The sequence below is a fragment of the Sciurus carolinensis genome, chromosome 5 (genome assembly GCF_902686445.1).
Source record: "Sciurus carolinensis chromosome 5, mSciCar1.2, whole genome shotgun sequence".
Classification (NCBI taxonomy): domain Eukaryota; kingdom Metazoa; phylum Chordata; class Mammalia; order Rodentia; family Sciuridae; genus Sciurus; species Sciurus carolinensis.
The window spans coordinates 11,378,491-11,636,744 of NC_062217.1; the positions used below are offsets into that span (position 1 = coordinate 11,378,491).

The 258,254-nt window shown below is 43.5% G+C and overlaps 1 protein-coding gene and 1 pseudogene across 1 annotated transcript; both read right to left on the bottom strand.

The window, feature by feature from the left end:
- Positions 1–2,924: 2,924 nt before the first annotated feature.
- On the bottom strand, positions 2,925–234,513 carry Clybl (citramalyl-CoA lyase). The gene is made up of 10 exons (XM_047553911.1): positions 234,420–234,513; positions 101,110–101,296; positions 33,225–33,413; position 31,475; positions 29,255–29,355; positions 27,367–27,460; positions 25,885–26,052; positions 21,057–21,181; positions 4,032–4,151; positions 2,925–3,051 (listed from the first exon to the last, which is right to left on the bottom strand). Exons 1-9 carry the CDS (start codon positions 234,479–234,481, stop codon positions 4,056–4,058), a joined length of 1,023 nt encoding a protein of 340 aa, XP_047409867.1. The 5' UTR covers positions 234,482–234,513; the 3' UTR covers positions 2,925–3,051; positions 4,032–4,055.
- On the bottom strand, positions 201,745–202,321 carry LOC124985297 (hepatoma-derived growth factor-related protein 3-like; annotated as a pseudogene).
- Positions 234,514–258,254: the final 23,741 nt, after the last annotated feature.

Below are 258,254 nucleotides of genomic sequence, written 5' to 3' on the forward strand. Positions count from 1 at the left end.
GATTGACTTTCTATTTTGGTCGCTCTCTTAGTTGCCCCCGCCCCTACCCCAGGTTAAAACAGAGCGCGGAAGGAAAGACTAAAACTGAAGCTTTAACATTTAAATGTTGGGGTCAGGTAATTACTTTTCCTCTGAAGGGCAATGCGAAGACCTGGTGGGGGGCGGGGGCTCTGCACTGGGAGGTTCGTGTCCCCAAGCCTGAGGCTCAAGCTCTGCCGTTACAGACCCATCTGGGGACTCTCACTGGCATCAACATGCGCAAAGTCCTGGTGGAAATTTGTAATGGGCTTTGTACCAACAACTGTTTTCCTACTACTAGAGAAAAGAATAGAAATAAAAAAATAAAAACGGAGGATTCCTGTTGCAGGGCAAACTGAAATCCTAAAACAGAGTGTCCTTCAAATGAAAAAGCCTGTATTCTTTCTTCTCTTTATAAGGCATCATTAGAAAATTCAGTGTCTTCAAGGAAGAAAAGCCAGTTTCTCAAACTTCCACAAAACTATTGGGTGGAAAGGTGTTAACAATGACACACTTCTATATTAGAGGGAAAACAACCACATGGTTTGTTCTAATTATCCAGCAAAATATGCCAGGCTACCAGTGACTTTCAGATTCGAATTGGAGGCAGTGAAATCTTCATTCTGCAGGACACAGCTTCCCGGAGGAGAGGCGGCCAGGTCTTCAGCTGCAGCAGTTCAAAACTTGGACAACGGAAGGCACCCAGGTCCCCAGAACTTCATAACCTGTGCTCACAGAAGTGCCTCACACTGACCGGAGTCCCCTGATCACTTCAGTAAAACACGACTCTATCGATAAAATCCTCTATACATTAAAATGAGGTTGTCACAGATTGTCATTAAGACCTCACTAAAACAATGAAGACATTATTGGGCACCCCCCCTCCGGCAAGGTATTAGGGGAATAAAGCAATCTACACCACACGGGTCCTATTGAGATTAATGAAAAAATTATGCAAAAAAAATCTCAATTTCCTTTTCCCGTGACGGGCTTTGCATACACGCAGTCAGTCCTGCCTGGCACCTGATGATTTATTAAACTAATCTGCAGCGATCACCACTGATGTTCTCGACTCAATCTTGTCCTGGCTCATTTTCTAAGTAATTGTTTCTCATTAGTTCTGATAATGTTTTAATAGTGTTACCCATAATTCAGCCCCCAAGAATTAATAACAGGGGGGTAATATGGTGGAGCGGTGATGAGCTACACAAAATATAAACAGGTATGGTTTTTAATTAATCTGATTAGCTGCAAGGTCCTCTTCCTGTGCTCAGTTCCCGGCTCAGAGGCTGGGCAGACCTCATTCCCCACCTCAGGAGTCCCCGAGAGCGGGCATCGGCTGCCCAGCCCTCAGCTGCCTCCCCTTCCCAGGGGCCCCTTTGCTCATCCCTGGCATCAGAGAGATGTCGGGGAGGGAGAGTGAAATGCCTTCTGTATCTCCTTGTGCTTCCGTCTCTTGGTCAGGGAGAAGGCATGAAGGGGCTTGGGTAGTGACTGAACTCTCTTCTGAGCCCCTCCTCAGAGGGTGCTGAGTGTGGAACCTGGGTCCAGATATTTGGCTCTGGCCAGTCCCAGTATTGTGATCCCACGGTAACTGGGACCACGAGGTTATGAGTGAGACCAAGCTGGGAAACTTAAACACAAAGGTGCTTTTGTTTGAACAAATTAAAACTTAGGACAAGGGCGTGCTGAGCAGTCCACCATGGTGTGGACCTACCAGTCCATGGGCCTGCTGCTATGGGGCAGGAGGCCCAGCCCGGCCCTGCTCTCAGCCTCAAGCCAAGATCAGGCCACAGGCTGCTGTTCCTGAGTTCCCCGCGCCTTCTGCCAGGCAGGTGGGACTCCCTCAGAGGAGGCCATGGCTTCACACACGACCTGACTTGAGGAGGCCCACCTGTGTGGACGTGGAGGCTGCCTGCATGACAGGGTGGAGGCCAGAATTTGTGCCCATGTGTCCAGTGTCCCCTCACACTCAAGAGCTTACCTGGACCAGTGCTTCTTCTGACACCTGTGTGTGTGTATGTGTGTGTGTGTGTGTGTGTGTGTTGAGCGGGGAGAGAGGGAGGAAGGGAGGGAGGGAGACTGACCTCTGAGCAGTTCTCCCACCGGTGTTCTGGGCAGACATTGTGTGTGGACACCCATGGGTCTGTCTTCCCTGTGGCAAGGTAGTCCATGATTCCCGGCTGCAGCTGCTGGGCCTGGGGTGCTCCGGGGAACCTTTGCCCTTCGCCCATTGCTGCCGTCCTGATGTGCAGCTCAGCAGGAATCGGGTCACCTCTGAAGGTGGCCACATGCCATCTTCCTCCTTACTGCCCACTCACGGAGGACGGGTGATGGGCCTTAAGCTGCATGGGGGAGGGGAGATACACTGCCCACGGCAGAGCAGGTGGGCCCCAGGTCAGTGTCCCATCTCAGCTCAAGAGCTGGCTCCTAGGGTCCCCTGTTTGGGGTACTGATGTCTCAAGAATGTTTCCCCAGAGCTATCTCGCCTGGGTTTGGAATAGGGTTCTCCCCGTCCTGCCCTGTGCTGGGCGGCGGGGTCCCATGGCAGTGGCCAGGTTTCCCACTTGGCTTCGCAGTGATGGCGCCTCTGCTTGTAAGGAAACTTCACCTCCACTCACCTCCTGGGCTTCCTGTAGGAATGGGAAGAGGCGGGGAAAAGCAGGCCCGTGGTTGGGGCACACGCTAGGGACCACGGAGAGAATAAGCCACAAGGGCATGGGAGGAGGTGAAAAATGAAACTGAAAAACAACTGTTTTCTATTTACAAATTTAAATAAACAGAACAGCCTTCCCCGCGGTGTTTGTCTAAGAGCGCAGCATTGCTGCTGTGTAGGTCATGAAAAGGTTGGTGTAGAGTTTAAAACTTCCCATTCTGTTAATTTCTTAAAGAACAGTCGTCCAGAGTCTCGACACAAAAGCTCATGATTTAATGAGGAACAGAAACAAAATCTCTGATTGTTGGTGTTTCAAACTTCATTGGCGTCCTCTGGCACGCACAAGTTGATCCTCCGCAGCTTCAATACCCTTTAGCCTTCAATATAAGAGTACGTGCTGAATAGGGAACAATGGCTGGTTGTTATGTTTATTTACCCTTACTACAAGCTGGGTTAACCTCTTCAAAACAGCTTTACTAAGCCCGTTAACCACACCACCCATATGACCTGCAGCAGCATCTCTAATGTGATGCAAATCTCGCAGGGGGCCATAGGCACCAGCCCCGTGGCTTTGTGTCTTCCGAGAGGCTACAAGTTTATGGCTGAGGGAGTCCTGTCCCGGCCATACATTTACAGAGGGGAAATGGCCTCAATGGCGAACAGTTAAACTGGAGAATAAAGGGGAAAATGGATGGTCTTGTGTTTCTGCACATTTATTTTTTAATTGCCGGCAACTGTTGACCCAAAGCATTCAACACCCAGGATGCGAGCCTTCGTATTCACCAGCTAGCCGGTCCAGGGTATGGAGGTTGCCTTGGGGGATGGAGGTTACAGCAGTTTTGAAAGTATTTTTAGAAGGTATCTTACAAGCCAAAATAACATTTAATAACGTTTTATCAGATTGCCAGTAAAATAGACAGGAACTCTTAATTTCGTTCTTATTTTTTAAAAGCCTGATCTTTACTAAAATCATCTGTGATGCCGCTGTACAAATGAATAACATGGGAAATATTTCCTAAATGACAAGGGCGTAGGGCATATGTGTATTTGGGAAAGATCTGTTTCATGAAAGACCTAATTTCCTCTCACTGCCCATCCTTCCCTGTGATTTTATCTCCCTATGAAATCATAAACCCATATTTGTAATACATTAATAAACAACAATACAATCATAAATTTGGACCCCAAAGGAAGAAAGTCCATTTTTAGAGGCATAGCTAGCTAGTAAGACAACAACGAAAAAATCGTGATTAATGTGAACTGTAAATGAAGTAAGGTCCCAACCTGGCATGCTTCACGAGGTGCCCTGAGTACTACGGTGTGTCTTTAAGAAACCCACTGTATATGTTCAGCCCACCTGATGAGAGCTGCATTGAACAGATCATTTTTCCTTGATGGATGTGGCAAGCGTAACAATGTTCTGGGCCTGCTTCAGTAATGGCATGTCGATCATACTCCCTTGGAAAGTAAAGGCTCCCTGGAAAACAGAGAATACAAACTTCCTAAAAGAATGCTCGGAAATTATAGGCTTCCTTTCTGCGCACACTTGTACGAGAACATTTTAGATTCCACCTGAATTACACTGACTTTCCTGCCCAACTTTTGAGAAAGCCAAAGTAAATTGCAGGGGAAAGATTTCTTTTTTCCTTCTGAAGAGGAGGAAAAAAAACCTGCAGCATTTTAATGGAGAGGAAAAACACACCAAACACAAAGCATGGGAAACCGCTCATTTAACTCTTGAAATCAAGCAGGAAACAACTGTGGAAGGAAAATTTAAATACTTCCTTATATTGTTTTTGAAACATTGCATAGGACTTTAAAAGCTCTATTGATTAGTGTTTATGTTCTATTGATTACTGTTTTTAAAAAATGGTACGACTGAGGGGTGTGACTATATGGTGATGAGAAAATGCAAGGTAGGAATGTCCTGGGCACCAAGAGATGAGTCTGCTGGGACACACCTGCAGAAGAGTAGGATGACAGAGACATGAGTCTGTGACAAAGAGATCACAGGGCTGCTGGATGTTGGGACTGGGGGCATCTCTGAGATTCCGTGGTACATCCTCATTTTGCAGGTTTTATATTGTTTAAGCCCTCTACAAATCCTACCTCAGTGTTTCATGAAACCTAGGCCCTGTTCTGGGTTGGGACACCGAGGCCCGCAGTCATCAAGGGATCTTCCAAGGTTATGTGATTAGGAAAGTCAGAGCTGTGCATAGTGCCTGGGTCTCAGAGTTCCAAACCCTCTCAAAAAAAAAAAAAAAAAAAAAAAAGAAAAAAAGAAAAAAAGAAAAATGAAACGGACGGAGGTCTTGCACCCAGAACCCAGAGAGAAGGTCTGGCGTTCACATTCTGTTTAGCACTGCTTCCTGCGCCACAGTGGCGGCCCTTCATCTGAGCTCCGCCTCCTACCCCACGCAAGGATGCCGGTGTGAGTGGAGCAGGCGATCTTTGGAGCCTGGACATGAACTGCAGCACTCCCAATCCTTGCTGTGGACGGTCCCTCTGGAGATAGTGCAGCCCACTTCTGGGTTTTGCAAGTACAAGTGCCACCTCTCCATAGCCAATGCTGTCCTTAGGGCTCTGGCATGGTGTGCTGGGGTCCCACCATGTGGCTGTGAGGTGGTCACTCAGGGCTCCACATACATAGGATGGAGGTAAAAACCAAAGAAATGGGCAGGGAATCCTTGGCAGTGATTTCAGAACTTATCACTCAACCCAGAGATTTAAAAACCTACTCGCGTTAGAATTTCTGCCAGTGGTGGCTAACCTTCTCATCCTTAGAATAATGAGCCAGAGTCCTCTGAACACCGGTGTGGCCTAAAATCCTGGAAGTCACTTTGCAACCCTCTGGCTTTTACTATTTATACCCCCAGGTTGGCCGCTGCGTCATTCCATTCGGCCTAGAGCTAATTTGGGTCATCTCTCGGACCATGATGAATTTATGCATTTGGTCTGAGGAGTTCTGTGGGTTACATTCCATGGAAACCAGGGCGTGGGTGACATGCTGTTTTACAAGGCAATCCTCTACTTTTCTTATTGGAGTAAATGAGGGAGACCAAAGGCCCCTTCGTTATCCGCCCACCAAGTAGATTATGGCCCTATAAAGCGGCACATCTTTCCTGCTAAGGCTTAAATAATAGGCTGGAGAGACAAAATTAGCATAGATGCACATGAAATCCAAAACGATGCGCAGAGAATCAAAACGACGCCTTTGGGTTTACGCCACATTGCCTGAGACTGCTTTGCGTTCCACATGCACGTCAAAGATGGAAAATACTTCCTGTAGCTTTTCTAGACAGGGAGATCATTTCTTTCTTCTGTGGCGGCAGATTTTGCTTGATTTCCTTTACTAAAAGATGGAAAACAAAATTAAGCATTTTTCTTCTATGTTGCCTTCATCTTTGCAAATTGGGAAATTTAATGTTGAGAATTAGACCACCTAGTACGAATAGACTTGTGCCTTCACATGTCAACCTATCATCTGTTTTTTTTAAATATATGGATCTACATGGTAAATGTAAATGGTCTTTTGGCCAGAGTTTGGGAAAAATGCAGTTTTTCAAAAAGCTACTTGGATTTTTCAGAGAGGGGTTGAAATATTCCTTAATGAAGAATTTAGAGAAGTTTCAGTTTCACAACGTGTTAAAATGCAGATTCCGGGGCCCACTCCCATCCACGCCTGAGAACCTGTATTTCCGCTGGCCTGGCCTTGATGTGCAGGAAGTGGGTCCACCTCAGCCTGCTGGGTGCCTTTCTCTCATGTGGCATCTTGGAGATTCTCCAAGGATGATGGAGTGGCCTCCATGTCAGGCCTGGGTGAGCTGCCTGGCGGTAAGGTAGGAAGACTCCGCGCCTGCCCTCAAGGGGTGTGCGGGAGCCCACAGGAGAGCCACAGAACGCAAGGAAAACGGGAGGAAAAGCCCGCGCGGTGAGCGGGGGCGGGGCTTGCTTGGCCCCTCCTCCAGCAGCACCATCGCGGCCAGGAGGGGCGCTGCTGCAGAAGTGAGGGTGTGCGCACAGCGCTGGACCACACGGTCCCCCGGGGGTGGCTGTGGAGCTCTGTCCACTGGGATCCCAGCTGCGGATCTCCACATCTTTTGCATTTCTAGTATTTAGTACTTTTTTTTTTTTTAACTCTATAGTACTAAGAGTCATTTGCTAAAAGTCACAAACGGATCTAATTCTTTTTTAATTCTGTGGCTGTAGGGATAGAAGCCAGGGCCTTATGCTTTCTGGGCACCCCTGCCTCGATGGATCTAATCTCCACTCACTTCGTTTTCAGACACCTTCTTTGGGCATTTGGGGTGCTCTCTCTGGCACATTCCAAGGATGATGTTGCTGTGACTCCCCAGAGGGGGATCTCTGTGCGTTCATAACACTCGAGCATGGCTGCTAGATGCTCTCCTCCCCGGGACACCCTTTTCTTAGGTGGTGTCAGTCCTTTGTGCAATGAATTCTGTTCCTCGTGACAGTTCCCAGTGAATTCCTAACACCCCCAGTGGCTTTGTTCATCACCAGATCTCCCTTTGGGATCCTGGTTGTGTAGTCACTAGCTGAAGTCTCCCAGCCAGGCCTGACCTGCTGGGACATGGCCCTTCTTTGCCAGCAGCCGGTGGCTACTCAATCCTCCTCAAGGAGGCAGAGGAGAGCGGTCCTTAGGGATGCTCACAGCATCCTCTCACTCTTCCTTCTTTCCTGTGTCTCAACCTGTCACACCTGTGGAGTCCTTGGACAAGCCCTCATGTGGCCTTGGTGCCACCACTATTGGACTGTGATTTTGGGGGTGCACTGGGGATCAAACCCAGGAGTGCTCTATCACTGAGCTATATCCTCAGTCACTTATTTTTATTTTGAGACAGGGTCTCATTAAATTGCTGAGGCTGGTCTTGAACTTGTGAGCCTCCTGCGTCACTGGGATTACAGGTGTGTGCCACCACACTGCGCATGATTTTCATTTTAAGGACGGGTTTGGTTGCCCGGCTCCCAAAGCTCAGTGGGAAGGCTGCTGACTCCTGGACTGGCTGACAGAGGCCTCATGGGTAGAGAGCTGAGATGTTTCCTGGTGGGGTGTGTGTGTGTGTGTTGCACTTCCCATGGGAACCGGGTTGTTAGCTTTCTAAAGCAGATCAGATGGGATCATCCATTTGCTTAAGCCCTGTCTCAGCTCCTTTTGGATTTCTGGAATCATGAGCAATCTTGTTAGCAAGGAACCTCAGTCCAGGCCAGGTCGTGCCCCTTTCTCCGCCTTGGATCCTGCAGGTCTTTTAGTGCCCTGCCCTGCCCTGCCCCCACCCGCACATCTCTCGGTGAGCTGTGCTCTGCTCTGAAGGCCCTTCCCTGTGCCTGGCAGACTCCTTCTTCTTCAAGACATCAGCGGATGCCGCCTCTGGGAAGATGCTCAGCTCCCTGATAGAGGCCGCCCCTCCTTCCTTTCCTCTCAGTCTCTGGTGCACACCCCCTTCTGTAATTACTCACTCTTCTTGCTGTCTGTCACTCTGCTGGAGACCCTCAGGGACCAGGCCAGACACGGACAGCACCCAGGACATGCCAGGTGCATGGGAGACGCCCCATAAAGCCGAACGGACAAAGATGAACGAAGCGAGGGAAGAGGAAGCCAGGGGAGCCACTTGAACTTGATGGAACACGGAGGCTCAGGTTCCATGGGTGGTGATTTGGGTCATTTTCCTAGCTTTGGACCTCAGGAAGGGACTGTGGTTGTCTGATCAAAGCTGTGCTGCAGGGGGCTGGGGAGATAGCTCAGTCGGTAGAGTGCTTGCTTTGTAAGCACAAGGCCCTGGGTTCGATCCCCAGCACCCCCCCCCAAAAAAAAAAAAAGCTGTGCTGCAGGAGGACTGCAGGTCCCCACAGCACCTGACACATGCAGTGGGGTTCTAGCCCAGTTGACCCCGGGGACCTGGGGCTCTGCCACCCACCTGGTCAAGTCCTGCAGGACCCAGGACCCAATCTGTGATCTGCAGCCCATGTGCCACCCCCACATATTTGCAGCCTGGCATGGCTGAGCGTGCAGCTGCTATGGCAGGAAACCGGGCAGCTGGGTCCTGCCCTCATGGGGCCTCCAGCCCAACAGGGGAAAGACAGTGAGCGAACATTTCTAAAAATGACTGTGCACTTATGAATGCTCCAAAAGGAAGGCACGGAGGAGCCAGAGCATTTGTGGGGGGCCCTAACCTGCAAATGGCACTTCCTCTAGGAAGCCATGTTTAAGCTGAGATGCCAAGGGGGAGCAGCAGCTGCCCAGGAGGAAAGGGGCAGAGAAGGAAGGAAAAGATTGGGGCATGTGATGGCTACAGGTGGAGCTTGGCTCCTTTGTGGGGCCCACAGGGGAGTGAAAGGAGAGTGACCGAGAAGATGGAATCACCTCTGGTCCCCATGAGCCATTTAATTCCTTTCTTATTACTCTCTCCTTTATCTACTAGTGTCTTTCTGTGCCCTTGATCTCTCCTGGGTCTAGTGACATTCACTGGTCAGTTGGTTACCACTCCCTGAACCTCCGATAGGACACAGTGACTGACCTCAAAAACTGTAATGTTGGGTTGGGGTCAGACTTAGCAGTTTCAGTGAGAGAGGAGTATATCACGGCCGTGGTGCTTAAGGGCTAAGGAGCCACAGAGAGAAGGAGCCACCCAAATGGGGGCAGTTTGGCCAGGGAAGGGCTTTGAGGAAGAGGTACTTGAACCTCCAAGGTTAAGAAGGCCAGGGATGGGCTGGGGTGCAGCTCAGGAAGAGAGCACCTCCTTAGCACAGTGAGGCGCTGGGTTCAGTCCCTGGCACTGCAAAAAAGAGAAAAAGTCAGGGGCACCCAGTGAAGGTCTAGAGAGGGGCCTGGAATCCTGGAGCTGCGCAGAGAGAAGCAGTGTGGGGGTGGCCTTCTCTCTTCTTCAGGAGCCTGTGTCTCTGGTCACTAATGACTCCCTGGACAAGATAAATGAAGAAAGCACAGGAGGAGATGCTGGGTTTGTCTGTGGCTCTAGGGCCTGAGGAAAGGGAACCGAATGCAGCCTACATTTAAAGGATATGGAAGAGACAACACTGCACAATTTTGGTTCTGCTACTCATTGAGGTTTGATCCTTTATGACCAAGCAACAGACTCGGTCTCTTGGATGCAGCTGCACCAGAACACAGAGGAATGTGCCGGGGACCCAAGGCTGGCACTTTCCTGGACCTGAGGGGAGGACGTGGAGGGACTTTTTCTTTCCTTTATTCTGGACATTTTCCCTCTGTCCACAGGTGAGCTGGGAACGCTAAGAGCAGTCCTGGTCACCCAGCCCTGCTGCCAAGTAGGACTGTCATGGATGGGTTGCCTGGCTTGGCCCTGCCTGACCAGCACCTGCTTTCTGGGCAACAGAGGAGACAGGCAGGTGGGGAAAAGATGGAGTTCTCCCTTGAGGAGGAAATGTGGAGATCCCCTTAGCATCTGGAGCCTATCCTGAGGGCAACGACAGCCCTCAGGAACGCCTGTGACATTAGTTTCCAGTAAAAACTGGGAGGGTAACGTTCTTAGGAAGACCCATTACTAAAAAAAGAAAAAAAGAAGCCCCCCCCCCCCGCCCCCACCAGTAGATGGAACCAGGGCCTCTCACATGCTCAGTGCTCCACCACTGAGCTGCACCCCCAGCCCCAAGAGGTTTCACCTGATAGACTTCACACAACACGAAATATTTTCAAAGACACTTTCTCCCTTGTGGTAGGGAAGCCATGATTATTTCAGTTTTACAGATACCAAAACTTGGGACCAGTATCAGTTAACCTTTTTAAGGAACTGACTAGAAGAAGCTAATGCTGTTACCCCAGATCTCAGTATATGCCCAAGGTATGGCTGAAAATGGTAGTACCTCAGAAAAAACATTAAATTACAGAAAAAATCTAAATATTAAAAGATTTAACATATATCTATTTTATGTACTATATATTTTCATTTTTATTTGATGCAATTTGTAAAAAAAAAATAACTAGCATACCTATACTGTTATTTAAGAGCTATTACTAGGATGATGCTGAAAAAAATATATTTATATATATATATATATATATATATATATATATATATATAAAAGTAATGGGCAGGAAAGAAAATGAGAAAATACAATTTTAACAATAGAATTAAGGGAAAACTGAAATATAACAGATTTCACTTATACTTTCCAGTTAAAAACCTCTTACTGTAATTATTATGATATCAGAAATACCAAAATTCGGCAATACAATATGTGGGTGATATTTGAAGTCTTGAAAAGAACTTAAACCGTTTGCTAAAAGTATTAAAAGAGGGGGCGTTTAACCCTTGTATTTGCTTCCAAATAGCAGTAACCCTTTGTTTTACGGGTACACGTCTTTAAAACTGTCATCAAAATAGTAAGAAAATATTATGAAAGACTTGGGAAACAGAAAACATGTTTTTCCTTTTTTTAACACTTCAAATTGCAGTGATAATTTGATAGATATTTTAATAATATTTCGAATTAAAATTCAGCAGCCATTTACTCCTATTGCCAGATAATTTACAGATGCTAATGTATCTCTACGTGAAATTTCTAAAAGTTCAGCTGAAGTCATTCAGCATGGACGACAATTCAAATTGTGCTAATCTGTCTTTAGCACTATCGCTGGAATTCAGACAGACGGCATCCCCCGGCCTTTGATGGGGAGGCCCTTGAAATGACTGTAAGAATGTAACAGGTGGAATATCTGAAGGGGGCTGGCTTTGCACCTGCAGGGGCACTGGTTGGAAGGGTCTGGCAGGAACACTATCCTGAGTGCCCCGAGAAGGCCCTTCAGCCCTGCCACAGAGCCAGGGCTCAGAGAGGGTGTGGGGAGTGGGGATCCTGCACCCTGGGCAGCAGGACTTATTTTCCAAATTAAAGCCTGGAGAAGGCCCTCTGGACCCCCTCCCACCCCATTCTTTCCCCAGACTCTCCCCTGTAGCTCTCTGGCTTTCAAAACCCAGAGCACAGCCATTAATGGGAACAGAGCAGAGGCCTTCCTATGGCCCTACGCAACTCTGCCTGCCAGGTCAGCGCGGGCCCGACGAGACACTAGGGACTTCTACCCCATCCAGCCCCGCTGTGACTTTCTGCTAAACTAAAACAGGACCCTCTCCAAGGTGTGCCGCTGGAATGAAATGTTCAGAAAGATACACGGGGAGGAAGGGTCTTGCTTTACTGGTTCTTTCTTTGAGGTCACTTGATACAGAAGGTTAGGAATGTGGGCTTTGGACTCAGCCACACCTGAACTTGAATCAGTAGCGTCTAGTCTGCTGTGTGCCCCACAGCAAGTGAATTACCTCGCCAGCCTCAGTTTCTTCATCTGTGAAATAGGGATGATGATACTTCCTTGTCAGGTTGTTGTGAGGATTAAAGACAATAATGCGTGTGATGGCTCGTCACCGAACAGGCTCTCAGCAAATGGGACCTGTAAATGGGACACCAGCACCACTGCTGCCACCACAGCTGGGGCAGGTCACCGTGACTGCTGCCACAACCATTCCCAGTACTCAGACCCCCACTCTGATTACTATCACCACTACCCGGACCACTGTCGCTCCTGGCTCGCTACCGTCACGGTCAGCCGGGGGCCATTCCCTCCATCTGTCTGAGACCAGTCAGGGAGAAGCAGGATGTACGAATTATAACAGGGTTTTATGATTTCCGAGCAGCTTCAGAGCTTGGAGAGCTGAGGACCCAGTGTTGCTGGAAACCGGAGGAAGAGCTGAGGCGCTTCCTGCAGCTCCTGGATCCTCTCAGCAGTTACAGTCACGTCCTGGAGACCGAGGCTCAGGCTCGGGAGTGCTATGTCTTTCTTAGAGCATCAGCCACAAAAAAGCAGACTGAAAAGAACTGAGAAACTCAGATGGTCGACAAGAGAAGTCACTCATCAGATGTCCACCATCGGACACCAGGAGCCGGTGTGCGCTCGAGAAGGCCCTAAAACAGCACAGGGCTCCTCAGCAGAGGACAGTTAGGAAAAGGAAGAGACGTCACAAAGAGGACTGGCCAGACATGCTTGTTTAGAAAAGGAGGAAATTCCACAGAATGTGGAAGTGGGGTGGATGTGAGATGTTCGCCGCCCAGACATTTTGCTCTTTAAAAAGGAAGCATGAGATTATTTACTCTAGTCCTGGATAGAAACTAGAAAAATTCATGTGTTGTATTGGGTAAGATTAATTTAGAACTTACCAAGAGTTTTAGGAAGTCAGAGGAGAAAGAAGTAGAAGGTCTGGAAAATGGATTTGCTAGGGACAAGACAGGACAGGTGCGGCAACTGAATGGGAGGAGAGCTGAGCTGAATGTCTGGGTCAGTTGCCTTAATATGTGACCAGCACCAATCATCAATAGATGGAGGGTCTCAGTGGACCAGAGCCATCCTTAGTTTACAAACTAATAGAGGACACTAAGGGTACCTTCTGTTTTAAAAACTCACAGCCTTTGAAATATAATTAAGAAGATTGACCTTAAAAAGTATTCAGGCAGAACGATCAGACAGGAATAGATGTCTTTATATTAAATGCCTTTTGATAAGGACAGCTGAAAAAACCAAGCCAAGTGTGCCACATGTAAAGCGAAAACAACTAGATTTATAAGAGTCTTGGAATCTAAACAGCTTCCAAATATGCCAGTACATTAGACTTTGTGCTAAATTTTCTCAGGGCTTTTTCCAATGGTTTCACTGAAGTATGATTTGCATATCATAAAATTCACCCCTTGTAAAGTATATAATTCATTGTTCTTTTTTTGTTTGTTTGTTTTAGTAATTACAGAGTTCTGCAACTACTACCTCCATCTCAGATTCTGTGTGTGCATGCAATGCTGGGGACTAGACCCAGGGTCTCGTGCATGCCAGGCAAGCTCTCCACCACTGAGTTACATCGCCAGCCGTCAGATTTCTTTTTGAAACTAGGAATCTTGTTTAATGCTTTTCTTTTTTTCAGTGGTAGTAAGGTAAATGTGCAATAGGCCAAATATTCAAATTTTAAAATTTAATTCAAAATATTTATGTCAAATTTAAGTTGCTGTTTCCTATGAGAAAGACAATGAATGCCGTTCTACCGCAGTGTGCAGCAAAGACCAATAATGCTAACCTTCTAGGCTTTTTCTTTCTTTGGAAAGTCAATATAAGTAAGTGAACATGAGCCAAAAGATACTTTAAAAGATTTACTAAAATACTGATGCATTTTTAAAAGTACAACAGATGAACAATAACTGATGAAGTAATTGATGAAAAATATTCTTCTATTTCTCTAGGAGGCAGCAAAAGGACAGTATCATATATACTGTTTAAAATGCCTGCAAAGATTCTTTTTTTTTTTTTTTTTTTTTTTAGCATCCAGGAGTCTGGGAAGCAGTGAGCTCACTAGTATTTATTAAGCATGTTTGTGTACTTCTGCCTCAGATGCTGCAGGAAGGTCTTTGATAAAGTAGAAGTCCACTTGCTAGGCTAGTGTGAGGAATTGCCTCACTCTTTTTCCATTGAGGGCCACTAACTTCAAGTGAAAGGAGATAGAAAATTCTAGAAATGCTTAATTTATATTTTTAATCAAATAAAATTCTATGTACCTGTTTTTAATATGAAAATAATGACAAAATTCTTTAATAATTATAACAAAAATTTAGATGAATGCTCTAAGTTTCTATTATATAATCAGTTAAAGAGAAGGCAAGAGATGGTGGTGGGTGTGGAGATGGTGTGGTGAGAAAGAAAGGGTTCTAAAGAAAAAGAAGAAACAGAGTTCGGGGAAAGAGAATAGGGGAGGAAGAGGGAAGACGTACTCAGAAACAGGGCTACAAGCTGGCACGGTGGTGCCCGTCTGTAATCCCAGGGACCTGGGAGGCTAAGGCAGAAGGATGGCAAGTTCAAGGCCAGCCTCAGCAACTTAGGGAGGCCCTAAGCAACTGTCTGGATTTAAAAAATAAAAAGGGCTGGGGATGTGGCTCAGTCGTAGAGTCCCCCTGGGTTCCATCCCCAGTACCATGCAAAAAACCCAAACCAAAAAACCAACCAACCAGCCAACCAAACAGAAAACCAAATCTCCAGGACAGCCTAAAAGGGAGGAGCACGGTTAAGAGGAAAAGAGAGCGAGATGGGGAGGAGTGAGACCATCCTCTCCTGCACGTGCCCCACAGACACTGAAAGCCAGGTGTTTGTGCGGCTGCAGGTAGGACTCTGGGTGCGTGTCCCCCAGCGAGATGAAGCTGAGCTCTGGGTGGCAAGCGGCCTCATGGGCCCGAGGTTTTCCAGTCTTACTCTGGCCCTGCTTCTGGAGGTCGAACCAACGGCCATGAATAGCACGGAACGGGGTGACCGGGAACAGGGCCTGGGCCGGCTGGGCCCACACCGCAGAGGGAGCGCCGCGGCCGGCACTGGGTACTCTGCGCCTTCGCCCCGCATCAGCTGCTCCTGCGCCAACACGCACAGAAGCCGAGCTGCCCACGCGCGCCCGCTGTGATGGGATACTTTTAAGCCTCAGTCTAGTTTGAGTCGTTAGCACAGGTATTCACTGTGACCAACTGAAGCCACATTATGCTGATTATGTTCATATCCTTATTTACAAATTGAATCATTGAATTCTCACCCTGAATTCTTATCACAGTTTTGTCACCCAGTCATGAGTGATGCTGGGCAACTTCTGAACCCTTATTGTGTTCCAGTCATAAATTGAAGGGCCCTGGCTAGGGGATTTCTGAGATTTTATACAGCTAAAAGAATGAATGACTTTGTTTGTTTGTTTGTTTTGGTATCAGGATGGTTCCCAGGGGTGCTTCACCACTAAGCCACATCCCTAACCCTTTTTGTTGTCTATGAAGGTAGGGTCTCACTGAGTTGCTTAGGGTCTCACTAACTTGGAGAGGCTGGCTTTGAATCTGTGATCCTCCTGCCTCAGCCTCTCAAGCTGCTAGGATTACCGGCATGCACCACCCCGCCTGGCTAGAATGACATTTTTTTAAAAAATCCAAATTGAGGGGTAAAATTCCTAAAAAAGGTAAACAGAAAAAATATCTTGATTAAAATAGCCTAAAGAATGTGTTATGAATTAAGGGTGAAACAAACAATTTTAAAAGTTATCAGATTCAACCTGCATAAAAAAATCTCTTCTCCTCTAACACAAAGCCTGCCATTTGCCACTAAAACCAGTGTGAGGTAGGCTGTGATAGGCACCAGAACTCCACTGCCTCACTTGAAATGTTTAAACATTTCCGAGTTGTGTGAATGGAACCAATCATAAAGTCATCGCTGGCAGACTCGGCCTTTCTAAGATCTGGACTTTTCAAAGTCAAAATTATGGCATATCGTTCTGAAAACATTAAATGAACTTGGACATAAAAGGAAACAAGCAATTACTAAGAATCACAAAAGTAGATTTCTGTCCCTTCATCTTTCATTTTCACCAGAAATCACTCGGTTCTGATTTGAGTGTCCCTGCTCACAAATAAAGGGGGACAGGCTGTGGGTGGTGGGGGCAGTGGGCACGGGAGGGCACATGGCCGTCTATTAGTGGAATCGGCCCTTTCAGTTGACAAAGACAACAACCAAATCTTTAGATGGTTTATTTGATCTGAGTGAAAGAGTGGCGGTGGGAATTCTGGCACTTGAATAAGCGGAAACAATATTTTTGGCTAGAGAGACTTCTCCTGAGTTCTCTCAGGGAGCTTGGAGAAGGCCATCTGGACCGAGCAGTATTTCTTTTGTAAAGCTTCGCGTTTGGAAACATAAATGAAAGGTGTGCGAGCTGTAATCGAATACCTATGAAAAGAATTGGCTTTCCATACAGGGAGGGGGGATTTATTACTGTTTGTAATTTTCTAGATGAAAAAGCTTACATGAGAAAAAGACTCTTCTGTTTTCTTTCTTTATTAAGAGATGAGTTCCTAATTTATATCCCAGCATAGGATGAGCTTATCAATGTTAACTCACTCATTTGCACTCTGTTCTCTCATGACTGAAGTTAGAATGCTTCAGTTATGTGATATTTACAGTCGTTACATCAGGTAGTGACCTTGTTTTTGACCTTTGTAATTGTTCATTGAACCTAGATTTTTAAAGATGAACACTCCCCCTTCTCTGGTCTTTAGAGGGTTTGTGAAACTATAATGAATGAAAGATGTTGAACGTTAAGCAAAAGCCTTCCAAACCCAAATAAAGCACTTACAGCAACGACAGGAATAAAACGCAGCTTGAAAAACTGAAAATAAAGCAAAGCCACGTTTGTAGCCAGATATAGTCCAAGAATGAAGAGTCTAGCAAAGTAACCTTTAAAAATCTCCCTCCCTCTCTCTCTCTCTCCATATATATATATATATATATATATATACACATATATATATATATATGCATATATGCACACACTTTTTTTTGGCTATTCATTCACATTTTTCTCTTAGAGTCTCCATTTTGGAAAGAAATGGTGAATTCTTATATTAGGATTTCTTGTAACTGGTGATCATTTTTCAAAAGCAACTGATGGTTTCCTTTATCATTTTTGCCTAATAAGTGAGGAATAAGGAAAGAAAAAAAATCTTTATAAGTAAAAAAAAAGAAAGTATTAAACATACTCTAATTTATAGAATTGTCTTAATAATTATGTATTTTTCTATAGAAATTCTAGTTTCTATTAATATCAATATTAACTAATGATTTGTCTGAGCAGTTTTCGTTTTCATTATCCAATTTTCATACTATATAAAATTCTTAGTCGATAAAGAGGAACTGCTAAAATTATGTTTAGTAAGTCAATACTAAATTCAGTTCTGAGGGAGAATTTTCAAATATTATTATTTTTTAAAAATATTTTTTAGATGTTTATTTTATTTATTTATTTATATGTGGTGCTGAGAATTGAACCCAGTGCCTCGAACATGCTGGGCAAGTGCTCTACCACTGAGCCACAATCCTAGACCCTTCAAATATTATTGAAATCACCATTATTATAAAAAATAACACAAAAACTGAAATTGACTTTTTAAGAAAATCCTTTATAAATTTAAAGCAAATAACCTAGATGATTTATCCTGGCTAAATTATTTTACCAAACAGTTTGAAACTAAAATAATTATGACATGTAGATTTTATCTCAAAATACATTTTTTTCTGGAAAGAGAAGAATTAGTTTGATTAATATTATGGAGGAATAGCTTACAACTGATGTCAGTTAAATTAAAAATCTTAATTTGTGGGAATTAAAATGGGAGCTAGACTATGTAGAATATTCAAACTTATTTTGAACAATTTTATTAAGAGAAGATAACCCGGAGTCCTTAGCATCAGGTTGTAACCCCCTTTCTTACTCATGGGGAGCTGTGCCAAGCAAGACTCTTTAACCCCAAAATATCTGTGAGTTTCCTGAAACAACACAGCTCCAAGTATTAGCACCTGACAGACAGTACTAGATTAAATGATCTGATTATTAATTTTCAAATGTAAAGGGTTTCTCAAATTGCACTGAACTTCTAATTAAGATAAAATAAAATTCTATGATAAAGACTTATTTGCTTACCACCTAAGTATTCCTGTGAATTTTGTCATTTAGAAAGCACAGGGGAAAAAATAGGACTTTTATTTTTGATAAATAATAACGATAATGATTATTATCCTTACTACAGAAAATGCCAAGTGACCCAGCATTAGCTGCGAGCTTCAGCTATGCCTTGGGTATTTAGGCAGAAAAATAATTTAAGATGGGAGCAGGAAGAAATGGGCTAAAGTGAAAATATATATTTTTGCCATTTGGGTCACTTCTACTTAGAAACATTACTTGAATGATATTTTCATGAGAAGGGAAAAGGTCTCCTAGGAATTTATGAGTATCTCTCTGGGACGCAAGCCATCAGTTTCCCATCTTTGAGCGTCATCTGTGCTTTGGACAAAGTATCTGAGGGTTCATGTTGCAATCAGTGACTCACATTTGAAATAAACAGATTGGATGTGTGTTGGAGGCGATACTCTCTACATTTGAGCAACCTATTTATATGAAATCTTTGCAAACAGAACCCACACTATTTAAACCCCAAGAACCTCTCAAGACCCAGAGTCACCTACCTGCAGTCCCAATTTTTTGGACCAGCCAGTTTACAGGCAAAGTGGAAGAAACATGCTAACTGGATAAAATAGCCATGTGTCCCCACTGGAAGCCCCATTACACCAATCATTGAAACCTTGCTGGACAAAGCACCAGGAGAATTTGCTGTGGGAAACAAGCCTCCGAGAATGGGGCAGGGAAGAAATGACCTAATGGTTACTCCGTCCTCTGATCCAATTTCTATGGTACTGTGTTAAGAAAAGCCGTTCTGGCACACTGTTGTGAAAGTCCTTGCCCCAAGAGGCATTTCCTATTTAAAAAAGAAAACAGCTGAGAACTTATATTTACATCGCCATCCTCAAAAGGCACGGACAACTCTGGGACAATTTCCCCTGGGAACATTTTCAATTTGCAATGGGAAAGAATGATTTTCTTCATTCAAGAACTTTAATGCCAAGACAGGAATGGTTCTGATTTGACCTTTGTTTGCTGGCCAGTGAAATTTAGGGTGGCCTCTCGCACACCCCGGTTGCTTACAAGTCCAAGTGGCCACCTTCAGTGTTATCCAGTATGAAACCTAGTTTGGGTGGTTCATGGAGGTGATGTTAGCACACACTGCCCCTCTGCTCTGACTGCCTCGATGGAGTGCACGCTGCCTCAGTTTACCAGTTCAGTAGGAGGTGTTTATCACTGCAGACCATCAGCTGGCATAAGGTCCGGAGCAGAGGGAGAGTAGTGTGTGTGTGTAGGCAGGTATGTGAGAGAGGAAATGGATGGGGTTGTTTATGTATATGAATGAAAGAGTCAGAGGCTCTTCTCTCTAGGTAAATATCTATGTTTATTTGTGAAGGATCTTGCTTTTGGGCTAAGATACAGAAATGGACATATAATACAATATCAACTTTTAAAATATTTTTCTATGAAATGCATTGTTTTTTCGATGGTTACTGATGATGTGAAACGATAGGATGCTATTTATCATGAAATTGATGTATGTCCAAATTGAATGTATCCAATGCAACATATTCTGCCTTCTGCCTTTAGATTTCTCTTCTTTTTTCTTTTTTTATTTTCGTGGTGCTGAGGGATGCACCCAGGGCCTCACACATGCTAGGCAAGCACTGTATCACTAAGGTACATCCTTAGCCCTGTCTTTGAATATTAAGTTATTAAGTGTGAGTCTGTGCAAAGATGAACGTGTGTGTGTGTGTGTGTGTGTGTGTAAGTGTTAGCACGCGTGCATGGTCAAGGTCGAAGGCAGATGTCCGCTGGGAATGACCCATTTAATATTGTTACCCATTTTTGCAAGTCCTGGGATTTTCAGGTGTTCTTGTTACCAGTGAAAGTGCAAAGGAGACTTCTCACATGTATGTCACAGGTTCCACACTGAAAGCCTATCTTTTCTTCTTTATTTATTTTGCAAGAGCAAATGTTTAACACTTAGAACTTTAATAATTTTTTACTGTTCTTTCTTTCCTAAGTAATTTTTCACTGAAGGCACTAAAACTTTACTCCTTATGGAAGTCAGAAGGATGAGTTTAGAGATTACCTCTAGGATAGGTTTATAAATGCAACTTATTCTCCTATCCTCTTAAAAAGAGGCAAACGGTATTACTGCAAATAACCTTTAAGATAATTAACTGACAATGCTGCAACTAGCATAAAATCTTCCTTCAGGCGACACCTAATTTAAGTGTTACTGGCACAAAGTGGAGACAGATTGTGCATCACCATTGCAATATTTACATAGCAGAAACCCACAGAGCAGGAAACGCGAGACTCAATGATGCACTAAATTAGGAACAACCGTACTCCAGTGTTAATTTGCTTTCTATTCTATCCAAATCTCAGGTCCAGAAATTGGTACAAACACATATACAACCTCCCACTCTTAAATGACTAAACCGGGGGAGATTTTTGTACTTTTTTCCCCCCCCAAATTAAAATAACTTGAAATTTATTTCTTTTCTCCACAAGAACCATTTGGTCAAACTGTGTTTATTTCATTACAACTTGCTCTCGCTTTGATCTAAAATTATTTTCATATGAATGCTGCATTGAAAAAAACTAAACAGATTTCTATTTTCTCTAAGGCTGTCAATATATTTTATGAAAAGAATACAAGGAGAGACCTGAGAGCTAGTTGGTGAGGTATTTGGGGACGGGGAAGGGCAAATCTACCTTTAGCAATCTTCTCACTGATGAGTCCTGTCTCTGGCCCAGCCTGCGCCACCACCCCCAGTACAATGTGTCTTCTTAAAATCATTCAAACAGTATTTTTTTTTTTTTTTAATTCTTCCCCACAGTATTTTCAACACCAGTTTCACTCAAGGCATTAAGAAAACATTTACCTTTCCTAATTGCTGATGTGCTTTAAAGGCAGCGATCAGTTCTTCAGCCCACTGGATTTTTCCTGGGGACGGGGTAAACTGCTCCTGGACCACCGCAATTTGGTTAGGGTGGATCACCTGCTTGCCTACAAGGAGATGAACAACACCAGAAGCGGCTCAACAGACGCACGTTCACATAGAATGTGTCCTCCCCAGAGGCTCCTGAATGCTTCATAGACTGGATGCTAAATAACTAATTTAGAACTTTTCTGAAGGGAAAAAAGAAAAAGAAAACAAAACCTGCAATCAGGCAGGCTTTTTCAGAATCCCACGTAGGAACAAACACAACAATGGAAGTAATTGTGATTCGGATCCTATAGAAATGCCACCTCCCTGCAGATAATCTCTCATTTTTAGTTAGTTACAGGTGGACTGAGGCAGCTCGTGAGTAACTTCTTTGCCTGGGACTTTAAAAGATAACATCTCCAAATTAAAGTGATAATTTTGAATTAAAGTAGAATTAAATTACATGGAAATTCTCTCAAATTTTAGAAGTTATCTTTTGCTTATTTTGTAGGATCATGCCACTTCCATGATTTCTTGTAGAAGTGGTATGTGGGTTTTCATAAAGCTTACAGAGCGGAGATTACAACTATATTAATATCTAATACTGTCTTACATTGACATGTTTAATTTTCTTTCTTTAGTATGAACATGTGTCATTTCTAACCCCTAGTAGAAAATTGGATTTCAATGAAAATAGTGTATCCAGTACAGTAAAATAGGAGGCAGCTTTGAACACTGCAGACTCTAGACTATTCTATTTAAATCTTTTAGATAAAGAAAAATTGCAGAAAATATCTCTATCCAAAAATATATCCAGATTTTTCCCTTTCTGCTTATGGAATGAAGATTGAGTACTTTCCTCTTAAGGCACCTTTCATATCCCAGAAGAAATCCTACCTCTGTAGAAATGCCTTCAAAAATACTTAGGACTCTTTTTGAAGTTTAAGGATTCTAAATAAAAACATCATACAAACATGAGAGTCAAAGGATTCTGTGAAATCGTGTTGTCATTAAAAAAACAGTTTAACAATCAGGGAAGTGTGAAGTCTAATCAGATCATTAATAAAATGCAATCTAATGTTATAATAATGATGAGATTATATTTTATTACATGGTAAAGTTATAGACATAATTTGCCTCTTTAAAAATGAATGTACATTTAATGGCCATTTACTCTGCTAAATCTATTTGTTGGCATAGTAATTTGCTTTGCTTTTGAAATAGTTGTTTTAATATTTTGGTAGTACAAATTATATCCTGGGTATTTTATAAAATGCCGATTCCTATTACTGTCATCATTTGTCGAACAGAAAAAGGAACAATGTAAAAAAAAAATTTTTTTTAGTGTTTCATGAAAAGAGATTTAAGTAGATAGATAAAACAATATCTTTTCTTTATCATGGCATAATTAAAACAGCTTCACTTTGCTATCTCATTCTTATAAAAACATGTAAATAAAGATGCTTTAAATTATTTGAAGAATAATTTCTGAAAATAACATGAATGACAAATGAGAGATCTTTTCAATAGTCGGTGTTGAAATTATATTTAAGTAATCTAATTCCTGTTACAATATTATTAATAAAGGATATCAGTTCTGGTAGTCATTTCCTACTAATTGTTAGCCCTGAATTTCATAATTTATGTACATAATTCACATTGATGTGTAAAAAAACAGACTTCACAGGAACTTCTGAGTTAGGTGCTATGATTTGTGAAGCAAGCATAAATTACTTAAAATATTGTGAAATCGCTGATGGCACTTAAGTACCTGTATTTGGGTAATGAGGATAATTTTAAGAAGTGTGTGAGATTTTAGAAATCCATGTACAGTCACACGAGAGGTTCTCCGTCACACTGTGTATATTCCAACAACTGTCTAACAGGCTTTAATGTGAGAACGAGGCAAATATTTTCTCCAGAAGAGTTGTTATTGGCAAGTTACTGAGAGGGTACAAAATTGGATGACATTAAAATTTATGACCATGAAATCCTTTTTACAGTACCACTTGATATATCTAGCTTTAAATCAATACCTGTCAAGTCTTTTAGGTAACTGTATGATGGTGTCATTTTTGTCTTCTACAAAAGACTATAAAAAAAAAAGAGGAAAACCTATAGTGCTTCCTATTTATAATCTTTCTTCCCAGCATGTAGTACTGGAGTAACTACAGTGACCAAGTCAGTTGGTAAAGCTTTATTCCTAGATTTTTGTTTGGGTGTCTTTTTATTCAAAAAATCCTAAAGTTAGCTGCCATTTATACAGTCAATGTATTGATTGATTTTAAATCTATCGACATGGATCGGGACTCCCACAAAATGACCACCACAGAAAAGAAATTACAGGCCACTATTTAGCATATGACTAACTTTTTAAAAAAAACGATTTCATTAACGTGTATGTTTTGGGTGCGTGTGCCTGTGGAGTATTTCACATGTACATGTATGTAGTTCTTGCTGCCCAGACTCTGTCTTCCTTCTCTGTGTTACAGATAACAACATTTCCACTGGACTTTTAACCTTTCTTCCACCTGCTTCTGATAGGCCTTTCAGAGTTGGGAACCGTCCTTCCTCTTCCCCACTCCCTGCCTTTCCTCTCTTCTTGCACAAGGATCAAGGTATGGCAATTAAATGCCAAACGATTAGTGCAAACAGATCATGAGTAGTCTAAAATACTCAGTAGAAGCATTTATTTTTTAAAAGATACTTCAAATAATCTCATGCCTTTAATGACCTTTTATTAGTATGTAGAAATATAATTGGGACAACAAAGACCTCTCTCTGAAAATTGCAAAATGGCCATGGCGTGTGGCCCCCCGTTTGCTGCCTCAGCCGCTGGACTCGGCAGTGGGCACTGTGCCCTCGGTTCCTCCCCGTTCTCCCGCCTCCGTTTCTCCCTTGCCCTGTGATTTACTCCTCCCCGTGGTGGAGAAACAACGGTGCCAGGTTCATAAGTTCCTCGTGCTGAGTTGGGCACCGTCTAGAAATTTAAACCTGATTTGAAGTGGCCTGTCTTCTGCGACTGAATTGGGGACCAATTTAATTTCGTCCAGCATCCTGGAGGACCTCTGAGGCTGCCTTAGAAGCTCGGGGGCAGATGTGAGCCCAGAGGAGGCTGAGGAAAGCTGGGATGCAGGGAGGCTGCGCACAGAGACCAGGGCTCGCTCTCACTGAAGTCGTTCCCATTTCAGGGCACATCTGGCTGCCTGGCAGCCGACGCCACGCATCTACGGCCAACAACATCGGGCCTATTAGATAGATTGCAGGGAGCTTTCCTCCTGCTTCTTTATTTGGGCTCCATCCTAACCAGTCGTTGGAAAGAGGCAGCAGCAAGCACAGCCCCATGGATGTGGAGAGGAACTCTTTCTCAAGCACTAGGAAATGTAGGGAGGATTTGCTGAATATTAGTTCAGATAACTGAAAATCAGTTCTCTATAAGGGATCATATGATTTAATTAAAAAACTGGGATTCATATTTATTTTAGTTCTTTATGGTAAAAACAAAAAGGTCAGAGCTTATTTAATTTCTAACATAACTATACTATTACTTTGTAAGTCTTTCAGTTTTATTTCAGGTTAAGTCATCATCCATGATGATATCTTTTACATTTGAGGGCACTTTAGGAGACACTAACTAGATAGGATTCTAAAATTCTTGTCACTTTTCCTTATCATTTGGGTATGTTTCTAGTATTAATATTTTTAGAACTTTCACTATGAGAACAAATAAAAATAAAAGAACGTATGGTATTTCCCCCCTGGTTGCCCCCGTGTGTGTGTGTGTGTGTGTGTGTGTGTGTGTGTGTCCACTGCACATGTGTTTATGCATAGGATTCTACCGTGATTTTTAAAAAATAGATTTTTATTGCAAAAACACAATTTTGTGCTGCTCTCCAAGTTCATGGGCATTTTAGTGATTGGGCACACCAACTGTCAGATGCCCAACTACCCCCCAAAGTGGCCTGTAAGGAACCCTCTGATCCAAGTGCCAGCTGTCACCCACAGGTGTCACCAAGTGCACAGACACTTATTGGGATGTCAGAGGGAAAGAAGGGGCTTGAAATGGCAGAAGAGCAAAACACAAAGTAAAAATCAAATCACAGAAAATGTCAGGCATCATGGCACATGCCTGTAATCCCAGCAACTTGGGAGGCTGAGACAGGAGGATTGCAAGTTTGAGGCTAGCCTTAGCAACTGAGTGAGGCCCTAAGTAACTGAGCAATACCCTGTCTCAAAATGAAAAATAAAAAGGACTGAGATGTAGCTCAGTGGTTAAGCATCTCTGGGTCCAATCCCCAGTACCAAAAACAAAATGAAACAAAAAACAGAAACAAAACAAAACAAAAAAACCCACAGAGAATATTGCCAGTTTTTTTCAGAATTAAATCAATATTTTGACCATTTTAGGAAAAATTTCTTCTACCCATCAACTCCAATTCTTACAGCAATTTACTCAAAAACACTCCTGTAACAGCCTCATCCCTTCTGTTAGAGCAACCAAACTGTAGTAAAATACTTAAAGAGGTCAGGAAAGAAAATGGTAACAAATAAAAGAGGAAAGAAAAATGAATGGTTGGATTTTTGATTTGCAGAGCCAAAGGAAAGCATGACAATTTGTTTGTCCGGGGGTTGTCAGTGCATGGCTTTTCCATGCTTCAAACAGTGGACTAAGTATGTGAGATATACAATGACACCAGAGAAACATAATTTATGGGTAAATTCCTATTTTTCTGGAATGCTCGCTAATCTAGACTGATTTCTAAGATACCATCAGGAATCCTACCGGTGAAGCCCATGGCAGCAGCTTCTCTCGACTGTCTGAGAAGCCCATCTGCGTCCCGAAAATCAATGTACACCAGGTCTATGGCTTGTAGGCCAAAGGCCTTGGCTACGACGACAATCTTTTGTCGGGCGTAGAGAATGTCCTGGGTTTCTTTACTACTTGTTGCACCTGAAAGCAGGAAGAGGACAGAAAAAGGAGGCTATAACTCTGGAAACCAAACTCAGACATCTAGTATAAAAACTCAAGTTTGTAAAGACATGTCTCCTGGGAACTGCTTCCCAGCAAAATAGTTATTCAAACATAAACCCAGAGATCCAGGGGAGGCAGCCTGCAGCCTCCATTGCCTCTGTGTCACTAGCAAGGCGGCCTTCAACACAATCACTTTGACAAGCACCAGGACAAGCCCCTCCCCCCTCCAGGAGGTGGAATGGGGCCCCAGTGACTCCTGATAGAGTTTCTCCTTCTGGTCGTGGCTCAGAAAGTGTCAGTCCAAAGAAAACACCATGAAAAGTGGCCAGGAGGCCGTGCAGGGAGCACAGACTGGACTGCGCTGGGGTTGTCCCAGCCGGGCAGGGGCTGCGATGCCCAGGCCCAACTGAGAGGCTGAGCCAAATACTTCAGCTGCACGGTCTGGATGGGGCACTCGGGAAGGCAAGGGCGTGTACCTGGGGACAGGCAAAAAGTGTCACTAAGCCTTCTGTAGTCCACTGACCTGTGGGCCACATAGGAGGCTCCTGGAAATACTTGTATTAAAATAAATTCCTGTTTTCGCCTGGAAGGACGGTGGGAGTCACTGTTTATACTTGGACCACAACACTCGCTGCTCAGGGAAAGTATCTCCTGGCCACTGGGATACGGTTCCCAAAGCACCCTCTGTGGCCTTGGCCCTCACAGTCTCCGGTTACTCTCACACCGGCCAGAAGCACCATGCTCCCTCCGGGAGAGGGAAAATCAGTGAAAACCAGTCATCTCAGTAGACGGTTAATGAAAAGGGCTCTGAAATGCACTGGAAGATAACTAAGGCGCTATGTTAAATAATATTTACATACTACATTTACTGTAGAAAACAGTTCACTAAGATCAACGTGGAAGTGTCTTAAATTTGTTTTGGAAACTTTGGCAGCCCTCAGACTCGTGCGAAGAAGACCAAATATTTGAGCAGTCCGGAGGTTGTAAACATATTAGAGTAAAGTAGATGCCCTATGTTCTGGAAAGAGCCTGGGGCTCAACAGGCTTTTTACTAGTTATTTTAATAAAGGAGCAGAAGTAGTAATGTATTGTTCTGAAGCAGGACAGCTATGAGGAACTCTAAATTATCAGGAAGTGGTGTCCATCCATTGTCATGAAAAGCCATTGTCATGGCTGGTAAATATACATTGTTATGTAAATGTTCATTCTTGAAGGGCAAAGAAAAAATTATGTGTACACACAGTCTCTCTCACACACGCACCACACAGAGGAAGAGAGAAAGGTTTTTGCCACCTATGCTGGCTCGAAAATCTTCTCCTCCAAAAACAACTGCGTCTAGAGAAAGACCCACTTGAGGCCCGATCCTGAGTGTTTCTTCACACACTGCCTGGAAAAGAGCAGAACAGAACCAGTTCTCACAGACGCCCAGGCAGGAGCCCAGGAGCCAGAGCACCTCAGACTGACCCAGCTCCTAACCCAGTCTTTCTGAAAGCAGCCCAGGCCACCCTTCCCAAAGGCATTTAATGTTGCCCAAGATAAGTATCCTGCTTATCACTGCTTTGCTTAGTGGATGATATTCATATACTATTGCTATATACTAATCTAGTAAGGTAGTTCAAATTTTAAGTTGTCTAATTTCTAGAGAAACTTTGAGTTAGCTCATTTTGATTTTACTGCTAAGTTACTTATATTTTACCCAAATTTGTTTTTGCTTTAAGAGACTCTTAAATAATAAACACAAAGCCACAGGGAAAAAGGAAGGCATTTTAAAATCAAACTAATTGGATTATTTGCATTAGGATCCAGTAAATGGTCTCAGGATTAAAGACACACAATACAAAACCTACAACTTCAGAGGGGACAACAAAGTGCAACAAGTCAGCCACGATGTGTTAGTAAAGCAGCGCTGACATTTCTAAATGAAAGTCAAGATTAATAATGTTTGTCGTGGACATAACTGTGAATCCCGAAAGGTGCAGATGTAACCTGCCAATATATATCTGGGGGTGGCAAAGAAATGAGGACCCAGTGGGGCCACTGTTGATTAATTTCAGGTGTTGCAAGGGCTCCTAAGTACATTATGGAATAAAATGGCAAAACAGTGCTTAAAATTAAATCACTGTATGAATCTGGTTGCATCTGAGGGACGTGCTTTTGATTATATTTCGAGGCTTCCGGGGCAGCTGGAGGAATTTGTGGTTATTTGTGTAAAAGAGCTGATCAGGAGACAGGGCTTGAAACAGCCCCCAAACATTTGCACTGGGCCCCTCCTGCATAGTCCCACAGGTCTCAAGTGAGCATTTGCTCACACATTCTCTCCAGTCCAGGTCAAATACCTTTTTCTTTTGTTTTTGGTGATTTCTTTCTCCTGCTCTCTCAGGGGGAAGGAAAAAACGGTGGGCTAGAAACTCTGAGCAGGGGGCGTAGGGGGTGCTAGATTGCTGCTTGCAGGTCAGGTGGAATGAGAGGCACATTTTGGAAAACAATATAAATGCCCGCTGATACAGAAGGAGAAACAGGCTGGCCCTGAATGTGGTCAGGCAGGTAGTTTAAAGCAGCCACTCCAGGCTGAAACCCCGGGCTCAGCTCGTCTCCCTGACTGGATATTAGAAAATATTTTATGTTCAGTGTGGCAAATTGAGATAACCGGCTACAAACTACTTGTGTACATGAACTTATAAACAATAGTCTGATCTGCTACACAGTCTGGATAAAGCTGCTACAAAGAGGCCAGAAAACTTCCCCACGGAAAGGCAGGTCATTGATAGGAAAAGAACAAAGTTAATTCATAAGGGTGACAAAATAAATTTTCCATTTATTTTATACATTTATTTAAAATAAATTTCCACTTATTTTATACATTTAATCTATAACTATTTACAATTCAAGGCATATTATACAGTGATTTTTTTAAGTTAAAATTATCACTAGGAATATGTGAATATTTCATTGAGATATTTAGCAGTGGGAAGCTTTTCCTTTCTACTTAAGCAATTTCTTTGTTTTTTTTAAGATGCTGAAAATCTGGTTTTTGAACTATTACAGAAAATAAATGGTGTTCAAGGTTTACCATGCTTATAATTCTTCCAAAATTTTTTAGTAGATGTTAGAATTGAAAACAAAAGTTCTTTCGGTGACAAATAAGACACTAACTTATGTAACCACGTTATGAGTTTCTTACCTTAAAATTGAGCAAACCCATTGCAGTTTCCACAAAGGGGATTAAATTCATTGGTTGTTCAAGTTTTCGGCCTTTTAAGTGGAGTGAAAATTTGTCTGAAACTAAAATCAAAAGTGTCATAGGTGATTAATGGTAAAAAACTAAACTAAAATAAAAATAAAAGTAACAATCACTGAGATGTAGACAGAAACAGCACTTCAGTCTTTGACCTGACAGAGTAGTAATACCCCAGTCTCCTCATTCACACAAAAGAATGTTTTTTTTTAAAAAAAGGAAAGACCAAAGAAAAAAGGTAACAAAGTTCCCACCAAACTAAATAGCAAAACCCGAGCGTCACCTCCCCCCAAAGGAGCAACTTGAGGCCTAGGAGTTAGAGATCCGGGTTTAACTGCTTCCCTTGAAAACATATTTACTGGAGACCCCTCGCCCTCTGCATTAAATGCAAATGGTGGGCCCTTAAAACAATGCCCTGGCTCTACCTGCCTCTGTTTTTGTTTCCTGCCCCGCACTGACATCGGTGTGGGTGCTCCGCGGCCGCCTTCTACTTGGGTCCCTACCATTCATTACAGCACCATTACCCTTTGTTCCGAAGGGTTGTCTTCATAATTTTTTAGCTTACCTAGGAAGACCTTAAAAAGGAAGTTTAATTCTTTGAAGACCAAAGCTCGCCAATTTTTTCCATGAGACCAGTTCACAGCCAGCTCTGCGCTGCCAGTGGGTAGCCCAAATTCCAAAATCTATCATCTGGAAACATACAAAGCTCTCGCCCGGGTCCCCCACCCCCCTTTCAAAAGGGGGAAAAAACCCACAATCTAAATTGTAAATCTATTATGTCGATCTAGATCTAATAAGATGTGGGAAGATAAAAAAGAAACACAGGTATGATAAAGATATTTTTGTAAATAAAGATGAAAACATATATATCCATTTTAAATTTAAGGAATATTCAGCCATTAATGGATATCAAAGGAAAAGGGAATTTTAATCATCTCTCCATTCAGTCTCAGTTGGGTAAATCATATCTAAGAGATTTGCATAAATATAAACCATCAAAGACTTTTCATCTTCAAAGGGGGTTTCAAGACCCTATAAGCTTTGTACTGTAATCATCACAGGTCACCACCCTGCAGGAATAAGGCTGCTATGGCAACATAAAAAAACTAATGCTTAAGGCTTAGCATAATATTCTGACTAATAGAAAGGAAACTCATTTTAAAAGCTGGCAGCCTATTTACCAGAAGCAGGATTAGAGGTGTTATTTCCCCTTTTAGCTGCCCCCTCCTCGCCTGTGCACACCCCCCCCCTAAAAAAAATCTAATCACTGGGATCTTTAAAAAGCTTTTGAGCAATTTGCAGTAACTTTACAATTAGGCTAAAATAAATCACAGCTTTCAGTAATGAAGAATGATTCCCAGTTGCTCCCTGCCCACCCTTCCTCAGACAGCATCAGCATCACCTCCTTAGGAACTTTCCAGGGAAGGAATGACCAAAACAGCCGGGACCAGAAGGCTGTACGCTCTGCGAAGGGACAAAATGCACGGCACTCGGTGCAAAGGAAAATACAACGTGATTTATGTCACAATTAAGCTAGAAAATGGGTAGTGAAACGTTAGCAGTTTGGATGTTCAGTATGTAGCAGGAGGTTTTCTTTTCTCCTTCCAAAAAGAAAACTTGCACTACTCTTTGCCCAGTTCTTTGTGATAACCATTAGAACGACAAAAACCTTAACATTTACAACTAGGGAAACCCTTTACAAGATCTTCCCTGTTCTTAGTGAGCCAAATCTGCAATGCTTTTGTTTTTAAGCCAATAGGGGCATTTAAAAATTAAATATGCTAGCCCCGCCTCCCCCCTCCCCCTCCCCCTCCTTCTTAAAAAATTGCATTAAGTACTAACACAAAAGGTAACTAGTGGAGAAGTTTCAATTAATTTTTTCAAAAGGAGACGATTAAATGTTTCCGGCCTGGTAAAGTGTTCATTTCAGTGAGGTGGAGGGGACCGGGAAGGGGGGTAGGAAAAGAAGGGGGAAAAATTACAAAGAGATTGGGGAGGAGATGAAGTAGCAGGGCTCAGCAATTCTTTCAATTCCAGTGCACACCCAATAGTGTGTTGGAAGAATGCACACTGTTCGGGATTTGTGGGAGAATTGTCCCACGACAAAAGAGGCAGAGTTACGCTTGTTATAGTCCAATAAGCCGTGCCAGTCAAACAAGAACCCACACTAGCGACAAAAGGCGAGCAAGAGATTCTCACACAAAAGAAAACAAGTAAGCCCATCTTTCCGTTGTGCATCAGGCTCTGGGCTTTACGCTTCGCATAAATACAAACGGAGAGGAAAAAATAAACAGCCCCAAAGACTTCTGTTAACTACAAGTTCTATTTAAATTGCTGCATGTACCTCACATCCCAGGATCTGAATCAGCAAAGAGAGGCCACAGCTAGAAGCTGAGGTGGATCCCCACTCTTAAAATAAAGGTAAGGCTGCTGATACAGAGGCATTAGGGGTGCAACCAAAGGCCAAGAGTGACTTCAGAGTCCATTTCCATCAATGCAAGTCATATCTGAATGGGGTCGGAGCCCTCAGGATACCAGCACGCCAGAACCAGTATCTCCCAGCTTCTGAGGGTACCCTTGGAGAGAACTCCAGTTCAGGAAGCAAATACGGGTCTTCAAGGAGAATCCAACCCAGAACCATCCAACTGAAATATGACAGAAACTACAAGCACAATTTTAAACTTTCGAGTTGGCATGGTCAAAGAGTAAAATGAAACAGGTGAAGTTGGTTTTCATATCTTATATTGTACCCACTAGAGTCCAATGTTAATTCAATGTGCAATCACTATAAAAATTATTGAGCTCTTTTACATTCTTTTTCCCCCTTGGGGGAGTACAGATCTTCAAAATTAAGTGTGTATTTTATACTTACAGTGCATCTCAATTTGCACTGGCCACATTTCAAGCGCTCAATAGCCACACGTGGCAGGTGGCCCCTGCACTGGACCGTACAGACCCAATATATTCAGATTATTAAAACGGTGAGCGTTTCATCGAGTATCACAGCTCCTCAAAGGATCGCTGTGGTTGCATCCGTAACCTTCGAGACGATACTAGATGTGGCTTTGAACCCCCTCAGCTCACTTGCCCACTAAACAAATATCCAGCACATCTCATAGGCTCTACCCAAGTGGCACAGTGGAATGGTATTTTATTCAGCAGAGACCAGCACAATACTAGCAATCCCAGAAAAAAATCTAGCCCCACCCCCATCTCACAATTAAAACAATCATAGTATAATTGGGCCCATCCTGAAGTTTTCTTAAGTAATTTGACATGCCAACCACTTTACATTTCAGGTTTTTATTGGCTGAAAACTCTGTCATGAAACACAAACACACCTGTCAGCAATTTAAAAGGGACGCACTGGAGAACTGTGCAGGAAATAATATCTGTGCTAATTAAAACCACTGGTTAAAAGCTTCCTGTTTATTCCTCTAGTTGCCCTAAGGAGTGACCTTTTCCTCCCCTACTTGGGGTCCATTTTTTCATAGGCAGCTGCTGTCCTCTCGAGGCCGGTGATGATTTCAAACACATCTTGGCAAGAGCCATTTACGTCATGGCTCTTCTAGGTGGAGGCCTAGGCTCGGGGCCTGTGGGGTGGAAGCTAGAATGGTGCTCTGGCCAGCTGGCGTCCAGGGGTAGCTCTGTGAGGGCTGGCAGGAAGGCGGTTCTGTCCAAACCACAAATCCCATTAGGAAACACAAGCATTGTTTCTAGAGAACAGTTGTTCCAAAGAACTCTCTGGACAAAGCCAGGTTCTAAGGTGAAGGAGATGGTTGCTTGCGTTTCCTCCTTGTTCTCAGTTCCCTTCCTCTCTGATTTGTGTAGCAGCCTCAAAACCAGTGGCACCCCTTCTCTTCACTGTCCCTCCTCAGCTGGTCCCAAGTTTTAAGTTAACGCACTGGCTACTCACCCACTGGATTTCCTCGGGACTTTCCACCTTTGGTAGCATCAGGCTGGAAGGAAGGACCCGGGATTGCAGGAGGGTCTTGAGGTCTTCCTCAGCCAGACCGCTAGACACCGAGTTGATTCTCACGCACTTTTCAGTTGGGCCCAGATCAAAGTCTTCAAGAGTTTCTACTATTCTCAGTCGAGCTTCATTCTGTGTTAACAAAAAATACGCCTTCTTAGTTTAATCAGCAAGGGGAACCCAATTGAGTGCTGTATGAAACTGCTACTTGGGTTCAGAGTGTGAGCACCATTCTCAGATCTACACTTGCCTACCCACCAAAGAGATATTTGAAAGAAGTCATCCGATGTGCCAGCTGAGGCACCGGTAGGCTGTTCATGGTAACTATAACACATCTGGTTCGTGCCGTCACGCATACTAGTCTATTCTAAATACCAGTTTCACCTTGCTCATTGGTACTGCTTTCTAATTGGAAAGGTCAACTAACTAATAAGCAGTTAGTCATTGATTGGGCATTAACTAGGTCTAAGCATTGTTCTAAGTCCTTTATTTGCATTTTCTCACTTAGTAAATACAAGAAATCTGGATAATGGCAGTCCCATTTGTCAGCCTATTCACATTAGGGAAAAAATGATTTATTTTTCTTTATCCCCACGCATTGTGCTTTTTTACTTCTCTTATTTTATTTTTCCCAACTGAGTTACATCTTGACATTCAATTAAGAAGGTGCTCACAGGAATATGACACTCCACACTACAAGAAATGCTTACACTTATTTAGGTGGAAGCAAAAACATCACCAAGAAATTCTTTCATGAAGTACTCAACAAAAACAGGGTTTTTTGTTGTTGTTGGTTTTTTTTTGTTTTGTTTTGTTTTCTCCTTTGATTTGACAATCTTGGCTCCACAGTTAAGAAAAGCTGAAAGGGTGAAATTCTGCTTCAGTATTTGAATTATCCCAAGAAAAACTGTATGAGACCAAATATGTTATTTATTGGCTTTGGGTTGGTGGTGATGAGGGTGGGGGTAGAGAGAGAAGGGCGTGGGGTTGGTGTCAACAGAAAGAAAACACTTGGGGTCATTACTTCCTGCCGATTTCAGTTTTCAAAAACAAATTCCTCCAACTTGCCAACAGCCCTCAACAAATTCTCATTGTCAGAATGAACACTTACCCAAAGTAGTTTCACTTGGGAAGGGTTTTTATGATACTAATAAAACTTGAAAGTTTCTCACTGCTGATGAATATGGTTTAGGAAAAAAAAAGTCTTAACAGTATACATCCATTTGAATAGCAGTACTTATCTAGGAAAATAGCAAAACGAGACAAGAAAGAATTATGGAAGCCAATGTGGAGTCTAAGTCCAATCAATGAGACAAGCTGCGACAGCAGATTTAAACCAGACGGATGTGGGTCTACAACCCAGTGGAAGAAAGGAAGGCTCCAAATGTGGTCTGAGTTACACAGTGCAAGGAAACGGTAGCTTAGTGTTGTCAGGTCAGATGTGAGCAGGGCAGAGGACCCGTGGAGGACAATTATGTGAAGTCCTGATTTACAGAGCTTCAACTACCAAGAATTAGGCCAAGTTTGGACAAAAAGCAAGAGAGCTCATATTAGCTAAAGTTAGAGACAAGGCAGTCAACAATGGTTCAGTTCCAAATCAAAGGGCCTTTGGCTATTCCACGACTGTAGAACTTCAGCTCCGCCCTGCACTAGATATGGAAACACTGAAGACGAAGTGCAAGAGTTAGCTCGATATCATGTTTGAAGGTCATCTAGAGCTGCGGGAGAAATGCTTCCTCCTCTTTGGCAATGAATGCTTCTAGATCCATAGTCTCAGAGAACCCAGAACACGGACAGTTCAGGCTGGATTGCTCCAGTCTGCAAACGTTTTCCAACTCCTAGATTCTCCTTCAGTAGCAAGTCAGCCTCCTTGCAAAGGATCTACTGGGACAGTGAACGGAAAACTGAAGGGAACTCACTAGATTGTTTAGGCTGAAATGTATTTTAAAACTCGGATTATTTGGTCATCATCTCCACCCTCTACTCTGCACATGTACTCAACTTTGCAGGATCCCTGGCGACATCAACTTCCTGAATTGTTAATGTTGGTGTCAAACAGAACCCGACCTCACAGAGCTGTTTGGTTGTTTCATTTGGATTTGAAGGGGACTGTTTGTTCAAAGCTCATGTTCTAAACCTGTTTGTGATTTTTATCTAAAGTCAGATTGCCATGGTTTCAGCACATTCTGGTTTACTTAGTAAAATTCAGCCTCTGTGAAATTGGCTCCAAACGAAGTACCTAATTCCAACTTTAGGCATAATCTGATTAGTACTTTTCATGTTATAATAATGAGCAGCGAATACTCAGCATTTTATTGGTCCTTTTTTTTTTTTTTTTTTTTTTTTGGCTCAGAATTAAAACCAAGCTCTTTCCACTTCATCACGCTGTACCTTTCCAAAAAGAGATGATGGCTTTTGAGGTATATTGCCATACAACACCCTTATTAACAGGCTGTTGCTTGTTGCAATTTACATAAACTAAGTATGCATCCCTCTGGTAAGTAGCCCAAAATACCAACAACTTCACTGATTTACACCAACCAACAGGCATGTTGATTTTTTTTTCTTTTTGGTATTTTAATGGTGAAATATGTTACTGTGCTAGCAAACACACCCATGCCATCTGTTGGGCCGAAAGGAAGGCAGTTTCTAAGAACAATCAAATTTGATGCCGGGTGCTCAGTTAGAGGGAGTCACAGTCCATCCAGTTGTGATGGATGGAAGAAAGGCAGAAAGAAATTCTGCCTTCCTGCCCTTTCCCTCTCCCTCTAAACACACACCTTGCTTCTTGCTAGTCTCTTTCCTCCATCACACGTTCCTTCTCTTTCCTCCTGCCCTGCCCACCCCTCCATCTATGCAGGTGGATGAGTGCCCTCAGGGTGACCCAGTGGATTTGGGGGTCGGAAGTGCTTCCTGGGGACAGAAGAAAAAGGGAATGAAGATAAAGAGGCCACTTGAGAAGGAACTTTCGAGGGGAACTTACATCCTGGAAGCAACTCAGGTTGTATACAATGAGGCTTAAAAGGCCTTGCATTCTAAATGTCACACTGGGACGCCCTGGTGGAGTGTTCCCTCCTGTGGAATGAACTGTGTCTCTAAGATCAGACAAGCTGGAAGAGACCAAATAAGGGAACTAAGGCCTTTACCAATGGTTACATCAGATCTTCGAAGGGACTAATCGCCATGGTGTGTTCTGAAGCATGTTTGATCCCACACTTGCAGAAGTTGCAGAGAAAGCTGGTTCAGATCCGATTCTCTGCAGGCCCCGGTTCTAAAAAGTGGTGTTCCCAAAGTTCCCGCAGTCAATCGATATTCCGTGCCATGGGCTGCTCAGTGCAGTGGACCAGGGGCTAATAAACTTGTCCTTATCCATAAGCCATCGTATTATGTGACTGTGTCTGGGCCAGGAACCAAGGCGTGCTATGATTTCAGACTGGATTCTTATCACCTGGGGAGGAGACACGCTCCGGTGACGTCAGAAAGCAGATAAATCAACCATCACCAAGATCTACAGACTCTGAAATTAAAGGAGAAAATATGCGTGCAGTTGGTTCCATTGGCACCCATTAAAGCTAATAACTAATCATCCTCGCAACTTTCCAGCTCAGAATGACCAAATCTGCAAAGAAAACAACATCCGTCCACTTTTACACTCCAGTGGAAGAGGTGGTCCCTCGCGGCAGGGCGGCACAGTCTCGCCATCTGGAGAATAAATCGAGTGTGAAGTACAGTATAGTTTGGGACCAAGCTCCGTGGCGGCAGCTCAGCAGTCAGTTCATTAGTTCCAAACTTCCAGGGATTAGAGCGGCATCAATTCTACTGTCGGATAGGATGAGACAGATAGGATACGAGATTCAAGGAGGATCGAGGCACCCTAGGAGCCCCTTGGGCTTATTTATAAAACTACAAAGTATAAACACACCCAAATAAGTGCCTTAAATAATAGCATTATCACAGTTTCATAACATCTGAATTAACACCTTTTCCTTCAACTTCCACCCTCCTCCCCAAACCTTGAATGTTAATGTACAGCCATTTCCAGAGGAAATCACAAAGACAACCCTGCATGCAACAGGAGCAACCAGAAAGCTGTGGGCTGGAGATTTGGTAATTAAGAAATAGGAAGGATTTCCAGTCCAGGAAGATGCACAGCCACTGTAATAATAATATAACACTCCCGCGCGCGCACACACACACACACACACGATCATTATTTTCATTCAGCAAAAGGCAAATTGTCATGTTATGTATTCTGAAACACTAGCAAATTCTGTCATTTCAGGATCTGCCCATCTTATCTCATTTCCATTTGTAAAATGGTGTCACTGGCATGGAAAGACTCCAATTTTAGGCAGAAGGTCCTGATATCAGCATCTTTCTGAAAATTTTCTTGAAAATGTCAAGGTCAAGTTTGTTTTAAAACAAAAAAACAGGGTGAATTATTCCATTTAGGGATCTCCTTTTTTATATGATTTCTTTGTATACATTTATATTAAAAACAGAAGTGACTGTGACCTAAAACAGGTCATCACTAGTAAGTTATATTGGGTTTTTCTTAAAACATATCAAAATTAATGATAGTAATGATCACAGGGACTGTGGTGGTGGCTGCATTGGAATAGAAGGGAAATGAATTCCCACTGGTTCCTGCAGCCTGGTGGGGTGTTTCCTTACGCGAGGTGGTGGTAGTGTCGGCTCTGTCCCACTATTCTTTCTACATGAGAAAGAAATCTTGGTTTGCCTGTTTCCCAAAAAAGAAATCTACAATATTGAAGATACCATGTGTTAAGTGGTTTAAAATGTCATGCATTGATTCCCACAAGCTAGGACATGTCAGACACTGTTTACTCTGAAAACGTGGATTTTTGTAGAGCAAAGTTTTTGATGTGTTAATCATGAAAAATACATTAAAACACAGGTTTATAATAAAAATACAAACTTGGTTTTCATTTGAAGGACTGAGCAGGCTCAGGATTCGTCTGGATGGAAAGCTGATAGTAAGTAATGGGAACTTTTGGCTTTCAGAGATGTAATTAAAAAGAGAAAGCCCTACACAACACAACTCAATATCTATGGAAAATAGTATATTTTTATGGCCTCTGAGTGGTTAAAAATATTTTTACAAGACATTAGAACAATGGCTTTCACCTCAGTTACACAAACCTTCACATTTGTCAAAAAATCATAGAAGACAGACTTTAAATTTGTGCATTTCACAGTATATAAATTTAACTTCAAAAGCACAGAGAGAACTAAGAAAAAATCCCAGCCTCTACTCAATGACACACACAAAGTAGTTAAGCTGCTGTCTGCAGCTGACTTTGAAATAAATTAAAAAAGATGATTGAGGATAGACAGGACAGACAGAGGAACAGACACAGAAAAAGCAGGCCAATAAGACAATGAGAGAATATGGCACAGGATTCACTGGATGATCTTTCAGCTTTCCTGATGCTGAAATTTCTGTAATAAAATTTGAGAAAAGTGTCAAAGATACCTCTAAAATATTGATTTTTTTTCAGAGTTAATTAATGATAAATGGGTTTTTTTTACACTATTGTCCTTATATTTGTATTTATTCAAATATTTCCACAACAAAAAGTTAGATTAATTAACAACGTAAAATTGATTTTGCTTGTTATTTGTGGAAAAAAAAAAATGGAGGGCAAGATTATTTTCAGTTCTGGGGTTTTTTTGTTTTTGTTTTTGTTTTTTGTTTCTTTGCTAACAGTTTTAATGAGCTAAAATTCACATGAAATGTAAGTCACCCATTTAGAGGACGTCCCAGTGTACTTTCTGTCTCTGTAGATTTGGAATTCACAAAGGGAACCACCGTCCTCCGTGACTGGCGCTTTCACTTGGGCTACTGTTTCAAGGTCCGCCCAGGCTGTGGCATGTACCACTGCTTCCATTTTACTGACAAACAATGTTCCACCATGTGGACAGAGCACATTTTCCTCCCTCACCATCAGTCAGTTAACGGACACTGCATTGTTTTCACTTTGTGGCTATTAGAAGAAATGCTGCTGTTCTCCTCCAAGTTTTTGACTGAATGTATGTCGCCATTTCTCTTGAGTTTGTATCTGAGAGAAAGTATGATTCCCAGATTATGGTAACTCCAGGTTTAGCCCTAGGGGAACTGTCAGCTCTCCCCAAAGTGGCTGTACACTATGTCCCCACCAGTAGCTCTAAGCTTCCCGTTGCTCCATGTCCTCAGCCACACCTGATGGCACCTGTGATTTCGAAGCTAGCCAGCCCAGAGGGTGTGAAGGGGTCTCTCATGGTTTGGATTTGCATTTCCCTGTTGCCCTGATAGCACTGAAAACCTTTTCCTGTGCTTACTGGCCACTTTAATTCTTTGGGGGAAATCTCTATCAATTCTCTGCCTAGGTTAAAATCTTGTGGTAAAATATATAACATCAAACCTTCCACTTTAAACATAACTTTATTCAGTGCTGTGGCTCAAACCCAGGTCCTTACACGTACTAGACAAGTGCTGTACCACTAAGTCACAACTCCTATTTTAACAATTTTATTTTTATTATTTATTAAGTCATTTACTTATTTATCAGCACTGAGGATTGAACTCAGGGGTACTTTACCACTGAACCATATCCCCAGCCCTTTTATTTTGAGACAGGCTCTCACTAAATTTCTGAGGGTCCTGTGAAGTTGCTGAGATTACAGGTTTGGCCCACTGAGCCCAATTTATAATAATGTTGTACCATGTATCCCAATTTCATTTTTTTTCATGGCTCAGTAATAGTCCATTGTGTGTTCATAGCATGTTTTGTTCCAGTCAACTGTTCATGTATACTTGGATTGTTTCCACATTTTAGTTATTAAGAATAATGCTGCTATGAACATTGGCATACAAGTTTTTCTGAGTTTCTCTTTTCAGTTCTTTTGGGTATATACCTAGGAATAGGTTTTGGTTTATGCTGGGCCATACAGTAATTTTATGTTTAGCTTTTTCTTTTTTTAAATATATTTTTAGTTGTCAATGGACCTTTATTTTATTTTTATGTGGTGCTGAGGATCGAACCCAGTGCCTCACATGTGCTAGGCAAGTGCTCTACCACTGAGTCACAACCCCAGCCCTTATGTTGAGCTTTTGAGGAATGGCCAAACTGTTTTCCACAGAGTCTGCACCATTTTACATTTCCACCAGCATTGCACCAGGGTTCAGATTTTTCCACATTCTCACCAATACTCATCATTTTCTGTTTGTTTGTTTGTGGGTTTATTCTTTGTTAATAAAGCAGTCCTAGTGGGTGTGATGTGGTACTTCCTTGTGGTTTTGATTTGTACTTCTCTAAATCACTAATAATGCTGAATGACTTTTTCTTTTTGGTACTAGAGCCACTCAGTCATGTCTCCAGCCCTTTTTAATGTTGAGACAGGGTCTCACTGAGTTGCTTAGGACCTTGCTTAGTTGCTGAGGCTGGTTTTGAACTCATGATCCTTCTGCCTCAGCCTTCCGAGGGGCTGGGATTACAGGCCTGTGCCACCGTGCCCAGTCCAAATGACTTTGCGTGTGCTAACTGGCATCTGCATGTCTTCTTTGGAGAAATGTCTGTCGAGGTCTTTGGCCTGCTGTTGAAGAGTTGTCGTCTTTTGGTTGCAGTGTTGTAAGAGTGCTTTGTATATTTTGGACATTGGGTCCTTATTAGACAAATGATTTGCAAATATTTTCTCCCATTCCGCAGTTGCCTTTTCACTTGCTTGATGGCGTCCTCAGTAAAAATGCTATGATTTTGCTGAAGTGCAATTGATCAATTCTTTGTTATTGCTGCTTGTGCATTTGCTATCATGTTGAGACCATTTCGCAGAGATGTACGCCTTCTTCTTCCTCTAGGAGTTTCAAAGTTTCATACCTCTAACGTGTATGTCTGGGATTTGAGTATATATTTTTACATATGACGTGGGGTAGGAGTACCATGATATTTTTGTTTTGTTTTTGGTCTTTACTTTTCAACAATGAAAATTCCCTGGAAGGAGAAAGCTCAGGTGGAAAGAGGGGGCTTAACTGCCAGCTTCGCTCAGCTTTGCCCTGGCCCCTGACAGCACCCACCATGTGCCCCTTCTCTTGCCCTTTCCCAGCCTCCTCCTGGAGGATTTTCCATCAATTGTGCACCAGGCCTTGGGATCTCTGAGACCCTAGGCTGACATCTTCATGGGCCTCTGAGGTGCCCCAAACCCAAACCCGAACCCAGAGGGCAATGTGGAGCTGGTGGGGAGATTCACGGCCTATGCTTTCTTGTCAGTGCATGACTCAGTCGTGTGGCTCTGAGGTATACTTTGCACACACCTTTTTACAAGGACAAAATATTTACTTATAGAAGGCCTCACTGCCTTTCTCAAGATTAATACCAACACCAAGCTCGGATTGGTCTGCAGCTTGGCGTCTGCAAGCTTGTGGCTCTGCCCACTTGTGTAATTTTCTTTCTCCCACTCATTGTTCTCAGGTGTCCCTCAGCAGGGCAGTGTTATAATTTCTGGTTCCTAGTGGGGTGGCAGAGGCACAGGGAGCCAGGACAATATGCTCCCAGCAGGACAATATGAGTAGAGGAATGGGGTGCATTGCCCTCTCTCGAGGGGCCCCTGGTCACTTCTTTGTGATGGGAAGGATCCAGAGGAAAACTGAAAACACAATCACTCTTCCAGTAGTTCTACGCACTTAAGGTCAGACATCCAGACACTTGAAAATGTTTAGGCAACCAAAAGGGCCTGTCTTTTTCTTTAAGAATGTTTGTGATTCTGAAGAGAAAACTTCCTGGGTACTATGTCCAGATTCTGCCTGATGATCCTGGTGTGGTACATTTAAACTTTTTATCCAGGAGGAGAAGGATCACTCAAGTGCTATCCACCGTGCCAGGTGCTGGGACAGGTGACAGGTCTGGAGGCATCAGGAGATACATATATAAATCACTCTAGGAATTCATCATCCAGCTGTGGTTGGCAGTGAAAGGCCCAGAGAATGAGAAGTGAAATAACAGCCGAGTCAGCAGAACAGACCCTACAGCCTGGGACTGAGAGGTGGGGACAGCAATGCCAGCTGGGATGGGGCTGGCCTCTGAATACTAAGACTTCCATAGGTGTAGAGGGGGACAGCTCCCAGTAGGAACTAAAAATGGGCAAGGGCCTAGGCGGGAACAGCGAGGGAACAGAAAGGCACACTGACAGAACATGAGGGCAGAGGAAGCATCCTTGCTTCAGCCAGGGGATGGTCAGAAAGGCAAAGGAGAGTCTGGGACTGAGGCTGCCTTCCACTGGCAGGAAGGGGCGATGGTGGTGGTAGGATGTGAATTTGCAGTTCAGCTGAAAGGTACCTCTTGAGAAGCCGCCCGGTGCCCTGGCTGCAGCTGGGAAGGGTCCATCCTCCAGCCATTGGAGAAGTCCCTGCTCAATCCCACCTGCCCAAGAGCTACTGATTTTGTTTCTGGAATGGGTGCTCCTATGTGAGTTTGGGTTTGGGATTCACAGTCCAGTGCACTGTCACAGAGACCAAATCAACATAGCAGGGGGAGCACTCTGTCACCTCCCCTGCAGGTATCTTCTAATTGGTCTCCCTCCACCCTGCCCTCAAGGACCAGGATGGAGAAGGTGGCTCCTCTCCCCTACTGGTACAAAGCACAGCCCGAGCAAAGCTGCCCTCTCCCCTTGCTGCATTTGTGTCTCAGGCTTCTCTGGGTTAGAGGAGGTAATTAACTGTTTTGGTTTAAACGCCCTCCTGCTGGGTCCCAGTCTGCGTGGGAGAATCAAAGTAAACAAGCAAAAGGAGAGAGAGTCGGCAAAGGACTTTGCACCTACCTTTGTCATTATGGGCCATTTGCTGCAGGTGCCATGGATCACCCACGCAGGGCAGGGTCCAGCGCCTTTCGTTCTTTTTAGGGGTAAATCAAGAGTGATCGGATCGTAATTTAATGAGGCAGTCTTTCCACGGTTCCACACATGCATCAGATAACAGACATGTCACCTGTCCCCAGCTTGAGCGATTTCCGAGTGATGTTTGCAACAGGTTTTGGCTAACGACTTCCTCTAGTTTTCAAGTCAACTTGAGATTCGTTGCTGGAAACTAATCCAAATTGTTCCCTTCATGTAAATATCCACAACTTCTTTTTAAAAAATGCAAAAGTTTTCTTCATTTCTTTGGAGGAAAGCATCCATTTCCCTGCCCATCACCAAGTTCTGGAGACAAGGTAGTCCACTCCTCTGCCAGGCTGGCTGAGATGGGTTATAAACCAGCACCATGTTGCCAGTGAAGGCCCCTGTCTATGTGCCAGCTGCTTCAACAAGGCTTGTCTAAGGTGCTGACAAAGAATCTTGTCTCTTTAAGGAGGAACTTATAAAAATTCACAGATGGAAGCGTCCAAGTCTTGCAATGACACCAGCCAAACTAACTTGAACTTCAGCAGGCTGCAGGAGCAAGTCCTTGACTTCTCGTCTTCCCGATGAGGCTGGATGACCAACATCCCCAGACAGGATTCTTTAGATTCACTGGTGCATTAATTAGTCTTTCTGGAAGCCAGGAATGAAGAAGTCAGGTAATGCAATAAACTCTGTGGTGGCAGAAATTGAACACAAAATATTTCTTGCGGGGACATAAAACTGAACCACAGTTTTCAAAAGCTGCTTTTAAGGTAGACAAGGCTTCAAAACTAAGAAAGAATCAAATAAATAAATAAACAGAAACTCTCCATGCAAAGTATTACCAGTTAGGTTCATCTTTGTATATTTTGATTGCTGTGGTTCAAAAATACTTGCATTTTGTAGTAGCTGATCATTTATTTTTATTTATTTATTTGTTGTTGCTTGTCTTGCTTCCTAATTATTTCCCAAAGAAAATTGTAACTAAAAAGGCTTTGTTTCTTTTAGTTCGCAAATTTATAGTTGTTCTGAAGGGTAGTACTTTTCCATCCTGTTCTTTTACTTTCTTCAAAAAAATCAACAAGGAGCCAGGCATGGTGGCGCATGCCTGTAATCCTAGTAGCTTGGGAGGCTGAGGCAGGAGGATTGAGAGTTCAAAGCCAGCCTCAGCAAAAGCGAAGCACTAAGCAACTCAGTGAGACCCTGTCTCTCAATAAAATACAAAATAGGGCTGGGGATGTGGCTCAGTGGTCAAACACCCCTGAGTTCAATCCCTGGTACCAAAAAAAAAAAAAAAAAAAAAAAAACAAAAACAAAAAAAAAAAACCAGAAAACTTGAAGGATGGAAGGCAATGACAGCCCTCAGGATACTTTATTTTTGAATAGGCAAGTCGGGAAGCACCTGTGGTTTGGTGACAGCAGAGGCCCGCGAGTCAGTCCTCTTAAGTCCGTGCGGTGGAGGAAGTGGCAGAGCCTGTCACGTTACCCAAGCTCACCAACACTGGGCACACCGGATGTCCCATAATTAAATGTTTTCCTTGAACAAATGCTAACAAAATCATGCCACGGCTGGCACCGCGTTCGATTCTCCGTGCGTTTTCCACCTTTCCCCGCTGCCAGCTCTTCACGTCGACTCAGCAGTTTCATGCCGTCGCCGATGCCAGCCAGGCGCACTGCGCAACCACTTGGGCTTTCTTCCCTCTTTTTGCGCCCAGTAAATTTTCATAAAGCGTTTAACGTGAGAACAAGCAGGTTAATTTCCCGTGCGGTGAGCCAGGCGCCCTGCAGCACCGCGGTGCTTGGCTTCCGAGCAGAGGCCTCGCCCCAGCAGCGAGGACTCTTGCCAGAGCCGGCTCAGTACAGGCACCAGGTGTGACGTGGCGCGACAGATTGTGCGGTCGCGCCGCGGCCTCCATAAACTGCGCATCCACACGAAGCTGTATCCTTCCTGCAAGATGAAGATGAACGTCTCCTGGGCTGGCAGTTCTGCCAGGAAAGGGCTCTGGACATGCAGGAAGGGGACAGTCATTCCACCTAGCCACACACCTGGCCTCGGGAACATTAAAGTCCTCCCGGTGCCACGAGCTGTTAACCCCCTGTCACCTCATAGTGCTGGTTAGTCTTCCTCTAAGGCTAGGCAGACCAGAACACCAAGGGTTGTCTTTTTAATATACAAAGAGGATACACCAAAAAAAAAAAAAAAAAAAAAAAAAATGGGATTGTGAGGAACTATTTGCCCACCTGACACTAGTAATGGGGAGGACCAATGGCGTGAATGCCAGCCCTTCAGAATGCAGCACACAGAGAATCCTTGACTTCCAGGGCTTCCATTCTGATAAGCCCTTCGTGATTTAAAATGCCACAAGCCAGAAGTGCTTTTCATACCCCTAAGCCACCCAACGCTCTGGCTAGCAGCAGGGCACACTGTGGACTACCAACCGTTTCCCCTCAGGATTGGTCACCGGGCTCACTGGGAGCCGTGCCCTCGGCCCTCGCAGTCCTGGGTGCAGGCTGCACAGATTTTATTACCACACCTGTCTAAGGGACAGAGAGGTTAGACGTATGTGGAGCCCCACAACTATCACCGGTCAAGGCGAGCAGAACTCACTCTTGGCTCCCAGTCTCTTTCAGATCCCCTCTTTGCACTCCAGGGGACCAGCGGGTCACCTGATGGGCCCTGATAAACTTGTTTCCTGCTTAAACTCCTTTAGACAAGACTCTGCGATGGCTTTCAGAAGTCCTGACTAATGTGGGGATCACATTCAACGTGCAATCTGTCACCTGTCTTTTTCACTCAACAACAGGCAGGTGCCCCTTTGTGTAGGACATGTCTACATAAGCATGGGGGTGGCTGTGGAGTACTGCTGATGGCTGCCCTATAATCTGCCTAATCAATCCCCTGATGGTTAACATCTAACTCTTTTCCATTTTCCCCCTTCAATTCATTCGTTCAAGAACTATTTACGAAGTGGGTTTATGTGCTGGGTACTAGGTTAGGTAATGTAGAAAACAGCTCCCACGTCTGTGGAAGTCACTCTGCTTTCAGGAGAACAGCTAAGAAACAAGTAAACCAGTGACAACCACAGGCTGTGGAAAGACCAGGAAGAGAGCAGACTGAGGGATGGCCCAGGAGTGATGGTGGGTACCTGAGATAGGGTGGCAAAGCAGCTGCTTTGAGGATGTCACAGTTGCCCTGACATCTGAGCTGTATAAACCGAGCTGTAACAAGTACCCTAGAAAATTTACCTTCGAGCCCTTGGCCCAGCAGTCCCTGAGGACACACCCTGGCGTGCAAAAGCCAGGTCAGATCACCTGCTCACGCGGGCTCCAGAGGAATGGCCGTGAACCTCTACATCCCGCCTCCCTCCAACCCATCCCTGGGGCCTGCAAGCCGGGCTTCGCGTCCCCACCATGCCCAGTAGCTGAATGCACAAGCAGCAGGACGGTCTCTGAACCTTGCTATGCCCGTTTCCTCACTTGAAAGATGGGGAGAGCGATGGTGCTCGACTTCAGGATCAAGGAGGATTCAAATGGCGGAACATAAGCAGGTAGTGTTAGAATTTTTAAAAGTCCATGCTCGTTTTAACAGGTGTAGTAAAGTTGCTTTTTCAAAATGGGATGTACAAATTTAAACTCTGGTCTGCTTGTGCCCAGTCATGTGGCGTTGGTTGTGAGCTCATATCTGCTCGGCCCTGTCTTTAGAAACCCAGTGTCCTACTGCAGAGTTACGACCACATTGAGAACAAGGAATGTAGCCTGCAGGTCTGGTGCTCAGTGCACTTGCCCCCCTTGGCATTCGAAGGGGTCACTATGCTCCCACTTAATGGAAACTAGTCTGTCCATGGATGGGATTCAGCATCTGCTACTCCCAAACGCAGCCCCTTGGCATGTGAGGAAACGGCAGAACAGGAAGGTCGCTGTCACCACTCCGCACCCTTCTCCCTGGAGCAGGTCATACACCTTCATTCCAGAGGTGTCCTTCCTAAACTTGAAGGAAGGAGCATCTCGTCCTGAGAGACACACCAAGGAGAAGCCGAACACAGGCCTCGGTAAGCCCTACTCCTGTGTCCAGCCAGACTTCTGCATGACTCTGGGTTCTGAATCAAACCCAAGCACAAAGTCCAGTTTCCCATTCTTTGAACCTTCATTTCTGAAGGCTCCCAGGTCATGTAAGACTTATATAAAGTAAATGTGTATGCTTTGCTCTTGTCCATCTGTCTGTTATTAGAGGTGCCTTGCTGTGAACCCTGTGATGGGTGAGGAGAGGTATCCTTTTGTTCCAGAGCATCATCTAACCACAGACCTCTTCTTCTGCATGAAATTAGACCTGAAATATCTCGTCTACTTTCTTCCACTCGCTGTAGCCTTCCAGTTGTTGGTTTCTTCAGGAATCCAGGTATTTAGTGTGCTTTCCATCTTTCAAAAACAAAAACAACCCCCCCCAAAACCATACAGAGCCACTCTTACTGCTTGTTCCAACTTAGAACCCTCAACTCTTGAATCCTGATCAGTAGCTGGGCAGGAACCGGAGGCCACAGGTTGCTGGTGGCCATTTATTCACCACGATTTGAGGGTTTGTGCTGCCAGTGCACATTCCACTTCTCCTCTGTCTACCTGATGTCGTTGTGGCCCGGGAGTGAGGCTGATTTTAACGATGGCTTGACTGGCAGGCGGATTTCTCAGGCCTCGTTCAATGTGTTTCAGCCACAAACACTCCCTTTGGGCTGTGAACCGTGAAGGTCGTGTGGTTTTCAGGCTGTGCGCATGTGTAACTGCTTTGAACAGAGGTGGCGTGGGTGAATTGTACACAGTGAGTTACGGCATTTTTTTTTTTTTTTTTTTTCCCAAAGAAAAGAGAGCAAGGGATAGAGAGGATGTGAAATAATGAATAATACAAGGGAGTAAGTTCCCTGAAATCTCTTGGTCTCTTCTGATCATTTTAGGGATTCACCTTCTTGCTAAAACCAGATAGGTGAGCTAAGCTCAAAGAGGGTAGGACCGTGATGTGAAGCACTTGAGAGTTCCTTGCATAAGCAGGACACAGGGTAGCTGCCCATCTGGGAATTAAAAGTCTGCAAGGTTAATTGGAGAGTCACACTGTAATCTGCCCCCCTCCCACCAAAGTGATCCACCTGTCTGTCTCTAAGACACACACACGCAAGGCAGTTTTCTCCATCTCTGTTAGGTTCTTGCAGATAGAAGTAGATGCCCCATCTTTAGGCATGGTGGATTCTTTCTTATTTTCTTATATTTTATAATATGATCAGTAATTTAGGTCCTAGAGTAAGAATCACAGAGAATCAAATCAGTCTTGAAGTTGGGAGGGGCCTTTGGAGGCCACTGGCAGTCCTACAAATATATCTGAATTCTGTAAATGCCTGAGACTTCTGTCTTCAAACACTCAGTTCAATCTAACCATTTCTCATTTTTCAGTTTTCCAAAGAGACTTAAAAATGTGAAATGTTTAATAATTTATAAGTAATACAGGAAGAGCACCACATTTAATGAAAGTCAGTAAGGCATTCTTCCAAAGCTAAAAACATCATATATATAAAACTCAGAATGTTGGGCTGGGACTGTGGCTCAATGGTAGAGCACTTGCCTAGCATGTGTGAGGCACTGGGTTCGATTCTCAGCACCACATGAAAATAAATAAATAAAAATAAATGTTCATCCACAAGCAAATATATATATATATTTTAAAAAATCACAATGTCTTGGGGTGGAGGGAGTGCTCATTTTTATTTGCCATGAAATACACTGCTAGTCTTCCTGAGAGAAGATTTCAGTGTTTGGGGCCTCAGTTTCTAACTGTGCAAGATGAACTCTGAGGTTCTTTCTGTCTCCATCACTGAATACTCTCTGTGTCACTGTCCTCTGGTTAGTTGTCTTGAGAGAATCTGCTCTTCCAAACAGTGGAAATGCTCACCTTTGTTACCTCCTTTTGAGTAGAAATGATAACACATTGCTAGCCTAATATTTAAACTTACTATATATTTTACAGTTAAAAAATACAGTATCTAACGTTTTCAGCACTCTGTAGATTGAAACATAGAAGTTTTCAATCTGTCACTGCAGATGAAAATGATGTTTAAAAAATTAGCTGGGCTGGGTGTGGTGGCACATGCCTGTAATCCCAGTCACTCAGGAGGCTGAGACAGGAGGATCACAAGTTCAAAGCCAGCCTCAGCAAAAGTGAGGCACTAAGCAACTCAGTGAGATCCTGTCTCTAAATAAAATACAAAAAAAGGTCTAGGGATGTGGCTCAGTGGTCAAATCCCCCTGAGTTCAATCCCTGGTACAAAAAAAAAAAAAAAAAAAAAGACAAAAAGAAAACAGACAAGTTAGCTGAAAGTTACTATTTACTTTTATAGGTACATCTAATATACAATTATTAGGCATATTAAAAGAATAATGTTTACTATCTTTAGATGACTTGTATTTTCCTTTTTTTTTTTTTTTTTTTTTAGGATATTCTCGAATAACTTTTTTTTGGCAGTGCTAGCCTGGAACCCATGGCCTTGCACACACTAGGCGAGTGCTCCATTGCCAAGTTTCCTCCTCAGCCTGCTTACCCTCTTTAAACCATACTAAAGAAGCATTAATTGAAGCACAGGCATTTTGAGAACTTTGAAGAAAGGAGGGCAAATCAGAAATACCAGGTGAAAACTATTTGTAATTTAAAAAGCATAGTTCTCCTTTATGGTTAAGAAGCTATATACTGTACCTATTTTAGTATTTAGAAATTGATGTCTTTGCTCTTGATATTCGGTTTACTTGATCTGATGGGTCTGGGTGGGGCTGGACGCTGGTACTTTGAAAGGCTTCCCAGTCAGTTCCAAAGGACAGTCAACCTGAGAGCCCTGCCCAAGGCACATGCACACATGCCTGCCCTGCCCAGCAACAGCCTCTACGCTCAGGTGAGAAAGGCCTGCTGGGGGAGAGGAAGCAGCAACCCCTGGTCTCCTGTGGCGAATCCTCCGTAGCATACTGCCCTTCACATAAATAGTCCCAAGCTCCCTCCATTTTACCACGTGCCATTTTTGTTTACCACACCTTTGGCAAATACTGGTGATTTGCTGTAATGATCTTTGCTAGTGGTTGGTGATTTATGCCCCGGTCCTTGGTGTGCTGTGCCCACCTGTGCACTGAAGAGAGGAATCACATGGGAGTGGAACAGGAAGGCCATCATATGCTGGGCGGCCACTGAGGCCAGCCCCTCACTTACAGATGAGCAAATGAACAACTGAAGAAACTAAAGAATCTCCCCATTAGCTGGGTGACCTGGCACATGCCTATAATTCTAGTGATTTGGGAGGCCGAGACAGGAGGATTGTAAGTTTGAGGTTGGCCTGGGCAAGACCCCATCTCAAAAAAATGAAAAGGATTTTTTTTTTTTTTTTGCAGTACTGGGGATTGAACCCAGGGCCTTGTGCTTGCAAGACAAGCACTCTACCAACTAAGCTATCTCCCCAGCCCAAGAAAAGGATTTTTAAAAGGGTATTGTTTTCTGACCATAAAAAGAATATATTCTCTTTACAGGGAAGTGCACGCCTGTATTTTAACAGCTGCCTGTAACTGCACACGTGGTCACGCCATAACACCGCCAGTTAGAGGGCTGGAGCTCGCCCAGGCCTCTGCTCCCAAGTCCCAACCTCCTGCTTCTTTTATCCTGTTAATCAACAGTCACTCAATGCCGGCCGAGTCCATTCTTCATGCATCTCCATTTGGTTCACGTCTGTTTTTCTGGTCCAACCCCCTCAACTATTGCATTATAATTTCTGGAATGTTACAAATTCCCTTATATCAGCAACCATTCCCTGGAACACCATCCACTTTGTTGGGACTTAGGATTGGCTGAGTCCTGCTCCTTTGAGAGGGAGAAGGCCACACTCCCCTGCAAGGAGGGCCAGGAGTAGAGGGAGACATCCTCCCCACACATGTCATTGTCACTCCCTCATGCCATCAGTCCACCACACACAAAGGAGTCCAGGTCCCCCTTCCAAATTCCTGCCGTGCTCATCAACAGAACACCTCCCTATAGCCCAAGGGAAATCCCATCTCATGACCCCAATGTCTTCCAACAACCACCTGATGACTTGGTCACTCTTGGGTCTCACCTTTAAGAAAAGTTCCTCACCCCTGAATTCTCAACTCTGATACCACTCTCTCTGATGCTAGCTCCTCAACTGACCCCTTGTCCTCCCCCTGGTTTGCCTTCACAAGTCTTCCAAGTCCTGGCCCCTGGGAGGTCAGCGTTCTCTGAGTTTCTTGTGATTCTACCACCTAACTTGGACTTCATGTTTAAAGGTTCCATCTGATATCATCATGGCATCCTTAATTCTTGTTCCCCTTTCATTCTCTTTTGCCTTACCTGTGCCTGGGATTTGGTTTGCTGAAAGGGAGAATACATTCACTCATTTGTTTAGCCACTCAACTGTGTGAAGCCCTGTTGTAGGTCCAGGAGATTTAAAAATGCATCCTTCCTCGATCCTGTCAAGTTGACAACCCAGGTAAACCATCACAACCAGCATCACCACAGTTTGCAAGTAATAAACTACTCTGATGTTAAGATGGCTACAGTGTCACTGGACAATGGGAATTTTTCAGTTCAACCATTGTTTTATGAGACTACCTTCATATGTGAAGTTCCTTACTGGCTAAAATGAAGTTTTGTGATAAATGACCATAGTAGGAAGAGATAAAGGATGGAGACAAAGAAAAAAAAATGCACCCTTCTTGCAATGAACAGAACTGCAAAAATTCATCACAGAGAAACATGTATAATGGTACAGACATCATGTGATTATTGCACAGGGGTGTGGCAGAGATTACTAATGGCCTCCAGCTCCTTCTTTTAAGTTTGAGCACACACAGGGTCTACCTTTCAAAGCCTGGATGTCCCTGCCTCACTTACAGCAAGCATACAAATTGCACAGGAGTGTAGAGAACACTGAATTCCTTAAAAGAAGCCACCTGTCCTCCACTCTCTCCTCCAATCGCACAGGCTGGAACGTGGTATGGCAAGCAGTTTCAGCCATGCAGATAAGGATGAAGGAGCACTGAGTGAGGAGCAGCTTGGGCCTCTGGGTGCCCTAGAGGAGGAGCACCTCCCGGCCTCCTTGGGCCACCCGTCTACCTCTTTCATTATTGAGTGAAAGAGAATAAACTCAGGATGTGAGCCAATGTAGCTTTGTGTCTCTGGTTGCGGCAGTCTGATCAGTGCAGGGGCTGGGCAAGCGAATATGGTGGAGGGGTGACAGGGACCACGGTGTGCAACAGGGGCAGAAGAATGCGGGAGCTGTGAGGAGGTGAAGGCCGTCTCCCAGCTCTCGGTGCCTGGCCATCTTCTTACCGATTTGGAAAATTCCCTTTCTCGTTCCTCTGTGTGTGTTGAGGCGGGGGTTGTGCTCCAAGCCTGGAGGGAGAAACGGTACGTGGAAGCTGGGAGCGTGTGTGGATTGGTCCAGTTTGAGATGTGGGTAGAGGGCCCCAGTAAGTAATGTCCCTTGAGCATCAAATTCTAAACCAACTGAACAATAAGAGAAACCAGTCGGTGAGAGAATCAGTGTGTCCCCTTTATTTCCAATAAAAGTTGGGCCGAGGACACGATTGAGCGACCAGCCATCCTGGCCTTCTAATCCTGAGCCCTGGAGTTGGACTAACATGTCCAGCAGGCTGCACAGGACCCATATGGCGCCTCATCCTGCCCTTGGGGATCAGGGGATTGTGCACCCTCCCTAGGGGCAGCCCACTCCCTTGAAGAAGGTGAAAGGAAGTGGCAGAGCCACTTATACCAGGATCGCCATGTGGCCAGGAACCCTGGATCAGAGGAGATATGCATGGGCATAGGGAGAAGCCAGAAGTGCTACCTTAGCAAGGTTCCCTCCTGCAGGAAAGAGACTTCAGGATGAGCAAGTGTTCCCCGCAACCATGTTGACTTTGGAGGATCCTACAGCCCCACAGGGAAGGTTTTATGAGTCCAGCTCTTGTAAGTCCCCCCAAAAGGGTCAGAATTGAGTCACTATTCTGGGATAGGACCTACTTTTGTGCCATCCTGGGGTGCAGGCTCTCCAGGAGTCCTGGCATATCCTTCCTCTCTGTGAGACAGGCTCACCTCCTAGGCTCCCCTGTTATCTTCTGGGATGTAGCCTTGGTAGGCATCAGCCTGTTTCTTGCAAGGTTCTTGTGAACCTGATGGACTTTCCAATCTTGGTGGAGCATCCTAAGCCACATGAGCTTGACAATGGTCCCAAGCTTTCCCTCCTACAGAACTCTCTGATTTTCCTCTGCCTGACACTGCATACTCAGTTATGCCTCCTTCTCACCAGGCACTGCCCCTTCCGCAAGGAGCAGAGCTTGAAGCATCCAGTATTGGCATAATAAGCATCAGGGTAGCTCTTTCTTGTTGCACACCTGATGCTCAAGGGCTCCGAGTGCCAAATGTGTATGTACTCAGGATGGTTTTTTTGTGAGTATATGTTAGGGGAATTGATTAAAGGACCTCTGCTTGCAATTCTAATGCCTCATTCACTTATTCAGTGATTTCCTGATTCACTCATTTTTAGTTGGTTCTTTCCCACAAATTGATGGAAAAATGATTTTACTACTTTCCACACTGTTATGTAGCAATGGAGGCAACTCAAAGATTCTAGTATAATATAACATTTAGGAATTACCTAATCCTTTCCTTTAAACAATAAGAACTGGTGAAGAAATATTAACTACTTAATGAAAGAACATATGACAATATTTCAAGATCTCTTAAACTTCTCCATTAATACGTTATGGTTACATAATGAATTACTGGGGGTCCTTTTCTTCTTTCCTATCTCCAGTTCATTGATGTGATCTGACATGTCTGAATTCAACTGGCTTCCATTGGTGATCACATGGAGCACTCTACTAACCTTTTTCTCCCACTTAATGACCACTGGAAACCAAGGGTTATTATGAGGCACGAGCTCCTCATTTTTATTCTGAAGAGTGGTAAATGGCCCGCTTGTCCTGCCCAGTTAAGGGATAAGTTCTTGAGCTCCCTTGGAATATAATTTCGGGATTACAGAAGGCTGTCTGATAATAAAATTCCTTTTCAGGTTATTTCTCAGTCTTTATATAAATCTGAAGATACTGGCTCAGTTCCATACCCCACCTAAGTGTGGATTTTCTAGGCCTTAGCCCCATCATCCTTCCCATCCACTGACGTGGCCTACCTATGTGGTGGTCCCTTCTACTGGCTGCCATTTTGTACATATTTAATAAAATGTTTGTTGAATCAAATTGAATAATAATAATAAAAAAAAAGTTGATGCAAGTAGGTTCTTTCAAGAGATTGTCTGAGATGTGGAAGGAGAAGCGGTGGTACAGCCCAGGGCTTGTGCCCCGTGGAAAGGCAGCGCTGCCAAGAAGATGCTTTGCTAGTTTTCCTAGTGGAAGTCAACCATCAAAGCAAAGTCGCTCAGATGCTGAAACTGGATTGTGAAAAACAAACAAGAACACAATGTGCTGTTATTTAAAAATCACGCATTTGGAAAGAAATAAATCCAATATTTTCACAAACACTGTAAGCTGTTCATCCTCAATTGTGAGCTAGGAAATTGGTGAACATCATATTCTAAAATTAAAATGAAGGCGATGTTGGAAAACAGTTCTCAAAAGATGTATTGAGACAGAACTCTGAGAACAGGCCAACAAATTCTGGCCAAAAGACCAGATAGTTGACTGTTTGATAAGACTGTAGAAATTTTATTGATAGTATTGCTAATTGAAGCTGAAATACTCTAAAATGGAGAGGTTAATTAAGAGTGTGAATTTGGTACAAAAACAAAATTACCAAAACAAAGCCGGGGATGGAGGAATATCAAAATGGAGCCCTATCTCTGATAGTGGGGTGTTTCCTTTTGGGAAAAACAAAACAAAACAAAAAACTTAAAATGGTGGTTCATGCAGAAGGCAGCTATTATATGGGAAAAAATAATTACTTACTTCAACAGAGACCTACTATTCCCATTAACAATATTATTGATAAGCCAGGTGTGGTGGTACATGTTTATAATCCCAGCAACTCCAGAGGCTGAGGCAGGAGGATCACAAGTTTGAGGTCAGCCTGGGCAACTTAGCAAGACCCTATCTCAAAATAGGAAGGTCTGGGGATGTATCTCAGTGGTAGAGTGCTTGCCTAGCATGTGTGAGGCCCTGGGTTCCATCCCTAGTACCTCAATAATGATAATAATAAATTACTATTATGTTTTAGGTTAGGGTTCTCTTAGGTTTTTATTAGTAAGGCCAACCATGAGGTCCACAGGAAAAGAGGTACTAGAACTCCCACTTAATGGTATCCATCCTTTGAAATACACTCAACTGAAGTGGATTAGTTTCTTAAGTTACCATAACAAGTGATCACAAATTTTGCAGTTTGAGACAAAAGAAATTTACTCTCTTAGTTCAGAGTCCAGAAATTTGAGACAAAAGTATCGGCAGGGCTGAGGCCCCTCCCTGGGGAAACCTTCCTTGCCTCCTCCAGTTTCTGCAGCTGTTGGCAGTCCCTGTGGCCCTACCACTCCAAGCTCTGCCTCTGGCTTCTCCCTGTCACCTATGAGGCCACTTGCCATTGCCATTACCCACCCAGATAATTCATGAGGATCCTCGCCTGTAGATTCTCAACTACATTTTTTCACAGAAGGACACATTCACAGGTTCTAGGGATTAGAAGCAGGATGTGCCTTTTGTAAGGCCACGGTTCAATCTACCATAGGAAGCCTGCTTCACCAACAGTGGAATGAATGAGTCCTTAAAGGAACGACTAGAAATCCATGTGATAATAAAAGTGAGTTCTCCCTTTCCTATCTTCCCTCTCCTCCCTACTCCATTTAGAGTAAAAATGCCTGAACTATTTGAGGACATTGGCAGTATCTCTAGGGGTATCACTGTGTCCCTGGAGACAGGGCTTGGGGCTGTCCCACACTTACCAGGCAGATGAGGTGGGCAGATCTCAGAAGTGACTGGGAATAATCCTAACCCATGTGACTCCTCTGCAACACTCCTGGCCCCAGTGACAACATGCTGCTCAAATGCCAGGCCCACCTTTCTGTCCTTGAACACCTCTAACCCTGCATCACATATCAGGGTGCTGTCCGCAGACACAGTTGGCCCCCACGTTCTTTCTGCACATCAGTCCCATTCTCTCCCTCTCCTGGGAGAAGGCCTCTGAAGGGCAGGGGAAGATGATACTTCGGAACCACTGCCTTCCAGAGGTGTGTTCCCTGCCACCAGTGCAGCCTCCTCCATTGAGGACTAGTAGAGGGCTTCCATTGTTTAAAGAGGACATTTTCACATGGTTGGCTAAGACCCAGAACTGTAAAATCAGATACTGTTAGGGCTGAAGACCGGTCTGCAATTATCTAGCCATTTTAGAAAGGAGGAAGCAAAAGTCCCAGAGACACCAACACACAGCTGAAGGTCACTCACCATGCTGGGGGCCCAGGCAGGACTGGAATGTGAGTCTTCTGGTGCCCATCCAAGCAGTTGTCCACTGCATCACGTAGGGTGTGGGACGGACACAAAGTCACTCCTATTACGTCTGGCACACCTCCATGGCGCCAGTCAATGAGCTCACCACCCCGAAGAGTACGGCCAGTGATGTTTCCTGAGTGTGAGCTCTGGGCACGTGAGTGCTCTGTTCTCAAGGAGTTTGCCACCCTCAGGTGAGTCAGGATTAAACAGCATCCAGGCTCTGACCTGCTGCCACATTTGGGAGTTGAATGGAACTAAGATCACCTTGATCAGCTTTTGTCACCACACCCTTAAAAGAAAGTAAAGTAGTTGGAGCTAATATCTCCACTTTCCAGGGCTCAAAGAAGCATCCAATATCATCATTTGAGTCCAAAGCACCTCTTGATCTAGAATATAAGTCTCCTCACTTCCTTTCATTTATTTAAGTCTAAAATTAAGCAGGAACTCAAGGTCAACAACAACAGCCACAGTAACAAAGCTGTATTTATTAAAACTCATTGTGGATCAAATAAAGTATATCTCTTGGGAAGAGTAAAGCCATCAGCTAGCTACTCGTAAATGAGAGAGGCATTTTCTGGTTGACACGGTGACAGAAAAAGACCCAGATGGCAGATCCTTTTGGCATAGGCTTGTGTGCTCCGGCTGTCTAATATGTTCCTACACTGCATTAATTCTTGTATCAGAACCATCGTGGGAGTTTGCTTCTTTCCAAGGAAGACAGAAACAAAAAGGTTCATCTGTAATATTCTTACCTTCCTCCTTTGACACTGGGATTGCCCGGAGGAGGCGACTAAAATGACCTGGATGGCTGGGTGAGAATCGTCAAGCTCTGTCCCCTGACAGATGCGACACAATCACTTCTTTTGAACAGAAAAGAGGCCTAGGCTTCGGCGGAGTATGTTACCTGGGCCGAACCTGATGCCTGAAGAAGATTCGGAATTGATTTTAAAAAACAGGTTTTGGCATGTTGGACGGAGCATGCTGCAGTACTGCTGGCTGCAGAGTGAGTCCCGCGGGCTCGCAGCCCTGTCTTCCTTCGTGAGGAATCCTTGCCAATCTAGGATCTGCGAACTGCTTCTGCCAGCGAATCTCTAATTTAGCATATGTACAAAGCCAATTTTTGGACACCATGATGGAGCCTGGCACCTCTGCAGCCCTCCATATTTGCAATGTTCACAGTGGAATAATGAGTAACTAGCAAGATAGAAAAAAATACGACATGAAAAGGCTTTCTAAATTCACAGATAGATCGTCTATGTACTATATATGTATATGTGCCTCCCTCCTGCTTTCCCAACATAAACTTCCCCCATGCCTTTCCTTGTAGTTATTTCATTTAGATTTTCAATCTGGGATGCATTTAGCAAAAGCCAACACTGACAAAGATAAAATCCTGCTCCCCACTGAGAACATCTGATTTTTAAAATGTAGAAATGTTGCTCTTTACAAAATAGGACATTTCCTTTTTAATTAGCTGCAAAATACACCCAAATAATTTGCAACTAGGAAATGATACCATTTTAGAGTACTTAACAGTAATTCCCATGCACAACCACTTTGAGGAGAAGCCCAAGCTAGCGAAACCTTCAGTTTTGAGTATAAAAATTGGGCTGCTTCAGTGGGGAGAGTTGTCACCGCTGTGAGAAAATTCACCTGACTCTCAGGTTGTTGGTGAGGGACTGGAATCATGTCTTCATCCAGAAACCTGTGTCTGAGGTATGTTTGTTGGAACATTTGAAACAATTGTTAACTGAATCTCCAGCATGTCTATCCATCTTTGCTGAAAATGGGGATTTGTCTCTCTCCCTTCTATAGATTTGTTGCCAATCTCTTCAAAAGAGGTAGCATGGAAGCTCTCTCTGATCACTTCATGCCATCTTTGAAAATAAACACATTTATTGTGTTCACTCACCTACCATCTGCTGGTCCTGAGTCCCCAGAGGGGCATTCAGCAGGAGGAGCATTTTGACTTTGTCCTGCATACAAATGAAATAGAATTGCTGAATTGAGGGGGAGACCAGACAATTTTCTGATGTCTGTTTCTTCCAGCGCATGGCTCCGTGGCAATGGCCAACTTTTTGGCTCTTTTGGTAAGTGAGATCCCTTCTATCCTGCCCAGGTGAGCACTCTGGTAGGCATGCTAGGGATGAACGAGTCCTCGCAAACCATACCAACCCTTACGTTTAAGGCTGCTCTTGGTAGAAAGTGGTAATCTGAGCCCTGCGTGTGTGACTATAAATATTTCAGGCACTTGGCTGATGGCAAGCTTTGCACGGTAGGCAGGAGCCAGGCTTGATGGCCCTGCCCTGGTGTGGGTCTCCCCAGGTGGCAGGGCTGAGAGCGGGCAGTGTGGTTGGCAGGAGGTGGAAGTGCATGCCTCCAGTCATTCTGAGTAGCCCCTGGGCTGATTAGCGACGGGAGCTGACAGGCTCTGAGGGGAGGGCCTGTCCAGTTTCCTTCCGTAGCAGGGATGACGGGCCGTGCATGGGGTCCTGCGGCAAGGGCTGGGGGTGTCTGTGTGTGAGCGTGGCCACCTTCCTCATCAACACACCACACTCCTGGTCTCTTTGGAGGATTACCATTAAGGGACGCCTGATGGCATAAGGCGCCGGGTACTCCTCACCCCTCAGGGGCTCCGCCCAAGCCAGACAGAAGGGCAGGGCAGCAGCACCAGGAGTCAGCGAGGGGGATCGATATGTGTATATGGAACACAGTCACGGACAATTGAAGAGGCTCACACGTCACCCCGCAGGGAGCTGCTTCAAACTGAAGTCTGTGGTAAATGACTCACAGAACCCACACCCTGGCTAAGTCTGCCTGGGGATGGCCAGAGGTAACGTTGTGACATTTGTGATTCAGAGTTAGAGTGAAGAGAATGTATGTAAAGGATTCCAGAAATGGCTCTAAAAACAAAAACAGCTACTTAAACAGGAGGAATTTGTCATCCTGAGAGATCTTGGAAGCCAGAATAATGAGATAATCACTTTTTCAAATGTTGTCGGAAGGAAAGCCAAATTCATTACCACATACAGCCGGCAATTTGAGTGCCACTGCCTTAGCATCCTGAGACAGTGCCTAACTCATCTGCATGTAGAATCCCTATTGATGGGCACGTGTTCACACAGGGGACAGAGATGGTACAGTCATGAGAACCAAGACAAAGATTAGAATGCAGTTGTGTAAAACTTCTGGCTTTTGATGAGGTAAAATTGATAAAGACTTAAAAAGATAAAACATGTACTTCCGTTTTACCAAAGCCTAGTAGATGTCAAGGAAATCAGAGTTGGATTATAAGTTGGAATTCGTTTACATGGTTTGTTTTTCCAGGATTACTGCTGATTTTCCTGGTGAAAAGAAAACACCTCATGCCCAGGACTGCCAGGTGTTGGGTTATAACAGAGTCGAAGAAAAAGGTAACCTCTAGACAGGAGTAGAGCATTGGTCAAGGCCTTCCAGGACAGACATTGAGATACACAGACAGACTTATTTATAGGAACTGGCTTGTCCGAAGTGTGTCAGGCATGTGAGCAAGCTGGCAACTCAGACAGGACTGATGTTGTAGTCTGAAGGCAGAACTTCTTCAGGTAGCCCCAGTTGGGCTTGCAGGGCCTTTGTTTGGCTGGATAAAGTCCACCCCATTACAGAGAATAATCTTTCATACATAAAATCAACTGACTGTGGGTGTTAACCCCATCTACAAAATATTTTCCCAGGAACTTCTGGATTTGTGTTTGGTTAACAAAGTGGGTACCACAGTCTAGTCAAGTTGGCGCCGAACACTGACCATCACAGTTGCTTTCTTCCAAGCTGTGAAGAAGGACTAGGAGACTTTGGTCTGTGAAAGTTCGGGCCCTCTCCCCTGGAGGAGTCCTGCCAGCTGCTCCCCACAGAGGTGCCACGATACACTGCTGCTCCACAGTTTGTTGTCTTCCTCGCCTGAGGGCCGTCTGTGGACGGGAGCAGACGAGGGACTGGTGAACGAGGCAGAATGGAGGGAGGAAGACCCAGCTACACTGAGTGGTGATCTGCGGGGCCCGGCAGCCTGGCCCCTGGACTGGCTCCGGTCATTCCTGTTCTCCTGTTCACTACGTGCCTCCTGGCATGATGTGCTGTCAGCTTGCGGGGGAACCTCATGCATCAAGACCAGCGATGAGCTGCGCTGGACCAACAGGTCATGGACGTTCTCACCCTAGAGAAGCATAAGCGTCTTTCCCACCGATCACCCGCCAAAACTTTCCTTTCATAATTTTTACACTGACAGACTTCTCTAAACAACACATCATCTCCTATAAAAAATGGGACTAAAACAAAGGGAAAAAGCTCAGAATACAAACATATTTTGATTCTTGTCTCCAAAGTCAGCTAGTAATAAATAGCGTTTATATGCTATCATTGATAAAGTGCATTCACATATTCTTATTTTTATCCTTGCAGCAACCTTGGGAGGCCAAGGTATTCTCCCTATTAACAGATGATGGCTCTGAGGCTCAGAGGGGGGGAGGTGACTTTCCTGTGACATCCAGCCAGCAAACTGCTGAGCAGGGACTGAACTGTGCTGATCTTGTGCCCAGCTCCACCCTGGGCTGCCTAGACGCCTCCAGGGCTTGTTGCTGGCGACCAGCTCAACCTCTCAAACCTTCGTATAGATGTGGCTCAAAATGCCCATCCAATGAACCATTAAGTTCAAACGTAAGTTTATTGGATGCTTATGGAGAAGCACTGTTGAAGGCAGTGTTCCCACATGTGCACCGAATGCCCTCTTCCTCTTCCCTGCATCTGTCTTGGGCACAGAGAGCTCTACCAGAAGGGCAGGAGTCCCCTCCACAACAAAGAGGCCTGCGTAGGGGACTGTACAAAGCAGGATGTGAATAGAGTCCATAAAGTGAAGGCTTACATCCCAACGAATGATCAGGAGAAAAGGTGATTTCCTCAGCTGACCACCACTGGCCATGCCACCTCTGGACTAAACCCTTCTGCTCCATTTGACATTCTTATTCAGGCATGTTTTAATGAAATTAGGGATGCAGAGGATAGTTTTTTGATGGAGTGAGGAGACAGCCCAGCTAGAAGGCAAGCCAGCTCTAAACTCACACTGAAAGAAGAAAAGAGAAAGCCAGAGGGTGAGCATGTGTGCTCATGTGTGTTGTGTGTGTGTGTGAGTGTGTGTGAGTGTGTGTGAGTGTGAGAGTGTGGGGATGTATAAATGAAGGAAGATGAAAGTGATAGAAGTGGAAGGCGGCGCTGGGTGATACTGATTAATTAGACTTGGAGATCTTGGCAGCAAGAGGTGTGTTTATAAACAGTCTTCACTAAAACATACCTTTCCAACTACTAACTCTGTTATTTGCCAGAAATAGTCTCTGCTCTAATTATTCTGTACTTGTTTCAATCTGAAAGTGGGAAGAGAAAATACTAGTAAGTGAACATAACCATTCTTGTGCTGTGTCTCTCCTCAGAGGTTAACATTTCCAATGCCCAACTAGTGACATAAGGCCAATTCAAACAAGTCAGCAAGGCATTAGGCAGGGGGATGTTAGTCAGAAAGCTTTCAAGCTAGTAGTTAAGAAAAATTAGACCAAACACATACAAAAATAACAGAATCCTAAACATTAATAGCATGCATGTGCCAAGCCACCAGGAATCCAACTAGTTTTTCTCTTGGGATTTGAGTCTAGAAATGTTTGCTCTATAAGGATAGAATAAATACTTTTTCAGACATGCCAAATCTTTTTTTTTTTTTTTAATTATCTTCCATCTTTTCTTTCTGAGGAAGTGATTATGGAACGTATTCCACTAAAATGAGGGAATAAATCAGGAAAGAAAAAAACATGAGATCTAATAAACAAAAGCTCTAACTCAGATATTACGCCAGAGGACTTCCCCAGACAAAAGAAAAGGAAGCTGTCAAATAATAATTTAGTGGGCAGCCAGTTCAAAGTGCAGCAGGGGATGACAGCTTAAGGAGGGAAAGAGGAATCTATAGGTGGCTTGATGTATTTTAAGACACTTTATACCTCTATTGGAGAGCTAGGAATTGTCCCAGTGATAGAGACATAGAAATAAAGTGAACTTAATAGGTAAATAGATAAATGAAAGGTACATCAGGACAATGAAATATGACTCAGCAGTAAAAAGGAATGAGCTATGGGGCTGGGGTTGTGGCTCAATGGTAGTGTGCTCACCTAGTACACGTGAGGCATTAGGTTCATTCCTTAGCACCACCTAAAGAGTATAATAAGGTTATTAAAAATCCTTTTATAAAAAGGAATGAGCTATGAAATGAGGAAAAAACACAGAGGAACCTGTGCATGTTGAGTAGAAGAAACCAGTCTGAAAATGCTATGCATTGGCATTCCAGCAATGTAACATTTTATAAAAGTCAAAACTACAGAGAGGAATGGTTATCAGAGGTTCATTGAAACAAAGGTATTTTGTTAGGGTTGAATGTCAATGCTAGGTTACCCCAATTCCTTTGTACTTTGGTGCACAGTTGTATATTGGAAAGGTCATATTTTTTAGGCAATGTATATTAAGGTTGAAACTATCCTGTATAATACTAACTATAAGAGGTTATACAGTCATGAAAACCCACAAACTGCACAACACAAAGAGTAAATTCTAATGTAAACTATGGACTTGAGTTCATAAAAAATATTTAAATAAATAAATAAATCCAAGGCAATAATTAACTTCAACAAAAATAAGAAAGCAAATATAATCAATAAAGTATATGGATCAGTTGTGAAAGTATATACTTAGGTTAAAAAAGTTAATATTAATAAACTATATATTCATATACATGGAAGATGGGATGGGGTAAAAGGGTAAGAGAGCTCAATCCTTATAGAAGGAAGTCAGTAGATAATAACTCCAAATGAAAAAAAAATCAAGAAAAATATATATAACCAGACTATCTATCAAAATGGAGATAAACAGCAAGAAAGTTAAAAGAGTTGAAAATTGTTTCTTCTAGAGGGTGAGATTTGGGGAGGAATAGGAAAGGTTGATTTTCCTTATAAGCCTTACTATAACAGAAAAGAGACCCCTAGGTCGGCTAGGTTTCCCCAATTTGTGAGTATTTTGGTGCACAGTTGTTTATTGGGAAGATCATATTAATAAAGCCAAAACCATGAGTTCTCTCTGACCACATGGACCATATTTTATTCTGGATTTCATTGAAAATCTGTATAAGCTGAGTGCAGTGGTGCTCGCCTGTAATCCCAGTGACTGGGGAGGCTGAGGCAGGAGGATCTCAAGTTCAAAGCCAACCTCAGCAACACAGTGAGGCCCTAAGCAACTTAGTGAAACCCTGTTTTAAAATAAAACATAAAAGGGCTGGGGATGTGGATCAGTGGTTAAGAACCCCTGGGTTCGATCCTTGGTTCAAAAAAAAAAAAATCTGTACCATTTGTCCCAATGGAAACTGAACTACAGCCTGTGAAGGGATCTGCACAAGTCCATGACCACCACGGAGGAAATGGCCAAAGTCCCTAAGGACCCCTGGAATGATCTGTGGCTATGTTGCACTTGATCTTGTTCAGCAAGGCTCTTGTATTCACCACACCTGCCCCTGCCAATGTACCAAACATCAACTCAGCGGGAATTCAGCTTTCACAAGTCGGCATCAGCTGTACTTCTGAGCCATTTCTTTAATTTCTTTCATGACTTTGAGCCTATCTATTTTAAGCCTCCTAGGAACCTGTCCTGCTGCTGTGCTTTCCTGTTTAAATTCTAACCTACTTGAACTTGACGGTGTGACTTCTGTTATTTATTGCTATGTAATACACCACCTCAAAACTTCATGACTTGAAGTCATAACCATTTTATTTCACCATGATGCTGTGGGTCAGAATTTGTGCTGCTCACCACAGGTCAGTTACCTGGTGACTTGCCTAGAGCTGGATGATCTAAGATGGCCCTACGCACTTGTCTGAATGTTGGTGCAGGCTATTGCAGGGTTGAGACTCAGTCCCTCGTAAGATGGAAGAGTTCTTCATGCAAGTCCTAATATATTCAGTTGACCAGGGCAAGTCACATGCCCAGCTCAGAATCAATGCAGGGAAATACCTCACAAAAGGATGGATGTGGGAGGCATGAATCATTGGAGAGCACCAAAGTTCTCTTCATTGCCATACTCTGGGTTCCTGCTTGATCCCTGGTCGAAAGTCCCCCAGTGGGTACTGGACATCTTTCCAGGAAGTGGACGTGCTCTTTTGTTCCCAAATAGAATGTAAGCTCACTAGGGCTTTATTTTTTGCTCTGTTAGTGCCCATGCATGGAAGAAAACAACAGTGATGTGCTGCTGTAAAAGGAACCAGGTCCGCCTTACTCTGAACTCAATACCACTGGGCTTGGCCAGACCTGGGACAGCTGGGGAGGAGGCAGCTGGGCTTTGACCACATGTATGGCAGTGCCTTGGTACAGTCTTGCAACGCACGTGAAAATCCCTTGGCTGTGCCCTTACAAAGAGCAAGAAGCCAGGTTTACCATTAAAAATTAGAAGACAATATAAGATATTCCTGTCTAGTCAGGCATAGTGGCACACGCCTGTAATCCCAGAGGCTTGGAAGGCTGAGGTAGGAGAGGTCAAAGCCAGCCTCACCAACTTAGTGAGGCCCTAAGCAACTCAGTGAGACTCTGTCTCTAAGTAAAATATAAAAAGGGACTGGGGATGTGGCTCAGAGATTAAGTGTCCCTGGGTTTAATCCCCAGTACAAAAAAAAAAAAAAAAAATATATATATATATATATATATATATACATATATCTTTGTCTAATAACAGGATCAATTTTGGATAAATTAAGATACATCTGCTTGTTTATTCACTGAATAATATGAATTAAGCTAACTCATGCCAGGTACTGTTAGGTGTTGGATAGACAAAAATGAATACATTACGGCTCCTGACCTTAAGATGTTCGGAGCATCTTATTCACATGAAACATAAATGTCTTTGCTAGCACACATGTGCAAACTGCTGGAATTTGGATCCAGATGATAAATCCAGGGCTACAAGTTCCTGCATGTTGTTGTAGTGACTAGTCCAATGGTGAGAGTATAGACGGGGCAATATCAGTCTTGTGCTAAGATTGAGACCACGAAGCAACGTGATGATGATCCCCGGAGAGGGCTCATGACAAAAGGAATCCACACAACTGCCCAGGAGACTACGGATGGGTGTGCATTCTGTGTGGCCGGACAAGGCGAACCAAGAAGTACGGAAGCTGTTCACGGTCTGCTGCTGTGACAAGTTTCTAGTGACTTTTTCCATTTGTTATCCTGTTATCAGTGTTACACTCTTGTCTGTGCAGTAAGGACAAGGTTTCACATGGGTGGGCATGGAGAAAAACCGTGGCTGCAACTCTAAGTGCGTCCCCCACCCCCTCATGTTCAGCGCCCGGTTGGCCCACGTGCAGGTCGCTTCACGCTCAGGTGCCTAGTCACCGACGAGAAAGCTGTCCTTCAGCCTCCAAGCCAATGCAGCAGCGTCAGCTCCCTCATCCTGTGCTGAGGAACAGACACAGCAACCTCCGTGAGCTATAGCAAGATGGGACACAGCAGGAGGGGTCAGACCCTTGGGACAGATCACCTGGGTCAGTCTGCTTCAGAGAGCTGGGATTCTCTGCCACCCGCAGCCACTGAGCGCACAGGTCCAACTTTATAGGTGCGCATCTGATGGTTAATTTAAATTTTACATGTTGATTTGAGTGGGTCAAAGGATGCCCACATAGCTGGTAAAACATTATTTCTAGGTGTGTTTGTGAGGGAGTTTGAGTAAAAATGATCTTCCCTCATCATGGTGGATGGGCAGCATCTAGTCTGTTGGAGACCTGAATAGAATAAAAGGTGAGTAGAACAAAATGGGCAAATTCTCTTCTCTTGCTCCCTCTTCTCAATTTGGAACAGCCATCTTCTACCATTGGACATCAAAGCTTCTGGTTCTTGGGCCTTCAGCCTGGGAGACTCGTCCCAGAGGCCCTCCTGGTTTTCAGGCTTCAGGACTCAGAATGAATTACACCACTGGCTTCCCCAGATCTCCAATTCTCACAGTATTTGGGATGGGATGTTCCTCCAGAGAACCCTGACTAATACTGTATCTACATATTTACAATAATGACAGTACCTTGCTTTATATGGTAGGTGTGAGGCTCTGTTACATTTTTGTAACTTAAATTATACCTTGGAAACACTAGGGGAACCCGGTATTTAAAAGTCCCCCTGTAAAGGCTTTTAAACATTTTTTGATAAGTCCGGTTTTCTCAAAGCAGGGCACAATAGCAGCATCCCACAACAGTTCTAGATAATTACAGTACATCAGTATGATGGAATATTAAGCAGTCATTAACATTTATAATTATGAAGACTGTGATGATGTGGAAAAATGCTCTGGTGATAAGGGGAAAAGAGTTAAATCCAAAATCATATTGAAGCTCGCTGCAGCTAGGTCAAAAGGCCTGGGCTGGAAAATAACATGGAATACGGAAAGTGTATGACACACATCCCATTTCAATCTCGAGTGGAGTAAATGGAGCTTTGTAAAAAGCAAGGCCCACCTTATAGCTATAGAAACTGAAGAGGTTAAAACAATTTCACAACATGTTTTGCCATAGCAATTTGAACAGCTGTAGCAGAGAAACCCCACAATTATAGAGACTCAACACAATAGTAGTGCCTCTCCTGCTCATGTCAAATCCGTGGCTGTGTGTGTATGTGTGTGTGTGTGGGTGTGTGTGTGTGTGGGTGTGTGTGTGTGTTTAAGAGAGAGAGAGATCTACCCCAGGCAGTCTTTAAGGACCCAAGGTCTCTCTGTCTCTCTCTCTTCGACAATAAGCCCAAGGACACAGAAAGAACAGAGCGAATAGGAAATGATGAAGAAAGAACACAGAACAGAAAGTTTGTATGCCTCAGGGCTGGAAGTAGTATGCATCATTCCACCGCATTCTGTTTGGCCAAAATATAATCAATATATAATGTAAATGAGCCTGGGAATATAATCTGTGTATCAGGAGGAAGAAGTGGTTTTCATGACAAGCTGGCTGATCTCCCATCTGACCATAATGACTAAGGCAAGAATTGAAATTCAGATCTTTCAACTTTAACTCAGTGCTTAAATTTTCATATCTTCTCTCAATTGTTCTCTCTCTCTCTCTCTCTCTCTCTCTCTCTCTCTCTCTCACACACACACACACACACACACACACACACCTTAACATATACATATGCACTGAAGATAAAGAAATGTACCAAAATTTAAACAGAAAAAACTTCTATTTCTAAGGATGCCCAATGTACAATCTATGATTCTTTCTAAGAAGCATATTATGATCACAATGAAAGTTATCACTGTGAAGGAAATAGTTATCAGGGATAAACTCAGTTTCTGGAACAAAAGAATTTGGCTAAGAGCTGGCTCATCTGAAAAAGAATGAGCAATGCCTACATCATTCCATGGTTATCCGTGTTTCCAGGGTTCCAGCATCTTTGCTTTAGCATTATCCCATCCTACCTGTGGTATACACTCAGACCCCATTCCACTTCTCAGGAAATCTCAGCCAGAAGGCACTAGAAAGGACTTGTTTTGTTTTGTTTTGTTTTTTTCTTTGCAGCCTGTCTCAGTCTATTCAGGCTGCTATAACAAAATAGCATAGCTCAGGTGGCTTATAAACAATGGGCATTACTTTTCATAGTCCTGAAGGCTAGGAAATCAAAAATCAATGCAATAGCAGGTCTGGGGTTGATGAGAACCCACTTTCTGGTTCACAGATGGTGCCTATTTGCTGTGTATGCACCAGGCAACAGAGGTAAGGGAGCACTTGGGAGACTTTTTTGGAAGGGCACTAATCTCATCATGAGGACTCCACCCTCATGACCCAATCACCTCTCAAAGGCCCTGCCTCCAAATACTGGAGATGAGATTTCAACATGTGAATCTTGGGAGTGCACAAACACTCAGACCATAGCAGGACCTGTTTTACTAGGCCCACTGTCCAACTGTTTGGGTCCTAAGACAATTGCTTATTTTCAGAGCAATTTGGCCCTGATCATGGCCAGTAAAAATGAGGGCACAATTATTGGAAGCCATTTTTAAACAAAAAGACCCTAAGGAACACATTAAAATATTATTTGGGGGTTGGGGTTGTAGCTCAGTGGTAGAGCAATTGCCTAGCACATGTGAGAACTGGGTTCAATCCTCAGCACCACACAAAAATAAAAATAAAATAAGGTATTGTATCCATCTGCAACTAAAAATATTTTTAAAAAATAATATTTGGGGGTGGGCTTCAGCATCTTGGAAAACATATCTGCCTCAAGTTTGACATTTTGAGGTCAAGTGATCTTAGTTGGTGAACAAATCAGTTCAAATAACCAGTCAACAAACCTTATTGGTCCTTTATGAGAGTAATTTATAACAAAAGCTAAGTTACAGTCAGAGCTTATGTTGGACAATATAAAAAACAAAGTAGCTGGTTTATATTTCTCTGGCCTCTGCCAAGACCAAGCAGTGTAATGCCCTTGCCATTTGGGTACTTGGGGAATAATGAGCCAATCACTGTGAACATGATCGTTCCCTAAGTTGTCTGACTAGAACTCAGAAGCTGTTGCAGTAAGTATGGACCATTGCTCTGGATGAAATGTAGCCAGGCTGCTCTGCTCCGACAGGTCTTCTCTGAACATTTTACAGGCCCGTCCATCCTTTGTCTCCACCAGCCCCACCCACGATCTGTATGTGTCTGCCCCGCATGCCATTCACACACTCCAAGGGCTACCGCAGGTTGCCTGCAGAGTTCTGGCTCCTTCCAGGACTGCGAACTCTAAGCTGCTGTTCTTGGCAACACAGCTCCCCAGAACTGTTCCATGAAGTGATCCTGTCTTGGTGAATGATGGGGCTTGAAGTGCCAACCTGAGGCAGAGTGGGACGATCATGTGAGGTGGGCCCCCTCGGGACGTTCCAGAAACCTCTCTTTGGGAGGCCCACCATGGCTCCCTCAGAAGGGGAAACGCAGCCTCAGAGATAAAGAAAACTCCAGGAAACTTGGTTCTGCAGCTGAATTCAGTCTCTATTCCTGACTATGTGACTTTGGGTAAAAGTCCCTTGCTCTTCCAATGGATTGACCAGTTCTTGAACTTGTGCTTAAAGAAACCCACAATATCTATGTAATGAGAAGAGAGGACCTGACATTATAAAGGCTGGTGTCAGAATTCCTCAGGAAGAAAACTTTTTTTTTTTTTTTTTTTTTAAATGTTATTTTGGGCTGGAGTATAGCTCAGGGGCAGTGCCTGCTCAGCAAGCTCGAGGCTCTGGGTTCAATCCCCAGCAACACACACATGCACACAATTATTTCAATTATCACCTTCAATATATTTAGTATTGAAAAACTAAGGGTAGAAAGAACTAACTTTTAGTTAAAAACAAAACTTGGGCTGGGGATATAGCTCAGTTGGTAGAGTGCTTGCCTTGAATGCACAAGACCCTGGGTTCAATCCCCAGCACAACGCACACACACAACCTGAATGGGCCATTTGCTAATGGAAATACAGCCCCTTGGGTAAGACTGGGTTAGACAAAGAGACAGAGAAAAGCAAATTTCCCTGCAAAAATAAAATAGTTAGAATGAGGAGGTTCTAGCAGTTTGAATAGGAAGGAGAGTGGGTGGGACCTTGGTCCATGGCAATGGCTCATGGATGTTTCCATTTTAAGTGGTTTATGGGTTACGATGGACTCCCAGAGGCTGGCAGACTAGGAGACAGTGAGTAAGCTGATGTTTGGGTCACAGGAAAGTCATACTGAGCACTTACACTGTGCCAGGCACAGATGAGGAAACTGAGGCTGACACCCCATAAGTCAGCAGTTGAGGCAGAGCCTAGATCTAAGTCTGACTGATTCCTCAACCCATCCTGTCAGTCACTAGAGCAGACTGCCCCATGAACACTGAAGATGCAGTAACAAGCTACTGAGCAGAAGCAATTTGGGGTTTACTAATTAAGGGCAATAAAAGCATCCCAGAAATGCAAAGTACTAAATATATACTAGCATTACTGTTCTTGCACTTGACCACTGACATTTGAAGACAGCCCTATCATCTAAAATGGAAGTGTGACAGCCAGCAAGGGCTTATTAATGTCAGATGCAAGTGATATGGTTAAACACTCATATTTGCATTCCACTGGATATTTCTATTCTGAGAACCATCCTTTTGAGCCTGGGACCCCCATTAAGATCAGGGTCATTTGCAAATCCAGAAGAAAATTCAGCTGTATCACTCCATCTTCTCTCTGAGACAATAAGAAGAAAAGTGGTTCACCATTTTGGTGCAGAATTTTAAAGCAGAAATCATGGCACCTCTAGCATTCCTGATTCAAAAGGAAGAAATTATAGCCTTTCACTCTCCTAGCAGGATGTAACTAAGGTTTGGATGAGCGAACAGATGCGTGCAAAAATCAGCCACACGCATAGAAAACATTCATTTTCACAATCTGGTGAATCTGCTAGGTATGCATGAAATGGAGCCAAATCGATTTCAACAGAATGCGATGTCACAGCCTTGGCACAACAGGGACCCTCCTCAGTCTCACTCATCACCAGGCTGTTGCCATTCAGGTCCTGGGTATACTGAATGCCCAGTCACCCGAGGACCTGCCAGTAGCTCCATAACTGGTGGCATGAGTCACTGGACTCCAGTTGAGCGGCTTCTGTTATTCCCATCCCTCAGTAAGGGTCCAAAGCAGATGATTATCCCTCCTTTTCCATTGCATGGGGAAAGAGTCCACTTTTGAGCTTCTTGCTACCTGATCCCTTAGCCCCCACCCTTCCATGGGTAGTTTAAGGAACCCAAAATCTAAAAACTAGAAGTCTGCACAGCTATCACCCTGTCCAAATCACTCATTTCATGGACGAAATCTAAGAAAGAGAAACTCTTGCCCAAGGCCATGTAAGCAACTAACTCTGACCAGGCCCCTTCTGATCACTAATCCCATGCTTTGTGTATGCTTGTGCATGTGTGTGTGGTGCTTGGGATCAATCCCAGGGTCTCACACATGTGAAACATATACTGTACTGCTGAGCTATCCCCATAAACCCCAAACCCATACTCTTTCTTACCACATGCTATCTCCATTGAAATCTGTGCTCAGACTATACAAAAGGAAATTTCTGCAATTCCCTAACTTCAAACATCCATGTCTATGAAATAGTTGTAGTGCAAAGGGCTCTACTGAGTCTTCTCCAGGATTTCTCGCTTTTCTATTGGTCCATAAGTCCTCAACCCCAAAATAATACATGTTTGCAATCCCTTCTTAGCAAACCTCAGGGACAAATGTGTTTGGGAATTAAGAATGGTCTAGACTTGCTGGGTATGGCAGCAAATGCCTGTAGTCCTAGCAGCTCAGAAGGCTGAAACAGGAATATAAGTTTGAGGCCAGCCTAGGCAACTAAGCAAGACCCCACATCAAAATAAAAAATAGAAATGACTGGAATATAGCTCAGTGGTAGAGTACCCTTGGGTTCAATTCCCTAGTAATGTGTGTGTGTGCCCTTCCACACACACACCATGAAAGAGAAATAAATAAATAAAAAGAATGCTCTGGATTTTAGGAAGATAAAAAGGCACCTGGACAGTCTATTTTATATCCTTTCTCCCTGAATCCTGCGACAAATGCAAGAATAACCACACCAAGAAGATGAGGTGGACAGTCTCACATCAGTTTAGCTCAGGTTTTGTTGCTAAGTGAGTCAACCAAAAATGTATGATAAGATTTTTGATTTTCTAGCAGTTTGGACTTTGGAATTGTGGACAAAGGACTATGGATTCACACCACTCTCTTCATACAAGAGACATGAAATGCATATCATGGACAAGTTTTATAGCATCGCTTTGTCAATAAAATGGTGCTTTTCCATTAGAATTCTCTGGTTGACAATTTTATTTCTCTGTAGACTTTGATTATTCCAGTTGCATCTCAGTTATATCCCAGATAACAGAACGGAAGAGCCCCCAGGGAACTCGGGTCCAGGGGCCGAGTGCCTTGTCTGTTTCATGGATGTTTTATAAAACAGATCCAGCCAGGACCACCAGAGGAGCAGCCTGCTTTAGGAGGCAGCTGGGAGGTCGCGTGGGAGGACAGTGGCACCTGGACCCTGGGCATCAGTAAAAGCCGAGCAGAGAGCTCTTGCTCCAGGTCCCCAACGGGCAACTGATCTCGCCTGCCATTTCTGGGCTTTCTCTAGCTCCAACTGCTTCTCAGCTTCCTCTTTCGTCTCAGTTGGGCAGGTTTCCAGAGCTGTCAGATTTTCTTCTGCCCAAGTTAACAGGGACATTGATTTTGGAGGAAGGGAGGCCCTTCCTCCCACCCCTGTCCTTGCCTGGCTCCTGGCTGAGCCACGCCAGCACTGTGGCATTGTCCGGTTTTATTAGTACTGCCTGGCTGAGGCCTCCCTTCCCAGGTGGCCCTGGTGTTTCCAGCCCCCTTCCACTTGGCATGTTGACATGCATTTTTGGTCTCCTAGGGAGAGCCTGCTTACCTGGATAATGGGCACTTGACCCCCTGGTTCCCAAAGTGGGCTTCTGTACCACAGCGGGGTTTGCATCTGTTTTCATTGTCTTCTAGACTGCCGGTGGGAGGGAGTCTTATAAATGTGACCTTGCTTGGCTGGCTTTGGGATTGATGGAAATCGGGTCACTTTGGGGGTTCTAATGGGGCTGGATGTAGCGGTCTTAGAGTGGCACAAGAGGGTCTATTGCACTCGTGGAGGCGGCTCCGTGCTCCTTCCGAACTGGAGTGTGGCTCTTCTAAAATCGTTCATCTAGCACAGAATATCAGGCACCTGTTTCTTTGAGGAATTTCTCCATAAGGACAGGAAGATGGAGTTTTACACAGAAAACTGGAAAGGTCTTCTAAGAGAAAGAGCCATGATTGCCTTTTGAAGCATACCGTGTGGGTATGTTTGGGGGAGCAGCGAGGAAGGAGAGGGAATTCTGTCTCAGACATCGTGTCGTCTCCTCCCTCCTTGCTTCTCACTGACCACTGTGACGCCTGCCCTTGGCCTCCCCATCCGTGCTCACTCAACCCCAGTCCACTGCTCTGCACCCAGGATGGCAGGTGAAGGTACTTATCTCTGCTGCTTAAAAGCCTGAGTGGCCTTTCGCTACCTTAGAATACATCCCCGTCCATGCCCCCGTACCATCTAGCTCCCTCCTGCCTCCCTGTTCTTGTTGTGCACTTCCTGGGCTCTGGACACTCCAGTCAGATTGCTCCTGTCATAGTCCTTTTAAAGAGCCAAGCTTCTTGTTGCCCTGGCCTTTGAACACACCTCTCCCTGCACTCCCTCCCTATATTTAGGTTACTTCTGTCCATCCCTCAGATCCTAGTTCAAATGCCATCTCCACAGGAACTCCTCTGCAGCCTGGAATCTTATTCTATGCTCTCCTGGCACTTGTCCTTTGTCTTCTCCATCACACATGCCAATTCACAACCTACGTGTGCTTTCAGTGACTGTTGGACTGATGTCTGCCGCACCAGCGACAGCACTATCAGAGGAAGGGGCTGCACTACGCAGCCCACCACTGGCACCTCCAGGGACAGTGAGTGCCTTGCACTGCCAGATGGTGGGTGCTCCAAGGCTGTCTGATGAGCTACCGAGCAGACCACTTATCAAGTTGGTCTGACGTCACCAACAGTGTCACCCCTCTGTGGTGACAGAAATCCTGCCGCTCCAGTGCACAAGGGAAACATCTACCTGCCACCAAGGCTGGGGCACGGGACGTTCCTGAGCGTCTGGGGCTTTCACGTCCAGAAGAGCGAGGTGACTTGCCCACTCCCTTGGCTTCACGTTGGGCCCCCTCTGATGGCAGACTGGCATGTCTTCCCCGAGTGCTCATGTTGGCCAAGAGGAACATGCCACATTGGTGCTAATGTCAGTAAACTCTGAGGCTGCCAAGGAGAGCAGCAAGCCGGGGCCAAGAGGAAGCCGCAGGGCCTTCAACACGCAAGCCCTGGAAGTCATCTCATTACCAGAGGCGCCAGCCGCCACACCCTGGCTGGAAGGGCATAATTGCTGAAAACAGCTAATCACTAACAGCGTGACAGCCAAGGGCCTACAGCCATCCCTTTCTTTACTTCGGATCTGTCCCCCACAGGGGAAAGGTGCCAAAAGAGGAAGCGAGGCATGAAGACATGGCTCCTGCCTCACGGAAAGGGAGTGTCGGCCCCGCTCTCACAAGATACTTTGGGAACCTTCTCTTTAGTTATTGCCAAGCTTGAAATCTTGATGCTTCTGTCCAAACAAAGCGCCTCTGGACTTCAGAGCCGTGATCTTGAGCTCGGCTGAGTAGATGATGGTTTTCCAAGTGACAGTGGCCATTCAGAAAGGAGCCTCACAGAAGTGACATTGGGCTTCCAGGAGACTGTGAGCAAAGAGACAGGGCACCCGTTGTATGGCCACTGAGTGAGCTTCTATAGGAGATCAAAGGAAACAACGGGCCTCGTAGTGTCTTCATTAAATTATGCTTATTATAAAAGTATTTATAATATTCATTAAAATAAGTGATGACTTCATCTAGCAAACGTCCAAATAGATATCAGGATAGAAGGTATCCCAGGCCTCTGGGGGGGTGTGTGTACAAAATTAACAAGCATGGCACCTGGGTAAATCCAAGCATATTTTCCTCCTTAATCCGCCTCCCTCAACCATCTGTCAAGTGTCTTTTGTGCACTGCAAGCTGCAGTGGATGCTTAGGATACAAATGTGCTTGTGGCCTCAAGGAGCTTATGTGGAAGTATAAAAACCACAAATAAATGGATAACACTGCTTAGGAGGAGAAAGTACAAGGATCTGTGCCATCAATGTGCAGTTTTGGTGTCTAAGGGCAGATTTTGTGCACAGAAAAGATGGGAGGTGGGTACCTTTGGTTTTTAAATTAACAATAAATTCATTAAAATCACCAGCTCAAAAATCCATCTTCTGCTGGGTGCCATGGAACATGCCTATTATCTTAGCAACTTGGGAGGCTGAGGTAGGAGGACAGTTAAGTTCCAGGCCAGCCTGTGCAACTTAGTAAGAACCTGTTTCTAAAAAGTAAAAAGGCCTGGGGATATAGCTCAGTGGTAGAGCACCCTGGGTTTAATCCTCAATACCACAAAAAAAAAAAAAAAAAAAAAAAAAAAAAAATCCACCTTCCTTAGGACTTTGTGTGCTGTCTATAATCTTAAATTTATTAAAAATTTGATTAATTCAAGTTGAATAGATTTAAACAGGTTAAAATCTCAATCAGCACCATTTACAACTTTATTAAATTTCCACAAACTTTCAAAACTATATTCATTGTCTTAAGTCCTTCAAATGCTTGATCTAATAAGTGAAATCTCCCAGATACTTCATCAGTGCTATAAATCTATGAATTACTGATGCCAACTCTGGGCACTGCAGTGGCTTACAGGACAGAGATCCTTCCCAGTAGCCAGAAGCCCAGGCCACCATTCTTGTCTGGGATGGTGCAGAGCCCTGTTGTGCATGCTGTGAACACCAGGGCCTTCAAGGGCTCCTCCTTCTGACAGAGTGGTTTTCTTGAGCCTCCACCACAACCTAACCTAATTCTTTCCTCTGCTTTGAGTTATAAATGTCTCACTACCTTTCTCATATTCTCTGGACTGGATCTCAATTATTTTTTTTTCCTTTTAAAAAATATTTTATTGAGGTAAAATATTCTAATATAAAATTTACCATTTCTTTTTTTTTTTTTAACTTTTTTTGTACCAGGGAATGAACTCAAGGGTTCCTAAGTACAGAGCCACATTCCAAACCCTTTTTATTTTGATTCTGAGACAGGGTCTCACTAGGCTGCTTAGAGACTCACTAAGTTACTCAGGCTGGCTTCGAACCTGCAATCTTCCTGTCTCAGTCTCCTAAGTTTCTGGGATTACAGGTGTGCCCCACCACACCTGGTCATTTTAAGCATTTTTAGTATACAATTCAGTGGCATTAATTACATTCACATTACCATCATTCATCTTTGGGACACTTCTGTCTTCCCAAACAGAGACTCCTGACTCATTAAACAATAATTCACTGCATCCCCTCCCCCCAGCCTCTAGAGATCATCGTGCTACTTTCTGTCTCTCTGAATTTGACTACTGTCTGGGACCTCACGTAAGTGGAACCACACAGCACTTGTCTTTTTGTGATGGGCTCTTCCACTTAGCATAACGTCTTCAAGGTCCACCCATGCTGTAGCATGTGTCGGAGTGCCCTTTCTTTTTGAGGTGGAATAACAGTCCAGAATACACATGCCATGCTTTATTTAGCTAGTCATCCACTGAGGGGCACTTGGGTGGCTTCCCCATTTGGGCTGTCATAAATAAGGCTGCAGTGCTCATGGGCACACTGGATCCCAGCTCTTCCAGATAGTGGATTCTGCATCCAATCAGACCTTCAGTGACATGCTCATGCCAGGGTCAAGTCCCATAAGAAAGCAGACAGAAAGTGCCTGCCAAGTACTAGATGCTGAAAAAATGGGAACTGAACCTTTCTGCCCCCTCTGCTGTGTCTAAGGAGAAAGCAATGAGGTGTCTTTTCCAACTGCAGCACAGGACTGGTCCAGGATGAGCAGTGGAGTCTGAACTGGGCAGAGGCTGACAAGGAGACCACTTTTTCCCTCGACTATACTTGCCAATGGGGTGACTCTACCTCAACAACCCTGTGCAAACACTGGGTTTACCTGGAAGAACTGGGGTAGCTAAAATGGGGCTCAGTACATTCTTCCAACCACTGCTGATAACAATCCACTGTCCACATAACAAGAAGGCAGGTATAGACATCTGGAGTGAAAACTCAGTTTAGCCTGACCAGATCACACCCATGTGTGAACAAAATCCACTGTTCTTATCTCTGACTCTCAGCAATTCAACCACCCACAGGTGAGAGGTAATGCAAGAGGAGATTAAGAATATGATAAAGAGGAGGAGGAGGAGGAGGAAATTACTAGAATGACTCAAAGTAATAATAATGATGATACCCAATACTGAGCATATTCTATGGGCCAGGTAGTATGCTGCAGTGGTCCACACATATTATCTCACTTAATAAGTGATTATTGTTATGCAGTAATAGTAATGAGATAGGACTATTACTCTTTCTGTGTTGAAAGCAGAAATCTCAGGTTTAGTGAAATAAAATACAATTTGCCCAAGGTCAAGGAAGTAACAAAGGGTGAGACTGAATCTACCTTTGTTTCTGGAAACTTGGGTATTAATTACAGTGCTTACCGTGAAATATGACTCAAGTAATGCAATAGATAACTGGGCAAAGGGTGTAAAAACACAAAATACATGTGGAAACACTTACTAAATACACAAAGACCACACAATTATTTTTTCGTGTCTCTGGTCCTGGGTATTGAAACCAGGTGTGTTCTACCAAATCTCCACAGTAGATACAGCTCCGCCTTTTAAATTTTTATTTTATTTATGTTTTTGGTACCAGGGATTGAACCCAGGAGTACTTAACCACTAAGCTACAACCCCGCTCTCTCCCCTCCCCTTTTTGAGAGACAGGGCAGGGTCTTGCTGAATTGCTGAGGGCCTCACTAAATTGCTGAGGTTGGCTTTAAACTTGCAATCCTCCTGTCTCGGCCTCCCAAGCCACTGGGATTACAGGCATGGCCCATTGCACTAGGTTCTTCTTTATTTTTATATTTTGAGAGAGGGTCTTGCTAAGTTGCCCAGGCTGGCCTTGAACTTGTGATCCTCCTACCTCAGACTCCCACACTGCCAGCATTATAGGTGAGCATCACCAGGCAATTTAAAACAACAAAATATAATTTTACATATACGGAACAGTAAAACAAAATTAAATGTAATGTCTAATGTATAGATATTGATATATTAAAACGTTGCTGCTGAAAATAAATTATCAATCTCTGAAAAATAATGTTTAATGCATCCCTTTTGTAAAACACTGTCAATATATAACAAAAGCCATAAAAAGGTTTCTACCCATTGGTATGGTAATCTAACCCCACAAACATATTCTACAGAAGTAACTCTAAGAAGAAAAAGATATACACAAAGCTCTTTGTTTTAAAATTATCAATTTTAGGTTATAACTATAAAATTATAGAGAAAACCTGGAGACGATCTAAATATTCAGCAGTACAGGAATGGTTAACTGAATTGCAGTGACACCATTTGATGTATATTATATATCTGTTAAAATAATGAATACAAAGATTTTTGTAGCAATTTAAGAAGCAGAATATTATGATGCAGTCATGTAAAAATTATGGCTGCAAAGAGATCAAGACTAGAAAAAAACAGGGAAGTATTAGAATGAATTTTATTGAAACTGGTACATTCAGAAAGATGCCATTCCTTTTAAAGATTTTCTATATTGATGTTAAAAGCAATGAAAATTAAAAATTTTAAGAACCTGACAAGACTTGTCTATAAAAATAAGGACGCCTGCTGGGCTGTTTTGATGATTAAATAAGTTAATGGATGCAAAAGCACCTGGAAATAACTCCTGCAGTCACCGGGTAGTGCCTCCCTGGTGCCCGCTCCTGCCCACCCTTCCTCCTCCCCGCTCGAGTGTCCTGAAGGGGCAGGATCAACACTGGGCACGTTGGTGTGCAGAAGTTTCTCGTCTGGACCTCTCTCTCTCAGCTGGAGTGTTTACTTCACCTTGTATTGTTTTTATCCATGACGTGCAGAGCTCAACAGGTTCGGGACACATACTTTCTGATTCTCTCATTAAAATAAATTTGTTCTTTTCTTCTGGTTAATATGTAGTTTTTAAAAGCATATGCTGGGGGGTTGGGGTTGTGTGGCTCAGTGGTAGAGCGTTTGCTCAGCATGTGTGAGGCACTGGGTTTGATCCTCAGCATCACATAAGAATAAATAAATAAAATGAAGGTATTGTGTCCATCTACAACAACACCAAAAAATAAGTTTAAGAAAAAAAAAAGGCAGCATATGGTGGGTTGGGATTGTGGCTCAGTGGTAGAGCATTTGCCCAGCAAGTGTGCGGCCCTGGGTTCAATCCCCAGAACCACAAAAAAAAAAAAAAAAAAAAAAAAAAAAAAAAAAGCATATGGTATTAATAGTATGGCAATTCCTCAAAATACTAAATCGACATGTGATCCAATAATTTCAGCAAAGGTACTGAAAACAGGGATTCACGCAGATAACTTGTGTACCCATGCTCACAGCAGTACCATGGTGGAAGCAGCCCAGGTGTGCCAATCAGCTTTCCAGCCCTTAACAAAACATTAAGATCATCATTCATAAAGAGAAAAGGCTTCTTTTGGCTCCTGGTTTCAGAGGCTCCAGACCAGGATTGGTTGACCCTGTTTGCTCTGGGTCTGTGCTGAGGCAGCGCATCATGGCAGAAGCACATGGTAGAGCAAAACCACTTACTTCATCACCAGGAAGCAAAGAAAGGGATGAGGAGGGGTCTGGAATCTCCCCATACCTCCAAGAGGGCACCCACCCCCCAATGACCTAAGAACCTCCCACAGGCCCATCTCTCAAAGGGTGGGGACCAAGGACCCTGGGGACCAAGGCTTTAATACACGGGCCTCTGAGGGACATACAAGATCCAAACTACAGCACCGAGTGTCCTAGACAGATGAATAAATAAACAAAATGCTGTTTACATATGATGGTAGATATTCAACCTTAAAAAGGAAGAAAATCCTGGAACCTGCTACGACATGGATGGATCCTGTGGACATTATGCTAAGTAAAAAAGTCAGACACCAAAGGACAAAAACAGAATGATTCCACTTACATGAATGCCCCACGGTTGTTGGCAAATTCATAGATGGAAAGTGGGAGGGTTGTTGCCACGGGGCATGGTATTGTTCAGTGGGCACAGAGTTCCTGTTTGGGAAGATGAAAATGCTCTGGTGGTGGATGGTGGTGATGGTCGCCCAAAGGCTGCCACTAAACTAACCTTAAAATCAGTTAACGTGAAGAAAAAGTCAGTTAACGTGTATGTTTTGCTGGGGCTGGGGCTCAGCAGCAGAGTGCTTGCCTAGCATGTGTGATGGGTTCATCCCCAGCACTACAAAAAATAATAAATTTTACATTATGTGTATTTTACCACAATTTTCAAAAAGGTACACGGGGTTAATATGGTATTCTCACCTTCCAGTTAATGTTCTAACAACTTGTCAAGTACTTCCTGGAGGCAACAGCTGAGGTGAAAGATGGAGAAAATGGGGACCTTCTAAGTGTCACATAAGGCCAGACAGAAAACCTAAAGGGCAGGCAGACTTTAGCTCTCTAAGGACTGCACTGTAGCTACACAAATCTCACCCCTCTGCCCATAAGGAAGGATCGCTGTGGTCACCAAGGGAGCACAGAAGAAGCAAAGGTGAAAGGTGGGTGTGGGGAAGCGGGTGAGGAGGTGGTCTTTGTGCAGTAGTCCTACAAGAAAAAGGACAGGGGGTTCTGGGAGTTCAGCTCAGTGGTAGGGAGCTTGCCTCTGTGTTTGAGGACCTGGTTTCCATCCCCGGCACCACCCCAAACGAACAAAATGGGACAGAGGAAGTCAGAAAAATAGTCACCAACCAAGATGCTCTCCAACTCCATCTGCAAAGAAGACAAGTAGACGGACAGTTCAATGCCAAATCCAGACCTTCGCAAGAACTGTCGAAAGTCATCTGGCTCAAGCTCCTGCCACGGCACTTTCTGAGGAGCGCGTGGTGGTGCGCGTTCTACCACGCTGGTCAGGCCCTCGCCCTCTGCCACCTGTGCTCTGCTCATTCTTGGGCAGTTTTTTCTCCTCCTGAGTGAAAATTTACATCTGAGTCTGTCACTTGGGGCTGGGAAAGTGCCCTCGCTCCAGCCTCTAGAGCAGCCTAGCACAATTCTAATTCCTCTTCCCTCTGAAGTATTTTCCTGGCTTCAAGTCTTTGCTTCAAGGTTAACAACATGATCAGCATCTTAAACTGTTCCTTGTCCTCTGGTCCATGACTTCAAGACACGAACTCCAGCCTAAAGACACGGTCTGGCCAGTACTTGGACCTTTCTTTAGCTGGACACTCTTCTGCAAGTGGGGCTGACGTGGAGCCCTGACTCCCACACTAGACTCCAAATTCCTGGACAGTTTGTGTTCAGAGGATCTGGGAGTTTATTCATTTTATTGTTAAGACAAAATGTGAAACATCTCCTAAATGGAAAGGAAATAACATTTGTTGAGTGCTTAATCTGTTTTGGGTACCGTGGGTTGTGTTTTACATGTGTATTGTCATCTAAGGCACACATCGATCCATGGGAGAAGCATTTCTCTATTACACATACGAGGCAAGTCAGACCTATGTTCACACCAGTAAGAGGAATCAAATCCAATGCATCTGATACCAAAGCCCATCTGCTTTCCACAGCAGTTCCATTTGTTTGCTAGGATACATTAGGCTGCAAAGATTGAAAAAGCAATCCAGACTGTCTTGAGTACCACATCTATGTTGTTGAAGCCAGGAACTCAACAGTGCCATCAGAGATGCCTATTAATTCTGCATCCACTCTGCTACCCACAATGTCACCTTTGTACTATGGCAGACTGTCCTTAGTAGTGGCTGTGGCAACCTGCCTCTTGGTCACTCTAGCAGGAAAGAAAGACGATTCACCATACTTCCTTCTGAGAGGAAGGCAAACCACATTAGACACAATCAGCAAGCCACTGTGCATCACTCATGACCAAAGAAGAGCCAGCACCGCAAGGAGGCTCAAACACCCTTCCTTGGTCTAGTAGGACTGAGCTTTTGAGTTGTGACGAGTTCTCCAATTGCAACCCTCTGTCCCCTTAGCTATCCTATTGTTAATATGAACTTCCACTAGAGTCTGGACCCTCCAAAAGAGGTCATCAAATAAGACTTTTGCTCTCTTTTCCCCCCAGTACAAGGGATTGAAACCAGGGGCACTGAGCAATCTCCACGGTCCTTTTTACTTATTTATTTACACTCTGAAATGGAGTCTCTCACTAAATTGCCCAGGCTGGCCTTGAATTTGAGATGCTCCTGCCTCAACCTATTAAGTAGCTGGAATTAACAGCGTGTGCCAGTGTACCTGGTCACCTTCTGCTTTCTCCAAAGTCTGAGTTAAACAGTGACAAAAAGAGGTTGGGATTGTTAAGCTAACCTGAGGTTTAAAGATGGCTAAGGACTGAACATGCCACCCCATTCGTATGAGACCCCAACCTCCAGGGGTGATGATGTTAGGAAGTGGGACCCCTGGGAGGTAACTAGGCCATGAGAATGGAGCCCTTATAAAAAGAGACCAGAGGGAAGACACCTCTGTCTGGCCATGTGAAGATTCACAAGGAGGGGCCCCCTGTAAACCAAGAAGAGAGTCTTCCCTAGCAACTGGCCGGCTTCTTAATCTTGAAGTTCCCAGCCTGCAGAATAGTAAGAAGTTTTTAAACCACCCAAATAGACTACCACGGAGATTAGAAGTAAATTTCAATGGTTTGTGTTCTCTTATTAGGTGTTTCTATGAATTGTCTTATTTGCTTTTGATTTCAAACCTCAGCATATGCAGAAAGTAAGAATACAAACTGAAAGAGAAGAGGAACATCTGTTTCCCCACAGAATTTGGCAAAACAAGCACATAAAGTCTATTTCATTTTTCTAAGAAACATTCTATTTGGAATAGCAGCAAATTTCACTTCAGGGAAAATACTTTTTCTTTCCCTTTTACTTTCTTTTCCAAAACTTCTGGTTCTTTCCAAATTAATCAGTAATCATCAGATGTAGCATTCAGACTGATGAAAACAATCCAAGCAAGGTGCAGTAGCGCACACCCAGTGACTTGGGATGCAAGGCAGGAGGATCCCAAATTCAAGACCGGCCTGGTCAACTTAGTGAAACTCTGTCTCAAAATAAAAAGATAAAGGCCAGGCATGGTGGTGCACACCTGTAATCCCAGTGATTTGGGAGGCTGAAGCAGGAGGATCACAGATTTAAAGCCAGGCTTAGAAACTCTGCAAAATCCGCAGCAGTATAGGGAGACCCTTTCTCAAAATAAAAAAGTAAAAAGGACTGAATACATAGCTAAGTGGTAAAGAAACCTTGGGTTTAATCCTCAGCAGTAAAAAGTAAACAAAAAATAACAAGGGCTTGGGATGTAGCTTTGTGCTGGAGCACTCCTGGCTTTTATCCCAAGACCCCAAAACAAACAAACAAAACAAACAACTAACAACGATTGAAATGGCAATAAAAGAAGGCCTTAGAACTGTAGGGTTCATGCCATAAGGTCACCTGCCAATATTTTTTTCATTTTTGTGATGGACTGCATTTTAACATTGATGTGTATAACTAGTATGTTGTATTTGATAAATATTGAAGTAATAGGAACAGACACGGAGAAAGGGAAAACCTGGACTCTGCATTTAAAGGTCTTTAATAAACATTTCTCACAGCTTGAGTTCAAATGCTTATGGCCCAGGAAACTGGGTCACTCCAACAGGAAAGTGAGTGGGGGTCCCGGTTACAGGTCCCAGGGCTGCTCCACGCCCAGCCTGAAGGTGAAGGTGAAGGTGACTGCTCTTTAAGCCTGGGCCTCCCCTTCTACCCTCTTCGTCCTCCTACGGGGGACGTTCTGTTCAACCTCATTCTCAGGAAGGCTCTGATGAGCGTGTCCCATCAGGGATCTTTCTAAAGCTGGCTTTGGCCAAAGGAGCTCCACTGGGTGAGTGTCCTCGAGCCAGGGATTTCTGCGCTCGGGTCCCAGCAATGCCATCAGCCCTGACTTCTGCGGGAGGTTTCATTTCCAGCTCTCTGGGGTGGGCCCGGCACACGCCTGGCTCCGCCTGGAATTGAAGATGTGGCCGCAGCAGGCTCACCTCTGGGCAGGTGACACTGCGAGAAAGGAGCTCCGCCTTCTCCCGCCAGCAGTCCGCCCTGACACCCGAGGTTCACTCTGATTGGACTGGCTCCTGTCACGTGCACTGGCCTGAGCCAATGATTGACTAGCGCTGGATGCAGACTCCACCCAGGCAGAAGCCACACCCGGACCCCGGCGGACAGGAGTGAATGAACTCATGGGAGTAGGTCTGAAGAAGGGAAAATGGACACCCAGCGGGCCAAAACTGTAGTTTTCTACACTTTAAGCCTGGGCCTCCCCTTCGACCCCCAGGAGCATTTTCATTTTTGCAGGAGCCAAAGCTTCAAAAGATCTGGCCTTATTTATATTCATGGCGTTTCTAGAGCTCTGCTGAGAAGGCCGGGCCGAGGGCTGGGCGGCTTCCTCACCCCTGCAGCGCCTGACTCGGTGCTGGACACCCGGCCTCTTCTCCCGCACACGCAGGACAAACTCATGACGTGATTTGCTACACATGTAAACCTGTACCAGAAAACCAGGTTGAAGTGCGACTGAGACCCACCTTAAAACATGTGATGGACACGCGCAGGATTATCTACCTCGATACCTACGTGATTGATCCCCGTGTGATTATCTGCCACCAAGACACACCCTTCCCTGCTTCCAATGCAATTACCTTCTTCCAGATAGATGAAATTGATGCCCATGTGATGACTTGCTCCAGATACACACGTGATTGATGCCCATGCAATTATCTAACACAATGATATGCCAGTGATTGATACCCATGTGATTATCTGCTAAGATGATACCCGAGCAAATGAAAATTGGCAAGTCCTGCAAGCTCTAATAATAACCCTCACCAGCAAGTGAAAACCAATGGCTAAGACTTAAGGAAGCTTCTTTAAAAAAAAATAAAAAGGCCACCCATACACTATTAAGCCTGTATGTGTACGTCTATATTAATATGTATGTATGTGTCCGGGCTAAATCATATATCCACACATATATGGAGGGGAGAGAGAATGAAACAGAGCAAGAGCTACCTTTAGTATTTTAGTATTTAAAATAAAACTTGGGGGGCTGGGATTGTCGCTTAGTGCCTAGCATGTGTGAGGCACTGGGCCCCATTCTCAGCACCACATATAAAGAAATAAAATAAAGATCCATTGACTACTAAAAAATATTTTTAAGAAAATCTTGGAATAGCACCATAAAAAATAAATGACATAAATGTCAAGGACTTTTCCGACTTAAAATTTCTCAGATTGTGGTTTAATAATAACTGAAAAAATATTACAGATTTCACAGAAAGCAGCAGATATTTATGCACATACCAATTTGTGTTTGTGTTCCTAGACTTTGGCTCCTAGTGACTTTTTTGCCCATTGGTGAACATAGTAGAAAACTAGCAGTAGGGAATCCTGATGCAAATAGCTATGTAAAACTGAGGGTGGGGTGGAGACATAAATCAACAAGGTCCCATTTCCAGCACTAGCATGAGTAGGATGTAGTCAAGACACTCAGTTTTACTTCTCAGGCTCCATTGCCCTTCCCCTTAAAAAGGAACAGTCTCTAAGTAATAGCATGTTTGTCCATTTATCCTGCTCCCTTTCTCCAATTTGTTACTCTTCCTTTTGAGAAAAGCATGTAATATCCCCACAGAATTTGATGATTTTCTTTGTTATTGTAAAATAAATGCTAATCCATGAAGAGTTCCTTCTTGAATAATGTTAATTCAGCTGCCTGTTTTATAATAGGATTATGTTTTCCAGGATTTAAAAATCTCACTTGTTAACTACCAAATAGACTCCTACAACAGCTATAAAATCTAATTTAATCCCTATTGGCATTAAAGAAATAGCTGAGGTACAATTTATGTCTAACTACACTTAACACCCTACAACTTCCAATAAATATATAACATTTCTTTTGAAGTTATAAAAGAAAACTGTTCAGTGGGATAACTAGAGTCTCGTGGGTCCAATCATGCAATATCTCTAAGGCAGAACAAATGTTGTTTACATACGGTAAGGATTATGGGGAAAGTTTGTTTAAACAGATTAATGCATGCTTACATGTATTTATGCTTCTTTTTACATCATGCAAATTCAAGTTAAAATGATCTTCATTTCTTTAATTTGAAAATAATTACAGGGGGAGTCAACTATTTGGTCTATTACCATTTAGTTTAAGAACATAATTAGGTTAGAATAAATTTCAGAACAGAACACTACACCAAACAGGCACAAGGTTAATCCTGTATTTCGCTTTACCAAGTGCAAGGACACTATTTGGCTAGTGGATAAAGATGAGGAAGGAGGAAGAAGCCCCAAAATGATCCTGTGGGCCAAAGGCAGTGAGCAGTAAACAGATTCCCTTTTGTCTTTGGGTCTTCCTTCTTGTACCACTTTCACTTCAAAAAAGGGAGCGACATTCAAAGGCCTTCTGGGAATGTAAAATCCAGGCACAGTGACACAGACATGTTTCTTCTGTGCCACCCCCCTCCCCGCCTTCTTCAGACAGGTGACTATCGGGAAGCTTATGGTAAGCCAGATGGGAACAGAGAAACTGGCAAATATTGTTTCAAGATGAAGGAGAAGAAAACAAGGAAGCTGACATGTACCATATCAAAGACTATCCAGGCACTCGGAAGTTGAACATGAATCTCAGGGCAGTCAAACCGCTTTAAAGATGCAAATTGCAGTCAAACACAGAAAACAGTAGGGTTCTGTTTATCCTTTCACAAAGGGTGCAAACTGCTAATCAGGCTCCATTGCTGGGCTGGCCACTTTGTTTATCAATAAACAGGAAGACAGTTAGACTATAATTTTCCTGCCTGGTACTGGTGGCCAAAAGGAAATGCTGGCAGCTTGGTAGTACTGAGTTCCAGTTGCATCAAAACCCAATTATTATTGTAATAATGTATGGGTGTTTGCAAGTTGCAAAGCCACACTACACATGCCCACAAAATCACGTGAAACGCATTGGCAGGGAACGAGCTTGGTGATGCATGGACTAAGGGGCGCTGTCAAAATAGGCCTGGTCCTCCAAGAGCTCAGCTGTGGACTTTTGTTTAAACATACACACACACACACACACACACACACACACACATATACACACTCGCGTGCACACACACACACATGGAAAAATAGTTAAGATGGCAGACAGAAATCGTTCTTGTTATGTTAATCAAACATAACAAAAATACGGTTTGGTTAAAATCAAATAACAAATAGGCAATAAGCTTCAAAATGAGACCTTTGATTGGTATATGCTCCAACTGCCACAACACGTTGTTAACATGCAATGCTCGTATGCCTTCTAAAATTGACAGTGTGGGGTTATTTTCATGTCTGTGGAGCTACCTTCTTGAGATACTAGATCTCAAATCTAAAATATTGTACAAGATCCCAAATTGAACATATAACAAAATTTCAATCATACATGCGATTAGGCATTTAAAACTGTCCACATCATTACTTTAGTTCTTTCTTTCATTTTTTTCCCTCTGGATGAATCTATTAGTTTCAGATGCACTCCACACTTAGTGTAAACTCACCAATGGGACATGATAAATACACTACACAGGGAGACTATAATTTCCACCACAGTTTCTATTAATGTTGAAATAACATGTGAATTAATAATAGTTATCATTATTAATCACATATAACTCACTTATTCATCAAATATTTGCTGAGAACCTCCTATATTAGTAGTGCCTACTACAGGGTACTCTGGTAAGCTGAGGAATTCAATGGAATTTTCTTTGCAAAGCCAAGAGCCCACCAGTGATGCAGACATGGAAGAAGTCATTACACAAGGGCATGGTGGCCGTCACAATGGATCAGGTAGACTTTTGTTTGTACCAAACTGGTCTTCACTACTGTGTCTGGCTCTCCAAGATGCCAGCCCACAGGAACCTGTCTGGCAACATGAGATATGGAAACTTGGCTCATTCTGCTAGGATGATATTGAACAAATGAAAACTCCACGGGTTCTGCATGGCTCTGTTAATAACAATTTTGATGAGATGTAGTGATCAAAAGTGCAAAAAATTTTGGGTGTAGATTGCCTGGCTTCCCCACTTATTAGCTGTGTGACCTTGGGCAAGTTTGTTAACTTCTCCGTATTCTAACTCCTTATCTGTCAATGGGGATAAAAACAGTGCCTTTTTTATAGGGTTGCTGTGAGCCTGTAATCATTTAATCCAAGCAGAGAACTTAGATAAAGCACTGTCACATAGAGTACTCACTGAACTGATCAGCGTCAGCACCATGGTCAGCTCCAAGGTCTGACCTTCGAAATGGCAGAGGCTGGGAAATTCCAGCTCAGGAGAGAACAAAATCCAAGGGTCTGCTGTTCTCCAGCTGAATCCAGTATGTAGGTGTGGTGCTGTCTGTCCCCCTCTGACCTGGACGCTGAAGACTGAAGCATGCAGCATGTCTCCAGTGAAACGTACCCAAGAGCCCGGTCAGAGCTCCTAACCCTGGGGCCATGGCTGCCCTGACCAGTTCAGGAAGTCCTTGAGCTGGTTCTCCTTGACCCTTTCAAGTCCTGATTCCAAACTTGGGCCCTTCACAGCCACCTCAGGCTCCATTTGCTCTGCTAGACTAGGCAGAAAGGTTTTTTGTTATTGCTGTTTTGTTTTTTCATTTATTGACCCTACTACTCTCCCCTTTGCCTTCCCTCCATGCATCTAACTATCCACATCTGTAGGAATCAGATGTACACACGCGCACACACACACACACACACACACACACACCATTACCTGCAGACTTGCACCAAGGGGGTCAGGTCACCAGCCTTCCCCTGCTACCACGGAAGAGGGATTAAGCAAGTTGGATGTGGTGTTCATCATCAGCTTTGAATTTCTACCTTGGGAGGTTCCAAGAATTAACCCTCTGATGGAAAAACCTGAGGTGTCTTTGAGAAACCCACTTTCATCTCAAGAGAGCTCCCTGGCTCAACTTTTTTTTTAGGCTTTGAGCTCTTCTGATGCACATCTAGGGAGATCCTTTAGGCCTAGATCTTCAGAGCTGATGCCTAGATTGAACTTGGACTTGGCTGGGAATTCTGGGCCCTGGTGCTAACTTCTGGAGGTTAGTTCCTGACCAATGAATAGCTAGCATCACGTGGGGGATATTGCAAAAATGTGTTTGAAAGAGGCAGTATATGTTTGGTAGAAAGGCAGACTTGGCCTAGGGTTAATTCTTTTTACCACTGAGCCACATCCCCAGCCCTTTATTTTTTATTTTGAGACAGGTTCTCATTAAGTTACTGAGAATGGCCTCCAACTTGTTATCCTCCTGCCTCAGTCTCCTGAGTCACTGGGATTATAGGCATGTGCCACCACACACAGTTGCCTTGGGTAATTCTTGACATTTGCACCTGACCAGCCACACTTGTCATTTTTCTTTTACTAATAAAAGACCATCTTCCCTAGCCTACTTAACAAGTATAGAATGAGAATTAAACTACCACCACCACCACCACCACCACTGTCCCTATTTTGAGATGCTCTGATATATTTAAAAACACATGGCAAAAGTATAGCATTTCTTAATTGTCTTTGTAAATCATAATATTAAATTACACCTTAATATACACATTGATTTATTATTAGAAACATGGTGGTATTCAATACTTTGCTATGAATTGCAGTCAGTGAAATAAGAAAAGCTGGAAAACATATTTTTTTTTTTTTATATCAACATGTCCTTCTGCAAGATTTCATGCTACCTCCTTTATGTTGGTGGTTGCTATACACAAGTTGGTTCTTTTGTTAGAGATTTAGCAGACAGAAACTTCTTGGGCTTATTTTGTAAAAATTGCCTGTGGTCCTTGTCCATTTAAAAAAAAAAAGCATGGATTTTAGTTAGTAGCTAAATTTGGGATAAGTAATTTTTATGATTCTTCTCTACAGTCTCTAAGCTATCTCTTATTTCATTATAGAAGAAATAGTTACAGTTTCCACATTGATAAAGCTTTGGATCATTTAAACTAGATTCTGTATTTTATTTTATTTGTAATCTTAACTTTAAGCTAGAACTCAAAGATCTGTTTTATTGCCTGGGCTTTCTGTAGTCAGGTATATCATATTGCAGATTCTCAGTATTACTTAATTGGATTCCTAGGAATTGCAGAAAAAGCCTGAAATTTAAAGCCTGCATCTCTTTGTAAAGAGACTTTGCTGAGCTCATTAAATAGAAATTGCTGACTATTATGACCCTAACCAAAATGCTTGAATCTTTGCATTAAGAAGATGCCTGATTTGATAAATAAAACAATGGGAGGGGACTTTTTTTTTTTTTTTTTTTTGACAATTACCCCTCCAAAGGGGAAAGGTTATTTAAGGGTATGAAGGGATTAATAAAAGACTGAAAACACTTTACTACTTTTATGAAAACCTGGATAGGTTTTTATGTCAGAACCTTTAAGGATCAAAAAGACCTTGCAGAGTTCCTAAGCACAGTTCAGCTTTCCATACTGTTCCAAAAAGACTCACGGACACCCCAATTGCGATTGAAGAAATCTCCCAAGCTCTTAAGTCTTTTAACAAAGGCAAGGCACCTGGGAGAGGAGCCTTCCCATCCCAATTCACACCCCATTGAAGGGAAGTCAGCTTCCCAAGACCCTGTGTACATTTAATCATTCACTGCACATCCCTTAGCTTTCTCCCTGTGGGGAGAAGACACCTAGTCACTCTAGTGATTGATTTCAACAAAAGTGACAACACTGAGGAATTTAACATTTAGCCAAATGGATTTGTAGAAGTGTATGTGTGTAAGTACCAATGGGCTTTCCGTGTGTGTGTGTGCTCCTGTGTGTGTGTGAATGTGCAGGCCTGCAAAGGAGGGAGCGCAGAGGAGGGTAGATCTGCATGGAAAAAGCATCTGCCATCTGCACACCACAGAAGCACTCAAGAGTTAGCTGATTTAAAATGACCGAGAGTCAAAAGGCACCGTGATAGTAAGGAGAGAGTAATAATAAGCCAGTAACCGTGGTTGACACATGGTGGGTCACATGCCGATGGAACCGCTTCCTGGTTCTGCAGCCCACCAGGTAACCAGCGGAATTCCTCCGTGGGACACCCTCTGGGAGATACTGTCACACAGCGCTTGCCTCGGCAGCACCACCTCCACAGTTCTCTCCACAGCCACTAAACTGAAATGTCCTAAGGGAGGGGGCAGAAGTCTTCAAACAGCCCAAAGGGTGGTCCCAGGGGGCTGCAGATGCCCTCGGGGTTACTTGGGAGGCAAATGACTTTCTCTAACTTTTCACCATGGAAGGCAGCCATGACAAACCAGCCCTCCTGGCAGCCCTGGGTCCTCCGCCACAGGGAGCAGGTGGCTGGGAAGAGACACTTTCTGGGACCACTGTGTTGAGGCCCACCTCTCCTGCCCCTGGCTGCCACCTCCCTTTGTTTCCCATGCTGGGAAGCTCACTGGAAGGGGGCCTCCTCCAGGCCGGCAATCGGCTCTCACTGTGCTGAGCTGCCCCAGGCCTTGCCTCATGGGCTCACTTTTTTTGGTCTTTTTCTTACCCCTTTTTCTCCAAGAACTACTCAAGTACCCAGCACAGAAATGCAAAGTAAAAGTTTATTGCTTAATTGGGCGTGGTGGCGCAGGACTGTAATCCCAGTAGCTCAGGAGGCTGAGGCAGGAGGATCCTGAGTTCAAGTTCAAAGCCAGCCTCAGCAATTTAGTGGGGCCCTAAGCAACTCCTGTCTCAAAATAAAGTATAAAATAAGGCTGGAGATATGGCTCAGTGGTCGAGTGCCCCTGAGTTCAATTCCTGATTACCCCCCACCAAAAAAAAGTCTATTGCTTACCAGTTAAAGAAGGATAATTTCCTCTCTGCTTCCTGGGAGGAGAAAATAAGATCTCTCACTTATTTATTTCAGTATGCTCCACCACTGAGCTATATGCCCAGCCCTTTTGACTTTCAATTTTGAGAAAGGGTCTCCCTAAATTGCTTAGGCTGGCCTTGAACTTGCCATCCTCCTGTCTCAGCCTCCAGAGTAGCTGGAACTACAGGCTGCTGCCCTAGTCAGATATTTCTAAGAAAATGTTTCTGGTACCCTCATGTTAAGAAACCTGTGAAGAAGCTTAAGGGAAAGGGTAGTGCCCTGGAATAGGAAGTAGCTCAGTAGCAGGGCATTTGCCTAACACGTGTGGTATGCGGTCCTAGGTTCAGTTCCCAGCACTGAGAAAAGAAAAAAAAAGTTAAAAAAAGAAAGAATGCTATTTTTCTGTCTCTACAGCCTTTCCTTTATGTGTCTGCCATGACTGAGTGGTGGGGGGGGGTTAAAAAAACACAAAATTGGCTAACTCCATGGCACCCAGAGGAAAAGCCTGCCTGTCCCCTCCATTCCCTGTGAGAAGCAGGATTCTAAAGCACTGATCGACTCCAGGAAGCCTCGGCATTCCCGTCCACTGCTGGACTCCAGTGGAGACCGTGGAGCCCTCACCAGCGGGGCAGTGAAGACAGTCCCCGTTTCTGCGTTGCTCATGGCACTTTTTCTGTGCCAGGCAGTGTCACAAGCACTTTAAATGCATCAGTCCATCTAATCCGGGTCTGCAGGGTAGAGTACTGTTACTGCCATTATTACCTCTATTTTACATTAGAGGAAACTGATGCACATAGAAAGGGAATGATTTGCCCAAAGTCACATCGTTAGGATGAGATGTTGTCATAATCCAGACACACGCATGGGCAACTTGGCTCCAAGTCTATCTGTGTCTGTGTGTGTGTGTGTGTGTGTGTGTGTGTGTGTGTGTTGGGGATTGAAGCCAGGGTGTTGTGCACACTAAGCGTGAACTCTACCACTGAGTTATACTCCAGCCTCAAATCTATCTTCTTGACTATCAAATTATACTCTTCTACGTGACATTTCCAAGGGACATTTGAAAGAAAATGCTATTCATTTTCTATATTTTCTCTATATTTCTCTATATTTCTATGAACCTCTTTAAAAATGATTCTATGAATGAGATATATTGGCGCAACCTACAATCCCAACGCCTGGGGAGCCTGAGGCAAGAGGATTGCAAGTTCGAGGTCAAGAGGAAGAAAGTATTAAAAGACAAGGAGAACAGAATGTAAACTTCCAAAATATGTGTACTCAGCACCTGTGAAAGAAAAAATAGGAAGGATGGAATAAAGGCAACAACTGAAGTGCTAAAGGAGATTTTGCAAAACTAATTAATACAAGACACAAATCCACAAATATGGGAAACAATCTACACTAAGCAAAGAAGAAGAAAAGCAGGAAGGGACAGGGCAAAGGAGTAATAGATCCAGACCTGTCACATTTTAATAAAACTCCAATAGACCAAAGAGATCTTAAAAGAGACCAAAGAAAAATGACAAGTTACCTAGTTTTTCTTTTGAAAATGGAGTTCTCAATAACGACAATAGAAAACAGAAGACAATGAAATAGTTTTCAAAATTCCAAGAGAAGATAATCTAGATTTCTGTACTGGACCAAAAATAAAGACATTTTCAAGTAAAAATTGAATTTACCATCAGCAAAGTGCAATAGAGAAATTCTTTTGTTTTCTCCTCCTCCTTCTCCTCCTCCTCCTTCTTCATGGTGCTAGATATGGACCCAGGGCCTTACACATGCTTGGCAAATACTCTGCCACTGAACTACACCCCAAGACTACAGGGACATTCTAACGGATGCACCTCAGGAGAAAGAAAGATGGCCCTGGGAAGAAGGTCAGAGATGAAAGAAGGAATGATGAGCAAAAAACCTGGAAAAACACATAGGTTAACCTAGGTAAACACAGTACATAGAAAATAATAATAACGTAAAACATATGGTATTTAAAAAGATGATTAGGGTGGAATGTAGCTCAGTGGTAGAATCCCTGCCTAGCCTATGTGAGGTCCTGGGTTCACTCTCCAGCTCTGCAATTGCAAAGATGAATGGACCTAAATTCTTCTAAGATTTCTGTGCAGTCCAGGAAGAAGATAAGATTAATTTTAGACTTTATTAAGTATAGCTGGTGAAATTTCAAGAGTAACCAATAAAAATCAGGAACATAGTCATAATTTCTAAACTAAGAGGAAAAACTACACAGAGAAAATAAACCAAAATCAAATAATCTTTTAAAAGGAAAGAAAGTTGAAAAAAAGAAACAAAGAACAGGTGGGGGGAATAGTACAAAATATAATGGTGTAATTAAACCTAAACTTGTTAGTAATTACATTAAAAGTAAATGGAAAATAGAAGGGAGACCAGTAAAGTAGAGGAAGGGGACCAGAAGGAGGGGGAGGTAAAGGGGAGATACAAGGGAATGATAAGGACCAAATTATATTGTTACATTATGTACATGTGTGAACAATACAACAATGAATCCCACTATTATATATTATCACAATACACTAATTTAAAAAATATGGAAAGTAAAAATTCTTAGAGAATTTCTCTAAGAAATACTGATACAAATGTTCAAAGATGGAAAGAAAGAAAGAAAGAGATAGAGAAAGAGAAAGAAAGAAAGAAAGAAAGAAAGAAAGAAAGAAAGAAAGAAAGAAAGAAAGAAAGAAAGAAAGAAAGAAAGGAAGAAAGAAAGAAAGAAAGAAAGAGAAACTAATCGGATTAAAAGCCAGGCACAGTGAGGTACAACTGTAGTCCCAACTACTCAGGAGGCTGAGGCAGGAGAATCCCAAGTTCAAGACCAGCCTGGCCATTTAGTGAGATACTGTCTCAAAATAAAAAATCAAAAGGGCTGGGGATGTAGCTCAGGGGTAGGACACCCCTGGGTTCAAACTTGAGAACCAAAAAAATAAAAAAGGGTAAATATTCTATGAAGACAAAAAGTACCAACATGGATATTAAAAACTTAAAAACAATAAGACACAAGTTTAAGACATGAAGATATGGAAAAGTTGAAAGCAAAAGGATGGAAACAATGTAGTGGGTGAATGGTAACTAGAAGAAAGTTGGTAGGGCTATATTAATGACAGACCATGAACTTCAAAGCAAAAAGTATTGTAAAGAATAAAAACAGTACATACTGCCTGAGGACTCAATATATCAAGAAGATAATTCTAAATTTGTATAGACTTGTTAACATAGGTTCAAGTTATCAACAGCAAGATTGATAGAACCACACGAGAGGTTGGCAAATTCTCCAGCGGAAGGTAGGTTTTAACTAGCCTCTCTCAATTATTGATCTACCAAGCAAACAAATCAATATAAGGTTTGGATATGTGAGCAAGATAATTAACAAACTTGGTCAAATGGAAAATATTAGAACTCTGCAAACAGAAAATTTACTTTCTTCTTAAGCACATGGAACATTTTACCATCAGGGCTCCTGTGCTAGACCTTGAAGCAGGACTCAACAAATTCCAAAGAATTATTCACATTCATACCACATTCTCCAACCACCATTCGACTATTCTAAAGATCAGCAACCAAATGATAAATAAAATGAACTCCCATACACTTGGAAATTTAAAAATCTCAAGTCAAAGTGTGGTGTCTGCTTCAACCTTACCATGCCATGATGAGGTAAATAAACACGGAGGGTAAGATTTCATAAATTTCTATAGCACTAGATGTTGCTGACACCCAAGCATATTTAATTTCTCTAGCAATTTTTTTCTACAGTACTGTAGGCTGAAACCATGGCCACTCTACCCTTGGGCTACATCCCTAGTCCTTTTTTATTTTTAAGACAGAGTCTCACCAACTTTCCCAGCCTCTAATAGTTTATTGTAGCTTACAAAAGTATCAGTCCACAAAAGATTGGAAATGTTAAAAAAAAAAAAAGAAACAAAGTAACCAAACTTTGAGAAGCACTATTTTGTATCTCATATTTAAAGCAAAAAATCAAAATGGGAATTAAAAAACATTTAGAATCAAGTGAAAATAAAAAGAATGTGTTCTCATAGGCCTAGCTTGTTGGATTCTAACATTTACTTGGGTGCCTATGATTGGCCTATGACTCCTCCAGGTTGGGAACCAGGCAACCATCTAGGTGTCTCTCCTGCCTGCCATGACGGCTGGTTGAGTGGGTACTCGATATTTGCTCGCTACTTACTTAACTTTAAATGTTTAAACTTGAATATCAAATAAATTTAAATATTTAGTTGACTGAAATGGCAACCCGGGAATTCTGCCTCTACTTTCTCCACTCCTACCTTCCTGGCCTTGCCCAGCACCATGATAACAGGCCAGAATTCTGTGCATTATTTGGTATGTTTTTACTGTGACCCAGCAAGCAGTGGGTTCAAGGCCTTGTATGTCCTCATGCATTTAACAATGCGAAGAAGATAAGAGGGAGTGGAGGCTTTTTGTCATCTATGCTTGCGAAGGTGAGCTGGTGGGGCCATTCTTGACATGAAGGAGCTACTTAAACACAAATTGGATTAGCAGGACAGGATTAGAGCCTGCTAGAAGGTATTAGATACTTCTAAACTGCTTTGTGGAAACTCCTAATTGTTTTCATTATAAGCCCACACTCCTAGAGAGGCAACCCAATGAAATGTGGAATTAGTCTATTAATAAAAAAGAGACAGAATGAGGTATGAAATGAACTGACTCTATTTTCATAAATCTAAGAAAGCTGAATTGGGCAATAATAGTTCAGTTTAGCAAAACTATAACTAGATAATCTGAAATTAAGAGTTTTATATGTATTTTTTCTTAGTAAGAAATAAATACACTGAAAATGTTCCCTACTCTCTCCTCCATCAAGAACATTCAAATAAGAAAAATGATTAAGAAGTAACTTCAAGAAAGAAAAAAAGAACATGTAAGAAAAAAGATATGTAAGAAATTTCAGGCTCTTCTGGACATTTGGAATGAACTGAAGTCTCTGGGTCTAAATGAATCACAATCCCAGGATGCTGAAAGAATTTTTACATGTAAATACAGAGTTCCTATTAGTAATCTTTGAAAAGTCCTGGAGAACACAGAGCTGACAAAAGGTAAAAAGAGCCAGTGCACTAGCTTTCCAAATAAGCGGGCAAGGGGAATTACAGAAGAGCCAGTGGTGAGCCTAAGGCTGATTCCATCAGAAATTCTAGGAAATGCAGCCTGTGCGGTGGGTGGGGCCCACCTGTAATCCCAGCAGCTCTGGAGGCAGAGCAGGACCAATGGAGAGATCAAGGCCAGCATGGCAATTTAATGAGGAACTAAGCAACTCAGTGAGACCCTGTCTCTAAATAAAACACAAAAAAGGGCTGGGGATGTGGTTCAGTGGTTAAGCACCCCTGGGTTTAATCCCAGGTATAATTTTTTTTTTTTTTTTTTAATTCTAGGAAATTCAAGTTTTAGTTCTGCCATTTAATGATAATGTAAACTTGGACATATTTTGAAACTTTGCTGTAAGAATTAAATGAGATTACATATGAAAATAATATATGAGTAATAATCTATGCAATATGGCACCTGTTACAGAGAAAATTCTCATGGAGCCATTTTCCTTCTGCCACTTCAGAAAGAGGCAATAACAATTAGGTGCTAACAGGGATTCATCAAGAACAACTCTTATCTACCTGACCTCATTTTTCTAGTGCTGGGTGAAAAGATATTTCTGGACAGGTACATTGGGAATGTACCTTCATTTTTTTTTATATTGAGTTTTCAATTTTACTTTTCATAATAAAGAGAAGGAAAGAATAAAAGGAAGAATGTTGAGTCAGTGTCATGTTGACTTTCAAATTTTAATGTGCATAAAAATGTGTGGGAAGTTCTTAAAAGTGTAAATTAATGCACGTTCCTGGAGATCTGTCTTGTAAATCCAGCCTAAAGTAAGGGCTTTTCTTTTTGTTTTAATTACAAGAAACCCAGGTGATTCTTGCAGAGGCCATGGCTGGCAGAATAATGCCTCCCTGTTCCCCAAAGAAGCCCATGTTCTAATTCCTGGAAACTGTAAATGTGTTACTCAGCATGGACAAAGGAACGTTCCAGATGTGATTATAAGTGAGGACCTCAAGATAGAAAAGAGTGGTATCCTGGATTCCCTAGGTATGTCCAATCCACTCAAATGAGTCCTCACAAGTAGAAACTCTCAGCTGTGGTCAGAAGCAGGCAGGACTACAGAATGTGTACTTTCACTGTAAAATGGCATTTAATAAAAATCTCATCATAATATCTTCATGAAAAGACTGGATATTTAGTCTAACCCTATCCCCAGTTTTCTTCATTATTCTTTATGCCCCTGTTTCCTAATTTATAAAAGAAATATAATATCAATACCTCATTGGATTGTCATGCAAAGTACAGTGCCTGGCATTTAGTGAGCAGCACATAAATATTTGTTGATACACAGAAGTTCTTAGGGGCATGCTTGTGCTGTGCTTGGCTCCAACCTCTTCAACACTTCCATCAGAAACTTGTTAAAATTTTCATATAGTGTGCTTGTCAAATTCTCAGATGATATTAATGTTGGATGATAAAATCAAAATTCAAAAGGACCTTGACAGGCTAGGGCTATGAAATGAAATATATGAGATGAATTATTTAGAAATAGAAATTTTAAGGAAAAAAAATAATTTTTTATAAGTACTATCCTGGCTTATCAGAATTTTTGGTGGAATATAAAAGAAAGTTTAGACCACTCCAAGATCAGCTTGCAGAAGAGAGTGTGTCTAGCAATTAATGCAATGTACAGCTGCATTCAGAGAATTGGAATGTCCTAATAAAGACCCTGGACAAATACTCCAAGATGGTGAGCACAGCCTGCCCGCTGTTAACTCCTCTCCCCTTCTCTTCCTTAGGTTTCTCCTAAGTAGTAGCTCTGCTGCTACTACTGTGGATATGATGATGGCTGAGGACACAGATAAACAGTAAGGAAACGCAAGGCAGGAACAGATCGCATTTCCATCTCATCTAGGGGACAGGAAACATCCTCAGGTGGGTCTGAGGGAATAGCCTCAAGATTTGCAAAGAAATAAAATTAGAACTTTATCAGGGCACCGAATGGCTCACTGTGCTACAATGCTAAAATAAATTCCTCTCTAATCATGATTACTACAGGCTTTATCTAATCTATTTCCTGTAGGAAATCAAGCTACTCCCAGACACTTATCAACTTTTCTCTCATAATAATCCCTGTCCCTGACAAAAGAAGATATTGTCATCCCCATAGCATAGATAAGAAATTGAAGTAAAGAAGTAAAGTGAATTGCCCTGGGTCACACAGAACTGGAATTACAATTTAGTATCTAATCTTAAAGTGCACTACAAGAGTTTTGGGAGGGAGAATACTGGAATCACATTATATCCTTTAAAAAAAAAAAAAAAAGGCCTATTTACCTTAATCTCTGGGAGAAAGAAGATTAATTGTATTTTCCTTGGCACATGCCAAAGATGTTGAGTAGACGCTTTAGATTCCACATGCTTATTCTAATCCTTTTCCAAATACTTGGAAAGCCTTGGTTTGACTACTAGGAAGATGCAAGAAATTAACTTTATTTTTTTAATTAAGGCAAATATTTGTTTGCTAGAATCTCCAAGGAAAGCAATTAATTCAGAAGTTGTATAGTGCAGGCAGGTTATTCAGATCACCTGGGGCAAGAAACTACCCAAACAGGCATGAATCCAGATGGCCGGCTCCCTCTATCCCCCAGTCCCCCAATCCATTCCCAGTCCAACCTCATTGTCCAGGGACTGGAGAGATAAAGGTCAAGTGAAAGAATATTTTTAACCAAAAGAATTGCATGCAAACATGAATGATTAATATAAAGATTTACATATTCCACCTTATTATTGAATGCATCCACGTTTATTATACAAATATGGAAAAATAAAGTTAAGCAAAACAAAATGAGACCAAAAGCATCCACCACGTGAGCACCACATAGGAACTATTTGTACCTGTTCACAAACTGGAAATTTTCTAAGGCTCATTTCTCTAATAGGCCATGAGAAAACCAGGCAGAACTACATGCAACCCAAAGATTCTGTATGACGTGGTCAACTTATCCATGGAAGACTCTCTTTTATTTCTTGCCATTTGTCTCAGACATTAATATTATTAGTTAATTAATTAATATCATTAACATACATAGTGGTAAAAAGAAATAAATTCCTTGATTGTACTTTGTTGGCCTGAAAATTTTACACTACGAGTCTGGAATTATATAACTCATTTGCCTAGACCAGAAAATATCATGGCCAAAATTGATTGTCCATATCTATATACACAATCATCACATCTATTGAATGTCATGATTTTAAAATATATTTTAGTTGAAATCTTCCTTTCTCTCAGAGAAAAGAAACACAAATATTCAGAATTCATACAAGGGCTGGATTGTTTAAAAGTTAGCAATTGCCAGGGGTGGTGGCAAATGCCATAATCCCAGTGATACAGCAGACCAAGCCAGCAGGTTGCAAGTTTGAAGTCAGCTTCAGCAACTTAGAAAGACTCAGCAAACTTAGGGAGACTTTGTCTCAAAAATTAACAAGGGCTAGGGATTCATCTCAGTAGTAAAGCACCCCTGGGTTCAATTCCCAGTATCAAAAAAAAAAAAAAAAAAAAAATGGTAATCAGTAAACATGAGTAAAGTAGAATTTTCCCAAATAATGGGCAAGCTGCCACATAAAAACAGATTTCGATCCATTTCGCCTTCCATCTGAAAACCATGCCATTACCTTTTTGTTTGTAGCCACGCCATCCTCACAGTCGAGCACTGCACAGTCTACGTTCAGGGATGGAATCTTCTTGATTTTCTTTTCATCATTTCCAGGTACATAGAGCACAGCCCTCCGAGGAATGTACCTGTGACTGGGCGAGGAACAGTGCCCCAGCCTGCGCACATGGGCTGCCAGGGATGCTCTCCTGTAGGAGACATAATTGAGATTAGTCCAGAGTAGAACCGCCATCAGAATCTATGCAAAACTTATTTGAGGATGTTAAGGTAAAATTAGAACACATGGACAATCTTTCTAAATCATGGCAGAACGCATTAAAACTAGGAAAACAACCAAGAAAAATAACCACTAAACAAAATGCCCTTTGGGGTGAGATTTTAAAAATAGCACTGTTTATCGGCATTATCATCTGATAGAAGGGGGAAGGTATGCCTACTTCTTCTTGCAAAAAACTTCCAATATCAGTATACAGTCCAGATGGCAACCGTGGAGAAAAATGTGAGAATCATATATCCAAAAGGTACCAAACACCACCTTAGGTTTTAGCCCTTCATCTGAAATGCTTGGGACCAAAAGTGTTATGTTTCAGATTTTAGGATCTTGGAATTCTAGATACAAGAATGAGAAATCTTAGGAATGGGACCTAAATGTAAACATGAAATTAATTTACATTTCACATGTGCCTTATACACAGAGTCTGAAGGCAGTTTTATTTATATATTTTTTTCCAATGCTAGAGGTTGAACCCAGAGCCTCATATATGCTAGGCATGTGCTCTACAGATTTATCCCCCAGCCCAGTTTTATACAATCAACATCCTACCTTTACAACTTGAGAAAGTAGAAAAAGAAGGAAAAAAATTATACTCATAGCTAGCAGAAGGAAGAAAATAACAAAAATAAGAGCAGAGATAAGTGAAATAGAGAATAATAAAGCAATACAGAAAAATCAATGAAACCAAAATTTGATTGTTTGAAAAGATCAAGAAAATTGACAGACTTTTAGTGAGATGGACTCTTGGTATTATTTTTATTTTTGTGAGGGAGGGTACCAGGGATTAAACTCAGGGTTACTAGACCACTGAGCCACATCCCTAGCCCTGTTTTGTATTTTATTTAGAGACAGGGTCTCACTGAGTTTCTTAGCACCTCACTTTTGCTGAGGTTGGCTTTGAACTCAGGATCCTCCTGCCTCAGCCTCCTGAACCACTGGGATCACAGTACCATGCCCAGCCAGATGGATTCTTTCAGTCAAGCTTTTTTGCTGCTGTGACCAAAGACCTGACAAAGACAGTTTTAGAGGTGGAATAGTGTATTTGGGGCTCCTGATTTCAGAGGTCTCAGTCTTAGATGTCTGACTCCATTGCTTTGGGCCCAATATGAGGCAGCACATCATGATGGAAGGGTGTGAAGGAGGAAAGCAGCTTGGAACATAGCACCAGGAAGCAGAGAGCAATATACTCCTCTCACCATGAACACAATCTAGGCCCTAAAGGTGCACTCCCAATGACCTACCTTCTCCAGCCACACCCTGCCTGCCTCCAGTTACCACCCAGTTAATCCCTAATCAGAGGATTCATGAATTAGGTTAAGCCTCTTATTATCCAAACATTTCACCTCTAAGATTTTTTGCATTTTCTCATACATGATCTTTTAAGGGATACTGCATATCTAAACCATAACATGTAATTAAAAAGACTCAAATTACTAAAATCAGTAATGAAATGGGAATAATTCTAACAATGATAAGAAACAAACAAGATCATAAGATAATACTATGAACACTATATGCCAACAAGTTGAATAACTAGAAATAGAAAACCTACCAAAACTAAGTGATCAGGAAACAGAAAAATAGTGAGGAGTTTAAATCAGTAATCAAAAATCTCCCTACAAAGAAAATCCATGGACCTGAAGTCGTTAGCTTCACAGGTAAATTCTACTAAGTCTTTAAAGAAGAATTAACACCAATATTTTTATCTTTCACTCCCCCCCCCATTTTATTTATTTTTATTTTATCTATTTTTTTTTTTTATGTGGTACTTGAGATTGAACCCAGGGTCTCCCACATTCTAGGCAAGTACTCCACTTCTGAGCTACATTCCTGATCCAGGAAAACATTCCTTAACTTATCCTATGATGCCAGCATTACCATGGTACCAAAGCCAGATAAAGAGATTAAAAGAAAACTACAGTTCAATATCCTTTATGTACACTGATGCGAAATTCCTCAAAAAAATACTAGCAAACTGAATTCAGCAGCATATTAAAAGTATATACAATGACTGTAGGAATTTTTTCTGGAATGCAAAGACATTTCAACATATGAAAATCAACCAACATAACACAACACATTAACAGGAATGCATGGATTACTCAACATATGAAAATGAATCTATATAATATACCACATGAACATAATAGAGAGAAAATTACCCACCTGATTATCCCAATTAATGCAGAAAAACACCTGACAAAATTAAATTTTTTTATGATGAATAGAAAGAAATTTCTTCATAATAATAAAAGACACATATGGAAAACCCACAGCAAACATCTCAGGCAAAAAACTGAAAGCTTTTTCTCAAAGATCAAGAACAAGATAAGGATACCCACTTTGGTCATTTCCATTCAACATAATGCTGGAAGTTCTAGCAAGAGTAATTAGGCAAGAAAAGGAAAGGGAAGGCAAATGAATTGGAAAAGAAACAATTTTTTTGTTTGTATATGATATAATTTTATACATAGAAAACCCTAAATATTCTATAGAACAAAAAAATTAGACATAATAAATGAATTCAGTAAAGCAGCAGGATACATAATCAACAAACAAAAATCAATGTATTTCTATATGTTAGTAGTGAAGAATCTGAAATTATAAAAATAATTCCCTTTACAAAAGCATCAAAAAGAATAAAAGACTTAAGAATTAACTTATCCAACCAGGCATGATGGTACACACCTGTAATCCCAGTGATTTGAGAAGATGAGGCAGGACAATCACAAGTTCAAGGCCAGCCTGGGCAACTTAGCAAGGCTCTAAGCAACTTGGGGAGAACCCGTCTCAAAATAAAGAATAAAAAAGGGCTGAGGCCAGGTGTGGTGGTGCACACCTGTAATCGTAGCGGTTTGGGAGGCTGAGGCAGAAGGATCCTGAGTTCAAGGCTAGCTTCAGCAAAGGCAAGGTGCTAAGCAACTTAGTAAGACCCTGTCTCTAAATAAAATACAGAATAGGACAAGGGATGTGGCTCAGTGGTAGAGTGCCCCTGAGTTCAATTCCTGGTACCCCAAAAAAATTTTAAAATAAGAGTTGGAATGTGTGGCTCAGTGGTAAAGCACTTCTGGGTTTAATCCCCACTACCTAAATAAATAAATAACTTATCTAAGGAAGTGAAAGACTTGCACAGTGAAAACTACAAAAGGTTTGCTGAAGGTAATGAAAGAAGACATAAGAAAATGGAAACATCCCATATTCATGGATTAGAAGACTTTATATGGAATTTCAAGGCACCCTGAATAGCCAAAATAATCTTTTTTTTTTCTGCACTGGGGATTGAACTCAGGGTGCTTTACCACTAAGCAACATCCCCAGTCCTGTTTTTTAATTTTTTTTTTTTTTTTTTTGAGACAGGGTTTCACTAAGTTGCTTAAGGCCTGGATACATTGTTGAGGCTGGCCTTGAACTTATGATCCTCCTGCCTCAGCCTCCTGAGTTGCTGGCATTACACGTATGTTGCCACCATGCCAGGTACAAAATCAGTGTTGAATAAAAAAGGACAAAGTTGGAAGACTCACACTTCCTGGTTTCAAAACTGACTACAAAAGTACAATAATCAGAACAGTGTGTCACTGGCATACAGATAGACATACAAGTCAATAGAACTGACCACAGAGCCCAGAAATAAACCTTTATTTATTCAGTCAAATAATTTTTATAAGAAGGCCAAGGCAACTCAATAGGGAAAAGGATAGCATCCCAAATGATGCTGGGAAAACGGAATATCCATATGTAAAGATTGAAGCTGAACACTTACATAACATCATATAAAAATTTAACTTCAAGGGCTGGGGAGATAGTTCAGTTGGTAGAGTGCTTGCCTTGCAAGCATAAGGCCCTGGGTTTGATCCCCAGCACCGCAAAAAAACAAACAAACAAACAAAAAAGTTCAAACAGAAGAAAGATCTAAAGTAAGACCTAAAATTTTAAAACTCTCAGTAGAAAACATAAGGAAAGCACCTCATGACACTAGATTTGATAATGATTTCTTGATATGACACCAAAAGCACAGGTAACAAAATAAAAAATACAGAAATTGGACTTCATGAGAAATTTAAAATTTTTTACATCAAAAGACACTATGGTGGGCTAGGGTTGTAGCTCAGTGGTAGAGTGCTTGCCTAGCACATGTGAGGCACTGGGTTCAATCCTCAGTACCACATAAGAATAAGTAAAAATTAAGGTATTGTTTCCATCTACAACTAAAATACTATTTAAAAAAAAAAAAAAAGACACTATCTCTGGGCATAGTGGCACACACCTAATAATTCCAGGGACTTGGAGGCTGAGGCAGGAGGATCACAGGTTCAAAGATACTCTCAGCAAGTTAGTGAGGCCCTGTGCAAGTTAGTAAGGCCCTAAACAATTTAACAAAACCCTTTTTCTAAATAAAAATATTTGTAAAAAGGGCTGGGGATGTGGCTCAGTGGTTAAGTGCCCCTGGGTTCAATCCCTGGTACAAAAAAAAAAAAAAAGAATATTTTCAACAGAGTGAGTAAAAGAGAAACCCACAGAATGGGGAAATATATCTTACAAGGGTAGATAGAGAACTTCTAAAATTCAACAAGAAACAACTTGATAGAAAAATAGGCAAAAGAGGCCAGGACATAGCTCAGTGAAGGGCAGGAGCTTAGCATTTGTGAAGCCTGGGTTCAAACTCCAGCACCAAGAAAGAATAAGGTGACCAAAGACTTAAATAGGCATTTCTCCAAGAAGACACACAAATGGCCAATAAGCACATGAGAGGATACTCAACTTCATGGATCATTAGGAAAGTACACCTCAAACCTAAAATGCACATCGCACCTTACACCCTTTAGGTTGGCAACAATACAATAAAAATAACACAGAAAATAACAACTGTAGATGAGTACAGAAGCTTTGTACATTGTTGTCAGGAACGTAAAATGGTACCACCACTAGGAAAAACAGCATGGAGTTTCTGCAAAAAGTTAAAATTAGAACTACCACATGATCCAGCTTCTCACTTCTGGGTATGTATCCAGCAGAATAAAATCACCATCTTGAAGAATATCTATGTTCCCATGTTCATGAAGTACGATTTGTTCACAATAAACAAGATATGGAGACAACCTAAGTATCAGTCAATGAATGAATAAATGAAATGTGACAGACAGAAACATAAATAGACAGATGGACATGTGAATGGATTAATGGAATATTTTTCAGGGCTAAGCAAGAAGGAAATCCCCCCTTGCAAGAACATGGATGGACCTGGAGGATGTCATGCGAAGTACCTCAGCCACAGAAAGAGAAATGTGCATGATCTCACTTACGTGCAGAATCTTAAGAAGTCCCAGAGACAGAGTACAAGAGTGATCACCAAGGACTGGAGGGGAGAGGATAGAGAAAATGCAGCAGCGTTGGTCCAAGGCTAAAGACCTGCAGTTTAAAATCAGTAAGTCCTGACCAGGTGAGTTGGTGCATACCTGTAATGCCAGCAACAGGAGGGGCTAATGCAGGAGGATCACCAGTTCAATCCCCAGTAACACACACACACACACACACACACACACACACACACCCGCACACACAAATACTAGAGACCAAATATGCAGCATGGTGATTATAGTTAGTAATAACGTATTGTCTACTAGAAATGTGTGGGGAGTAGATCTTAAGTCTTCTCACAACTGATGCACACAAAAGGTTTGAGGTGATGGATAGGTCAGTTTGTTTGATTACTACCAATAATTTCATAAAGGGCTGAGGATATAGCTCAGTTGGTAGAGTGCTTGCCTTGCAAGCACAAAGACCTGGGTTCAATCCCCAGTACCACAAATAATAATAATAATAATAATATTATTATTATTATTTCATAATGTATCTACATCAAAACATCATGGTACACTTTGAATATACATTAGATTTTTAATGATGCCTCAGTATAGCTGAAAATGTTCACAAAGATATTAATGCAATAGGAAAATAGTTATGATTGTCATTCTTTTTAAAAGGAGGGCATAACATTAGATATGTGGTAGCATCTCAACTTTGTGAAAAATGTAAAGAAAAATATTTAGAAGGACATATATTGGGATTTTATTAGGGATGCCTCTGAACTGTAGGATTTAAATAAAGTTTTTTCTGCCTCTGTATTTTTTTTCTAGTTTGCACTTTTACCAGAACATTGCTCCTTTTTAATTCTTTATGATTGGCTGAAAACAAACCAACAAAAGCATTTAAAAGATCTTGAGTGGTAGCATAATGCAGTGGAAAGCATTAAGTTGAATGATATGAAATTGTTGGTATTTGACCATTTTTTAAAAAAAGTAGCATGTAGATATAGCTACTATTATTATCTGGCACTTGTCACTTTGTATGCATTTGGTCAACATAGTCAAGCACCAGGAAGTTTGGGTCCAGTATCGTCACCTAGATGATAAGCTCTCTAAGGGAGGGGTGGTCTTTTATCTTATACTCCTCAGCACAAGGTCTGCACATAAGAAATACACAATTTATGTTAACTTGTTAGCTAATTGTATTACTTTGGTTTTTGTTACTATAATGAAATACTCAAGGCTGGATAACTTTATGAAGAAAAGAGACTTATGTGTCTCATAGTTTGGGATGCAAAATTCCAGACAGCATATTCTGGCTCTGGGGAGAGCCCCACTGGCTGTGTGACCTGATGGTAAACAGCACCACAATGCGGGAAGCGAAGCGTGTGCAAGAGAGTGAGAAAATACATTTTAAGAAAGGAAACCACTCCTCAGGAAGTTTTGTTTGTTCTCTTGCAGAACTGACTCCGAGGTCTTTTAAACACTACCTTAATCCCCTCCACGGACACACCCCCATGACAGAAGGACCTCCCTGAGGGCCCCCCTCTTAAAGGTCCCGCCACCTCTCATCCCCCCACACTGAGGAGCAGGCTTCCCTCACACGAACTGCACTAACCAAAGTCGGCTCTCCAGAAACAGGTGGCAGACCCCACCTACTCTGTCCTTGCTGTGTTTTGGAAGAGTGGAGAGTGAGTGGTGACTGGGTGGAGGTCCTTTCTGCTCTCGTCCCCTGTTGTCCAACCCTTCGTCCCCCCCTTCCCACGACACACTTACACACTTACTTTGGGGCCTCCTTCACCTCTCCTAAATGACCATGGAAGCCTCTTACTTGGGCTGGGCTGCGGCTCAGTGGTAGAGCACTTGCCTAGCACACTTGAGGCCCTGGGTTCGATCCTCAGCACCACATTAAAAAAATAAAATAAAACGAAGGTATCGTGTCCACCTGCAAGTAAAAAAAAAGAAAAGAGCCTCTTACTTACCTCACTGCCTCTACTTGGCTCATTAGTGAGCAGTTAGTAAACACCTAATAGGGGACCTGCACTGGGCTTCCCTACCACATACAGCAGCATCGACGTGCAAATTAGAAGGCACTCCCTTGCACCTTCCAGTGGATCGAAGAGCAAAATGGCACCTCCTGCTCCTGCTGCAGCATCGCTGGGGTGTGGAGAGGGGCTCAAGGCAGCTCCCACTAGCGCCCTTGCCAGGCGCCCTGTCCAGGGACACCCTGCACAAAGGTGTACCATGGCCCCAAGCTGCTGAGCGTGGTGCTGAGCAGGTGGGAAGGCAGCCTAAAGGAACAGGCATGCCCAGCAGGCCCAAGCAGGGACACCCAGGGGAGCAGCCCGTAAAAGGGCAAGCTTGAGGGAAACCCGTTCAAAGGCACAGCCACACTGATCCGAATAAGAAGAAAGATGTGGGGGACAGGCTCTACCCTGACTCCAAGGTCTGCAGGGGACTGTGGAGCCCAGTTATGTGGTCACAGTTCTGGAGGAAGGAGGAGGCCTTCCCCCAGCCTCCCTCCCACTTTCTGCTGCCGATTCCTCGGCATCCCCTGCCCAGGCTGTTCCAAAATCTGTTTCCTGCTTGGTTGTGTTCAGCACTGACACTGTGTACAAATACAATTGCAGTCGGTGACAAGATCAAACCTATTTTATCTTACATATTTGGAGTTAGAGCCTCTTGATAGTCAACATGTAAATATATTCAAACAATATGCAAAGCAGGGGCTTAACATGAATTGAAAAAAAATCTGGTAGCCTTATGGCGAGTTCTCTCTCCAGAGGAACCTTTTTTTAGATATGACATTCCGGAAGGGACCCCTCCTGGCCTTGTTTCTGTCTTCTCCCTTTCTTCCTTCACCTGATGCCCTTAATTAACCATTTATATAACTGGAGACAGAACTATTCCCTAGGCCACAAGGTTCTGAGCTTGGGATTCAATACAGCAACCACCTGGGAAGCTTGTAAAAATCATCAACTTGTAGACCATTCAGGACAATTAAGTTAACTTTACTGGTAACAGCCCAGGCTTCAGTAACTCTTCGAGCGCTCTAGGTCCTTGCTACCTAAGTGTTGCTGCAGACCAGAACCACTCAACTCCTGTCTCTTCTCCCAGGATACTCTCCCATCTCCAGCGAAGAATCCATTGTCACAAGTGTGTTAGAAATGCAGAGTCCAGGGCCCCATCTCTGCCTAACCAGAATCCGCACGTGGATGAGATCACCAGGTGATGCAAATCCCAGGGAAGTTTTCAAAGAATGACTGCAGGTTATGAATCCTCAAACTTGGCACCATATTGGGATCACCTAAGGAGTTCTGACATCTGCTGCTGCCACATCTGTTCTATGCTGTCTGCTGAATCAGACGTGGCCATCACTGCAGAGGTCTGGGGGTGGCAGGGGGTAAACACTAAAAGTCCTTGCTGGGCTTGAAACTAAAACTAGATTCTCATATCAAGTCCACAGTGACATAATAAACTTGTCTTAAGGGAGAAGGAAGTCTTGTCATTTCTACCAGCTGCAGGATCTGAGCATAGAGCTCCTAGAAGGCTGAGTACGGAAGGAACAAGAGATTTGGAGTAAAGTAAGTCCTTGTCACTGTTAGAGAGAAGTTCAGAGGAAAAGTGCAGGTGATCAGAATAGGTAAAGATGGTTCCCTCAGCCCTGGAACCTGCAGGGTAGAGAAGGTGGCTAGAAACGTGATGGAGACTTCCAAGGAAGCTCAAAGCAGAGCTGAAAGTGGAAACGGATTACGTCTGCTCTCCCTTTCACACTCTGGAAGGATACTCCATGGGCACTCCATTGACACGGTCAGGGAGGACAGCAGACACGGCGATACAAGCTGCTAAGGCAGAGAAGCAGGGTGGAGGGGTCTGCTCGGAATCCCTGAGGTGTGGAAGAAACCAGAAGTTTCTGCATGACCTTTTTGCAGTGTGCCTCAAGGGTGTGGTCGCAGTGCAGGATCAAGGTCACCTCTATCAGAGCGGACACCCAGGCTGAGGCAGGAGGACGCACACAGCTAGCCTCACACCATGGAGAGAGAGTGGGAGCCCACCACACAGCAGGGTCAGGCCCACACTGCCTGGGGGAACTCAGCCTCTCTTATACCCAAAGAACAGATTAGGAGGAGTTCACCACTGTCAGCAGTAATCAAGACCCAGAGGCCCAGGGCCAAGACACCGGTGAGTCTTCACCAGAATCAGAGCAGACTGCCATACAGGCTTCCTCTAGGCGCCTGGCACAGAATGGGAGGGAGGACACACTCATGGCACCGAGTGCTCATCAAGGGACTGCGTCTATGAGAAAGAAACTAAACCGGAAGAAAAAGACTCCCTTCACATAGGAAGTCGGCTGACATTTTTCTTACCCATACATAGGAATGGGAATTTCTGACCAAAATGAGAGTCCTTACAGAAGATGATGCCGTATTTGTGCAACATCGAAATTACACTTGTCTGCACTTTCTTTTGGGTGGTACTAGGGATTGAACCCAGGGGCGCTCTACACTGAGCTACATCCCCAGCCCTTTTTATTTCTTATTTTGTGACAGGTTCTTGCTAAATTGCCAAGGCTGGACTTGAACTTGCAATCGTTCTACCTCAGCCTCCCAAGTAGCTGGGATTATAGGCGTACGCCACCACGTTCAGCCGTCTACATTTCAACACATCATATCAAGGACATGCACACAAGCTAGAGCTGTAGGTGAAGACGAATTTTACTTTTACCTTGACTCAGTCCCTTCACGTGATCAACGAACCCCCAGGTGAAAACATAATCGCCTCAGTTGACTTCGGCAGCTACCAAGTCTGGTTCCTCTGACTGGGGAACATGCCACTGCATTGTGTTTTTCAAAAGGTCACATTTCCTTTAGTTGGAGGAAACTGAATTCAAATTTTTAGTTTCCACAAACTAGGTTTAATGCTCATCTCAATAGATGCAGAAAAAGCTTTTTTTTTTTTTTTGAACCCAGGGGCGCTTTACCACTGAGCCACATCCCAGCCCCTTTTTCAAATCTTGGTTAGAGACAGGGTCTTGCTGAGTTGCCCAGGGCCTTGTAAGTTACTGAGGCTGGCTTCGAACTCGAGAGCCTCCTGTCTCAGCCTCCTGAGTTGTTGGGATTATAGGTGTGCACCACCGCACCTGGCAGAAAAAGCATTTGATGACATCTCAACAAATGACTGAAAGGAAACTCTGAAATCTTAACAGAGGACTCAGTTGAAAGCAGCACAGACAGAATCTCAAAGTAAGAAACATCGACCTGGCCTCAAGTTTGCTGAGACCCCACCGTCTCTGCAGCAAAGAGCCCCACTCAAATGACTGACCGAGAGTCCCCATCCCAGCAAGAACCCACCTGGATTTCACGTGTGCTGGACCAACTCACTATTGGTCTAGTAACCACTGTGCGTTTATTTTTTCGAGGTGAGATGTCTTTAGCAGAGCAATTATTTATTTTTTTTAAATAGCTTTTGAATTTTAACATTATATCATATTTAATTTCTGTTGGAACATTTCACATGCTTTTCAAAATATGTTGATGACTTGGGGAAAGGAAAATTTTATGTTGGTACAGATGTGCCAGAATTGGGGGCCTGTTGGCTAGCTTTCAACCTCATCTGATTCTAGCAACAGGGGCTGGATCCCTGGAAGAAGCACAAAGAGAAAGGAAAGTCCCTCTAATTCTGATGTGACTGCTCAGATGGTCAGGTGGCTGAGGCTCAGGGAGGAGCCTGAGTCCTTGGGGAGAGAAGAATGTGGCCACACGGAGCCAGAAGTATGGAGAGCACAGGGTGTGCAGTGGACCCTACAGACTCCCAAGTGCCCCCATCCCCTGGGGACCTCCCCATGGGATCATAATGCAGGATGACACACTTCTGTAATCCCTGCTGCTTGGGAGGCTAAGGCACAAGGAATCAGAAGTTCAGGGCCAGCCTGAAGAATTCAGTGAGATCTGACTTGAAATGAAAAATGAGGAGGGCCGGGGATGCATGTTAGTGGTGGAGTGCTTGCTTAGCATGCTGCAGGCCTGGGGTTCAAGCCCCAGTACTGGGGGGGATCATCTTTTATATTGAAACTGCCTCCACAATTTCTAATAAAATTCAGTAAGTTCTCACTTGTTCTTAGCATTAGGGGATAAAAGCCTCACTTAAAATAATCAACAAATTTCCACTTAGGCTGTCAGTTATTTATGCCATCTCCCTATAAACTCCTTTAAAGAAATTTTCACTCTAAGAATCAATAAAGGTTGAAAATGAACATTTATTTCTTTCCCTTTTTTTGCAATACTGGGGATCAAACCCAGGGGTTCGGGTATGCTAGGCAAGTGTCCTACCACTGAACTATACCGTCTTAGAGAAAGGTTAGCACACATCCACAGTGGAATGACAGATTTGTAATGGGTTCCTCTATTTAGGGCTACTTCTTGCAATCCTTGAGGGGGCTGAAGGAGCCCGAGTGGGCTCTGTCATTGCCTCTTCTTTGCTTATATACTGAGAGATCCGAGTCCTGTGTTGTGCAGCCAATGGGACTGACCTAGTTTGGCCCTGATGATGGTTACAGAAGAATCTATGGCACAGAGTGAAGATCCCCTTCACCCATCCTTTCCTACACTCCAAATGACAGCAAAATTCACCTACTAATATCCCCGTGCTTGTGGCTATTAATAACTAGGTATTGACGCCAGTGTCTATAATTGAGGCCTACTTATGTTCTCACTTTGCTGAGTTCCCGAGTGCCGAGAGATTCCTTCCTTATTTTGAAGAACTGTGTTTCAGTTACTATGGCAGCGGTGCACTGAAGTGGGCAGCTTTCCATGGGCCTGGGAGCGAAGATCAGCTATCTGTCCTCCCAAAGGCTGAATAGGTCCTTTGTGAGGTCTGCGTGTGGCACAAAAACAGGTAAATGTGCAGCCCGTTTCAGGAAAGCCACGAAGACACTTTCAGGGCAAACTCTCATGAGCAATCATATCACACCTCACTCAAGGGCTCCGTTTTGTGCTGAAGGGAAGAAATAGTTTGGGGTCCAAAGTGGACACACACTGAATAGCAGTGTGAGTTCCCTAGAGGTCTGCTTCTGGGGAGTGACCCAGGGCTCAGGATGGAGGTACCCCACAGGCCACAGGCCAGCCTATGGTCACTATGGGGCTCCATGGACAAAGCAAGGGTATGGGGTGGGGGCTTCCCTCCTGGCCTCCTCTTGCCTTTCTCCTGGCCAGGGAAACCCTGGGAAAGGGGGCGGCCATAGGATAAGGGACAGACTACACAAGGGTAGAGGAAAAAGCCTCATCTGTGTCCTTGTCCAGATGGGTGAAGGTGGGCTCATGTCTGAGCACTGAGCACAGCCTCAGATCATCAGGACACTGAGGGGCAAAGCTAGTTCTGACAAGTGACCCTGATGATGGGAGTCTTTCCTCACACAGAAGGTAAGGCAAACAAATACCGTGTCAAAAGCTAAAGTTCCCCATTATGCTGAGTAAGCCTGACAAAAAAGGACAGTTACTATATGATTCCACTTATATGAGGGCCCCAGAGGGAGTCAAATTCAGAGAGACAGTCGAACAGTGGTGGCCCGAAGCTGGGGAGGAGGAATGGGGTAACTACCGTTTAGTGGGTAGAGAGTTCCCGTTTGGTAAGGTGGAAAAGTTCTGATGATAGATGGTGGCAATAATTGAGTGACAATTAAAATGTACTTAAGCCCCTGAACTGTATACCTAAAATGGCAAGTTGGCAAATTTTATCCTCTGCATATTTTATCATTAAAAAAAAAAAAAAAAAGCTAGACACAAGAGTGTAGTGTGTGCCCGTAGTCCCAGCTACCAGGGAGGCTGAGGCTGCAGGATCGCTTGCCCAGGAGTTGGAGGCCAGTCTGAGCGACATAGTGAGTTCTCATCTCAAAAAAGTTAAAGTCACCAAAGCAGTTTGTCTTGTCACATCCACTCTAACATTTCATTAAAAAAAAAAAAAAAATGGACTGCTCCCATTCAGAACTGATCCTAAACACTGATCCACCACAAGCAGGCCCTGGCTAAGGGCTCTGGGCTCTACGAACACCAACAAGGAGCCAACTGCCCAGTAGCACCACTCTGTCACCCACTGAATCTGCCTGCCGGGGCCACAGAACTCTAACTGTGCAGGCAGATGTGCTTGAGGGGCAGGGGAAGTTCCGGGAACAGGGAACGCCCCACACTACCGGGCACCACTGAGGGACCCAGAATAAAGAGCCATGGTACAGCGCCCACGGCTCAGTCTTCTCCAACAGGGCAGCAGTGGCAGCTCTCAGGGCTCCGCCCAGGGGCTGGCACTGCCAGCAAGTCTGAGGGCAAAGATGGAGTTTTCTAAGAGTAAGGTGAAGAGGAGAGTTGAAAAGGAGCTAAGCCTGGGACAGAGCAGCAGAAAGCAAAAAGGCAGGGGAGGGCCAGGGGGCGGGGCATTTGAGAGGGGGTGAGGGAGAGGCTAGAGAAGGGACAAAGCGGAAGGAGAAGGACTTGGGTGATGGGGGGAACCTGGGGAGAGGAGGGCGGGGCCGGAGGAGCTGCCAGTTCTCTGCAAAGCTCCTGGTTTGCGCTGAGAGGGTGACAATAGAGCATGTGCCTGTTAGTGGGCACTGGCCTTAGTCCCACTTTCTTGCTCTCCTTTTGGTGAGAGGAGGAGGAGCAGAGGGTTTATGTGAAGAGAAAACTGGAAGGATTTTTCCTGGGGTGCCACAGGGGTCAAGAGGGCAACCTGGACTCCTTCACGGGCCACGTTTCAGACACAACGCGATTAGCACCTCTGCCTTTACAGGGCTGCTTCTGGAGGGGCTCCTGGAAACACAAGGACTCAGGATGTCGTCTGCTAATAGTTAGCTCTTAATGCTGCTGAGAACTTGGTCCACAAATGGCTGCTCGGGGCTCCGAGTACTCATGGCGACTGACTGATAGATGGATTCCCAGGCAATCTCAGCACCTGCCAGGCTCTGATGAGGGAGTGTTGGCAAACTCACTAAAGCCTCAAGGATATGCCAGGCCCACTTGCCCTTGCTTCGGTGAAGACCATTTATAATTTTGGATCTGAACCTTTGTGTTAGCAAGGAAGAGGACAATTGTTCCATGACTGGCCAAAGTGAACATTCAAAGCAGAAGCCTCTAGTTAGTATCTCATCGTTGCCATTCCTGAGTAAGATCTCATTCTGAAATCAGTTGCAGAAAAGACAATATTTAGTAGCTAATGGATTAAAATAGCCCGTAGAGAGTATCTGAAAATAGTGTTACCAAAGGACCATCAAATAATAAGAGTTTATTATAATAAATAAATAATAATAATTGGTGAGGAGGTAGGGAAAATGGTATCCTCATACATTATGGGTGGGACTGCAAATTGGTACAACCACTTTGGAAAGCTGTATGGAGATTCCTTAAGAAACTAGGAATAGAAACACCATATGACCCAGCTATCTCACTCCTTGGTATTTGTCCAAAACACTTTTAAACTCAGCATACTATAGTGGTACAAGCACATCAATATTGATAGCAGTGCAATTCATAATAGTTAAGTTATGGAACCAGCTCAGGTACCCATCAATCAAGATAAAGAAAATGTGATATATATACACAATGGAGTATTAGTCAGCTATAAAGAAGAATTAAAGTATGGCATTTGCTGGTAAATGGATGGAATTGGAGAGCATCATACTAAGTGAAATAAGCCAGACTCAGAAAATCAAGGGCCAAATGTTTCCTCTCATATGTGGAAGATAGCCAAAATAAGGGGGAAAAAGGGGAAGTGATCCCACCCAAAATAGAAGGAAGATCAGTGGAGTAGAAGAAGGGGATGGTGGGGAAGGGAGGAGGGATGCGAAAGGGAGGAACTGTAGAATGAAACGGACAAAATTATGCTGTGTACATATATGAATATACCACAGTGAATCCCACTTCCATGTGCAAAGCATCAGTTAAAAATAAATAAATAAACAAAAGGAAGACCAGTAGAATAGAAGAGGAACAGGGGACAGAGGGAAGGGAGGGAGGGAGGGAGGAAGCACTGGGGGATGTAGTAGAGCAAATTTTACTCCATGCATGGATGATCATGTCAAGATGGACCTCAATAGTCTGTGTGACTATTGCACACTGCAGAAAAAATCCATTTTTTTAAAAGGAGAAGAAATACAGCATACATGGGGCTCTGGGTTTGGTCCCAACACTGAGAGGGAAGGAAAGGAAGGAAGGAAGGAGGGAAGGAAGGAAGGAAGGAGGGAAGGAAGGAAGGAAGGAAGGAAGGAAGGAAGGAAGGAAGGAAGGAAGGGAGGGAGGAAGGATGGAAGGGAGGGAGGGAGGGAGGGAGGGAGGACAGGTGGGGCATGAGGTGGGCAGGGTGGAAGGTGCTTGTAGTCTCAGTTACTGGGAAGGCTGAGACATAATGACTGCTTAAGCCCAGGAGTTCAAGGCCAGCCCAGACAGCATAGTGAGACCCGTCTCAAAAAAAAAAAAAAAAAAAAAAGTAAAGATCAACACAAAATATTTTTCTTAAAAAAGAAATATCCACTACACTTTTCAACTTACAGATTCTGTGGGTGATTCTATGTCAGAAAAATAACATATTTAAAGCTGAGACGATTATTTCCTGGCTTGTTCAAGCTTTAGAGGAAACTGAGTAAATGTGAACTAGAAAGGTCAATTTCTCCTCAATTTTTTTTTAAAGGTGAACTAGAAAGGTCAATTTCTCCTTAATTTTTTTAAAGGTTACAAAAGAAGACCGTCAACCTGACAGATGCAGCCATGAATTCTTTTACAGAGTTTTTCAAAGCTCAAAGGCTATTAACCACGTCAAATTAATGCATTTCCCCCATGACTGGGTTCTTTGATATGGAAGTAATCATGGCAGATTTTTTTTTTTTTTTCTCTCCAGAAAATGGCTCTGCAATGTGGAGGAAATAATTCTTCCCATTGCTCCCCACATCTTAATTTTTTTCGAAGAGAGTGACCATCACAAAAATGACCTGGGTCAATGGAATCTCTTGTTTTCTTCCTAGATTTCTCAAAAATTCTTTTCAAGTGTCAATCTCAATGAAATGAGGCCAAATGCTATAGAGCTTAGAATCTGGATATTTGTTATCCACAACGCCTTGATTATTCAGATCTGTAGATTTTGGGGAGAGTTTAATATTGATCTCGCTCTCACACTGAATAATTTTTAGAAAAAAACACAGTCTGAGTCTAATTGCCAGACCCGTACCACACACACGAAAGCTGTGAATGCAAGCTGTGACCCCGAATCACGTGTGTGCGGCTTTGATTGTGAGGGACCCACAATAAGATTGAGATTGTTTTTTCCTTCTTAATTATTCAGAGCTAAGTGTGATGAAAATTAAAACTAAACATATGGATGTGATCATGAAGGTTTTTTCTAACATAGTTTTTTTTTTTTTTTTTTTAAGTATACTTAATGTGCTTCAGGCACTAATTCCTTAAAATAACTATTTAAGGCAAGACTTCCTGGACCTTGCTCTAATTTTAGGGGAGACTAAGATTTTTTTTTTTCTTAATTCACTCAGCAACGTACCAGCGCCAAGTGCAAAATGGTTTCTCCCTTATTTGTTTTTAGTTTGCCCCCGCGACCCAAAACCACTTATGGAAGAAGTACACTGTCACTTAGTTTTCAGTCCACTGAACTGGTCAAATTCAGAAAGTAACACTTTCATGGTAAATGTAAAGGGAATGAAATCAAACCGCAAGAGGTGAAGCCTTTCCTCAGGTGTCTGTCTATGGTCATTTTTGTGTCGGGGTTCTTGTGACTCTAGTCACAGTTTTCTGTGATAATGGCAAGAAAGATGGAAGTGGGTCATCCAGAGACCTTAAAAACCAGAAAATGTTTTGTGTTTGTTTCTGGAATGTGGTATTAATTTTAAAAGCCAGTTTAGCCTTATGTCCTGTCTAGACTACCTGTAACGTGGATATTTCTACCTCTGGAACGGGCCAATGAGAGGCCAAGAGGCAGGTGCTCTGAAGTCTGCTGGGTGATCAGGATAGACCCTTGAGATTAGAAAGCTGTCGTGGGTTTTCATGGCATAAAAGGGGCAATCTCCCAATGGTGCCTCCCTGACTCTGGGCTCAGAAGTGGGAGCAGGGGACAGAGGAACACTGAGCTGCAAACAGGGAGGCCTGAAGCAGCCGCGGTGCAGTCCTGGCCTGGACTCCGGCCCTGCCTGCCTGACGCAGTCCCCCAGGCTTCTCGGCCCCTGTCCACGCTTCCCTCTACGCCTTCTCTCCTTCCCTTTCCCTTGGTGCCTTTCCACCTCTCTCTTGTGACTTGCTAACCCCGACCCCTAAAGGTATTTCTGGGGGGACTTTAATCACCATCTGTCTCTCTGAATGGGTCCTTCCTCTGGTCACTTAGCCTGCAGGTCCCATCAGGCTTAGCTCCTTTCAGTCTGCTGCTGCCAAGTCCCAAACTCAGTCCCCTCAGCCATCAAGAGCCTGCAGAATGCTGACTGCCAAGCGGCTCCGAGTAAGTTCCTGTCAGAGCCCTGGGCCCTTCTGGGCCCTTCCCACAGCTCCAAATGCCAGAGAACCTGGCAACTGTGCTGACTCTTCCAAAACCAAGCAAGGGTGCGGGCTGTCCTGTGGTTCTCTGTGGCTCCCAACATTTTAAAGAAGCGGAGCAAAGAAATAAAACCTAAGACCCGGTTTATGCTACTCCCAGCAATACCAGTGGATAGCCTGAACAACCCAAAGGCACAGGAAGGCAACAGGATATTAAATTACAAATTACCAACATTTGCAGTCATTCCCACTAATTAAGAAAGAAAGCTACGAGCTGTTTGTTATAAACACCACCAGGTCTTGAGCAAACACGGGGAGCTCACCACAGCGCTGAACCAAGCACTCCTGGATTCAGAGCCGCTTTCCAAAGTGGTTCACGGGTACAGCTAAGAGCGTGCGTTTTATCACACGTGCTATTAATCCTAGTTATGGCACCTACATTTTAATCATTTGTTCTGGGCTTGTTTCTCAAACAATTAGCACTAATGAATGGCCAGAATACCTTGGATCATATATGTCTAATTGCAGTCAAGAGTGGTTCTTGTCTGCATGTACATTTCAATTTACCTCTGGGGATAATGTTTGTTAATTGTATTTCTTTATAGGCAAGTGAAGAAAAAGGCCGCTCAGGCAAAAAGAACCAAGTGTTCTCCTCTTTCCCTTTGTTCCCACAAGAAGCTAAAGTCACTTCAAGAGGCACTTAATCCCATCATCCGCGGTTACAATTGCCTTGCAGCATCAATCAAAAAGAATCTGAAGTAAAATGATGCAGCTATATTGTGTAATTAAAAGCAATTCAGGTAGTTATTGCTTGGGGCCCTTTACGGGTCCAAATACTTAAAATGGCCCTGCAGGGGTCCTAAACACCGAAGTGTTTTAGATTTGGTCAGCAATAATCTCTCCCTGGAAAGGGAGGAATATGCAAAGGGGGAAAAAAGAGAGAGAGAGAAATAAAAAACCTCAAAACAATAAAAACTAAAAAAAAGTCCACTACCTTATTCTAGCACAAATTGTAAAGCAAAAGAAAAAATAGAAGGCAAAAGTCTAAAGTGAAAAAATATCCACAACTCCCAATTACAAAATGAAATCGACATACTAGGAAAGGAAGCAGAGGGAGATAATTGATGTTTTCCAAATTAAATAGTCCCCCATCCCTGTCCAACTTTTGCACTTAAGAAAAAAAGTGTGTAATAATATTGGCTGGGTCTCTTCAACAGGAAGCCACCTTCTGTAACCCATAACATAAAAATAGAGGCTTTCTGAAAATTCAAACTTATGAAGAAAATACAGATTAAAATTATGGTGTGTCTACAGTGACTTATAAAGGTAAGGTGTGAGAAGTACTTTTAAAAAAAATTAGCTCAGATTTCTAAAACAACTTAAATCCATTTTAAAAAAGAAATTAAAGTGGTAAGGCTTTAGGTTTATTTAGCTTTTTAGGTCAACAAAAATGATTTCTGCTGTGTACTTCAGAAAGAATGAAGAGTCACTGCTAACAGAGGTAGGAAATGGGCATAATTCTCTGATTTTGATGCTTGCCTAAAATAGTTTTAAGTTAAGAAATGACTCCTCAACTAAGACAACATAAGACAAGATGTTAAAATAGCAACACGAGTTTGTTTTACCATCATTTCCTCTTTTATAATTAAAATGGGAATGACGGTTTCCTGTGGGTTTTCGAGAGAATTTCAGGAAGAAATGCCTGAACGGCTGTGGGACGGTAGGAGCTTTTCCAGAAAGACACCAGGTAACTCCGGGCAGCAGGTGCTGGCAGGAACAGAGGACAGTGGAAAGGCTGCGGTCCACATGGCGGGACAGAGAACAACTGCACAGCAGCCCCGGGAAACGCGTTCTAAGGTACAAATTAGTGGCAAATAGAACTGGGGCCTGAAAACTATGTGTGAACACGTGAGGTCCAATGTCAACTGAGCATTCAAATCATAAAATCACTGTCAAGTAAGATCTCTGACAACAGCTCATTTAAACAGAGTGGCCTTCACTTCCCACATAAATAATCTAGCAGTGTAAGTCAGCACAAATGCCCCCTCCTAAAGAGTGTGTAAGTACTCCCTCAAAAGTTCAAGCTTACGTGAACAACAGGTGCAAAATGGTAGGACGGACCTGTTGTTTCCTGTCTCTAGAACCAAGCATTAAAATAATCTCTCGCCTTTCTCATCTGCCTACCGTGCTTTTCCAACCCAGCTGGTTCGGTGGGTAGAGAGACTACATATGCTCAAAGGGTCCAGTGTTCTCTGTCAACTTAGGCCTAGTGATGGCTCAGCTGTCAGTCAGTCTTCAGGCACCCACATGGAATCACTGGCCCTCAGTGGGTGGGGACACGTCTCACATCCCCAGACTCCCCTCTCACCATCACTTTCATCTTCCAGGAGTCTCTGGAGAGGCACTGGATGACAGAGGAGCAACTTGTGGCTTATCTAACCTTGATTCCCCGTCTCTCCACCACCACGTTTCCCAGATAATGTAATTCATAAATGGGTATCTGTGGTTCTTTGACATAATTGTGCCATCAAAGGATCGGTTTGGGGTCTTACAGCTCTTTTCTCTTGTTTTTGGATTAAGGCCTGTAGGTATTTTCTCTTAGGTAAAGAAAGTGTAAACTTTTAGCAAAGGACACTTGAGGAATACCCCAAGCTGAACTAAAAAGAGGGCAAAACACAAATCCTCCAGATAATGAATTTGGGATGGAAGTTTGAACTGCCGTCTGTCTCCGGTAACAATCTTTAACACAATTCCCATTGATAGGTGCTTTATCAATATTATATTTCTTCCCCCTCCCACCCCAGAGATCTGCAGGGACCCTTGTCCCTGATGCTCTTCGAGAACTCCCCAGGGATGGTGCCCACCACAGGATCCAGGAACAGCCCCACAACTGAGCCCTTCAATTCTTGCCATTGATCCAGCTGCGTGCACGCTGGTTAAATGCTGCCAGGTCAAGTTGGAGAGCAGGACTTGAAAATTCAGTGCTAATTACTGTGATTACAATCTGTGTCCCAAGCAGCCAACGCCTCCGGGAAGAGTCTACAGGCGACCTGTCTACAGAATCAAAAATCTCAGTTTGAGCGATGCAGAATCTATACACGCCGACTTTCCAGCTCGTTAAGTCATAATATGGGTGTCTAGTCACTAATGATACCTTCTCCCGAATGCATACGAACTAGGAGGAGACGGCACATAGAATGTACAGGACAGACAGGGAGAGAGATCAAACAGAACCCGCACAGCAGCAAAAACATCTAACACCAGAGTTGTGCAACACGAAGCTCACGTGGGAATTTTCTTGAAGTGATTTGAGACCTGTGCACCCAAACCAGTGAACAAGCAGGGCTTACTGACATCACTGCTCTGCCAAGTACAGGGACAACATGTCATGAGATTCTTGAATCTCTCTGGATATGTCTGATTGTGTATTCACCACTGAGCTCAAAAAGGCAGGTGCGTTACCATCAGAGAAATTGATTCACCAGTGTATCTCAACTGTCATTAAAGAACCGTTAAAAATAATGTGACACTAGAGAACGCTGAGGTAATTTTAATTTTTCTCTAAATAAGTCTGAATCATAAGGAAACCAGTTGAGGAGTGAGATCTATTTATAGTGACTTTTGCAGCGATCTTGGCTCTGGAGAGCAGGGACCATTTTCATGTGTATGTGCGCACACATGTGAGATACTAGAAATTGAACCCTTCCTTTTTATTTTGAGATAGGGTCTTGCTGAATTGCAAAGGCTAGCCTCAAACTTGTGAGCCTCCTGCCTCAGCCTCCAGAGTCACTGGGGTTACAGGTGTGTACCACTGCACATGGCTATCTTCCTTCTTCATAGACTATGTGCAGATACATTTATCCTTGTCCAGGTTTATGCAAATGCAGTTCTTCCCAGTACATGGAAATCAGAATGTAATTAATGGCTCTGAATCAGCATGTGCAGTTCTAAAGGGATACTCACCAGGGCATAACAATGTTGGTTTCTAGAACATGGCCATGGAGCTGATTGGAATTTTGAGTCTATACCATCTCAGGGATCCTTAGGCGGCTGTTGGGTATCCCTCAGGCTTCCAGTGAGTCCCTAACAGGGATTCCGGAGGAAGTAATCTTTTAGGGACACAATGTCCCATGTGGTCCCAAGACAGAAAGCGAGGTCGACTGTCCTCTCCAGCCTGGCCTAAGTCTGTCAGCACGTACTCAAAACATGACTTGGTCTACTGTCCTTTCTTCCCTCATTTCCATTTGTCAAGTATTCTGTTTGCAAGGGGTATGTAAGTGTGTTTATTTGAAAAAGCAACCCCATCTAAAGAGTGTGACTGTTTTACATCATGAACATGGAACACAGAAGGTAAAAATTTCAGTATGAACCTATTTTATAAAACACCATTCTATTTTGGCTCATTATTTGTTGATCAGTCAACCTAAATAATTTTTTTAAAAATAGAAGTAATTCTATTATTTTAGGATTTTGGAAAATTTTCAGAGCAATTTTTCCCTTAATAATTAATGAAATCACAGTGTTACCTTGTCAAAACAAACTGTGACTGCATTTTCAAAATATCATTGATGTGTATTCCTCTGTTCTCTGAATTCTCATGACAACTTCTGCTAATGGCACAAGAGTCACAGCTGAGGGTCCAACTAGACAGAGAATACCTTGCAGTGTAGTGACAGATGCACTGGCACCTGGTTCCCCTCCCCACTCTCAGGCACCTGGACTCTCCTCTTCTCCTTCCTTCTTTTCACAAGAATTTACCAAGGTCTATGCCAGATTTCTGCCACTCATAAACTGAGCTATCTAGTAAGTCAAAACTTAGGAATATCAATTTTGGGTTTTTTTTTTTTTTTTTTTTTTTTTTTCTGTGTACAATAAGAGGTCAGCGAGTCACCTTAAATCTCTGGCTCTGTTTAGTTTTTTTGACAGTGACCTAAGCTTATCAGCATTAAGCCACAGGGTCTTGTACCCAGCTGTACTTGTTCTCAGGTTGTTTGACTGCTTGAGTCACTGATGTAGCAACTTCCTACCTGGTTATTGTAGGGACCAGCCAAGTCCTCATCTGGGAAAAAGTCTGTTCTCAATGGCCAAGAAACCCTTACATTTGTCACATTTTTCTCATACTCTTCTAGTAACTATCTCTGTCTACCATACCATAGCAGGCTAAGACATGGCTTACTCAAGACAACAGAACAAAAAACGCACCAAAAATATGCTCTAATCAATACAGAGAAGTAAGATATCCCAGAAGTAACTTCAATCAATTTTATACGATTGATTTGTTCTTTCAAAGAGCCCTTAATTTACTCCATCCCTGATTGAGTTGTTACATGAGTCATGAAGGTTTAACTATTAAGTTAAAGGCGGATATTTCAATCAGGGAATACCATGATGGTTTAATTAAAGAATTATTGCATCTCACTTACAGAGCACCGCTCCTTAAGTACTGCATGGCATTTATTTAAAATGTCCCAGAGGCAATTAAGCCCTTGATTAACAATAAAATTTTCTTCCTTAACTTCATTCTCAATTACCATGAAGCTCATTTCTCATTGCCTAGAACTTTCAGCACCGGGTCCTCCGTGGACTGAACTCGTACGTAATCCCCTACGAGCCACCAGAAAAGCTCAGAAGTACTGGAGGACCCAAATCCTTCCTGAAAGCCGGAGGACTTCACTTCACCGCGCTGCAGTGTGCCTGGGCTGTCACCGTCGGCGCAGAGCCTGGTCTCATCTATGCTGTGATGACCACGGTGGGTTAGGGAGGGCCGCGCACCTGGCCATCAGGATCAGCTCCTAACTCTGAGGTTCCGTTTTTCTTGACCTCAGAGAAGATGAAAAATAATGATAAATAACGTCCTTGCCCACAGGACTGCGAGAGTCTGCTCGGTGGAGAAACAGGGTGATGCACCCCGACTCTTGCTGGGAAGGAGGTGAGGGTCAGGAAGGCGGAGCCGTGGGCTGGAGGCTCCCTGACGTGTTCCTTAGCGTCTCTGAATCTCAGATGCATCCTGGGAGTTGGACACGGGAACAGCCTTGTGAGAAGCTGATGTAACGAGGTGTGTCTGACACCTCTCATTACACTGAGGCCTCGTGCACAGGCAGGGACTTCCAGGCTGGGGAGAGCTCTGTGGCACAGCGCCTGCGCCCAGGCCCAAGGCCCTGGGTTCTACCCACGGCACCACATCACGCGAACGTAATAGGGACTGTGATCAAGAAGCTACCCCACCCCTGATCCCCGGAGCTAGAATGCCTGGCTCCGATACAGCATCACCTAGGACAGAGGTGGACACTGCCACACCTGGATCACATGGTGGTGGACACTGCCACATCTGGATCACATGGGATGGACACTGCCACATCTGAAAAGGGGACACTGAAAAGGGGACCAGGGAGCCCACTTCCATGCTGAGGGGCTGGCCCTGTAGACAATAAAGGTGGACTCGTGGCCGCTCTCCAGTGCCCCCTAGGTTCTAGAACGGAACTGCTGGGCGATCCATATATAAATGTGGGCTTCTCTGTTTTCTTTTCTCCCCTGTGTTAGGGATGGGACCCGAGGTCTCACACATGCCAGGCAAGCACTCTTGCCACTGAGTCACAGCTCTGTGACTCTGTGAATTTTTAACCGGCTCTAAAATAGGTTTGTGATTATCTATGCATATTAGTCTACACATCTAAAAAGAAATGGATTTCATTTTATTTTAATATTAGACAAATTTTTATTCAGCATTTAATTGGTTCAACAAGTAGAGACAGGGCACCTAAGCCAGGTCCTGGGGACATGAAATGAGGAGGAGAGAATTCAGCTGTCCAGGAACCTGAGGTCAACACCAGGGTGAGCAGCCTGGGGTGGGAGGGGCTTATTTAGCTGGGGCTTCAGAGATGGACTCTTAGAGGAGGTGACAAGGAACTGGGCCCTGGCGGGGGAAGAACAAACTTCACAGGCAAAAATGCACTGTGGGAGCGGAGGGCGAGGACCACAGGGGCCCATCAACCTCATCTCAGCACCGTGGCTCCTTCTCCCTGCAAATGTCACATACACCTCTAAGGCTTCTCTGTTGATTTCATGCTACTGGGGGATTCCCGGGCATAAACATTAGACATTTAGCTAAATAGTGATCCCTAATATCCTAAAATCTTCTCAACCAAAAAAGCTTATTTCATGCTTTAAAAATTATTTTAAAAGTCTATTTAAGTAAAAAGTCTATTTCAAACAGGTAAGGTCTTCCTTTCAGGAGACACTTTAAGAAGACCCTTCCTTTAAAATCAAACGTGTTGAAAATATATACAACTAGATTGTATTAGCTGAAGTTTATGAGAAGCATTATTTAGGAATCTACAATGTACTAGGGATGGTAATTCTGTAAACAGGTGCAATATGGTAAAATAAAAAGTGCCCAGACTTAAACTGAGGTAAGCAAATCTAAAAACGGTAGATTTCTTTTTAACATTTATTGAGACCCTTGTTTTCATTAACTCGGTCCTTTCCCATTGAAATATATAAATGTGTTTCATATATGGAAACACATTTTCCATATGGAAAATGATAGAAATTATAGAAATTTATTCTGTGATTTAATTTTTCAAATAGGTAGATTCTGACAATATTACCACATTTCACACTTGGTATGAGTTTTCTCAGAGCACCACACAAGCCCAAGGATATTAACTCACATGTACATTAATCAGAAAAAAAAAAAATTACTTAAAACAAACAAAACACCACAGCTTGGGAGGCTAAGGCAGGAGGATGGAGAGGTCAAAGCCAGCTTCAGCAACTTTAGCGAGGCCCTAAGCAACTCAGCAAGCCCCTGTCTCTCAATAAAATACAAAAAAGGGCTGGGGATGTGGCTCAGTGGTTAAGCACTCCTGAGTTCAATCCCCAGTACCAAAAAACAAACAAACAAACAAACAAAAAACAGGCAAAAAATAATAATAAGAATGCCTTTTCTTCCTCTTAAAAGTGTCTTTACTTGTGGCAGTTCGGAACAGGGCTCAGAAAGCTCATCTGAGGAGCCACATAGGAAATCCTCAGCCTTTGTGGGCTGAGAGACAAGTGTGAGATTATATAGGTACTTACATTATAAAAGAACACAAATTTCTATCATTTATTAATGAAATTCAAAATAAAATTGAATACAATTTTTTGGTAATAGAGTTTGCACATGAAAAATCTGAACTTCTTTAGGGGGGGCATAGCATTTTGCTTAATTGAGGTTCAAAGGTCATATTCCCTGTCATCAGCTCATTCACCTGAGAAAACTGCTGTTAAACAGAGGGCTTACAGAAGAGGTGGCAGGTGGACCTGGGCCATGAATTCCGGCTTAGATCGTCTTCAAGTTTAGCCATAGACAGTTGTGTACGCTGGAGTCCCAGCATTTCACAGGGAGAGGACCTAGGTCACAGAGAAGTCCCTGGCCACAGCATGGCCGCAGGACCACAGGGTTGGGACGGAAGACCTGGGTCCCAGTATATCAGTGCCAGGTCCTGTTCAGCGACATCAGCAAGAAGAAGGCTCTCGGGGTGCCCTGGCTTACTGGCTACCTTGGGAGGTTTGAAGTGGCTGCCACACCTACCAGCTTGTACTACACTAGAGGAAAGTTGGTCCAGTGTGGATCACAAAGCCAGTGTTATATTTTCCTCTGTTTTACTGCACGTTTAAAAAAAAAAATCTCAATTTCCCTCACTTTCCTTATTCCTCTTATCCCGATGCAATAAATTCCTTTCGGGGGCAAGTTCTAACAGATCAATTTTGTGTTTCTAAGTATAGCAAGTATTTCATCCTTTTAAAATACAATACCAGAAACTCAGTCTTTTGTGAGCTCCCTGCTCTTTGTGTGATCACAGGGGAGGGGAGGGGGCGGAGGGGAAGAGGTGAGGAGGGAGGTGATTGGCGCACAAAAGTCCAGACAGTATTTGACTACAAAAATGCAGAGCAGGGAGCAGGGTGGAAGAAATGAATCAGAAATCCCACAAACAGAGGAGGGTGATTTTTCTTTCAGCAGATTAAGGATCGTAGGTTTTCATGCTTACTCAGATGGAACAAGAAAAGATTTTAACCTCTTTGCCTCATTCCCTTTGGGTCTGGACAAAATAAAAGTTGAGCACATTCAAAACATCTATTATAATTTTCCTCTTCCCTTTAAGATGGCCAGACAACATCTGGTGAGAGATTCGAGGTTACAGCCAGTCAATAATAATCACAGGGGAGCGAAGTCGAAAGCCCACGGAAACCCGAGCGCGAGGCAGAAGTGGCGCAGCTTTCCCGTCTACGTGGACGGGCATTCTAGGTAAAGCGCCCTCCGACTCTGAACTGCATCCCCGTTCTAGCATCGGGCGGGGTCCGCTACTTCCAGTTGCTCAGCACCAATAAAGAAATGCACTCGGCTATTTTGCATGTGCCCAAGGAGCTGTTTCTTTTGCGGGAAGGAACCATATTTTCCAAATTAGTCCAACTTGGAGTGGATGGGCCGACTGCCCATGTATCTCATCCACAAGGAACTGGTGTCCTGACAACTGATACTGCCTTCAGGAGGTAAATGCCACCGTGAAGAACACTATGGGGGCTGGGGAGATGGGTCAGTCAGTAGAGTGCTTGCCTTGTAAGCACAAGGCCCTGGGTTCGATCCCCAGCACCGCAAAAAAAAAAAAAAAAAAAAAAAAAAAAAAAAAAAAAAAAAACTAGTGCCCAACAAGAAAAGCAAAGAGAGGGAAATGAGGAGGAGGAGGAGGAGGGAGTTTGGGCAGTAATTTTGACAATAAACTGGAAAGAGTTTGAAGCATTCAGGTTATACCGGGATTCCACCCAGCCTTAGCAACTGTGTCTACAGGGACCATCTTGGAGTCTGTTCATCTCCCTGGTGGAGTCAACTTCTGAGCCATTAGAATTTCTCAAAGATTGTCTCTTCTCTAGCCATCTCTAATACATACTGCATCATTGGGCTTATAAAATCTTTAAAAATACAATACGTCTCTGATCACGATGACAACACAAACCAGGAGGTGTCGAGAAAGAGACAACTGATCCCAAGAGCCATGGTTGCAGGGAGTTGTGATATCAGGATGTGCTTTTTGCCGACCTGGCACTAAACCTGATATATGATATACATAATGGATACTATTTAAAAGTATAGGGACTAAGTGCATGAATGCAAAAGCCAAACATTTTGTTATCTTTATTTACACTTCCTTTAATTGCATATTATTTGTAAAGCACTTGAAAATAAGAGCATGTGGAATTATACTATTTACCTACTAACCAGTATGCTTCCATTAATTATCAAATGAAAAGCGGTGACGTAGTCAGAAGTTTCACATTAAACTGGTATCTTTTTAAATATCTTTAGATCATTCATAAAATAGTGCTGTTGAGATTGATGGGGAAGGAAAAGGTAACAAATGCCTCTTATATTATAGCTCTATATCTTTACACTTTAGCTCTATTTTTAATCTTTTGAGATATTTATACACCTTAAATTTATGGATAGTTCCCCACTGTCAAGAATCAGCTATAGGTTTTAAAACTCATTTAAAATAGCAGAGTAAGCTGGGCGAGAGGATGCATACCTGCAATCCCAGAGATTTAGGAGACTGAGGCAAGAGGACTGCAAGTTCAAAGCCAGCCTCAGCAACTTAGCAAGACCCTGTCTCAAAAAAAAAAAAAAAAAAAAAAAAAAAAAAAAAAAAAAAAAGGGCTAGGGATGGGGCTCAGTGGTTAAGTGACCCTGGGTTCAATCCCTGATACCAAAAAAAAAAAAAAAAAAACAAAATAAATCAAGCACTGTGGCGCACACCTATAATCCCAACAACTCAGGAGGCTGAGGCAGGAGGGTTACAGGTTTAAGGCCAGCCCTGGCAACTTATCGAGACCCTGTCTCAAAATAATACATAAAAAGGACTGGGGTAGGGTACCCCCAGGTTCAACCCATTACCGCCCGACCAACTGCAGACATGTCTGCTCCTTAGTGAGGTCGCCAGTGAGTCTGACCTCAGTGCTTTGAAGCATTCTCCCCACCAGCACCCCAGGTACTGGGGATTGAACCCAGAGGTGCTCTACCACTGAGCTACATCCCCAGCCTTTCTTATTTTTTATTTTGAGACAGGGTCTCACTAAGTTGCCCAGGCAGGCCTAGAATTTGTGATCACCCTGCCTCCTGAGAATAGCTGAGTCACAGGCATGCACCACTGGACTTGGTTTTCTTTCTTTTTTTTTTTTTTTAGGCAAGTTAGACAGTCATTTATTCTGTTGGTAGGCTTTTTATTTAAATAAGAAAAAAAAATGAAAGTCCTTTCAACTTTTAAACAGGGCTTTGCTGGTTCCATTTTGACTTTGAGTTTACCAATCTGTAAAAGTCTTCCTTCCGCCTCTGTACAGTGCAACTTGTCAATATCCGGCTTATAGCAAGAAATCACCGCAAGGCCAAGACGCAGCCTCCTCCCACCCCGGCTGTCCTGGAGGAAACATGGGGAAGGGCTCTGCCTCTGGTGTCTTTGCGAGCGGCTGGGCCTCTCTCCCGGTGAGGCCTGCGCCGGCAGCTTCCTGAGACCCGGGCTGTGGTCCCTCTGGCCTACAGAGTGGTCTTGGGCTGTGCAGCTTGTCCCTGAGCCTCTGGGGCTCTCCGTAGCCTCTCTCACTACCTCCGCACAAGGAGGGAGCCACCCTGCCCCTCCTCTTGGTCTCGCAGGCCCTGTCCTGAGGAAGGATGAGAGCAAGAGTGCTTCGAGTGGCAGTCTTGGGTTCTCACTAAGAAAGTGGTCAGTGGAATGGAACGTGTCAGCACAGGAAAGATGCCTGACCACTGCACCAGTTTCCTGAGAGCCCAGGTGCACCTTGAGATCCAGCTCTGGTGAGAGGCCCTTGGAAAAACGGCTCCAATAGCCCTTGGCCCAGGCTCCCCGGTGAGTGGCTGCCCTGGTAACTCACTAACCACACTAAGATGATGTCAAGGGCACCAACTGCACTAGCCAGTGCTAACAGTAGGGGTGGCGCTGAGGTGCCAGGGCAATACCACCTGGAGTGCTCGAGGGCAGGCAAAAGCAGCCCAGGGCTCGGCACCCCTCTCCCACCCTTCCCCCACAGCTTTATCAACAGAGGAAAATCACGCTTTGCTAACTGACAGAAAAAAGAAAATCTTTTCAGTGCCTTACCAATGGGCCAAGGGACATCTGCACTACTTGGTCCCCTCTAGAGGACAGGGGAGTGCTGGTGTATTCTCTGGCATCTTTCCCCTCCTCCCATTTTGCATATTCAGGATATTTTGCATATTCAGCAAAATATTCAGCCCCAAACAGACTGGTGTGTCCAAAGGCACATCTCTTCCTGACTAGATGAAGCTACTCCTCAGGGACACATGAATGTCAACCACCAACCACGATTTCCGGTATCTTTTCCTCGAGCATAATTGATACTCAAGCAGGTGGCTGACAAAGGAGACCAACCAGAAAGGCTGCTGAAGAAAGGCTTAGTAATTGATCTATAAGCAGAGGGTCTTTGCACTAAGATCACGTATACATTATCTCCGTACAAATGGCTGTGTACATGTGTCTGTCACCAACAACGCATCAGGCATGTTACAGCACACAAAGACACCCTCTCTCACTTTAGAGCTCACACTTAGAAAAGAAAGAAGAAAACAGACATTCTTTTCAGTGCTACTTGTTCCCAGCTTAAAGTGAGAGGGACCTTTTAATGCAGCCCTCACCCTGCCCAGTGGAAAGAAGAGCACTGGCCGGCCTTTACCATTCTCTCTGGGGCTCTAGCAGCAAAGCCTGATAGAACTTCCAGAACAAATGCAGAAAGATGTTTTCAGCATTCCAAAGCAGGAGGAACAGGTGTCTTGAATATATCAGAAACCGCTGTGTTCAAATTAAGCATTGAGAAGGACCCGATTTACACGGAACAACTCTAGAGAATACCTATCACAAAACTCAAGCAAAGATGCACAATGAGACCTATGATGTTAGTACTAACATCCTCCATGGACATCCTCCATGAACCTAAAGCTATCTGTCCTGAGACAGAAAGATGATTTTCTTCAGCTAGAAGCTGTTGCACATTGACCACAGGAGAGAATGAGGTGCAGCTAGACCAGCTCAGGGCTCTTGCTGGTCTTTAAAGGAAAAGACTCATTAGATAGGTGGCCTACTTTTACTACTTTCTGGATCCTAGATCTCACCTGAAGGTTTCTTGGGGGAGCATTAAATGATCGTGTTTGTCCCCTTTTCCAGGTGATTTCAGAAGGCAAAGTGCCCAGAGGATCACAATCCTACAGTGTCAAGGGAAGACCTTCCCCACTCCATCTGAGATTTCTATCTGCAATCCTGGAAGAAATGTGGAAGCAGGCTTGGTTTTAAGGGAGTTCTTTCTCCTCTGCATGATGATTTTGTGAAAAAGCAGCATTTGGGAGAAAAAGGAATTCCACTGTAGGAAGTATTAAAAATATCCACCAGGGTTTGACGTGTGGCTCAGTGGACAACACTTGCCTAGCAAGCCCGAAGTCCTGGGTTTCATCCCCAGCACTGCAGAACAAAAAATCTGCAATTATGTGTTAAACAATTAAATGAAACCCAAAAAAAGTCTTGGAAGTATTTTCCATAAGAATGAAATTCTGAGCCAGGTGACTGCACTCCTGCCATTCCAGCAACTTGGGAGACTGAGGCAGGAACATCACGAGTTCGAGGCCAACCTCAGCAACTTAACAAGGCCCTAAGCAACCTAGCTTTGAGACTGTCTCAAAATAAAATTCAAAAATTCAACTTAATTTAATTTTAAAAGGACTAGGATGTAAGTCAATGGTAAAGTACCCCTGAGTTAAATCACCAAAAAAAAAAAAAAAAAAAAAAGGAATGAAGCTTTAGCACTCCTTTTATGTGACACAAAATATTGATTAGGTAACTTCCTGATTGGTCCTTAGTTGCTTGATGCCTGAGGGAAACTAATTTCTCAGGAATCCTGGATGGTCATGGAGGATCCACAATGGGCCAGGATTCTCACCCGGAGCCCTGAGCTGTTGGCTTTTCCCTTGTCAGGCAAGGAAAAGGAAGTGACTGTCTGTGTCCACTCCATGACACCACTCTGCCTCCATGGATCTTTCCAGTTTCAAAGCATGAGAAATCTATCAGTCACACGACTTCAGTGAGCATTCCAAGAACTGGGGGAAGGCCCGAGTAATCTATTCAAAGACATGCTTCAGAAAGAACACGTTCACCCCCACAGGGAGTTAAAGCTGATTATCAACAGCCAGGATACTTAGGGGGGTCACAATTCACAATAAGCACTGGACATACACATTTAAAAACAATTACATTGGTAATTATAACACTAATATTATAACATCAAGGCCTGGCATAAAGTAGGAGTTTAATAAACAACATTTGATAAATGAATTAGTTCATCTTTGGGAGCATAATCTGGAAATACTACCAAACGGGAATCAATGAGAAGTGTGATAACTTGCTGATTTTTAAAGAAGAAATTTTAAAGACTCTTATGATTGGCTATTAAACTTTTAGCAGGATAGTAGTAGTAATAATCATGAAACATACTCTAAATTTATTTCTGAAATATTGCCCTAACTTAATACAAACATATCTGTATAAATTCTTAAAAAGAAACCCAACTTCTCTGCTTTTGATAGAAAACATGCAGCAAATGGAAAAGAAGGGATTTTATCTATCCATGCCCAAAACTATCCTTCTAAATCAGGTCTGTTGGCCTGTTGCCTTCCTGCGCATGTGCAGTAGCTAGATTAACAGGATGGAAAGAACTGCCCTAAGAACTGATCCTGTGTGTCCAGTATAAACCAAAAATGAAGGGGGATTCACACTGCTACCACAATGCCTCCCTGGGAGCCGTTCCGGTCCATCAGAACCCAAATCCAACTTTTCTTTCTTTCTTTTTTTTTTTTTTTGGTAGGTGTTGGGGACAGAAACCAGGGATTTGCACATACTAGGTAAGTGCTACAGCCCCAGACCTCCAAATCCAACTTTTCAATGGCATCTAAATGTGTGGATATCAAATAGAATTTGCATTTGCAGTAAATAAACATTATACACATTTCCAAAATCAGTTTTTTAAAATACAATAGGTACATGACTGAGTTTTTTAACTAAGCACTTTAAATATCCCCTAATGAGCCTCTAGAACAGAACAACCAGAGTTAACATTCCCCACAGGTTTTCTACAGAATGGTGCAAAAATGTCCCTTCATCTCTCTGATGGCCTCCCACAAACAAAAACGTTGGTTAAGAAAAAAAAAGAAAAGAAAACAAATGATAACAGAATTCAGTGTCCTACCTGATCCTGCCCATCCGGGCCACGCTTCGACTCTCCCACCACGGCCCCAGTGAAAGCGCACACTGTCAGCCCTCACTTTTCCCTTTCTTGCCTTTGTTCCCCTTGAGAGCCAACCCTGAAGCTTACCCAAGCTGTGAGTCTCTGAGCAAGAGGCAGGTCCGGGACCTTTACAAACGTCCTCCAGGGAAAATCACCATCTTACTTACTCTTGGCTCTTCTTTCACATCAAGATTTTTGTTTCTGCAACTAACCCCAAAGCGGGCTCCTTCCTAAGTCAAGATGCCAGATAACGGTCATGTTTAAAGACCAGCCTCGCTCGCTTGTCAGGGATTAGAGAGCTGTCTGCAACATCCGCTCCTCTTCACCATAGCCAAGTAGGCCCGATAAATGCTAATACTCAGCGGGACGCATCCAGAACTTTAAGCCTCGGCAATGGCTAAGAGGAGAGTATCACACATTTACTGAAATTATCTGTCGCACAAAAGAGAAGAGAAGGAATTAATCAAAGTCTCTCTCCTAATGCAATGCTTGATTGAACTACCCCAATCCCTTTTTAAATAGGATACTGGTGGCAAGTGACCCTGACGACACGCCCTAGTGAGGTACACAAGGAACACTTGTTCCATTTTTTTCTTTTATGACCTCATTAAGGAGGATTTTAAAGATTGTTCCTGAATCTGAGAACAAAGTGTCTTAAGACATCTCGAGCTTTTCATGTCTTCAGCCTTTTGCTGCTGTGCTGGCCTCAGAGCGGGTTGTGAGCGGGCACGCTCTGCCCAGGCTCGCCTCCCGCAAGACAAGCAGGATGGGCTGCACAAAGCCTCGGAGCTGCACCCCTCCAAAGGCGGCCATGTGCTGGTTTCTTGCACCAGAAAGTTCGGCCAAGCTCAACTTGGGGTGCATTCTTCTTCCCATCTTTGCCGAGTCGGAGATGCCATTAATTAGCTCTGGAGCTCTTTCCAGCTCTGGAGGGAGGGAGGTGCCGGCTGCCAACCTGCCTGGTGTGAAAACACGCCACCGCCAGAAACTGTTTTTTCTGTTTGTTGATTCCACGCTTCCATTTAATATGGGAGATTATATTTTACGATCAGAAACAAACAAACAGATTTATAACCGAAGTCCTGAAAAGCAAGCCGGAAAAAAGGAAGGCCAGGACGGAGGCTGAATGTAGTATTTTTATTGACTTCTTAGAAACCAAATAACCTGGCATATTAGTGTGTGCATTCTGCAACAGACATTCAGCCCATTGTCCTACTCAGAGGAGAATAAAAGGAAACCCTACTGTTTGAGACCCAGCGGAACATCTCCACAACAGGGCACAACTGTTCCCTCGTGCATGAATGGGAAGGAGATGAAAGGAAAGATGGACTTCTGAGGTAGAGCGAAAAACAAAGACAACAAAAGTGCTGACCATGAGGGAATGACAGGACTCATCGCAGCGGAAAGGACGAGAGAAAGGCCCGGGACAATGCCGGGGACGCCAAGCGACACGCGGGGGAACGGGAAAATCCACACAAGGGTCTCTCCTCTCCACCCTCGAGGAGAAACAATCAGACGTCGGTACATCTGTCATAAAAGGACCAGGAAACCTGGGACGGGCCGCGCGTCACCCACGGGAACTCTCGGCCGTGCCTTGCGCCTCCTCCTACTCACGCTCGCTGAGACGGAAAGTTTTTCCTTTCTGAGACCGTCTACCACATCTGAGTGTGTGCAGCAAGCCGCACAGGCCCAGGGTACCGAAAAGTGCGTGCCCGCGTGTCCGGGTGCGTGTGACCCACTGCAGTGAAAGATGAGCCTGGGACGTGGGCCGAGGGGAGCAGCTATTGTTTAGGAAACACTGCTCTCTCCACTCGCAGAGTTATGGAGACATTCCATCCAGATTTGGGGTTGATTTTCACCTAGCAGCAGCTCCAAACATTTTTGGCTGTATATTTCTTATTTTTTTCTTTTTTGCGGTACTGGGGATCAAACTCAGGGCCTTGTGCTTGCAAGGCAACCACTCTACCAGCTGAGCTATCTCCCCAGCCCTTGGCTGTATATTTCTTTACTCTCAAACCCTAAATGCCAAGAGGATACCCTATGTAAACATGTAATGTGAGTGAAGGAAGCTTGTGATCTAATGTTGCTTTTAGGTGAACACAGTCATGGTTATCTGATGGGCATGATTACTTTTTTTTTTTTTTTTTTCGATGCTGGGGATTGAACCCAGGGCCTTGTGCTTGTCAGGCAAGCACTCTACCAACTGAGCTATTTCCCCAGCCCCCAATAATTACCTTTTGATGTTTCTGTTTTTCTTAGAGGCACACCTGTCCACACTTCACTAATGTTGAGCCCTGCTAATGAAGTGTTTGGTGAGAAAATCCCATTGACTAAATATATTAAAACTCACCATACGAAATCCCCACTAGATGTTTATTGCTCTGGAAGTACACCAGCCTGGCAAAGTCACACCATGTTTTAAAGTTCACTCTTGAGCCTTATTCCTTCCTCCCACAAGACCCAAAAAGCAGTTATTGACCCTGTCAGAATGCCTGATGAATGGATAAACGCTGTAATTGATTAGCAGGGGAGTGTGAATTAAACAGAGCATGGCATCAATAACCAGCCTGTGACGCTGGCAGCTGACGTAAAATGTAAGACAAGAGCCTGAGGCTATATCTCATCAAAGGCAGGCTCTTCTGAAGGAGTGAGGGGGAAGGCAACAGGCCCAGAGTCCTGTTCTCTGTGATTCTTTAATCCTCCCTCTTGGGAATGAAGCCACCAACAAATGGTCTGGGAACTCGGCTAGCAGTCCATCTTCGTACATCAAGCAGTGCAGAGCTGTAAAAGGATTCTGTTGCTCTAGGACTTAAAGAAAAAGCATGAAATTAGTCCCCTTCACTCTCCATTTTTTTTTAACTGGAGACTCTTTTCATTTAAATGCTCAGAGAAAAACAAATTCTGCTTGCTCCAGTGCACCTAGAGAGAGAGAAGCCTCGCTCACTGGAATACTGCTTCCATCTGCTTCTAGAAGTGGAGATTTCATTCATTCACTTGTTCATTCATTCATTCATGCACCCAGCATCTGGGTCACTGTTCTGGAGTGGAGAGTGAAAGATGAATAAGGTTTATGGTATACTGAGTTGGTGCAGATCCATGCCAGCGTAAGATACACAGAAGAACCAGGTACAAGCCTGTAATCCCAGCCACTCAGGAGGCTGAGGCAGGAAGATCACAAGTTTAAGGCCAATTTGTACAATTAAGCAAGATCCTGTCTCAAAACAATGAAAAAAAAAAAAAAAAGATATAGCTCAGTAGAGTACCTGCTAGAATGTGCAAGGCCCTGGTTTTAATACCCAACACTGGAAAAAAAAAAAAAAAAAAGTAATAGAAGAAATAAAGATAGAGCCACGGAAATTAATAAGCAAGACAGTAGATTAGACATGGTTGATACAAAATTAATAGAATGGATTCAGAGGAATCATACAGAACATTCATGGTACAAAGAGTTAGGAGAGGAAGTCATGAAGATATGAAATAAGAAGGGCAACATAAGCCATTACACAAATGTTAAAGAGAGAATAGTAAGAATGAGGACTAATAACTGGGAATTTTTCAGAACAAAGAAATATTTAAGTTCTCAGACTGGAGAAGCATACTCATGAGCTGCATAAATAATTGCAAATCAAAACCTAAATACACAACTGTGAAGCTACAGAACACATAATTAAAAAATTTTTTTTTTGCTTCTAAGTAAACTGTTCCTAAGCCACAAAATAGCCCCCCCCCCTCGCCCACCAAAAAAGGAATAATATTTACAGAGCAATCAGGGAAAACAACCTTTCGTCTTAGATTCAACTAGTTGAGAGCAGAGACGAGCCGGGCCCTATAGTGCACACCTGTAATCCCAGGATTTAGAAGGCTGAGGCAGGAGGATTGCAAGTTCGAGGCCAGCCTCAGCAACTTAGTGAGACCCCGGTCTCAAAATAAAAAATAAAAAGGGCTGGGGATTGAGCTCAGTGGTAAAGCATAGGTTCAATCTCCAGCAAAAAGAAAACTAGGAAACCAGAAGAGATCATGTTAGTAAATACACTGAATTAGTAATCAAGACACACACACAAACCAAATTGTACAGATAATTTCTAACAAGTTTTAACAAGGCTTTAAGAAGGTAATTTATATCTTAATACAAACTGTTTCAGAGATTAGAATAAGAAGGAAATAATTTTTTCTTTTTTTTTCCATCAGAGTGGGGATTGACTCAGGGCCTGCACCCTACCACTGAGCTCCAACCCCAGACCTTCCAACTTTTCTTTTCTCAATATCTCAATCTCAATCTCTCTCTCTCTCTCTCTCTTTTTTTAGTGGAATTGAGGTTTGAATCTAGGAGCACTTTTCCATTGAGCCCTATCCCCAGGCCTATTGTTGTTGTTGTTATTATACATTTTACTGTGAGAAGGGTTTCACTAAATTGCCCAGGCTGGCCTCAAACTTGCGATCCTCCTGCCTCATCCTCCCAAGTCACCGGGAATTATAGACATATGCTACTGTGCCCAGCTCCATTCATTTTTTAACAGAGCATAAAAACCAAAGAAGCTGAATATAAGAAACGTATGGACAGTCTCATGTATAAGTAGAAATGCGAAATTCCTAAAATTCAGTGAACTAAATACAGAAGATGCTAAAAAATGTATTATACCAATAATTCAAGGGTGAATAAACATTACAAAGTATAATATTACAGCTCATTTTATTAGCAATTAGGGAAGAAAAAGACTTATGAACATCTCAAAAGATGCAAGAACAGCCTTTGATAAAATTCAACCATCATTCACAATGTCTAAAATTCAATAAGAGAGTTCATAAAGTGTGTTAGATAATATGAGCAGATCATCTAAATATCTACCTCTTCTTCCTTTCATAAGGTCACATTAAAGGGAGAAAGTATCAATTCACAACACAGAATAGGAACAAAAGAAGAAATACCTTAAAGAGATGGCGACAAGCCATTGAAAAAAGAGTGTGGGCCTGGCTTGGTGGGCACAGTAACACAGGGCTGCAGCAGGAGGATCACTTGAGTCCACGAGTTCCAGACAAGCCTGGCCACATAGTAAGACTCATCTCAAAAAAACAAAAACGATACGTCCAGAAAATAGAGTATGGATCAACAGGTGGAAAAAAAAAACAGTTAAAAAATACTGGTTCTCACAAAATTGCTCAGACTGGCCTTGTACTTGCAGTCTCCTCAGTCACCTTAGTACCTGGAATTACAGGTACACCTCATCCCACCCCCAAACCACCATGGTGTCAGAGATCAAACCCAGGGCCTTGTGCCTGATGGGCAAATGTTTTACTATTGAGCTGTACCCCCCAGCCCTAGAGTACTATTTATTTTCCGAGTCCCCAAAATAGATTACTTCATATTGACAACATTGTCAAAGTCTGGAGAGAAAACCGGTTTTAACTAAAGAGCCAATTACTAACTGAGAGGAACAAAAAGTTATACAGAAAGGAAAAAGTTGTATGAGAGGAAATTTAATGATAGAGCACTACGTGGCTCTGCTGTGAACGCCATTTTCCTCAGCATACTACAAACCCTGAAGTGTGCCTCCGGTTGACAAGTGAGAACTATGCCTTTGTCTTCCTGGCAGGAAGTCAATGGTGCCGTGGATTGAATGTGTCATAAATCCCGTCCACACCCCCACTGTGCTGGTCTGAGGAGGTGGAGCCTTTGGTGATTGGGGACTAGGGCAAGAAGGCAGAGGTGTCATGAATGGGATTAGCGCTCTTAAAAAAGAGACTGAGAAACTTCCTTACCCCTTCTGCCCTGTGAGGGCAGATCTGCATCTGTGAACCAGGAAGTGGGCCCTCTTCAGACAACAAATCTACTTGTGCCTTGATCTTGGACTTGCCAGTCTTCAGAACTGTTAGAAATAAATTACTATTGTTTACGAGCCACTCAGTGGATGTCATTTTGTTATAGCAGCCTGAAGAGACTAAGACAAATGAATGTTTACAATTAAAATAAAAAGTAAACTGGGTTTGGAAGCACAAGCCTGTAGTCCTAGCCCTTGGATGGGAAGTTTAGCATGAGGAACCAGTTGAGTTAAAGTCCACCCAATACTTCCAGAACTTGGGAGGCTGAGGTGGGAGAAGTACTTGATCCCAGGAGTTCACGACGGGCATGTAACATGGTAAGACCCTGCATCCAAACTAAGATTAAAAGGGCTGGGTATGTAGTTAGTGGTAGAACATTTACTTAGCATGTATGAGGCCCTGGGTTTAACCCCCAGTTCCACAAATAAATAAAAATTAAAATTAAAGTAAATATCACAAAGAACAATATATTATTTGGACACACAGGGATACATAAAATGAAACAGAAGGGTTCAATCGGTTGCCTTGAGGAAGCAAACCAAGAATTTGGGAAGAATGATAGATTTTTTTAACTTTATAACTCTATAAATTTTATTTTTTTCATAAAAATTTAAGTGTACGTTTGAAAGATCAAGCAACATTCCTACAATCCATCCACAATTATAAGCAGACTATGAAATAAAGTCACAATTCCTGCCTTTGTGGCTTTCAAATTTTAGTTGGATTGACAGAGATGTAGAGAAATCAGACCACAATGTGGTAAATGCTAAAGCTGAGCCATTATTTAGACCCAAGTTCAGAAAGAGATAGATGCTTTTGAGAAAGCTAATGGAGTCAAATTTTGGCAAACACAAAATTTGAGCCATCATACAAACAGCCAGGTTGAAAGAAGAGTCTGGAACATCATGAACGAAAAGGATGTTCTTATCCAGGGAAATGACACAGAAGGAGAAAAGAGCTCCCTGAAGTATCCAGATTTAGGGTTCAATGAAGGACTTAAAAACACTTTAGGGAAACCAAGAAGGACTGTTCAGACAGAAGGGAACAAATCCAGGGAGACAGCTGCCTCCAGGCAAAGGGGAGTGAGGAACTGGAGAACAAGAGCGGGAGTCCAGTAGGAGATCAAAATGGGGCCTAGGATTTGGCCAGGAGTCACAGGGGAGTCCGAGAACACCTCACAGGCAGTAGGGAGGGTGAATATGGGCCACTCCCAAAAATCCAGGCTCCAAGAGAAGCTGAGAGACACAGTCAACAGCTTGCAGATGTGCCTTCAAAAACAGGTTTGTTTGTTTATTTACTTTTTGGTACTGGGGATTGAACCCAGGGGCTCTCTACCACTCTGCTACATCCTCAGCCCTTTTTAGTTTGAGACAAGGTCGCAGTAAGTTGCCCAGGTTGGCATCGAACTTTGTGATCCTCCTGCCTCAGCTTGCCAAGTCGCTGTGATGGCAGTGTGTGCCGCCGTGCCTGGCTTTACCTCCATTTTGACAGAGATGGGTGTAGAATATCTTTGCATGCTCTGGGAGGAATTCCATAAATGGACAAGAAGCAAAATCCAGGAGAGAAGGCTGGGGCTATAGCTCAGTTGGTAGAGTGCTTGCCTTGCAAACACGAGGCACTGGGTTCAATTCCCAGCACCGCAAAAAAAAAAAAAAAAAAAAAAATCCAGGAGAGAAAGAAGCTAAGCACCATACCAAGATTCCCCAAGAGGGAAGAAAGGAGAAGAGGCCACCTCTGGAGAGGAAGAACAAAACCTCTCATGTGAGAAAGGCAGGCAGGAAGAAGGTTCCTGTCCATATACAGAAGGCAAGGTGAAAGGAGGTCCTAAAACCATCCATAATGCTTGGGCCAGGGCCTGGAAACTTCTGGAGATCAGCGATTACTTCGTTTTTGTCTTAAAGAATTGGATATTTAAGTGACAGGGAAATTAGAGACAGACCATGGAGAATACGTATTTTAGATATTCCCCAGTGTCAGGAGAACTAGTGGGGAGCGAGGGAGGTAGTTCAGCTAAGGGCCCCCCTACCCCCCGCAGAAGTGTAGCTGGGCAGGAGGGAGGCACAGGGCTGGAGGTGGGAGTTCAGAGGTCACATAAAGCATTTTAAAGGACAGTAAAGAGCAACAAAAGGGACTGGGGGAAACTGGAGGTGTCCGGGAAAGCAACATTCCTGAAAAATGAACACCCCTTTTGCCCTTCTCTCTCCCTGAATAAAAACTCACAAGTTCCCTCCTGTCCTACATTGTCTTCCCAAATCTCAATGACAAAGATCACTGACAAAAAAATGCTGTGCAGTATAAATAATAACAGCTTTATTATTCTCCCAGCTCCACTGGGGCAGAGAAATGCAGCAGACGGTCCCTGAGAAGAACAAATGTTCTGTGTGTCCCATGACTTCCGGGTCCAGAAGGCAGCCCTGCTCCATGGCTCTGGGCCTTGGGAGAGGAAGGAGAAGAACTCTGTCCAATCTCAAGTTTCCTTAAAAACAAAAGTCAAGCTACCAATTTTCTTTCCTTCACATTGAGGATTGAAACCAGGGGTACTATACCATTGAGCTGTATCCCCAGCCCTCTTTATCTTGACACAGGGTCTAGCTAAATTGCCAAAGGTGGCCTTGAATTGCGATCCTCTTGCCTCAGCCTCCCTAGCTGGGATTACAGACAGGTGCCACCAGACCTTGCTGACAAGGCGCTATTGTTGACAAGGCCTTTTCCTACTGCTTCATTTCTTATGGTCAATTGTCTTTTTGTTGAAAGAGTTAAACAAAACAAACTCTCACTTCCTGTCAACAGTTTGGGAGACAGGTGGACAATCTCTAGCAGTTAAGAGGTCACGGTCTCTCTCCTTTTCCTTTGGCAGCCTGTGCACACTACACAAGCATTCTACCACAGAGTTACATCCCAGTCCTATGTCTGTCTCTCTGGCCAAATTTCCCCTTTTCATGAGGACACTAGTCACACTGGGACAGGGTCCCCCCTAATCACCTCATCCTAAGGAATTACACCTGCAAAGGCCCTATTTCCAAACAAGGTCACATTCTGAATACCGGGGGTTAGGATTCAACATATGACTTTGGGGGTACTCACAACAGCTATTATTTATTGGGCTTCTAATATGTGTCAGGTACTACGAATAAATGTTTACTATAATAATTTTAACCTATGATCTCCATTTTATAAATGAGGAAAATCAGGCAGAGAACAATTAAGTGATATGCCTAAAATCAAAAAAATTAATTAACAGAGCTAGGATTTCAGAACCTGGTCCTGTGGGTCCTAGTTGCTAACCACTATCTATCCTTTATACTGTAAATAATAAGACAGTATAAAAATCACAGAGCTCCACATGTTCAGATATCTTTGTCAAGTGAATGAATAATGTAAATGGATGGGGAATAAGCAAACTTAGTAGATGATTGAGAATTTCTACCCAGTGAGGTGTGAACACGGTCCGAAACACCTAGAAGTTACTTGCAGAAGGTCTTTAAGTCCAGAATGAAAGCCAAGTGGCACTAGCAGAAAGTAGAGGCTAGAGGCCAACAGAGTGTGTGCTTGGTGGTAGGAGACACAGGCAGGAATGATTTGCCTGCCTCCATTTTTTTTGTTTCTTTTTGGTGCAGGAGATGCCCCAGGGCCTCCTGCATGCTAGGCAGGAGCTCTGCCACTGATCTATATCCCTAGTCCACTGCTTCAACTTTAATGAAACAATTCTGTAACGATTTTTACATGTAAGAAAAATGATGGGATTTGAGTAGCTAGCCTGGGAAAAACACAACGTGGGCAACAATACGAAGCCCCGGGCCATCTCAACTGCTCATTCTAGTCACTGTCAGAGCAGCAGAAACACAATTAACGGCCACAACGGAGACCTTTTCTTAGTAACTAGTGTTTCCCCATTGGAAGAATCATTAATCCAAAAATCAAGGCCAAATATTTCAGAAAAGATAATAATAATAATATCACAGTTGTAAAGTACTCAACATTCAACTTCCTAAGCTTAGAAGAAAAAGAAAAACGTACAAAGGAGCGAGAAATCATTTGAACAGTGTGACTGGCTTGGCACTTGACGAAGAGTAAAAAGGAAGATGTAATCCAGCTGTGGAAGCCTTCCGGATGGCCAAGGTGCTGTGAGCCTCTAACCTGTCTTGGAGGCCGTGAGATAATACCTGTGTTTAAAATCAAAAGATGCTTCTTCCTCGAGTCTGAGTCTAAATGGAGTCATCTTCTCCTCCTGACTCTCAGCTGAGGAAGTAGACAGCTGCTGAGGGGAAAAATCTGGGATCCAATCAAACTGCACATGTCCAAAGGTACGTGAGCGACTTGAGCTTCACTCTTGTGCTTTTCCCCCTATTACTGACTTGAGACTAAAGGCCCAGGAAAGATGCAATTTCTCCTTATTAACTTCTACCTAACACTCTACTGGTAAGTTTTGGTCTCAGAAAGACATCATGCGGATAATCTAAAATCAAGAATCCAAGAGTCATCTCCTATATAGCATAGTGCCATGCCCTCCTGACTGTGACTTTGTAAGTACCCTCCAAGAAGAGACCCAGGATGCAAACCAGCAGAGTATCCTGGAAGGTGGGAAAGTGAATTTACTGGATTTACAAAGAGTTTGACAGTTTTTATATTTTCTGCTCATTTGGGTATATTTGGCTTAGGGGCACTTTTTATCTTTTCTAACAGTTTCACCATTTTATTAAATTGTGGCAAAATATGCATAGAACTTACTATTTAAACCATTTTTAAAAGATACACAGTTTTGCTGAGCATGGTGGTATAATCATCTGTAACCTCAGCAACTGGAGAGGTTGAAGCAGGAGGACTACAAGTTCTAGGCCAGACTCAGCATTTAGTGAGACAATGTCTCAAAGTTTAAAAAAAATAAAAATAAAAAGGATTGGGGATGTAGCTCAGTGGCAAAGAGTTCCTGGGTTCAATCTCCAGGACCAAACAAACAAACAAACAAACAAACAAAAAAAACCGAGAAACAAAATAACACTGAGTTTAGGATCACTTCACAGGGTGTTCTGTGCATATGAAAGAAACAACAAAGTGCTTGCTATTTTATGACAATGACATGTCCTACTATTGCATGCTACTATTGCATGCTACTTCCTTTTAAGTTAATTTCATCAACTTAAACAAAAGATATTATATTGAGTGCGTTCAAACAGCGCTAATCCTAGGGTATGGACCTGGCCTTTCTGAGTATATACTTGGTTGAGCTCCTGGCACACAGAAACTCCCTAACACATTGGTGAGTTTCCCTGTGCACGAACACACAACCTATCAACGAAAGAAATGCACTGCTGTTAGGCAAACAAGTTAATACATGGAAATGTTCATTTGAGTTCTATTAACATCCAAATTAGTTCACAATCATGATTAAGGCTTGCAGGAAGCCAGCTATGCCAATCGCGCTGTTTCATAATTCAGAACTGGACTTTAAATGCTCTGTGAACATCTCTGTAACTGGGTCACCAGACTTCCAATAAGAGAATGAAACCTTCCAAATAACACAAGTAAAGCTCTCCCTTAACTCCTCCCCGGAATGGGTAAGAGAAGTGGAAAGGACATTTGAAGGCTGAGGAAATGAATGACAACATTCATTCAGGGTGACACCTCACTCTAAGGAGAGGCCTAAAGTCATTAACAACATAAAGAAGTCCCTCTCAGCCGCTGGCTGGGGCATTTGCATAAGTACCCTCCACAGCTGAGCCGCCCCCTCAGTCACTTCTCCAGAAGCCTCTGACAACAAGCATCAACTTAGGTTGTTGTATGACACAAAATCTATGAAACATAGCATTCTATGTATCTTTATGCAGGCCACATATCATCATATACGTACAAGTCTTGTTATGCCTATTGACATAAAAGTAGGAAAGTTTCCAAATTGTGGGTTGGAGATTAAGGCCAAATTTTCCACTTTTCCCTAAACCCAGTAGATGAGTTTTATTATTTTTTTCCACAGCTTTTTTTTTATTGGTGCATGATAGTTGTACAGAAGCTGAACTTTAGAAGAAAAAATTCAGATGCTTTGTATAAAGGAAGATAGATGGACAATCTTCCTGAATGTGTCTCCTACATCAACAAAAGAACATATATAATAAACAAACACCTTCCCAAAATATTCACATTTAGAAAAAACAAACAGAAGGTGGTGAGAAGAGAATAAAAACCTGATATCTGCTAAGAGGCTGCAGTCCTTGGAATTAAGGAGGTGAGATGACAAATGGACACAGGAAGCGGGGGGCAGCACCCCACTAAATAAAAGGGTAAACAGTTTTTAAAAAGAGAATAAAAAAGGAGCTACTCATGTTTGCATGATAGTCAGAGTCCGAGGATCAAATTTCAACTAGATTACCTGAAGTGGCTTTTTAGGGGAAAAGGTACTTGCTGGGTGCAGTGGTGCACACCTGTAACCCCAGGAACTCAGGAGGCCAAGACAGAAGGATCACAAGTTGGAGGCTGGCCTCAGCAATTTAGATAGACACTGTCTCAAAATGAAAAAAGAGGTGGGATGCTGGGAGTGTAGTTCGGTGGCACAGTGCTTGCCCCGCATGCCTCAGATCAATCCCCAGTGCAGCAAATGAATAAATACAGTGCTTAGCTATAAATCCTGAAGTACTAGAGGCATCTGCAGGTGACCACAGTACAGGAGATGGAGCCAGGACCAGGTATTGTTCAGGGAAGTACCTTAATCTTTTACTTCCTCACGTGAGGTCAAACCTCAAGGCTCTCAGAATCTTGTTTTATTTCAGACTTGCAGGGGACTCTAGGTGAGGCTCCCTTTTTCAAAGGTGAGCCAACTTTTTAAACGTCAAAAAAGAATTAATTAAAGAGCAGATTTTAAAATGATGTGGGATTGGGTGTAGCTCAGTTGTACGATGCTTGTCTAGCATGCGTGAGGCCCAGGTCTCACATCCAGCACCCCCATACACACACACACAATCAGATGTGGTGAAATCCAATAAGTAGCTGCTGAGTGAATGTGGGCGTGGCTCTAAAATCTGACAAACCTGGGTTCAAATGTCAGCTGCCCGTTGGGGCCAGGGCGCTGGGTCGGAGTAGGAACATAAAGTAGATCTTGATTCACTCCTCTGTAAAGTGGGAATAGAACACACCTCACTTAGCTGCTTTTATGTTGCTAGAATTAAACGAGACAATATGGAGAGAGTGGTTACCGTTCCAAATATATGTTAAATGCTCCATGTATGGCAGTTAGGATTATTGTTGCTGTGAGCTATTTGCAACCTCCTATGTACTTCTGGTCACAGAGATGATTTGGGGATTTGTGCCCCTGAGGGCACCTTGGGCTGTCACTGCAACATCTCTAACCTTGCACCATGCTGGGGTGACAATGATAGGGGCTCATGGCTGTCCTACATCATCCTCTGTAACATCATTGAACCAGTGTCGACTCCTCTGTAAGAGGAGAAGCGTTCACACTCCAGAGCTGACATCCACAAAGGAAGTCTGACAACCAGAGAGGGGGAATTCCAACTTTTCCATAATGAATATTAAATCATTTGTTTTAAAGTTCTTTCACGCTGTGTTCAGAGAGGAGAGTATACTGACAGTGTCCCACAAATACCTTAATGCCAAAAAGAAAAGCTTTCAAATGTTGATTCACGAGGCATCACATTCATTTATCATTGCAGCAAATACCCCTTCGAGTTCCCTGAAGCCTTTGGACTAAAGGCCAGCTCACTTCATTGCAAAATCCAAAACGCTGTGACCAGTGTCCTCTTTAAGCACTACAGTGTGACAAGACCACGTAGACGTCTAGACTTTGTGGCACAAGGACTGTGTCAGCTTTAAACTTGAAGGAGTCAAAACGGGAGAGACTTCACCAGGCACAACCCAGCTCGGATGGCCCTGGCCTCTCTGCCTTCTGGGTCCTGTGCCTAACCAGGGGTGTTTACAAGTCGCCATTTAGCACCTTCCTCTGAGATATCTTTACACCATGTTGTGGACTTTCCTGTGAAGAAGGGAAGAAATAAGAATGCGGAGGCCCATTTTCTTTTTCCTGCTGCAATTTAAAATAGGGAAATGTAATAATGTTAGGTTTGCTTTTAAATAGCAATGTTTAAGATTTCTTCCATGGCAATGATGAAAGAAAAAAACCTTATTCCTAAAAATGACTCTTTGATAGAACATCAGGGTTAGTTTCTGAGTGGCACGTTTTTAAAACATTTAATCAGTAATCTGAATATATGTCAACACCTTCTGGCGGTGTGCTATAAAATGTGAACCTTGTCAACAGCAACAGAAAAAGGTGACACACTTGGGACATGGAGCTTTTATGCTGACACACAGTAATAATATAATTTTTAAATTTATCATCTGTTTAGCTGCAAGCAACAATTAATCTTTTTGACAAATCATACAATGCTTAAAACAACACCTGGGAAGAGAAACAACGCAGCCCAATTTTTACTTTCTTCTTCTTCCAGGGCTTTATAGCTACAAATGTGTATACAGTCACACATAATAAATTTTGTGATTTGGATTAAAATGTTGGCAAAAAATATTTCCCTTGTCACCACATGGCCCTCTCTGCCTCAGCTAATAAAATTACTTAACACAAGAACTGTAAGTGAGACCAAGTCCCAGAGGAAATATGGGCCTCAGAGGGTTCATTTCTGTCACGTCAAATGACATTTTATTCCCAAATCATTTAACCTGTGACTTTACATAACTACTTATAGCTTGAATGTAATTCTGGTGGGAGCCCAGAAATGACACCAATCCCCTGACTAGCAACTCCGTCAAGGCACACCACACTAAGCCCATTTGATCTGACAATTTAAAAAAGACCACATGGCAAAATGTCTTCAAAATGTTCAGAAGCATGTGAACACATATGTATTGTAAAGATCTGTGTTTTGTGTATCCTGTGAGACTTCCTGAGATGTAGTGTCAGGCGCACGAACGTTCTCAATCAATCTCTTTTCTATTACCATGGAACCAAACACAGGAATGTGGAACCAAATACACCTGCTGACCCAATGCACTACTGACCTAGTGCTTTACAAGCCTGGGGGAGGGGGATGTCAGCACAAAAGAGGAGACAAGTAAGAGGAAATCAAAAGCTAGTGACATTTGCAGATAACATCAAATAGCAAGACTGTTGCAAACCTAGTGACTCCACTACCTGCACAGTACTGTATGACTGTCCATCCAAGACTTGGATTATGCTCATTTGACAGAGCAGAGAACCAGAGTACTGCATTGCAACTCAGGGGTCCCCCAATCCCACATGTTTTCCATTCTTACATACCCCTTCACATCAACTAAGACTCAAAAATAATAAAAAAGCTAAGAGAACTTAGGGCAATGGGTCAGGGCATTAGAATACGATGGCCCAAGTCAGTGCAGCAGCATGCACCTGTAGCCCAGCAACCTGGAATGCCGAGGCAGCACACTTGAGCCTGGGAGGTACAGGTCACCTGAGCAACACAGTGAGATGCCCCCTACTTTTTTTTATTTTTTAAACTATATTGGAGATTGAATCAAAAAGAGTTCTACCACTAAGATACATTCCCTATCCTTTTTTCACATTTTGAGACAGGATCTCACCAAAGTGCCCAGGCTGGTCTTGCCCAGGCTGGTCTTGTCCAGGCCATGCATGTGCCACCATGACTAGCCTGGGCAAGACCTGAGCAGTGGAGCATGCCTGTAAGGCCAGCTACTCAGGAGACTGAAGCAGGAGGATTCCAAGTTAAAGGCAACTTAGTGAGATCCTGTCTTGAAATAAATAAAAAGGCTGGGGATGTAGTTCAGTGGTAGAGCGCCCCTGGGTTCAATACTCAGAACCATCAAAAAATCAAAATCAAAAATTTTCCATCAAATTTTACTAATGACTAATCTGTTATGTGGTTTTGGGGTCAGACTTCTGTATGCCCTATAACTTTGTTTACACATTGATGAGAAAAAGTTATAAAGCCTTTTCTGACAAAACTACACCAGTGGAGAGCCTGCCATTCTACACAGGGTTGGGCTTTCCCCAGTGGCCACCCTGACCTGGGGACCATCACTCAAGATTTCCATTTTGAACCTCTCAGCAAAAGCTTCATAAAGGATTCCTTCGTTCTTTGTAACCGTCAGGGCTCAGAATGTGATCTCCACCCCCCCCACCCCCCCCACCCCCCCCCCACCCCCGAGAAAGAAAAGAAAAGAAGCGGCACTCGCCACACTGAATATTTTAAGTGGAAGAAGGCTGCAGAAGCGAGGTCATCTTCTGACCTCCCTCTCTCCCCTGAAGACGCGTATGTGATAGGTGTGTTTCCCACCCTGTACCCAGAGGGAAGAAACGTCACATAGGGGCTCCAAGAAGAGGCTGAACAAACAGACCTCGCTAATTTCTCCCCTGCTTATTACCATTCGATCACACCTTTGTCCTCATAACATACTTCTGCATGAATGTCCATGAAAACAGTTTTCCCTGGGCCTTTGGGTCTTCATTTTTTTTCCCCCCAAGATTCCATGTCACATAAAACCTGTATTAAGTAAAGTGGTGTGCTTTTCTCCTGTTAATCTGTTGTACAAGGTATCTGTTATGGTTTGGATACATGGTATCCCCAAAGACTCATATGTGAGACAACCAAGAATGTTCAGAAGTGAAATGATTAAATTATGAGAGTTACAACCTGATTGGTGGATTAATCCATTGATATGGATTAACTGGGTGGTAAATGTAGACAGAGTGTGGCTAGAGAAGGTAGGTCTGTGGGGCCTGCCTTTGGGGTTTATATTTTGTCTCTGGTGAACAAGACTCTCTCTTCTACCTCCTGGTTGCCATGTCCTGAGCTGCTTTCCTCCGCCATGCCCTTCAGCCATGAGGTGCTGCCTCACTGTGACCCAGAGCTATGGAGTTGGCCCACCATGGACAGAACTTGTGAAATTGTCAACTAAAATAAACTTTTCTTCCTCTAAGCTGATCTTGTCAGATTTTTTTGGTCACAGAGACAAAAGGCTGACTAAAACAGTGTCAGTTAAGAACCCTGCAATAAATAAGAAAAAGAAATCTTTTCTACTTACAAAGTGAGCTGATATACCAGGTGCAGTGGTGCACACCTATTATCCCAATGGCTTGGGAGGCTGGGACAGGAGGATCGCAAATTCAAAGCCAGTCTCAGCAACTTAGCAAGGCCCTAAGCAACTTAGCGAGATCCTGTCTCTAAATAAAATATAGAAAGGGCTACGGATGTGGCTCAGAGGTTAAGCCCTTCTGGGTTCAATCTCTGGTATCAAAAAACAAAATGAGTCGATGGCCTATAAGAAGGGGACCTAATGATATAATTTTGCACATCCTGCTCTGAAGTTCTTGTGTAGCATTTGAAACTATAGTAGGAACTTTTAAATACACATACCAGCACTTTATTTTTAAAGTTAGGATTTGGGGGGGTTGGAGTCTTGCTCAATGGCAAAGCACTTGCCTACCATGCATAGGCCCTAGGATTGATCCTCAGCACTGTGCCAAAAAATAAAAATTAGAATTAATTCTGATGATGAGGGGACTTGGGGCCTGCCCAAGTCCTGCCACGTTCCTTGTATGGATAACAGACCTGACACTGAGGACTTAGGAACTTGCTGAAATCTGTGGCTCCCAATCTCCCAAGTTCTCACCTAGTGGCCTCTGCGGCACTGCCATTTTCCTGTGCCTAAGCGGTGCAGAAATGACTTTCCTACCAATGATTTCCTTCCCCCAACGACCAAAGGAAAAAAAGATCCCCCACATTTAATCCTCTGATCTGCAGTTTTGCTTTTAACTCTACCTATTGTTAATATGGAAACCTTAGACGTAAGCCAGAACTCTCCCGCTCGTGGAGAAGGCCCTGGGTGTCGGGAGTACGTTGGCAAGAGCATCTCTCCTAAAATGTGTTTAATTACAGGAGGCCCCTCGCAGTGTGGAACCAGGGGGCAGAGATCTCAAACAGCATTTTTCCATTCAGACTGTGCTCCTCAGCTAATTAACAAACAACATTGGCCAGCAATCTGGCCAAGGAGACAGCCAACACCTGCATCTAGGTAAAGGTAGGGATGGAGACGGAACCCATAGGAACCCGTGTGTGAGACTAGCCACTGACAGTGTGGCCCTGGTGGAGGGACGGTGCCATGCTGTGCTCTTACTTCATGGCTACCGTATGGAAACACTGTGGCACACGTTGCGTCTGCAATGGTCCCCAACACAGGCCACTGGAAGAAAAATGTATTCTTTGATTGCAGCACGCTCACCCTGACCTATGCCCACCTCTGCCAGGCTTTGTGGGGCCCGAACCTCCATGCCCCACAATTTTCCTGCAAGTGTCCTGTCAGATTGCCCAGGTTTTTATAACAATTGGTTTGTGGAGGGGATGTGGGACATATAAGAAAGGGAGGACGCAGAGTGGTCACCATCTTTCAAATGAGCTCAATTCTACTGTGGCCATTGAAATGCTTCACAGTGAAGGAAGGAGGTTCCACTGCCCTGATGGAGGTTTGCTCCAGCCATAAATCCTGCTTAGCTTCCTTCCATTTACAGTTTATGGCATTAACATTTCTTTTGTGCTGGCTGCTGCTGGGAACCTATTGTAAATTTAGGCAATTACGAGTTTTGTTCCATCTGTCGCGCCCCTCCTCAGGACTACAACATCAAAGGTGATCAGTTCAGGAGAGGCAGCTTCTGTCTCTCAAATCCAACCTGAGATACATGCTAAAATCATAGGCTCCAAGGAAACTTAGCAGAATAATTCAGAAAGATGCTGCTCTGGTCTTCTGAGAGTCTTAAAATAATCTTTCTTAAACCTCTTGCACAATGCTCTCAAGCCAAAGCCTGGCTAGGTATCTGAGCGCCCCCTCCCAAATTCCCCCATAAAGTAGAAGCGTGAATCACTGCTCAACCATGTTGAACAAGGAGCTTGCCCCAAATGCTTGGGTTTCCATGGGCCCTGCTTGGGTTTCAGTGGTGCTTAAAATAATCTCTCTTAAAGGATCTGCATAAGTCACCTAACTGCTGCCATCCGGATGAGGCAGCCTGGATCCTGGTGAAGGAAGGCCCCAGAGCAGATAAGGGTCAGCTCCCAGCTGGAAGGCTTGATGGACAGTACCAAGCTGCTTCTCTTCCTGAAAAGCTGTCACTTGTTACAGGAAAGAAAAAAGGAGAGACAGAGAAACACACAGAGACAGAGAGACAGAGAGGATGTGAATATGTATATGAGGAGTGCTGGTGATTTCAAATGCAGCAAGATGTTGCATTAGTCATTTCTATCCCTTAGAATTTTCCGAGAACTTACTATGTGCCTTGGTGGGGCTGGTCTGTGGGAGACACAAGGATGATGGCTATCACAAAAATTTTAAAATCCAGTGGAAGAGATAAACTTAATGATAATGAACAGAAGTCACTTCATAATTAGTTTCATAATGAGTACAAAATGCTACGTATCCCATGTCCTCAAAATGTTCAAGAGAGAGTTACCATATAACCCAGTAATTCCACGCCTAGGCACACAGAAGTGAAAATATTATCTAACTAGAAACTTTTGCACAAATGTTCATAGCAGCATTATTCGTAACAGCCTCAAAGCAGAAACAACCCAAATACCCATTGTTAGATGAACAAATACGGTCTCTTCCTCCAATGCAGCATTACTGACCTGTTAAAAAGGAAAGAAGTTTGGACACCTGGTACAACACGGATGAGCTGTAAAGATACTATGCTAAGTGAAAAAAAAGGCCAGACAAGAAAGTCCCTGCATACCATTTATATGAAATAACCAGAACAGGAAAATCTATAGAGTTAGAAAGCGGATCAGCAGTTGTCAGGGAAAGGACAAAGAGACACCTGGGGAATAAATGCCAGTGGGAGTCATGCCGGGGAACCAGGGTTCCCAAGGGTGTGAAAAATGCCCTGGGCTGAGACAGTGGTGGTCACTGCACGACCTTGTGGACAGACTAAAATTCAATGACTGGCATACTTTAAAATATGAAGTTTCCGGCATTTGCATTAGATCTCAATAGAGCTATTATTTTGACAAGCCATGGTAGCTTAGGGCTGGGAATAATTGTGACTGAGGACACAGAGCTGCTGTGTTAAAAACGGTGCAGATTCTAAGCAATTCTTAAAATGAAAGTAGGAATGAAAAGAACAAGTAAGTCCTTGGATTTTTTCGCTCACTTTTATAGTTCTTGTTATGAGGATGGACACTGAGTTGTCACTTTCTGAAGACACTGTCCACAGAGGAGCATCCTAAAAGCCTAGGGACCTGCAGCCCTGTGCAGCAGGATTTTCAGGATCTGGACGGTCCTGCTCTGTGGCCCACTGTCCCTGAGATCTTTCCTCACAGATTCGCCCTGACTTATTTATCCTGAACGCTGAGTGATTTGGGGGCGGCGACTATGTCTTTTACCTCTATGCTCCTAGAATCAGTAGCACATAGAAGGCACTCGCAAGGTGACAAGGGAAGGAAGTTGCTATTTGCTTACGAGGAGCTTAGAGTCTAGTTAATTCTCAAGCTTTCTCACTTCTCCATTTTCTTATCAGGAGATGTGATTACACTAAAGTTTATGTTGGTACTTGAGTGTCATTTTTTTATGTCAAAATTGGTCAAATACTGGCAATTTCATGTGGCTTAATCTAATAGTCACAAGAAAGAATATCTTTATAGTCCTATTTCAATAACAAAATTATTTTTAAACTTTGAGCTCTCAAGCTCCTTTGGGAAGCACCAAACTACAGGTAAGAGGGTACAGTTCTCATCCCCAACTGCTTCCCATTCACCCTCCAATTTAGAGTTTCTCTATGAGATTTTGAACCAAGTACTGTGTCTAAAAGTTAGTTTGTACAGTTTACAACTCCAGATCAACTTAGATATTCATTAAGAAAATGTGCCTTAGGTCAAGGAAACAAGAAACAATGATTAAGCTCGTTCAAAAATCACAGGACTCACACACGTCTGGCTGTCTACCTTCACTGCACCCAGGGAGGGGCATCTGTGGGGGAGGCTACCATGTTGGAAATTCTGGAGTGGGTAGCCAGAGTGGGTCAACAGCTCAGAGCAAGGAATCCAAGAGTTAATCAAGAGAGACGCTGACTCCAGAAAGTGCTTATTAACCCAAGCCTTGGAAAGCTTTTGTTCAAGTAGGAGGTTGACAGCTACTTGTGGTGAGGGGTTTTTGTTTGTTTGTTTGTTATTCAAATAACTTTTTCCCCCTGAGGAAATTCAAAGGGAAAATGTCAGAAGTATGTGATTAATGATTTTTTAAAATAGATGAGATCCCCCTGTTGAATTGAAAACTGTATTGAAAAGGAGCCCATCTCATTAAATGGTAGATTTTCCTATGTAAGTTTGATATTAATTCTTTCAAAAGAGTTGTGCTTGGGAGTCAAATAAATGACAGGAAGGTCTATCTAAATACCAACATCCTTGGAAGGGCCGCTGTTCAGGAACATTCTCAAACCATAATGAGGAATAGAAGGGGTGGGTGGTGGGTGGTGGGGGTCATCCAAGCCTGTAGGGCCCTGCACCTGGGCATTAGTAGTGATTCTTCAAACACTTTTAGAGTTAACCAAACAAAAACTCCTATGCTATTGGGGATGGAGGAAGTGGGCGGTGGAGGGGTGAAGGGGTGGAGAGGCTGAGAAACAGGGAATATGAGAGTGAGAGAGTGAGAGAGAGAGAAAGTGAGAGAACAAAACACCAAAAACTACCTTTTCTTTCCTTTTCCCTTTTTTTTTTTTCCCTCTGGGGTGCTGGGTCTGGAAATGGGAGGTAAGTGCTCTGCCACTGAGCTACATCTCCAGCCCTCTTCTTTTTTTTAAGTTTCCTTTTAATTGACTCTTAAAGACAGAGGTTGGAAACATTCTGTATAAATAAATAGGCAGAGGTCTGAGTGCTCAGCCACCCGCAGCCCGGGAGGGGCTGACCTGCCACCGCCCGCACAAGCTTCAGGGGGTTGGACAATAACCGGGAAGATGGCGCCAAGTGGCCCAACAACAGCGACCTTCCCCTCTCCAAAGAAAAGTGGACCAAACTTTCACTGGGAGTGGGGGAGGAGGCAGGGACCGAGAGATAAAATGCTACTTAACACAACAATGTGGATCACATTTAGGCCACATGCAAATCTGGTCCACAGAGCTTGCAAATGAAATGCAATTTACTGCTCAGAGTATGGAACCTTTTTGAGTCCAGAGAACTAATTAATAAAACAGTTTAAAAGGAATGCAGAGTTAATCACCATCCACCTCCTGGGCTACTTCAACTCACTTCTTTACCCTGACTGTTTAACAAAATTACAAATATTGTTATAGCAATCAAGTATTAGCTACATTGACAAGCTCCTTGTTACTCAAAATTTACCTTGGAAGGGGGTAAAAAAAAAGACTTGAACAAGTTGGAGCTGCTCTTCAGAGCTTGTTCTGTGATAGGTAAAAAAAATCAACTATAAAAGTGTCAAGTCAAGTTGCATCTAGAAAAGAATAGTAAATAAATGTAACTGTTAAACCTGGTGCCAAGTCTTATTCATTAATTACTCAAGTTGAAATTACTGAATATATCTTCCAAGATCATACTTCTGTTCTCAGGTATAGTGTTGGGCACATGGGATTTAAACCATTGCTTGCTGTGTATCATGGAATTAAAGATAGCAATGATTTTTATCTCCAGTTTTCCTCTTGTCTTTCCTTAAGCATGGCTGCACCAGATAATTTTTTTTTTATTTTTCACTGATAACAAGTCTGAGTCAGATTACTTTATTTGGGACTACCTGTGAATAACTGCAAGGATACAGCTTAAAACATAATACAGAGTGTATCCATGGCTCACCGTTTGGGCCACCTCCCTCTGCAGCTCACTCAAAGACAGCAGGATGCCTCTCCATCTTGCCTGGGTAGTCTTCCTTCTGGAATCCTGAAACTGAATGAACTGCAACCATTCTTCAATAACGAGGCTTAACTGTCAAGGACTCTAGAGATTTTTGTGTGGAGGAAGATACTCTATGAACTCATATCAAGCAGCAGGCACAAGGTCCTGGAACCTGACATTTCAGCCAGTCCTAGGGACAGGAGGGGCGATATTTGGAGTGGAAGGCCCGTTTTCTGGAGAGTCCTTCCAAACCTGAGTGGGCAGATCTGGAAGAGGCAGGTTTCACCTTGGCCTCAGTTCCAAAGGTGCATGTGTACCACTGGCTTTTGTCAGGATGAATGATGGTGTTGAGTAATTTCAGGAAAGAACTCATCTGCCAAAATAGGACTGCCAAGATATTCAGAATAATGCTATTTAGCACTTCAGTGTGATTTGACTTTCTGACTTCACAAATAAGGGGACAGTTGCTTTCTGGCCACTCTGCTTTTGCACTGTGCGTTAGTGCTTTGGAAGCAGCCCTCTTCCCTATCCACCACCCCAGGCAGGAGCTGGAAGGGGCAGGGTGGGCACATTTCCTCACTCTGCAGGCCACCCCGTGCTGGTTCCCAGCTCACTTGTTATTCTTAAGGTAATGCCAAGTTTATATACCTAAAAGGAAAAAAAATCTGACTAAAGAAGAGCCAAGTGAGTGGGATCATTAGCAAATGCAAACATGCTAATTCAGATAAAAATGTGTCTTATAAAGTCCAATTTGTCATGTGCAAAATTATTTTAATCACATGTTCACAAAGTATCTGGATACCATACTGCCAAGAAGGCAATACATTTAAGGCAAACTTACAAAGCATATTAAATCACAGACTGTAATATCCTGCAATTATTTTAATTTTAAAAGCGCAGTTTACAAATATATACCAATATTTTTCTCACTTTTAATTACTCCCCCACTGTTTTAGCATAAGAGCTAAAATAACCTAAAACAGCCCCCTAAAACACACACAGCAAGTCTGTTACACAGATCTGGAAAATGAAAAATGTTTGAAGAATTTTCGAAATATCCTGAAACAGTAGCAGAAAAAATGTGCTTGTTTTCTAGGTTCTAGCTACTGGTAATTTTTCCTGAGAAAATTTTACTTTAAAGCAACTCCAAATGAAAATGCATATAATTAAGGGAAAGACCATTGCTTCAAACAGATTGAGTGTCTTTAACAAGTTTCTCTCTTTCTAGCTACTCAGATATGCTATATTTCCTAATTATCACCTTTTAAGGGCCATCTGGGCCCATTCCTCCTCATCAGGGGGCAATTCCATTTGCATTGTTCCTGGGCTTAGTCATGATCAAGTAGTCTCGTGGTAAAGTTCATTAGAAATTAGAACAGAAGCTTTCAACCCAACACAGTAAACCAAGAACCTCATACTCAGAGACACGTAAGCACGTCACACGTATTCTCACATAACTTCAATGTGCATTTATCTAGGTGCTTAAAGAAACCTTCAGCCTGGTCTCTGACTACGTACATAATGAAAACTTGATTAAGTCTCCTCACACTGCAAAATATTTCTCAATTAAGGCAACATAACTAGAGTCTCTTATGTCTTTTGCTTCAAAAGTCTATTAAAACCCCTTTAATGGTTCCCTCATTTAGCCTGCCATTCACAAGAAGTACACCACTTCCTTCCTGTAGAGAACACACAAGAGTTATCCTAATTGTATTTTCTGGTAGGCAAACGCACATTTCAGGAAAAAGCACGTGCAGCCCACAGACGGAAGCTAACTCGGGTACCACAGAGCCCTCGTGCCTCTTGTCCTCAGGGAGAGATCATCCAAGACGTCCTCAAGCTCCCCACAAATGTTTCTGTGTGCCAAAGGCGTGCTTGGCCCATGGCACTGCTGGGCAGTTTAGGCAGCTGCTCCTCCACAGGGCTGATTATAAAAGGTCTGGCTAATTCAAGGCAGGCCTATAGAAGGTTCCTGCTTCAGACCTCGGAAGGTCTGACACATAAAACCCAGGAAATCATTACCTGCCTCATCTTGCAATTTCTGAGCCTGGCTTGCAATGGCCATCTTAATCCGAGACGCCAGCCTATTGAGATTGAGGAGGAGGGCTCCCTGCTGAGAGCCACAGCCTCTTCAGCTACACCTTAGTCTTGCAAATGAAGACAGCTGCAGCGGGGCCTAATCTATGCAAGGCAGGTGTAGCCCCAGGGCTCTCTGCAAGCGACCCTTGGAGCTATTAGGACTGGGAAGTTAAGAAGTTACTGTTCTAAAAAGAACTATTTCATAGCCTCTCATTACTGAGGTTACTAAGCTTTTTAAAGGAACAATGGCTTATTTCCTCCCATTTGTACCTTGATATTCTCCCTGCCCTTCTGAAATTCCCTTAGACAGTCCCTAATTCTGACCCCAGCTGGGACACTTTAAATTGGTGGTATGCCTCATTCCCAACTGATGCTATTTATTCAATGCCAGGTGGAAAAATTGCTTATGCATCAAACTTGTTATTATTTTTAAAAAATCTGCCCTGAAGTCTATTATCCAGATATTAAGAGAGATTTCAGGAGAATATAATGTCCACAGGATCTTCCTGAGATTTAATAATGGGTAAAAATGATATTCAGTACTGCTTAGTAAACGAATCTACAGAAAAACCTTGCACCACAGAAACCGAGCCAACAATTAACTGAAGACACAGTCATTGAGTCTCAGGCTTCCTCTCTCTCTGTTATGAAACAAATACAACTATGAGCCTCAGATGTCCCTCAAAGCACTGTGGAAACAGAATTCCAAAGATGTTTCTGCCCTAGGAGGGACTTGGCTGCATCCCTGAAGTCCATGGCTGTGCCAGGCCGCTAAGGTGGGAGCTGCCTGCTTATGCAAGTTAGGCCCCTGTGGGTCTGGGAACACAGTTCAAGCAGAGCAGCTGTATGTTCCAGAAGAATTCAGGGCCTCCGTACAGTTTGGGTGGGAGGAAGTTCTCCCAGAGGCCCCCTGCCTGGCTCAGAATGTGCCTGCAAGAGCCCACACAGTCCCTGCCAGTTGCTGCACTTTGTTCTCACGCATAACAAACCCAGAATAGAGAGATCTGCTCTCTGCAGTCAGACAGATGTGGGCTCTGCCCCTTCTCCTGATGGTACAATAGGAATAAGGGCACTGTAATCACAGGGATGCAGGAGAATAATACATGGAAGGGTCTCACTACAGAGGGGACTCTGCAATCTGATCCACGAGGAAGACGACTCCCATCTAAAGAGATGAAGTTCTGCTTGTGCGATGCTTAAGTTAGCTATGTTTCCACAGTGGCAGTTAAAGAGAACCCAAAATTATTTGTGATCATAGTGAAAGACTGTCTTTTTTTTTTTTTTTCTTTCCTTCCTTATTTATTTATTTATTTTTGGTGGTGCTGGAGAAGGAACCACATACAATCCAACCCGACTGCTTTTTTTTTTTTTAGGTTTGGTTTTAGGGCGTACTTTAAAAATCTGGAAGCTGCTGTATTAACTTTGACATAAAGATGATGAGTACTTTTAAACATTTGGCTATTTTAAAAGAATTATTTTAAAATTTCTTAATTTTTTTTTTAATCTCTTCTATATTTTTCTACCCTTCGTTTTTGAAAAACACATAATGGGCTTTTCCCCCTTTCAATTCTTAAAGAACAGTTGAGTTTTTATAAAGGTGTAAAATTTGAAACAAGTGTGGAAAACCACAAATGTACCAGAAATGCTGGGCTGCACGTCCAAGCCCATTACTCCTAACAGTTTCACAAGAAGGAGCACATTTTCGTGAGTTGTGTGATGTTTTAGCAACAAGACTCCTATGGGCTTTAATGGAAGTCACACAGCTAAAACTCCATGCACTACTTTGAAAATTTAAGAGTAATTGCTAAGTCCCCCTTAGAGGGTCATAGAAATATTAAAAACTAAAGTATTTTGCTAAGAACTCCAATTATGCCAGAACACTTATATCAGATTTTATAAAACGATTGGTCACATATATAATGTACTCTAATACCATTTTATTGGCTGGTTGTTTTCTTTACAAAAGAAGGCCTTTGTGAAGTGCTCTGAACAGGCACATACAATACAGTGAACCTCAGTGTAGTGTTCACTTAAACCCAAGGCTCCGTCGTAACAGGGAGGAAGGTGTGAGAAATAAATGGGCTTGGGAACATTTTGTCTTGCTATTTGTCATTTTGAAGGGATGCTTTAGTTCACTGCCTCATCAGGCTGGTAGGTACTGCAGAAATACAGCAAGCTGTTGAACAAACCCATCCATCCTAGAGAACTTTCATCCCCAGAGTCTGTTGTGACTGAAAGAAGCCTGTCCTTTGCAGGTAAGGCAGTGCTAGCAGTGGCCTAGGAACCCTTGTCCTCTGTCTTCTTTCCAGAATCATATGCAAGAAAGTTCATTAATTTGAGGGGAAGCCGACTTTTCTATTTTAACCTTTTTCCATTTTTAAATGAGCTCAAACTTACAGACAAGCTGCAAAGGTAGCACAAAACATTCCTGAATGCCCAAGATTCGGTCCAGAATCCCAGTTTTAGTTCTGCTTCCTTAGAGTAAGTTATTATGCCACCCGCTTCTTAAAGACTTTGTTTAACGACAAATAACTCCTCTCATAGTCTTCTGAGTTGTGACTCTGACCCACGAGAATCACAAAAGAAAAGTGGAAGTTTACAGAAGAAATTATTTTTCCTTCCCTTTCATAGGGAAGTAGAGCATCATGAGAAACCTTCTGACCATCCGCAAGGCAGCTCCTTGGTTTAGTCCAAGCCTGCTGCTGATGCAACTAAGGGTTTGAGCATGCGAGGGAGCCCAAGAGGTCTGTCCTAAAGCCAAGGACTGGACCCTGAGTTTTAGTAGCCACGACATCAATGCTGCTGGTCAGAGGGAGGCCAGGCACGGAGTACAGTTTCCATAGGCGTGTGGCAGTGATTCCAGAAACACACTCGGAACCCCTGTGCAACCCTGGGAGGTCATTCTGTGATGGAAACACTGAATAACTCGAGGTCTTACCCAGAAATGAAACAAACAAGCTTTTCTGCCAATGGTGACAAACTGGGTTTGGGATTGGGGGACTGTTTGCTGACCAGCCCCTGCCAACCACCTTTCAAGACCTCATGTAAAATTATTTTTATAAAGTTGGTCAACTTAGGTATCATTCTTTTATTTCAAGGGCAGGGACATCGACCAAGTAATCCTGCTATCCTAATCCAATGAATGCCAGCTCATCAGGCCAATTTATCTACCTCCTAATCTGACTCACGGTATTCACACTCAAAGTGGAATCTCAGCGCCTGGAGTCCTTTGTTGTGGAAGGCGGCACTGCACTGTCATAGGCCTGCTGGTGGACACAGAGAAGTAGACTCCAGGGAAGTGCCAAGGCATTCCAGAAATCACAGGTGGGCATCAGACGCAAGCTTGAGCCTGTGGAGGAAGACCCTGTTTGTAAAGAACACCTTTCCTCTGCTGTCACAGACATGGCCATTTTGAAATTCCCCCTTTAGGAGGCCAATTTCAAACTCTCATCTATGAAAGTACCAGCCAGTTTGTTCTCAGCCAAAGTCATGAATGCAAAAGTCTCCAGCACCTAGCTGGGAGTGGTGGCCTGTGACTCAATCCCGGCCACCCTAATGGCAGTGACTCTGGAGGCTGAGGCAGGTGGATCACATTTTTCTTTTCCTTTCAGTACTAGGGATTGAACCCAGGGCCTCACAGAAGCTAAGCAAGCCCTCTGCTGCCAAGTTCATCCCCAGCCCTTTTTATTTCTAAGACAGGGTCTTGTTAAATTGCCCAGGCTGAACTTGGAAGTGCTATATAGAGCTGGGGGATGTGGCTCAGGGGCAGGGCACTTACCTAGCCCTTGCAAGGCCCTGGGTTCAATCCCTAGTACAGAAAGAAAAAAGGGGGCGGGGTGCTTCTAGCACAAATAGTGGAAAATACCAACTGGGCAACCTAATTTTTTTTTCTTTTTTTTTTTTCTTTTTGCAGTACTGGGGATGGAGGCCTGAGGTGCTCTACCACTGAGTTCCGTTCTCAGACCTTTTGATTTTTTAATTTGAGACAAGGTCTTACTAAGTTGCCAAGTCTGGTCTTGAACTTTAGATCCTCCTATCTCAGCCTCCCTAGTAGCTAGGATAACAAGTGTGCCCACAGTGCCTGGTCTAACTTTTATATTAACTATTGTTCCAAGGAGACAACATGGTCTTTAATATTATTTAATGTCTAAGTACACACACTAAACAGTGATAGATGTAGCTTTGTGATGGAGGGGGCTCGGCCACTGAGCTACGTCCCCAAGCCCTTTTTCAAAAGAGTGGGGTTACAGCTGTGTGCTACCATGCCCAACCAGTAGCTCTTCAGGATGCTGTTTTGCATAACAAGACCTAGGTGGCCACTTTCTTTGAATGGAGTTTAATGAACGCACCTGGAAATCGGGGCAGCTGTGGTATTGTCTGTACAGTTAACAGCTAGAGGAATCCGTAGAAATGCTTCCTTCGTGTTCCTACCAGACACATCCCTCCCACCCTTCCCTTCCCATTTCGGAAACAGAAGAAATATGGTTTATATAAAGTGGATTGCGGTTACTCATTACACGACATTTGGACAGATGTGTCATTTGCAGATATAACAGGTCTGTGCTTTACCACCCCCTGCACAATTACTCAGATCACCATCTGAGGAGCTATAAGAGTGATTCACAAGGCAAAAAGAAATCCCAGCACAGTGGCCATCTGAGCGCCACTGGTAAACAGAAACAGACCCGAGCACACTGACTTCAGCCGGGAACCCTGAAAGGTGGCAATGTCAAAGAGGAGACAGGAAGAGCACTTCTGGAGGACTAAAAGTTCAATTCTCCTCTTCTAACACGTATGCAGGGCAGAGTTTAATTAGTTGTACAGTGTCGGTCAAAAGGCTCTTTTCTAAAGAGCAGAAGAAGGGCAAAAAAATTTTTTTTCCTGGTTATCAAACCCAGGGCCTGGTAAGTGCCCTACCACTTAAAAGCATTTTGTGTCAGGGGAAAAAAAGTATTGCTTAAGTGCTGTATTCCATCAAAGAGCACACAGTAGGTCCTCAGTGAATGTCTGGTCAGGAATGAGCACGAATAGAATTATCCTGTACTTTTTCTGTTTTTAAAGAATTGAGCTGAAGTAAAATAGCAGGAGAGTGAAACATTTCCCACTAACTCTTACTACCTACCATTTAATTATACAAAAGATGATTGTAACAAACCCACTATGTAAATCTCCTCAAACAAAAAAAAGATAATACTTTCCTAATTTTGGTTTGGTTGTAGAAAAGGCAAATTGGTGCATAATTAACAATTTGTTGGTGCAAATTCATCTGCATCTTTTAATTGGTGTTAATTAGATTAGGACTAAAATTTCTTTAATCCTCTATCTTGCCTTTTTTGATGCAAACTAATTTTCTCAGCTGGATGTCAAAGTTTCCTATTAATTACACTTTTCTAAGAGGAGCTTCTGCAGCAGTGTAGACCCAAACAGGGAGACCAAGGGCAGCTTTCAGGCACACTTGGGACCAGCCTTCTGGGGGAAATAGGACATGGTGAGAATTGACACTTGGGAGATAATGAGTGAATTCACCCAAATTCACTGGTGAACCAAGGCTTCACAATTAGCAAATCAAATCGGGGACTGTCCCAGACAAGAGAGTTTCCAGAATGTGGCAGCTGTAAATAACTCTGCTTGGTGCAGATGTTAGAGCAAACACAAAACAACCACACAATGGTCAGCCTTCTGGTGAAGCAGATAACCCACCTGGGCTGAGGAGGCAGCCGGGACAAGGCCCTGGGTTCCATTCCCAGCTCTGCAAAAGAAGAAAATAACCCCTTGGAAAATCCCAAGAATACCAACATGCTGCTGTCTCTTATTCTATTTCCAGGGGCCATTCAGAACACTGATAGGCACATTTCAATGGAAAACGCATGCAAATGTAAGGTATCCAGAAGAATTAAGCTCCACATTCCATATGGTTTCCTCCAAATATTGCAACCTTTCTACAACTGCGAGCATGTCAGGAGAAAAAAACCACAAAATACATTCAATATCTTTTATGGCAAGGTGACCCGAAATAAAATTTTATGTAGTCGAGGATTTTTGATAGTTCTTTATCCATTGCTTTCCTCTTGCTATGTAGCGGCGATGATTGAAACCTGATGTGTACTGCAAAGAAAAGGCTATAAAGCATTTTATGTACAAATAAAACAGTAGCCATTAAGTTCTGCTATGATGTCTGAGTAGATATTCAGCATGAAAACATGATAAAACAACTGTAAACTGATTGTGATCAGATGTAATTACAATGACTGTCTTCATTGAATGACATGAACTAAATCCAGTCACAGACTTCTCCAAAATTACTTTGGGCAAAAAACCAAGAGAACACTATATCTTTTCTTCACTGTAGGCATTTTGCCAAATAAATCGCAAACACACAAGCTTTAATAACCATGGCCAAAAAAGCACTTGGGAACTCATTATGGAAATATTTAAAACACATGCACACGCACTTGCGTGCACACACACACACACACACACACACACACTCCTATTTGGTTAAAAAAAAAAAAAACAACAATTCTCAATACTGACATAATTCCACTGAAAAAGTCACATGTTTGAGATTTTTAATGGGTGATTCCTAGAAGCAAATCCACAGAGTGATAGGCAATGACAAGCCTTCCCCGCCCCCAACGCCTCTCAAAGTCAATGTATTTGGCTCTTTCCTGGCATCTTTATTTTGATAGGTTGTAAGAAAGTCTACTTGAAGATTTTTATGCAGCTCAAAGCAGACAATGGATTCTGAAACAGCTTCATCTTTTCAAAAGTCAATGAAGTCAGGTTCTCTCCCCCACTCTCTGCCCTCTTTGATGAAACCTACTAGCACATTTTCTCCAGAAACAAAAAAGGAAAAATGGCCATTTAGCAAAGGAGTCCACACTGGATGGTAACTATGACAAAAATGACTCTCGGAACCTACAGACCTAAGAAAGAAAAAGGGACAGTTTAGACGGGCACCATGGCGCACACCTGTGATCCCAGCAGTGTGGGAGGCTGAGGCAGGAGGACTGCAAGTTCAAAGCCAGCTTCAGCAATATAGCGAGGCCCTAAGCAACTCAGTGAGACTCTGTCTCTAAATAAAATACAAAAAAAAAAAAAAAAAAAAAGGGCTGGGGATGTGGCTCAGTGGTCGAGCAATCCCTTAGGCTCAATTCTGGGGAAAAAAAAAAAAGAAAAGAAAAGAAAGAAAAAAAAGAAAGAAAAAGACAGCTTTGTCAACCCCTCTTCTCAACTCTGCCCTGATGTTTTGACCTTTAGTACTGAAATTATGACATTTGGAACTATTATAAAGAAAGTAGAAATCTCCATTCTTACATTTATACCCCAGAAAACATGTCCAGACAAAGATGAATATGCAAATATTCATAGCAGCATTAGTCATAATACTCAAAAAGTAAAAACATCCCAAATTTCCATCTGCTGATCTATGATAAAGTGTGGTCTATATGTACAATGGAATATTATTAGGCCATAAAAAGGAATGAATAATGCATGTTCTGACATGGATGAACCTAGAAAACATGTTAAGTGAAAGAAGTCAGTCACAAAAGGATCATATATTGCATAGGTCCATTTACATGAATTCCCCACTATTAGCAAATCCATCGAGACAGAAAGTAAGTTACTGGTTGTCTGGGACTAGGGATTTGGGGGGAGTGGTACAGAGTTTCTTTTAGGCTAATGAAATATTCAGATAAATAAAATCAATTGTGGCAATGGTTGCACAACATGCACTAACTTGTATACTTTAAATGAGTGAATTGTAAGGAACATAAGTTATTTCTCAATAAAGCTAACACACACACATAAAGCATTTGTATACACACAGGGCATACACATACAAAGTAGAAATCATTTACATCCTGTAATGCACAGGTCCTTGTTCCCTAATATGCATGGCAGTGGCCCAGTGTCATGGCGCATACCTGTAATCCCAGCAACTCAGGAGCCCGGGGCAGGAGGGGTGCAAGTTCAAGGTCAGCCTGAGCAACCTCGTGAGACCCTGTGTCAACAAAAAACTAAAAATAAAAATAAAAAGGGCTACGTAGCTCAGGGCTAAAGCACCCCTGGGTTCAAATCCTACTACCAAATATTCATTACAACAGAAGATTCAGGCCAACCATTAAGACTGATGAGTGCTCTAAACTGAAGTTTGATTAAAAATTTGTCTGCCCTTGAAGAGGAAGAGTATTAGGAAAACCTATCCCCTACCTCTACCAAATCTGCTCTTGTGGAGGTCACCATGACCCCAATGACTGCTTACTGACACTCCCACGCAGGAGTCTAAGATCTCTCAAATTAAACACGTCCAAGGCCAAACCCTGGACCTCCCTCCTCCCAGCAAAACCATGCTCCATCTACCAACAATCTCATCTCAGTTGAGGGCATCTCTACCCTCCCAGTCGCCTAGGTCAAAAGCCAAGGACGATTCCCCGACTCCTCTTTTATTTCCGAAGGAGAAACATTCAGTGCACCAGGAATCTGGCTGACTCTTCTTCAGACTTTACCGAGATTCGTGTGTCGCTTCCCACTTTGGTTTGAGCCACACTCACCTCTCGGCTCTCACCTGGCTTATGAGCACACCCGCCCTTGCTGCCTTTTTGTTTTTTGGTCTGGGGGATTGAACACAGGAACACTTTACCACTGAGCTACATTCCCAGTTCTTTTTTTTATTTTGAGACGGAACCTCACAGGGTTGAGGTTGGCCTCGATTTGTGCTCCTCTTGCCTTAGCCTCCTGAATCACTGGAACACGGGTGTGCACCACCAGGCCCAGCAGCGACCACTCCTGAGTGATCTCCTTGCTCAATACCTATCTGCCACACAAGTGAATGACTACCTGCAACTGCTCTGGAGCCCTCTCCAACCAGCATCGGGTCCATGATAACTGCACAGGTGAAGAGCATAAACTTTTGCTATGCAGATTTTTTTTATTTCCAGTACTAGGGATTGAACCCAGGGGTGTTCTATTTGAACCACACCTCCAGATCTTTTCTAATTTTTGAGACAGGGTTTCACTAAGTTTCTGAGGTCAGCCTCAAACTTGCAATCTTCCTGCACCAGCCTTCCAGTTGCTGGGATTACAGGCATGTGACATTGTGCCCAGTCACTACATAGATTTTTAAATAAAATGAACAGTGGAGAAAACTGAGGTACAGACTTCTGCTGCTGTTGTGTGTATACATGTGTGTGTGCATGTGTGTGTTATCAGGGCTCAAACTCAAGGCCTCACACATGCTAGGTATATCCTCTACCACTGAACTGTACCTCTAGTTCTTTCTCATTTTGGTTTTGAAACAGGGTCTCAATGAGTTGGCCAGATTGGCCTTGAATTTGGAATCCTCCCGCCTTAGCCTCCTAGGTAGCTGGGATTTCCAATGTGCATCGCCATGCCCACCTTTGCTGCTCTTCAATATCTATTATAGCTCTGAACTATTCGAGGTGACATGGAAGGGATTCTCTCAACTCCAGGGATCTCCCAATCAAACTGCACTCATTAGCACATGAAAATTCACAGGCAGAGGAGGAGAATGAGCTTAAGCACAATATCTGGATAGAGCGTAGACAGCAGATCACAGGAGGTGCCTGTCAGACTCAGGAATCAGAGAGAAATGCTCAGAGGTCTAGGGTAAGCATTAAAAGGAGCAAAGTGACAGTGACCTGCCTTCTTGTGCGTAACACTGGGCCTCTTCTAAGTAGATGCACTGTTGAGTTTAGAAACAAAAACACACTAAGCACCCTTCTCAGTTTTAGAAATATTTTATGGAATTTCCCAGTGAGGTCAGGGAAGCGTGGCCATATGCTAAATCAAAACAGTACATACCAGAGCCAACAGTGCTGTAGCTCTGTAGAGACAGGAGGCGTCCCTGAGTCCACCGCCACCCTGGGGCCTGCAGTGGATGCCTGGGAAGACTCCAGGGAGAAGCAGCTCGCTGGCCTGGTGGCGAGGAGAGGGTGGCAGGAAGGACGGTGAAGTGCAGGGGAGGAGCCAGTGGGGCCTGTGTGGCGGAGCGGGGGCATGAGTGGAGGTTCCTCTCACCTCCTTTGCCACGTACTGGTTTGGGTCTCTGTCACTCCCCAGTAGGACCTTCACAGTGGTTTTCTACTTGGGGCTTTTCTTGTTTCCATCAAGCCCTGAAGTCCACTTTGTCCACTGCTGTGGATTCACCTTCCCTGACTGAACACTCAACGGCTCCTCCCTGCTCCGTTCAACCCCTTGGCCTGGGACGGCAGGTCCTTCCACCTGCCTTCCTAGGGCCTCTCCTGCTACTCCAAACCTCCCACACTCAGCTCACTAGCACAGTACCTGCCATATCCACAAGCCACCTGTGCCATTATTTATATATTTTTCCTTAAACCTACTCAGATTTTTAATGGACATGATTCTTTAGCCTTGCCTTGGCAATATTCTCTTTGAAATGTACTTATTACATTTCCCCCTTAGTGCACATTAAGCGTACACCTCCAGAGAGAAAAAGGACCACCCAGTGGCACTCTGGGTTCCACTAACGGGGACCTCGGAGATCACGCCACCCCCTGCCCTGGTTCCCAGTGCCCAGGGCCAGGAGAGCACTGCGGGGCGGGTGTGGGATCTGCCTCAGGATGCCTGGAGCACCCTGGGCTGCTTCGTTCATCTGTTCAGTTGACAAATACTTACGGAGCACCTACTACATGCCGAGCACTTTGCAGACTCTAGGATCCTCTGATAGAACGAGACGGGACTGTTCTTAACCTTGGGGAGTTTATGTTGCAATGGGGACAAACAGGGGAAAATAAACAGACTAACAAAAAATTGACAGACAGCGATAAATGCTCTAAAGGAAAGAAACAGGATTCATGACAGAGAATCATGGCCCATAATGGTAGGAAAGGCTTTAGGGCCCCAAGGAAAGGAGCCAGTTACAGGAAGAAATGGGCAGCTGGTGCCAAGACCCTGGGGTAGGCAGCAGCTTGTGGCACATTAAAGGCACTGAAAGAGGACCAGTGTGGCTTCAGGGAAGTAACCAAAGGAAGAGTGGTCTAAGATGACATTGGAAGGTTGGCTATAAGAAAGAGTGAGGATTTTATTCTAAGCTCAATGTTATTATTATTATTTTTGGCAGTACTGGAGATGGAACCCAGGGATAGAACCCAGACTCTCACCACATGCTAATAAGCATGCACTCGACCACTGAGCTACACCTATGCCTTTGGTTTCAATGCTTAGCTTTTGAAAGATTATAAGGAGGGCAGAGACACAAGCTCTGGTTCTCTAGCTTGTTGTTTATGGAATGGAATAAGGGAAGTAAGAACAGGTAGAGAACACTAAAAACACTCATGGTCCTTAACCCCAATGAATGGAGACTCAGTTGTCCCTTGTGGGTGGACCGTGGGTCTGAATGGTAGACAGGAGCCACGGTCTAGCTGAGATCAGTGAGTAAGTTTTACAATTAACCAATCTTTGTTATCGCTACTGTTCTTTCTAAAAACAAATCACACAATTCCCAAAAGTCAGTAACAGAGGAAAATTTTCACAAATGTGTAGAAATACCCTAGTTTTTTATTTGAACAGTTGGAAGAAGGTGAAGTCAGAGTACAGATTCCATTACAGTTTGGGCCAATGGATATGTGTTTTTAGAGCAGGTGTCTAGAACTTGCATATTTTGTTTCAGGAAATGATAAACTGCAGTGGGAAACTGCACTTAAGACGATTTGGATAGTGAACACTTTTAAGTATTATTTACGCACATGGAGATTTCTAAGAGGGCTCGCACTGAAACAATGGAACAAGGAGATATGCCCCCCAAAAACCCTAACAGATACACAAAACCCACCCTTGTCCTGCAGCTGCGGGAACTGGGTCTAGTGTGAGGGTGCACTATGTGGGTGTGGAAGAGGGTCTAGCTCTCAGTTGTCAGAGCCCTTAAAAGCTAAAAATGGGGATCATTGTGGGAATGACAGACTTTCCAATATCCAGGCAATTGCAAATAGGCTCTCATTAAATTTTTCAGTAGTGAAGAAAATGAAACAAGGGTTTGAAGCTGCCACCCAACTGGTCAATTTCCATTTGGGGAAGCAGATTTCCTAGGAGTACACAACCTTTTTCAAGGTGTATGGCTCCCCAGCCAACTGATTCTTAAAGGATTACTATGAAAAGAGTCTGGGGAATTTTTGCAAATACCTAGAGAAGGTTCTGGAAGGAAGGAAGAGAGGGAGGGAGGGAGAATCCACATGTTCTTCATAGTATCTTGGTGCCCTTGTGTCTAATTCCCCATTCAAAGCTAAAGCCCTATACCTTAGTTCAGTCCACAGCTGAGGGTACCTTCCAGGGCTCCCCTCCAGCTTCCCCTCCTTAGGCCAGCTTGTCTGCCCTGAAGCCCTGGTTGCTTTGCACATGACTTCTGCACTTCTCATCCGGGTTAACTCCTTGATGCATCCACATGTTCTTTAAGTTTGGTTTTCTCCATGAATCCTATCCCCTGGATTGGTTCCAGCACCTTGGACCTGGCTAGGCTGCCATCAGCTGGCATTCCGGAAGCCAGGCTGGGGTTGCTGGACCATCCTCATACCCAGGAGGGAAGTTAGACGCAATGGACAGTTCAGCTACTCTCTTTCTTCTACCTACCAAAAACAAATAGCCAACATTTGTGAAAGGTGAAGATTAATTTTGTTTGTCATCTTTTCATACTTACTACTTGGTAAGCTTTAATGAAAAATGGTGGGCAAAAGCTTTAATTCTGCCCAGTGCAGTGGCATGTGCCTGTAATCCCAGCAGCTCAGGAGGCTGAGACAGGAGGATCGCAAGTTCAAAGCCAGCCTCAGCAAAAGCGAGGTACTAAGCAACTCAATGAGATCTGGTCAAAAAAGGGCTGGGGATGTGGCTTGGTGGTCAAGTCCCCCTGAGTTCAATCCGCAGTACCCCCCACAAAAAAGCTTTATTTCTCATCTTACCACAGAATTCTTCAATTATATGTGTGTATGCATGTGTGTGCATGAGTGTGTATATACTTATGTTCCAAAAAAGATTATTTACCAATAAAAATATTAGAAAGATTTTAGTTTTAGAGGAAATCAAGCAAGTATGGTATGAGCTGACAGTACAAATTCCAAGGGAGAATATTTAATACGACTACAGGAATATCTAATCTAGTAAAAAAATTTTGATTTTTTAAGTAAAATCAATACATTTTGTGACTTCATCATAAAAATTAAAAAATAATTTTTCAGCCAGTTGTGATGGCTCTTGCCTGTAATCCCAGCAACTCTGGAGGCTGAGGCAGCAGGATCACAAGTTCAAGATCAGCCTCAGCAACTTAGCGAGGCCCTAAGCAATTCTCAGCAAGGCCCTAAGCAACTCAGCAAGAATCTATCTCCAAAAAAAAAAAAAGTTGAGGATGTAGTTCAGTGATAAGCACCCTTGGGTTCAGTCTTTAGTACCCCCCAAAAAAATTTAATGTGGGAACCACAGTTGCTTCCCCTAAAATATTCAATTTCACTCTGTAAACACACAAAAATCACCCAGGAAATTGGAAGCCAGTACACACACACAGAATTCTGTCTTGCTAATGACTACCGAATACTAACCCTGCTGCGACAGCACTAGATGCTGGTGGCCTTTCCACCCTTCCACCAGTAGTGTACAAGTGACACTCCTTAAACACTGCAATCCCTGCATAACCTGGCAGTGCGTGTGTGTGCCGGGAGAAACCTGCTTGCTGCGTGCTTGCAGCAGATGCAAGTTGAAAACAACATATTATACGCTTGATGTTTCTCCATGCTGTGGAGAACATATCAAGGTCCATCCCCAGGGGATGGTTACATGTGGCATCTCTGTGGAGGGGTTTTGGTTACAAGTATCAGCTCCCACTGTGTTCTAGTACAGCAGCGATTTCTGACAGACTCTAAGTCCTCAAGATGTCCAAAGCCCTAAAGTTTCCAAAAGAACCTTCCAATACAACTGGCTTCTCTACCCGCTTTGGATGTATCTGAAGGTCATTTATTTTAGGGACATATCTTCAGTGTACACATAGTCAGGTGGGGCACAAGACATTAAGACCCACATTACATGCAAGGTGATAAGCATCACGGTCCCTCCACATCTACATGACGCACAGAAAACTACCACAGAGCACCCACATACCACCAGGAATCACTTTAAAGGCAGTAGAGCCTCTTTACTTTTTAAACATAGGTGGGTGTGCCCATCGTTGGTGGCTTTTTTAGGGCACTGGAAATATCCACATTGATGCTGTAAATTCTGCACCATATTCTGACACCTGCTACATCTGATTCAAATACAGGGAAAAAAACCATGTTGCATAATGAAAAACCATTCATTTTCCCCTTTCCCATCCCAGCAGGAACAGAAAGCAATTCCAAGCCATTCTGCAAATGTATCCAAGGTTAGAGATTTTGGAGGGAGGTGCTGGCCAGCATCTCATGCCCCAAATCACTGAAGCATTACAGGAGACTGACTGACTCAAAATAATAATTTAAGAAAGGAAAAACCCCTTCCGGGAAAAGCTGATGAGATTTGTGAATTCTGGTGAGACGTTCTTCCTAGAACCATCTAAGGAAATCCATCCTGTTGGTCTCATCTTGGGGTCTGCTCCAGGTGGCACATCCACTGAGACCTTCTGATATGGTAAGGGTCAAGCTGTTTGAAGCCACCCGGTGTGGCTACAGCCAGCACTGGGTTCCTTGCAGGGACTGAAGCTTGGCAATGGCAATAGCCTCTCTGGACAGTATCAGTATTCACTCCCCCTTCCTGGGGTCCTCCCAAATGTCCATCCTCTAGTCCCTTGACCCCCATTGCTATTCCTCTCCAGGGGGGCTTCTCAACCTTGCTTTCCATAAATGTCTAGCAGGTAGACCTGTGTCATTCCTCTCCCCCTCACTCAGCTCCTACAAGCAAAACCTTCAGTGAAGCCCTCCCCAGACAGATCCTGGAAATGATTAATCTCTCAGATTAACTGAATGGGCTCAAAAATAAAAATATTTTTAAAAAACAGTAGGGTCGTTAAAGAGTGACAGATTTAAGCGCCATCTGGGCTCGCTGGTCAGGGTGGCGCGAATTCCATCGAACGGCTGAATGGTGCACGATCTGAGAATCCCATCTGTTTTATCTAACATGCATCCGTCCAACAGTTTGGCCATTTTGATGTTAGAGTTGTTTAAAGGAAACCATGGACATATAATAGCTCCTCTGAACCCCAGAATGCAAAATGTACCCGATTATCACAATGAACAACAGTTGGATTCTAATAGTGGCCCCAGTAAAATTCTGAATACACTTCTTTTCATAAAATTATTTCTCCACAATTTTATTTTTTTTAAACCTTTTGGACCACATAGGGTGACTTTTCTTAGGATTATGTTAAAGTTTACTTAATTTTTTTTTTCAGTGAAAAGTATATTGATAAGATTTGGGGCATTTAAAATATGGAACTCTTGTTTTTTGTTTTGTTAACTTAATCCTTCCTCCTGTGTTTCCTCTCAACCAAAATATTTTAATGAAAATAATAGGGAAGTATTATTATGAACAAATTTAAAAATAGAACTTAGAAAATTTTAATTATTCTTAAGAAACATGTATTTCTTGTCTTTTTAAAATAAATGAGGTCATTCCATAGTTTTTACAAATGGTGTTTAACTCTCAGCACTTAGGACTGCTTCCCTGTCTGGTTATGCTATAATACTCTTAGAAACACTAGCTAGACTTTCCTGCGCTCAATATGTGGCTCTGTTTCTGAATGGCAGCAGTGAACTGCCCCAAAACGAATACCCTAGCTGCCTGACTTTTAACAAGGGTGGGAAATTACTATTCCTATGAGTAACTATATTTTTGGCATTTTTAGATTTATTTGAAAAATCATATTTTAACCAGATTACCCTTTAACTAGTGATATTCTTATACCATGGTATGGTAGTCCTAATTTTCACAAAATCAAGATTCACACAATTATGCACTAAAAGGAAGCACTGCACACAATCACAAGATTTTATTCCTTTTTTTTTTTTTGTCATCTTTTGTAGGTCTCAAGTGAAATCAAAACAGAATTCTCTGGTAACACAAAACTGGCACCATGTCACCATGTGGCACATTATGAATATGTGTATTCATCATTTCATCATCTGTCAAACCAGGATAACGATACCTTCTTGTGGAATACTTTCAAAGAATCATTACATGTAATAATACTGCTTATAAAACTGCATTAAAAAAGCTACATTAAAATTATCAAGTGTTTTGCAAAGGTATGTTCTGTAATCATAATGATCATCACTTAATATTTTTATGGCACAACTACTGAAAAATGAAAAATCCTTTCTCTAAATCTCCCTTATGATTAAATATAAAAGGACATTTATATGGATTATTATTTTTTAAAATATTTTCTTAGTTGTTAATGGACACAATACCTTTGCTTTATTTATTTATTTTTATGTGGTGCTGAGGATCAAACTCAGTGCCTCACATATGCTAGGCAAGAGCTCTACCACTGATCTACAGTCCCAGCCCCTATATGGATTATATTTAAAGCTGCATTTTACAACCAGGTTTAAAGTATCCGCTGTCAGGGAATTACAAAGATTCCAGAGAAAAATAATTTCTAAGATTTGTCAATAATTTGACAGATTTTAAAATGCAAAAGCAAACAGTCAGAAACTTTACTTGTATTGTTTATCTTCCTAAAAACGTGCTCTGGTCAATCCAGCATTCTAAGAGATCCCAAGAACTCTTTCCAAGAGGACTGACCCTAGAGCCACATGGGCATCAAGCCACATCTGTGACACTGACTTATCTTGGTAAATGCAGTGGTCAAGAGTTACAATCCATTTAGATCACATACTGAGGCAAATGCTAGGATTACTGATTATTTTCCCCCTTTAAGTCTCTAATATAAATCACAGAGAAAGAGAGAGAGAGAGGGAATTTTCAAAGGGTAAATGCTATTTATAAAGTCCTTAAGGAGACCAACTGTACTGATTATGAAAGTTTTACTGCATGTGCAGTTTTATCCCTCCCTGCATCACCTGCAACAAAAGGAATGGGTCACAGCCTCATGCTCCTGGTGTAACCCCCCACCCCCCGTCCCCGCCCTCACTACCCAAGCCTGCAGCAGCTCTGGAGTCAGCAATGGTAACCAACAGCCTCTCTCGAGCACAGCCTTAGTGAAAATGGAGCCCATCAGGTTGTCCCTGGGAGATGCCAGCTGGCTTCTGCAAAGGTGACAAGCTTTGTTTGTTGCTAATCCCTCTGGCTTTCTTAGTGTCCCCAAGTTACACAGGCACGCACTGCATACCTCCATCAGGTGCACGGTATTGATGCTTGGCATCGATGCTGGCAGCATGGTGCCCTCATCCCCAGGCCTATCCCCGATTCCACAGCCTGGCACACTCATTCAGTGGGCACACCAAAAAAGAGGTCAGTTGCACTTAGGTACCAGACGGTTCTGCTCCCCAGCAGTGGGAATGTGAAGACCCTAGGCCACAGGATGTGGGATAGGCAGCAATGTATGCTGCGGGTAAAAATGACAAGCAGATATGAGTGAGAGAACTACCACAGAGACATTCTTCCTGGCCAGGTAAAATGCCCCTAATCAAGCAGCAACGCTCAAGGATACCAGCCGGAAAATGCTATTATTTATATCCATGCATGTGGCTAGTATCAAATGAAACCCTGTTTGCTCCGGTTTCATACACTGTTCAATCAATGGATGCATATCTTTAGGGTTCATAAAGTAGAAGAAAATATTCCCCTTGGGGTTTACCTAAGAAGCACAATGTGAGCCAAGAGAAGGCAGAAGTTTGCACTTTCCTGATAGCACATTCCCTGACAAATAATCATATTTTGAAACCACAGTTCATTAGCTATATCTCGTTCCCTATATTTGGGTGCACTTGAGTAATTTCATGGAACCTTAGTTTAAAGAAAATGCTCAGAGTCCTGCATGCTGCCAGACATGGTTTTTTCTTTGTACCAGCAACACCATCCCAGCACTATATCTGAAGTTCCTGAAAGAGTAGCCAAAACTAAACATAAGCAACAAGCCACAGTACAGGAGACAGCAAGGTCAATAAACGAACAAGGAAGGTCCTCATGCAACCCAAAAAATACTTCATTCTTAACAGTATCTCATTATCCATTACCAACACGAGTGTGGTGCTCAGTGAGAACCAGAAAATGATTTATAAATGTGCTCTACTTTGTAAATTACTGAATTGAACCCGATGGTGGCAAGGGATAAGATGGCATCACCCATTTTTCAGATTATCCCATAAATCTATAGTTCAAAATGGGAAAATTTGTCAAATTGTTACAATGCTAATAAAATAAAAATAAATTCTCTCCTAAAAATCTTTATTTTTGGCGTACCCTGATATTGCCTGACAAGGACGTTTCAAAGACGTGGATCACAAACATCTATTTTTTAAAACACAAATTCAACAAAACACAACAGATTTTCAAAGGTCAGTAGCTGATCGGATTCTCTCTGTGACAGTAGTGATAGGGAAGACACTAGAAGAGAGAATTTACTTTGGCTCAAAAGAATTGATGAAATTCTATGCCCTTAAAAAAAAAACAAAAACAAAAAAACAAAACAAAAACAAAACACTATTTATACCTTGTGTCAGATTTTTAAAATCTGACCTGAGTGCTGATGTCTAATCAAGTCACCAAAAATCACACAGGACAATTGTATCTGTGCTGAGATGTGTCTTAAGTGATCCCAAACTTCTAAAACTTCTGCGGCTTTTAGTGAGAGCATCATAAAGTGACAACCAGGGTAAAACTCTTTAAAGGGACAAAACAGCGAGGAAAGGTCAGGGAGCCAAGCAGGTCAACAAAGTCCTTCTTCCCAATTTGGGGTCATTCTTTCCTCCAGCACTGATTGGTCTCCCAATAAATTCCACATTAGCTCCTCCCTTCAGCTGCGGCAGGAACACTTGAACTGCCTTCTCGCTCCACAAAAGTTTAGTTTGCTGATTGGGCCTGAAACAAAGGGAAGACAGCAGGGCACAGTTTATAAGGGGGCAGGGGCGGCTGACAGGCTATTGTGCTCTGGAGGCATCCACAAGCTGTTAATTCTATTTTAACATCGTTAATAAGACTGTTAACACATCAGACTTTGTTTAGAGACCTTGAAAACATCAACAAACTATTAAACGACCCACCTGAAATAAAATAGTATCCACTTTGGAAGCAACAAAAATCATACTTAGAGGGGGAATAAAAATCCTTAAACTTGGAAAGACACAAAAGAATAAAGGGAATCTATTACTGTAACATGTGTACAGAGATCCCAAATTCTTATGTTTACTACATTTGAAACCTCCTTGTCATTATTTTAATTATATCATTTTTAGTATCTGGATTTTCAAAATAAAGAAGTTATATCAAGATGAACTAAAGAAGTTTATATCCACGTGCATATGTAAAAAAGGATGTGCAGGCTTAGTAAAATATTGAAAATGAACAATTTAGCCTGACAGATTAACCGCAGTTAATTTTGTAATAAAATAGAAAAATGTTTTGATCTCAGTCTTTAGAGAATTAGGAAAGCAATCCATAACAGAAGGGAACTTTTTGTATTGTATGCTTAGGTCCAACTAAAAACACTATTGAGTCATTTCAGTAAAAAGGATTTCTAACTCATGGCTTAAGGAAAATACAAATTTCTGAAAACTTTGACTTCCATTCTCTTTTCCTTTGCTTTGTTTAACTTCAGGAATAAAGGCTATTCAAAGTAAAAATAATTAAAATTAAGGAGACTAAATAGCTTGGTAATTAACATTCAACAGTCAATATTGTTAAGGTGAAAATTACTTTGTTTTAATTTTTCGGTATAAATGAATGCTCTGTCAAACCTTTTTTTCAATTAAAATAGTGTACTTCATATGGGATGGTCTCCTGGAATTATTATAATTGACATTTAACTATCTTCTCGTTTAAAGTAACAAAGCCCCAAATATGTTACAAGGAATTTGTGATGACTTTTTAAAAACAAATTTTTGGACACAAAATGCATCTGAAATCTAATGACTAAAAAAATTTGAGGCATTTCGGATGTGGCTTAGGGAACTGATTTTCCAACAACTGTAACAACACCCTACAATACACATTTATTTGTGTGTTAATCCTTGCCTGTGATTTAAAGCAACAATTATTAAATATTTTTGCCAGCACTGGTGAGGAAAGTAAAAAAACATGAGAAATTAAAATAGAATCAAATCACAAGGAAGGGCTATATTGCTTTCAGAAGAAAATCAAGAATTTTACAGAATATTGAAATATTTGGACTCAAATTTTGAGTGTAGCTGTTGTAGGTGGCCAGTGGTGGGTTAGAACTGGGGGTGGGTGCAGTGAATGAGAAGACAAGAGAGTCTGTTCACAAAGAACCTTAATGGGAGAACACAGGAGTATAAACTTATGGGTAAACGCAGTGGCGCTCCAAATGCATCCCCGCATCGCACACAATGCAGAGATTGTGTTCTCCACAGGTCAAAGGACCAATGAGCAAACCCTGGTACAAGGCCTGGGGACTCGGGCGACACAGTCCGTGAAAGCATCAATCACCAGGCGTTTTGAAAAGTGGAAACCGAGGCAGTTACCCTGAAGGATGACCGCCGGAGGAATAATATTTGGCTACCACTGTTCAATTGCCTTCCCCAAACACAATGCCGGGCTTGTTTCTCCGGCTTCCTACAATCTTTCATGTTTTAGATACACACATTTCAATCCAAGTATTTCAGTTGCCATAACAACTTCATAAATTTGTTCTCAGATGTCCCTTTTAATCACATCATTTTTAAAAAGCTGGATGCTCCGCGAGAGTGCCTCAATTTATTCCATTCGCACCTAGCTCATGAGGGGCCTGGTATTTGTTTCTTTTTCTCAAACACCTGCAAATAATGTCCCTATCTCCTCCCTCTCTCTGTAGGCTAAGGAGATCCTTTAAAAAATGTGTTTGTGTGTGGCCTTATTATCGAGTTTTTAAAACCCAGGTGATAGAATGCCCAGAAATCCTCCCGTGGATCCCAGAAGAGAGACGGCTGCCGCCACCCAGGCCTGTACAGCAGGCCCTGCCCAGAGAGCGGCTGCTGTATTTCCAGATATCAATTATTTATGCCACCAAACAGGTTTTTGATAGAATGCTAGCGGTTTTAATTGGCTTCTGGTGACTATTACTGCATAGTAACTTTTAAAATATTATCTACCTTTAGATGAGAAAATAAAACTATCCTAATATGTAGCAGTTTCAATAGCAAGCATTAATTTTTAAACTACTCCGGGATGTTGGGGATTGCATGCCAGGAAAAGAATAAGGCATAGCATCCCTGGCATCGTTAAATAAATGACCTTCGCCAACACCAACAACCACACAATGGAAAACAGGAGGCCACCAACAAATGGACAGGGGGTGTCAAAAAATTCAAGTCGAGGTTTTTGCATATGTAGTGAAACCAAAGGCGCTTCCCCAGCAAGTATTGAAATGCACAGATAAGAGCACAAAAGGCCCCGAAGGGCTTGAGGGGTCACAATTTGCGATTAAACACAGCAGATGGAAACCTGTGAAGTCCACTTCGCGGAACTTTAGAATGTGCAAGTGTAAAATTAAAGTGAGAGTCATGAACCAGCTAGGGTAACCAAGATTATAGATGGTTTTATTTGCACTCTCAGTTTGATAGATGAGAAATACATACGTACATGGATACAAACATACATACATATTTAAAGTTTGGGGGACTGAGAGAAAGAAAATGTCATTTACTACCCCCATCTGTCAAAATGAAAATGCGGGGTGAGTGGCATGCATCTGAGTACCAGCAAAAAGTCAATATTGGTTACACTGAGGAAAGAGCATAAAAACAGATGCAATGTAAAAAGTTGGACCTTTTACTTCAAAAAATACTGAGCCACTAGTTCTTTGCCACTGGGAGGGAAATCTCTTTTAATCATGTAAAAAGGGAAGGGAAGGGGTAGGATTCTTTACCTTTGAATACTAAATTAGGAAACAGCCGCATCAAAGGCAGGCTTGATCTGTTTTGCCTGAAAAATTAATAGGCTTTACAAGTCCTTAGCAATCTAGTCGCGAATTGCAAAAACAGAGACTCTGGTGACACCCACCGTCCCAGGAACAAAGTGCAGCCTGAAGGAGGGGCTGGGTGGAGGAAGGGTTTTGTTGTTGGGTGTTGGGGGGTTTTGAGGTCCGGTCTTCCTTTCGTGGAAACCGCTCACGCCCTGGGGGATGCGCGGGACCTGCCCTTCGGAGGCTCGCTTCCCACCCTCCTCCTCCTCTCCCCGGTCCCGGGTCCCCCACGCCCCACTGCCTTCGCGGAGAGGCCTGTCGCCAGGCCAGGCCCGGCTGGAAGGCCTGGCCACCCAACTCCGCAGTTTCAAAGGGCAGAGTTGAAAGAAGGGGAAGACCGAGGCGGACGGGAGGCCGCGGAAGGACGCGAGTCAGCATTCCTCAGCGGCCGGCTCTCCGCCCTTGTTTTCTTTCCCTCTCTCCCTCCTGCGCGCGGGAGGCGGGAACCAGCACTTCAAAGGGGAAACTTCTGGGTGCCGCAGGACTTGTTATCCAGGGCAGGCTCCTCCATCGGCACCCGACGCCGCCGTGGCGCTTGCGATCGCCGAGAGATGCCAGGCTCCCTTAGAGAGACCCTGCCCGCTTGGTCCCTGGAGCAGGGCTGCGGACCAAGCCCTGGGGGTCGGAGAGGAAGGTGGGCGGCCGGCCGCACAATGGCCGTCCCGCGTCCGCACCTTCAAAGCCGAGCCCTCACCCAGCGGAGCCGGGCACGCGGGCGCCTCCCCCGCACCGCACCGCACCGCACCGCACCGCACCACGTCCGCGGCTCCGGCCACATCCCGCGCCCACGCCTGCAGCGCCCCGGGACGGCAGGGCCTGAGGATCCACCCCGGGACGGGCGCAGGCTCGGCGCGGCTCCGGGACTGGGAGGAAACAGGGCTGGGGAGGCACCGTCTAAGCACTCACTTGGCTTCTGTTCCTGGGAAGCGGGATCAAGAAGCCCGCCACCACCACTATTTACAGATGAATGAAAGTAGGGCTGCTTAATTCGCTCAATAACAAATCTTAATTGCCGAAAACAAAGCAGCTAAGTTTAGAGAGTCTTCAAAGGCCCTTCTTTGCCCAGAACTTCCAGTACAAAGCACATGCAGTATTTCCTAAAGCAAAGCAAAACAAAACAAAAAACTCACATCAACCTAGAACGTTACCTTAATCTTCCTTTACAGGGTTTGAATTTTTTTCCCACCTCCCTGCCACAAACTGGGTCAGAATTTAGATTCTGTTACCATCTGACTACAACCCATTTATTTTATACTTTTTTAAAAAGAAGGGATGGAAGAGACATATGTGCCTTAATCTGAAAAAGGCCCAAAATTCGAATTTAAGGAATAACATTACTAAGCAATTATATGGAAAACCAAGAATGATTTTTGAAACAGCTATCGAAAGACAATATTTATAGAATTGGAGCATTAGCAGGGTCCTGACACAGCAAAACCATTGTATTTTCCACTAGTTTTGTTTTGCTCTATACAGCTGTGTTTTCACAGATGCAAAGCCATGTGTCTCCACCAAAAGGTTTAGCCCTCCCTTCAGATGTGAATGAAGATCAAAGGTTCAAACTCAGAAATACAAGATCCTTTTCCCTTTGGAACATGTTTTTATTTTTCTGCAGTGGCTGCAAACCAGAATTTCCATCTGTTGTCCTTCTGCAGCGTACAGGTTAACCTTAACAGTGGGGCTCGGAGCACTGTTATCTCAGCTAAGACGTGCACAGATGAAGCACGTCTGCATGCACCACAGAGCTGCTCCCCAAGATGTCCACACAGCTGAGACAGAACTGAACTGGGTGGAGCAGAATCCATTTCGGGTTACATTTAGAAGTTAATTTCTTTAAAACATCAGAACAGAGGATGAATTTAAGATGGAGTTTTGCTTTTACACCACAGGCACCTTACAGAGATATCAACTGAGATTTCCGGTCTGTTCCACTGCCCGCCCAGCCCCAACCATATGCAACAAGACACTTTGCATTTGAATCTTGGCTTGTGAAAATTCTCTAACAACAAAAGTGACCTGATAAAATAACGCCTTTATCTTAAATTACATTATAATTTACCAACCCACAATTTTGAATAGAAATGTTTTTAAAACATTTATCTTACCTACTATTCTTTTTAACAATTTCCTTAGTGGGGGCTGGGAATACAGCTCAGTAGTAGAGCACTTGCCTAGCATGTACAAGGTCTGAGTTCAGTTCCCAGTCCACGAAAAAAGAACTAATTCCCTTACCCCCAAATTCCATTCTCTTTATTGAACACACCTCAGAATGACTGAAGAGAAACAAGTTTTCCACTATGACCTACTGTAAACATGAACTTACTGTCATGTCAATATGTGCTTAGGAGAATGGTAAAAATACAGCAATGCAGTTAACCAGGTTTTGAAGCCTTGGAAGGTATTTTGGCCACATTTTTAGGATCACTAAATATTGAGGTGAAATGAACTAGCAAGAGATGAATATCTGCCCATATACCCATCTATAGAAAATCAAGAGAGATTAGAGGGATGAATGGATGGAGAAATGACAGATATGAAGCTTTGGCTCATCCCTTTTGAGATTTTTACAGAAATCCAAAGTGGAGAAGTGCCGGGGACCAGTCTGAACACTAGTGTGTGAGTGCCATCTAGTGGTTGTCCCAGAACTGCACTCTAGTCTGCACCTACAAACCCTCCAGGCTTTGGCCTGTGGCTCCTGCTCCCCACCCCCACTTCCCCACCCCACTCTGGCTCACTCCAGCACTCCCAACCCTTTTGCCCAATAATTGTAACTTTTTTGCCATCATGACAAAATAAACTAAGAAAACAAAAGCCTCAGAAAACAAAACAGGAAGAGGGATGAGCCTGCAGTGGGGTGGGCCTACTAAAAGCAACGTGGTACCACAGGTTCCTTCTTGCCTCTGAGGCTGCCTCTGAGCCACCCAGGGAAGCCTGAAGTGGCCGTTTCTACATAAGGCATTGTTCTGACAATACCCGGAGGACCAGACTCAACTAATAGGTGTGCCATGCACAAGCCCACAGTATATTAGTATCCGTATGTTAGCCTTTTGGGGGGAAATAGTGGCCTCTACGCCTGGGTCCTGGTTCACTCATCAAGACCTCCTTGGGTGTTGTACACACTGAGTCAAGTCCAACGTGGTGTAAGCAGTGTTCATCCTCACGATGCGAGCCCATCCTGGCAGTTCACAGGTACCAGGACGGTATGCCGCCAACTGACAACAGGCTCCAGAAGCAAGGCCAGCGGTCTCCCCTGCTCCAAATACTTTGATTGTGAGCTCCACAGCAGACCTACCTGCCACTGTGTCACTTGTTGGGGGCCAACCCCAGCTCTGCCAAGCACACCTCCCAGGAGCACTTATATGTAGGTCATCACTAGGCTGAGAGAGGCCCAGAGCCCCTGACCTGTGGTCTGTCCCGGCCACCAGAAGCCACTGTTGGTCTTCAGGGTCCCACCTTTGCGCACAGGCACCTGGAAGAGCTTATCCCGACAGTACAAAACGCAACCCTGCTGCCCTGGCTTCACTCCGGCTGGTTCACTGGAAGGGCCGTTCTTGTGACAGACCAGCTATAGTACCCCGGGGGGGAAACGCTCAGGAGCAGGTCTGGGCCCAAATCCTGGTTCAGTGAACAACTGATCCTAGCAAGACACTCAAATCTGTGGGTACCACCTTCCTCACAGGGCTGGTGTCTGACTGAGGAGATGAGTATCTCACCAAGAGCCCACTCTGAGCCAACCTAGGAGGGCACATTCACTGGTGACAGAAAGAAAGGGAGGCATCGGGGAGGAGGCCAGGGGACCCCTGCACAGTGGCTCAACAGCCATTTCCATGTTCCTGCTGGTCTGAGAGGGGCATGTGGTATGGCTCAGATGGAGGGCGCAGGTTCTGAAGGGAGATGGACCCTGGGGACACAGGACTAACGTCTCACCTGTGAACCTTGGCCAAGTTCTTAGCCTTGGTTACCATGTCTCCTCAGGTGGATCATGTCAACCTCATTTAATGTTCTCCTCTTCTGACAGCAGGACCACCTTAGAGGACCGTCCTGAGGCAGAACAGCAGGGAAGGTCCTGAGTAGAGTCTGAGCACCCATGTCAGCATGGGCTGCAGGGTGCTGGCGGTGGCCTCGATCCAGGCAGACTGCTCCTCACTGTTAGCAGGGAGACAGGCGCCACCGTTCCTCTCACCAGGTGGGCCCTTGCCAGGACCCTGGAACACTGTAGCAAAATGCTAATTTAAAAGTGGTAGCACGCCCCTTGCGCTGGCTCATCGTGGATTCTGGGGGGAGACCATGTACCCTGGTCGCTTTCTCCACCCAGTGCCCTGCACGCAGCAATCAAGTAACACAGAGACCTCGAGAGTGAGCAGGGCTGCGGTGCAGTGAAGCAGCATGACATGGGAAAAGGACATCTGGGGTCAGAAGGTTTGGGTTGAACAGGACTGACCTACCATACGTGGGGCCTGGGGCGCCGGGGTGGCGGACCCACGTCCAACGGCCCCTCCTCGTTGCACCCCAGCTCAGACCCACATGATGGGCGTGGCACGGCAGCCCAATTCCTCAGCTGCCCCTCACGTCTGGGGTGTAGCCAGTGTCGGCTCCTGAGGACGCCCAGCAAGGAATGCCTTCGCAGCCTCTCCCGAAACAGACTGCGTTCCTGGGACAACGTCCTCGCTGAAGGGATGTGCTCAGGGTGAACAGAAGGCTGTGCCTACAAGGGGGAGCAGATCCCCCCACCCCAGGTGATGGGGGCTCTGAGCAGCCGTCCTGGGTAGGATGTACGGGTGGACTGAGGAGAAATCACTGATGTTTGACAGAGTCACCGTACTTGGGGTCTTCAGCTCACCACACTGGCGCCTACTTTACACCCTAGTTAGTTGTCGGATGAGTGTGAAGGAAACAGGCACCTCCAGCCCAGTGCGCCTGGCACACGATCACCTGGCCAGCCCACGTTTGCGCAGAAGGAATAGGGAACTAAAACCCTCGTGCTGGTCTGCTGGGAGACCTGGCCCGTTGTGAGATTCCAACATAGAAGGGAGACGTGTGGAAACTAGCAAGGAGGAAGAGAAGAAAAACCCAGGGCGCAAATGGAACACCAAGGAAAGCAAAGAAAGAAAGGCACGCAGCTTCTCGTGTGGATCCACGGGTGCCCGCGCGGAGCCGACGTCTCTTAACAAACATCACCATTTCACCGCGAGGAAGCACCAGTGCCTTCAGACGGGCGGGAGTTGTGAGCCAGTTTGTACAGGGCCTGGGACCCCAGCATCCGGTGCCGCCCACTCTATCAGCGTTTTTTTCAACCAGTCCTTTCTGTCCTCGGGTTATCAGCCTCAGGACAGAGGCGGCTGGGCAGAGGTAGCTGCATAATCCTGCTGTGTTAAAAAGGGCACCCCCACCACAATGCTCCGTTCTGGAACTTCTATGCGGACCCCCAGCGCCCACAGAGAAGCGTCTAAATTCCTGAGCCCAGAATCCAAGGCTCCTGGTGACCTGGCCAAGGGCAACCTTCCAACCCCCCTCCCCAGGCTTCCCCATGCAAGCCCTTGCCATTTGGTTTGGCATCTCTGACTGTTCCCAATACTGTACACGTCCCAGGATCCTGTGACTTTGCTCACATGGTGACATCTCCCCCAGGGCGCCCCCCGCACCCCACTGCCAAGCAATAATCAAAGACCACTCATCCTGGGAGTGTTCTGGTCACAGGCTGCTTAAAGATGGGGATGTCTTCTGAGAAGTGTGTCATTAGGAACTCTGTCACTGTGCAAACATCACAGTGTACTTACACAACTGAAATGTCACCAGCAATAGAATCTTGCAGGACCACTGTCATGTAGAGGGCCGGCCACTGACACAAACATTGTTATGTGGCATGTGCCTGTATTTGCTGTCACCTTCTTGTCATCTTTCATGCTGTGTCCCTCACAGCTCTGCAACTCTTCCCACCCTCCATCAGTCACTCAGTGGGTCAGCACAATCACCTCCATGACCCAGCCAAGAGCCTGCCTGTTCTTGTGTGGAGACTCTCAGTGGCCTCCCCACATGTGTAGAGGTACAAGAGGATGCAGCGTCACGTGGGGGTTTAGGTGGCATTGTCAGAACACTCGCAACCTTTCCATCTCACCGGCCACGCCTCCTGAGTACCCGGCATCTGCAGGTCTCTGGCAAGCTGATGCTGGCTAGCAGTGCTCTGGTGGCAGCCCTTGCCAGAGATACCTGCATTTTATTTATTTACTTTTTACCTTTGTTTTATTTATTTATTTTTATGTGGTGCTGAGGATTGAACCCAGTGCCCCACATGTGCTAGGCAAGTGCTGTACCACTGAGCCGCAGCCCCAGCCCAATATCTGCATTTTAATAGAGGACTTCTTTTCCTGCTCAGAACCCCCAGCAAGTCACACTAGACAGGCAACCATGGCAGTGAGTGGCAGGTTCAGATCCAAGGTGGAGATACATAGCACTGACTGACCCAAGATCCACTCCATCTGTCCTACTCAGAGCTTCCGGTCCAGTAGGGTTACGAGCAAGGCGCGCAGCTCCCCCAGAGCCCGAGGATTCACCCCACTATACCAACTAGGTTCTCTCCTTGAGTCTGCTTCCCAAGAAGAGTTCAGGGAGTGAATAGGCTGGCAGCACATCATGGGTGGCTGAGCCGAGACACAATGGAGAAGAGATGTCAATATCAACACCCTGCCCACAGCCACCTTGACACTGACATGGGCGTGTTCATGTCTTTCCAACAAAGCCCCTTAGCCCAAGAGAGCTAGATGTGCAGTCTGCCGCTTATAACCAAGAGCCTTACAGAAGAGAAAACCAAAATGCAGAATTCCATTTCACTAAAAAATATTTATTCAATTCTTGTCCTGTGCTCTGCACCAGGGCGGATGCTGGGCTTTCACACAGGTACAAGAAATAGCCCCATACTCTAGAGGGTTAATTCACTGTGGGCCAGCACAGGGTGCAAAGACCAGAGATCACACATGAGCAAAGCTATAGGAAGGCAGAGGCAGGCTGTCTGCGAGTTAGGACGGGCGACTGCTAGGACATCCCAGAGAGGCAGATCTCACCGTGCGGAAGATGGAAGGGGGCTCTGCAGGCAGAAGCAGTGTGAGCAGAGACAGAAAAGAACGGGGCTGAGTCTTCACAGTGAGAACCATCATGTGACTAGAGGGTCAGGGACACGGGATGGGACAGAGAAGAATGCAAAAGATAATCCAGGGTCCAGGTGTAAAGGACACTGTGCAGCCAGCGAGGTCTTCACTCTTCAGCACTGGGAGCTGGTAAAGTTTTAGAGAGGAGGGTGATGAGATTTGCATTCTGAAAACTCCTTCCAGAACATGGATGGGAAGGAGGGTGTTGGCCAGAGCGATGCTGGAGATATGCAGAATCAAAGGGTCGAATGAAATCTAGGATAACTCGAGGCCGGGGATGTAGCTCAGAGGCAGAGCACTTGGCTAGAGTGTGTGAGGCCCTGTGCTCAATCCCCAGCACCACAAAAAGAGAAAACAAGAAAGCAATGCCAAGGATTTCACCCACAAGACATGGAAAGGGGCCGAGGGGTCCGTGGCCTTGAATAGTGCATGACCAGGACAGCACAGCCAACACGGTGGCCTCCTGCTTACCTTACTTCTCAGTAGGGCACCTTTACCTCTGGCCAAAGGCAGACCCAAACTCACCACAAACAGGAATTTAGCAAGTTTCTGTCCCCCTGGCAGGGAGGGTAAAAGCGGGGGAACAACAGATCCGAGACTTCTGAAGCCCACTTTGTTGTTTCCCCTCTGAAAACCTCACGGAGAAGCACAGAACGCTTAAGCGCCCGCGTCCTTCACCCATGTTTCAGTTTTCCCCCACCCTTCATCCCCTTTTAGCAGCAAAGGAGCAAGATTTGCCAAAGAAACAATGGCACTGAGAAGGTCCCTCTCACTTGAGTCTACTTCACTGTGACACTGGTTAGCCTTTTGACCCCATCACATGCTTGGCTGGTTCACTGGGCAGTACTGGGGTTTGAACCCAGGAGTGCGCTTACCACTTGGCCACATCACCAAGCCTTTCTATTTTTTATTTTGAGACAGGGTCTCACCAAGTTGCTGAGGCTAGTTTCAAACTTTCGGTCCTCCTGCCTCAGTTTCCCAAATAGCTGGGATTACAGGTATGTGCCAGTGCACCCAGCTTCATGGCATGGTATTTTAGGAAACTTCTATTCTTCACAGTCTGCACCTAGACTATCATGAAAAATGGGCACCAATTAGTATTTTAGTTAAAACCGGCTTCCGCACATTATTGTCTCATGCTGGAAGTGAGCTGGCACAAACAACAAAGGTTTGCTATTAATAGTACGACACAGAATGCAAGTAGAAAACTTGGGTGAAATTATGTTTTTAAAACCCACTGTTTCGTGCCCAGAAATGGGACAGACTGTGCAGCATCTGTGTGGGGACACGGAGCTAATAAATCACTGCATTTCAGTACGCACGGGCAGGACCGCATGTCCATCCAAACCTAGCGCCTCTGCTGTCTGAGAAGTGATTCAAGTCCCAGGGCTTTTTTTCATTCAATTTGAAACTTTATGCATCTAAGCATTCTAGATAATTTTATTAATTTAACTCTCTTTTAATCATTAGCGTTTTTTTCTAAAAATTGGGAGGGGCTGAGCAAATTTATGAGTAAAATACCAAGATAAACATATATATCTCTATGTGCAAACATAAAACATTTCAAAGTGAATTGGAGATGTAAAGTCATGTGACATAAGACTGGACTGGGGAAAATAATACTCTGATGTATATTAAAAATGTCAATTTTTAAAAGTTACTAGTGAAGATAGATGATTAACTTTCTATTATGAATCCTAGGAAGCAGTAAGAAAAGAATATCTTTTCACTGAATTTATTTGACCAGAACATCAAACCAAGCTTTCAAAGACCCTAAGCATTGATGATGGTGCAATATGCTTCTTTAATAAATAACGATCTAATAATTTCTTGGGCTTTAGGCACTTGTATCTGCTCTGGAATATATAAATGAATTAAAAGGGGCTCTAAATAATAACATGGGCAGTCCCACTAATCAGATTATCATAATGTATTGACAGCAAGAGAAGTCATGGAAACCAGGCTGACAGGAATACTACTGCAGAATTCAAAGAACAATGGACTATTAATTCTGGCATTCCAGAATCATTTTACCTACATGCTCTTTTTAGAAAATGGGTAAAATTTGGGAAAGCAGAGTCCAGGAGGGCTAACGCATACTCAGAGCCTTCTGAACAGTCAATGGTGTTGAGATTTTTGTCCTCGGACTTGAAAAGTTAAAGGCATAGTCCTGCCAATCGTGAGATGCCCTCTCCAACACAGACCACCCACAACTACGGGTTTTCCATCTGGTGAACAAAACAGACAGCTCCCTAATTATTTTTAAAAAGGATTTTTTTCCCCCTTAACATACTTTCTTCATTTGTCTGTGACCTGGAATTTAATGGAAAACCTGGTGCATGCCAACTTCATTTCTTGTAATGAAACATTCTATTTTATTGTTTTAACTGGGCTTCTTTTTTAAAAAAGGACTAAGATAGAAATTATTACCTAGGGAGCCAACACACCAAACCACCAAGACAATTCCAACTAACAACTGTTTTCTGTGAACAGAGAATATCTTGTTTAAATATTAACCACTGAAGTTTTCTCACAACCAACAGGATGGAAGTAGGAGGGAGATGATTTTCAGTCCTTCTCAGCTGGGCACCCACACTGCTAGTGTCAGAATCCATGGCTTTTCCAACAAGATGGCCACCTCTGCCAAAAGCAAGCGCAGAAATGCCAACTGTAATTAAAATCTGGCACCTGCCTTGGGCACCAAATTTGCTTCTAATATCTCCATGTTGAAATGTGTCTCAGCTTTGAGAGGATGTACGACGCTTCTTGCCCTCTGCCCTTCGGAAAAACACTCAAGTGGAAAAATTGACGGCTGTTATCCCGAAAATTACTTTTTTTTTCATCTTAACTATCCTAAATCTTCTCTGCTGCCTTTCTCGAATCTGTTTGTTTAATTAGTCCCGAGAGAATCAGCATACATCCCCTTCACACATTTTGCTTTTATAAACCTCAGGGAAGAAAAAAAAAAAAAAAAGGCACTGAAATAAGTTCTTCCTACCATGGAGTTGTGTTTGGGGGTGGCAGTGCGAACTGGGGGGATTTCACAAGGGTATAGATCCTATAGAATTGGAGACCCATGGGTGGGGTGGGAGCTTCCTGAGGAAGGCCCTCCTGAGCAGTAGTCTTTTGTGTGGTCCTGGAGCCTGCACCCAGGGCCTCCGGCCTGCCCGGCGCACGCTCCACTCCTGAGTTATGACCCAGCCTAGGAGCACACCTCTTGATTCTGCGCACTGTTAGTAGCCTCTCTGTGCTATCTATGCACAGCTCACATCCCAATCCCTATTTTGTTGAGCCAAGGCTCTCAAAATCTTACTAAGGATTTTGTGTTTGTTTTTTGTTGTTAAAGAATCTGTAGCATTTCTCAAGAAGGAATTCCCTTCTAGTCTCTCCTGTGAGCCTTTCAAATGCTGGACACTTGGCTCTACTTAGTGAGAGCAGAGTGGAACTGAGGCCCCATATGCACTTTGGAAGGTTAAATCCATTGCGCAGCTTGGCACCAGCACACATGCCCAATGGACCAAAAGGCCAGCATGTGCAGATGGCCCCACAGCAGCCTCGCTAGAGCAGAAGGCACTCTGCCTGCCTGGCTCACCGCAGTATCCCTGAGCCTAGAAGATGGCCAGCTCAGAAAGGGTGCTCGACACAAGACTAGGGGAAGGCCTGCAGCCAGACCAGGCGTGAGCTCGCCTTGGAAGCGCTCCTTGTGTGACAATCCACGAGGCCACGCTGGCTCCCAGGACTAGGAGACTCACCACAGAAGCAGAAGATGCCCTTCTCCCCAGCCTGGGGAGGGGCACAGACCTTCACAGGGCAGCCTCACCCAGACCTCCCTCTGTCCTTAGCAGCTCTCTCACCCATGCACCCTGAGCGCTCTCCCAGAAATTTAAAGTGGACAAAGAAGCAAGGCAAACTACTTAAGGAAGAAATGGATTTTCAGTTACATATAGAAAATGTATAAAAGCAGTGGAAATTGAGGACCAGTTACTGATCCAAATCTTTCACCAAGGAGTTGCTTCTTTGGAAATGAATTGAATCCCAATGGGAACATGCTACAAATGACAGGTCCTTGGGATAACTAAATAAACCCCACAGCGTCCCAGAGGGCCACTATTTGTACCAGCATGTTCATGAGAAAAAGAAGCCTAAGTTTAAATCAGGGAGTTTCTCAGTCACAGGAAAAAAGACACCTGGACATCCATAGCTGGTTATTAATATCCCACAGCTCCTGAAGAAAGTCATCTCCTTGGGTCAGAAATTCCCGTAGGAGCATTTTTCAAAAATGTTTTGCTGTAGCCAAGAGCGGTGGTACCCACCTGTAATCTTAGCTGCTTGGAGAGCTAAGGCAGAAGGATCACAAGTTTGAGGCCAGCCTCAGCAATTTAGTGAGACCCTGTCTCAAAATAAAAAATAAAAAGGGCTGGGGGTGTAGCTCAGTAATAGAGTTCCCTGAGTTCAAGTCTCAGTTCGAGAATTTTCAGACAACAATTATGTATTTTTCACATTTGTCATTTGGTAAATATGATTCATAAAACCAACTAGTGAAAATTCTGTTAGAAATACAATAAATGTGAAATAAAGTAAAACTAGTCACCAATTATGTTAAGTCCTCACATAAAAGGAGTGTTTTGGAATGATTCGGATTGGCAGCTCCCACGACACCCGTGAACCTGTGCTTGGCGTCTTCGCTTGTGCAGGTCTGTCTGGGAACGTGCACGTTTCCAGAGCAGTGAAATCCTACCCGCCTCAGAACCAGCACCTGGGGTACTGCCCACTGAGGACTGGGTTCCAGGCCTTTGGTTTTTGTTTTTGGGGTTTTGTTTTTTGGTACTGGTGAGTGAATCCAGGGGCATTTAACTACCGAGCCACACCCCCAGCCCTTTTTTGTATTTTACTTAGAGACAGGGTCTCGCCGAGTTGCTGAGGCTGGCTTTGAACTTGCATCATCCCCGAGATGCAGGGATTACAGGTGTGGGCCACCGTGTAGGCTGGGCCTTCCTTTTCTAATCCACGGCTTTAGGGCTGCGTTCATCACTTGTCAACTTCAAACCCACACTCAAGTTTTCATTTTAGATGATGTTGTGTCTATAACACAGCAACGTTTCTGACATATTGCAGCATGTTCTGCTAAGAATATCCCTTCAGAAGTAAAACTTAGAGGGTGAAGGGAATACGTTTTCACATCTACCACTCAAAAGAACAAATGTTTACAAATGTAAACACATTTATTAGTTTATTTGGTTTACATCTTAACAATGTTTACATTTTTATATTTAAAACACTTTCTACTAACCTTAGCAATAATGCAAACTACTTGAAGTAAATAGGGATTTAAGTAAGAACACAAAAGGGTATTTGATATCACAAAAAATACCTTCAGCTTAATACAGTGAAGCTAGTAAAAAATTAAAGATCGCATTTTATGTAGATTAACAAAAACCTTAGTGAAACATACTTGGCTTCAAGATAAATGATTTTAAAAACTTATAACAAGCGGGGTGCAGCGGCACATACCTCCCAGAGGCTTGGAGGCTGAGGCAGGAGGATCACAAGTTCAAGACCAGCCTCAGCAGTTTGGCAAGGCCCTAACCAATTTAGCAAGACCCTGTCAAAATAAAACAAAAAGTGCTGGGAATTTGGCTCCATGGTTATGCACCTCTGGGTTCCATCTCTGGTACCAAACAAACAAACAAGCAGAAAACCTATCATGAAGCCAGCAAAAAAGTTAAATCATTAAGTATGCAATGGTCCATTCTATTAAACTGCCATTTGACAAAAAGATAAATAATTAAGTCAATAAGTACTTTGAGAATTAGTCTTCATGATTAAAACATAAAAAAGACCAAAAGTAAATGAATAAATTCAAAACTTACTTTAGAGTATCAAAATAAATTAAAAATCAGACCATTCCATTTAATTAAATCTAAACTACCTGGAGAATACAAATGTTCAACTATACATTAGCAATCATATCTAGAATTTACCCAACAGTTTTACTTTTGAGTACTTTGTCTTATCATCTACCTCCATAAATGTACTCAAATCATATATGCAGACTACACACACCAATTTGTGGCTCTAAAAATACAGCCACTGTGTAGGCAGAAAGGATGGATTCTATGCTTTGGTTTTTGCACTTAAATAATTTCTAAACCACAGGAGCACTCCTTCAAGAGCGAAGACAAATGTTTATGTACTAGGACTAGGTTTGGCCAAGCATTTTTGTTACACTTACTGATGTTTATAAAAATATATGACTAAAGCACAGAATTATTCTGGCTCATTTAGAGGTGTATATTCCAAAGTACAAAGAATAATACAAACATTTGTAAGCATCGAACAGCATGCTGCTTGTACAGAGTGACTACAAGCCCCAGTGCACCTCGCTGATTTTTTATTATTTTTGCTATGCTGGGGATTGAACTCCAGGGTGTGTCATACGAGTGCTCTACCACTAAGCACATCCCAGCCCTGGTTTGATTCCTGATGTCCTGGCATCAATATTAATTGTACCCCTTCCATTCTCAAGTGTCCAGATTCCAAATGTCAAGCTCTAAGGCTCATTGATGTGAAGATTCAGAGATGGCTAGTTTTCCAATGGCCTTGATTACCATCAGTGGGGTCTTCAAGTGAGTGACTTTTCAAATGCCATCAATTCTGACCTAAAATCTAGCTTTGAGTGAAAAAGCAGACATGAGACTAAGGTGGCATGGACTTGTGGAAGAGCATGGTGATGTGCTCTCGAGAGAGAATGGGCCTCTCTGGCTTCCTGCTCAGAGATGTGCTCTCCTTTTTGCATGCATTCCCGCCATGATGCCAGTCATGTCGTGCCCCTGAATCTCCAAAACTGTGCACTAAGTAAACTGTTCGGCTTTATAAAGTTACCTTGCCTAAGGAATTTCATTATTGTGATGAAAAACAGATTAATACACCTTAGGCAAGTAACCTGACCTCCCTGTATTTCAGTTTCCTCCTTAGAAAAATGATGACAATAAATACAATTTGCCTCACAAAGTTTTTTGAGAACACGAACTGGAATAATTCTAAATTAGTAAAAAGCTTTAAAGAAATGCATTGACAATGTTCCGTTCTTTAAAAGTGTTAGCATATGGGTTGGCTCAGTGGTAGAGCACTTGCCTAGCATGTGTGAGGCACTGGGTTTGATCCTCAGCACCACATATAAATACATAAATTAAAATAAAGGCATTGTGTCCATCTACGACTAAAAATATTTAAATTTTTTTTTTTTTAAATGGGGTTGGGGTTGTGGCTGTGGTGGAGTGCTTGCCTAGCATGTGTGAGGCACTGGGTTCGATCCTCAGAACCACATATAAATAAATGAATAAATAACCTTCGTTCATCAACATCTTAAAAAAAAAAAAAGTGTTCGCACAGTTCCCAGAACATAGAAAGTGTTCAATAAGCATACATATACATGTGGTTATAAACTGTCTTCTTAGCATTCCTTTGCTATTTTGTTTGTTTGTTTGTTTGTTTGTTTTTTGAGGCACTGAAGATCAAACCAAGGGCCTTACACATGCTAGGCAAGTGCTTTGCTACTGTGCTAAATCTGAAGTCCCCGCCCATGTGTGCAGACACTCTGTTTTGGTCACCACTTAAACCCCTCACACCTAGCAGAGACTTAAACCCAACAGGTGGTTAAAAAACATTTGTTCAGATGATTTTGTGAGATGATTAGGGCACACATATATTGCATGAGTGTGTGTATATGTGTGTGTGTGTATATGTCTATATAGTTATGTATTAAAATTCTCAACAACGTGGAACAGAGCTGAGTGTAGTGGCACATACCTATATTTTCAGTGACTCAGGAGGCCAGGCGGGAAAATTACAAGTTCAAGATCAGTAAGGCCCTAAGCAACTTAGCAAGACCTGTCTCAAAATAAAAAATAAAAAGGTCTGGGGATGTGGCTCAGTGGTAGAGTGCCCCTGGGTTCAATCCCCTGTACTGCCCCCTCCCACCAAAAAAAATTGGAGTGAGGAAAAAGAAGTTGGGCTAGGGGTGTAGCTCAGTGGTGAGCACTTGCTCTATCAGAAAAAAAGAAGTCCCTCTAAATTAGTAATAAGCTTTAAAGAAATGCATTGACAATTATTTCTTAGTCACCAAATAAGGAGGAGGTTAACAGGGGTAATTTAACAGCACTGTTGAGCTGATTTTAATAACTAGATAAAAATGAAACTACAATTAGTTTCTTTGTATGCAAATTAATGTATCTGCTAAGCTTGAAAACTAGCCTCTGAAGTTTTTTCGGAAGTATGAATGAAGGTGCATGTCTACAGACATAGCCTCTTCTTCCCATTATGTGGAAATTTGACAGTTTATAATGTTCCGTTCTTTAGCAACTTTATTTCTTCTTCACCACATCTCACTGGCAAGACCACATCCTGGGGAGACCAGGTTTGGCAGAATAGCTTACAGCAGGAGCCTGATCCAAAGAGGTTTTCACAGAGTATTTTCAACTCAGAGAAAGGAGTGGATTAATAATTGGGAGTTCTTGTGCTCCACTTTCGTATTTTCACGTTCACATGAGCACACTGCCAACTTGGGCAGCCTCTGCTGCCCTGGCACTCTCAACGATACAGAGTGCTAACACTCAGGTCCTGCCTTGCTGCTGCTCGGTGCTGTTTTGGTGAGCATACCTGGTTAGGGCACAGAAAGAATCAGAAGCACCAATTCTTCCTATTTACCATGGTCACGGCAAGTAGAACCATCATTTTATTTGAACACTAACCAAGAGACTGTCCAGGACAGGCATGAACAGTCAAGTTAGTCACATGTGCTGTTACATAGGAAGACTCTTGTTTTAAACTCTGTCCCTAATCAGAGACCTCTCTCTCTTTCTCTCTCTCCAGAAGTAAGGGAGTGGGGAAGAATGGATACTCAAACAACCCTGGCAAAAAGGGGCTCACTGGTGGGAAACAGGCAGCAGGGCATTCAGGGTGCCAAGCAGAGGTGGCCACAGGGCCACCTGAAGTTCAGTTGGACCCACCTGCTCCCACCTACTTTCAAGTCCATGAGCTAACAGGTGACCTTTCCACAGAACATTCAATCAATATGTTAACAAGACTTTAAGACCTAGGTAAATATCAATAGCTCTACTTATTCATACTTTTAATGATCTGCAGCAGGGTGAGCAATGTAGATCAATTCAAAATATCTATTAAAGCATTTTTAAAGTGAGTGCTATAGTTTGGATCCGATTGTCCCCCAAAACGAATCAGATTTGAGTGCTGTAAACTTGGTCCCCGGTGTGACAATACTGAGGTGGTAGACACTGTAAGAGGCAGAGCCCAGCAGATGATTAGATTTGGGGGTGCCTCCCTTGGAAGGGATTAAGGCCCATCTCATGGGAGTGCAGGCCTCCAGTGATGAAGAGTCCTCATGAGAGGGGGCTGTCAGAGCAAGGCCACCACTGCTTGGCCTCTTCTGCACACAGCTGGCTCTTTCTCTTACTTCTCTACCTGCTGTGATGCAGCAAAGGGATCCTCACCAGCTGCCAGCACTGTGCTCTTTGGACTTTCTAGCCACCAGAATTGTGAATCAAAACAAACCTGTTTTCTTTAGGCATAATCCAGTATTAGATATTCTGGTGTAGCAACACAAAATGGACTAAGTAGTGGGGTTCATGTTTTGCTTGGGGAGAGTAAGTTGTTACTTCAAAAATATAATCGAGGCTGGGCACAGTGGCACATAGCTGTAATCTCAGAGATTCAGGAGGCTGAGACAGGAGGATTGTAAACTCAGCAATTAGAGGCCCTAAGCAACTTAGCAAGACCCTGTCCCAAAAATAAAAAGAGCTGGGGATGTGGCTCAGTGGTAAAGCACCCCTGGCTTAAATTCTCAGTACAAAAAAAATTTATAATATATATGTATATATACATATATATTATATTTACTATATATTATATAATTATAATACACACACATGCACACACACACACACACACACACACATATATATATATAAACCTGAGAAGTCTGATGAAAGCATGCATAAAGCTATGAGTTTCATGTTACATGAAATCCCACAATTCAAGTTAATCATAATTGCTCCTTTAACCTAGCAAGTCTAATTTCTTAAAATTCAATATGTCAATAATTCAATACAATAAATATTTATCAAGCACAGTTGGCCTTGAAGAATGTACAGTCTAGTGGGAGAGAAAGACATTTGATCATGTAGATTCAGCACAATGTCAAAAGTATTGAAAGGATAACAGCTATAATAAGAAACATGCTAAGCACTTTATATTATAATCCTTCTGTTTCAGTAAAATACAGACAAGGAAACTGAGGCTAGGGAGATTAAATAACTTGCTTCAGCTTATAAAGACCAAAATTGAAATCAAAACTGTCCACTCCAAATCCAGTCCTCTTCCCACCAATCTCTAGGGTTTAACTGTCCACTCCAAATCCAGTCCTCTTCCCACCAATCTCTAGGGTTTAACTGTCCACTCCAATCCCAGTCCTCTTCCCACCAATCTCTAGGGTTTCTGCAGAGGCAGGAGAGAAGAGTTCACGAGTCATGGGAGCAGAAAGCAGGACCACTTGGTCCAGTATGGCAAGGAAAAGGTAAGTCTCTAGGACGAGGCACTTCCAGAGGCGAGAATGTCTGGCTGGTAAAGAAGGTGAGGAGGGAATACAGGAAAAAGAAGATCTGAGCACAGCCGGCAGCTGGCTAGTGTGGCAAGGGGAGCCTGAAATGCCCACAGGTGGGCGGAACCCAGCACGTGCAGGGCCGGCTTCCAAGGCCTGGAGCTGAAGCTCTGGATCCCACTGTGAACAGAGGCCGGTAGCCTGAAGCTTGAGCAGGCCGGAAGGACCACGGACAGGGCGACAGAGAGGAAGGTGGAGTTGAGAAGGGTCTGGGTCGGCTGGCGGGACCTGAAGAAAGGTGTCTGGGCGTTGTTAAAAGGGGGAATCAGAGGAGGACACGGCTCCTGGTATGGGCAAGAGAGCGAGTGGTAGAACTGGAGCAGAACAGGCCCTGTGCCCTAGCGGCTGTCCCTCGCATCTGAGTCAGATGCATCCAGTCTGCGTGTAGGAAAGGGAGTGCGGAGGTCATTTCAGAGCAAGAGGTGGCCCCTGCGTGAAGGGGAAGCCCAGAGATGCGGGCAGAAGATACCAGAAAGGAAGAAAGGTCAGAGCCAGAAAACACTCGGGTGCCCCCTCCATGGCCTTTGTGATGTGACACAGCACACTGCTGACAGTAGGCAAGAACCCAGAATCCTGACCTTGGCCTACACATTCTGTATTTCTGTCATATTCGTTATAAGGTGGAGACGCAATATTACTTTTCCTCCTCCTTCCAAGAATCTCTACTTTTCTCAGCTATTTCATGACATTTAACAGTTAATTTTAAAAATAAAAGAAAGGATCTGAGGGTGTAGATCCATTGTAGAGCTAATGCTTAGCATGCATGAGGCCCTGGCTTCAATCCCCAGTACCAAAAACCAAAAAATAAAAGCGAAAGTAAGAAATACACATTAAAATATTCAAATGATCCAGAAACAAACAAAACAAACATTTAGTTCTCCCTTCCACATTCCAAACTCTCAATCTCTTCCCCACTACAAAGGGTTCTTGTGCATTCTCTTAAAAAAAAACTGAATATCTTCATCTGTACTTGAGGCTCCAACCTAGGGCCTCACATATGCTTTAGCACTGAGCTACATCCCCAGACCCCAGAACACACTTTCGTTTACCCAGATGGGGTCATGCTACAAGCACAACGTTTTGCTCATATAACATGTCATGTTGCTTGTCCATGTAATAGTCTATCTTCAGAGGCAGTTTGGTGTGGGGGTTGAGAGAACGGCCTTGGGAGTCAGTAAGTTTTCATGCAACCTCTGATACCAACAATCGTGTGACAACAGACAGGTTATTCTGTGTTTCAGTTTTTGCCTTTGTAAATGAGGTTAATATTGGTACCCACTTCATAGGATTATTTTAAGGGTTAAGCAAGTTAATATATCTAAAGCACTCAGAATACTAACTGCTCTATATTCATTATTACTATTACATGCTCACATCCACATATGTAGATCTGATCATTTTCTTTTTTCACACATTCCAATAAATTAATTCTGAAAAAGAAAAGTAATTTTTGGTTGTTGTTTTTGGTTTGGGGACTGAAGCCAGCAGTACTTTACCACTGAGTGACAACCCTAGTCCTTTTCATCTTTTAAATGTTGAGACAGGGTCTCACTCTTCCCGCCCGGGCCTCCTGATAGCTGGGATTACAGATATGCACCACCACACTCATTTTTTTTTTTTTGGTTTTGATGTTTCTTTTCAGTAACTTTTCAACTACAAATACTGAATATAAGAATGATTTTCCAGGGTTGGGGGTGAAGCTCAGTGGTACAGTGCTTGCCTAGTAAGCAGAAGGCCCTATGTTTGATCCCCAGCATGAGGGGGGGAAAAAAAAAAGATATTCCAAGGACAAGCGTAACAGGATCGATAAAACCCAAACTAATGAAATGTATACTTACAATATATACTGGCATAAGAATAAATAAAAATCATCAAATATCATAACAACAATAATGTACATATGCTAATGATTTATGGGTAAATATTAACCATTCTAATTCCAATTCCAAAAGAAAATAGAGTTCATTTTAAGCTATATTTAAAAGTCGATGCTTTGTCTGCTTTCCATAGGCCGCTGATTTCATATTTTAAATGTCAGGTCTCCACCTTGAGTGACAGAGGAGTGGAACTCATGAAAAAAAAAAAGGATCCTAGACATATAAGACATGTAGAAGTCAGTTTTAAAACCTTGGTAATTCTTGGTGGTTAAGTGCAACTTCATGCAACCAAATAACATGAAAGTAAAACAATAACCTTCAGAAAAGGCTAAAAAAAAAAAAAAATTTTTTTTTTTTGGTTTTTTTTTTTTTTGGTACTGGGGATTGAACTCAGGGGCACTCTGCCACTGAGTCACATCCCCACATCCCCAGCCCCTTTTTGTATTTTATTTAGAGAAAGGGTCTCACTGAGTTACTTAGGGTCTCACTAAGTTGCTGAGGCTGGCTTTGAACTCGAGATCCTCCTGTCTCAGCCTCCTGAGCCCCTGGGATTACAGGCATGCACCACCATCCCTCAAACACCAGAGAGCAATGTGAGTAGGGTGCATACAAACTGGGGTTCTGTCCACGAGAACTAGGAATACATTTAGTTCCTATCAAATCCAAGAACATAAGATGCCCAGTCATCTAAGCTTCCTGAGGCCTCCCTGACACACAGCATGTTAGGCAGCCAAGTCCTCCACTGATTTCCTGCAACTTTCAAGTGTCTTGTGTGTCCCTGTTGGCCTCTCCGCCCTGAGGCTGCTTTGATGTCTATTTGCAGTCTTTGCCGCCTTCGCCTCCTGGAGATTTCCAGGGCTCCTAGAGGATTTCCTTGAAGTGTGTGACTTCTCCACTCTTGAGTTGCCCTTTCCAGCTTCTCTCCTCACTGCCTGCATCTGAGGCATGCCTACCTTCTCCCTCAGTTTCTTAAGAGTTCACTGCCGAGTTGCTTGGAATCCAATAAATTTCACTCCTGGGTTATTGTCTATTTCCCACAGTCCATTAAATTATTTCCATGTGTTTGACTTTCCAAACATGTCTTTGTCTTATTTATATGGAAAAAGGTCTTTAGGTCCTAGAATTACAGTTTCATGGGTGCCAAAATATAAGATAGGACACTTGTGTGCTGCTTCCCAGTGCCCTCTAGGAGGTCGTCAATCCAGGAGAGGCCAGTGTGGGGAGCCTTCGTGTTGGTGAAGACCAGGTCGTCTGCTCTGTATTCCTGGGGCTGAGGACGCGACATCCTGGTCATTCCCCTTCCTGGTAAACCTCTGTGACCACTGAGACACTGGGAGGCCACACCTCTTCCTCCTGCAGGCAGTGCCCCCACAGACCTTAGCCTTGCGCATGGGCTTGATTATCTTCATCATTTTGGTGCTCTTCAACCCTTCTTGTAGATCAAATTATCATCTGGGGTGTTTTCCCTTCATGCTGAAGAAATTCCTTTAGCATTTCTTGTAGTGCAGATTCCTTGTAATACCTTCCCTTAGTTTTTCTTTAAAGACAAGTCTTTATGCTGACTGTGTGTGTGTGTGTGTGTGTGTGTGTAGTACTAGGGATCGAACCCAGGGGTGCTCTACCAATGAGCTACATTCCCAGGTTTTTGTTGTTGTTGTTTGTTTGTTTGAGACAGGGTCTCACTAAGTTGCTGAGCTGACCTTGAACTTGCAACCCTCCTGCCTTAGCCTCCCGAGTCACTGGGATCATAGGTGTATGCCATCAAGCTCAGTTTGGCTTCTTTTTTTTTTTTTTCAATTCCCCCTGACATGATGCCCATTATTTGCTTTTCTTTCTTTTTTTGGTACCAGGGATTGAACCCAGCCACTTCCCCAGCCGTTTTATATTTTAGAGACGGGGTCTCACCAAGTTGCTTAGGGTCCGCTGAGTTGCTGAGGCTGGCTTTGAACTCACGATCCTTCTGCCTCAGCTTCCTGAGCCACTGGAATTACATGTATGCCCAGCTCTTTCCACATTTTTTATTGGTGCACTGTAGTTTATCATAATGATAGGATTTGTTGTTACAGTTTGGGTTAAATTTTAAAGGAGAGTTTTGCTGGACACCAGAATCTGGGGCTGACAGTCATCTTTTAGTACATTTGCCTCCTTCTTTAAAAAAAACTTTTTGGATGTTGATGGACCTTTATTTTTTTTCCATTTATTTACATGAGGTGCTGAGAATCAAACCCAGTGCCTCATACACACTAGGCAAGTGCTCTACCACTGAGCCACGACCCCAGTCACAGTACATTTACCTTCCACTCTCCATTGTTTCTCATAGTTGTCACTGGTGTGGTGTGCATGCCAGTAATCACAAGGACTAGGGAGGCTGAGGTAGGAGGATTACAAGTTCGAGGTCAGCCTGAGCAATTTAGCAAGACTGTCTTAAAATAAAAATAAAAAGGTTTTTTTTTGTTTTTTTTTCTGGGTACTACTGCGAAGGCACCACAGCCACCCGGCAGAGGTCACCTGGAGGTCTGCTCTCTGGGTGCTGCTGCAGCCACAGTCGCTACTGCCGTTCCCCCACCTGCTGCCAATGTCACTGCCTACTGCAGCTGCCACTGACACCTGCCTCTACTGCTTCCACCACTGCCCGGAGGTCTGCTGCCAGGGAGACTCCGGGTTTGGTTGCACGTGGTGGTATCCATCTTGAGACACTGGTCAGAGCCTGGAGGTTCAGGGTGTCGGCGGGTTTGCTGCCACCACCTCTTGGGATGCAGCTGCCCCTGTCTGGGGACATGCCAGGACCTGGAGGTTCAGTGGCCGGGTGCCTGCGGGTCTGGCTGCACCCAGGGTCTTCCTCTGGGGAGTACTGGTTGCCGCCATCTAGTTGCCCTTTCTCAGGATTGCTCACTCTGGTGGACTCTCTCCAAATTCCAGTGGCATTGAGATCTTGGGTCTGCAATGTGGCCAAACTCAGGATGTATGAAGGCCAGATGGATGGGACAGTGACTGAGTCTTCCAGGGTCAGTCTGGGCCAGACAGTCTTATGAGACAGAAACTTTTTGAACACTGACAGGGTTCCATTTTCCATCAAGATTTATTTTATTTTTTTCTTCTCCAACAGCTCTCTCCAGCATATTTGGAGCAAGGTATTTTTCATGCATCAGTTTGTTGAGGATGGTGCTATATGCATGGGGTTTTGCAGTTCTGTTGTATTCTCATATTTTAAGTTTTTTCCTCTTTATATGTATTCTTCCTCTCACTTGTCAGTCTTCCTGGATTCCCTATTTTCTCCACCTAACAGCCAATCTCTGTCGGTTCCTCTTCCATTCTTCCTGTAGATTTTTACTTCTAGCTTCTCTCCTTCTCCCTCATGAACATCACATCCTATACTATCTCTGTTCTCTCTTTGTCCATCATTTGAAATTTCAAACACTTAAGCAACTTTTCTGTTTATATTATAGACAGTGATTGAACTCATCATTTCTATTTATAGTAAGAAAGCAGCAGACACCTCAGTGGGAGTTATTATTAGATTTAAGGCTATATATTGTTTACATTGGGTGCTGCTGATGTTGGTCTCCCATTTAAAGGTGGGCTACTGGAAATCTTCAGGGATAATATAGGTCTACAGGATAGAATCTGTACTGCCTCAGATCCATACAACTAGATGGGAAAACACACAAGCAACATGAAAAAACAAGGGAATAAAGTGCCCCAAACAAAGCAAGAAGCCCCAATAAAAGAATTCACTGACAATACAGTAGCGAAACTGTCTGAGAATGAGTTTAGAATGTACATAGTTAAACTGATCTGAGAAGTAAAGGATGGTATAAAGAGTAAAATCAAAGAGAAAATAAAGGAAGTGAAAGATCACTTCAATAGAGAGTTAGAGATTCTGAAAAAAACAAAACAAAACAGCAGAAATCCTCAAAATGAAGGAATCAATAAATCAAATTTTAAATTCAATAAAAAGCATCACCAACAGACTAGACCATTTGGAAGCCAGAACCTCTGTCAATGAAGACAAAATATTTAATATTGAAAATAAAGTTGATCATGCAAAGATGGTAAGAATTCATGATCAGAACTTCCAAGAATTATGGGATAACAAGACCAAATTTAAGAATTATCAGAATAAATGAAGAAGCAGAGATACAAACCAAAGGAATATACAATCTTTTTTTCAATGACATAATATCAGAAAATTTCCCAAACCTAAAGAATGAAATGGAAAATCAAATACAGGAGGCTTACAGGACCCCAAATGTATAAAATTACAGCAGACCCACACCAAGACACATTTTTAAAAAATTTATTTATTTTGATTCATTGTACACAAATGAGGTACAACTGTTGTCTCTGGTTGTACATGAAGTAGAGTCACACCATTTGTGTAACCAAGACATTTTAATGAGAATGACTAAAACAGAGAATAAGAATAAAATCTTAAAGGCATGAGAGGAGAAAAAGCAAATTATGTACAGGGGAAACCAATTTGGATCTGAACTGATTTCTCAACCCAGATCCTCAAAGCTAGGAGGTCATGGAACAACATATTTCAAACTCTGAAAGAAAATGGATGCCAACCAAGAATTTTATATCCAGCAAAATTAAGTTTCAGATTTGAAAATGAAATAAAAACCTTCCATGATAAACAAAAGTTAAAAGAATTCACAATTAGAAAGCCTACACTACAGAACATTCTTAACAAAATATTCCATGAGGATGAAATGAAAAAAAAAAAAAAAAAGTGAAAACCAAAAAAAAAAAGTGAAAACCAGCAAAGGAAGGAACTACACTAGAGGAAAAGCTAATCAAAGGAGAAACTAAATCAAATTAAAAGCCAGAAATAAACTAAAATGACCAGAAATACAAATCATATCTCAATAATAATCTTGAAAGTTAATGGCCTAAACTCATTAATCAAAAGACACAGACCAGTAGATTGGATTAAAAGATAAGAAGCAACAACATGCTATCTCGAAAAGACTCACCTCACAGGCAAAGACATCCACAGACTGAAGATGAAAGGATGGGAAAAAACATATCACCCGAATGGATTACGTAAACAAGCAGGTTTTCCATCCTCATATCAGACAAAGTGGACTTCAAGCCAAAGTCAATCAGAAGGAACAAAGAAGGACATTTCATTCTACTCAACGGAATTATACATCAGCAAGACATAATGATTATAAATATTTATGCCACAAACAATGGAGCATCAATGTACATCAAACAAACCCTTCTCAATTTCAAGAACCAAAGAGACCACAACACAATAATACTGGGGAACTTCAACACACCTCTCTCACCACTGAATAGATCTTCTAAACACAAACTAAACAAAGAAACTATACAATCAATAATTTAAACTTAACAGATATATAGAATATTTCATCCATTGACAAGCAAATATACTTTTTCTCAGCAGCACGTGGATTCTTCTCTAAAATAGAGCATATCTTATGCCACAAAGTAACTCTTAGTAAATACAAAAAAAAAAAAAAAAAAGGAGATAATACCCTGCATTCTATCAGATAATGAACTGAAATTAAAAATCAATGATAAAATGAAAAATAGAAGCTACTCTAACACATGTAGACTAATCCACTATTGAATGATGAATGGATAGTGAAGAAATCAAGGATGAAATAAAAAAATACTTAGAGGTAAATGAGAATACTGAGACAACATACCAAAATCTCTGGGACACTATGAAGGCAGTAAAAAAAGGAAAGTTTATTGCTTTGAGCTCATTTATTAAAACAATAAAAAGTCAACAAATAAATGACCTAACATTACATCTCAAAGTCCTAGAAAAAGAAGAACAAATCAACACCAAAACAGTAGAAGACAGGAAATAATTAAAATCAGAGCTGAATTCAATGAAATTGAAATGAAACAAAAGACTCACCAAAACAAAAAGTTGGTTCTCTGGGGGGAGGGGGGGGGGAAAAAAAAAATCAATGAAATTGATAAACCCCTAGCCATACTAACGAAGAGAAAAAGAGAAAACCCAAATTATTAAAATATGTGATGAAAAAGGAAATATCACAATGGACACAACTGAAATACAGAAGATAATTAGGAACTATTTTGAAAAATTATATTCCAATAAAAGAGAAAATATTCAAGAAAGACATCGACAAATGCCTAGAGATATATGACCTACCCAAACCGAATCAGGAGGTCATACATGATTTAAACAGAACAATTTCAAATAATGAAATAGAAAATGCCATCAAAAGCCTACCAATTAAGAAAAGACCAAGACTAGACAGATTCTCAGCTGAGTTCTAGAAAACCTTCAAAGAAGAACTAACACCAATACTCCTCAAAGTATTACATGAAATAGAAAAGGAGGGAACCCTTCCAAACTCATTCTATGAGGCTAGTATCACCCTAATACCAAAACCAGACACACACATCAAGAAAGAAAATCTCAGATCAATATCCCTGATGAACCTAGATGTAAAAATTCTTAATAAAATTCTGTCAAATTGCATACAAAAACATATTAAAAAGATAATGTACCACAATCAAGTGGGGTTCATCCCAGGGATGCAGGATCAGTTCAACATCCGGAAATCAATAAACATAATTCATCATATCAATAGACTTAAAAACAAGAATCATATGTTCATCTCAATAGATGCAGAAAAAGCATTTGACAAAATACAGCACCTCTTCATGTTCAAAACACTAGAAAAACTAGGGACAGTAGGAACATACCTCAACATTGTAAAAGCCATATATGCTAAACCCAAGGCCTACACAATTCTAAACGGAGAAAAACTGAAAGCATTCCCTCTCAAAACTGGAACAGGATAAGGATGCCCTCTTTCACCATTTTTAATTCAACATTGTCCTTGAAACTCTAGCCAGAGCAATTATACAAATGAAAGAAATTAAAGGCATACAAATAGGTAAAGAAGAACTCAAACTATCACTATCTGCCGATGAACGATTCTATATTTAGAAGTTCCAAAAAATTCCACCAGGGTTGGGGCTGTGGCTCAGTGGTAGAGCACTTGCATGTGTGAGGCATTGGGTTCGATTCTCAGCACCACAAATGAATAAATAAAGGTCCATTAACGACTAAAAAAGTATTTTTAAAAATTCCACCAAAAACTTTCTAGAACTAATAAATTAATTCAGCAAAGTAACAGGATATAAAGTCAATACCCATAAATCAAACACATTCCTTTACATCAATAATGAATCCACTGAAAGAGAAATAAAGAAAACTACCCCATTCATGGTAGCCTCAAAAAAATAAAATAAAATACTGGGAACCAATCTAACAAAAGAGGTGAAAGACCTCTACAATGAAAACTACAGAACACTAAAGAAAGAAATTGAAGAAGACCTTAGAAGATGGAAAGACCTCCCATACACCTGGATAGGCAGAATTAATGTTGTCAAAGTGGCCACCAAAAGTGTTATACAAATTTAACGTAATCTCTATTAAAATTTCAATGACATTCTTCATAGAACTAGAAAAAGCAATCATGAAATGCATTTGGAAAAATAAGAGACCCAGAATAGCCAAAGCAATTCTTAGCAAGAAGAGTGAAGCAGGCATCACAATACCAGACCTCAAACTACAGAGCTAGAGTAATAAAAACAGCACGGCACTGGCACCAACAGACACAGAGACCAATGGTACAGAATAGAACACACAAAGACAAATTCCCATAAATACCACTATCTCGGTTGGTTCAGTGGTAGAGCCCTTGCCTGGCATGTGTGAAGCCCTGGGTTTGATACTCAGCACCACATAAAAATAAATAAAACTAAACAAAAGATACATCAACAACTAAATATATATATATATATATATATATATATATATATATATATATATATATATATTTAAAAAATAACAATTATCTCACACTAGACAAAGGCACCAAAAACATTCACTGGAGAAAAGATAGCCTATTCAACAAATGGTATTGAATGGGAAAAATGGAAAGCCACATGTAACAAAATAAAATTAGATCTTTATCTCTCACCCTGCACCAAACTCAACTCACAGTGGATTAAAGACTTGGGCATTAGAACACAGACCATGCACCTACTAGAAGAAAAAGTAGGCCCAAATCTTCACCATGTCGGCCTAGGATCTGACTTGGTTAACAAGACCACTAAAGTGCAAGAAGTTACATTAGGAATCAATAAATGGGAGGGATTCAAACTGAAAAGCTTCTTCTCAGCAAACGAAACAATCAATAATGTGAAAAGAGAGCCTAAAGATTGGGAGAAAATCTTTACCACATGCACCTCAGATAAAGCATTCATCTCCAGGATGTATAAAGAACTCAAAAACTTAACACCAAAGAAACAAATAAGCCAGTCAATAAATGAGCTAAGGAAATGAAGAAATACTTTACAGAAGAAGATATATAATCAATCAACAAACATATGAAAAAATGTTCAACATCTCTAGCAATTAGAGAAATGCAAATCAAAACTAAGATTTCATCTCCAGTCAGAATGGCAATTATCAAGAACACAAGCAACAATACATGTTGGCGAGACGTGGGGAAAAGGCACACTCATACATTGCTGGTGGGAATGCTAAATGGTGCAGCCACTCTGGAAAGCAGTATGGAGATTCCTCAGAAAACTTGGAATGGAATCACCACTTGACCCAGCTATCCCACTCCTCAGTTTATACCCAAAGGACTTAAAATCAGCATACTACAGTGACGCAGCCACATCAATGTTTATAGCACCTCAACTCACAATAGCAAAACCATGGAATCAACCTAGGTGCCCTTCAATAGAAAAATGGATAAAAAAAAAAAAAAAAAAAATATATATATATATATATACACACACACATACATGATGAAATATTACTCAGCTTTAAAGAAGAATGAAATTATGGCATTTGCCAATAAATGGATGGAGTTGGAGAATATGCTAAGCAAAATAAGCCAAACCCAAAAAACCAAAGGCCAAATGTTTTCTCCGATATGTGGATGCTAATTCACAATGGGGGGGGGGCACTAAGGAAGAATAGAGTTACTTTATATCAGATAGAGGGGAGTGAAGACAGGGGAAGGGGTATGAGGGTAGGAAGGACAGTAGAGTGAGACAGACATTATTACTTCATGTACATATATGATTGCATGACTGATGTGCTCCTACAATATGTTCAATCAGAAAAATGAGAAATTATACTCCATTTATGTATGATTTATCAAAATGTATAAGTGTATTCTATTGTCATATACAACTAATTAGAATAAATAAATAAATAAGTAAAAATAAAAAGGGTTGGGGAAATGGCTCAGTGGTAAAGTGCCCCTGGGTTCAATCCCTAGTACCACAAAAACAAACTTATCTTGCTGGGGGTTTGTTGATTGACCTGTAAGTTAACATATTTCATTAAATTTGCAGAGTTCCTGGCCATTACTCTCTCAAGTATTTTTCTGCCCATTCTTTCTGGGCTTTCCTCTGGAGCTCTGGCTGCACACGTTAGACGGCTTGATATCCCATAGGCCTCTGAGGCCTTTTCCTCAATCTTTTTTCTGTTTCTCAAACTGAGTAATTACTGTTGACCTGATTTTTATTTTTATTCTTTTGCCGTGCTGGGGATCAAACCCAGGGCCTTAAGTATGCCACGCAAGCACTCTACCAGTGAGCTACACCTCAGTTCAAACAATTTTTCGGTCTGAGAACTCTTCTGATACCTGGTACTGAGCTTGGCCAGTAAAAATTTCAATTTAGGTAATGTACTTTTTATTTTTAGCTCTTTTCCTAAAATTCACAATTTTCACTTTTTTTTTTTTTTTGTACTGGGAATTGAACCAAGGGGTATTAAACCACTGAGCCACGTCCCCAACCCATTTTTTATTTTGAGACAGGGTCTCACTGAGTTGCTTAGGGTCTCGCTAAATTGCTAAGGCTGACCTTGAACTTGTGATCCTCCTGCCTCAGCCTCCCAAGTCCCTGGGATTATAGGCACGCACCACAACACCAGGCCATTTTCACAATTTTAAGATATACAATTCAGTGACATTAGGGCACTTTACAAGGTTATGCAAGGACCTTTGCCACCTATCATTCCAAAAGGAGACCTGACACTCATCAGGCAGTCACTCCCATTCCTGCCTCCCTGAGCCGTGGCAATCACTAAACACTCAGCTCTTTTTCATAGTTTCTATTTCTAAGCTGATATTCCCTGATTGTTATTGTGAGTATATATTCTACTAACTCACTGAACATATTTAGATATAGATATTTTTAAGTCCTTGTCTGTTAGTTACAACACCCAAATCATCTTGAGTTTGGCTTTTTTTCCCCCTGAACTGGGGATTGAACCCAGGGACACTACCCAGCCTTTTATTTTATGTTATTTTGAGACAAGTTCTCACTAAATTGCTGCAACTGGCCTTGAATTTAAAATCATCCTGCCTCAGCCTCCAAAGTCTCTAGGAGTACAGGTTATGTGCCACCATGCCCAGCTCTGAGTTTGGCTTCTATTAACTGCTTTTCCCCCCTTATTTACCTATCTAGTGATTTTCTTTTTCTCTTTATACCAGGGATTGAACTCACTTAACCACTGAGCCTCATCCCCAGCCCTATTTTGTATTTTATTTAGAGACACGGTCTCACTGAGTTGCTTAGTGCCATGTAGTTGCTGAGGCTGGCTTTGAACTCGCCATCCTCCTGCCTCAGCCTCCCGAGCTACTGGGATTCCAGGCGTGTGCCACTGTGCCCAGCTCTAGTGATTTTTGATAGAACACTGGGTACTAGGAGTGATATGGTGTCCACATTCTGGATTCTGCACATTCCTCTGAAGAGAGCTTTTAGTTCTGGCACGGTTTACATGGCCAAATACAAACACCAAATTCTGCCTCCTTTGTGGTGAGCAGCAGCTCAGATCTTTACTCTGTTCTTTCCGCTTCCAGCTACTACCTTTTTTTTTTTTTTTTTTTTTTTTTAAATCAGGCCCCTGGGGATTTCCCCTGCACACACAGTTTAGTGATGAGCCAAGGAATGGTGCCACTTTATGTGAAGACTTTGGAGCTTGCCTGTTCTGTAGCTCCTGCTCTCTGGAATCTCCCTCCCGATTTTCTGGCCCCTCTGCTAGTCTCTACTGCTGCCCTCCAACACCTCAACACAGGAATACTGTGGCTTTCTGCCATTTAAGTTAGGTAGATTTGGGAGTGCCTTCTGGTTAGAAGCCATAAACTTGCAACCTTTATCCACTGTAGTTTCTTTGAACCTCCATCCCCACTTTCTGTCTGATTTTGCTTGCTTTCTGGAACCTTACAAAAAAATTGGTTTTAAAAATATTTTATGCAGATCTTATAAATGTAGATTTGTGCTGATTCCTATGACTCTAGAACAACAAAGCTACTCAGCATTCATGGAAACTACATTGTCTTCACAGCTACATCATTACTATGTATGACTATACCATAATTTATGAATTTTAGTTTATGGACATTTTATAATAGTATCTTTTTTTGGTAACAGTAAAATAATACTCCTTTCCAAAGATGCCATCTTGCGGGGTGTGGTGCTGCATCCCGTAATCCCAGCTACCCAGGAGACTGAGGCAGGAGAATTACAAGTTCAAAGACAGCCTTGAACCTGAGTCCAATGGAAAAAGCAACTCATTAAGACTTGTCTCAAAATTTGAAAATGTAGCTTAATGGTAGAGCACTGGCCCTGCATGCATGGGGTCCTGGGTTCAAACCCCAGTACTACCAAAACCAAACCAAAACTAAACAAAGGTGTCTAAACTAGCTGGCTGAAATGTAGTGGTTTAGCGAACAGGCTTCAGAGACAGGGGTCTGGGGCCATCTCCATTCTTTAGTGTGTAAGTTTGAAGAAGTGGGGTTCCCTGAATCTCACTTTCCTCATCTGTAAAACTGGCAAAGGACACTTTTCTCATGATGATGTTCAGGTATATAAAGTCAGTGCTGGGCATGGATAATGAGCTCCAGAGAGTATAGTCTTCCCAAGAGTAAGAAGGGGACTTAGGAGAGGGCAGCGAGGGGGACAAGATCAACAGTACAGGGCAACTGGGGACAAGGGGGCACAGCTGGAAGGGGAGGTCACAGGGGAAAGGTGAAAAAAAAGGAGAGAAGAAAAAAGAGAGGCCAAAAATAATGTCTTTGAACTTGGTAAGATTCCATCAAACGCTTTTCTGGCTCAGAACCACTTGCAGGAAACCTGTGAAGCAGGCCGAGTTCACCCTTGGTGGCTCCCTGCCCCAGCTCTTCCGCTTTCGGCACTTCTCTCAGCCCTCAGGGCTCCTGCCAGCCCGGGATCTGTCCTTTTTTCAGAAAGTGTGCTCACCAGCAGCCCTACCAAAGCCCCCTCAATGCCAGGAAGACCACTTCTCAGAAATGCACTCATGTCCACACTATGAGTGACTCAGAATAAAGAAAGGGGAGTGTTTTTAAATAGGATAGATTTGAAAGAGGCATTGTAGTTTATCAGGGCAATATATCTCTCAAAAAGGCAGGACTCAGGCTGCGGCTGCGGCTCAGTGGTAAGCTCCTGCCTCGCACAGGTGACCAGGGTTCGATCCTCAGTACTACATAAAAATAAATAAATAAGTAAAGGTATTGTGTCCATCTACAACTGGGAAAAGAGGCACTGCTTAAGTGGCTCACATGAAGGTTAAACAAGTAACATCCCAAGCTGCCTCGGAAGCAGGAGACTAGGATTTACTCCCCAGCATCCAAATGCGCCTCTGTTTGAAGGAACAACCTCACAGGGGTATAGGGCTACCTAAGTGGAGAAGCCACTCCAACCACTTCTGGGCACATCTCTTGAGTTGGGGGACTTGTGGGGTGAAGTACACACGACCTTTCTGACAATACAACTGGAGAAGACGCTACATCTGGGACTCAACAAATGTGTCGGCAGACACCACCTGCAAACCAATAAACACCATCTCCAAGCAGAAAGGTGCTGGGAACCGGGTGCAGCGGCATATACTTGTGGTCCCAGCGGCTCAGGAGGCTGAGGCAGGAGGACAGCAAGTTCAAAGCCAGCCTCAGCAACTTAGTGAGGCCCTGTCTGAAAATAAAACATAAAAAATGGGCTGGGGATGTGGCTTAGCAGTTAAGCACTCCTGGACTCAATCCCTGGAAGGAAGGAAGGAAGGAAGGAAGGAAGGAAGGAAGGAAGGAAGGAAGGAAGGTAGGTAGGTGCTGGGACAGCTTGAGACCCTCAAGAGAGGATGAAATCTCCTTGGTCAGGGGAGAAATCCTGAGAAGGAGCAAGACTTAAACCAGGAACTGAGCAACAGGAGTCCAGGACGCGGGGCTGCAGTGGCTTCTCCCTGATAATATGACCTCTTGGTGTGGAACCACCTCCCCGAGTCCCATCCCACCTGGGGCCCTGAAAGGAACGGACTTGAGAAAAGGACAGAAACATTAGTGCGGGCCCACACATTCCTCTGGGGAGCCCTTCAGAGCCACCCAGGAGAAACAGAAAACACTGCCAGAGAAAGAGAAAGCCGGGAAGACCCGGAGAAGAGCCGCAGAGGAACGTGTCTCTGGCTGGGCCCCGAGCAGGCAGCAGGAATGGCTGTGACCTGATGGGGAAGGGGCGAGGCTGACAGGGTGACCCAGCTACACACCTGCCACCCGGGAGGCAGAAAGGGCGAGCAGTGAGGGCCTGAAGGGAGGTCTCACCACGCGCACCTGTGGGGGCCCCCTGGATACACGCGCCATCGCCCTGCAGCCTGCAGGCTCTCCGAGCTGCGCAATGGGTGCCCGAGTTCTCGCCCAACCTGTTTTTTTCATGGTTTCCGTTAAGGAAACATTTTGGGGGTTTTCAACCGAAGTACTGAAACTGGGTTGGCCTAGTGAGGAGGATATTCATCATTCCCACGGGTGGCCGAGAACCTGTGTCCTGGGAGGCCTCCGCCGAATCAGCCAATGACGCTCCCAGGCTCTGCCTGCCACACCCCGCCCCAACCTTGGAATCCTGTGTCAGTGGCACAACTCGGGAGGAACTAGGCAAAAGCAGCTACTTCCAAGTAAAAACTCAATTAATTACATAGAACTGCCCTTACGGTAAACTTTTTTCAAACAAAAATATTCATACTTTTACTTGTTACACTTACAGCATTACCTGCCCCGCACCCATCCACAAAGAAGCAAAAATAACACAATCACAACAAGAAGTAAATAACTGGCCATTGTATATCTGCCTTTTATAGACAGGTATTTCATGGATTTGCCCACCAAACTTAAAGGCACATTTGTGATTCTGATAACCTAAGACTTTAAACTGTATTACAAAATTATTGCTGTCCAGAGACTAAAGCTGAGGTTTACAAGCCTGTTCTGCCTTCCTGCCGGCCCTCTGTGCTTATAAATGACACCTTCTAGTGTCTTAAAGTATGAGAGGCAGCTAGTCCTGAATTCTCAGGCTGCTAATGGTTTCACATAAAATGAGCTCCTACAATTTTATTAGCACCCTGGTGAACTTCACAGGTGAGGAGCCACCGGCGAAAGGAGGAGGACATGTCTCTCACTTCTGGCCTCTGACTGCTCTAAGAGCAAGGAAGTTTTCCACCCGATATTTCAAATGATTGCTCCAACTCTCCAGGCTGCTGATTAATCCAAATAGGCTCTACTCTGTTACTTAGGGAAAGCAGGAATAAGTCACCAAGTCATCCCTCTGGAGAGAGGGTGATGTGAATTCACTTCCTAAACTCACAGCTGTGAAGCTGATTAAGTAACTGATCCCTCATATGTTTACTTAAGTATATTATATTTGATGCCTATCAGCTGATGGTGCACACCGAGAAATAACTCCTGGAAAAAATTAAATTTCACCTCCTAATCAGATAAACCAGACATGGGTTTCATAAACATGCCCACAACACAAAGATTATTGTAACTTGGAGAAGTGATCATGTTAGCCACACAAGAAAAAGGTCCCAATGGTTCTTTAAACTTCATGGCTTAGTACTTCAGCATTTATATGAAGTCTTAACAACACGCAACATGTCAAACGGAGAACTGATGGGCTGCTTTTGAAAGAAAACAACTCCTAAAAGCCTTTAAAACAGGGCCGATTACCCAAAATTACATGAAATCACATGTTCAGGTATATCTAACTCTGTATGACTATTTCCTTCACTTTGAAAGTGACTTTATAGTAGGCTAAATAGGTATAGTATAGTAGGCTAAACAATCTAAGGCTATTAGCAACATTATTTCATCTGGAAAAAACTAAACGCCCTAAAACCACACAAACTAAAAATAATTTTTCAATTTTCAAAAGGAGCTAATAAATATTATTTATTTTTTACTATTAATAAAACAGTAAATTAACTTTTAAATGCCAAATATGAAAAAACAGTTCAATATGACAGACTCTTGTTTTAGAACTTTTTAAAAATTTCAAATTCAAATAAAACAAAATCCACATAAATGACTTACATTAAAAAAAAAAGTCTTCCAAAACACAACAAAACCCATCTTAAAACTTGCACATGTAAGTTTTCCTTTTAGAGGCCAAAGATTTTCCAGGATCATTCGTCATAGGCTCAGAAGTGGTGAAAACCAAACCAGCTGCCAAAACATATTTACTTTGTAGCACAAGTGACTAAGGATGTAACACCCACTAACTGACCTGCAGAGAAAATGTCCCGCTAATTTATTCTACCTGTTTTGGTTTTACTTTCCGTTAAAATATAGCCTCATCACCATATTCAACGCTTTCTTCATGCATCTTATCTTAGAGAAGCAGGACGAAGAAGTGGCAAGAAACAAACTGGGACTTGTGAGTCAGAAATTCAAGATTATCCCATTGGCTAAATCTATAATAACATCACGAACACTTTTTCCTTCTCTGAAGTGTAGGATTGAAGCTGGAATTATCACCTTTACCATGTACTGGGTAGGTTTCTGTGCACAGAGCAGCTTTGGGGTCTTTTCCAATTCAAAGCACCGGTGAGGACACAGCATCAAGGTGAGCACAGTGAAGAGAAGCCTCTGCACGCAAGCCTGTACGAGACGTCACAACTGGGCACTCCTGCCAGGGAGCAGCAACGGGAGCCACTTATTAGTCTCCAAATACAGAAGTCTTTTAACGGAAGCTCTGGAATGGCATCTGTCTTAAATTACATCCACCTGGGATTACGTTCTGATGGCCAATATGGCCAGAACACTGGAACTTGAAAACCTCACTTTTTGGTAATTGACATTTAAAGTGTTTGAAGTTTCTCATTAAGGGCTCTTAACAAATTAACTGCAGATGTAGGAAGCTAAGTGTGTAGTGCTCAGAGCAATGAAGTCACCTGAAAGCTGCAAACAACTAGAACTATTTAAGGGCAGCAAGTACATTACAGGTGAGGAGGAACCGCACCCTTAGGCTGCAGAGTTCCAGCACCTTTTCTGTTCCAATTAGCATTCTCAGCACGCTGTGTTTTGCAGTGTGGAGACTGAACCCAGGGCCGCACACATGCTGGGCAAGCGCTCTACCACTAAACTAGAACCCCCAGACCTCCAGTGTGTTTCGAATGTAATTAAAGAGGCAAGAGGTTGAAATGGCTTGGGACTACCACTTGGACCAGGTTACAGAGCGAAGAGCTGACCTGAAGGAAGTCGAGAAAAATAAAACGTCTCTACGGCGCCCACACTACCAACAGGATGTAAGCTGAAGTCCTGGCCGGTGAAGCCTTCGTCTGGCCCCAACTTACCCGCTCAGCTTCATGCCCAGTCCCTGTGCCACTGGACACCCCATACTCCACGGTGCCCTGCTCCTAACTCCTGTCAGAGCTCTGCACATGCAGTTCCCTCTGCCAGGAACACCCTTCCCTCTCCTGTCCTTAAAAGTGTGCTCAGAGGCCAGCTTCTCTGGGAATAGTCCAGATGCCCTCTGAAGGTCACCCTGCCTCTGTATTCCCCCAGCATTTTGTGCTTGTCCCTGATTCACCACCTACCTTGACATTCATACTCAGTCTAATCAACACCACGAAGGACCTGCCACGGGCCAAGATACTATACTGACTGCTTGAAGACTAATACAACCATGGGAGAATTACTCCTTTGAGGGGCTCTTCCACCCAGCCAGTCACCTTAGACTGAGGCCACATTTCTTAGCACAGAGGCCACATCTTACAAGAGATGCACCAAATAAAGAAGCTTCTGGTACCTGGCGTAGAAAAGATCCTGGGAAATTTTCTTCCTTTCTTCCCTCTAAGGAACTGCCTCAGTAATAATGATCAGAACCTGGGATATAGTCCTCATTCTTTCAGAAGAATGTATAAATGAGTGTCTAAATAATAATAAAAAATGTATCATAAATACCTCTTACTCAAAAATAATATCACTGGGGTTGGGGATATATCTCAGTGGTAGAGCACTTGCCTAGCATGCACGAGGCCCCAAGGTCAATTCCCAGTACTGCCAAAAGAAAAAAGAAAAAAAAAAAATCCACATTAAGTCAAGCATGCTTGATGATTACACCTGTAATCTTTGCTACTCAGGTGGCTGAGGCAGGAGGATTGCAAGTTTGAAGCCAGCCTGGACAACTTAGCAAGACCCTGTCTCAAAACAAAACATTATAAAAGAGCTGGGGTCAAGTATAATGGCCCAAACTTGTAGTCCCATCTACTCAGAAGGCTGGGGCAGGAGGATTGCAAAAGTTCAAGGTCAGTCTCAACAACTTATTGTTGAGGCCCTCAGCAATTTAGAGAGATCCTGTCTCAAAATAAAAAAGAAAAAGGGCTGGGGATGTGGCTCAATAGTAGAGTGCCACTGGGTTCAAACTCTGGTACAATAACACACACACACACACACACACACACACACACACACTCTTATCAAGTAGTAAACCATATGGTTATAAAATTAAAAGATAAGTTTCTTATCCCTCATTAACAATAATCCTGGTGATTTTAACATTTTAACTAATTCCCCAAACAGTAGACTAATTAATAAAATGCACCTGTGTCAACAGCCATGTTTCCAGCTTCATAAATCCTTTCTTTGGCTGATGCCTGGGATCCTCATTTAACACATTAAATGTTTGGGAAGTCTAAAAACTGCTAATCCCTGCTGGTCACTGGCTAGTTGCTCAGTGGCTCCCACACAAACAGCCAGACATCCAACTGGCTTCAGAGCCCACTAGCTAGCAGCTCCCCCAGGCCCTTGTCCTCAAGGAGCTTCCAGCCCAACAGGCATTCAGCAAACAACAGGGCTGCCCACTGGCCACCAGCTTAGCAGCGAGCTGCAGATCCTCACCTCCAGTTCCCAAAGCAGCCTGGTGATGGACCATGCTGACCAGAGGAGTTCCAGCAGCCCAGTGCACTTCCCACCCCATCCCAGTAGTCACCAGGGGTGTTTGGGGAAGGACTGGGGAATGGTCAGGGTTGGGGCCAAAGACAGAGAAGAAACTTTCAGGATGGAAGTGAAGGTTGCTTTGGATCTAAAATGCCTCCACCCACCTGAAAGACCATGACCTTTTTTGCCCTCCTTGGTACTGGGGTGGAGTCCACAGCTCACACCTGCTAAGAAAGCCCTCTACTGCTGAGCTGCTCCCCAGCCATGACTTTTTAAAAATACATGTTCTGGATGCCAAGTTGGTCCTGAGTTGAGGAAGATAAGTATATTCCATGGGTGAGAAATTCTGAAACAAACAGAGTGGCTGGGGAGGCTGGCCAGGGTCTCCCTGGAGACACCCAGGGCTGGGGCAATGCCACATGCAGACGTTAAGGGTTCCCTTCTACCCACCACTCAATTGCATAAGCCAACAAAGTGGACCGCTATGTACAAAAGATGTCCTGTTTACACTTTGGAAAACTTTCACAAAAGAGGGACTATTAAGGAATCTGAAAACAGCTCTGGCCTGTGTTCAAAAATTCAAGCCAAGAAAGAACCTTCAGATTTGACATCTTAAATTAGTAGGAATGTTTAGACAAATCTATACTCTAGGAAAACATACATACACCCACACCCACACATAAAAGTCTGCCTTTCCACACTCTCATGTCCAACAGATAATGAGTAAGGAATTCTGCATACTGTGGCCGTATGATGATGTGTTCATTCAAGACTTCAGTCAGCGTTCACTGTGACAGGCCTTGCGCTGGGCACTGGTTGAAGGGTAGATGTGGAGTTTCCAGTCTAGCAGAGAAGATCCGATACAACAGGGAAACGCACACATTCACACCCCGGGATTAACCAGGTAAATGCCAAGAGCGGGACGCTCAGAGGGAGGGAAATGGGGTGGGAGGGAGGACATGCCTTAGGCGGCAGACCCCCTCTAAGAAGCCATTTGTGTATATCTGACCTTTTTCCGTCTACCACTCATTGGTGTTCTAACGAGGCAGGCACCACACCCAGCAGTCAGTGCCTCATCCTTTAATTCTACACAGACCTGGGGTCTGGAACCGAGCCTCCAAGGCCATGGTCTTGCTTGAGGAGACAGGAGGCCCATGTGCTTGGTGAGTGGAGTGCGGGTGTGACACAAGAGGTGGAGAGGCAAGGTCACCTGTGCTCCAAGGTCAAGGGAAGGGCTGTTTTGCAATGGGAGGATGTTAAACAGCCATGAAATGAACCAATTTGTGCCCTTAAAAATGATTTGGAGGAAACCAGAGTGAGAGGCTCCACTTGCACCTGCTGGAATGGTTGCAATAAAGACAGCAGAAACTAGCAAGGGAAGGGAGGACATGGGACATCAGAGCCTCGAGTTGGGGCCACTGGCCTGGATCATCCCTGTGGGCGCAATACGATCACAAAGTTCCCACGAGGGGAGAGGGAAGCAGAGAGAGACTGCGACGTGGTAAGAGCAGGCCTCCACCGGGGAGCCAAGCACCACGGTGAAAGAAGTCGGCACCTCTGCGAGGCAAGGAAGGGGCCCTGGCCTCCAGAAGGGGGCGCAGCCCCGCGGGCCCTGGGTTTCAGCCCACCGAGACCCCGGCCGGAATCCTCGCTTCCAGAAGTGTAACTTTTGTGTTTGAAGCCACAGTTTGTGGTAATCTGTTTTCGGAAGAGAAACCAGGACAGTGGAAGGTTGGCACCTGACGGGGGATCAACAGAGCTGGCAGCAGATGGAGTGCAGGCAGGAAAGGGAGAGGAGGCGGCCAGGAGGACTGGGAGCTTTGAGCCTCCCTGACCTTAATGAAGGAGGAGCGGCCTTCCGAGGAGGGCAGGACTGCCAAGGGACGGGACAGATGGCTGCCATCTGAGGGGTCCGAGGAAGACCGGCTTCCAGGAGGAGGCAGTACTGGCTGGCCACAGGCCCTGAAGGATGAGCAGAATTTGGCTGGGAACCTGGGAACAGCAGAGGAGGAAAGGGCTGAGCGAGGGTGGAGTGGATGCTGAGCACCGGGGGGTGATGGACGCGGCGCGAGGTGAGCAGTGCAGGAGAGGGATGGCGAGGGAGGAGGCACCGTTGGCCACCCAAGCCAAGGGCTCCCAGCAGCAGATAAATGGAAGTCAGCAGGGAATTCAAGCTGGCAACTTGATCAGAGCCCAGCTTTGGGAAGCTCGGGGTCTGAAAGGAATGCGATGGGGGTGTAAAGAGAAGTTTTGAGGGTAAAGCTTCTCTGCAGTGCCCAGTGGCAGCCAAGTCGCCAGACCTGGGAAGTCCCTGCTGCTCTACAGCAGCACAGGCAGACACTGATGATCCCAATTCACAGGATATTCAGGGCTGGGAGCCTCTCCTATGCCCACGTTTCCCCCCTGTAGAGTCTCCTGACTGGCTGACTCCTTTGAGTTGAGGCACATGCGGGAGGCCTTTGATAAATGTGCGTGCCTGGAGAGAGCCACACATCCAACATCAGCACGCACTGGCCATTCAAGGTGGACTGGTGACCTCGAACAGGGAGGTCCCACAAGGGCACTGTGGTCCAGGCTCTGGAGCATGTGTGGGCCAGCTTGAGGGTGCCAGGGCTGTAAAGACAAAGACAAGGCAGGAGGTAAAAGCAGTAGGGAGCAGCCAGAAATCAGTATCTACTTCTCAGAGCTGAAACCTTGATGGTCAGAATGAAATTTAGGACATCTCATCTTCTTCTTCTTACTCCAAAATTTTTTTAGGTTCTAGTTCCCAGGACACCTAAATTATTTCAAAATCCTAGCCTCTCCATGGTGTCAGTCATTAGCTCTGGAATTGCAAGCTCAACCTGAGCCCCAGCAACAGTCACTGCTATAGGAAAGAGACACGAGAAACACACCACCCTTTCTGAGGCTGTCCAGGGAGCGGGGCAACAGCACATGACCAAACGTCTCCCACAGTGGCACAGGAATCCGAGAACTCAATAAAACCAGTGGCATGGGGGAGGACCTGGGGGTATAGGCCCAAGCCTAGCTGCTTCAATCCCCAGGCCCTGGCTTCAATACCCAGTACCTGGGAGCAGGGGGACCAACTCAGTATAGACTGTCCTCATAAGTTTTGGGGAAGATGGAGCTTTTATTATCTTCAATCGCTGGTCAAATTGAGCATGAATGGACCAAAATAACTCAAAGCTCAAAAGCAATCTATTCTAAATTTCTAAATTCTCCAAGGTCCTCTTATTTGAGGGCAATATTTCCTTTCTAGACAATGGAATGTTAACTGTTGTGGGTTTGGGGTATTCAACAGCCACAGGGGGTACAGACAGACAACAAACAAACCGTGTATAATATGTCTGGTGGAAACAGGGCAATGGAAATAACATCCAATGAAGAAGGGGAGGGATGCAGAGGCAGCCTGGTGGTGCTGGCGTGGGTTGCTTTGTTGTATAGGATGGGAAGGAAAAGACCTCTCAGATTGGTGACATCTGAGCTGAGGCAGGACAGAGTGCCCCAGGCTAGGGACAGAGCACCGCAGAGGCAGCCCAGTGAGGCTCTGAGAGGCAGGGATAGAGGAGGAGTTGGAGCCCAGGGTTATTAAGTTTCTTTAAAACCTTTAAAGGGGCCTGGGGGTGTGGCTCATTGATAGAGCACTTGCTTAGCACCACTGAGGCACTGGGTTCAATCCTCAGCACCACATAAAAATAAATATAGGTATTGTGCCGGTCTACAACTAAAAAACAACATATACAAAAAAACCTTTAAAGGGACCATGAATAGGGAAGTATAGAAATATTTCCTCTAATATCCATATCTCTTTCTTTTATCTTAAAAATGAACAGGAAAACAACCCAATCCACCTTTACCCCAAGCAGCCTGATAGGGACATTGTGAAGACTGCACTGGCAGGTTGTATCTCCTGTTGCTAGGGCGCCCTCCAGTGCCTCAGGGCCAAACTGCATTTGGCATGGCCGTTTGGGCTTTGTTTATTCTAAACCTTTGCTTCCGTCCAAAAAACAAATGTGGGCATATCTTCCTTCTCACAAGGACACCTGTGAGATTAAGTAAGAGGCCATGTCAAGTGTAGGTGCTTTCAGACAGGCCTGAGCTGACTCCAAGTCAAAGTACTACAGAGCAAATATGAAAAAAAAAATTTTTAATGACCATTAAATTTAATGACTTTAAAAAGGTTCAGGGCTGGGGTTGTAGCTCAGGAGTAGAGCGTTTGCCTAGCACATGTGAAGCACTGGGTTTGATTCTCAGCACCACATATAAATAAATGAATAAAATAACATCTAAAAAAAAAGGTCCACAGAGGCAACCTAATTAGGGAGGGAAAAAAAAGACCCCTCCCCTTATTTTAGCAATGTAGCACTGTGAATTTAACAGTGAACACAAACACAGTCTTTCACTAAATTGTGACCCTCATTTTACTGGGGGGTAGCAAGAAGGACAATACAATAGAGTAGAAAGTGTTGTCTTTTAAAATGCTCAACATTTGGGGGTGCTTACTTTACGGTGATGGGCCTGCTAATGCCAAGGGAAATGGACAAAATAGCTTCCAAAAGGCATCCCAGTCCAGGGATGTAGCAAGTTACCCCTTCTGGAAAGTCATTTAACAAGCATCAAAGGGTGTCAAATGTCATGCTCTGACCCAGCAAATCCACATATAGAAAGTTACCTCCGTGGGTGTAAGTATGGGAACCCACAGAGATTTGGGGATAGGGATGTTTATCTCTGCATCTCCCAAGGAAAAAAAACTTGGGAAAAGACTAAATGAACTGTAGTCATACACAGACAGAGAGATGTGTCCTAGAGTCATGTGGCAACAGAACACGTGGACAAGGCTCCCAGCCTAGGTTAATACCCACAGTGGAAACAAAGTGAAATCAGAGCAGCTAAATTAAAAGCTATCCTAAACCTGGTTTATAATGGGGAGGGGAAAAAAAAGAAAGAGGAAGAAAGGAAGGAATGAATCTCATGACCTCATTACCTCTTAAAGCTCCCACCTCTCAACACTTGCTTGGGATTAAATTTCCAACACATGAGCTTTGGGGGGGGACACATTCGAACCATAGCAATAAACTATAAAACAGTCAAGTAACAACACGAAATAAATTAAACCTGTTTGAATTACAATGGATTTAAATTCATACCCAAGTGACCTATATGAAAACACAAATACCATTTCCTCAATATTTTCTTTATTGCCTAATAAAATTCTAAACCTGTTGAGATCGTGAGCAAAGTGTAGAATAAATGAGCAATGTGTAACAACAGAACACAGCCGCGGTTGTATTCAGGGGCAGGAAAGCCTTATTGTTTTTACAATTAACAACTCTTCACATCTTAAAAAAATGCCTACTACCCACCCACAGCCCCTCCCCAAGGATGCCAGCTTTCTTCTTTAGAAAGTTGCATTCCTAAAATTTTAGCCAGGGCACCTGCGGGCTTCCCCACAGAGAGTGATGCATAAAATGGCAGCTCCTGCAGAGCAGCCACCACAACATTTAGTTAAGGAAACTGTGACCAAAGGTTGTTTTCAGAAGTGACATCAATCAGACCTTGGCTGGTCCAGGACCATCGCTGGAGAAAACAACCGCTGAGGAAGCTGCCGATGCTGCCGACACCAGCTCCGCAACATCTGTCCTGTGTCCGCCAGGCTCATCCACGACCAGGCCTGTGTGTGCGCCTTCTAAGCTTCAAACGAAACTTCTGAGAGCACTCCATCCACAGACACCTGCTATTAGCAAGGCGCCGTGGAGGATTTCTAGAAGGAGGAAGTGCTGAGCCACTCTTAGACATCTGCAAAACAGGGGCACTCAGGAGAATACGTTGGGAGGACTTCTCAGAGGCCACACTGTCAGAGAAGAGTCAAGTGGAATGAAGCCTGTGTAAGGAAATTGTCCCCAACTCCCCTCTGGATCCACAAGGCAAGGAACAGAGGGAGGGATGCTCCCACTGAAGTTCATCACCGGGTCCCAGGCTCTCCCAGAGCAAGCATCCAGGCGGCCTGCCTGCACACACACGCTCCAGTCCCCACAGCTCCACGACAAGGGAATGGTACCTGCACAGCTGCGAGAGCCTGAGGAGGAGAGGGTGCCACCCAGCAGGTGTGGCGCAGCCCTGCACTAGCAACAGCTCCTGCAGGAACTTGGCCTTCTCCATGAGGGACCGTCCACACCCGTCTGCATCTTCCAGTTCAGTTCCGGCCACCACATGCAGTTCGTGCTCTTCAGTCTGACCTGCTTTTTGTTTTTTATGGTGCTGGGGATAGAACCCAGGACCTCACATGTTCTAAGCCAATATTATACCACTGAGTTACATCCCCAGTCCTTCTTCACTTTTATTTTGAGACAGGATCTTGCTTCGTCACCCAAGCTGGCCTCAGGTTTGTAATCCTCCTACCTTGGCCTCAGCGGTACCTGGACTTATAGGCATGTGCCCCCAGCCTGGCTAGCCTGACTGTGGCCCACTAGTTTTTCTGGGAAATCTCATTTGCCACCAGCTCCTCTGTCCCTCCAGGGCATGTCCCCTGGCTCCAGGCTTCCTGGTATTGCCTGTTCCCTCCAGTCTCCTTCCTCTTTCTCCCAGCCCTACCTTCAGCGCTGGCCCTTTTTCTCCATTAAAGCATTCTGAATGCTCACTCTCCATTCTAGAATTGAGGCCATTCCAGGAGACTTGAACTCCAGTTCTTGAACCTACTACCTATGGCCATCTGTCTTTTCATTCTTTTTCCTGTCTTCTGTCAGGCACTCTCCTGCTGGGCCCTGAATTCTGCCCTGTACTCCTCTCTCCAACCCCATCCTCCTCCTGTTCATAATAGCCTTCCTTCATTCTTCAGCCATTTACTTCCCTCTCTGGGGTAAATAATGATCTTGGTTTTCCTGAAACTGATGGATTGTCTAGAATGTGGGATTTTCATGTTCAAACTGGGAAAGTCCCAAGCAAATTGAAAGGATTGGTTTCCTATCTCCCTAGACTACTTCAAGTTACTTTTTGCCTCAAGACATTTTTGCTTACAGGATTTCCTTTTCAACTTTTCATCATGCATTTGCAAAAATGGTCAGAATCAACCTTTGCAGAACTCTTGAAATGATTCAAAGGCTTGCAGCAACCTCAGGAGCATTTATTCAAGAAAAATGGATGAATCTCAGAACAGCAATTTTTGTGGTGTTTGAATTTATCCTATCCCTCTCTCCAGTTTTGTAGTAGCTTTGAAACCCAACAGTCCACAATCACAGTGAAAACCAGTAGCCTGGCAGCCAATGAAGGGGAAAGAACAGGATTAGAGCTCTTTCAAAGCCCTATGCCCAGAGAATGTCACTATGTGACCTGTCTGGTGGGTCACTGGAAGAGCCCACTTGCAAGGCTTTGTTTGACCTGAGCAGGGCTCACACAGTGGAAACAGCACTGTCTCTGAGGTCAGCTGTCAAAATGATCAGAAGCAATTGTTTAACATCACGGCTACCTGAGATAGAGGATAACAGCTGGGGCAAACAATGGCCTAACCAAAAAGCTTAAAAGGCAAAGCTGGGGAATGAGATGTCCAAAGGGGGCTTTGAAAAGCTCTGACATATTCCCAGGAATCTAGAAGGCCATGCACATGTGTATATGTTTGTGTGCCCAGGCTGTGTACATGCTCAGGAAAACTTCAGAAGACCTAAAGCTTCCACGTCTAAATGACCTTCAGTCTCTGTGGAAGCAGAAAGTGAAGGCAAAGTTTTTAACACAAATTTACAAGACCCACAAAGAAACAACAAAGTATGGCCCACACTCAGAGGAAAAAGCTGTCCATACAAATGGTCCCTAGGAAAGTCCAGACACTGAATTTGCTATTTAAATAAGCAATTTAAAAATGTGTTTCAAAAAGCAAAGAAAAACTCTAAAGAACTAAAGGAGCCAGATGTGGTGGCACACACCCGTAATCTGAGACTAGGGGATTGTGTCAGGAGGTTCACAAGTTTGAGGTCAGCCTCTACAACTTGGCAAGACCCTGTTGAACTTGAAGATAGGCCAATTGAGATTATACAGCCTGAGGAACAGAAAGAAAAATTAACAAAGAGAGACACCATTCCCCATCAACCCATGTGTAACAACATATACATAATGTGAGTCTTGGATGGAAAGGAGAGATAAGGGAACAAAAAGATATTTTGAATAAATTGTAATCAAAAAATTCCCAGATTTGATAAATAAACATCCAAGAAACCCAATAAACTCCAAATAGGATAAACTAAAAAAGATCCACACTTACCATAATAAAACTGTCAAAGACAAACTCTTGAAAGCAGAGAGAAAGGACTCATTACTTACAGGAACCCTAACAAGATCAACAGCTGACATCTCATCAGAAATAATGGTGGCAAGAAGATAGTGAGAGAATATATTCAAAGCCTTCCAAAGAAAAATACTGCCAACCATGAATCCTATATCCAGCAAAACTACTTTCAAAAATGAAGGCAAGGGGCTGAGGACATAGCTCAATGGTATAGTGCCTGCCTAGTATGCCTCCCCAGGGTTCCATCCCCAGCATTGCAAAAAATTTTTAAAAATTTAAAAAAGAAAGCAAAATAAAGACATTTCTAGGTAAACAAAAATGACAGAAACTGTTGGTAGCAGACCCACCTTATAAGAAATACTAAGGCCAGGTGTGGTGGTGCACCTAATCACAGCAACTTGGGAGGCCAATGCAGGAGGATTGCAAGTTTGAGGCTAGCCTCAGCAACTCCATGAGACCTGACTCAAAATAAAAAATAAAAAGAACCGAGAATGTAGTTCAGCAGTAGATGCCCCCGAGTTCAATTTCCCAATATGTAAAAAAAAGGGAAAATAAAAAAAAGAGAAAAGAGAAAGAAATATCAGACTGAAAGCAAGTGACCCCACACAGTATTCAAACACACACACACACACACACACACACACACACACAGTGGCAAAGGTAATCATGTGACTATAAATGTGTATATCTTAAATTAATTTAAAAAGCAATTGTATAGCCTATAATCCCAGTGGCTCTGGAGGCTGAAGCAGGTAGATTACAAGTTCAAGGCCAGTCTCAAACTTACCAAGGTCTTTAGCAACCTAGCAAGACCCGTTTCAAAATAAAAAGGGCTGGGGATGTGGCTCAGTGGTTAAGCACCCTGGGTTCAATCCCCAGTGACAGAGACACACACACACACTTAGCAATTGTATAAAGAAACATTAAATGGTTGTATTGCAAGGCCTACCTACAGAAATGTATGCTTACTAACAACAGCACAGAGAAGGTGGTCAGGTGGGAGCAAAGATGCACTGGGCTAAAGAAATGGCACCAGATAGGAACTCAGATCTGCATGGACCAACCAGAAGAACCAGGAATGGTAAACAGAAAGGTGACACAACCACTGCCATAACATGTAGATAGTTACATGTTTATGCATTTGCATCTCTCTTCCTCTCTAAGCTTAAAAAACGTAAAACTGTAGAAAGTAATAATTTCAGTAATATGTTTCTGGGTTTGTCACATATACAGATATAAAATGTCTAACAATAATGCCACAAGAAGAAGGAATAGGGAAAGAGCTACATGGATGTAACATCTGTGAATCTCCTGGGATTAAGTCAGTATAAATCAAAAGGAGATCTGATAAGTAAAACATGGTAATATACATTCAATGGATTATCATCCGACCATCAAAGGGAATGAAGTCCTGCTCCACACGTGAGCCTCGAAATGTTTTGCTGCGTGAATGAAATAAGCCAAAAACAAAAGGATGAATACGGTATGATTTCGCCTGTAAGAAATATCTAGAGCAGGCAGATTCCTAGAGATAGAAAGTACGTTAGAGGTCACGAGGTGGGGGGAATGGAGAATTATTGTGTAATGCATACAGTTTCTATTTGGGGTGGAATAAACTGTACATAGAGGCAATGGTTGCACAACACCAGGAACATATTGCCACTAAACAACATTCAAAATGGCTAAATGGAAAACTTTACATACATATCCACAACTTAAAGAGGTGTATGTGATGGATGAACCCTAGAGAGCAACTACTAAAACCTAGCCTCGAAATGCACAGTGAAAAAAATTATTAAAGAACTTTAAAGTATTACATTAGAAAATATTCTCTTAATGCAAAAGAAAGCAGCAAAGAATAGAGGGGCACAACAACAAATGAGGCCTACAGAAACCAATACTAAGGAAAGACATGAAAAGAAAGTGACATGGCCAGGTGCGGTGGCGCATCTGTAATCTCAGTTACTTGGGAGGCTGAGGCAAGAGGCTTGCAAACTCAAGGCCAGCCTCAGCAACTTAGAGAGACCCTGTCTCAAAACAAATTAAGAGAGGTCAGGATACAGCTTATTGGTAGGGCACTTGCCTAGCCTGTGTGAGGCCCTGAGTTTAATTCCCAGTACCACAAGAAAGGAGAAAGGAGAGAAAAAGAAGAAAGCAAGCACAGGAGAAAGTCTCTGTGGCTTTGGGTTTGGCAATGAGTTTTAGATATATAACACCAAATACTTGATATATAACACCAAATACTTGATTCACACCAAAAACTGATAAACTGAATTTCATTGAAATGTGAAAACTCTTTTCTGTGAAAGATGTAAGAAAATGCAAAGCTAAGCCACAGAGTGGGAGAAGATATTTGCAAAACAGAAGTCTGATAAAGAACTTGTAGCCAATATATACCAACAACACTTAAAACTGAACAATAAGAAAACAACCAACCCCCTGGGCATGGTGGCCCATGCCTGTAATCCCAGGCTCAGCAACTTAGTAAGGCCCTAATCAACTTAGTCAGACACTTTCTCAAAATGAAAAATAAAAAGGGCTGGGGATGTGGCTCAGTGGTTGAGTACCCCTGAGTTCAATCCCCTGTACCAAAAGAAAGAAAGAAAGAGAAAACACTTTTTGACCAGATGTGCAAAGGGGTTTCCTCCTACTCCAAGCAATTCTTCTCTCCTGCAGACACCAACTGGGTCTCCGATAACTCAATTCAGTTCTGACACTTTCCACCTGGAGTTAGAGGTTAAGGGCTCAGTTCCACAAGGCTGCCACCACTTCAGCCGCAAATCAAAAGCCCCAGGTTGTTCTACCTGTGCTTCTGACCCAGGGGCCCCTAAGTCAGGGATTCCTAAGAACCCCTCCTTGGATTCAATTAATTTGCTAGGACAGGTCACAGAACTCGGGCAAACACATTTACTGGTTTATTATAAAGGATATTACAAAGGCTACAGAGGAAAAGCATGCATAGGGCAGCATGTGGGAACATGCGAGGAGCCTCCAGGAACCTCCAAGTGCTCAGCAATGGGAAACTTCTCCATACCCTGTCCTTTTGAATTTTTATGGACCCTTCACTGCACAGGCATGACTGATTACATCATTGGTCACTGGTGATCAACTCAAACTTCAGTCCCCACTCCCTCCCCAGAGTATGTGGGTTGGGGTTTAAAATTCCAACTCTCAAATCATGCTTCCATCTTTTTGGTGACAGCTGATGGCACCCCTCCCCCCAACACCAGTCGTCTCATTAGCATACAAAAGACACTCTTATCACTCTAGAGATTCCAAGGGGTTTAGGAGCTGTGTGCCAGAAAACAGGGACAGAAACCAGATATATATTTCTTATTATATCACAGTATCACACAATCCAATTAAGAAACGGGCAGAAGATCTGAACAGATTTCATCAAAGAATATATACAGATGGCCGATAAGCATAGCAAGAGGCTCAACATCATTTGAGGGAATTTCAAGTTAAAACAACTTAACAAATTAAACAAGATACCACCAATACATTCTAGAATCGTTAACATTTTTTTAAACTGACAATACCAAATATTACTGAAGATGTAGAGCAACAGGAACTCGCACTCATTGACAGCAGAAATGTAAAAAAAGGACTCCTACTTTGGAAGACAACTTGGTAGTTTTTTTTGTTTTTTTTGTTTTTTTCTCCCAGGACTGGGGATTCCCCACCATCACCACCACCATACTGGGGATTGAACCCAGGATTTGAGGCATGCTAGGCAAGTTGGGATATATCCCCTGTTTCAGTTTGATAGTTTCTTATAAACTAAACATAATCTTACCAAACAATTCAACAATTATACTCCAGGGTATTTACTCAATTGATTTGAAAACTGAGGTCAGAACTGGGAGCATCAGCACATGCCTGTAATCTCAGCTACGTGGGAGGCTGAGGCAAGGTCTCCAGTTCAAGGTCAGCCTGGACAACACAACAAGACAACATTTCAAAAAAAAAAAAAGAAAGAAAGAAAACTTGTTTATACAAAAACCTACACAAATATATATATTATATATAGGTTTATTCATAATCAAGAAAAACTAGAAGCAACCAGTATATCCTTCTATAAGTGAATGGATAAAATGCGGTACATCTATAAAGTGAAATATTATTCAGCAATAAAAGGAAATGAGTTATCAAACTATGGACATGAAGGAACATTACATGTGTATTTTTTATCTTTTTTTGGTACCAGGAATTGAACCCAGGGGTGCTTAACCACTGAGCCACAACCCCAGCCTGTTTTGTTTTTGTTTTTAATTGAGACAGGGTCTTGCTAAGTTGCTCAGGGTTGGCTTTGAACTCATGATCCTCCTGCCTCAGCTCCAGAGTTGCTGGATTACAGGCATGTACTACCACACCCGGCTTTACATGTTTACATGTTAAATTAAAGAACCCGGTCTAAAGGACCACATACTGTATGATTCCAATTAAATGACAATCTGGAAAAGGCAAAATATAGAGATGGTAATGTGATGAGCGCTCGCCAGGAGCTTGGAAGGAGGAGATGAATGAATAGGTGAAGCACATCAGATTTTTAGAAAAATAAAGTTGTTCTGTATCACACTGTAATAATGTCATGGTAGATACACAACATCATGTATTTGTCAAAACTCATAGGATTTTACAGCACAAAAGTGAATGTTAATATTTACAATTAAAAAATCATTTGGGAGGTAGAAGAATGCTGGGAAAGCATGCAGACTATGACAAGAGCATCTGCTTGTATTCTAAATTCATGAAACCAAATTTCACAAAGGGAACAGAGAGAAAAGGGTGCTGTCCTAAGTAGCTCTGGGAATGAGTGGAGCCTATAAGAACAAAGCAAAAGCAACTGAATGTAAGCACCTACTCTTCTTTCCCATGGATTTGGGTTAGCCATTCTGATATTGCTACATTTGTATGCTGGAATTGAACAATTAAGTAAACGAATGGTGGATGGTGGGAGCCAGGTTTCTTGCTGTTGGAGGCGGGAATTTACCAAGGAACACAGGAAAGCAGCTAGAATGGTCCATGTGGTGATGGATTAGAGTTGGAGACATCAGTAAGAACTCATGTGTAGCTTAATACGATTACAGATGGTTCTACATAAAAATACTGATAGATATGCATATCAATGTGAGCTGGTACTCACACAACTATATCTTGGCTCTGTCAGGTAAGGAGTTATGCTTCCTCCTTGAGGGTGGGTAATTTATATAGATTCAGCATGGCCACAGACAGCAGCATGAATAACAAGATAGTGTGGGACTGGCCAGATGTGGTGGCACACACCTGTAATCCCAGCAACTGGAGAGGCTGAAGCACTAGGATCCAATTTCAAGGTCAGCCTGGGCAACTAAGTGAGATCCTGTTTCAAAATAAAAAATAAAAAGCTGGGGATGAAGCTCAGTGGTAAAGCATCTCTGGGTTCAATCCCCAGGACCAAAACAAGAAAAAGAAAAACCACATCAAGCCATTGGTAAGCAGTCAACAGCTATTTACATCTCTCATTCCAGTGTGTTCTAAAGATGACAGGACCCAGGATTATTTAACCCCTGATTAGACTCTTGGTGGCCTTGGTTGGGGAGTGTGTAGGTGTACTGAGAAGCCAAAGTACTAAGGGAGATGAGGAGTGTTGGACAGTAAGCCCCAAGCATGTTAGAAGTGATGAACTTCGTGGTCACGGGTCAAGAAAATGAACCTTCTGGAAAGGCCTGGGTACACGCCCTCAGCTGCTGCTCTGGCTGCAGGAATGATCCCTGGAAAGATGGGATGCATAAGACCAAGTGGGTCCTGCTGTGGGCCATGGGGGAGCAAGCAGAACGAAAAATTCTGGATCAGGAACCATAAATCTGGCTCCTGAACCAAACTCGGCCCATGAACCTAACAACCTATTTCTTTATATGGTGGACGGGATAAGGAAAGAGATCATGTTCGTTCATCAGATTAACAAGTAGGCAAGTGCTCTAGATAGACGGTTCTCAAAAGTGTGACCCGAGGACACCCTGAGGTCCTTGAGACTCTGGGCAGGGCCTGCTTGGTCTTCTTTTCAACTAGTAACTGCATCTGCCAGAGTTCAGAATTTCTTTCAAATATTTCCTCCTAAACAGCTGATGTAAGATTCCTCTTGTCCCTTATTAAGCCAAAGAAAATTTCAAAAATATGAAATCATTACACTCTTCTCATTTTTTTTTTTCTTCTCACTTTTTAACTAAAGAAAAAGAGAGAGCTGGGATGTAGCTCAGTGGTAGAGCACTTGCCTAGCATGCACAAGGCCCTGGGTTCAATTCCTAGCACTGAAAAATAAAAATAAAAATAAATGTTATTTATTTTAAAATTCAAAGGGTTTGGTTATTTTAAAACGAATTGATATGTTAAAAATGTGTTTCAATTCTAATATCGTTAACAATCAAGATACAGGCAGAAGCTCTCTGGGACCCTCCATCTTTTAGCGTGTAAGGGTCCCGAGACAAACGTCAGGGAACGGCCTTGCCGAGCAGAGGGGGCGGTCTCACTCCGCCTGCCCCCGAGGCGACCCCAGGCCGCTTGAAAGATCCGCGCGTCCCCGAGGGCCACTGCTGCCGGAGGCCGGTCTGGTGCTCCCGGGCTGCAGCCCCGGTGGCTCGACCGAACTCTGCACCCATTTTCCGGGTCCACCAGAGCCGGCCCGGGGAGGCATACGCAGCCGGCCACCTTTGCGGAGGTCCAGCCGCGCGTCGAGCGCACGCTGCTCCCCGCTGGGGTGCCCGCCGGGGTGCTGGGCCGCTGCCCGGGCCAGCGGGGCTGCGCAGGGAACCGACCGCCTGCGACCCCCGGCCGGCGGCGGGGGACTGGGGACCTGCACTCACAGCCTCGGCAGCGCCGCCGCCGCCGTTCCGCGCACCGCCCTCCGCAGCAGACGTAGCGCCATCTTCCCGACGTGCGCGCCCTCGCCCACTTGGCTCCACCTCGTCCCCACTCAGCCCCGCCCCCGGTCCCTGCCCACCAAGCTTTAACTTGGCCCCGCCCTTAACACGCCGCCTCTGCGCGTGTGCCCCGCCCCTGCAAGCCGCGACTGACCCTTGCCCAGTCCAAGGTCACCCGCGGCAGTACTGGACCTCGGGACATTCCGCTCCGCTGCCTGGGGGACTGAGCGGTTTCTTGGGGGAACCGAATCCAATTCACCCTTTGCTTCTGGGTTTTTTTTTTAAACGACAGTTGAGAGAACTTGCATTTTTCCAGCCACAACAGGCTAAATTTTCTAGGGATTACTGGGTTGTTTATATTGCCAAAATGCTGCCTAACACAGTTTGTGAACTCAACGCGTGCTTTCTAGGAGTAGTCAAAGAAAATGTGGGAAGACTCCACTCTGGAACATACAGTGCATGCCAGTAACAGAGTCAGAGCAGCTGTAGGCCGAGACCGGTGGCAAACACAACCCATTGCCCTCCGGCCTGCAGGTCATGCAGCAGTGGTGAGAACCCTAAGGTGTTCAGACAGACCTTTTCCTCCTCCTTACCTAGACCCCAGTGCACCCACCTACTGTCTGGCCTATTCCCCTTGCTCCCTACTATCTTTTCTTTACCTTCCAAATCTGCATTTTTCTTTTTCAACTCTTGCTACTTTCCATTCATCATGTGAATTTACAGGAAAACATTTCTCAGAATAGTGCAAAGCTGAATCTTGCCCTTGGTACAAGGTACATCAGTTTAAATAAACCGTGCCACCAGAGTGGGCTCCAAGTTCTTTGGAAAAGTCTATGTAGCTGGTGACATGTATGCTGCGTCTCTGCTGGACACAAGTATTATTGTACTGGATACCAACAGGAGAGATTGCTTCCACATCCTGTCCATATCGGGCCTCTACTGCCTACTCTATTAAGGATCAGTCCTTGCCAGTGCTCTCCCAGCCTCACTGAGGCAAAGGAAAAATCAGAAACACTCATCTTATCTTTAATTAAAACTTTGATATTTTGTTCATAATGCAATTTTCCATTATCTCGATTTTCAGAATATTATATTTAATTACTAAGGTTTTGGAGGCTGCCTCTTAATTTTTGCATTTGAGGCCAGTGCCTCACTGATCTCTCCCTGGTCCTGACCCCGTTATAACTACCGTCACCTCCCTGGATTGTTCCAAGGCCTCCTTACTTTCGTTCTTCACTCCTACAATCGATCCTTTTCCCAAACGACCCGGCTGATCTTTTATTGTTTTATTTTTCAGGACTGTGCATTGGACCCATGGACTTGTGCACTGAACTATATCCTCCCCCCACTTTTTATCTATTTATTTTGAGACAGGGTCTCATTAAGTTGCCCAAGCTGGCCTCAAACTTCTGGTCTTGCTGCCTCAGCCTCACAAGTAGTGGGATCACAAGTGTGTACCACCCTGCCTGACAGACTGACCTCTTAAAAGCCTGACTAGTACAGTTCCCAGTTCCAGAATTCACTAGCTGTGTGAGTTTGGACAAGTCACTTACCATCTCCATGCTTCAGTTTTCTCTTCTATAGAATGAGGGTATGGGTTGTACTAGCCTCATGGGGTTGTTATGAGCATAATTGGATATGCATATCCAATTATATTGGGTATCATGGATATATGTCTATATATAGGAAGGAGAGAGTGAGGGAGCATTTATAAAGCTGATCGAGTGTTGGGTAGTGTTAACTGTTCCTCATTATTATCATCACTACATTGATTTCCTTCTTGAAGTGCTTGGGTGGCTTCCAACGGGAAGCATTTAGAATAAAATCCAAGTTCTTGACCACAACCCTGCAGGCTTCAGGTGGTCTGGCCCCTGCAGTCCTCTTCTACCTGCCCTCTGGAGCCTGCTGTCTTCCTTCCATTTTGTGTTTTATTTGCAGTGCTGGGGATTGAACCCAGGGCCTTGCCCATGAGAAGCACAAACTCCACCTCTGGGCTACACCTGCAGCCCGTCTTTTGGGTCATCTTTCCATGTCTCTTAGGTTCACTAAGCTCTCACCCGCTTTGGGGCCTTCACACGTGCTGTTCCCCATCTCCAGGTTGCTCATGCGGAAACTTCCTGTCCACCCGTGTGCCACCCAGTCACAGGGGCCTGGGCTAACATCCTCCCCCCACCTAGTTCATGGCAATGAAATCATCGGCCTCACAACGTCTATTTGTGTGTTTGTGAATTTACTTTCCCTGACGCTTCTCAGAGGGTGGGGTGGGGGTGGGATTCCCGCCCTTCTATCAGGTGGGTTTGGGGAGCAGTGTTGTCCTCTAGTGAGCAGAGCTAGAAATGTGCCAGGGAGTCCTGCATGGAAAAAAAAAAAAAAAAAAAAAGTACTAGTGAGCTCTTTGAAAGTAGGGACCTTAATATGTCTTGTCACTGCTGGACAAGTGGCTACCCAGTGAACAGGTGTTCAATAAATACAAGATGAAAATGTCCCACCAACTTCATTATAGTTCTGAGAACTGCCAAGATGTCCTTATTTTAAAAGCCTGGGACCTAAAGTAGATCCTACAATGATTTTTTTTTGCTAACTATTAGATCTCTCAGATATTGCTGGAAGCAATTGCAGCTGGTTGTGGTTTTGTTGAGCTTCTCCACGAAATCACTAATGTGTGGGTTTTAAGAACTGTTTTGTCATGCTAGTATATATTAAAATAAAGCTTTAGTCACTTTCTCTCTGCAATGTGTGTGGATATCTGGGGGCTCTATTTCGAGAAAGAATAAATAAAGGGGTTCAGAGCTCCTCCTCTGTGGCTAGTCAAATCTGTCCTTACAGTCTCCAAAAACGAAAGAAAATCAAAGCACCTATTTTCCCAAGGGCATGTGAAACTGAGCAAGGCGAATGCTTCCATTAGAGGCGTTATTCTGTTGAGCTGGCAGTCTGAGGGGGTAGGAGCCTGGTGGGGTTTGGGGGAATAAGGGGTTGGGGAGGTTAGAAGCATCATACCTCTAGAGCATAATGGGCTTGGGGTGGCAACAGTGGGGACCAGAATACCCAACCAACTCTGATCCTTATTGAAGCTAGGTGGGGGTTATGTCAGGGGCCAGGACACAAACCTCAACTCGTGGTTGCTTGGCATATTGAGCACTTTGAATTGAGGGAGAACGGTAAGACTCCAGAAGCAGTGGCTCTCTGACCTGCTCCTGTCCTCCTGTCTCCTGCCCCCACCAGCCCCACAAAGTGATTCACAAAATCCAGAATTCCTCTTCTCTAAGACAGCTCTTGAAAACTAAAACCCCTCTCCCCCAAAGCAAGCCAGAAAACCTACAAAGGTCACTCTCTCCCTTCTCCCTTGAAGACCCTTGTTCCAGAGGGGTCCTGCCCTTCACCCAGAAGAAGGGAATGCCACACAGAGAGGCCAGGAAGAACCTGAACAGATGGATTTGCTGCACCCCCATCTATTGCCATTAGATCATGCTCCCTGTCCAATCGCATTTCTCCATGGCTGTCCAGTCCTCTTGCATAAAAGCAAAAGTTTTGGGGTCCTTGGGTCTTCATTTCTGAAGTCTCCTACATCATGTGAAACTTGGATTCAATGTTTCTGCGATGTTGCAGGAAGAACACTGTAAGTCCTGTGTTAGAGGATGGTGATGGAGACTGGACCAGCCAAAGTCCTCAGGGGAAAGTAGAGCAGGCAGAGAGAAAGCAGTGGACTTCAGACCGCAAATGACCTGAATGTTCAGTTTATGTTTTAATTTTTATTTATTTGTGTGATGCTGGGGATGGAACCTAGGACTTTGCACATGCCAAGCAAGCACTCTAGTACTGAGCTCACTCATCCCCAGCCCAGAACGCTCAAGTCTGAGCCAATGTCGCTTTGAAGGAACACTGTCTCCTGAGTGGAAATGAGTCACATTTTCACCATGGGGTCTTGTAACTGGAATGAAGTCAAATAAGGTTCACCCTTACTCTCAGGAACATTTGACATCATACAAACTGGCAATACAAATTGGCTCAATTTTGGGCAAATAGGCACACCCAAGGAGATATGGGATAAAAAATCAACCCATGGTTTAAGTAACGTTTAAATAACCGTCCAGACATAAAGAGCGGGGATGATTAAGAAAATGAAGCTGCTTTATTTTTTCTGTGCCGACGCCAAAGCCCCTTCATGAGAATCCATTTTCTCCTTCCTTTTGGTGTCTGGCCGATGTAGGTTATTTTCACCAAAGTTGAGTCTCAAAGGCTGAGTTGCCGGTGTCACTGATTTAAGACTTCAGAATCCCACACTTAGAAAGAGACCTATTAGAAGTTCTGTGGAACGGTTTTTAAACTGTGGCACAGAGAGAACTACCCTCTGAGGTCATCCCCCCCTCCCGCTGCGCTGATACAAAACCCTGGAGCTGCCCTCCTGGGCCGCGCTGCGTTTGATGAGGGTGACGCTGCGTCTGGCTCCTCCGGGAGAGAGGAAGAGCCTGTCGCTCAGATATAGGCCAAATGCAGAATAACTAGCGACCACATCGTGGGCCCTCCGGGCCTTGGCTTCCTCTCTGTAGGCTGAGGAAGTTAGACTAGATGACCTCTAAAATTCCTTCTGGCTCCCCCAGGCCCGGAGTTTGATTTTATGACATCATCGTTTTTCTAATCTCAGCCGCCAAAACTGCGCTGCAGCGCCCCCTGGTGTCGGCAGGCCGGTGGCGCCCCAGCCCTGCCCGATGGCCGCTTAATGTATTCCGGAGTATTATTCTCCACTTCTATTTGATAGATGATGCCCTTATTTACGAAGTGTGTGGAATGGACGCTCCAGGAGACGAGGGGTTTGAGCCTGTTTAGTTCACCCACGTGTCCCAAGCGCCTGGAACAGTGCCTAGCCCATGAAGGATGCTCAAAACATATTTGTGGAATTCGAAGTGTTCAATCTTGAGGCATCTTCCGCTCAATGTATTCCTTCCTTAATTTCCCCTGTTATTTTTGCTTACTGTGATCATTCTTCTGTTCCACAGTTGCTGTTTCTTAATTTCCTGGAGTAGTCAGGATACTGAAGGTCGGAGGTCAGCAGACTAACCCCAGAACCTGTGAGAATTTGACTTGGCAGATGTAATGGTGTTAAGCATTTTAGGATGTGGAGATTACTAGGGATCATCTGGGTGGACCCAGTGTCATCACAGGATCTTATAAGAATCAAGTCAGGGTGACAGAGATGAGACAAGTAAGCACAAGGTGACATAATGTTGGCCAAGGCCAAGGCACGCAGGCAGAACATCTGTGCTGTGAACAGTGAGGAAATGGCTTCTCCTCTTGAGCTTCAGAGGAAATGCAGCCCTGCCCACCCCTTGACTTTATCCCCATGAAAGCTATTTTGAACTTGTGGCCTCCAGAACTGTAGGACAATAGTTATGTTGTTATTAAGCCACTAGGTTAGTAATAATATATACTAGATGTCTGGTACATCTAGTAAAAGAAACCTTCCCCAAAGTTCCCTTACCAGGAAACAGTTCTTAAAGACTGCTCTAAAAACCAAGCACAGTGGGGCATACCTGTAATCCCAGCAACTTGGGAGGCTGAGGCAGGAGGATTGCAAGTTTGAGGACAGCCTCAGCAATTTAGCAAGTCCCTATCTCATAAAAAAACTAAAAAAGGGCTGGAATTGTAGCTCTGTAATAAAGTGCCCCTGACTTAGATCCCCTGTACCAAAAAAAGAAGAGAAAAAAGAAAAAAGAAAGAAAAACTGCTCTAAGATATCTGAATGTTCAAAATGACCAAAGTGACTCCATATGATTCAAATGACAATAAATACCTCTATCAGTACCAGGTAGAATCAACAAGCTGCTTCTCTGGCCAGAACTTCCTTGAGCATGAAAGTTTCTAAAACAGCAGCTTCAGCAAGATGGAATTGGAAGGAAGCCTTTCTCTGTGAGCTGTTTTAAAAGGCTTCTCCACCCCTAGACTGATTAGAGACTGGGAGTTTGGAGTGCATGAAATTACAGTATGCATTTCTCTGTTCTTTGCCCGCCTCTGCTGTTCTTTCATTTGTGATCTGTTACTTTCCATTAGCAGGTGAGCCCGGTGAGTGGGGACACCGAGTTGACTGTTTGCTACCATATTTTCCATGCCTAAAATGATGCCTGGAACACAGTAGAAGCTAAGCAAACTCTGGAGTGAAGACTGAGAAACAGACCTCTGGCCTGCCTACCTGTCAGAAAAAATAAATGATAGCCACCAAAGGCAGTTAAAAGTGATGGGATTTAAAAAAAATAAAAAGGAGGCAGTCCCAGGTTGTGACTTGTGAGGCAGTTACAAGGGGACAGGTGAGGGTGGGAGGCACAGTCACACCCAGTTTCAGAAATGGTCCCTTGCTGTCCCCTCACAGTTCTGAAGATTTTGGATCATATTAGATTATAATTTATTGAAGACAGGTTTATATCTAAACCATTTTTGTGTCCCTTCGGAAGCCTACAGTAGAGTAAATCCTCAGTGGGTATTCACTGAATAAAGAAAGTATGTTTTCACACTAAAAAAAAAAAAAAAAAAAAAAAAAAGATTTTGGTTTTTAAATTACAGAGGTAGAAGGCCCTGGTCTTGGCCACTACTAGGCAGCCCTTTGGGGGAAAAAAATAATCAAAACGAGGCAGGCATGGTGAGGACGCCCACAATCCAGCTACTTGGGAAACTGAAGAAGGAGGACTGCAAGTTTGAGGCCAGTCTGGGAGACTTGGCGAGGTCCCGAGTCAACTTAAAAAAGGGCCGTGGATGTAGCTCAGTGTTAGAGCACTTGCCCGGCTGCAGGAGACCCTGGCTTTGATCCCCGGTACTGAGAAAAAAATCAGAATATGTGAAAGAATTTATGTGCAAGTGCATCACAGTTTGTTATAGCAAAATACTGAAAAAGAAAAATCTAAATGCCATCAACAGGGAATCAGTTTTTTAAAGTATGCTAGATGAAATAACAGAAAAGTATTCAACGGTAGGAAGAATAAGTACTATTTCCATGTACTAATACAACTATATTATATATGTGTTATATATATGTCTATATATACTACATAGCATAAGAAAATAATAGTGTCAACTAAAAAAGACAAAGTGAAGAACAATTATATTCCATTTTTGTGTAAAAAAAAAGGAGAGTAAAATAAGAATGAGTTTCACTTTTTCTTTTTTATTGTGGCAGATCTACATAACAAAATTTACCATTGTAGCCGTTTTTAAGTGCACAGGTCTGTGGCGTTAAGCATATCCACACTGATGTGCGGCCATCCCACCACCCATCTCCAGAACTTCTCCGTCTTCGCAAACTGAGACTGTCCCATTGAACACGCCCTCCCCACTCACTGTCCCCAGCCCCTGGCAGCCACCACTCCTCTCCTGTCTCTGTGCATTCAACTACTGCAGGGACCTCCCCTGAGTGGAATCTATTTGTCCTTTTGTAACTGGCTTATTTTGCTTAGCAGGATGTCTTCAGGACTCACGTTCTTTTTTTTTTAACTGAAAGGATAAAATAAAACTGATGAAAGTTACCTGTCAGGAGAGGTAGGCACAGAGCAAGTGGAGACCGAGCGTAGAAAAAGGTTTTCAACTATGTCCCTTTATGCAATTTGTGATCCATGTATATTTATTACTTGTTCCAAACAGTAAATTTAACTCGGGTGAACAATAAACTGAAATGAAGAATACAGAAACTCAATGTCCCATTCATAAAGCCATGGTCACTAAATGGCCCTGGCCCGGGGCCCCCGGGGAACGTCTTTGCATGAGGACAGTGTGATGCCATGTGCATTTTGCATGGTTGTGGTCACTGAATTTTGTGTCAGCTCCATGTTCCATACTGGAGCCCAAGCTGCTGAAGTCTGGCAGGCTTGGTGGAGGTGACGTCTGGTAAGGTGTGTAATGCCGAACCTGTCATAAAGGCTGTTTGGTTAAGACCTTCTGGATTGTGTGGAATTATCTTTAATGCACCAGACAAGAAGGTTGTTAACCAGCCTTATTACCTACAGTTTTCTATTACCATGGTAGGGCAGGCCGATGATGGGAGGATTATCCGGATGCTGACAAATTCCCTGGGCCCTGCCAATCTCGTTTAGAAAAGAATCAAATCTGTTTATTGCTGATAATAGGCGTCATGCCCCCAGGTTTGCTCGTAAGTAATATGTGCATGCTTTTTATTTTTTTCTTTTAGCAACAGGAGTCAAACTTGGATTCATCCTGATAAACTAGACATTCGGGACTTTATGTGATCTAATTGCTCTGAGCTGTTCCTTAATCCCCATTTGCTAACTCTGTGCACCCCTGTCCACAATGGAATAAACAACCTTGATCCAGGATTGAAAATGGTCCATCCAACAAAGGAGACTTCTGATTGTTCATGTGGCTGAGATTCTCCAGTGCACTTTCCCTTGGTTTTGTTTGTTGTCCTGAGAATTATTTAAGTAAAAGAACAAAGCAAATCTTAAACCTGTTTCTGGGTCAAGGTGAAGGCAAAGCCCATTTCTTCATTTATCTCTGTATTCCTAGCAACAGATGCCATGGCTGACACATAAAGGGCTCTCCAAAATGCTTGGAGGATTGCCTTGCTCATAAACTGTCATAAATGCTCTTGTGAAATGTTCTCAGATATCTGAATTTTAGTAGAAGACACCTGGAATAGAGTTGAATTTAAATTATATTTATAGAGGCTAGGAGTATGGCTCCATGGTAGAGCGCTTGCCAAGCATGCCCAGGCCCTGGTTCTATCCCTAGTCACCCTCTCCACCCCTCCAGAGCTGGGATCTATAATTCCTTCTGATTTGTAAGAAATAAAATACCATTTGCACTGGGTATGGTGGTGCACTCCTGAAATTCCAGTAATTCAGGAGGCTGAGGCAGGAGGATAACACGTTCAAAGCCTCAACAACTTAGCAAGGCCCTAAGCAACTCAAAAACAAAAGAAAAAAAATTTACAAAATTCTAACCTTAGTGTATCGCGAAGTTTGGCCATACTTTTGTAATGAATGTCATTAAAATAGCTATGCAAGAAAAGATTTCTAAGCATAAATTAATATCTCACTTAGCAGAATTGTCCTAGTCCTTGGTCTTCTGGTTACGTCAGTATGTAAATTACAGATGAAATTCAATAAACGAGCCCAGATTCAGAGAACTCTGCCCATTGGGACCACTCCCACTGGTCTGGGGCCCGTGAGCACCTGTCAGAGGAGGAGGGCCAGCACTGGAATCCAAACTCGACCTTTGCCCACTCTTCCTTCTGACTTTCTGATTAATGCAGTACCACTAGTCAGATGATTCCACCATTCATACACGGCCCCAACTGGCCGTGTATGAATTTCCTTAGAATTAGAAGAGTTTTAGCCTTCCCATTTTTAGAATGCCAATATGCCACACCGTTAAACATCTCTTTCTCCCTTAAAAAAATCCCATTTAGTGTTATATGGGTAATAATGTTTATTATAGACAAATTGAAACATACAGAGATAAAAAGTGGGGGTGTGGGGAGAAAACTAACACTTGAGGTAAGGTAAGTTCATTTTCTGCTATCTGCCTTATATGGGCCTTAAGCATTTTTTTGCTTGCATAAGTGTATATCTAGACAGATGATAGGTGATCTATCCATCAACTGATCAATAGAAGCAAATACATATGCATAGTTCTCACAAAGTACATCAATTACACCACATACTGGGGATTTTTGTTTTGTTTTGTTTTGTTTGGGGTACTGGGGATTGAACCCTGGGGTGCTTAACTAGTGAGCCACATCTCCAGTCCTTTTTATATTTATTTGGAGACAGGGTCTTGCTAAGTTGTTTACAGCCTTGCTAAGTTGCTGAGTCTGGCTTTGAACTTGTGATCCTCCTGCTTCAGCCTCCTGAGCTGCAAGGATTACAGGTGTGCACCACTGCGCCAGGCTCACACACACTTTTTTGAAACTTGCTTTTCTCCCTTCAACAAATCACTCAACAAATTACATCTTAGGTAATATTTGTAAAACCCCAAAACACATAGGGATATTCAGATTTTTGTGCAAAAGAGAAGAAATTAAATACATATGTAGAAGTACTAAAGACAAATCCAGAGTAAGTACCTGTGAAAGCCGGGGAAATAAGTGCAGAGCTCAGAGAAGTTCGCTTTCCCTAATTCAAACTTTTTTTTCTGATAAACTTCAAAAAATATTTTCACACCATACATTTTTTTTTATAAGAATACAGCTGAGAAATTCTGTTTCATGCAGCCCTAAGCTTAAAGTTTGCAAAAATCTAGTTTTTGCTTCTTCTTTTTCTTCTTCTTCATCTTCTTTTTTAAAAAAAGCTTTTAACTTATTGACCCCAGTATTTTTGCTACATCCATTGCTAGGATCAAATCATTATTCTTTTCAAAAGCATTCCTCTAACCTGAGGTCAAACAAATGTGAAATATGAGGGAGTTATAAAAAGACCAAAATCTAGAACACCCATAACCCTCATGTACTTTATCCAAATTTTTACAACTTTGAAGCACATCGAATACAGTCAGAATGCAGAGCTTCTATTTTCCAGGTAGAGAAACCACTCATACAAAAAGAACAAAACTCTCTCTTTCTCAATTCTGTAGTCAACCTGTCAATCCAAAAAGAGGAAGTGGGGGAGGATCCAAGTCCAGCCAACAAAAATAAACTGTTGCTGTTGTTTATTGAGAAAAAAATTCGAGATATTTTTCCCCAAGAGGAAAAAAAAAGGGGGGGATCACTAAGATCTCCAGTTCAGTTTATTTCCTAGAGGAGAAATTATTTAATGTTTGCTTACTTCGCAGAAGCTACTACCAGTTGCAGATGGACCCAAACAATCCCTCCCTCTGGGCGGTGGGAAAGCCCGGCAGGCTTAGTCCGCGGGCAGTTGGAATAGAGTTTGCTGTCTGTTTGCCCCACCTTGTCTGACTGTTGTCAGATTCCCCAGGTCCCCCTGAATGACCTGAAGTGAGGGGTTTGTGGTAGCATGGATGGGGTGAGACCAGACCACAGAAGACCAAATGCAGGCGGCGGAGATAGACTTGACTCTCCTTGACTTGCTAACTGCAGTTCTTCCCCCTTCTCTGCATCCATGCCCTTGTCCTAGACTCATTGTAGGTAGTTTACCTCTTTGTCTCCTGACTTCGAACTTGGCTAGTGACCGTGAATCAGTGTAAACTGTGGACCTGTTGAGGGGCCTCCGCGTGTTTCTTTTGCCCTCTTATCCAGCTGCCACCTGGCCTAAAGAGCACATCTTAGCCAAGTCCTCCACAGTGAGAAGGGTGACAGACTGTGGGGCGGAGCTCCTCACAGAGCTGGAGGGGAACAAAACTACCCCGACTCCCCCACTCCAAGGGACATGGCCCCATGAAAACCAAATTGTGCTGGTCTCCAAGGACATTGTACACAAAGCAGGAGAAGACAACTACAATGCCAAAATTCAACAAGGCATTATGTCTAGAACAGGGATCAGCAAATGCATCTCACGGGGAAGTCCAACCCTGCCATGCATTTTTATAAATAAAGTTTTATTAGAGACCCATCCAATCATTACATATTGTCCACAGCAGAGCTGAGTTGATATGGCAAAGAACATCTGGCATGCCACCTGGGTTCTTTACACACACAAAAAAAAAGCTGATTGGTACCTTATCTAGAATATAAAAGGAAATCATCTAGACCACAAGGAAAATGCACCCAGTAGAAAAATGAACCAAGGATATAAAAGGGAAAATGTGAAGAAATGCTCAAATTCAACCTTTTTATTCATCAGAGAAATGGAAATTATACAAAACAATAAGATACCTCTTCTTACCCATGACCTAGGAAAAATTCAGACAGTCAGATGATGGCCATCACTATAAAGGACATGGGGAAATGGAAGAGACCACGCACCATAGATGGAGCTATGAACTAACGTAGACCCTGGGAGGGCACCCCAGCCGAGCTCAGTAAAACCCACCTGTTCATACCCAGGACCCAGTAATCCTGACCCAGGGTGACCCAGGTCTTCAGGAGACTGTGTCCGGGGAGGTTCGTAGTCCGTGTAGTTGGCTGTTGGAGTCAGCCTAACAGTGAGGGGAGGAAAGGAAGCACAGACTGAGGGAAGCCCCCCAGGTTTGTCTTTCTTGAATATTCTGCCTTAGTCCTAGAAACATTTAGGACTACACCTGCTATTTCAGTGTTGTGATTTGTTTTAAATTAAAGGTCCCTTTCCGGCCCTTCTACCATGACCAGGGGGAAAGGGAGGGGAATCAGCCAGCTTGGAGAGGGTCCTCTCCTCAGCATTCTGTTTACACACAGAAAACTAAACGGAGAGGCAGAGCCATGACCGCAGTTAGAGTGGTGAAGCATTGGGCCTAGAGTCTGGATGGCTAACAGGGACCTCCATAACGCTGCCTCCTGACCTTCATCTAGCCCTTGCAGACTGGAGACGTGAGGCGCCTTGGCTCTTTCCCTCTACTCACTTTCCCTAGACAATGTCGCCACCCTTGAGACTTTACCCCCAACTCACACCATCATCACTTCCAAATGACTAGACTTCTCTCCTAATCCAGACTGGGGTCCAGTGTTGCTCAAGTACCAAGTGTACTCAGAGCCCTCTGGTGAACCACGTGACCTTCAGCAGGTCCCTTGCTTGTATTGCCATGTGTCTTGTCCATAGCTGATTGGATAGGAACTGGTTCTGAGTCAAGAACTGCCATTGGGAGACAGGCCATGGCACAAAGGCTCCACCCAAATAGGGGAGTTCTCTGCAAACAAGACATGCAAGGTTCAGCCAGACCTTTTCTATGGGCTCTGTGCCCGTGAGATGGAGAAGAATTTGGTACTGGCAACCATAACTGAAAGAAAACAAGAGAATATAGCACACAGATTCCTTGGGCAACCAAACCCAGGGTTAAGCAGCAGCACTGAAGGGGAGTAGAAATAGTCACAGTAGAAGTAGACCTTGTCTCAGAATAAAAATAAACAGGGCTGGGGATACAGTCCAGTGGAAAAGTGCCCTTAGGTTCAATCCCCAGTACCAAGTACCAAAAAAAAAAAAAAAAAAAAAAAAAAAGAAAAGAAAGAAAGAAAGAATATTCTAAAGACCACATGGAACTTAGATGTTGGGATGTTTTCCTATATTTCTTACTTCTTCTTGCTTCTCTTCTCTTCCACAGAAATACCTTTAAATGTATATCTCCCTGTTGTAGTAAGAGTTGCTCATACCCATCATTTCCAAAAGCAGAGTCCTTGCTTCTTACAACCTGAAGGAACTTAACCAACAGTGTCTGACCCATCTAGATTCAGCCACCAAACTAAGCACAAGATAACATTTTCCAGACACTTTCTAAAAGAACGAATGAACGAATGCATGAATGTGTGCATACACAGACAAGCGGGGATAAAGGAGGAAGGAGCCAGGATGGAACTTGGTGAAGAAGCATTTGGACGGGCAGGAGAAGAATTAAGAGCCTACTGCTGCAGATGGCAACAGATTCAAGTTTGGTGCTCCCCCATTGGTGGGCGTCAGAATCACCTTGACAGCGTCTCAGAACCGAGAGTGCCGGCCCACCTGCAGAGCTCGCAATCCAGCAGGTCTGGGCGGGGCCTGAGAATCTGCCTCTCTAATAAGTTCTCAGGTAGCACTGACACTACAGTCTGGGAACCCCACTGAGAGCCACTGGAAGAAGCAAGTGTCTAAGGAGACAGAGTCCCTCAGAGGCAGGCTGGGCAGAATGGGCAGATTGAGAATGTTTCTATGTTGTCAGTCCAGATAACAATTTCTGGCAAATAGCAGGATTTGCTGCTTCCTGCTCCCTGAGGGAAAAAAAAAAACCCAAAACCAAGAAAGTATTCCTGTCCCACTGTCAAACGCAGGCAGGAAAGGTGAGTCCTCTCCATTCAAGCTGTTGTCACACTGTCCCAGCACCCAGCCCTGACTAGGAGAGCAGTCAGAGCTGGTCAATGGGTCATTCAGCGTCTGTCTTCCTCAGAATCCTGCACTTTGCTAAAAGCCATGTAGGTCAGAGGTTTTCTGTGCAATAAAGGCATTTGTGGTTGGAATCCAAATTTCAATAGAACAGAAACTAAAAATAAGAACATCACTTTGAAAGGAGGTTGCAAGAAGCAAGTCCTGGAAACTGCTATTGTTTGCCCGTCACCTAGGTTAGAGGCAAGGCAGGATGGAGGCATGGAAGGCTCTCGAGCTCCCTCAGATGGGTATTTTTACTGCACGTCTGTCTCCGCTTGAGAGCATATTTCTCTCCTTACCAGTTCTGGGACATTCCTGGTCACCCACTGCATGCATTTCCCAGGACTGCTGTAATAAAGTCCCACGAACAACAGACATTCATTCTCTCATCATTCTGGGGGCCAGAAGCCTGACACCAGGGTATCAGCAGAGCCATCTCCCTCTGAAGTCCACAGGGGAGGATCCTTCCTTACCTCTTCCTGGGTCCTCATGGTTGGCTGGCAATCCTTGGGCTTCCTGGACTTGCAGCTGAATGGCCCCGGCCTCCCTGCCTGGCATCACCACCCTGGCCCTGGCCCTGTGGCTCTGTGTCTTCACCTGTTCTACTCTCACAGGGACATCAACCATATTGCATCAGGGGCCTATCCCACACCAGCATGACCTCATCATAACTAGTTACATCTGCAGTGACCCTGCTTCCAAACAAGGGCATGTTCGGAGGCACTGGGGGCTAGAACTTCAACGTACCTTTTGGAAAGGCACTTGTAATGGACAACTACTCCAGGATCTTTACTGTTTTCTCGTTACTAATCAAATCTAGATTTTCCCAAAAGCATATTAACTGATACACCTATGAATAAAAATAGCCAAGAAGAGCCAAGGAAGACTCTTGACAATGGTTCATCCTAACACGTTGTTATTCCTTGTGCCCATTAGTAAGTAGGTGCTTAAGGTAACTCACACAATATGCTCCCTAAGAGCTTGTAACACTGGGGAGTCCAGACGAAGCCACACACCTTTATAGGATGGGGACCTCAGAAGGCCATTCACAGTCAAGGCACTATCTGGATCATTACTTTGATAATAATCTTGGTCTCCTGGCTGTTCTCCCCATTAGACTGTGAAGGTTGGCCTTTTTTTTTTTTTTGGCATCGAGGATGGAGCCCAGGGCCTCCTGCATGCCAGACAAGTGATCTACCACTGAGCTACGTCCCCAGCTGAAGGCTGGCCTTTTTATCTCACTTAGTTCCTATCGTTAAACCTAACACAAAATAGGCACTTGAATCAATGTATTTCAGACATTTAAAATATATTTTGCTAAATCCTTTTTCTGCCCCCTGGTGAGCCACTACCTGTCTCTGCAATAGAATGAGCACTAAAACAATGAGGGATGATCTAAAGCAGCAGGTACCCATTTCCTCAACTGGAAACTCGGGGAAGTGGACAAAAAGTTGAAGGACGGCTGGGACCATGTGCAGCAGATGAAATAAGACAAAGTACCAAATTCTGAGGCAGAAATCCTGGATTATTGGCAGAGGGTCCCCAGTGGGTCCCCAGGCATGTAGTTGTGGCTTGATGGGGCTCCAGTGGCCTTGGAAAGGACTCAGCTAATGGCTGACTTCAGCTTAGTCCAGGAAAGATGGATCGAACCAGACCTACCTGGATCTGAGTTCAGGGTCTGTTAGAGACCCAATATGGTATCACCAAAGGAAAACAAAATCACTATGTTATCCCTAATTTGTATGTTGAAGCCTAAATTTACAATGTGATTGGTATTTGGAGGGGGGACCTTTGGAGATAATCAGGTCGTGAGGATGGGGCTCTCATGAGTGGGATTAGTGTAAGAGACATAAAAGAGATGATCTCTCTCTGTTCTCTGGTGGATGAAGTTGTATCAAGAAGATGGCTGCCTGTGAACTAGGAAGCTGACCCCACCAGACATTAGATCTTCCAGTTTCTGATTTTAGATGTCTGTTATTTAAACCTCAGACATGTCTATTAATATTTTGTTATAGCAGCCAAGCTAAGACAAGGATAGCCAGGGATTTAGGGATAGTTTCCTTCCCAGTCTTTCCCTATCCACAAATTTGGATGGGAAATCAAGGAGAGCTTTGTAGACCCACACACATATTTCAAAATTGGCCAGAAAAGTTGTCACAATGGGCAAAATGGATTATTACTATTCTTTTGGTAAATACTGGAGTCCCCTTGATCCAGGATGACCAGTTCCTGTAGGGGTGAGTACACCTTTGATTGTCTTTGACTGGACTAGTTTACAAACCTGGAGAGACAGAAGTAAACTTGTAGAAAAACAGCCAAGCAAATGTTTCCTGCCCACAGCAACGCATATGAGGAGTTCTGGATGCTGCTGGTGGTAGCTGGTAGGGGAGAAAGATATGGGAGGGAGAGTGGAGAAGTTTTATTTGCTAGCAAGCTTTATGCTTTTATGTGAGACATGCAATCTTCTGGACCATCCTTCTCCAAGTAAACAATGGGCCATCAAAGTCCAGCAGAACACATTCGAATTTTCCAGAAAATCTAAGTACCTACAGAGTAAGTTTCTTGCCCCCTAGTGGCATTCAGGCCAGAAGCCTATGTTGGGGAATGTCCCTTTCAGCCATGAGAACTTCCAAAGCTGGATTCCCTGACAGACAGAGATGTCTATCTAAGCAGCCACCCTCCATCTGGAGGCTCAAGCTGGCCCAGGCCCTCGGTGTGCCCCACGCCCTTCACGGTGTCCAGTACCTTCCTTTGCTGGCTCACTAAATTCTGTTTGGAGACCGGAGGCGGGTTGAGCAGCCACCAGGACCGTTACTTGTACACAGACTGAGAGTTCTGGAACACCCCCTGCACAACATCTTGTCCACTTGGAGCTTTCCCTTCCAGTGCCGCAGGGTTGTTCACAGACCACAGTGACTGCCTATCCTGCCCAGCGTAGAATGGTATGAACTCGTTGGCCACACGCTGACCTTCTTTTCAATCAAGAGCCACTGGCTTTTTCAGAGAGCAAGTAGCCAGCTGACCACAAACATTCATGGCCCTTCACTGGCCTCTCCACATCTGCCTCTGGGGAGCCTTTAGTTGCACTTCTTCTCCTATGTTGGGTTGGTGTTTTCTGTTCACCAGAAAACCAGCAGGTCCCAGTCTGTGAGAACTGCTTGGTCAACCTTCAGACTGGTTCCCTCGACTGGAAGGCCCTCAGGCCTGCTGTCCCCTCTCAGCAACTTGCATCCTGCAAACCAACTATAGGTCAGTTCTTTCTGAGATGCTAGGAGCAAGATCGGGGTAAGGTGCTCTTATCTCTGCCAGCAAGTCATGCCTCCAACAGTTTCTTTCCTTCTAATAGTGGTCACATTATAATTTTGAGGAAAATAAAGAACAAGATGTTTCTCTTTATATACTGCAAAGAAAATCTAAACAGAAAAATCTAATAAAATTAGGATTAATGTTGCAAATAATGCCAAATAGTGCCAGACCACTGTGTTTGTATAACTCCAGCATTATGAGGGACTGAGGGACAGAGGTAATCGTGGCTTACTTGGCATCATGACCCAATTCCCTTTCAGCCTTTGTCACTTGCTGACTGATTCTGACAGGTGTTCACACACAACTCTAGCAACCTAGAGACTGAATATCTCAACGCAGGTGTTAATGAAGGGGCATATTCCCTTCAAAGTAGCCCAGGCAGGACTGCTCTGAAGCCACCAATTTAGCACAGACCAGCTACTGGGAGAGTGATGGAGGCAGCCTCACTAGAGCAGCCTAGGGTCCAAGAGGAGCTGTACTCCCGACCTGTTCATGCTGATCCTTGGACTGTTTGGTGTGTGTGTGTGTGTGTGTGTTTGTGTGTGTGTTTTAATAGGAAACAAAGCTTCTCACTGATCTAGTTTTAATACAGTTTTTAAAAAACTCTGACGGATATGAAGAAAAAAAAAAAAAGTAGGCTGGGTGTGGTGGTGCACACCTGTAATGCCAGCAACTCAGGAGGCTGAGGCAGAAGGATCACAGGATCAAGGCCAGCCTCAGCAACTTCGTGAGACCCTGCCTCAAAATAAAAAGGGCTGGGGATGTAGTTCAAAAGGTAGGTTTCACACCTGAGGTAGAACTAAACCACATCGTGGTTTCTCCTGGAATGAGGCTGATGAGGTTGTGGGCCAAGGGAAGTCCAGGCACGGACTCCCCAGCCACACCTGGATATCCAGCATCAAGGCCAACCATCAGCTGCATGTCACAGCCGGACAGCAGGTTGCGTTCACACTGGTTTTCAGAGGCCTTAAGTCATGGGCCTCAGTCCTGGGCGAGAAGATGCCCAGGTGCTCTGTTCTGTCGGAGCTCTCGTCACGGGCTAACTGGGTATTTGGGATACAGAGCAAGAGTTCCAGCCTCCAGTTTCTGAATTTCCCCTAACAGATCCCAAGAGGTGGCTCCTGCAACTTTACATATTTATTAACTATCAGAGGTGTCATTTAGTAACACTGTCAGCCATGCTTTGCATTAAGATGCCAAGTGTGCTCTGTACAATAAAAATGCCAACTCCTCAGTTGCTTTTAAAAAGCCTGCACATCGATTTGAAAGCAACCATAATATTAATATGGTCAGTTAAATAATTATCCAAGTAAGAGGTTTCAAGGATCTAAGTTAAAAGGGAAGGTTCGATTTCTGGAAAGATACGTAGGAGACTGTTAACAGTGGTAGTCTCCAGGGGCAAGACCTGAGCATTGGGGGCACAACAGGAGTCTCTCCTTTCTCTAGATTCTATTGCACATTTTGAATTGTATGCCATGTGCATGGGTTACCTATTCCAAAGGAAAAAACCAAATTAAAACAAATGAAAATCAAGTATTCAGAATCTAGGGTGAAGCTTCAACCCTGCATATCCCTGTTAAAACGCTTTTATTGTGGACCTTCGAATTAAAGGGAAAGAAGCTCTACTATGTAAGAGCCCTCCCTCCCCCACTCCAGCATTTCAGCAGCTATGTATAATTCTTTTAAGGAGAAGTCAGCATGTGTGGGAGTTAAAAATGCTTTTAATCGCACCCCCCCCCAAGTTTGACAGAAGTGTGGCAAGAAGGGCCATCTGTTTTGTTTGAATGAGAAGTGACCCAGCATTCTGATTTCAATTAGCCTCTTTGTAGCTTTCTGTTTGGGCTGGTTCCATGGGTAACAGTTCAAACTAAGTGTAGAGAGGAGCTGGCCAAGTTCTGCCAGTGCTGATTTGTTTTAACAACTGTCAATGAACATAGAACAAGTGTACAAGATGATGTTGCTGGATGCACATTAAAATGCATAATTTTACAGAATGAAAATAGCACATGTTGGAATCCAAGAGCTAAACGAAACATTGAAATGGTATCTTTAACCATTATTATTAAATAATAATTTAAATATTTAAAAATCAGTATCACTTGTCATTTAAATTCCTAATTTCAATCAACAATATAAGCCCACTAGATGCAGAGTATGTAGGACTCCAACTCCATCAGCCTGAAGCCATCTTGAGTCATGATTCCCATGATTGTCCCCGAGGAACCCTGCTCTGTCCCCAGACCCCATAGCTTCCCAAAGCCATTAGAGTGGTGTGTGGGCTTCATGGCCAGGCCCAGGTGCCAGCAGCACCAGGAATGTGTCCGATTTGGTATTTGATTTAGAGACAGGGTCTCGCTGAATTGCTTAGTGCCTCGCTTTTGCTGAGGCTGGCTTTGAATTCGTGATCCTCCTGCCTCATCCTCCCAAGCCGCTGTGGAAAACATTTTCTTAATGACATATATTTTACATATTGGTGAAGTACAGGAATGTTCTGTAATCCATAGGTAGAAGGTGAGAAATTCATTCTGTTAACTGAAGTTATTTATTTTATTCATTAAAAACTGAAAGCATGGGCTGGGGGTGGAGTTCAGTGATTGACAGAGCACTTACCTTGCATATGCAAGCCTCTGGGTTCCATCCCCAGAAACTCAAAAAACAAAACGAAACAAACCCCAAAACATGTTGTATGATTTGGATCTGGAATGTCCCCCAAAGTTTTGTGTGTTGAAGGTTTGCAACAATATTCAGAGGTGGGGCTTTGGGGACTGAATCATGAGGCTCTGACCCATCAGTGGATTAATCCTGCAATAGCGAATGGACTGCTGGGTGGGGCCTGAGTCGAGGTATAGGTCACTGGGAGTTTCCCTGGGGGTCATATTTCGTCCTTGCCTGCCCCTCTTCTCTGTTTCCCGACTCCCATGAGCAGGGCAGTTTTCCTCTGCCACATCCTTCCACCATGATGTTTCTGCCTTGAAGTCAGCTGACCATCGGCTGAAATCTCTGAAGCTGTGAGCCAAAATAAATCTTTTCCATAAGCTGTTTGTGCCAGGTACTTTGGTCACAGCGATAAAAAGCTGACTAAAAACAGACCTTTTAAAAGTCTTCTAAAGTTGGTTATTCAAAAAACTTGTAATGCTTTATAGTTTTAAATTTTTTTTATGATTTATTATTTTTTTCCCTTTTTTCAGCAGTGGGGATTGAACTCAGGGATGCTCTACTGCTGAACTACACTCCCAGCCCTTTTATTTTTTATACTGATAAGTTCAAGGCTGGTCTTAAACTTGTGATCCTCCTGCCTCAGCCTCCCAAGTAGCTGGGGTCCTGGAAAGGCATTATGTAATTTTACATTGTATTTGTAAAAGTATCTGAAAAGTATAAGACACTGAATGTACAGATTTAAGGTACTGGTAATTTTAAGTAAAACTGCTGAATAGTCACCATACCCATTTATGACCCCACAACAATCCCTGGGCTTCACTTAGGCTCAAACTGTGTGTGATGAGCAGAGAAAAGTCTTTGTTCACTCACTTTCTCCAAATTGTCCCATTATGTAAAGCTCACACTTTATAGAGTCACTCCTTGCAATTAAAGCACTGATTCCACACCACAAAACTTAAAATGCAAATGTTAAATGACATTAACACCACTCTATTTATTGGCATTGTCTAGATGATAAAATCAGCCAAAAGTTGGGACTGAGAAAACTGCACAACTAGGCAAATTCTGAAGCAACAAAAAAGGGGAAGTTTTGGAAGCATTTATTTTTTAGTTCAGAGAACATGTGGCAGCCTCCTATGTGCCCAGCACCATGGCGACTGAGTAGGACAGGGCTCCGTCCCCAAATAACTTACTCGTAATTTCACCAGGGGAGACACACCTAATTCATTAACTGCATTGTGAAGTATGAAGAGATCTCCATAATAAGGGTTTATAAACAAAAACCTACTGCCAAGGTTCGTTTCTTTTTCTTTTTCTTCTGAACAATTTCGAGTATGTTAGAAGCAGAACTTCGCCAACAAAACAATCATCTAGCTGTGGAATACAAATCCTGCCCCAGAAACCCTATATCCTCTGTGGGGTCTAATTTTCACAGAAAGGCCCAGCATGGTGCAGAAACCCTTGTTAGCCACCAAGCTGTTTCTGTCAGGTTGGGAGCCCTGGCTGGAAGAGGGCTGCTCCAGACACCAACACTCAGTTTCTTCTGGCAGGGGTCCTTGAATACCCTGTGACATTTGGTTCAATGGATGGTTTTGACTTAGGTGCTGAAATAATTCTGGTAAAGGGAAAATAAAAAAAAAAAAAAAAAAAAAGAAAACCATAGAGAGAATCTACTATTTTTGTGTTTCAGTAGATAGAGTATTATTATTATTTTTGAAATGGAGACTTGCTGTGTTTTCCAGGCTGGCCTCAAATTCCTGGGCTCAAGTAATCCTCCACCCCAGCCTCAAGGTAGCTGGGACTACAGGCTCACATCACCATATCCTGCTGAGATAGCATCATTAGAAGAAAGTACATTCATATGTTGGAGCCCTAACTCCCAGCACTTCTGAAGGTGATTATACTTGAAGACAGAGCTTTTAAAGAGGTAATTAAGGCCAAATTTGGTCATTTGGGTAGGCCCTAATCCAACTGGCATTCTTATAAGAAATTTGGACACACACACACCAGAGATGTATGTGCAAGAGGAAAGGCCATGTGAGGAAACAGAGAATGTGGCCACCAAAGAGCAAAAGAGGCCTCCAGAGCAACCAAATGTGCCAACAACTTCATCCTGGATTTTCAGCCTCCAGCACTGAGAAAATAAATCCCTGTTGCTTAAGGCACACAGTCTGTATTGGCAGCCTGAGCCAACTAATACCTACATTAACACAAAGAGGCCTGTGTTAAAATAAAATGACTTTGTGACATTTTTCAGATCTAAAACAAAACTTTTGGCAATCTTAGGTTCCTATGTCATGGAGAACTTTGAAGGAATTTTATTTGAAATGCTTTCAGGATTCTTTGTCACTAAAATTTGTTACAAATTTGTTTACAAATTCCTAGATGCTATGGGTTTTGTGTAGTAAAATTTATAAGACTAATACTGAAAGATTTGATTAAGCCCTGAAGATATGTACACATTTTAAGGTGATTTAACATTAAAACTTTTGTGCTGTTTTATCACACCTTTGGGAAGGATTTTTCGTTTTCCTAAATCAGAGAGCACATAAGCACACATAGCTTGGTGTAGATGGGAAGTGTTAAGGAGTTGAATAGTGGGTGATGCAGGTTTGAGGACTATCCTGTTTATGGCAGGTGTCACTGTGGAGGGGCATGTGGGAAATGGGGGACTAACCAGCATGGGCTGCAGTAGTCCTGGGGAGACGGCACCATAGGCCCCAATGATGGTGGGGGGTGGGCAGGAAGCAATGGATCTGGAGTTGGATGCATAAAACTTGGTGACAAACTGAAGAGAGGTGCCCAGGTGACTTGAGCATCCAGCTACAGTAATACAGTAGCTGACTGGAGATGGAGAATCAGGATGAGGGGCAGTTCTGGAGGACAGGGTTCACTTCTGCACCTAGTGAGTTTGAGATTCCTGAGAACCACTCAGGTTGTCCAGCAAGCAGGCGGCTATAGTTGGAGAAGAAGGTAATGGTTATAAAAATGAGAGTGAAACTGAAAAGTAAGCCAAAGACGGAAAGGGTGGAAATCGACTCCTACTGGGTGGCAGAAGAGAGCACTCCCAAAGGACACAGACTGATGGTAGAATTTGGAGGGAAAGAACTGGATGAAGAAGTGTCTCCTATTTTCACGACTTCAGAACACATGCAGGGCCAGAAGATGCCTATGACATCTGTGATTCTATGCAGAAGACTCAAGTCCAGACCTTGAGAAACACTACTTTTGGGACACAATTTTCAGGAGAGACTGAGTGGCATGTCAACAAAGACCCAGTAAAATTCAGGCTGAAAAGTGCTGGCTGGGGGATTTGGTGGCCCTGGAAATCCCAGGAACAGAACTTCCAACAGAATCCTGGGGACATGAGAAGACAGGATGGCAGACAGATGGGCAGAGTGAAGGGAAAAAGGGAGAAATGGATCAGAGGAGGTGTGTATTATTTTTCTTAAACTTAGCTGAAAGTTGGGCATATTTTAAAACAGCACGGAGAGAGAGGATTTGAACATACAAAAGGGAAAACTGAAGGAGAAAGAGAAGCCATTCTGGAACAGACAAGAAGGAGGTCAGGTGAGGCTGGAAACAAGTGTGGGGTAAAGAGACAGACAGAGCAAGAAACTAGAAGCCCTGGTGCTGCCTAAAAGCTTGGGAGACCTTGATGTGCTGAGCAAGGAGTCAGGACACAGATAAATGGTGTAGTTTAAACATGCTCATGAGAGTCCTCCAGAAGAGAGAGCTCTAGAAATGACCCATGGTGACAAAAGAAATGAAACCAATGTACCCCCAGCAAGAAAACACTGGTACCTTGCTTCTGGGTCTTTGCTGCATGCCCCTTTTCTCCACAACTTTTTAAAACTATGACAGTTCATGAAAAAAACTTCTCCCTGGGCTTTTT

Bases quoted from the DNA above. Each gene is read 5' to 3' on its own strand.
- Clybl (XM_047553911.1), bottom strand. From the start codon at position 234,481: ATGGCGCTACGTCTGCTGCGGAGGGCGGTGCGCGGAACGGCGGCGGCG. The intron at 101,297-234,419 runs GTGAGTGCAGGT...TGTCTCCTACAG, and splicing joins GCGGCGGCGCTGCCGAGGCT to GAGAGCATCCCTGGCAGCCC. The intron at 21,182-25,884 runs GTAGGATTCCTG...ATCTCCTTGTAG, and splicing joins TGCTGCCATGGGCTTCACCG to GCAAGCAGGTGATCCACCCT.